The following is a 288,358-nucleotide window of genomic DNA, read 5'->3' as shown; positions in this document are numbered from 1 at the left end:
AACCTACCATAACTTTGTAAGCCACATCCTCTAATCGATTGTCTTTCACATCCCTATATTCATATCCTAGTGACTTGGTCTCTCTTGAGAACTTTGAATAGTACAGGGGGTGATGGTGATGGTATCATCAAGACAAAAGAGTTTTCATCCTTTATGGAAGAAGAAGAATGGGCATGTGTACATATGAAACAGGAAACAACAGTGTAAGGCTTGGACAGCAGGTGGAAGCAGAGGGAGTGGAAGGTAGAGGTAGAAAAGAGAAAGGAGACTTAAGGCCTCTGTGCTCTTTCCCACCTTCCCCCAGACTATGGTCTGCACAATTACCAGGAGTATGCAGTTTCCCTTATGCAAAAAAAAAAAAAAAAGGAAAAAGAGCAAACTAAGAAATAACAATTATAACAATAAAAGTGGAAAACTACTCTGTACTGAAAAATAAATATGTGAGGGAGATATTGGTAGTTTAAATCCCTGGAAGATTACCTCAAAATCTTGATGCATTTAAGTTAGGAAGAAGGGGACCTGTTTTCCCTCCAGCCAGGACATGCCCAGCAAGGACATGGCACCCACTTCTGCAGGCCTGCAGGTGAGCCTCCCTGGATCCTAATAATCAACCAAATGAGTCTTTGTTTTTAATCTTCATTTATTATTATCTTAATTTTTATTTATGCCATTTAGTTTTTGTTTATTTGAAAGGCAGAGAGAGAGAGAGAGAACAGACAGAAAGAGGTCTCCCATCTGCTGGTTCACTCCCCAAATATTTGCAACAGCAATAGATGAGTTAGGCCAAAGCTAGAGTCCAGAACTCAATCCAAGTCTCCCGTGTGTGGCAGGGGATCAATCACTTGAGGCATCATCTGTTGCTTCCCAGGGTTATGTATTAATAGGAATCCGGAATCAGAGGTGGAGGTGGGACTTGAATCCAGGCACTCCAATATAGTATATGGGCATCCCAAGTGGCCTCTTAGCCATTCTGTCAAATGCCTACCACTCTATTTTAAATGTGAGTACCAATCAGGAAAACCAACAGTCTAAAAAATTAGAGCTAATAAAGAGCGATCACCATTAGACACGAAAATTAGTACTGCCAGAATTCTATAGTGGAATTCAAAATGAAAAGCAAACAAATACATGCAAGAGATTCAAGGAATATTTTTACCTATAAAATAAGATGTGATGTTATAAAAAAGAGATCATAAGTACAGAATAAAAACCTTTTGGAAATTATAAATGTCATTGTTGAAATAAAAATCAAATAATGTACCTTAAAATGTAGAAAAAATACGTAAGTTAGAAAGATAGAGGAACATACAAAGGATCATCTACAAATTCTGACTCCCCACAATGTAAACACGAGTTTGACCAACACTTTAGGAGTGTTGACCTTGGCAGACTGCACTCTGTCATTCGCTCCTCTGAGAACACAGAGCACATATGATACTGTGATAGACTGTACAGTCAGCTGTTAACTGTTTCTCCAATCCCTGATACTCAGGCTGTGACAAGACTGCTCACTAATTTCTAAAACTTCACCTGCCAACATGGAGTCTCCTCTCACACTGAAGTACCCGCTCTGTCTGTATTGTGGTGGCCAACCTAGCTACTCCTGAGGACCACTCCTAAAAAGGCACACCTCAGATTTTAATTAAACTTTGCTTCCCACAAAAATCTGTTTCCATCCTAATTGAGCAAGTGGGGGTATAATAATAAGCTTGTAACTCACTGATTTTATAGTTAATATCTCATCTGTAACATGTGTGCCATGTGAGATTTATTCACATTTTCCTTCCTTTATTTAAGTGTTGTGAACCTAAGAAAATTTTTCTTGTTTGATAATAAACTGTACAACTAATTAAGTCATTGTTGGATCACCCCCTTATTTCCATCATACACAACAGAGGCTGTGGAAGTAAAGAGATTATCAAAGACATAAAATAATTTCTTTGCACAGCTGAAGAACAAATTTCCCAGCACTGACTGTTAGGGTGAATAAAATAAGACTCATACTTCACTGCATCATGGAAAAATATTCAATGTCTCCAAATAAAAGGGCTATTGAAGACAATTCTAGAAAGAAAACAAGGTTACCAGGAGCAAAGCCAGAAGTACACAGGGTGATATTATTCAAAAGAAGCAGTAGATACTAGAAGTTAGCACTACCAAAAATTACCCAAAAAGATCTTCCACCTCCCATCTCAGTCACCATATTGCTGTGACAGCTGGGGCTGGGCCAGGCCGAAGCCAAGAGCCCAGAGCTCCATCCGGGTCTCCCACACGAGTGGCAGGGGCCCAAGTATTTGGCCATTTTCTGCTGCTTTCCCAGGCACATTAGTGGAGAACTAGATTGGAAGTGGAATAGCTTGGGCTCAAACTGGTGCTCTAATATGTGATTTAGGCCTCACAGGTGGTGGCTTAACCAGCTGTGCCTCAATGCCAGCCCCTAGAATACTTCTGTGACCATAGAAAAGCATACTATGGAATAAATGATATTTTTAATGTTTTATCCAATTTTTTTTTACTTGAAAGGCAGTGAGTAAAAAAGAGTGAGACAGAGTCATAGAGAGGGGAGATCTTCCAACCATCTCCATTTGTTCCCAATAGCCAAGCTAGAACTGGGCCAGACTGAGGCCAGGAGCAAGAAAATTCTTTTGGCTCTCCCACAAGGGTGGCAAGAATCCAAGTACTTGGACCATCATCTGCTGCTTACCAGGTGATTTGCAGGATGAATCAGAGCAGAGATGGGACTCAAACCCAGGCAATCCGATATGGGATGTAGGCATCACAAGTGGCAGCTTAACCTACTACATCACGATATCCACTTCCCGGTACGATTTTTGCCTTATTTGGCAAAAAGTTTCCTAAAAGTTTACTGTATCATCATGATGTTCTAGATTCAGCCAATATATCCATCAAGAGAGAAAATAAAGCTAACAATAAAATAATTTACCTCTCCTTATGCCTGGAAATAAAGCTACTTGAGTGCAGAATACCCCACCCTACTCAAAAGAGGAATAGAGCTCAATGAAAAGCATGGTGTTGCAGGTTGAATAACTGTCATCCCAAAGATGGTCTCATTGCAATCCCTGGCACCTGTGAGTGTTGTATTATAAGACAAGGGAGACTTCTGATGAGACTGAGTTCAGGATTTTGAGTTAAGGGGATTATCCTGGACTACCCAGGTGAGTGTAATGTGAGGGCAAAGTACCTCATAAAAGGCAGTAAGGAGACCAATTGAACAAAAGGGAATGTGACTCTGGAGCAGGAAGATGGGAGTAGTGTGGGAGGGGCTGTGAGCCAAGGCCTGCTGACAGCCTCTGGAAGCCAGAGAGACAGAGAAATGGATTACCACTCTCAGCCCTCTCAGCAGGAACCAGCTCTGCCAACACCTTGACTTCAGCCCTGGTGAAACTGATCCAGAATAAATGGGTAATAAATTCATGTTGTTTTCTGCCACTTAATTTGTGGTAATTTCTCACAGCAGAAATAGGAAACTAAAGCAGTGGAAATAAAGCAGACGGTAGCTCTGACATGGCAGTGAAGACTTGGAAGTCATGGTGTGGCAGCTACCTGGCAAGTCTAGAAAAGTGAACATACCTGGAGTGGGAGGCAGAGGATTATGGTAGCACTGGCATCAAGAAAATTGAAGGCTCTATTAAACAGATATTAAAACTAAAATTTTGCATAATTCTGAGTGTATTGCTTCTTCTATTACCTGGAGATATATAAGGCAAATAATGAAACTATATTTAAGATAAAGCATTACAGAAAACCAATGGTTATTTATAGATTTAACTATTTTTATGTTTAAATTTTTTATTTATATAAGGTGAAATAATTTCATGTATTTCATATATACAGATCTGAGAGCATAATGATACTCCCCATCCTACCCTCTGCCCATGCTCCCACCCTCCATCCTCCTTCCTATCTTATTTTTCCTTTTAATTTTCACAATGACATGTTTTCAGTTTATTTTTATAATCAGAATCTTAACCCTCCACTAAATAAAGAATTAAACAAGTTGCAAATAGAAAAGACACTGTTCCTCAAGAGTATAGACAAGGACTATAAAAATAATGAAATCTCAATGTCAATTTCCTTCATATACATTACATTTTCTTGTACTCTGTAGATAAGTTACCAAAAATTAGGGGAAATGTGTATTTGTCTTTTGGATACTGGCTTATTTCACTAAGCGTGTGATTCTTTGTGTAAATAAAGAAAATCCATTTGGTCCAGATGTTTAGAACATACCCAGGGGTCATGGCATTGCCCATACAAATGATATATGTTGCTTAATTTGCAGTAAACTATGTTTGCAACATGTAAAATAAAGTGCAAGTGCTGTTTATTAGTTTTAAATTGTTAGAATCAACTGATAGGTGGAAAACTGGAGTTTAATTGTGATAACAGAATACTAAGTAACTATTGCTAAATTTGACCAATGGAACAGTGTGATAAAATAATTTGGAAGCCAGAAGAGGAAGTGGAGTGGTGGGTGCAAGAGAAGAAACAAATGTCTGCATTTGACGTAGTGGAATAGCATTCCAAATTGATGGCACAAAACACAGATATGCATGTGTGTGATGACAGATGATTATTACATACACATATGCATACATACATATATATGAGGAGTCCTCAAAACGTTTGTGGGAAATGAATATTATGATAAGATTACACATAGATTTTAAATATTTTGCATCAAAGTAAACATATCTTTAAATTCAATTTTTCATTAATTTTTTGAAATACCCTTATATACATGCATACATGCACACAAATACTAAGGATTCTGGAAGGAGACAAGAGAAATAATGAAATAGACACAAAAAGGAAAATAACATTGGTCACAAATTTTCTCAAAAAATGAAATATATCAAACTTTATAATCAAGGGATTCTATGAATCCCATGATGGATAACAACAACAGCAAAACTAGTGTATCAGATCATAATAAAACTTCTGAAAATTGAAGACAAGAACAAATCCATAAAAGTCACCAGAAGGAAAAAGACAAAGCACCAAAGTGCAACAATAATAAACTTAAAATACAGCATAACCATTTGAATTTTTCACCAATCAATATTATCTATTACAATTTACAGAATAAGAAAGAAAAAGACATCATAAAATAGACAAAAATCTATTCAGTAATATTCAACAATTGTTGGTAATAAAACATTCCTACACAACTAGAAATAGATAGGAAGTTTCTAACCGTGTTGGAGGTGTCTATGAAGAAACCTTCAGTCCACTATATAAACAATGATGAAATATCATGTTTTGTTTTGAGGCAAGGGACAATACAGAATGACCATTATCACTAACAATATTTAACACTGTATTGAATATTTTATGTCATATTGAAATGAAAGAGAAATAAAATATTAATTATAAAAATTAAGATGATAAGCATTCACTATTTGTAAATTATTTAAATAGAAAACAAAAAGAATCCATGAACAAACGATTTTTATCTTAGAAGATTTGTTGACTTCAAGGTCAATATAACAAGTCAATTTTCTTTCTTTCTTTCCTTTCTTTCTTTCTTTCTTTCTTTCTTTCTTTCTTTCTTTCTTTCTTTCTTTCTTTCTTTCTTTCTTTTTAAGGTTTATTTATTTATTTGAAAGTCAGAGTTACACCGAGAGAGGAGAGGCAGAGAGAGGTCTTCATTCGATGGTTCACTCCCCAACTGGCCACAACTGCTGGAGCTGTGCCAGTCTGAAGCCAGGAGCCAGGAGTTTCTTCTGGGTCTCTCATGCAGCTGCAGGGATTCAAGGACTTGGGCTATCTTCCACTGCTTTCCCAGGCAATAGCAGAGAGCTGGATTGGCAGTAGAGCAGCCAGGTCTTGAACTAGAGCCCATATGGGATGCCGGTGCTTCACGCCAGGGCGTTAACCCGCTACACCACAGCACTGACCACTTTATTTCTTTTTTTGTAAGATTTACTTGCTTGAAAAGCAGAGTGATGGAGAGAGAGGGACACACTCACACAGCAGGAGGCAGGGGGGAGAGAGAGATTTAGAGAGAAGAGAGAGAGAATCTTTAACCTGCTGTTTCACTTCCCAAATGGCTGCAACAGCCTGATCTGGGCCAGGCCAAAGCCAGGAGCCTGAACTCCCTCCTTGTCTCCTACCTGGGTGGCATCTCAGTGAGTATCATGTGACTATAAGTGACACAGTGGTCTAGTCTGCTGCAGTTCATAGGGATATAAGTGTGTATTTAAGATGAGTGAGGGTTTCCTTGGGTGTGTATCTTTGTCCTACAGAGAGTTTGGTATTAGACTCCCTGGCAAATGTGATCACCAGGGGCTAGAGGGAGATAGTTGTGGTTGCCCCCTTATCCTACTGGCAAGCCTGAGTGATGCTGGGGCTTGTGGCATCAATTGCTATGTACTGTGTGATACAAATAGGCCATTCCTTAGGTCCTGCTTAGAAACTCCAACTGCTTCTGTGGCTTATAGTACCAACAGCCCTAGTCCTAGGACTAGAAGATGTGAAGTGACCCCTGTTCCAGTCCTACTGGGTGACATCAAGGCATACCGGGTTTTACTGTGGAGGGGTTTGATTCTAGAGAGGTGAAATGCAGGTATATTCTTCCTCTTGTCCACTGGGTAGATTCCAGTGGCACTAAGAAACTTAGAAAGAATTGTTACAGTTCTTGTGTGGCAGGGTATATTCGAGTCATTATCCAGATCTCCCAGTATGAGAGTAGAATTTTTTATGGGCTACTTCTCGTGCTAGCCCCGAGCAGCTTAGGTGAATCCCACTGGCTCTCATAGAGTGTATGAACATAGCTGTGGGGCTAATACCCCAAAGTCCTACAGTTGCAGGATGAAAAGGGTCTGTCCTGTGCCCCATACGTTGCCCTGACTCTGACTATGATGCTGGTAGGAATAGAATAGAGGCGCTCTGTGTAGGTTTTCACTGTCAAGTATGGTGCTCTGTGTACGTGGTAGAAGGAAAGAAGAGAAGCAATGTGGCTTCCCTACTCCAAGCCCAGCAGTTGCTCAGACCCCAATCAGCTCTCCAGGCTGAAGTAAAATTCAGTGGGTGACTGTGGAATTCCCTCTTAGTTATAACTGCACGCAGCAGAGCACATGGTAATTTCTTCCCACCATGAGGTGGTAAGATGGCAGCTCAAGTCCGGCAGCTGGCTGTCCCATGCAACTGGCTGCAATGGTCTCTGTCTTCTGTCCTCTTGTACCATGGAGACTTCATTTTTTTCCACTTCTGTTTTGAAATTTCCATCAGCCAGACCCCTGGAAACATAGTCCTTCCTTTGTTCTTGTCATATCCCAGAGCAGCTTAAGTTAGTATGGCTATACCTTGCTCAGCCATCTTAGATCATTGAGTAAGAGAATTTAATATCTGCTTAACTTCCCACTCAGCATAAAGGATAAAATTCATATATTTCTGGTGGAGTGTAAATGGATCCATTCTTTGTAATATATGCACAATCCCTATTATGTGTATGAGTATTTCCAAAAGATGATTGAAAGATACTATTAAAAGTTGTTTATTTTGTGGCAAAGTTTTGAATTGCATACCAATTTTTCATATTCTGTATTTTCCATGACTTTTTTAGAAGATTTCCTCATATATACACAATAGTAGGGAGCACTATATTTATATATATATATATATATTCCTGTATTTAGAAATTATCTATTCATGTATCTATAACCATAGAGATGTAATGTCACCTTGTAACTTGGAGGTATGTACATGAAAGTGCTTATGATTACCAGATGGAATATACAATAATGTTTTCAAAATGTTATTCTTAATAATCCCAAACTGGAAACAACCCAAATGTCCATTAGTACATTGGATACAGATATATGAACAACACGAAATACAACACCATAATAAAAAGTATTAATCTTTGCACATACAATACTGTGTATGAATATCACAGGTATAAAATGGATCAAAGAAGGTAATATTTAAAATGTATATCTTGTGTCTTTCCATTTGTATGAAATTCAAAGACAACGTTACCTCTGCTAATGAGGATAAGGATAGTGGTTACCTTAAGTAATAGCAACGAGGAAGCACACAAAGGGTTGCTAGAAGTACTCTGCAGCTTGTTCCAGCTGATGACTAACAGGTACATGCATCTCTACAAACTGATCAGGTTATACACTTCAGATTTGTGAACTCTGCTCTGTGTTGGTAACATTGTAAAAAGACAGAACATAGAAAGATGTACAAGAAAACCACACAGAAATTGGAAAAATATTACCAAAGAAATTAAAGACCTAAATCGTTAGAGGAATTTACCATGGTCTGGAGTTGTAAGACACACTGTTGTAAAGATGTCAGTTCTCTCTAAGCTGATGTATAGATTCAATTAAATTGTCGGAATTCTAGCAGCATTTTATAGAAATTTATAAGCTGAATCTTTTAAAGACATAAGGAAAATCAGAACATCTTTGACAAAGTTGGGGGACTTTTCCCACTAGATATCTAGTCTTATTTTAATGATAGTATAATTAAGAAAGTATAATACTGGCATATGGAGAGACTAAAAGACTGAAGTAACAAAATTGTAAAAAGACACACTCAAATTTCTGTCTCTATACATAATACATATATCAACAAATATAAATATACATATAGATATATATGTGTATGATATATAATACATATATCAAAAAATATAAATAAATATACATATAAATACAAATATACACACACACATATACATCTCTTCACTACAGTGCAATGAGGGAAAAAAATAAATTGCACTGGATCCATTGGGTATCTCTGTAGAAAAAAAGAAAGTTCTCCAAAATATCACTTCATGCTCTACACAGAAACCAATTTTATGTGTATTCTATAGCTAAACATGAAAGATAAAAAATCCTGTCAGAAGATAACAGAGAATAACACCTTCATATATAAGCATTACACAAAAACATTAATTTGGAAGATGCTAATTTTGAATTGATGAAAATTAGGACTTTCTATAGCAACAAACACCATTATGATGGTGAAATGAGCACAACAATCCTGCCAAGTAACATGCTCATCACCTCCCATAGTTACAATTTTCCCCTTGGAACAAAAAAGCCAATCACAGAGAGTTTTATAAACCTTTCATGCAACTAACAAAGAAAAATTCACAAGTGAGTTGAAATCAAGGCAAATTTTAAGCATATGAAACTTTTTGCTTTGAATACACTAGTGTAGCCATAGCAAATAAAGATATGCTGTCAGTAATTTTTTCACTATTTATTAACATGTAGTTCTACAAGCATCTTTTTTTCTCTTAGAATTAAAAGAGGCATTATGAAATAGTCTTCATGATACAAAAAAATGAAAGGTCCAACCCACAAATTATTTGAAAATATATGAAGTGTAGGTATCTTGTCATATTTGTATGAAAAACAGGCTTTGTTTTTCTCTGCTTGGTCACATAGGAACAATTATAAATAAAAAATAATTATGACAATGACCATCTCAGTAAGTGAAACACTGACAGTTACTGAAAACATATTTTACACTAGGTATTTTACATAAGTTACTTATTTTATCTCTTCCCAAAGTCTGATTTATTTTTATTTCCAGTTTGTCAGTGAGGAAACCAAAGCAGAGTAGATGAAGAGACTTGTCCAAAATCACACAAAACGCTTCCATTTGAACCTGAATTCAACTCTGCTTCCAATTCCCACTGAAGGTCTTTCCGCTCTGAGACCCACAATGACTACTTAATTGTGTAATGCTTATTAAAGGAACCAACACATCACACCCAATAATGCTTTATCTTTCCTCTACAATTCAAATGTGTCCCCAAATGAAGTGCTTAAATCTTAGAAGTTTGGAATTTGAGGCACAACAATTTTCCCATGTGGAAAGTTTATCATCATGTGTCCCACATCTTTGCACATATAAGTCTTCATAGATTCATGAATATCATTAGGATTTATTTTAGTTTTACTAATATATATCTAATAAGCTTAAATGACATAAAACATGGAAAATTCTAGCCAAAACTATGTTTATCAGTTTGCTTCCAATAGTACCCACTGTGACAAGTGGTGACAAATGGTATTTGGAGACCACTGGGAAGTGGCATTGACTCAATCACACTCAAATCATTCCTGTAGGGATAGAGCATTTCTGTCTCAGTAAATCAAATTCAGTACACAAATATTTGTAGATGAAGATTGGCAGGAGGGCATTCACGGTAACAACATGCTATTGCACAGTCATTTTTCAAATACACTTGGATTTGTCTTCATCTCATAATATTGGGAACTGTGGGACTTCAACTAATCTAGAAGGTGGGTGACAGACTGTCACGGTCAGATACCTATTTACTCAACACACATATTTTATTTTTAAAAGTTAGATGATAACACAATACTTAAGCATTGAAAGATGATATTGATTTGTCACTTTCTGTTCCTCTTCACTAAGTAAAAGTATAAATGCTGCAAATAGGAAAAGGAAGAGCAAATGGAGAATTCTGGAAGATGGCAAAAGGAAAGTGAACCAGGGACAAATTATGATTATCATCTAATAAGAGAAATGATCCTGGCCAAGAAATTCCAAATTCCAAATATAGCAACAAGAGGTAGCTCAGGTGGGATCTTCCTCCACTGCATCACCTGGGAGTGCTTCCCTAAATACCTGGGGAGCTCAAGGGAACTGACAAGGGGGAATGACTAATATGAAGCTCTGTTTGCCATCAGTAGCCGGTGGAAAGGGGTCTTGTTTTCCAGAACCATTTTCTCTACCTCTGCACTTCATTACCTCAACACCTAGTCAACAGGCACTAGCAGGGTGAGTTGTCACAACCAGCAGCTTATCTTGCAGCATGTCCTCCTTTTCCATGAAGTCTGAGACGCTCTTCCGCGCAACCAGGAAGTCTGAGACTGCGCAACCAGGCACACAGGGAAGTGAGCTCACACCATTGCCAGCAGCTGACCAGGGACATGCTCTTTGTTCCAGACACCAGAGACTCACTATCTACTTAGAAATACCAGGCAACTGAGTGTGCAGAAACCCCTTACTCACCTTTAAAAAATCATGATCAATGGAGCTGGTGCTGTGGCATTGTGGGTTAAGCTACCACCTGCACATCAGCATCCCATATGGGTGCCGCTTTGAATCCCAGCTGCTCAACTTCTGATATGGCTCCCTTCTAATGTACCTGAGAAAGCAGTGGAAGATGGCCCAGGTACTTGGACCCTTATATCCCTATGGGAGAACTGGAAGAAGCTCTTAGCTCCTGGCTTCAGTCTAACCCAGCCCTGGTTGTTGCAGCATTTGAGAAGTGAACCAGCAGATGGAAAACTTCTCTCTCTTTCTCTTTGACTCTGCCTCTCCCATGCTGTAACTCTGACTTTTGAATAAATAAATCTTTTTAAAAATGGTTAAGGACCAAGAGAGGGAGAAAAAGAAATAGAGAGAGCATGCTCATTCTTTGCAAAGACCCCGTTCCTATAATAACAGCATTAATCTATTCTTAGAGTGATAGCCCTTATGACCTACTCATCTCTTTAAGGTCCCACATTTTAACACTTGTGCATTAAAGGGTAATTTGCCACACATGGATTTTGAGGGGACATTCAAACCATATCAATGCACCCAGAGAATTCTACCACTTCCCCCTGGGGCACCATACTCTTTACCTAGTGGACTCACTTGGTATTTGTTCTTACAGGAGGAATTCCTTGGGGCTCAGCTTCCTTTAGACATGGAAGCTGAGAGTTATATGGCATAGAATGACAATTACTGGATCCAATGGTTTTGCCTCAAAGCACATTATCACCATGTCTCCTCATACATAAAGTCTGCCCCTGGAGTCACAAAACCCATAAAACCATAATAAGTATTCCTTTATTTTGGTCTTTTCTCCTTACTTTTAATCCATGAGCATAGGCCACGTAGACCTTTATAGATGCTCTTTTAAATTGTGTGCAGGAAGAGACACACTCTTTATGTCTCCCATCATTTTATGTATAGTCAAAATTATCCCTCTTTCTCCTGATCCCTGCTCTCATATGGTCCCTTTATAGAGGTATCCTCTTATTACTTTTCTTCAGGATATCTTTCCAAACTCTTTTATTTTATATACCTAATTCACATTCTTGTCATTTTCCACATGGACTATTACAAATACCTCCTAGTCCAACTTCTTTCTACTTTATTATGTAGCATGGAATCTTCACAAGAAAAGATGCTTTGTTTTATTCACTTCCATTTTTCACTACATGTATTATTCACTATATATATATATATATATATATATATATAGCTATTCACTACAGCAGGCATTTAATAAATCTCTGTTGAATAAGTTACAATGTTTCCCAGGTTAATATCACTTTCTAAGAAAAAGGCTCAGATTTTCTATGTTGTCATGTTCTGCCATGAAATAGCCATCCTCACTGCAGTCACACATGGTAGCCTTCATTCTTCAATGAGACATACAGCTTTGAACCACCAACCCTCCCCTTTTAGTACTTAATGGTCCATCTCACATCGCAAAGTCTATAGAAATCATCACAGGGACATTTAAAAAAATTTTATTTAGTAAATATAAATTTCCAAAGTACAGTTTATGGATTACAATGGCTTCCCCACACCCATAACTTCCCTCCTACTCGCACCCCTCCCTCTCCCATTCCATTCACATCAAGATTCATTTTTGGAGACAAAAGCGTGGAATAACTTCCTTCAGGAGAGTTTTGGTCACTTCCTGAGCTCTTTTAGTTCTGGTTGGGAAGGCTACACATCCAATAAAAGTGTCTATAAGTACAAGCAGGTACCTATAGCCTTGACAGAGTGGCATCTGTGTAAAGTGACAATGGGCCTTCCCTCATCTCCCAGGTTACACAAGGGATTTGTAAGGCTCTAGGAATAACCTGGCCCTTCACTCTGCATGGAGACCTCAGTCTTCCAGTAAGATAGAAAGAGTTTCTATGGAAAACATCACAAGTATAGAAATGTGTGCTTGGTAAGAAAGGTTAAGAAGGAAAGAGTGTTCTTGGTAATGAAGGTTAGAAGGAAAAAGTTTTTTTTAATAAGGAAGGTGTGGTTTGTAAGAATGACTTTATCCTGATGGCTAGTTTACTCTAGACTGGAATGGAAATAATGGAATGTTTCAAGTAAGTTGAAGAGGGTGTGTGGAAGTCACAAAAGGTTATGAAGGAAAAAATATTGGACATGCTAACTGCTGCTCCGAGAGGTATCTGTGCCATGTTCCAGGAAGAATGTTGTCTCTGGGTCAATCAGACTGGACAGGTACAAACCAAAATTTGTACTTTTCATGGAAAAAGCCGAGCATCTCCAGGGCCAGGCCAAGCAGGGCTGGGATTTCTGGCCTGACATCTGGTCATGGAAATCCTGGCTATTTCCTCTCCTTGACCCAATAACTTCTGTAATCTTGCTGCTTCTCTTTGGACCTTACGTTTTTAATGCCCTTGTTTGTATGTCTCTAACAGAATAAAAGCTGTTGAACTCCAAATGGTCGTCAGACAAGGCTTCCAGCCCATTCCATTGGATGACCTGAGCAGCCCTCTGGACCTAGCAGGACAGTCTTTCCAAGGCCACTGTTGCACACCATAAGACAGATAGCAAGAGGAAAATACCCAAATCCTCCTCGACGCCCACATGCCAGCTTCGAAGAAGTTACAGAAAATGGAACTCCACCCATAATCCCAAAGAAGAATTTTGGGTATTACCTCTTGAGGGGGGAATGTTAGGTATGAAGTCAGTTATGAGCTTATGTGTGTGTGACATAAAGATCTAAAGAGAAGACATCTATGTCCAGCATATGCATCTGCTGACAATGTTTCAGGGGCAGCCCAGTATTCACATTCTGCCCTGCCCCCTTCTACCTGATAACCTGCCAGTTGGAGATCCCTGCCCCTTCTGCCTGACAAATCTTCCACAATCTCCCAGATGCAGCCCAGTATCTGCATTTCAAACACCCTGCTCCGGATCCCCATTCTCCAGGGGGTCTTGCTCACCCTTCCTCTAAACTCAGGATGGCACCAGCTAGCCTTCCTCTTGTCTGATACCTTCAGGGGAACACTCAGATAGAAATTTTTCTATTTACATTCAAAAAGCCCTTTGTTTCAAGAGGAGCAGAGGTGGGGAAGCAAGACCCATCTCCTTAAAAACCCCCGGCCTCAACTGGACTGCGCGTTCAGCCCTCTGCCTCTCTGCTGAGCTGCCCGCCTGGTCTGGCCAGGTGTAATCTCTCCACTCAACAATGTAACCTTGCTCCCCCCCCCACTTCCAAGCTACGGCACTCTCTCCCAGGTCCTGTCTGAAGAGGTACCCATCCATCCTTACGGATGTCCCTTCCCTAATAAACCTTGCTATTTTACCTCCCACTAAAAAAAAAAAAAAAAGATTCATTTTCAATTCTCTTTATATACAGAAGATTAATTTAGTATTTATTAAGATTTTATCAGTCTGCACCCACACAGAAACACAAAGTATAAAATACTGTTTCAGTACTAGTTATAGCATTAATTCACATTGGACAACACATTAAGGACAGATCCCACCTGAGAAGTAAGTACACAGTGACTCCTGTTGTTGACTTAACAATTTGACACTCTTGTTTATGGCGTCAGTAATCTACTTAGGCTCTAGTCATGAGTTGCCAAGGCTATGGAAGCCTTTTGAGTTCGCCGACTTTGATCTTATTCTGACAGGGTCATGGTCAAAGTGGATGTTCTTTCCTCCCTTCAGAGAAAGGTACCTCCTTCTGAGATGTCCCCATTCTTTCCACTGGGATCTCACTCACAGAGATCTTTCACTTAGGTCTTCTTCTTCTTCTTCTTTTTTTCCAGAGTGTCTTGGCTTTCCATGCCTAAAATACTCTCATGGGCTCTTCAGCCATATCCGAATGCCTTAAGGGCTGATTCTGAGGCCAGAGTGCTATTTAGGACATCTGCCATTCTATGAGTCTGCTGTTTATCCCGCTTCATCATAGGGACATATTTATGAGAGTAAGGTATTCTGTCCCTTCCCTTAACCTCAGGTTTGACTTGCTGTTGTAAAAAGACAATCTCCTGGCCAGCGCCACAGCTCACTAGACTAATCCTCTGGCTGCTGCACCGGCACTCCAGGTTCTAGTCCTGGTCAGGGAACCAGTTCTGTTCTGGTTGCTCCTCTTCCAGTCCAGCTCTCTGTTGTGGCCCAGGAAGGCAATGGAGGATGGCCCAGGTGCTTGGGCCCTGTGCCCACATGGAAGACCAGGAGGAAGCACCTGGCTCTTGGCTTCGGATCGACTCAGCATGCCGGCTGTGGCGGCCATTTGGGGGGTGAACCAACAGAAGGAAGACCTTTCACTCTGTCTCTCTCTCTCTCTCACTGTCTAACTCTGCCTGTCAAAAAAAAAAAAAAACCTCCTTTGCTAGAATGGAGTTTCAAAAAAATTCCTTTTAAAAATAAATTTAATTTAGGTCCTTTTTTTTAAGGACCTAAATGAAAAATCTCTGCGAGTGAGATCCCAGTAGAAAGAACGGGTCATCAAAGAAGGAGGTACCTTTCTCTGAAGGGAGGAGAGAAGAACTTCCACTTTGACTATTACCTTGTCTAAATAAGATCGAAGTCAGCGATCTCAAAAGGCTTCCATAGCCTTGGTAACTCATGACTAGAGCCTAGGGAGATTACTGACGTCATAAACAAGAGTGTCAAATTGTTAAGTCAACAACAGGAGTCACTGTGTACTTACTCCTCATATAGGATCTCTATCCTTAATGTGTTGTCCAATGTGAATTAATGCTATAACTAGTACTGAAACAGTATTTACACTTTATGTTCTGTGTGGGTGCAAACTGATGAAATCTTTACTCAATATATACTAAATTGATGATCTTCTATATATAAAGAGAGTTGAAAATGAATCTTGATGTGAATGGAATGGGAGAGGGAGCAGGAGATGGGAGGGGTGCGAGTGGGAGGGAAGTTATGGGGGCGAAAAAGCCATTGTAATCCATAAACTGTACTTTGGAAATTTATATTTACTAAATAAAAGTTTTAAAAAAATTTAATCTGTTTTATCTATCCAGGGCATTCCTTTCTTGCTGCCTGGAGTCCCTAACCAATAACTCTGAGAAATCCTACAGTTTTTACTCAAACTTGGGGATTATACTTGTCAATTTTTGCCTGTACAATGGAGAGCTGACAAACCTTCCCAGTGTGGCCTAAGTTTCTATGCAGTAGTCTCTGTTATCGCTGGAGTTTGTCTGAAGAGTCACAGCTTGATATCCTCTATTGAGGTCGCACACATTTTTTAGAACTACAGTTTCTCTCTCTCGTCCTTATACACACACACACACACACAAATCTATTTTCCCAAAACTTCAGAGAGGCCAGATCAGAGCATAGTCTAATATCAGCATCTGCTTGGCCAAGACACTGGGGAAAAATGGAGCCTGTTGCATGTGGAGCTTGCCCATTGTTACACTATATGTGGCAAAGTCATCAATACAAATGCTTCAGGGCTCAGATATCTGATTACTAGTGACAATCTATGCTCCCTCACCAGCCATTATCTAGTAGGGGACACAATACTGTGTAGTGGAATGTCAAGATAGCCACTGGCAATGGAAACTCCTGGCAACAGGCTGTGATTGGATGGCTTCAGAAACCACATGGCAACAGAGCCTGCCTAGCAACAGGCTGTGACTGGTTAGGGCATAAACTCCCCCTTGACCAGATTGGCTGCCTTGGCTATTTAAGCTGCTGTACCAACTGAAATAAATGAGTCTGTGGTCTGCTTGCCTCTGGCCTGCTTTCACCCGACTCCAGGGGTCTGTGTGGTAACTCCGTGCCTCTTGCCCCCACCACGCTCCTCTTCTCAGAACGAATCCACCTCAACAATACTGGTTTCAAAAGAGCCTTCTAGTCCACCCAGGGAAAACTGGTGAGACTCTACTAACGAATATCACATGAAACTGCTTAGCTAAGAGACATTTACTTCAGTAGAATTTTTAGGGCTTTTTCATGAAATAAGCCTGTATCCAGATGATGGAAAAGCATGATCCATTTCTGTTCTCTATTGCTGATTCTGGTTGACATCACTTTTCAACTGCATGCTCTCCTGAAACACCTAACAGTTCTTGCCATTTCTAACCTCCAATGTCTTCTATCGTTAAAAATTTAAAGCAAGACAGACCATCCTGCCTATTCTGTTCTTGGAATGGTCTTTTGTTCTCTAGTGTGCCAATCTCTGACTTCTCAGTTCCTCCTCACTGGATCATTGAGATGAATTCAGTCTCAGCGCTCCAGATGTGCTCATGGAATTGTATGGTGGATGTGTTTCAGAGGGGCATTGCTCACTCTGTATTTGTGTCTAGCTTTCTTATAATTCAATTGTCTTTTAATCTTTGCATCTGTGATTCTTGATTCAGTAAATGCTGTTGGATTTCTGAATAAATGGAAGAATAAAATATTATTCACTCATTTACATATGAGTTCCTTTAATTTTTTAGATAGGGCTGATGCTGTGGCACAGTGAGTTAAGCCATTGTCTGCAATGCCAGCATCTCCTATGGCCACTGGTTCAACTACCAGCTGTTCTGCTTCTGGTCCAGCTCCCTGCTAACGTCCTGGGAAAGCAGCAAAAGGTGGCTCCATGCACCCATATGGGAGACCTGGAAGAAGCTCCTGGCTCCTGTGTTCAGCCTGGCCCAGCCCAGGCCATTCTGGCTCTTTGAGAAGTGAACCAGTGGATGGAAAATCTCTCTCTCTCTCTCTTGCTCTTTCAATTTTTATACAAATCTTTAAAAATTTATTTATATAAGGTGATCAAATTTCATACATTTCATATATACAGATTTAAGAGCATAGTGATACTTTTCATCCTACCCTCCCTCTTGCCCATGACCCCACACTCCCTCCTCCTTCCTTTCTTATTTTTTTCTTTCAACTTTTATAATGACATACCACCTTTTAGTGGGTGTTATACCAATCTGGTCCTGCATTAGTTGCTATTGAAAAATGTGACTGTGCTAAATGAAATTTCTGAAGGGTAAGGTCTTTGTCATATACTGATCTTATAAAGTATTGCCAACTGCTATTTTGAATCCTAGTTGTCACAGATGGGAATCACAAAGACAAGTGGAAATATATCTCTTCTAGGGAAAATTGTCAATCTTTAAGGAAACTCTTGTCAGCTTTGGTTAAATAACAATGAGGCGGCCGGCGCCGCGGCTCACTAGGCTAATCCTCCGCCTTGCGGCGCCGGCACACCGGGTTCTAGTCCCGGTTGGGGCACCGGATTCTGTCCCGGTTGCCCCTCTTCCAGGCCAGCTCTCTGCTGTGGCCAGGGAGTGCAGTGGAGGATGGCCCAAGTGCTTGGGCCCTGCACCCCATGGGAGACCAGGAGAAGCACCTGGCTCCTGCCATCGGATCAGCGCGGTGCGCCGGTCGCAGCGCGCCAACCGCGGCGGCCATTGGAGGGTGAACCAACGGCAAAGGAAGACCTTTCTCTGTGTCTCTCTCTCTCTCACTGTCCACTCTGCCTGTCAAAAATTAAAAAAAAAAATTAAAAAAAAATAACAATGAGGCATAACACATTTATTATATTTCTTTAACTCAAAAGGAAAACTCATATGAGAAACAAAATCTTTGCATAGATTATAAAAGGAACCTGAAGTAATCAACAAACAAGATAAATATCTGAATTAGTGGTTGTGACATCAAGCAAGAACATGACCTTTCTTGAAATAGAATATATAAATAATGCTCATACAAAGCATTAAACCCTTCTATATTGGAATACACATCAGGAATTCATTTAGAAACATAAATTATCTCTAACATTTTCAGAAGCTTGGTAGCAAATTTTGCTCACACAGAATTCTATATATCTTGTCACTTGTTTCATCTTCTTGGATTAAATACTCAGAAGCACTGGAAATTTAGCAGCATAGCATGATACAGCATGGTATAGGACAGTATAAGAAGATATCATTATATCAAAAAGTGAAATGTAAATATATATATATATATATATATATATATGGATAAACATAGAAACACATACTTATACTTATACCTGTATCTGGATATTGATAGAACAATATGAGTTTTTTCTTTCAATTACAGAAAAACGAAATAAATTTAAGTAACAGGTTAGAATTAGTGAGTGAAGTATGCATGCTTTACTAAGGATTGTGTTGATTTTAATTATAGTAATGTTGTGGAACTTATATTAATACCTGAAATTCATTGATCAGGTAGCCATAGGAAATTATTAAAATTTTCTGTGATCTGGTTTGCTTCATCTATTCAAAGGGCTATGTGATAGATTAAAACTGATATGCAAGAGGGCTGGCACTGTGGCACAGTGGGTAAATATGCCACCTGTACTACTGGCATCCCATAGGGATGCTGTTGAGTCCCGGCTGCTCCACTTCTGATCCAGCTCTCTGCTATGGCCTGGGAAAACAACAAAAGACAGGCCAAGGGTTTGGGCCCCTGCACCCATGTAGGAGACCCAGAAGAAGCTCCTCGCTTCGGATCGGCACAGCTCTGGCCATTGTGGCCAATTGGGGAATGAACCAGTGGATGGAAGACATACACACTCTCTCTCTCTCTCTCTGCCTCTCTTTCTCTCTCTATGTAACTCTGACTTTCAAGTAAATAAATAAATTTTTTTATTCTTTTTTTTATTATTAAACTTTTATTTAATGAATATAAATTTCCAAAGTACAGCTTATGGGTTACAATGGCTTCCCCCCTCCCATAACTTCCCTCTCGCCCGCAAACCCTGATAAGCACATAACATAGTTCTTGGCACATATTACCTATGTAATCAATGGTAGCTTTAAAAAGTTCCTTTAGGGAGCTGGCATTGTGGTGCACCAGGTAAGCCACTGAATGTGAAGTTGGCGTCCAGTATCAGAGGGCTGGTTTGAGTGCCAGCTGTTCCACTTGCAAACCAGCTCCTTGCTAATGCACCAGGAAAATGCCTGGTGCCTAAATATTTGATCCCCTGGCACCCATGTGGAAGACCCAGATGGAGTTCCTGGCTCTAGTCTTTGCCCGGCCCAGACCTGGCTGTTGCACCCATTTAGAAAATGAACTGATTTATGGAAGATCCCTCTCTCTCTCTCTCTCTCTCTCTCTCTCTCACTTCCTCCTCTCCCATCACTCTATCTTTCTAACAAATAAATAACTAGTTAAAATATTTAAAATTACTTAAGTATGATGTAATTTGTTTTTCAGTTTCAAAATGCTCATCTTGCTTAAAAAATTAGGACCACGAAAGACAGCTGAAGAAGAATTATAAATTAGATATCAAAATAATTTTGGTATATATATGTTTAGTCTAGAAAATGAATTTTCCTGACTACTATTTTTCAGTAATAATTCCTTTATATAAGCATTCTGTCTCTCTGTTTCTTCTCTTTCTGAAAAATCTATAAAGCAACTGTTATCTGTCATGATGGTGTCCCATAAATCCAATAGGATTTCTTCATTCCTTTTTATTACTTTATTCTTGTTTTCTTCTCAGATTGGGATATTTTCAAATGACCTGTCTTTGAATAATGGATGTTTTCTTCTGCTTGATCAAGTCTGCTGTTTTATGCTCTCTCCATTTATTTTCATTCCACTCATTGTATTCCTTTGCTCCAAAATTTGTGTTTTGTTCTATTTTATCATGTGTATCTCTTTATGAAACTTCTTGTTTTGATCATTTGTTGTTTTTACTAGTGTAGTTAGTTATCTATCTGTTTACTCTTGCAGGACAGTGAGTTTTACTAAAAACAGTTACTTTGAATGCTCTGCCGGCCAATTTGTACATCTCCATTTCTTTGAGGCCAGTACACAAAATATTGTTGTGTTTCTTTGGTGGAGCCATGTTTCTTTGATGTATATATAACATAATTTCTTTATTCAGTCATCAGTTCGTGGAATCTGGGCTGATTCCATGTCTTAGCTATTGTGAATTGAGCTGCAATAAACTTGGGAGTGCAGATAACTCTTTCCCTTGGGTAAATTCCCAGGAGTAGGATGGCTGGGTCATTTGATAGGTCTATATTCAGATTTCTGAGGTATCTCCATGCTGTCTTCCACAATAGCTGCACCAATTTACATTCCCACCAACAGTGGATTTTTTCCACTTTTCCCCCACATCTTCACCAGCATTTGCTGTTTTTTGATTTCTGTATGAAAGCCATTCTAACTGGGGTGAGGTGAAACTTCCTGTGGTTTTGATATGCATTTCCCTGACAGCTAGTGATCCTGAGCCTTTGTTCATGTGCCTGTTGGTCATTTGAATTTCCTCTTCAATATTTTCATAAATGTGAAGTAGAGCAAGAATCTGCGTTCATTTAACAAAGCCTGAGCATTACTTAGGGCAGTGAAACATGGCCAGGGCAGGACCTCTCTTGGAAGCATCTGCTCTTGCTATCTGCTATAAAGACTTATCTGTGCGGTTTGGCCACATGATTCCTTCATCTCACAGGTGATTGCCACATTTGCCCACCTGCCCCAAGATACATCAGTCTCTCAGACAGAAATTGGGCATGGGGGAGAGAGAGAGAGAGAGAGAGAGAGAGAGAGAGAGAGAGAGAGAGAGACTAATACTGCAAACTTCTTCATCCACCAGGGAGCTTAAGTAGTTGATCCATGAACATGGGAAAATATGCTGTCATCTGGGAGAAGCTGAGCAGAAGGGCAAGGGAAAAGAACATTTCTCTTCTTCATGTGGCTTTTCCTGCTGGGGGTTGTGGTGGAAAGAGAAGGCCATGCCAAGATGACCACTGGTAATGGAGCCTGCCTGGCAACAGGCTGTGATTGGATGGCTTCAGAAACCACATGGCAACGGAGTCTGCCTGGCAACAGGCTGTGATTGGTTAGGGCATAAACCACCCCTTGACTGGATTGGCTGCCTTGGCTATTTAAGCTGGTGTACCAACTGAAATAAATGAGTCTGTGGTCTGCTTGCCTCTGTTCTGCTTTCACCTGACTCCCGGGGTCTGTGTGGTGACTCTGCACCTCTTGCCCCCACCACACTCCTCCTCTCAGAAAAAATCAACCTCAACATCTGGTGCCCAATGTGGCTGAGAGAGAGACAGCATGTCGGACTCGGCGAGGTCCCCCCTTGATTTCGGCAAGTAGGCCCCTTGGTGTTTGGTGTGCTGTTCGGTTCTGTGAGAGTGAGCACAGGACCCCCTCTTAAGCCCCTTTCCTTGTTCTTGTCCTTGTCCTTGGTCTAATTGACCCCAGGTTAGGCACACACTGTCCAGAAGTGTAACACCGCTTCTCGGCTCCTCCTTTTACTTTCAGTTCACCCGGCAAATTTACATAAGGGACTGATCATCCCAGAATTCAGAACCAAGTCACCTTCCCTCACTCGAGAGTTGACGCTCCGGAGACACCATGTGGGCATATGCCTTGACCTAATGAATCAAGGAAGTCCCCTGTTAAGCACAGGACATACGTACGAGCTGATACACCACTGTCTGTTGGTCTAACGTAGGGAACCCCCTGCATAATGCCGTCAGCCGCTGAGGTGCTAGGAATTTGTTTTGTTATGGCAGCAGTGCTGTGCATGTCTTTGCTTTGGCTAGAGTTGGCGTGGCGCACTGCTCTTAAGTTCTCAAACATGGGAAAGATAACCCCTTCTCAGAATCCCACACAGATTACCAAACATAATGAATCTGTGAGTGATAAGAGCCTGTCACTCCAGGCCTCTGCCTCACCGGCAACAGTTGATGACTTAGGGAGAGAGAGCTCTGACGGTGTCAATGACATGACAGCAGACAATGCAGCAGTGCCTAGTCAGCCACCCCCCAAATACTCGTGGGATGAACTTAGACGACCTTGAGGCAATAATCCATGCAAGGTCATCCCATCTGCACCCAGTGAGGATCCCCACATTTGTGGCAGTCCCCGGGCACCCCAGGCTCTCAAAGAAGCCACTAGACCCCATCCCACCTGCATGTTTGCCATTAATGTCAAAGTGAACACAGAATTCAGGCCCTGGATTCCAACGCCTGTTAAAAGGCTTCTGCTAACCAAAGGTTGAGGATATGCTTGTGTCTTTCCAGAGAACGAGGGACAGCCCGTTGGGTACAGCCAGAAATATCAAGCCTGCAACTGACAGCCAACCAGAACCAGCTGAACAAGACTGAGAATCTGCCTTGTTAGCAGAAGCACCTGCTACTCAAGCTGTTGCCTTATCTCCCTGCCCTGAGGAACTGCCCATAGCCACATCAGCTACTGTTTTATACCCCACTTAGCTCTGGTCAGCCTCTCAAATGGCCCACAGCCTGTGTGCAATCACGCCATTCCTGATTACCATTGTTCCTCATTCCTACCTCTATCTGAGCAAGAACTCCTGTGGTCTCCCATTTTAAGTGCTGGTTAGTCAACAATGGGTAAGATCCCTTGGGGGACAACCTAAGACAGGCACACCCGCATACAGAGACCACAGGGAAACCGTGTCAACAATGGTATGGCCAAAAATCATGCCTCCTGTTGCTCAAAAATAAATGTAAAGGGGGAAATGTGGTGGAATGAGAAGGCCATGCCAAGATGGCTGCTGGTAATGGAGCCTGTCTGGCAACAGGCTGTGATCGGATGGTTTCAGATACTGCCTGGCAACAGGCTGTGACTGGTTAGGGCATAAACCGCCCCTTGACTGGATTGGCTGCCTTGACTATTTAAGCTGGTATACCAACTGAAATAAACGAGTCTGTGGTCTGCTTGCCTCTGGCCTGCTCTCACCCAACTCTGGAGGTCTGTGTGGTAACTCCACGTTTCTTGCCCCCACCATGCTCCTCCTCTCAGAACAAATCCACTTCAACAGTGGGGGCCATCTCTCCTGCTCTTTGGAACAAGGAGTAAAAATGAAAGGTCACTATTTCTGTCAGTATTTTGCAGAGAAATGATGCCATAGAATCTCCCAATATAAAGAGAGAGATTCATTTTAAGGAAGCATCTCATGAGGTTGTAGAGGCTGCCACACTCAAATTTCATAAGGCAGACTGACAAGCTGCAGACCCAGGGAAGAGTTGCTCTGAGTCTGAAGAGAAGAAAAACAGAATTCTCTCTTTTTCATGGAATCCCAGTACGTTTTCCCTTAAGGCCTTCAGCAGATTGGATGAACCCACCCACATTATGGATAGGAATCTGCTTTACTTAATGGTTGCTGATCTCACCATGGCAATATCAGGCAGCTTGACCAAGCCAATCTGACACATAGTATTAATCATCAAAGGGACAAACCCATCAACAAAGACATCAAATGTGCCAGAATGCCAGAATGCTTCAGGATGACCTGTTTACACTTAAGTTTATCATCAAATCTTGCATTCATTTGTTATTGGACAATTAAATCCACTACTGAGGGCACAAGTTATTAATTTAATTTATAATTGTGGGGCAGGTATTGTGTTGAGTTCCAGCTACCCATGTGGGAGATCCAAATTGCTTTGACCTGGCCCAGCCCTGGTTATTGTGGGCATTTGGGGACTGAACCAGTAGAAGGAAGCTCGTTCTCTCTCTCTCTCTCTCTCTCTCTCCCCCTATCCTCATCATGCCACATTTAAAAATAAATAATTAAATCTTTAAGATCATAATGGATTACATAGGTTCCTATTTTCTCCTCTAATAAAAGTATTAGATTTTTGGAAGGCAAACTATAAATACCTCTCCTTTCAAGAAAGTATGATTTTTTTTGGTTTGGGATAAAAAAAAAACATTTATGAGAACCACAAACTATGAAACCAAACATTTCATATTATTTTCACATATATTTTAAAATCTAAAATAATGGTAATAATTTCACATTAGCCTTATTTTCATATCATGAAACTGAAGGCCCCAAGTTGAGAGTTGGCCAGTAGATCTAGGTCCAGTGTTCTTGATGTCGAAGTCCATGATATTTTCACCTTGTTATACTCTCTCTTCTTTGCCTGAGGCTCTTTTTTACTTTATTTTAAGTAAACAACTGTGGTTCTTTTTGAACCAACTCTGTGCGTATCTGAAGAAAAATAATCCTGAAATGTCTTCTGTCAAAGATGCACATGGAGATGAGTCTGAGTGTGGAAGGGAAGAGGAAGAGGCTGGAGAAGTTGGCTACTCCCAAACTAAGCTGGATGATCCCTTTGGTATCTGCAGTGTGCTTTTTTATTTACAAGGGATTTACTTCCCATCACCAGTGGTCTACAAATAAAGAACACCAGCAGGGAAAATGATGCTTTGCTTATTTTGAAATAATATATAACTTAATATCAGCATTCTCTGGCTTCTTGTGGCATTCTGAGGCCTAGAGTCAGACTTGAATTCTACAGTTTTCTTGGCATCAATATTCAGATTTCATTACATGGTTTGTGACAGGATGGAAGCAGAGGAGGCAGGAGAGGAGGTTCAAGAAATGCTTGTGAGCAAATCATTGCAAGGTGCATGTTTTGGCAACAAATAGAAAAGGAAGGTGCTATCACAGACCAGCCAGAGTGGCAAAGGGGTGACTGGGAATTGACACCTTATGGTTGCAAGTCACTGTACATGGGAAAATGTGCATTTCATCATAGAAATGCCACCACTGGCAGATATTTCTCAATGCCAATCAATAATTGTAGTTACTTAACTGGCAAGTGGTGATGATATATGAAAATTATGTCAAAGCAAATTAGAAAAATAAAAAATTAAGTAAAGCAATTTCATATATGCTGATTTTAAAAATTTGATTACTATCAAAATAAAAAGCTAATTTAGTCCAAGATATAGAAAGACTACTTTTTCCTATAAACATTGTATTATATCACCAGTTTATATCAATAATGACTTGAAATTCAGAGGAAAAAAATCCTGGGGAAAGGGGAAAATAAGTATAGAAAAAATGAGTTATAGCCAGAAAGAGGCAAACTAGTACCAAAAATAGATCACCCCTGGACACTTTGCAAGAGCTGAAAACACAAATCCAAGACAGAGAATTGTACTTTTAGAATCAGTGGGAAATAGCTTTGTTTATGTGATGCAAAGAGTTCTTAAGACCCAAAGATCCCAAAATCTCTACCTGAAATCTGACAGTTCCCTAACTATTTTAATAAGGAGGGCATAGTACAAAAAATTATGACTTATTCTTGGTTGGGGTTGGGGTTACACCCATCTTTCTCCAATCACTTCATCTAGCAAGGATAGATAAATAATCTCAGGGCACAGATAAATGATGGCAATGTAAATAAAGCTTTCTATGGCACACCCACATCTAGTGACCTTGGCAGCCCACAGAGAGTGAGATCTCACAAAGGAGGAGGATCCCTGGCCTGAGGTCTGCAGTGCTAAGAGCAGGGAGAGATCCAAGAAGGACTACCCTGCCATATGGAGCTGAAGATCTGTGTTTATAATCAGGGCTGCACCAAGGAACAATCCATATCTTTAGTACTTTATTTCTTGCTTTGCCTTCCTGTACAATTGGTTAGGTCACAAACATTCAGGAAAGCAGCCTTAAATTCTGTGGACTTTTTTCCACTTTATTCTCAGCATTGTTGATGCTCCTCATTGAGTTCCCATCTCTTCAAAGCTTTTCAAAATTGGTATCAATTGTGGGGAAGCTGGAAATACCTCAGTCTACATTTCAAATCCTTGTAGAACCTGAGTAAAGAAACTGCCTTCTTTTCTCATTGAAAGTTCAAATTTAATAATGGCTCAGAATTGTCTCCTATAGGCTTCTCCATCTAGTAAATAGGATGTTCTTTGAGATCATTGCTCTTCTCCAGATGGAGCAAGTCACAATAATAAGGCCCTATTACTTCCTCTTGAGCTATTATAATCACCTTCCAATGACAGATATTCAACCTCTTTTCATCCAGTCTATGTTGTGCATCATATCAGTTTGTAATTTGATGTTAGTTCAGCTCCACCTGTCGCTCAACTCTTCACCAAAACGTTATAATGCTTTATTTTTATTCAACATGTCTTTAAACCTCCAACCTCACCCTAATCTACTCTTTCCCAAAATAGCACCATTATTCATACTGCTTCCAAGATTTACCCCATCCTCTGTGAGTTCCCACCATATTCTTTTGTCCTAAAACCCCATGGAAATAGAGAAAATAATGGTCTTCACAGAATTTGTTAACCTGATGATATCTCAAAGTTCATTCTTGATAGTCAAATATATCCATTCCCAAGATTGACAGAAAGAAAATAGCATTCATAATGAGTGTGATGATCTTCAAATTATAATATTTTCTCCAGTCTCATAATTCTAGTGTTTCCTGTTACCATGACAACCCATATTACAAAGGAGTGAATTTATTTAGAGGCCAAAAGGAATATATCTAGTATTTTTCTCATTTTTTGTCACCTCATACTTTATAAAGTCTCATTTAGATTTTTCTTTGCCTCATGGCAGGCATCACATTTTTAGGTTACATAGATTTTAATAAAGTTCCTGAAACATTTTTCAAGTATCCCGTTTTGTCAATAAAACCAGCTATAGTGACAAATTCCTTTGGACTTTTTCCTAGAAACAATCATTATTCATGATAAATAAAAAAGCTTTCAGTTATGAGGATAATTTTTTAAACCAAGCTATTTGGCCCAGATGCTTCCTGGTTTGAACACAAAGGAGAGATGCAATGTTCATATGCATACCTATAAACTCCAAGCCATGTGCCTGGAACACTTCAGTCTGGTGTGTCAAACATCTTCCTTCATGCCACTGTCCATCCAGGCCATCATGATTCAAGACATGTCACAAATGTCACCTCTGTCTTTAGTGCCTTCTAAAGTAAGCACAGAACTTAAGGCTGAGAATTCCACTGGGGATGGATTGGTAAATGTGACCTACATGTTCCTCAATGACCAAGCACAGCACCATATGTGGGGAATGAAATTTGACTAAGCCTCAAAGTATTTAGGAACCAGGACACCATACCCAAAAGAGAATTTTGGCTACATAGATAAAAGGTGTACTTGAGCAGGGAAGGATGCCAGGTGTCCAGAGTCCAGTTCCCAAAGGTTTGGGTCCCTTTGTTGTGTGGTTGCAGAGTCTCCCATATCTGGATATGGAGCTAATAGGGGCCTGGCTGTTGTGAGTAATGTCCTTAGATGTGATACCCACTCCTCTAGAGTAGCACTGATATGAATTCTCAGTCTCTGGTATGAATTCTCATGTTACTTTATTGGTATCCTTAGGACACTGCACATCTGCCTCATTTTAGCATTTTGTCATCCCAAATTTGCCTCTACAAATCTTAGGTGTAAGACCTTTTATTTGACTGGTACTAATAAGGTATTTTTCTGCTTAAGTTTAGGTGTCTAATATAGGCATCTCTAAGACAAGAATATTCAAATAACTCTAAAGATTTTAATTCTGCCACACAAATGTAATCTATGCTGAACTCCAAAATTTGAGTTTGAGACAGAATGATGCCTACAACAGTTTTAATATTTCATTATGTAGCATCTATAAATATGGACTGCCAGCATTGACCATGGTGCTTTGGAATTAGCTATGAAGCCTGGACTCTAAGACACTATTGTAAACATATCTTGTCTGATAATGAGATTAGCATAGCTTCTGATAAGCATCAAACATATGCAATTTTTAAAAGAACTATCAAAACACTTCACTGATGGCATGCCATTTTTAAAATTTCCTTTAGTCAGAACTGACTTTCATCTGTCCATTATTCCAGAAGAGGAATTAGATTACACTATTTCTATGCAATTGACCCTCGGCTTAGTTACCTGTTATTGTATAACAAACCAATCCCAAACTTATGACTTAAAATCAGTCTTTTTTTTTTTTGACAGGCAGAGTTAGACAGTGAGAGAGAGAGACAGAGAGAAAGGTCTTCCTTCCGTTGGTTCACCACCCCCCCAAAAAATGGCCGCTGCACCAATCCGAAGCCAGAAGTCAGGTGCTTCCTCCTGGTCTCCCATGCGGGTACAGGGCCCAAGCACTTGGGCCATCCTCCACTGCTTTCCTGGGCCACAGCAGAGAGCTGGACTGGAAGAAGAGCAACTGGGACAGAACTGGCGCCCCAATTGGGACTAGAACCTGGAGTACCGGCGCCACAGGCAGAGGATTAGCTTAGTGAGCCAAGGTACAGGCCTTAAATCAGTCTTATCCCACAGTTTCTATGTTTCAGGAAGCTAGACATGCCTTAGAATCATTCTCCTGCCTGGAGTCTCTACAAGGTCACCTCAAGGTGCCAGAACAGACTACAGTCTCAGCTAAAGGCTTCAGGGAGCAAAGATCCACTTCTGAACTCAGTCAGGTGGCTTATGGCAGCATTCAGTCCACTCCAGATTGCTGGACTGAGGTTGTTTCTTGTTGGTTATTGGCTAACTCTACCCTCACTTCCTTGCTATATGGGTCGCTCCATGATAAAGCTCATGATAGAGCAAGTTGTTTTCCTGATCTCAGAAGTGATACTGCATTACTTTTGCTGCCTCCTGTATGTTGGAACTGAGTCACCAGGAGTAGCTTCTTCTCTGGACAGTGGATTACATCAAGAGGTAGGAATAAACATGGGCAATCCAGGAGGTTGCCCATCACAATCTGTTCTCAGGTCTCTGGTGTTTATGTCCCCCATTCCTGAAACTTGGTAGAGTCTGCAAGAAAAAAAAATCACGACTTAGCCTGTTTTCTGCAATGCTGTAGTGAACACCAAGGCTTGTTTGTAATTTGTAAATACTCAACATTATTCCCAGTATTACAAAAGATACCAAGACCAGCTTTTAAAAATTCTTAGGTTATTTTTGCTTAATATAAACTGATTGTGTGCTCATTAAAGATGTTCAATCTTCTTCCCAAGAAAGGAGGATTCAAATAACCAGTAGATGATAAGAAAAAGAACTTTTGTGGGATACCAGTCGTGGGTGGTCCATCTATTGACCACATTGGGGCTAACTTCAAAAGTAGATCACAAGCTTTTTAACTTTAGGAGCATTGAAAAAAAAGCATCAAACCAAAACATCTCTCTGCTCCTGTGCAATAACCTACACAATGCCCCAAAGATCTCTTCCAAATTAAAAACAAAGTCTGCATTTCCTTTGAACATTCTTCAGAAAAGTGGTATCAGCTCAAGGTATTATCAGACATTAAGGATTAGCAGGAATCCCTTTGTTACTTGGTAAAACTGGAAAAAAAAAACCCCACAGCTCAAGAAAGATAAACAAAGAGATTTATTGAAGTTAATGTTGGATTAAAGGCATAGAAAGATGAGGAATGATGACCTCAATCTTAAAGCATCCACACCTTCATTCTCCCAAGCACACACTTCCCCGTGTGTCAGTAGCCACACTAGGTAGAGGTCTTCCTTCAGTGGCCTCTAATAATTCTTTCATCTTGAAGACTTTAAGTCTCCTGTTCATCTTCTTTTCTTTTTTAAAGATTTGTTTTATTTATTGGAAAGGCAGAGTTACAGAGAGGGGTAGAGACACACACAGAGAGATATCTTCCATCCACTGATTCAATCTCCAAATGGCTGGTGCCAGAGCTGTGACGATCCAAAGCCAGGAGCCAGGAGCTTCTTCTAGTTCTCCCTGCAGGCACAGGGGCCCAACCAAGTGGGCCATTCTCTGCTACTTTCCTAGGTGTATTAGCAGGGGTCTGGATCTGAAGTGGAGAAGCTGGGGCTTGAATTAGCACCCATATGGGATGCTGACACTGCAGGCCAGGGATTTAACCCACTGTACCACAGTGTGGCCCCTCTTGTTCATCTTCTTCATTGAAGAGTAGATGGAGATGACTGCTTAGTACTACTTGAAATAAATTGAAAGTTTAATTCTTAAAATATGAGCATTTTACTGTAAAGTAAGCCCATCTTGGAATAGGATGATAAGAATTTGCAGGTATCCCAGTATAATTTCTTAGTATAACACATCTCTTAGTGCAAAACAAAAATCTTTGCTGAGAAGACATTCTTCAGTAGGCAGAGAAAGATACTCATTGTGCAGTGCAGTAATTAATGGGGATATTATTTCCAATTATTTTTATTGTCTAAATGATGTTCTATGGCCCACTTGGAAAATGTCACTCACATGAGTTGATAAGACACTCATTATTCATAGAGAAAGTCTAGGAAACTTTCATACTGGGATACAAGCAATTATTTCTGAACTGTTCCAAAGCTGAGCCAGAAACGAGTCTTAATCATTATATCTTTCTATTTGCAATGGTTCAAGTTCCCCACTGATAACCCTGGCGTCCCACAGCTGATAATACCCTGGTGCTCTCTGTCATGCTCTTACTTTTCCATAACAGGAAAAAAAACCGACCTAACATTCTATTTGATTCAAACTTGGCCTTTCTCCCTTTCACTTGTTGTAAGAAAATACAGAATTTGAGAATCACTTGTTACATACATAATTTGAACCCTCAGTTTCCAGGTCCTTAGCTACATTCTGGAGTTACAGGATTTGAAAAAAAAATATTTGAAACATATACTTGAATGGGACTTTCTTAATGAAAGGAAGCCAAACGACCTCTTTTGTTTCCTAGATAATGTGTTCATTTAATCATATCTCTTTGAGTTGGGCATATGAGCCTCTCAGGTCTTGCCAACAAGTGTCTGTGCTTGAAGTGTTTTCCATAGTAACAGGAACTAAGGTCTGAAAACCTTAAATTTATGAAAGAATGAATTTTATAAACCTTAAGAAACCAGTGCATAGGCAAATGCTTGTATTATTTCTAAATGATACGACATCCATTTCTACCAATAGCAATGGACAATTGAATATGTTCCCAATGCAGAACATTTAGCAATGTGGGATACTGTAGAAACATGTTTTTTTTTAAATGCATAGCTGAGCTTCCAGCAAAATAACACAAATTCCAAATCTGACAGTTTAAGAGGAAGCTGCAAACTAACATTGCAAGCATATGAAGAGAACCCCACAACAGGAAGTAGTGCTTTGGGCTGCATCAGGTAGATATTATACCTAGATTCATGGTAAATCTACCCTCTATGCTGATACTATTCTCTCTCCCTAGTAAGAGGGTAGGAAAACATGCAACCTCCCAGATGCTCACAGAAACAACACAAGCCTATCTCCCCGATACCAGGTTCTGGGTGGTTAAACAGTTTCTGGGAATCTATGCCTACAGCTAGTGGGGAGAAGGTAGAAAGAGGCAGTGAGGAACATCAAAACTCAGCCAACCCAGAAGGGAGTTCTGCAGACTGAGGTGGAGTATTCGGAACTCCAAGGGAATCAGGGAAGGTTGCATGGCCTGGGCGATGGGCTAAGGTTAAAAGAGGGCTGGCAGCTGAGAGCTGACTGCTGGTCACATTGTCAGTGCCAGAGGCAGTAAAAACTTTACTCCTGATGAGATGTAAGGATGGATATTACTGTATCCGCCACAGGCATCCAGGAGAAGACAACATAATAGCCTTCTGCCTAGGTTTCAGATACGTCTATACTAGCAGGATTAGATATACTTACATAACAATGATAGCAATCTTAATAATAGCAATCTTTTTTTTTTTTTTTTTTTGGACAGGCAGAGTGGAAAGTGAGAGAGAGAGACAGAGAGAGAGAGGTCTTCCTTTTCAGTTGGTTCACCCTCCAATGGCCACAGCAGCTGGTGCGCTGCGGCCAGCGCACCATGCTGATTTGAAGCCAGGAGCCAGGTGCTTCTCCTGGTCTCCCACGCGGGTGCAGGGCCCAAGCACTTGGGCCATCCTCCACTGCCTTCCCGGGCCACAGCAGAGAGCTGGACTGGAAGAGGAGAAACTGGGACAGAACCCGGCGCCCCAACCGGGACTAGAACCCGCTGTGCCGGTGCCACAGGCAGAGGATTAGCCTGTTGAGCCGCCGTGCCAGCCATAATAGCAATCTTAATAGTAGCAACAATTATTTGGGGCTATGAAAATCAGGTGGAGCTAAGACACTAGATGTGAAAAATATGGATGTTGGAAGAGTTCATGAGTTTTAATATCCTCAAATTATTTTGGCTTACTGCTTGTTCTAAGACTGTATATTTAACTATAATATTAAAATGTGAAACAAACTCAAATATTGTGAAATAGGAAGTATAACTAATAATACATTAAAACATCTGAGAAAAGTGATGCAATATATTAATTAAAATAAAATTACTGAGATAAATCTAAATATGTCATTAAAATAAGTTTAAACACAACAACTATGTTTGGTGTAAGGCCAAAAATTAATATTATGTGGCAACTTGATATCTAAACTCTGGGGGAATGGTGTTGAATAGCCAAACTAAAAGCTACCCCACCTCAAAGTCTGCTTCCATGGCAGGGTCCCTTGACAGTATTTCTTAACACAGGTAGCAGGCTCAGGGCACAGGGCACAGGGACCACATCATCTTCTTGTTACTACGAAGTCTTCCTCCCATACCCTCTGCTTGTTAACTCTGCTCCCAAGCACAACCTTCATGTGGTCCCACATGATGTAACATCTTCCTCCCTCTGCTGAGTGCATGCAACAGATTGACTGCTGTGAGTTTATCTATTCAGTACTGGGTATCTAATGCTCTGTCTTTTCCATAACCTCAGGAGGTATCTCTCCCTCACCAATGAGGTAAAAGGGAGATGAATAAAGGAAATGTGGAAATATTTTATGACAGTTGGTTCTTGCCTCACAATCGTGATAAATGCAATGGAGATGCCAGCATGCTCACTCGGTACACTTCATAGAGATGTCAGTCTGTAGTTTTTGATGGAAATGGCAAGTGTGTGGTTACAACTAAACCCCTGTATGAAGAATTGCATCTCTAGCATATGATCAGATTAGATAAAAGATCCATTCAGTTGCAGGAGTTAAAGTTTCTATTTTATTAATAAAAATTAGAATAGTAAAAAAGAAATATTTTATGAGAGAAAAATATCATCAAAAGCAAGCATGCATATAGGATAAGGAAACAGAAATATTAATACAAAATGAATGAAAATATATAGCAGATATTTTCTAAACAAAAGAAAGTCAGTCTGATCTTGTTAACATCAAGAAAAACAAACCATAAGGTGAAAAGTATCATTAGGAATAAGCACATTCAGTATATGAGAGAAAATTACATGACTCAGGAGAAATAGACAGTAATTTTAAGCTTGTTCACAACTAATTACAAAAGTGTAAACTATATATAATAATAATTACAAGAAATGGACAAGTAATTACAGTACTTGCCTATTTTAAGATGCATTAATATTTAACTTTGCAGGACATAATTAGAAAATATGTGTTATTATATGTATATGTCATTCATGGGACATTTTTAAGTCTTGACTATGTGCTATAGATATGACAATTTTCAAAAAAGATATATAGACACTGTTATTTAACTTCTAAGACTTAATGTAATGCAACTCAAAATTAGAAAAAAGATTGATTTATATGAATATTTAAAATATATTTATATCAGTCACAATTATATTCATAATAATAAAACATATTTGTATTAGTAATCTATTGTTGTCTAATAGGTCACTCTAAACTTGGTGATTTCAAAAATACTAATATTTTATTATCTCTCATTTGGAGAAAGTGAAAAATTTGGGAGCATTTGGTTGTGTAATACTGGCTTGGAGCTCTCATGAAGCTGCAGGCAGATGTTTTGGGGGAGCTTCAGTCATTGGAAGAATCGACAGGAGCTGGAGAATACACCTCCAAAGTGGTTTACTTGCATTGCTGGGAAGTAGGTTCTGAGAACTTGATTCCTTTACGTGTAGGCCTCTCCCCAAGGCTTTCTGAGTGTCCATCATATTGGTGCCCAGCTTTTCCCAGAAACAGAGATTCAACAGCCAGGGCCAACCAGGAAGAAATAGGATCAATAAAAGATTAATGTTTAGGATGGAACAAAAACCCAAATGTGACTGCAAAATTAAATATTTCCTTAGAAGGACATGTGCTATGGTTTCAGGATAAGTACAGATCTACTGAAGTAGACAATATTAATAAAAATATTTATTAATTTGATGACATTGAAATAAAACACATCTGAACACCAAAAGGCATTCTAAACCAACAGGGATACATATATAATATATTACTTACAAGAACTTCTCATACTCAGATTAATATATCCAGAATATATATCAATTTCCTAAAAATAATTTAGTTAATCTGTCAAATCCTTATTGAATGTAACAGATACTATTCTAGTGACTAAGAAAGCTATAGGAAATAAAAACCAAGCAATGCAATTTTCCCCCTAGGAGAGACAGATAATAATAAATAACTGAGTAATGTGTTAATAAATCCCAGGTTTCAGTAAGTGCCGTGGAGAAAAATGAAGCAAGTAGGGGAACAGAGTTGGAAAGACGTGGGAGGTGTTATTTTAAGCAGTCTATTTAGTGGGTCATGTTAAATCAAATGGACTCAAAATGGGTTAATCAGTATGTTCCAATCACAAAGTAAAATCAAGAGGAGGAAATATTGATGACCTTGATTTTATCAGTACACATTGTATACATACACTGAAATGTCGTGCTGTAGCCCTTAAATAATAATTTTTAATAAAAATGTAATTGAAAACACAAGAAACAAAACCAATGGCAAAACCCCTATAGTAAAAATCTTAAAAATCAGTATAAATAGAAAAGTGACTCAATAGAAGAAGGCAATTTTCAGCTGCATGAACTAAATTGCCAATAAACATTTGAAAATATATTTGAAAGTTAGTTTAAAATATTTTAGGTATGTTCACATAAATATGATTTCTGATGTAGACAAAATGCCTCGGTTTTATTTCATAATTGTTGCATTTTTTAATTAACATGTGTTGACTGTTTATTGTGGGTACAGGGTGAGATTTTAATAATATATATTGTGTGTATTTTATGTACTTTAATTATGAAATAATTATGATTTGAATATGCATTATAAATAATTATATGAGATGTATTAAAGAAATAGGAGTGGGCTCTGTGGTTCAGTGGGTTAAGCTGAGCTTGGAATACCCACATCCCATACTAGAGCTCCTGATCAAGGTGAGGCTATACTGCATTCTGCTAATGCAGACCCGGGAAGTAGTAGATGATGAATAAAGAACTTGGGTCTCTGTCGCCCATGTTCACCAGGCCCAATCCCTGGGAGGCTTCTCTGCTGTCACTCAGCCTTTCAAACAAATAAATAAACATCACAAAAAGAAAAAGCAAATAATACATAGCAAACATTAGTAATGAAAAATGACCACAGATACTACAGTTATTTTAAAACATAACTAGTAAATATTGCAACTTTCTGCCAAAATTTGAGAAACATGATTTGTTAAAGCTAATCCAGAAGAAATATCATTTTTTCACAGCCTTTAATTATTTATGAAATTGGATCTGTAGCTAAACATTCTGTCACAAAGAAACTTCAAGTCCAAATTGATTTACTGATGAATTTTACCAAACATCTAGGGGGAGAATTGATACTCATATTACACAAATTCTTCAGAAGAAAAGAGAGAAAGTACTTGTGCATTCATTTTACAAGGTAAAGATAATGTTGATGCTAAGGAAAACAGGGTATTAGAATGAAAAGAAAAACACTCTTGACTTCTTGCACAAGCTACTGTAAACTCTTGGAAGAAAAATTTCTCTCTTGAACATGATTCAGGGGCTGGTGTTATGGCATAGTGGGTTAGGCAGCTGCCTGTGATAATAGCATCCCATATGGGTGCCGTTTCAAGACCTGGCTGCTCCACTTCCAATCCAGCTCCCTGCCTGGGAAAGCAGTGGAAGGTGGCCTGAGTACTTGGGACTCTGAACCCATGTGGGAGACCTGGAAGAGGCTCTTGGCTCCTGGCTTTAGCCTGGCACAGAACAGCCATTTGAATCTGGGTCATTTGGGGAGTAGTTAACAAGTGAATGGACGATTTCTCTCTCTCTCTTTCTCTCTCTCTCTCTGCCTTTCAAATAAATAAATATAAAATGCAATAAAGATTATTAAAACATTTGACAGTTATTTTAAAATGAGCATGGTTTTAAAATAAATCAAAATGAGTCATTAGAAAACGTAGTATAGTGATATAAAGGAAAATATGATGACCAATTGGGATCTTTAAGGAAATCAAGGTTAGTTTAACATTTGAGAATCAATACAATTCTCCATGAAAAGAGAAAACATTGCAAAAATTGGTACCATCTATCCATAATTATTTTTTAAAAAACTATCAATATACTAAAAATAGGAGAAAACTTTAGTCTGACAAAATATTAGTGGCAAAATGTTATAAGTGCCTCCTCTGAAATTCAGAATAAACTATAGGAAATCCAATAAAACTACTGCCATTCAACATAAATTGGAAGTCATGGCCTCTGCACTGAGGCAAGAGATATCCATAAAGGATGTCAAGGATTACCTTGAAGTGCCAGAATTTTTTAAAAAATGATTTAAAAACAAAAGAATGGGTCATGCCAAAGAAATATAGATGTCAACCTGAAAAAAAAATGAACAGTACAATATTGGGTTACAGTCCAAAGTATAAAGCAAATACGGAAGAGTCCATATTGATATAAATGACTAAACAAATAATAAATAGAAATAAGGAGCAAATTTTAGTAGAGGAATTTCAGATAAATATAAATGGCTACTGACTCCCCCAGAAGTCCACCCTATCCTCCATCTTCAATGTGGACAGGACTTCATGTCATGTCCAAACAACAGAATCCTGAAAGGGGAAACAAGCTATCCTTAAAGAATTGAGAGGAGAAAGAATAACTTCATAGTAGATAAATAGCACAGATGCTAACTTAGCCAAATGATCAAGGTTAATATCATCAGTGATTTCTTAGTGATATCACTTAACCTTTGATAGGAAATGGAAAGGAGGAAACAACCTCTGTGGAATTCTTTAAAAAAAAAAAATCCCATAACTTTGGTCTAATCATAAGAAGCATCAGACAGACCCAACTTCAGGAGCATCCTATGAAGTAACTGAACAGGACTCCTTGAAACAATCAAGAAAACCATAAAAAAGATACATGGAGAAACAATCAAGTATCACAGACTAGCCAACCACAGTGCCTCAATGCAATATGGTATCCTGGGTTGGATACTGGGGACAGAAAAAGAGCATCACTGTAAATTCTAGTGGAATAAACTCTGGATCTTTTTTTTTAACTTTTATTTAATGAATATAAATTTCCAGTGTACAGCTTATGGATTACAATGGCTTCCCCCTCCCATAACTTCCCTCCCACCCACAACCCTCCCCTCTCCCGCTCCCTCTCCCCTTCCATTTGCATCAAGATTCATTTTCAATTCTCTTTAGATACAGAAGATCAATTTAGTATAAAGATTTCAACAGTTTGCACCCACTTAGAAACACAAAGTGAAACATACTGTTTGAGTACTACTTATAGCATCAAATCAAAATGTACAGCACATTAAGGACAGAGATCCCACATGAGGAGCAAGTGCACAGTGGCTCCTGTTGTTGACCCAACAAATTGACACTCTAGTTTATGGCGCCAGTAACCACCCTAGGCTGTTGTCATGAGTTGCCAAGGCTATGGAAGCCTTCCAAGTTTGCCGACTCTGATCATATTTAGACAAGGTCATAAAAGACAGAGTGAGGATAGTAACCAATGATCCTAAGAGTGGCCTTAACCAGGTCTGAACAATTATACAGCATTAAGTGGGGAAGAGGACCATCAGTACACACAGGTTGGGAGTAGAGCCATTGGTGGTAGAGTAGAGGTTATGATTACAAAGGAATGAGGCCCAAGTGCACTAGACAGGGCCTAGAACAAAGGACAGAGTCATTATTAGAGGAGCTAAGAAAGGTGCTGTCTAAGCTACAATTAAGTTTTCTGATTGAGAGGCAAATAGAACCTGATAGAAGGGGCTTGATAATAATCTGGTGGGCTTTAGGCCTTGTAAGTTAAGAGGCCCAGACCTATCTATCTCTTCACATGGGGTATATCTTAAGGGAGGTGTGAACCTCCTAGGGGAAGGCACTCTGTTGACTTTCATTACTTGGCTGGCCTGGGAGTAGAGCTGGCCAGGTAAAGGCAGGTGGCATCTCTAACAAGAAATTTACAGTTCTGCCTGCAATGTTGCTGACCCTACTTGACCATCCCCTCAGCTGCAGTGGTCACTTTGGAAGTTGGGCTGAGTGAAGGGCTTTTCAGCTTAGAGCCAATAAGATCTGTGGCTCTGACCTGGGCATCCTTCGACTCCAGGGCAGGTCCATTTCCAGTGATCCAACTCTTGGCAGAGCTGCCAGGGCTCTTCACAAGCTGACTTCTGCTGAAGCCCAGGCTTACCACATCTTAATTAACAGCAATGTAATATTGGTTCTCTATTTTTGACAACTGTAACATGATTATGTGAGATATTAACTTTAGGGGAAGCTAAATGGGAAATCTATGTATTGTATTTGCAACTTTTCCATAAATCTAAAATTATTCCAAAATGTTTAATGTTTATTAGGGTTGGAAAAAAGTACCAAAGTCTTATTTTAAAAGTTTTATGGAATTTCAAAGGACACTATTAAATAAGTTAAAACATTTTTCTATGTATTTTAATTAATTTTTAACTGGCAAAATTGTCTATATTTAATTTTTAAAATATTTATTTGTTTGAAAGGCAGAGCACGCGCACAAGAGAGAGAGAGAGAGTCAGAGGCAGAAACAAAGAGAGAGAGAGAGATCCTAAATCCACTGGTTCACTCCCCAAATGGCTGCAATGGCCAGAGCTGATCCAATCCAAAGCCTGGAGCTAGCACTCCTTACAGGTCTCTCACATGGGTGCAGGAGCTCAAGTACTTGCACCATTTTCTATTGCTTTCCTGGGCACATGAGCATGGAGCTGGAATGGAAATGGAGCAGCTGGAACTCAAACCGGTACTCATATGGGATGCTGGTGTCACAGGTGGTGGCTTTACCAACTATGCCACAGTACTGGCCTCAACTGTCTATATTTATAGTGAAGAACACATAGATGTCCAATATATATACATTATAGATTTAACAAATAAGCTAATTAGGTTGTGAATCATCATGTTTTTTATGAGAACATTTAAAATCTACTCTTGGGGAAAGCATTTGGTTCAGCAGTTCAGATGCTGGCTGGATCATGGGCATCTTAGGTCAGTGTGCTTGGGTTCAAGTCCTGGCTCTGCTGCCCATTCCAGCTTCCTCACAGTGCATGCCTTGGTAGGTTGCAGGTGACTGCTCCTGAAGTAGTTAGATTCCTGCCACCATTGTGGGGAGCATAGATTGAATTCCCAGCTCCCAGCTTCAGTCTGGCTGCTGAGCACCTGAGGAGTGAATCTGTGAATGGAAGTTTCCTCTCCCTCTCTCTCTCTCTCTCCCTCTCTCTCTCTCTCATAAATAAACTTTTAAAAAGATCTACCCTCAGCAACTTTCAAGTATACATCACATTGTTATTATTTATTGTCACCATGTTTACAGTAGATATCTTGCATTGATTCTTCTTATCTAACTGAAATGTTTATATCCTTTGACAAACATCTTTCCAATTACTCAACCCCAAATCCCTGTTGCCCACCAGAGAATTATTCTCTGCTTCTAGAGGATCAGCTTCTTCAGATTCCACATATAAGTGACATCATTCACTATTTGTCTTTTTTTTCCCCTGGCTTATTTAATAAACAAGTCATTGTTAAAAATGAAGAACTAATATAAAGATGTGTTAAGTAGGAATTATGGGTAGGTTCACAGGAATAAACAAAGAATCCAAAAGCTGTAACAAGGTACTAAAATAGTCACACATACACTCAGAGGAGACTAAAGTGCCAATGCAGAAAAGTGAAGAAAGAACAGCCCTTTTAACTGTAGTGTTGAGTGATCGCACAGTTCATGTAGAAAGAATGGAACTTGGTCCTTATTTTATATCTCATGCATACACTCACAAACACCCACACACAAATAATCTTCACGTGAATATTTACATCTAAATTTGAAGTATAAATTTAAAAAATATTTAATCATATTCTAATGGAGAATATCAATGACCTTGGTATAAGAAAAAATTTGTCAAACACTCTGTAAAAAGCATTTTTATTTGAAAAGTAGAGATACAGAGAGAAGAAGAGAGGATCTTCCATCCGTTGGTTGACTTCCCAAATGGCCACAATGGCCACAGCTGGGCCAGGCTGAAGCCAGGAGACAGGAGCTTCTTCCAGGTCTCCCACGTGAGTGCAAGGGCCCAAGTATGTGGGCCTTCCTCTGCTGCTATTCTCAAGTGCATTATCGTGGAGCAGCCAGAACTCAAACTGGAGCCCATATGGGATGCCAGCACCACAGGCAGAGGGAGGCTTAACCCTCTATGCCACAGTGCTGGCCCCTCTACAAACAAACAAACAAAAAAACAAACAAAAAAACTTGTGAACATAAAACGGATTGATAAGTTGGACTACATCAAAGCTTTGAACATATCTTGACTAAAATACAGCATTACCTAATGAATATGTAAGTCACAGAGTATTTTAAGCACAGGCAACAAAGGCCCCATGTCTACATCACATAAAGTATTTCTACAACTAGTCAGAAAACCATTCCATGTAAAAAATGTGAAAGCACTTGAACAGGTACTTCACAAATGGTGATATTCAAATGATCGATGTTCATATCAAAAGTTGCTCAACATCATTAGTCCTCAGGAAAGTATAAATTAAAGCTGCAAGTGATAACATTATGTACTCACCATGATGGTTAAAATTGAAGGATTTTCAGGAAATATACTACATTTCTGGTACAATTATAAATCACCATCATTAATCTGGAAGACTTTTGTTAGTATGCCAGGTTTTGCACACAAAAAAAAGCACACACGTGACCCAGAAATTCTATTCCTGGGCATGCACCCAGTGCATATCTATATCTATCTATCTATCTATCTATCTATCTATCTATCTATAGATATAGATATACAAATATAGATATAGATAGATAAATATAGATATATATACTCCCTCACGCACAGCTGAGGGTGAGGATTAAAATTCAGATCTGCCACACAAAATTTGTAGTCAGAGGGGCTGTTGTTACATCTGGAAGCAAAGCAGTGCTGTTTTTTCATCACGTTGCTGGAGGATGAGGTGCACCAGCCAGTAGTTGTGATAGGAGCAGTGAAAGAGGTCGGGTGGTCTGTTACTGCTGGAAGAAGGCCAGTTGGCGGAGATGCACATCCCACACCTGGGATAAGCCAGTCCACGGGGGAACCGACCCTGTGATGGAGTGAAGAGAAGGGTGAAGAGTGTTTGACATCAGATAGCAGGGTATTTTCAAAAGCTCAGCAGCAGAGATGTCCTCCCAGAGTGGCTGTGGAAGAGGGAAAGCAGTCACTGCTGCTGTTTGAAGCTTCAGTTTCTTTGACAGGAGGCCAGCAAGAGAACAGCAGGTTCTGTCGGAAAGGAATCTGTGTTCCAAGCCGGGATTCTGCTACATCTTTAAAAATGGGATTACTGAGTTAGGGTCCATTTAGCCAGGAGAATGGCATAAGGCTGTGGAACACAGTTTAATCACTCCCTGACAGGCAGTATTTCTTTACAAGTGGGGAACAACTCACTGCCCTACCACAGTGGCTGGCTGGCACACATGGAATGAGAAGCAGCAGTGTGCCAGGTCCCAGTGCAGTCTTCTGTCTAACATGAGCATACTTCTTCCCATAGAGGTAGATGCACCCATGGGTCAGACCCACAGCCAACCTACAGCCATCATTAACCCAATATGGGAAATAACTGTTGGTGTAAACCACTGAGATTTTGAGTGTTTGTTTCTATAGGAAAGCTGACCAGCACAACACTGAATTCCTGAATGAGTAGGTAGTTGATAAATAACTCTCTGCTCCAAACAGAATTGCCCTGAAAGTCCAGCTTGCAAGGTGTAGGAGAGGAAAGAGGCCAGAGAGAGGAGAGAAGGCACACAGAGCCCTGGATCAGTAAGAATTAGATGCTGTTCATAGAAAATTCAAGAGTCATACAACTCTGAAAAATTATCCAGCATCTATAAAGATGCATACAACAAAACCAGATTATTCTCTTCTTCTCCCCACCACATGTCTCTCACCTAGAGAGTATTAAATACTCTCATCTACAGAGAATAAAAAAATACACTAGAAGTTCTCAATACCAGTTCCTATTTTCATCTGCTCTCAAATGCAATTTGGTGTATCACAGTTGACTCTTCCATTTGTAATGTTATTTTGAGGTGGTTCTTTCTGCAGACTTCAGAATATTCCAGTGTCATATCTCATTCTTATTTGGGTGGATTGATTTACAATGGAATGGTTGATTTCATTGTTTTATTTGTTTATTTTATTTGAAAGGCAGAGTTACAGAGAGAGAGAGAGGTATATTCTATCCACTGGTTCACTCCCTAAATATCTGCAAGATCTGGGGTCGGACCAGACCAAAGCCCAAAGCCAGGAGCCAGGAGCTTCCTCCAGGCCTCCCCCATGGGTGGCAGGGGCCCAAGCACTTGAGCTATTTTCCACTATTTTCCCAGGTATGTTAGTAGGGAGCTGGATAGCAAGTGGATTAGCTAGGATCTTAATTGGTACCAATTAGTGATGCCAGCATTGCATGCGGCGGCTTAACCCACTAAGCCACAGCAGGGGCACCGATTTCATTGTTTTAAAAATATGTTATTTCATTATTTAAAATAGTTCATAAAGATTGGATATTGTCGATTTGACATGTGTATTTATTATGTAAGGAATATCACAATAAAAATTAGCCATCACCATCTATAGTATGTATTTAACTCTTAGAACTTTTTAAAAAAGATTTATTTTATTTATTTGAAAGGCAGGGCTGCAGAGGGAGATACACAGAGACATATAGAGAGAAGTCTTCTGTCTGCTTGTTCACTACCCAAATGGCTCCAATAGCCAGGGCTGGGCTGTTCCAAAGACAGGAGCCAGGAGCTTCCTCCAGGTCTCCCAGGTTGGTGTCAGGGCCCAAGCACACAAACCACCCTCTTCTGCTTTTCCAGATGCATTAGCAGGGAGCTGGATCTGAAATGGAGCAGCCGGGACATGATCCCATAAGGGACCCCAGCACTGCAGGCACTTGCTTAACCAGGTCTACCACAGTGCCACCCACTCTTAGAACCTTCATATCTTTTAGCTGACAATTTATATCCTTTGGCCAACATATCTCCCATTTCTCATACCTCTCTCTGTCTTAGATGATCACCATCTTACTTCCTGTTGTATATGTGTTTGACTATTAAGATTCCACATATAAGTGAGATCATGAAATATTTGTCTGAGTCTTTCTTTCCTTAGTTAACTCACCATCATATCCTCCAGGTTTACTCATGTTTTATAAATGGCAGGGTTTCCTTCTTTTTATAGCTGAATAGCATCCGTTTTATACTCCAAATACTTTGAGGGTCAGATCTAATGTCTTATCTTCCATAAAGCCAACTTTGATACCCCAGGTTGGAAACAAAAGGTAACCCTCCTAAGAAGACAGATGGTACTAAGGTCCTCCTTACTTGGCAGTCTTAGTAACAAGAATTTATTCCATGATCTCTTCAGAGGTAGAAAGACTCTTTATGCAACTTGTTAGCCAAGATCACAGTGTATTTTCTTTAATAATTACTCTAACTATTGGCAATGCATTAGTCCTATGAAACAGCATTTTGAGAGAAAATTATCTTAACCTTCTCTCAAATTCTATTTGGCCACGAGATCTCCAAGTCTATAATGTGAAGTTGAGATTCAATGAAGTAGGTTTCTTGAGCTACCACCAATGTCATTCTCAAATTTGGTTTAAATAAAATATAGTATCATGCTTAGTGAGATAAAGCAGCCCCCAATAGACAAATATCATATTATTTCTCTGATATGTGGTAGTGAATACAGAATACACTAAAAATGTATAGGAATGAAATTGTTATCCTATGGTCTGATTATCCTTTAGAGCCCTTGTCTATGTTCCTATGGAAAAGAAGTCTTCATACTTTTACTTGTTGGACAATATGTTTAATGGTGCATTAAGCCTGTGATTATAAAGTAAATTGAAAATATATTGTTGTAAAAAATTGAAGAAAAAAGAAAGAAAGGAAAAGGAGGCGATTGAGAAAGGGAAGTATAATTATATGGTTATCTTTTAGATTTGTATCTATGAAATGTATGAAATCTATTCTCTTCATGTTAGTAAAAAATTTAAGAGTAACATAAGAATAAATATCACATTCAGAATAGTTTTGCCTCTGGGGAAGGTAGATAGAGAATGAGGTCTGGTGGACTTAAAATGTATCTGTGATGTTTTTTTATGTTATCTTTTCTTCCCCCATGGCATTTCTCCCTGTGCATCATTTCATCAATCTTATATAACATTCAGGTTTATAATACACAGAGCATTATTTTGAATGTTTTTAAATTTCATGCAAATGTTATTGAACTATAAAAAAGTGAGTGACAGAAATTGAATAGTTCAAAACTGAAAAAAAAAAAAGAGAGGGCCTTGTGGTGATTTGGTTTCCCTCCACATTCATAGGAAGCATATTTTCTCATGGAAAGAAGATAGTACACTGATTATTGAAAACACTTTGCTATTTCCCACAAACACCTAGCTATTTCCCACAATGTTAATCCATTGCTATCCCAACAAGGAAGTATTTATCGATATTAAGAGAAGCTGAACCTAAATATCCCTGGGAGCTTTGAGTCATTTATACATTCTACTAGATATAAAAATATATTGTTGTAAAAAATTGAAGAAAAAAGAAAGAAAGGAAAAGGAGGAGATTGAGAGAGGGAAGTATAATTATATGGTTATCTTTTAGATTTGTATCTATGAAATGTATGAAATCTATTCTCTTCATGTTAGTAAAAAATTTAAGAGTAACATAAGAATAAATATCACATTCAGAATAGTTTTGCCTCTGGGGAAGGTAGATAGAGAATGAGGTCTGGTGGACTTATATCCTAGATATAAAAAAATGCACAAATATTTCAATACTTACACAAATAGGGTTTGTAAATAATGACTGTCGGAATTGGAGCAAGAATGGCTCTCATGGGAGATGTGAGCTTAAATAATAATCTGACACCAGAAGTCATGACCATGGGGCCATGAAACCTTATTGTTGGGAAGGACCTCATGAGTCAAACCACAGATTCTCCTAAAGCCCAAAGCACTCTGCAGAACATATGTAGTAGGGAAGCTCACCTTAGGAGGCTGCCTGTCTCATTCTGAAAAAGTTGTTGTTATTACACATTTGTTTCTTATCAATGGCTTTTGTTGTCCTTGGAACTTCTCCTTGATCCTACTTCTGGCATTTGCAGATTTAGAATACAGGAATTACTACTTTACAGGATACACCTTCACATAGTTGCAGACTTTAATTTTTTATGACTCTTTAGATAAATATTCCAGGTTTATACATAAAATATGATTTTCAGATTTCCCAGCATCTGTGTCACACTCTCCTTGTCAGTGTAACCCTTGAAATGAGTTACCTTGTTCTCACCAAGACTTCACCTGAGGTTGCTTGCATGAATTTCCTGAATGAGTTATCCTGGCACGATCATATCCCTAGTTCTTTTTCCTTTTTATGAAATGTGATTATAATCTTTTGCCATATAGTCAGCTAACAAAACAAATAAAACTCGATTGTGAAATATGTATATGAAGAATTGCTACAAGTTTTTCGAAACTTATGAACATGAAGAGGCCAAAAAATGATTCTAATTATTCTCTGGAGTTAAGCATTTAGTTTGAATTATTAATTCATTTCAAATGTTGCAAACCAATTCAGAATATATTACTATGCCTATTTCCTGGGGGATTACTCAGTAGATGTAAATATATTTAGAATATAATAATGCATTAAGAATATTAAAAAAAATCCTAGCTGTAATAACATTCACAGAGAAAGAAGTCAGATTCTTGCTATATGTTATGGTGCTGGATTTCAGTTGTCCTTGCTGCTTTAGTAGCCTTGTTACAGAATTTGTTCATGTGAGGTTTCACTTGTCTAAAATTTCATTCCTTCCTCACATGAGTCGTCACCAGCCAGAAATTTTCTGTATCTTTCAAATGACTTTCTGTAATACAGGCTATTACATTTTTCTGTATCTTCTCATTCTTATGTGTCAATGTCACTTACAAATAAAAAACTTTGACTCTGTCTTCTGTAACCATAGACGCTACAAGTTTGTTTTCACCTGAGGTTCTGATAGAGCTACCAAAAACACATACACAACAACCTACCATTAATGATTACCTTTCAAGTGACACAGATCTAGGAATCAATATGCATTAGAGATCTAGTTAAGGATTTAAGACCCAGGACATTAACTAATCCATCAAAATACAGATACCACTGTCAAGTAAACAGCTAGCATCAAGATTTATCACACAATCTGGTCTAAATGGCAATGGCAATGTTTTCGATTTCACTGACTCTTTGTGAATCTGGGGCTTTGAAAGTTGGTCTTTCGAAATCACTCAACAGATCCTACAGATCCTAGTTGTTAGTGTTGTGGGTTATCAGTTCATTTTCACCAACACACCATCATCTGAATGCTCTCAACAATATTGTTTAAGAATGTGATAAAGTATTGGGTTAAGATAAGGAAGTCATTGTGTTTTTTAAAGAGTCATTTATTTATTTGAAAGACAGAGTGAAAGAAAAGAAATGAGGGAGGAAGGAAGAGGGAGAGAAAGAAGGAGACAGACACACACACACACACAGAGAGAGAGAGAGAATGAATAGATCTTCCATCCACTGGCTCACTCTCCAATTGAATACCAGAGCCATGGCTGGACCAGGCCATAGGCAGGATCCATGAACTCTATCTCAGCATCCCATGGAGGTGGCAGGGGGCAAGTACCGGGCCATGTTCCACTGCTTTCTCAGGTCCATTAGCAGGACATTGGACTGGAAACAGAGCAGCCAGGACTTGAACTAGTACTCTGACCTGGGATGCTGGTGTTACAAGCAGCAATACCTCTGGAATGTGGTGTTGGAATCCTGGACCACGTGCAGAGAGGTATGCTGTCAGAAGCCACCCGACAAACCACACAGAGACACGCAGCACTCGGTCAATTCATCACCACGTTTATTGCCTCGTCGCGTTCCAAGCCAAAGTAGGGGGCCCGGCGATGAGGGACTGGAGGCAGTCTCCCTAAGGAAACCCTTCAGTCTCCAGCCACGAGCATCAAGAAACACAAGGATATATACCCCAGGCCCCATACAGATAACATTCATTGTGTACAATCATGCATAGCACAGGAACGAAACAAGTTTACAAGGTAGCAAAGATCAGGGTACAAGCTCTGCAGATAGTGCAAAGAACATCATAAACCTTCATCAGAAGTCACATCCTGCCTGCAGGAATGTGGGATGAAAAATCTTGTGCCTTCAGCCTTCAGGACAATAAGCACAGGAAACAGGATTAGATAAGGGACAGCCTCAGCCTGCTGCATCTCATGTCGGGCCAGGGCCACTGGCCCCGACAGTATGCCTAAACTTTCCTAACTCAAAAAATTTCATTCTGCACATCTGATGATTTTGGAGCTCTTCTAGGTGCAAGGGAGTGGAGAGTTGCAAGGAAAATCTTCACATAGGTGATTTACTCTCAAATAACTTTTGGTCTGGTGAATAAACACAAGGTAGTTATGCATGGAAATTTTATTCATTCTCAACTTCTGGCATTAGAGCCTGGCTTGGTAAAAGGAACTCAAATAAATCTGATAGTAGAAAAGTAGCAGTAAGAAGAGAGTTCGTTGATGTGCTACTGCATGTATGTGGTACACCCCAATATTTTTTAGTTGTCCCAAGTCAGCACTCTCAGAGCAGAATCATAGCCCTGGTGCAGGGTACACAGCCTGAAGACTGAGGTCCATGCCCAAAGAAAAACAACTGAATGCTCAGAGGTGGAAAATCACCAGGCACAAAGTGGCAGAGCTGAGATGAATGCTCCTATTTGCAGTCCATGTCATGGTTAGACTGCAAATCAGTCTTCCCCCTCCCCCATTGAGCAAAAGGAAGCCTACATATTCTTAGATTTCCATGTCTTCTTTTATGGGAAAGGCAGATAAACAATCTCTGTGAGTGCCATTTTGTCCTGACAACAAAGCTGCTAGTGTTTACCCTAGGGCAGTGAAATCCAGCCTGGAAAAAAATGGAGAAGCAGGGCCAGGAGCTCCTCGGTGAGTGGTTAGGCTAACGTTGAAGGTTGTGCATTTTGAGCCCCTCTTTGGGGGTATGAAGCATATTATTATAACCATAAACTCACATGTGTCTTACAACAATTTCCTACAGATAGTTGTAGAGGATCTTATTCTAACAGAGTAGTGTATTATCACAGTTTTCCTGGAAGCAGAAGTAAGGTGGTCAGAGGAAGAAGTGCTTTTTTTCTGTTTTGTTTCTCATGGAGGAAGGTTATGGGCTGGGTATTGCCTTGTATTGAGTCTCGCTTTGTTTTGTTCAGATAATCTACAGATCTCAAATGGCACTGCCCAACCCCAGCCAATATGAGAGATGTTTGAGTTTCATGTAGGTGGTTAATGACAACTTATTGAATTCATGGCTGTGCTATGTCTCCTATAGATTTCATAAAGTATACCTAAAAAGCATAGGATTTGAGGTCAAACAACCTAAGTTTCAAATATTCAGTATCTCTAAGGAGAATAGAATAAGCTATCCAACATCACCTTCCTCTGGTAAAGGCTATGGTCCCCACTGATATATATATAATGAAGAAAAACTGTCAGGGTAAAGGACATAAATTATGAAAATGTTGCCTCACTACCTAATACATGGTTGCTGCTCAATTAAGAGTGCCTGGAGAGGGACAGGCATTTTGCCTGGTTCTTAGGATGCCAGTTGAGAAACGTGCATCCCATATCAGAGTGCCAGCGTTCAAGTCCCAACGCTTCTCAAGTCCCAGTATTCAATTGCCATCTTCCCTCCAGTGTGCATCTTGGGAGGAAGCAGGTGATGGCTCAAATAGTTAGGTTCTTCCCACCATGATAAATAAATTGATTGGATGTCTAGCTTCCAACTCTGGCCTGGCCCAGCCCTGGTCATTGTGGGCATTTGGGCCTGAACTGATGGATGGGATAGTTCTCTTTCTAAAAAAAAGAATTAAATCAAAAATTTTAAAAGGAAGGAGTAGCTGGAGAAATTGTGAAGGTAAAGAGTATAGATTATACATCTGCATTCCCATGTCCATTGACATATCATTCATAATAGCTAATACATGATCAATGGATTAATGGATAAAGAAAATGTGGAATAGGCACAATGGAATATAATTCAGCCTTTAAAAACAAGGAAATCATGTTATTTGCAACCACATGGTTGAACCTGGAAGACCTTATCCTTATAATATCTTAAGCAAAAAGTGAGACAAATATTGCATGATCTCATTTACATGTGGAATCTGACAAAGCTGAACTCACAGCAGTGTAAAGTATTTTGTTGATTACCAAGATCCAAGGAGAAGTTTGGGGAGATGTTGGTCAATGGTATAAAATTTCAGTTATGAAGAATGACTTCAAGAGATCTATCACACAATGGGGCAGGTGCTGTTGTGCAGCAGTGCCGGCATCCCATATCGGTGCAGGTTCAAGACTCAGCTGCTCCACTTCTGATCCAGCTCTCTGCTATGGCCTGGGAAAGCAGTGGAAGATGGCCCAAGTCTCTGGGGCCTCTGCACCTGCGTAGGAGACCTGGAAGAAACTCCTGGCTCCTCATTTCAGATCGGCGCAGCTCTGGCTGTTGCGGCCATCTGGGGAGTGAAACAGCAGATTAAAGACTTCTCTCTCTCTCTCTCTTTCTCTGCATCTCCCTCTCTCTCTGTGTAACTGTGACTTTCAAGTAAAATAAATAAATCTTTTTAAAAAAAGAGATCTATCACACAAAGCATGGTGACTGTAGGTAATAATGCATTATCAACTTGAAAATCCACAAGAGAGTGGATTTTAAGTGTTCTCATAAAAAGAAATGATAGCTATGTGAGATAATGCATATATTCATTAGCTTAATTTACCAATTCCACAATATATACATAATATCAAACATTATATTGCATACCTTAAATATGCACATTGTATATTTATACACTTAAACTAAATTTGAAAAAAAGTTCAGACTATGGAGTCTGATTGCCTGGAATACATGTCATGCTCTGTCTACAAGGGTGCTTTAACAAGTTAATGGGAAAATGGAGTTAAAAGGTAAGTTAGAATGGGTGATAACTGGTAAGGTAAGGTAAGGTAAGCAGCTGCTTTGTATGCCACCATCGTATATAGGAATTCCTGGGTTCAGGTGCTGGCTATGCTTCCATTTCCAGCTTCTTGCTAATGTGCATCCTGGGAGGCAGCAGATGAATGACTCTCATGCTTGAATTCCTATCACACTTAATGGAGACCTGGATGAGGTTCCCCAGTCTTGATTTGGTCTGACCCTATCATGGCTGTTATGGGCACTTGGGGAGTGAACCAGGGGGTGGGAGATTTGAAGTGAGGTTGTAGGAACTCAAACTAGTACTCTGATATGGGATTCTTGAGTTGTAAGACCAGGGTTTAATCTACTGTTCCACTCCCCCATGAACCTTTTTTCCATTTTTATTTTAATTATTTTTTAATTTTAATTTTATTTTAATTTTAATTAATTTTTTAACTTTAATTTTTCTTTTAATTAATTTTTAACAAATTCAATTTGATTTGTAGATACAAGTCTAAGAACATAATGATATTCCCTTCCTCCCTTCCTCCTTCCTACTCTCCTTCCTTCTATGTTTCTTTTTTGTTAGTTTTTGAAGTAACATAATTGGGGCTGGCGCTGTGGCTCACTTGGCTAATCCCCCGCCTGCGGCGCCAGCATCCCATATGGCCACTGGGTTCTAGTCCCAGTTGCTCCTCTTCCAGTCCAGCTCTCTGCTGTGGCCTGGAAAGGCAGTGGAGGATGGCCCAAGTGCTTGGGCTCTTGCACCCGCATGGGAGACCAGGAAGAACACCTGGCTCCTGGCTTTGGATCGGCACAGTGCACTGGCCGTAGCAGCCATTGAGGGGTGAACCAATGGAAGGAAGACCTTTCTCTCTGTCTCTCTCTCTCTCACTGTCTAACCCTGCCTGTCTAATAAAAAAAGAAATAACATATTTTAAATTTACATTACAGTAAAAAGTTTTAATACATCACCAAATAAGAAGTTTAACAAGTAAAAAGGAAAAAGTCCCCAGGTTAGTGGGAATATACACAGTGGCTCTAAACAGTCATACTAAATTGATCTTCTGTATATAAAGATAATTGAAAATGAATCTTGATGTGAATGGAATGGGAGAGGGAGCTGGAGATGGGAGGGTGTGCAAGTGGGAGGGAAGTTATGAGGGGAAAAAGCCACTGTAATCCAAAAGGTATACTTTGGAAATTAATATTTATTAAATAAAAGTTTAAAAAAAATTGCTCCCAAATAAACTTATCTTTAAAGTCCATTTCTCATGAACTTTTTGAAGTACCTTTGTATGCTAACTGGGTAGAGTTTACAACAATTCCTTAAAGCTCCCAATAGCTCATCTCCTCTTCTGTAAAATAGTCTGGCCTTGGCAAAGAACATCGGAAATACATGGCAGTCATTGCTGCTACCACTAGGTGTTTCTGATCCTGATGCCCAGGCATAGCCCACTTCCCTGAAATGAGGTACTGCCTTTGGTTGGACTGGGGGCACAGTCTCTGGTCTTGTATCACTTCCAGGTGGGTATTTTAAGAGGCGGTGTGTGACGTGAATTCCTTCCCTATCTGCTAGATGGTTACAAACAAACAAACAAACTAGCATGCTCACTGTCCACTCCAAAATGGACACATAGTGTGAATGAGGAATAAGCCTCTGTCATTTTATGTCACTAGGAATTTTAGAATGCTAGAACTAGTGCCTGGCACATAGCCGGTGCTCAACAAATGTTCATTACTTGCTATAATTATTGCTATTACTGTCAGCATTGAAACTGATACTTGAAATAGTCCCAGATCAGCCTGCTTATCTCTTTGCTGCTTCATGATTTTATGATCTATACAGATTCTGGTAGAGGAAAGAGTCTTTAGTATTTGGCATAAGAAAAACACAGGAAACCCAACTTCAAACTTCAATTGACTGAATTTGTAAGCATCTAAAATTGACTCATTTCTGTGCCGTTATTTATTTGCCTGTAAAATGTAGATGATGATAATCATGGAAAAGTTTAAGTGAAAATCCTGGACCACAGTGCCTGCAGCACAGTCAGGAGTTAGCAATTCCTGCCATGCTTGTCCTCCTCCGGCTTGGGCTTTGCAGCATTGATCCCAGCTCCTTCTGCCTTCACATCCTGCATCCTTTACCAGTTACGGGAACTCTCTGCTTCTTGGCCACTGGTTTCTCTATGAGGAGCTGAAGGGGAGATCTCTAACTTGTTATATTGCCATTGGCAGTTTTAGGAATAATCATGCAACCAAAATATCTACAGATTTTAGGTAGCTCCATTAAAGGTAGCTCTGAAGCAAACGGAAAATGAGAATCATTTAAGATTTTCAAATAATTGAATACATTCAGTGTGTGCGTGTGTGCGTGTGTGTGTATGTGTGTGTGCATGTGCGTGTGTGTGTGTGCATGTGTGTGTGTGTGTGTGGAGAAAAGCTGCATTGTAGCTTGTATTTTCATCCTTGGCTATGCCAAGTGATCATGTTCCCACTGTTTTGTCTTTTCTGGCAGTGATACTCTGAGCATATGAGGTGAGCAGGTCACAGCCGCAGCATCATTGCTCACTGCCAAACATCAAGTGTAATCACGTTGTAACATCCTTGCGAAGCAGCCTTTCAATACTGAAAGAAAAACTAATTAAATAAGTATAGCATTAATCATTTCGGAGGGTAACCAAACCCAAGCAGTTATGCCAGTTGGGCTTAATCACAACTCCTTAATTTAATAACAATCCACATGGAGAATTACAACATGTGAGGTGGACCTGGCAAGCTTGTTCATCTGGTTCCAGATGGGAAACTTAATTGATCTGCTCAAATTTCTCTTTCAGTGAAGAGTGCAATTGGGATTGTGATAGAGATTATGTTGCATCTCTATATTGCTTTGAGTAGTACGAAAATTTCAACAATAATTCTTCAAATATGTAAGCATGTGGCATATATTCAAGTATTTGTGCCTTCTTCAATCTCCTTCAATCTCCTTCATCATAGTTTTGTACTTGCGTACAACCCACACAATCTTCCTCTATACTTTAAATCATCTCTAGAGTACTTACAATACCTAATATGATGTAAATATTCTGTAAATATTTATTATATGTAGTGTTTATGAAGTAATAAGAAAATGTACATGCTCAGTATAGACAGTCCACACTGGCTGAATTCACGTATGCAAGATCAGCTATAGAAAGGGTCAGCTTCACTTCCATCACCGTGTTGAACAGGAGTGGCAAGTTGGCAGAGCACTTTGGGCATCCTTGCCTTCTACCAGAACTTAGAGGAAAACCTTAGTTTTTCCCTTTGACTATGACGTTAGCTGTGGGCTTTTCATAAGCATCCTTTATTATGTTGAGGAATTTTTAGCTACATCTAAACTATTGAGAATTTTTTTTTTTAAGCAAGAAAGAGTGTTGAACTTTGTTGGAGAAAGCAGCTTTCTCTCCAGCTCTATTTTGGTAGCATCGAAGGAGTATTAGTTTTGCTTTGAATTTGGTAGAATTCAATCATGAACATACTTGTTCCTGGGATTTCCTTTGTTGGGTGGTTTTTAATTACAGCTGCAATTCCTTTATTTGTTGCTGATTTTTTCAGGGTTTCTGCTTTTCTTGATTCAGTCTTGGTAGGTTGTATTTTTCTGGGACTTAATCTCTTTCCTCTAGGTTATCTGATTTCTTGGTGGATAATTGCTCATATGACCCTTTGTATTTTTAAGGCATCTACCGTAATATTTCTACTTCCATTTCTGATTTTATTTGAGTTTCTTTTTTCTCTTTATCTGGCTGAGACATTGTCAATTTTACTTATTGTTTTAAAGAATCAACTCTTAGTTTTATCGATTTTTTCCTATGGCTTTTCATTCTCTACTTGATTTGATTCTATTCTAGTCTTTATTATTTACTTCCTTCTGCTAACTTAGAGGTTAGTTTTGTTATTTTTTCTTATCTTCATGAAGCAAAATACAAGAGATTTTTCCAAAAATTCTTATACGACAGTGTTATGAGAAAATGGATTTCAAAAATTTTTGCACTAAAATACATTTATCTTTTAATCTTATTTCCCACAAACTCTCTAAGTACTTTACTATTAAGATATTTATTTGAGATTTTTCTTCTTTTTTAATGTAGGTATTTATTGATCAGAAAAACTCTAAAGTGTTTTCATTTTGACGATGGATAAATGGACTTACACAGGTGGTAAATTTTTGTAAAACTAAACATTCACATATGCACATGTCACATCAAAATATGCGAATGAGATTGGCGAAATCCAAAAAAAGGCCAGTGGATTGTATCAATGTCAATATCCTGGCTGTGGTCTATAATATAGTTTTGCAAGCTGTCATTGGGGAAAAGCAGGTAGAATGCACACAGGATTACCATGTATCATTCTTCACGATTTCACATGAATCTATGTTTATCTTCAAAATAATTCCATTTAAAAAAGCAAAATTAAGGAATGGACATTTGGTGCAGTGGTGAAGGTGTTGCTTGGGATGCTTGGGTCCCATATTGGAGCACCTGAGTTGGAGTCTCAGATTCACTTTCTGATTCCAACTTCCTGATTATGCACACCTTGGGTGGTGGCTCATTATGGCCCACATAATTGGGTCTCTTTCAACCACATAGGAGACCTGTATTGAATTCTTGATTTCTGGGTTCAGCCTGGCCCAGAACTGGCTGTCGTAGGCATTCGGGCATTTGGGGTATGAACTAACAGATGGATCTCTCCTCTCTCTCTCTCTCTCTCTCTCTCTCTCTCTCCATCTCTGTTTCTGCCTTTAAAATAAGTAAAAATAAAAAAGTGTAAAAACAGACTATATATACTTAAATATATTTATTATATTAATTATTTATACACATTTATATGCCATGCTTAAGGGAAAACATATTAATTTACTTTTGTAGAGAGAGGATAGGTTGGTAAATGATTCCCACTTCTCTTGAGAAGGTCCACAATTATCTAAGGAATCTTCTTACATCAGTAGGCTGTGTGTGCATCTCACATTCTAGTAACACCAGGTGGTAACTTAGAAACATTAGTTTCTATAGTTTTTGTTTGGGACTTCTATAAGAATCATCACAATTGAGCTATACAATAACTTTATAAGTTAAATTGCTTGAATCCCATTATACAATAAACGAGAGTGTTGCGAAATGTCCTTGATGCCCTACCAATGGTGAACCACAGGCATGGCTCAAACCCAGGTCTCTGTTCCACAGTAGCATCCTCCTACTGTCTCGTACCACTCCTAACAGACTTCCTGCCATCCAGACTTCAAGTGTTTGAGTTGGTCTTCTTTCTTCTGTAGAAAAACATTTGCCTTTTACACCCTGAGTGAAAATGCAGAACATTTCTTCTCCTTGGCACTCACACATTCACAATCCCTACATTCATCCTCACCACAAAATCTGTGGTGATGATGCTGGAAACACCAGGCTCAGGCCATCAAAAGGCGAGGATGCTAAGTGAGGCTGCCTGCTGAGAGGGGCTTCACCAGCTACAGGAATGTCCCTGCCTGGGTTTGGACAATTCCAGGATTAGGACTTCATTTAGGTTGAGCTGAACTTTTCATCCTTGTGTTCTCCACCAGAGGTGCCAGAACAGACTGGATCATTTTTCTTGCAATGGCTCTTGCAGCAACTGCAGGCAGAGTCCTGTGAGGAGTGGTCGATGCTGCAGGGGCAGCTTTGGGCAGAGGACCCTGGGAATCACTGGTCTAGGTGCATGGGGGGATGGAGGTGACATTGAGGGTATCTGGGCTCTCCCAGCTGCTGTCATATAGCCATCCTCACCAAGACAAGGAGGCAACGATTATGTTTGGCAGAGTGGTGGAATCACAGAAATGACATTGCAGGAGTTCAGTTGTTTTGAGTTTGGGAAAAAGACTTACATGTGCAAAAAATATACATTGGAAACAAAATAACATCACATTGATAATGGGCTTTGCCCTAGGCTGACCTGTGACCCTGCCCACAGCCAGGTGGCACAAGGAAGCAGGGCTCCTACCCCTGGTCAGTGACAGAGATGAAAACGACAGAACTTCCCAGTGCTCTTTTCCAGCACCTGATTCAGTTCCCTAACCAAGTTTATTTCTGCCAAAATCCAGCTGCCCTTCCAGTCTCCCTAACACAGAGTTGGATTTAGGGCTGTCTATCCAATGGGCAGTGTAACCCATGGTGAATAGCATCACCTTAGCTTGCAGAGGTCACTGCTCCTGCCCTCCCCACCTGTCATTTCTACCTCATCACCTTTCCTTCCTTACCCTTTTTGTTCTCGTTATCCTCTCCCCAGAAGGGTGTGTCCTGGGTCCTGATTCCTATAATTGGCTTTCCTTTCCTGCCACTGTCCTTTCTCCTTATTCTTTTCCTTTGCTGCCCCCATCCTACCAGTGTGCTCTCCGCCGTGGACACAGACACTGATACATTCAAGTGGACCAGGAGAGAGCCCCTTTTCTGCACATCTGAATGTCTCCAGGTATCCCCACACCTGCTCTGCCTAGCACTGCTTGTCATCCCAGGAAGGATGCTCACAATCTACCCTACAGAGGCTGTGACGAAAACCTACTGCATACCAGGATCCCATTATGTGGTCCATACCAGAGACAAGTGCAATGTGTGCATACATCCTCAGGCAGCATGTCTAGAAAGTATCAGGGCAGGGCTCTCCTCGCCCCACTGTCATCAGTTCTAAGCACAGACCAAGCCAGATTTCCAAGCTCTCAATCTGGAAATACATTATTCTCTTGTTTGTTTTTACTTCTCTGTCTACATTCTTTTCTGTATGTAAAGTTCCTTTTTTTCTTCTCTCAGCTCTTCATCCTCCATACATCCCAACAGTAGCTGTGCTATGGAGGCACATCTTGAGTCTGTAAGTTGTGAGAAAAGCATTAACTCAACACCAAACAGAATTGGCACCAACTGGGTGCCCAGAGCCCTCCATTTCCACCGATCACGGGGACTGGGGCCGGGCTGGATCTTCAGGAAATCCAGGGTATCTAGAGGGTCCTGGGGAACCCCAGTTTGGCTAACAAGTGGGATAGTCTCAGTGTGGCAACTCAGCGTCAGCCTCTCCCACTTCCCTGCTTCAACAATCTCTGCAGGTGGGCGTGCCGCAGTCTCTGTGCTTCAGAACCTCTGTGGCCTGCCACCAGAGGGCGCCCTCCACTGCAGCGCCTCCTCGGCAAAGCCTATTTCGGAACACATTTCCTTCTTCCTAAGACTTGACTTTCTCCAAACCAACAAAGAGGGTAGAAGGGAGGAGAGCCCCAGAACTGACGAAAAGGCAAAACATCAGAAAGGAAGTCGATTTCACCGTGAGGTCAGGTTTGCTGTGTTTCCACCTGCTGGTTTGTCTGCTTTACCTGAACATTACCATCTGTTGGAAAAAGTGACAAAAGATGCTTATTAGGCATTACTTCTTGCTTTCTCTCTTAAAGGAGTATATATGCTTACAAGATAACTTGGACAGAGGTGCCTCCATCTCCCGTCTCTCTCCTTGGCCGATAAGGACTTGAGCTTTAGTCACCATAGCATTATGCATTTTTTTCTTTTCAAATTTTTATTTATGTATTCATTTTATTTGAAAGGCAGAGAGGGAAAAACGTAGAGAGAGAAAGCTTCCATCTGCGCACTCCCCAAAGTCCCACAGCAAGCAGGCCTGAACTAGGCTGAAGTTAGGCGCTAAGCTAGGGACTACATCCAGGTGGCAGGGACTCAGCTACTTGAGCCATCACCTGCTGCCTTCCAGGGTACGCAGTAGTAGGAAGCTGGAATCTGGAACAGAGACAAGTGGAATCCAGACGTTCTGATATGGGATGCAAGCATCGCAAGCAGCATCCTAACCCCTGAGCCAAATACCTGACCCAAACCTTGATTTTTTTTTCTATCAAATTCTGCTTTTCAATTTATTTGGTAATCAAAATATCCTTGGGGTGGGATTCCTTTAAAGTCCCATAAGATATGAGGCCCTTCTTCTGGTTGTCCCATGGCTGTTCAGCTTGTCAACCACCCACCCAATGCATAAGGTACACTATAACTGTGAACTCGGATTTGTAGCAATCAAGTGGCATTTGGTTCACTTGTGTGGAAAGACCTGTGGCTAACAGAACTGAGGATGGATATTGAAGTCCTATACAGATTTTTACAAGATGGATGTCAAACCAGCACCTATAAAAAGAGTGCAAGTCCTCCCCTTGTTCCCCCCATTTTGATTTTGGTTAGCTCGCTATGAGACTGAGCACATGTAGGCACTCCCTCAAAAGCCCTCACCCTTTCATTCCTAACCTTTCCAAATTGAGTGAAGGATCTGGAGGTTGTGAAGGTTGAAGAAAATTGCTGCTGACTTCACAACCTGTGTCAGCCAAATTGCAGGCTCAAAGGTCAGAGAAGCTCCCACCAGAGAACATCAAACATTACATTTTAAAATGGAGAGGGATGGAACAGAGTCTTCTGTCAAACAAAATATGGACCTCCAGCCTCACGTGCACTGCACCGTGATTCGTGAAAAACATTTATTTCCTCGCTTCTGGTTCCCGTCCAGCCATCTGGGAAGTTTGCTGCGTTGCCATACTACAAGGTTGCAGGTACACTTTTCAAGGTTCTACCTCTCCTTTCTCTCTGAGAACTTGTCCTATCACAGCTTAAGCTCACCTCTGCCTTTGATCCTTAAATCAATTTCTTTTTCTGCTTCATGCTGGTCTCTCCTAAGCCATTTCAGTGACCTTAGCTGGAGTCTGCTTGTGGTGTGCCCGGCATGACAACCATAACCGATTCTGCATATAATTGGAAAATCTGCCTGCATTTCCATAGTGAAGTCTATGCCTGCTGCCCCCTGGCTCCTTCTCACTGTGGCTTTATTGCAGTTATTTTCTACAAGAAAGCTATGGTACTGTTTACTATGGCAACCCAGCTTCCTCACGGCCCACCAAGGTGCTGTGTCCTGTCCCAACTATTTATCCTATTCTGACCCCAAGTATCCATCTGGCTGGTCACTGAGGTGCTGGCACACTGGTTCTTGTTGATGTTTGTCAAATGATCTCCCAGCTCAGAGCTGCAACTCAAAGGTAATTTTCACCAAATTAGAAACAGCTCTTCCAGTGTGTCCCAGACACTGCAGTTTCTGTTGCCCGCACATAGAATGTGACAAGAGATATCAGCAGACATCACTAGGACAATGGGCAGATCCAGCCTGATTTGTCCAGCCTGTACCCCTCTCCTGTTACTGTATTTATTAGCAATGCTGACAAGCTGTCACCTTGAGGTTCAAAGATCGTCATGTCCCCAATTCTAACACCTTCCTCTCTTCCTGTGGTTCTCTGCAGGTGCTGAGCTTTGTGGCAGAGGAAAATGGCCAGGCCCTTTGCCGACAGCTGCCAACCCGCTTCCCTCCCTCTCAATGAGCAATGATGCAGCATTCACTTTACGGCAGGCAGAAGAGCAGGCATTGCAGGTGCAGGGGTCTATGATTCAGGCATGGTTTCCCAGTCTTCAGCACAACTGGATGAGGGGAACATTCAACAACTGATTGCACAAATAATTGATAATTATACTTGTGATAAGCACCAGATAGGAGAAGCGTGTATTATCATAAAACATGTGACAGTATGGTTTCCTGGGATGCAGTGCAGGTGGGATGTCATGGAAGAGTGTGTCAAGGAAGAGCCACTGCAGCTGGCACATGCAGAAAGTGGGGCTTGGCCAGCCGTGCGGCCTGCACACAGGGCCCTGCAGTGGGGGTATGTGCAGGGGATCCAGGAAGTAGAGACCAGGGTGGCAGGAACAGAGATAGTAGATGTGGACAGGATGCTGTGCATGCTACAGGTAAGGCTTTGGAGCAGGCAGTAAGTATTTTGTTTTCTTTATTATTCCAGTTGGATTAGGAGTGTAGGTAATGGAAAAGGTGGGAGAGTGTCTTTAGGAAAAGGGGAGCATGTCTATGGGGCCTTGGTGGGAGCCACATCTGCAGGAGAGTCTGGAGGAGTGCAGGCTGCAGGTGGCCCCCGGGGCAGTGGCAGTGGTATTGTCAGAAGCCGAGCACTGGGTAGACAGAAGAGGAAGAGTACCCAAGGGGGCCACTGAGGAAAGTGGAGAGGTAGGAGGGATTCTGAGGACTGAGGTTTCCCTAATTCCATGGACCGACATCTTCCAAATGTGTTAATTCAACCTAAACATCCATTTATAAACAGACAAACCTGAGCACAACACAAAAGATCACAACCGAAGCCAACACCCCCTTGACTCCTGGACACCTGCTCCATGAGGCTTCTGCTCACTGTTTCCTATTCTATTTTTCCAGAGAATCTTTCGTCCCTCATCTCTATTCAGATGCATTTTGACTCCTCGCATCTTCTCCTCTCTGCCCCGTCTCAGTTTTTCATAGCTATGCAATGACCTCTGCTTCTTCTGTTTCTTTTTTGAGTTATGTGAGCCTATTTCCCGACTACATCAGTTGGGCAGTCTCTCTCGTCTTCCTTTTATCTGTCCCTGTACTTGCTTTCCATCTCTAGTGTCTGGAGCTGAACATGGCCTTCGCAGTTACAAAAAGTTAGCATTTACACTTCTATTTCTTAATCCTGGGCCCTGAGTTTGCTCTTAATGAACTGAACTAAAATGGGGATCAGGCCAGAAGAATACCTGAGCACACAAAGCCAGTTCTGCCTCTTCAGTGGCCTCAGTCTTACTTAATTTGCAAATATAAGTAAAACTTGAGCTATTTCTTACAAATTTATCTATTAAAGACATAAGTTAAGCTCAACTTATCAAAACAGTCAACACACTGTTAATGATAATTATATAACGAGGGATTTTCCAATGGGAGAGATCAAATAAGGCAATTGGATAACTCCAACCAATCAAATACTTGCTTTGTTTTGCTTTGCTTTGCTTTTGTGTCCATCCTGTAAAACTTCTACCTTGTCTTCCTTCAGTGAAGCTCCTCAGCCACTCCTGGCTTGCAGCATTCATGAATCAGTATTTGCTCAAATAAAACCTCTTTAAATTCTTATTGCGCTTTAGTTTCCTTTTCTCGCTGTAGGTGGTACCTGAAGGCTAGGAGCAGAATTCACAGTACCAGGATGAAGTTAACAGCAGTTACTGCAAACGTGAGTTCACTGCATCTGGACGCAGAGAGAAGGAGCTGGGGTTTCCTAATTGAGATTTCAGTGAAGCACATACCAAACTTTGAACTCAGAGTCTCAAAAATTTGCAGCCTATCCAGTGACCTAAAGCAGGGGTTAGCAAATGTTCTGCAAAGGATCAAATACAGATGTCCCTCAGTATTTGTGGGGCATTGCTTCCAGCACACTCCCTGGTACCCCTGTGGATATCGCACAATCTAAGGATGCTCAAGTCCTTTATATAAAATGGTCTGATATTTGCATAGAACCTTCTCACATCATTCTGTATACTTCAGATAACCTGTGGATGACTTACAATACCCATAAATGCACATTCTATGCAGATAGTAGTCTTACTGTATTATTTAGGTAATAATGACACAAGAAAGTCTGTAGGTATTCCCTACAGACACAATAGAGTTCCTTTTTAAGTATTTTCCATCCTCAGTTGAATCCATGGATGCCAAAAGCTTTCAGGCCATATGGTCCCTGTCACAGCTGCTGCCCCTTGCTGTGGCAGATTTGATGCAGCCACAGAAGCCACGTTATAAAACAGGTGTGATGTTTTCCAAAAAACTCATTTACAAATACAGGGTACTGCCAATCCTAGTATCAAAGAAGGGTTTTTAAATTTGACGAGGGTCACAACCTCCTGGGAGTTTTGCTAGAGTCAGATTGCTGGGGACTACTCCTAGGTTTCTGATACTCCGGTTCTGCAGTATATCTGAGAATTTGCAATTCTAGGTCCCTAGGGGGTGCTGATGCTGCCACATTCCTGTCACTTCGCACTAGAACATGACACTCTTGTACACAGTTGTGATTTTCTTAGAATTATTGATAGCCTTTTTCTTCTTATTGCTTGGCACCTGATTTCAGTGTGCCACTGGGCATCATTATGATGCCTTTTCTTGCAGGGATCTGCTTTATTCTTTAAGATTTATTTATTTATTTGAAAGTCAGAGTAACACACAGAGAGAAGGAAAGGCAGAAAGAGAGAGAGAGGTCTTCCATCTGCTGGTTCACTCCTCAATTAGCTACAATGGCCAGAGCTGCGCCGATCCGAAGCCAGGCACCAGGAGTTCTTCCAGGTCTCCTACACAGGTGCAGGGGCCCAAGGACTTGGGCCATCCTCTACTGCTTTCCCAGGCATAGTAGAGAGCTGGATTGGAAGTGGAGCAGCTGGGACTTGAACCGGCACCCATATGAGATCCCTGAGCTGCAGATCAGGACTTTAACCCGCTGCACCATAGCACTGGCCCCTGCTTTTTCCTAAAGTGTTTCTCCCAGCACCTGCACCTTGAGCATCAGTAGCCCAATGAGGCTCTCCATGCTGTCTGCCCAGCAGGCCCTGTGACTGCCTCCAGGATGAGGTTTCTGTTTCTCAGGTCCCATGCCATCTGCTTTCCTGTCTTTGCATTGGTTTTACTGCAGTAGATCATCAAGGATTTATTTTTCACAGAAGCTGAATCTACAGTAATCCTGAAATTTAATGACTGAAAAGATGCTGACTTTGGCATCATATTCCATAAACATTTTTAAATGGCTTATTTATTTATTTATTTGAAACTCAGAGTTACATAGAGAGAGGGAAGAGACAGAGAAAGAGAAAAAGAGATCTTCCATCCACTGGTTCATGTCCCAGACGGCTGCAACAGCCGGGTAGTAAGCACTGGTCCTATGAACCCTACATGAGAAACACAGATGTGGAGATCTCTAAAGGCTGGGGAAGGACATCCAAACCATCCTGAGTCACAGGATGAATTTTATGACCTCCAGATTCCTATACTGAAGCCCTACCCTCCTGTACCTCAAACTGCAACTCTATTTGGACAAAGTCTTTAAAGAGGTAATTAAGGTCAAATGTGGTCATATGTATGGGTCCTAATTCAATATGGTTGTTGTTCTTATAACAAGAGATTAGGATCCAGACATGCATTAATGGAAGACCATGTGAAAACAAAGGGAGAAGTCGGACATCCAAAATCCAAGGAGCACAGCCTCATAAGATTCCAGCCATGCCCACATCTGTACCCCAGACTTCTAGCCTCTAGAATTGTAAGAAAGTTAACTTAACATTGTTTAAACTCACTGGTCTGTAGTACTGTTTGTTATGTCTGCTCTAACAAATTAGTACACTGGAAAGGTAGGGAAGCAGGAAAGCAAGATAAGATTTTTAAAAACTATCCAATAACTAAAGAAGATGAATAGCAGAAGTAATACTGTTGGAACCCACACTGGGAAGCCACTGAAATCTAGTCCTAATCCTAACTGTCCAAGAGATACAGATTATCAAGGCAAGTATTAGACAGGCTTGAGGATTCTAGGAGAACTGGAAAACAAGGAAAGGCAGCAGTCGGGACCCTGCTTGTCTGTCGAACAGGGGAATATCAGAGACTTATAGCCTCAGAGAGTTCTTCAAGACTTATATTAAAGCTGAAGCCAGTTTCAAGATTCCAGACAAGACATTTCAGAAGCTGATCATAGAGTTATCCTGGTGAGGCTTGGACCATTTAACATCAGTGATGTGAAAAAATGCCAACTTTGTAGGTTATTTAAATATATGCTCATTGGACTGATCTCTGTGTTGAAGTTGAACATTGTGGGAGTGCCCCAGACTTTTTTCAAATTTATTTAAGAAAACATATTAATGAGATTCCTTCCATCCTGTGCATGGGGGGGGGGGTCATTCACATACACTACATAAATTTATACTAGTATACCTCAAATTAATCTCCTTCAGTGCAGTTCTGTTCTCACCATAAAACTTTCAGATTTTCATTTGACTTCCCTTAAGTCAACACGAATCCAGTTATCTGGTAGATAATTTTTATTATAAAGTGAATATTTCTTTATCTTTACAGATTGGCTTCCTGTCAATTTTCTTCAATGATGAGACTGATCCTCCACTGATATATGAATAAGATCAAGCTTTGCTGTGGGCAAAGGAGTTGGCAGCTCTGAAATGCTGTGGCACCATGCAGGGCTGCTAGGGACAGGGTCCGTCTTGGACAGGCAGGCAGGCCTCCCACTGGACACACTCTTGCACCTGACTTGGACTTGCAATCCACAAATTTGGTGAGAAAAATCGATGTATTGGACTGAAAGGCATCTTGAACAATGTATGTGTTTCCTTATGGTGTCTATGCCTTGAGTCTTTTTAGCAAATAAAATTGATTTGACCATAAACTTTGTTATTATAGAATGAAATCCTACCTTTTGCAACAAAATGGATGCAACTGGAAACCCTTGTACTTAGTGAACTAAGCCAGTCCTAAAAAGAAAAACACTGTATGTTTTCCCTGATCTGTGGTCACAAAAAATGTAATGTATATTAGCAAAATTGACATGTTGAGAATTGATGATTGTTTATAGCCCTTGTCTATCCAGTTGTGTAATAGTGGGTTTTTTTTTCTTAATTTTTGTTGAATTCTTTACTTAGTGGAGGGTTAACCTTGTGATTATAAAACAAACTGAAAATATTTCATTGTAAAAATTAGAAGAATAAGAAAGGAAGGAGGATGGAGATTAGAAGCATGGGCGGGAGGGAGAGTAGGGTGGAAAGTATCATTATGCTCCTAAATCTATGTATATGGAATACATTAAATTTGTTCACTTTATGTAAATAAAAAACTGATTAAAAAGTTTTTAAAAGGGAAAATTACAGAAATTAAAAATTCATAAGTTTTAATTTTAAAAAATTGCTATTGAAATGGTCCTGGGAAAAGGAGTTGTTGAGTATATTTAAAGATGAGAGAAAGTGTACAATTATTGTTTATTTTAAAAGTGATTATCTTTTCAGGATGATATCTCAGCTAAAAATATTTTCAAGTATATTTGAAGCTTCTCTTATATTGTTTCTTATGGCTAAAAGCTTTAAGGTGGGTTTAGTGAGAAAAATCCCAAAAGAAAATATATCAATACATTTTCTGTTTCTTGATGAAATTGTATTTTTTGAAAAAAAATATGTTATAACAGTTAATACTTTCTAAGACAATTAAGTTGATTTAAAGTTTTCATAAGGAAATTGTGACAGGGTGCCTTTAAGTTTAGGGTTTTCCCACAGGACATAGCCTGCCTGGGTGGTTATAGGTTATCTTGCTTGGTTGCTTCAGAGCAGGGACTGTTCCTTTGAGAGAAACAAGATAAAGATTTCAGTCTGCCTGTCTAGCTGTAACCGGCATAGTTCTGGCTTCTATACTTCTGCTTGCTTGTTTGATAATGATCAAGGCCACCAAATGTAGTTTCTGCCTTTAGAAAGCCACCGCCACGGCAACCCGGGGCTCTCTTCTCTGGCTTGCTCTGTGAGAGGGCAGTCGCCAGCTGGCTAAGAAAGACTGGCAATTTGACCTCAAAAGTCTCGCTGTGCTTTTAATCTGTGCACCCCACAACAGAATGAATGTGTGTGTGTAGTGTGTATGTGTGGTGTGTGTGTGTGGTGTATGTAGTGTGTATGTGGTGTGTGTGTGTGTAGTGTGTGTGGTGTGTGTGTATAGTGTGTATGTGTGTGGGTGGTGTGTGTGTAATGTGTATGTGTGTGTGTGTGTGTAGTCTCTCGGTATCCATGAGGGACTGTCCAGCATGTCCCTCAAATACCAAAATCTTTGGATGCCCAAGTACTTTCTTATAATTCCTTATATAAAATGGCACAGTGCCTTATATAAAATGGCACAGTACTTGCACATGGCTTACATAATTTTCCCATACACTTTAAATAATCTCGATTGCTTATAATATAAAAACAACATCAATGATAAATGGTAAGTAAATACTATATTTTTTATGGAATGCTTACAAGAAAAATTTATACATGTTCCATACAAACACAGTTTTTTTCAAGTATTTTCAACCCATGAGTGGATGAATCTACAGATGGAAAACTCATAGATACATAAGCCAACAGCCACAGAGGGCTGACTGTACACACACACACACACACAAATAATGGAAAGAAACTCTTAAGGGAATTTTCTTATGGGAATAACTCATGAAGAGGAAACTTGAGCAGAGCCAGCATTTTGAATTGAGGAGATAGAATTGGGACAGAGTAGGTGCCAGTGATCCAAAATAGCTGTAGTTCACAAGACAGAGTACTGGAGATGGGAGATCTAGGGGAGAATAAGAATTTAGGAAGAAGGAGGAGAGAGGAGAGCAGACTCAGATATCTGCAGAAGGTTCCCCCAAGTCTCCAGGTGATACTGAGAGGTGTGTTGTATAAGGAAACTATCCAAAGACAGAGAAAGAACAATCTAATGAAATAGTTTTAATAATTCCAAAGGAGCCCATGAGGCTGGGAACATTTTTGTTTGTTTCTATCAGGCAGAGAAGTAAAAATGTCATCATATGGGAGATATTGGGTAATCAGAAAGATATTGGCTGAATAACAGGTGAAAAATAGCTCTATATCAGAACCTTTCCTGCCCCACCTAGCAAGAAAAGAAATAATCTTTGGAAATCTGATAATTTTCAATAACTTGTCTGCATCCCAGCACAAAGTTCAAGGATATATTTTAAAAATACAATGATGTTCAAAACTAAAAAAATCACAAATAAATTATTGAGAATCAGTGACAACAACAGAAAAACTAAAATAAATCAAAGGGTAGGCAGTTGTGGAACACAATACATAAAGTGGAAGAAAGATAAAAATAGCAACAGACTGCTCGGTGAAAACAATATAAGCAAGAGCTGAGTGAAGCAGCATCTGTTACAGACCGAGGGAAAATCCGTCAACCTAGAACACTGCACCAGACAAAAATAACTCAGGAAAACCTAGGTGACGCTAAATTTTATTCAGATTTATGAAACCTGAAAGAATTCATTATGATAGACTTTCTTCATAAGAAACATGAGGGGACCTGTGCTGTGGCAGAGTGTGTAACGCCACCACTCCATGCAGTGCCAGCATCCTATATGGGCGCCAGTTCGAGTCCTGGCTGCTCCAATTCCAATCCAGGTCTCTGCTATGGCCTGGGAAAGCAGTGGAAGATGGCCCAAGTCCTTGGGCCCCTGCACCCATGTGGGAGGCCTGGAAAAAGCTCCTGGCTCCTGGCTTTGGATTGGCGCAGCCCCAGCCATTGCGGCCAATTGGGGAGTGAACCAGCGGATGGAAGACTTCACTCTCCCTCATTCTCTGACTCTCCTTCTCTTTCCATGTAACTCTGATTTTCAAACAAATGAATAAATCTTTTAAAAAGATGTAGTGGCAATTTATTTGAAATTAGACTTTGATAAGTTGATATGCATATTAAAAAAAATATATAAGAATAGGTATAGCCAATAGCAAAGGAGATAAATTAAAAATGCAAGAGTACTTCAGTAGATCTGTAGAAAATAGAATTAAAAGATGTTTATTTTGAAGCAAAAGAAATTTTAAAGTTCATACACAGTTGTTTCATAATACATTATCTATGAACTGTTTGAAGATTCTTCATATGCATGGATTTTAATTATTTTTGCACCAAAATAAACTTGTCTTTTAATTCCATTTTCCTAGAAACTTTCTGAAAAACCCTCACACAAAATGTTCAGTTGTCCCAAATGATGGGAGAAAACATGGAAACGCGAACAAAGAACAGATGGGAGAAGTACAAACAAGTGGGAAGACAATAGATTTAAGCCAAACCAACTAAAAGGCAGAAATATTTCTTAGGTAAAGAAAGACCAATTTCAGGGCCAGAGTGCTGGCTTAATGGATAATGCCTCCACCTACAGCACCAGAATCCTATATGGGCACCAGTTTGAGTCCCAGCTACTCCACATCTGATTTAGTTCCCTGCTAATCTGCCTGTGAAAGCAGTCCCTGCCACACATGTCGGGGACCCAGAAGGAGCTCCTGGCTCCTGGCTTTGGTCTGGTTCAGCCCTGGCAATTGCAGTCATTTGGGAAGTGACTCAGCAGATGGAAGATTTCTCTCTTTCTCTCTCTTTCTTTTTCTGTCTCTCCCTCTCTGTGTAATTCTGCCTTTCAAATGAAATAAAAATAATCTTTTTATGAAAAAAGACAAACTTATGCACTATTTAAAAAATCCAGTTTACATTGAAAGTCACAAATAGGTTAAAAGTAAAAGCATGGGAAATGCACACCATTCTAATACTAATTAAAAGACAGCAGCTATATAAATTTGAAAGATTCCAGAATAAGGACTAGCACCAGGGGAAAAGAGGGTATTTTGAAATACTAAGAGTAATTTACCAAAAGAATATAAGAATCCTACATGTATTTGATTTTTATCTAAATAAGATACATTTATAAGATATATTTACTCCTATCACTAATATGGAGAGTCACTAATAAGCAAGTATTCAGAATACAAGACCAATACATAACAGGCAACACACTAACCACAAATATATACAGAAATCAAAAAAATATAAAAATCTTTACAACTGTTCAAAACAAAGTGAAATAATTAGATATAATTAAAATATATATAGGCTCTGTGTCCTGAAAATCAAAATGCTGATGGAGAAATGTTATGCTTGTGAGTTAGGAGGCTCAGCAGAGCAGATGTGAACTCCTTCTAATAGATCTATACATTTAAAGCAATTCTTATCAAAATCCCAGCAGGGATTCTTTCAAACATAAGCAACCTTATTAAATGTATATACGAAGGCAAACAAGATGAGAGTAACTTAGCTGATATTTAAAACTGAGAATAAAGTGAGTAGAATCACTCTGTTCAATATGTAGTATCTTTTCTGGTAAAAAATCTGTCATTCTATCGATTCTTCAATTATCTTATACCAACTGAGACAACAGTTCAACTAAACTCTTAATACTAGTACCAGGAGTGAGCATAGACTATGGAGTTAAGGGCTTAGCCCTGCAAGACTCAAAAGCCACAGGCAAGTGGGCTCAGCACTTTACCAACACTTTTGCCAAGTAGACTACATTTCTTGGGGGTTCCCATGACCACCATTAAGTTTTGATAGTTTGCTAAATTACTCACAGAATGCAAGAAAGTGTTGTACCTATCATTACAAGTTTTATTATAAAGGATAGAACTCAGGGACAAAGAGAAGAAAAGCATGGGCCAGCCAAGATACTCCAGAGGAGGATTGGCAAAGAACTTCCATGACCCCTCCTGGGACACCACCTTTCCACTAACCCATAAGACCCCCAAATCTCATTGTCCAAGAGTTTTTACTTGAAATTTCATTATGTGCACATGATTGGGCCACTGGAATTGAATTTAACCTCCAATCCATCTGTCTTCACTGGACATCAAGATTGGGAGTTAATAGCAATCTAGCACCCACATGCTATGAGTTATCTTGTTTGCATAAACTCAAGCCTCTGATACAGTTGAAAGGATTTGTTTTTAATAACAAATGATAGTACTAACACTCAGAATATTGCATGGATTTTATTGGCTCTGCTAGTTACAAGGAACAAAGACCAAATTTATATGTGTGTATATATATATTTAAAATCACAACATAATAAGGAATACAGTCATTACAGTCATCTGGCATTCACAGAAGATTTGGTATTCTTGAATGCCTAAATACCTTAATATAAAATTACATAGTATTTACACATATAACATATGTAATTAGCTAGTAGCTAATTTAATTTTATTTAATTATTATTTGAATAGCAGAGAGATGAGAGGCAGACAGAGAACTCTCATCTACTGATTCTCTACTCCAAATGCCCACCACAGCCAGGGATACTCAGTCAGAAGCCAGGAGCCCATCTGCTGCCTCCCAGAGTAGGCATTGGCAAGAAGCTGGAGTTAGAAGCTGAGCCAGAACTTGAGCACAGGTATTCTAAAATGGGATGCAGGCACCACAACTCTCATTTTAACTGCTTTTCCAAGCACCTGCCCATTTGGAAATATGTTAAGTCATTTCTAGGCTAGCTATAATACTTAACACAGTACAAATTCTATGTACGTAAATAATGGTTAAACTCTGTTGTTTAGGAAATGGCAAGACAAAAATGTACATGACAAGTACAGACACAATTTTTAAAAATATTTGCTACCCAGTTGGTTGAATTCACAGATGGGAAATTCAGAGATATGGAGAGTCAACTACATATATAGTTAAGAGGCTGTGCTAAGGGCAGAAGAATATATGCATTGATCAGCGTTGTGGTGCAGTGAGTTAAGCCACCATCTGCAACATCAGCAATCCAATACGAGCGCTAGTTTGAGTCTCAGCTGCTCCACTTCCAATCCAGCTCTCTGTCCATGTGCCTGGGAAAGCAGCATAAGGTAGTCCAAGTGGCTGAGTCCCTGCCACCCATGTGGGAAACCCAGATAAAGCTCCTGGCTCCTAGCTCCTGGCTTTGGCCTGGCCCAGCACTGACTGTTGCAGCCATTTGGGAAGTGAACCAGCAGATGGTAGGTTCTCTCTCTCTCTTTCTCCTCTATCTTCTCTCATTCTCTCTCTCTCTCTCTCTCTCTCTCTCTCTCTCTCTCTCTCTCTCTCTCTCTTTGTGTATGTGTGTCTGTCTGTCTCTTCCTCATTCTCTGTAACCCTGCCTTTGAAATAGATAAATAAATCTTTTTTAAAAAATCGACACATACTAATAAGCCTAAGGGAGTTTGACCAAGGAGATAAAGCAATGCTGTCTTTTCAATAAATGTTGCTGGAATAATTGCAAAAAAATAAAAGACAGACCACTGACCTAAATCTCACAACTTACACCAAAACTAGCTGAAAAGTAGTTAATGGATATAACTGAAAAATATAAAATTATAAAACTTTTGAAGAAGAAGAGACAGGTAAAAAAAAGTCAGCTTATACTGCTAGGCAAAGACTTTTTAAGATTTGGCACCAAAAGCATGATCTGTACAAAGAAAAACTGATAAATTGAGCCTCACCAAAATTTTGCTCTGTGAATCCATGACAAGAAAATGAAGATCTGGGGAAAATATCTGTAAACCACATATTCCATAAATAACTTAGATGTAGAATATTACCAAACACTTCAAACCTCAATGGTTAAAAACAAACAATCCAGTGAGAAAATAAGCAAAACAGATTTCACTGAAGAGGCTATGCAGAAGACAAATTAGCACTTGAAAAGGTGTTGAGCATCTCTAGCCATTAGAAAAATGCAAATTAAAATCCCAATGGAATATCACTACACACCTATCAGAATGACTAAAACAAACAACAACAAGACAGTGATGTCAGCAAGTCCTGGCGAGAACACGGAGGAACTGGATCAGTCCTGCATTGTTGGTGCCAATGTAAAATGGTACAGTGGTACCGTCGCTCTGGACAAATCTGGCACTTTGTTACAAAATACTCACAATATACTTACCCAGACCAGCAATTACACTCTTAGGCATTTGTCCCAGAGAAATAAAAACTTATGTTCACAGCAATTTTATTCACAACAACTGAACACTGGAAACCACTCCAGCGCTCCTCAGTGGGTGAGTGGTAAAATTGTGGTACTTTCTTATCATGAAATAGTCTGAGCAGTAAAATGAAACAAACTTTTGGTAACAACTTGGACGGGTTTCAAGGAAATTATGCTGAGTAACAAGAGTAAAGTCAATGTTAAAAGCTGCATGTTGTATAATTCCATGAGTAAACTGCTTCTGAAATGACAACATTGTAGAGGCAGAGAGCAGATTGGTGGCTGCCAGAGGTTGCCATAGTGGGAGAGCCCGAGACACCAAAGGTGGTTGAAGAATCCCTATGATGGCTCTGTTTTGTGGCATGACTTGTGGCAGTTCTACCACTCTGCACAGTAAAGGTAACGTACAATTGCATAAGAAATAATATCCACACACAGACAAATGAGTACATGCAAGCTAGGGGAAGTTTGAATAAGATAGACAGATTACAGCAGTACCAGTCTCCTTCTTGTGCTATTGTATTATTTTTATGCAAGTTGTTAGCACTGGGGGGACTTAGGTGAAGGGGATACTGCATGGGTTCCGTATTTATTCTTGGACCTGAATCTATAATTATCTAAAAAAAATAAGCAATATGTAAATGGTTCATATCCTTGCTTCAATTCCACCACTAAAATTTAGGATGCTTCAGAAGTTGTCTATGGAACCAGGGCTCAGGAGCACAGCCAGAATCCCACAATGAATAGGAGCCCTAATCCTGGGATTGAGGTGCCCTATCCACTCATGCTTAGGGTGCTGCAAAGCAAGTGTTGGGGCAGAAAGTATGGAGTAGAACAGTTTTGTTAATAGATATTTCAATACCAGCATTGCAGCAGACATTTTGAGAGCCACACAAAAGAAGAGAATAAAGAAATATTGAAGGAGTAAAAACTTAAGAAAATCTCCAGTTTGTAAATTTGAGTAAATTGAGTGATTCAGAAAGGATCATCAAGGGATTCTGAAAGCACTGTAGCAGGGCTGGTGAGGAATGAGATATTCCTACAGTCCCATAATATCACCCTGGGCAGTGCTGACAGACGAGGAAGGGGAAAATGTACCTCGGGGATGGAGTATCCATGGTCACATTCAGCTTTGTGATGAACGTCACACTGCTGCAGAGAATTATTAACATTCTATGTCTTTTGAGGTGGCGCAAAATCACATACACAGAAGCTGTACTCTTGCCAAAAGTTTTTAGTACAAATATAAACACATTTGCAATCTAATTTCTCAGTTGTGTGAAATATGGAAACCAGGAGAATCAGGCAAAGGAAGGGTGGTCAGAAAGGTTGGAGAAATGCATATCATGATAAAACCATGAGGAGTCTGATTTTTTGCACCAAAAATTGACTTTTTTCCTAGATTTTCTGTAAACTATAATCATACACTTTTATGATCTACAATGAGACATTTCAATTCATGTACATAACATGTACTGGTCAGGTGAGAGCAGCCAGCATTCCCTGTCCTTGACATTGCTTTAGGATAGGAGGCTTGGAACTCCTTTCTGCTATTTGCTCATAAGACATCTAACAGGGTATTGTGAATTACAGTCACCACATTACAATGTGTAACCCTAGGAATTTATTCCTTCAATATAACTCTAAGTACCCATTATCCAAACTGCCTCTATCCCCCCAACCCTCCAAGCCTCTGGCAATCACTATTCTATGTTCAGATTCAATTTCCATTGCCATGAACTTTTTGAAATACCTTTGTAATATTCCAGAGTAAAAAATATTCTATAAGCTCAGTTCTTTCAGTGAATCAAGATCATGAAAGAGGAAAAAAAATGAAAGGATTTTCAAAATTGAAAAGGTATACAAACAAAGTGGAATTATGTGGATAGATTGCTTATTGGGTTAACAAAAATTACAAGTCATTTATTTCAAAGACATTGTCTCAAAGAAGAAATTTGGGTATAGATTGTGTATTAGATGATATTAGGAAACTGCCTTTGACTTTTAAGCTTTGTTTATAGGAGTGTTTTTTTAATAGCAAAGTGTTACTATAATGATGGATTTTTTAGAAGTAAAATACGATGGTATCAGTATTTACTCTTTCTTCAGAAACTATGCAACAGACAATAGTTAATCAGAGATAACTCTGTTTCTAGCATCCCTGAGATGTTTTCTTTTTGTTGTTGTTGTTGAAGATTTGTTTCTATTTGTTTAAGGGGGGGGGGGCACTGGCGATGTGGTGTAGTGGTTTAGGCTACCGCCTGTAGTGCAAGTATTCCATATGGACACCTGTCCAAGTCCTGGCTGCTCCACTTCCTATCCAGCTCTGCTATGGCCTGGGGAAGCAGTAGAAGATGGTCCAAGTCCTTGGGCTCCTGCACCCCCATGGGACTGGCTCCAGAGTGGCACAACTCTGGCCATTGCAGCCAATTGGGGGAGTGAACCAGCATATAGAAGATCTCTCTCTCTCTCTCTCTCTACCTCTACCTCTACCTCTACCTCTACCTCTCCTTTTCTCTCTGTGTAACTCTGACTTTCAAAGAGAGAGAGACAGAGAGAGAGAGAGAGAGATCTTCCATCTGCTGGTTCACTCCTTAAATGGCCACTATGGAGCCAGAAGCTTCATCTTTGTCTCCCGTATGGGTACAAGGGCCCAAAGACTTGGGCCATCCTCCTCTGCCTTCCCAGGCACATTAGCAGCAAGCTGGATTGGAAATGGAGCAGGTGGGACTCTAACCAGCACCCATAAGTGATGCTGGTTTTGCAGACAGTGGCTTAACCTGTAATACTACAACACTGGCCCCACGTTATTTTCTCATCTGAATCTGGATGCTGTATTCCTGTTTTCTCCTAATTGAGATTTCCAAGGAGACAGTGGGAAGCTTCCCTACGTGCCAGACCTGGTGCCCAGATTATCACAGTTTGTCTCATTTAATCGTCACAGTAACCCTCTAAATTGAAAATGCAGTGGGTTGTGAGTTAGAGCTATCTGAAAGAATGATCGTCTCAGAGAACTCACTGCTTCTAAGAGTGAAGAAATTGCATCAAGAAATAAAATAATAAGAAAGTGTTTTTCTTAAGAAGAGAATGAAGACTCAAAGATGCACTCGGTTTTAGACAGGGAGTTAATTGAAGGCTTGGAGTCTTTGATAAAGAATGCTTTTCAGAAATGAACTCCTCTATTGAAAATCAATTCACTTATTCCTGAATAAGACGTTAATAGTTTAAGTGGTTCAAGTGAGTTTATAAGCATTATGACTCCCATTCCTTTTCTACAAAGTATTGATTTGAATAATAAAAACATAGACAATTCTTCCTCTGTAAAATTTAATTAACTTATTTGAGACACAAAGTGACACACAGAGGGAGAGACACACAGAGCTCCCATTTGCTGGTTCACTCCCTAAATGCCTACAACCCTCAGGGGTGGGCCAAGGCCAAAGCCAAGAGCTGTGAACTCAGTCCAGGTCTTCCTTGTAAGTGGCCGGAGCCCCATCACTTGTGCCATCATCACTGCCTCCCAGAGTCTGCATTAGGAGGAAGCTAGAGTCAGGAGCTGGTGCCAGGTATTGAACCCAGGTACTCTGATGTAGGACATGTGTGTCTCAACTGCTAAGCCAAATGCCTGTCCCATGTCTCTGTAAAAGACAAACCCCTTAACTTCACATTTAGTTTTTTTTTTAACTTTTATATAATGAATATAAATTTCCAGTGTACAGCTTATGGATTACAATGGCTTCCCCCTCCCATAACTTCCCTCCCACCCACAACCCTCCCCTTTCCCACTCGCTCTCCCCTTCCATTCACATCAAGATTCATTTTCAATTCTCTTTATATACAGAATATCAGTTTAGTATATAGTAAGTAAAGATTTCAACAGTTTGCACCCACATAGAAACACAAAGTGAAACATACTGTTTGAGTACTAGTTATAGCATTAAATCACAATGGACGGCACATTAAGGACAGAGATCCCACATGAGGAGCAAGTGCACAGTGACTCCTGTTGTTGACCCAACAAATTGACACTCTAGTTTATGGTGCCAGTAACCACCCTAGGCTGTCGTCATGAGTTACCAAGGTTATGGAAGCCTTCCAAGTTTGCCGACTCTGATCATATTTAGACAAGGTCATAAAAGACAGGGTGAGGATAGTAACCAATGATCCTAAGAATGGCATTAACCAGGTCTGAACAATTATACAGCATTAAGTGGGGAAGAGGACCATCAGTACACACAGGTTTTTAATGAGTAGCACCAATGTATGTACAGTCTGTCTATGACAGAGAATGGGAAAAGTCAGAGCAGACAGAAGCAGGAGCTGTAACTCCTGCAAACTCTAAGTTACTAGCAAGCACATTTTCTGATGTTGTTGTAGGTCAAAAGAAAACTAAAGAAGCACTTCCTGATGGTTAGGCAGAACTCTCAGGATTATGCAGCATCTATCAGTCTTTCTTTCATATCTAAAAGCTACAAGCCCTAAAGAAGAGAATGAAATGAAGAAGTCTGTAGTAGCAACAGACACTGGAGACAGCATACATTCTTCTTTGAATTTGTCTGACATTTTAAACTATGTACTGAGCACTTCAAATCATGAATTAAATGAGAAAATTAGTTTTACTGACTCTTTAGAAACAAAGAAAAATCTCCAAAAGGATTATGTGAAATTTCACAGAAGCACTAAAGAATTTATGAGTGAAGATGAATAGGAAATGGAGAGAATGCTAATGGCGGGCTGTGCAGTTCCAGCTGGAGACAGTGCAAAAGGTAAAACGGAGACGCTGAGCTTCATGCCAGAGATGGCCACATCTCTTCTCAGGATCGTCTGAGTTCCTATCTGCTACAATGGCTTTTCAGCCCAACTGACTGGCTCTGTTGGTGTAGAGTCGAGGTCTCTACCAGGTGAGCACAATCTGGCTCATCTGGCTCTCAACCCGGCAAAAGTGACCCATGAGAAATTGAGAGAGAGCTGGCAGGCTTATTTTTATAAAGACCTCTTTTTGTGCCCATGTTTACATTTTAACTTTTTTTTTTTTACAGTAAAGTCAGCATGGTTAAATTAAATAACTCTATTGAATTTTGATTTTGAGAGATAATTAAATTTCATCAGTTAGTAGATTGCTGATTTTGTTCTTTCCAGGTTTTCAGGTTAATGACAGATTGGCCAAATTATAGAGTTAGTGATACAGTAAGCCTTTCTTTTATTAGGAGAAAAGTAAAACCAGTGAATATTTTACCCACATAGTTAAAGACTGCAACGCTGGTGGATTAAGTTTCAGAGCAGGCATTTCTTTAAAGTAGCAGAACTATATATCATGGTTTATGTATATATATATATATATATGTAATATATACACATACATACATATATATAATGTGTACACATATATGTATATATTAACACACACATACGTATGATAAAGTTTAGTTTATAAATTAGGCACATGAAGAGATTAACAATAATAACCCATGCTGAAATAAAACAAATATAACAATATGCTGTGGTAAGTGATTGAAAAATCACGGACTGTTGATTTATGGGATTTTTCCAGTTGGCCCCAGGTGACTGAAGCAGGGGAAAGCAAAATTGCTGATATGCGTGGATGGGCACTGTATTTTTTTTTAGAATACCCATTGCCATTTTAAACTATGTTTTTGAAAGGGTCCCTGACAAAACAACTATAGCACAGGGTTTTTTCACCAAGCCTCAAATGTACCTTCTACCACATGGGAGTCTTGAAGGGAAAAAGACAAAGACTCAAGATAACCAAGCAGAGTCGGGTGGCTGCAGGCAGAAGTCTTTCTGTGCTGGCAGAAGAGGGTGGTGTGCCATCAGGTTGGGCTCCAAGAGCCGGTGAGCTCAGCTGCTCGCCTGTCTGCTGCCACACGATATCTCAGACACCCGTGGGACACACACGGACAAAACTAGAGAACATTTGAAACCACAATCCTGCAGCAAAATCTTGAAGAGTTTAAGTAAAATGTCTCATGATTACAGAGATATAAAAGCATAAGCAGGAAGCAGTTTCTGGCTTCAAACCAGGCAACACCTCACAGCCATGGCTGCAGACTCCAGAATTACACCAGACTGCCTGAAAGCTATGCTAATTTTTATTTTTAATTCTTGACTTAAAAGGATGAAGAATATAACAGAGAAACAAGGCTATAACACATCTGCAATTTGAAGGGCTTTTCATGACTTCATGTGACATATGACAAATTTTATTAACATCCTCCTGCAAGTTGAACAATTGATTCTTAGGGTCCAAATGGTAAACTTGGTTTTAACAAATGATTGAATTAGCTGTGAGGCTACTCATTAAAATGCAGTATTGCAGCTATCAGAGAAGAATATATATTATAAAATTTTCAACCAGTATGGCAGAAACAAAATGTTTCTAGTTGTACTATAAAGAAAAAGTAATTTGGCTGTCAACTGAGTATTTTTATTGAAGTTTTGATAACTTTGCTTTTAAGTGTTCTTATGAAACTGTTTGTAAATTACACACTTAGTTTAATAAAATCCTTCAGCAAAGAAGAAAAAGAAAGAAAGAGAAAGGGGGAAGGAAGGAAGGAAGGGAGGAAGGGAGGGAGAGAAGGAAGAGAAAGAAAGAAAGAAAGAAAGAAAGAAAGAAAGAAAGAAAGAAAGAAAGAAAGAAAGAAAGAAAGAGAGAGAGAGAGAGAGAGGAAGGAAGGAAGGAAGGAAGGAAGGAAGGAAGGAAGGAAGGAAGGAAGGAAGGAAGGAAGGAAGGAAGGAAGGAAGAAAGGGACAAAATTTACTTGCATGACAGGGAGAGCTGTGTCAGTAGAGAAATGATGCTGTTGTGCTGTGCAGTTGTCCTTGAAGATGAGAAGTCTGCTTGCTCAGTCACCCGGCCTCCTTGGGTTTGCTAACCTGGAAATTCCTCTGTTCATGGCTCTCACCTGCACCCCCTGAAAGCACTACAGGGCTCTGCATTAGTTTCCAGTGGCAGTTACATCACAACTCCATAGATGGTGTGACTTAACCAACAGAAAGTATTTTTAATTTTTTAATTTATAAAAAGGGAACAAGCTTCATGTATTTCATGTACACAGTTTTAAGAACATAATACTTCCCACTCTCCCTTCCTTCCCATCCTCATTCCAACATCCTTTGCCTTATTTTTCTTTTAATTTCTACAATAACATACTTTCAATTTTCTTTATAATCACAAGCTTAACCACACACTAAATAAAGAATTCAACATGAAGAAAGGAGAAAAAACCCTGTGTCTGTGTCTTTTAAACAAAATTTTTGCCTGGCACCGCAGTTTACTTGGCTAATCCTCCACCTGTGGCACCGGCACCCCAGGTTCTAGTCCCGGTTAGGGTGCTGATTCTGTCCCGGTTGCTCCTATTTCAGTCCAGCTCTCTGCTGTGGTCCGGGAAGGCAGTAGAGGATGGTCCAAGTGCTTGGGCCCTGCACCCGCATGGGAGACCAGGAGGAAGCACCTGGCTCCTGGCTTTGGATTGGCACAGCACGCCAGCCGTAGCAGCCATTTTCGGGGTGGGGGGTGAACCAGTGGAAAGAAGACCTTTCTCTCTGTCTGTCTCTCTCTCTCTCTCTCTCTCTCTCTCTCTCACTGTCTAACTCTGCCTGTCAAATAAATAAATAAATAAATGAATAAATAAAAATTTTAAAAATTTTAAAGAAAAATAAATAAAATAATAAAAGGATAAAAGGATACTGGCTCCAACTCACATTAAATGGTTTTGACTCCACATATCCTTGCAGTGATATGAAGTCTTTTAAAAATATTTGAGAGAAAGAAAAAGAAAGAACATCTACTGGATCACTGCCCAGGTCTCCCACAAGGGTTGCAGGAGCCCAATGACTCGAGCTGGCCAGGGTCTGCATTAGCAGAGTCAAGAACTGGAAATGGAAACGCAGCCCAAGTTCCCTGATGCTGTACATGGGCCTCTTAATTGGTATCGACAATAGGGCTAAACATTTTAATTTTATCAGAAAGGTCAAAAAACACATGAATTTTTACAGGAAGGACTAGCCTTAAGCATGGTTTGAGACCTATCTGCGTGTATTTTCAGTAAACACTTGGGTAATAAGTCGCTGTCTCACTTAAAGGAAGGTCTCTGAGCTGAGATCCACGGTCAAGGAGAAGTAGACAGGAGTGTGTTAAGGTGTAGGCACCGGGACTTCTCACTAGCGGTAAGCTTGTGTGTTCATCTGTTCTACGCAAGTGAGTCTAAGCAGGGCAGGTGGTGATCGGGGAGGTCAACATGGGAATGATCGAGGGAGCATCCTCTGACAGCACTGCCTAGAACATGAAAGGGCTTTTGGGTGAAGAGCTCAGCCAGCCCTTGACAGGCTCACTGTCGCTGACCACATGGATGGTGCAGAGAGGGAGCCGAGGGATTACCTGGCTGCTCCTATTTCTCATCAACCACCTCTTCCTCTGCCCACTTCTCCAGCATAATCACTGACATTTGTAAATTCTTGAATGTTTTTTTTTCCTACAGTGATCCTGATTCTATTCTTTTTTAAGAAGATCATTTATTTACTTGAAAGGGAGAGCTAAAAAGACAGAGAGATGGGGAGAGAGGGAGGTTGGTCTACCATTTCTGGTTCATTTCCCAAACGGCTGCAGTGGCTGGAGCTGGACCAGACCAAAGCCAGGGGCTTCTTCCAGCTCTCCCACATGGGTGTAGGCAGAAAGCACTTGGGCCATCTTCCACTGATTTTCCAGCAGCATTAGCAGAGAGCTGGGTTGAAGATGGGACCCAAGTCAGCACCCATATGAGATGCTGGTGTCACCGGTGGAGGCTTTACCAGCGATGCCATACACTGGCCCCTGCCTCTAGTATTGATTCACTTAAATCTACAGATTGCAGTAAGGCTGATTATTATGCAATGCAAATCTAATTGCATTGCCCCTCCATTCCCTATGGCACAGGATGAAGCCCAAGAATGCCAACTAATATGTGCATCCTGCCCTCCTTCCAGTTGTTACCCTGGCACCACCTTGCACACAATTCATAATCTGTAGTCTGATGCCCCATTCTCGGCAAATGAAGTTCTATGAGTCTACAGTCCAGCTCCTCCATTCTAGCCCACCCTTCCATGTCTAGCTCAACCTCAAATCTCCCTTCCTGGGAGGATTCCAGGAACTCCCTTGTCTCTGTTCTCACATTTAATTAAAATTTCTCTACCTACTGTATTCCTAAAAGTTGACTTGGTCACTTTATAATTCCCAGTCTCCAGCTTTGGAAGGAGAGGATTGACCAATGCGTGTTTCTCTAAACTTCCACCTCTGGCATGGTGCCTGCCTTTTCATGACATTCACTAAACATTGTACATGAAACACATTTTGCAAAGTATTTTTGTCTCTTACTTAACCCTCACAAAAATATGTGGTTCTTTTGTGCACACTCAGCTCAAATCTATCCTGCCTGGTGCCCTCAAGCGATACCACCATGCTGTATGTGCTGATCTGCACATGGCCAAATGCATTGGTTCTAGGCTTCAGTTTCCTCTTGGGTAAGTGACTTCAAATAGAGTGAAAACAAATACGGATCTTACCACTCACTTTTGAAACTATTCTCAAAATGTGAAGGAAAGAATCTAAACTTCTGCAAACTGCTACTTTGCCTTTTGTTCCCCTAGAATAGCTGAATTCTTAAGCAATCAAACAATGCAGTAAAAAAAAAAAAGTCAAATTCATGTTCACATATATGAGACTGGCAGAAGGATATGGAAGTTAGTTGAGAATCCATCCTGGAGGTTCTCGGGCCTGTTCTTGTGGCAGAAGACCTTGAAAGCCCATGGGAAATGGCAAGCACATGCTATTAAATTTTTTATTAGGCTGTCAGCTTTGTGTCTGTCTTCCAAACACATGCAGCCCATAAAAACGCTCTTCAGTTCTCTTCAGCTGATTTGATGCAATTTCCTTCAATGCTGCTTACTTATATTTAATGCCCTTGTTATCCTTATGTCCAGCAAGCAGTGAAAATAATGCAGGGCAAGGCACATTCTAAAATAGGAAACAGTAAAGGGTGAAATAATTGAGACTCTGGGTCCTCAAAAAAAGAAAAACTGAAGAGGAGTGGACCTCCTTTATGTAGCATCTATTTGAAGCATTTTTTTCCCCTAAACTTTCCACAGCAATAGGGAACTCGTTAACTTTTATAGCCAGACAAAAAGGTAATAGCATTTGTAGCTATGGAGATGTAATGGGGCTTTCATTTAAATGTTGCAGGGAGATTGTGCTCATTATAGGAAACAAATGAACAACAACAAATCACCAATTGGATTTATCTGTCATGTGGCATTGGCACAAATGGCCCCAGGAGCACACCCAGTCCACCTCCTTATGCTGTGATTGGGCTACAAAGCCAGGGCTTGATAGAAACCAACCTTCAGAAAGTTTGAACAGTAGTAGTAGTAGTAGTAGTAGTAGTAGTAGTAGTAGTGATTGGACAGGAAATACTCCTAGTCCCCATTGTTGTTGCATTTAAATAGAAAAAGTGATATTATAGATCATAAACTTTATAAAAGGAACACATGAAATTCTATCATCCTCATATTTTTGCTATACCTAAATTCCTGTCTCAGCCTCTAATTCCTATTTCTCTCCCAATCTGGCAATGTTCTTCCATCCTGATTATCTCTGAGCCTGAGAAGGTAGCCTCCGAGGAACATGTAGAAGATCCTATCTGAAAAATCCCCTGCGGGTTCACTCTGTATTCCTAATAGATCACGAATGTCAAACCAAGGCTCCTTGGCATGTCTTATCTTCTTCTCCAAACAGAGGATATTAAAACATTAAGCTTTAAATCTTTTTTTTTAAATAAAAGGTCCATTAAGATAGCAGTTTACTATTTGTAATCCCAATCTTATTCTTCCTCCATTTCATGTAAGGGGAACACAAAGAAAAGTGTAGGAATTTACTGACAACAAAGCACAAATTATCTTCTGTTTAAAGATGACTTTTCTTGAGCCCGTGCTATCACATGGTGGATTGAGCTGCCACCTGCTATGCCAGCATCCCATATAGGCACTGGTTGGTGTCCCAGCTACTCCATTTCTTTTTCTTTTTCTTTTCTTTTTTTTTTTTTTTTTTTTTTTTGGACAGGCAGAGTTAGACAGTGAGAGAGAGAGAGACAGAGAGAAAGGTCTTCCTTCCATTGGTTACCCCCCCCCCCAAATGGCTGCCACGGCTGGCACGCTACACCAGTCTGAAGCCAGGAGCCAGGTGCTTCTCCTGGTCTCCCATGCGGGTGCAGGGCCCAAGCACTTGGGCCATCCCCCACTGCCTTCCCGGGCCACAGCAGAGAGCTGGACTGGAAGAGGAGCAACCGGGACAGAATCCGGCGCCCCAACTGGGACTGGAACCTGGGATGCCTGGATGCCGGCACCGCAGGTGGAGGATTAACCAAGTAAGCCACAGCACCGGCCAGCTACTCCACTTCTAATCCATCTCCTGGCTAATGTCCTGAGCAAAGAAGCAGAAGATGGCCCACATGTTTGGGTCCCTGCCACCCACGTGAGAGACCTGGAAGAAGCTCCTGGTTCCTGGCTTAAGCTTGGCCCAACCCTGGCTGTTGCAACCATCTGGGGAGTGAACTAATGTATGGAAGATTCTCTCACTCTCTCTCTGTCTTTTCGCTCTCTCTGTGACTCTGACTTTCAAATAAATTTTTAAAAATTTTAAAAAATAACTTACTCCTACAAGACAGCCTTACTCCATTTATGAAGGTGGAAACCCTATGACCTAATAACCTCTTCAAAGTCTCACCTGCCAACACTGTTACACTCACAATTACATTTCAATGCAAGTTTTGGAGGCAGCATTCAACTAGTTCAGCACTACTAAGGTTTGCCTTAGCAGTACTCAGGAACCAAAGCCGGAATGAAACTCAGACATTCTGCTGTGGGACTCGGGCATCCTAGCCAGAGTTTTAACTGCCAGGCCCCACAGCATTGGCATTTTGAACTTGTGGTGGATTTGTCAGAATGGGACACCAGTGAGGAATACCTGCACATAGTAATACACACCCCTTAACACACAGAGAGAATTTTTAAAAAATCAAAATATAGAAAAAAAAACCACATCCACTTTTAAAGTAAAACAGGAAAACAGCCCCAATCTCAAAGCATCTCATTTAGTGCTAGAGGGAAATTGGAATCTGCCCTCTGCTGTCTGAGGCCTCTGGCCAGCCTACATTCACTTCTTAAGGGTCTATGGTCCATTCGCATGTCTTAGCCCTAGCTGCGTTCACCAGTGAACATGCTCACACATACCATGCCCATGTGGAGAGGCTGAGAAGGACTTGGAAGTTCAAGCCTTGTGGGGAAAAAGGTTCTCAGGGCAAGGGCAGTGGATGTGCCAAGACAGATCCAAGTTGACACAGGAGACCCTCTCCTCAAACCTACTATCTGCCAAGCTCTCACCCCACCCAGCCCCAGGCCTAACTCAAGGGATGCCATGAAAAACAACCTGGGCCGCTGAGCAAAAGCTGCCACCAAACAGCCAGTTGACTGCATCTGCTGACAGTAGAAGAGGGGAGGAAGAAACGACAGAGGCAACCCAGGGAGAGGCAGAGTTCAAGAAACAGAGCAGAATTCTGCTGACCCAAAGTTCTTCATTGCTGCCCAAAGACAGCACACACACAAAGGAAGTTCTGCACTTGAAATGAGAGCTCATGTGAGAGTGGGGACCTTCACGTGGCAGTGTGAGAAAACGGGAACCGAGCTGTCAGAGCCCATTAGGAAATGGGAAGGGGAAGAACACTGCAGAAAGAAAAAATCTGGACGAGGCAACAAAAGAGAAAAAAAAAGGCAGATGATATAGTCAAGTCTTGACAGATGGACCTGTGGGATCTCTCACAATCTAAGTATTAAGAAGGGTGAGAGAATTTAAAAATAGTTATATTTTAGAAAACGATGGCAGAGGGAGAGGAAGGCACACAAGGTTTCCTCTGCATTTGTCGCCGGCTGCTTTCCTTTGCACCCCCAGCTCCCAGTGAAAGTTCTGCTCCAGCAGCCCTGGGAGACAGGCAGACACACTGGCAGGCCCTGACCGCTGCGCCTCGCCTTGGACAGAACCATTGCACATGGCCTCTATGCTGTCTCTGTCACAAATTGCCCTTCGTTTTATCCAATGATTTCCCCAAATATTTTGTCTGTGAACTGTTCCTGGCCATCGTGTTTCTAATTTGGGGGTGGGAGGGAATGATATATTTTAAATCCAAAGACAAAGAATATGCCATCATTATTTCAAGAGACAAGAAACACACACAAAACTTGACCACATATTAAGCTATCAGAAAAAAAAAAACAGATTACAAAATGCACAAGAAAAATCAAAGGAGCATATTTTAATGTCATATCTATAAAGTTAAAATCTTAAGCAAAAGTATCAAACACAAAATACTGTGGTTTGAATGTAACTTCCAATAGCCCACATGTTTGGAACTTATTGTTGGGGCCAGCGCCATGGCACAGTAGGTTAATCCTCCACCTGCGGCTCCGGCATTCCATATGGGCACCGGTTCAAGTCCTGGCTGCTCCTCTTCTGATCCAGCTCTCTGCTGTGGCCTGGGAAAACAGTGGAAAATAGCCCAAGTGCTTGGGCTCCTGCACCCGTGTGGGAGACCAGGAAGAAGCTCCTGGCTCCTGGCTTCTGATCGGTGCAGCTCCAGCTGTTTCGGCCATTTGGGGAGTGAGGTCACCAGGATTAGATGAGGTCATGGGGGAGGGGCCCCATGATAGGATCAGCGTCTTTGTAAGCCAGGAGAGACCTGAGCCAGTGCACTTGCTCTGTGATGCCCTTGATCATGGTATTATGCAGCAGGAAGGCCCTCATCAGATGTTCAGGAGACGTCAGTGCCATGCTCTGAGATGCCCCTGCCTCCAGAACCATGAGCCAAATAAATCCCTCCCTTCATTATAAATTATCTCAAGTATTTTGATATAACAATAGAAAATGAACTATGGAACCCCTGGAATAAAAACTCTTGAGTTCAAAGCAAATTAAAAAGAGAATTACATGAAATATAGAAAATAATCATAATGAAAACATGTACCAGACCCTGTGGGGTGGAACAAAAGCAATTGTCAATGTAATATTCATAAAACTCCACTACACATATTAAAGGAAAGCAGAAGGAAGGCATTGATAAAGATAAACATATAAATATATAAAAATAAGGAAGTATGAATAGGAATGTTTTAGAAGTTATAACTGGAGAATCAAACTTAAAATATAATTCATAAACCATTTGTTAGTACAATCAGTGGGGAAAGAGAAAATTTAAATATCAAGAAGAACATTTATTTATATTTTTTTGTTTTTGAAATGAATATTTTCAATTTATATTACAAAGGCTTCATTCTCCACTAATTAAAGAGTGCAGCAAATGAAAAGCAAAAAGGCCATAATTCAGAAGGAACACAGGCCTTAAACACAGCCTTAAACAACAATTAAATGAAAATATGTCAGTTATGTCACCTGCGGAGGAGCAGAGAAGGACTAGGAGCACACTCAGAAGTGGGCACAGGGGGAGCACGGGCAGGAGAGCGTGGCAACTCACGTGGGGAACCCAGCCACGTGAGCGATGCTTTGAAGTACTCTAAGCAGCACAACAGTAAAATCAGGCTTGAAGCTGCTAACAAGCATTCTTAATGAAAACAGCGACAGACTGGCAAAGAAATTTGAAATATATGTAACAAAAAGGATAATAACCACTGAGAGAAAGAGAGAGAGAGATCTCCTGGAAACAACACAAATCAAATAGGTTAGAAAATATAAACAGGCGATTCAATAACGGGAGTTAGAATTAGCTGATAAATATATAAAAAGATGGTCACTGAACTTTAAGTCCTAAATTTTCATACGCTTCCATGACATCACTGAACTTCATAAGGCCCAAAATTCTAGTCTAGAATTGCCACCCACTCACACCAGATATCCCTGCAGCCGTGGGGAAAGCCCCACACTCAGCTACCTCTCCTCCCAGCTCAACCATCTGCTCATCCTAATGGTCTCCACTTTCCTGATAGCCAATGAGCCTTTGCAAAACAGCCAATACCATCCTCAAATGGTAACCAGGGCACCTCATCCTCTTAATGCAATGCCTGCCTTCTTTTGCTACAGCCCCTGATGGTTCACTCCATTCCCAGGGGAAACCCCCTTGTGCCCCTTGAGGCATGCAGTGTCCACCTACTGCTGGCTGGAGTGTATGTGATGAAGTCAGTGTTGTTGATCTCCTTTGTCAAGTGTTGTGTGTTCAGCCATCTCACCCTGTTTTGGGTAAGGCATCTCTCCCTCCTTGGTGGAGTGGCAGAATAAACACCTCACTGGTAATCAGAGAAACATTAATTGAAACTACAATGATGTGGGACATTTTGTACAACAGATTTTCTAAATAATACACAACTGATAAGCTGTGTTATGGGTGGGAATACAAAATGGTGGGTTTTCAGGTGGTATCTATTAAAGTATATCTTGTGACTTCTCATATTTCTCTATTTACCTTCTAGGAACCTTTACTTAGATGCACTACTGATAAAAACAGCATATCTACCAATAAAACAATTATTAAACAAGTTTGATAAAATCACCTGTAAGCAATTCTTGTGGATTGCTTCAGGCATCAACACTCCAACCTTCTCATATGCCTGCCTATACTGCAGAACCAGAGAGCACAGCATATGTCTATCAATTTGATAGACTCACGAGTGATTTAACTTTGGATCTATTTTAAACAAAATTGAGGCAGCATAGGATATCATTCAAAAACACTTTGTTGGGGCCAGTGCTGTGGTGTAGTGGGTAAAGCCGCCGCCTTCAGTGCAGGCATTCCATATGGGTGCAGGTTTGAGTCCTGGATGCTCCACTTCTGATCCAGCTCTCTGCTGTGGCCTGTGAAAGCAGTAGAAGATGGCCCAAGTCCTTGGGTCCCTGCACCCACATGGGAGACCCAGAAGAAGCTCCTGACTCCTGGCTTTGGATCAGCACAGCTCGGACCATTGAGGCTAATTGGGGAGTGAACCAGAGAATGGAAGACTTTCTCTCTCTCTCTCTCTCTCTCTCTCTCTCTCTCTGCCTCTCCTCTCTCTGTATAACTCTGACTTTCAAATAAATTAATAAATAAATCTTAAAAAAATACTTTGTTGTTTGGAATTGGGTTGACAGAAAGATTGAGAAGATACTTCAGGGAGTTCTCATATATCTGCAAGCCCAGTTTTCAGTATTACTAACAACTTATATTTGTTACAATTAATGAACCTATATTGACATATTACTAAAGTCAATCATAAATGTTTGCATTTCTATGCTATTCTTTTTTTAAAGAATAATTTTTATTTATATAAAGGGAACAGATTTCATGTACTTCATATATTCTGTTTTAAGAACATAATGATACTTCCCATCCTACCCTCCCTCCCTCCCTTGCTCCCACACTCCCTCCTCCTTCCTTTCTTATTTTTCTTTTAATTTTTACAATGGCATACTTCAATTTACTTTATAATCACAAGCTTAACCCTCAATAAGTAGTAAGTAAAAAAATTATTTTTTGGGTTTAGTGCTGTGGTGTAGTGGGTAAAGCTGCCTCCTGTGACTCTGCTATCCCGGATGGGTGCCAGTTAAAGTCCCAACTGCTCCATTTTTGATCCAGCTCCATGCTGGTCTGCCTGGGAAGGCAGCAGAGGATGGCACCAGTCCTTAGGCCCCTGCACTTACATGGGAGACCCAAATGAAGCTCTTGGCTTCTGGCTTCAGTCTGGCCAAGCCCTGATTACTGAGGCCATTTGGGGAGTGAACCAGAAGGTAGAAGAACTGTTCCTTCTCTCTCTCTCTCTCTCCCTCTCTCCCCCTCTCCCCCTCTCCCTCCCCCTCCCTCCTCATTTTTTTAAAAAATTATTTGACAGGTAGAGTTATAGACAGAGAGAGAGACACAGAGAGAAAGGTCTTCCTTCCATTGGTTCACTCCCCAAATGGCCGCCACGGCCGACGCTGTGCTGATCCGAAGCCAGGAGACAGGTGTTCTTCCTGGTCTCCCATGCGGGCGCAGGGCCCAAGCACTTGGGCCATCCTCCACTGCCCTCCCGGGCCACAGCAGAGAGCTGGACTGGAAGAGGAGCAACTGAGACTAGAACCTGGTGCCCACATGGGATGCCAGCGCTGCAGGCGGAGGATTAACCAAGTGAGCCACAACACTGGCCTCTCTCTCTCTCTCTCCCTCTCTCTCTCTCTCTAACTCTGCCTTCCAAATAAATAAATCTTAAATAAAATAAAAACCACTGTTCCTCAGGAGTATACACAAGGGCTTTAAATAATAATCAAGCCTTAAAATGCCAATTACACTCATATATGTTACATTTTTTCCACTCTGTATATTAGTTACCACAAATCTGGGAAACATGATATTTGTCTTTTGGGGACTAGCTTATTTCACCAAGCATAATGGTCTCCAATTGCATCCATTTTGTTGTGAAAGATTTAATTTTTTTACAACATCTTTGTTAGTTTCTGAATCCCTCTAGAGTCACCACACTACAGCTACTTGCCATGTCCTCTTGGGTTGTCTTTCTAGATTTTCCTTGTTTATGATGACCTTGGTAAATTTGAAAAGAGATGGTCATACTATTTGCAGAATTCCCCTGAAATGGAATTTGTTTGAAGCTTCTCTCATGGTTATACTGGGATTTGTGTTACTGGGAAGAAGACCAGAGAGCTTAGGTGCCATTCTTGTCACATCCTATCGAGGTATGCATACTGCCAACATTGTCACTATTGGTTTGGGCCTTGGGCCCTTGGCTGAGCCAGTGCTTGCTGGGTTTCCCCACTGTAAAGTTGCTCTTTTTCCCCTACTTTTCATAATGTCCTCTCTGGGATGAGGTCACTGAGTTCAGGCCGTATCTGAGCAGGGTGGACTGGAGCACACCAGGATAGTCTCATCACTCTACAAATCCCAGGCTCCACCTACTCTGTACCCTGCCAAGCACTGACCTTTTTCCTGATTCTGTAGTTTTGTGTTTCAGAATGCTCTATAGTTAGAATCATAATGTTTGCAGTCTTTTCAAACTGGCTTCTGTCACTTAGTAACCTACATTCCAGGTTCATCCATACTTGCCTGGTTTGGTAGCAAATTTCTTCATATTTCTGAATATATTTCAAGGGTATTCTACAATTTGATTACCCACTTGCTTAGGGAAAGGCTTCCAGTGTACATGGATAAAGTTTCTGAAAACACTTGCATGTAGTTTTTGGTGCGAACATAAGATTTTCAAATCAATCATAACTAAGGAGCTTGACTGCTGGGTCACACTGTCAGACAATGCTTAGCTTCGCAGCAGACTGCCAAGCTATCCTCCAAAGTGACTGCACCATCTTTGATTCCCATCAGCTGTGGAAGGGAGCTCCTGTTGCTCTGTATCTTTCCAGCACTGGGTGGTATCACTTTCAGAGAGTTCAGCTACTCTAAAACATGGGATGAGGGCCCATGTTCAGCCCGCATAGTTTTATTTGCTGTTTTATATGCTGTTTTAATTGGTAATTCCCAATTAAGAAGTCATGTTGGAAATTGTTTCCTGTGCTATCTGTATATTTTATTCACTGAGGTTTATGTTCTGATCCTTAAACCACTTTTTAATTCAGTTGTTTAATTGGGTTGAACTCTAAGAGTCCTTTGTATATTTTAGTTCTGAGTTCTTTATTAGATATATTTTGTAAATATTCTTCCCAGTCTCAGACTTGTCTCTTCAATCTTAAAAATGTCTTTTGTAGAGCATGCTTTTAACTTTAATAAAGTTCAACATATCTATTTTTCTTTCATAGATCATTTTATAAATTCTAAATTAAAACACTTATCACCGAACCTTAAGTCACCTACTTCTATGAAGTTTTAAAGTTTTATGTTTTCATTCATTTTGAGTTACATTCCTTCCTTTTTTTACTCTCTAGCTTTAATGAGGTATAATTGACAAAAAGTGTATACCTTCAAGGTGTACAGTGTGCTGTTTTGATATGTGTATATATTGAGTGGTGACTTCCACAATCAAATTAGTCAATACATCTATTACTACGTTGAATTACCCTTGTGTGTGTTGCAATAGAATTTAAGATCCACTCTCAGCAAATTTTAAGTGAGTTACTATTCTTAGCAATAATCATCATGTTATGTATTATACACACACAATTTGTTTGTCTTATAACTGGAAGTTTAGCCAACATCTCCCTATTCCCCCACTCTTCAAACACTGATGTCCTGCTCTATTCTACAAGATCAACTTTACTGAATGGACACGTGAGTCAGATAATGCAGCGCTTGCCTTCCATGTCTGGCTTATATCACATAGCAAAACATCCACCAGGGCATCTAAATTGTGTAAATGACCTGATTTCCTACTCTTCTGTGGCTGTTTAACATTTTTTCAAAGTATAAGAATTGCATGTATTTCATGAATACAGATTTAGGAACATAGTGATACTTCCCACCCCAACCTCCTCCTCCCCTACGTTCCCACCCTGCCCCTCCTTCCTCTCTTATTCCCTCTCTTAATTTTTACAATGATCTACTTTCAGTTTATTTTATACCCATAAGATTAACCCTTCAGTAAATAAGGAGTTCAACAAATAGTAAGAAGAAAAATAACACTGTTCCTCATCAGTAGAGACAAGGGCTGTAAATAATCACTGAACCTCCAAATGACAATTTACACTGGTATATTATGTTTTTGCTACTTTATTAGTTACCACAGATCAGGGAAAAATATGGCATTTGTCTTTTTGTAACTGGTTTATTTTATAAGTGCAATGATTTCCAGTTGCATTCATTTTGTTGAAAAGATAGGATTCATTCTTTTTATAGCTGGATAGTATTCCATAGTGCATATATACCATAATTTCTTTATTCATTCAGCACCGTATGACCCAGCAATCCCACTACTGGGAATCTATCTTAGGGAAGAAAATCAATATATGAAAAAGAGTCATCTGTACTCCCATATTTATTGTACAGTTCACAATAGCTAAGATATGGAAACATTTTTATTATATATTTTCTTTTCTTTTTTTTTTTTTTTGACAGGCAGCGTTAGACAGTGAGAGAGAGAGAGAGTCAGAGAGAAAGGTCTTCCTTTTCTGTTGGTTCACTCCCAAAATGGCAGCTACGGCAATCCGAAGCCAGGAGCCAGGTGATTCCCCCTGGTCTCCCATGCGGGTGCAGGGCCCAAGAACTTGGGCCATCCTCCACTGCCTTCCCGGACCACAGCAGAGAGCTGGACTGGAAGAGGAGCGATCGGGACAGAATCTGGCGCCCCAACCGGGACTAGAACCCGGGGTCCCGGCGCTGCAGGCAGAGGATTAGCCTAGTGAGCCACGGTGCCAGCCTATCATATATTTTCATTATGTTTTTATTTTCTTTATTCATTTGCTGATGGACACGTAGGTGGTTTTCATGTCTTAGTTTTATAAATAATGCTGCAATCAACATGAGGATGGTTTCATTTCTTTTGAGTATATACCTTGAAGTAGGAGAGTTGATTGTATGATAGTTTTGTTTGTGATATTTTGAAGAATTCTTATATTATTGCATAGTGAATGTACTAACTTGTATCCCAGCCAACAGTGTACAAGCATTCCTTTCTCTCCCTCCCAGCATGTTAGTTCTTGTCTTCCTTATTAGAAGCATCCTAACACGAGTGAGGAGATATCTTGAGGTTCTGATTTGAATTTACCCAATTACTAGTGATTTTGATCAATTTTTTCCATAACCTGCTTAACAACTGTCTTCTTTGGAAAAAATGTTTGTTCAGGACATCTACTGATTTTTATTTAAGCCATCATTATTACTATTTCTCTTTAGTTGTAGAAGTTCCTTAAATATTTTGAATATTAACCCCATATCAGAACTATATTTAAAAAAATTTGTCCCATTTTATAAATATATTTTTCATTTTGTTCACTGTTCCTTTGCAAGCTTTTTAATTTGTTTATTTTTGCTTTTGCTGTGTGTGTTTTTGGTGTTAAATCAAAAAATAATTTCCAAGGCAAAAATTCAAGAAGGCTTTTCCTCACGTTTTCTTATAAGAGCTTTATGGTCATGGGTCTTACATATAAATCTTTAACCCACTATGTGTTAATTTTTGTATATTGTATAAAATAAGGGCCCAATTTTATTATTTTGATGTAGATACCTAGTTTCTGCAACATCATTTATTCAATAAATTATCTTTTTTTTGTCATCTATTTTTTTTTCTTTAAACTTTTATTTAATGAATATAAATTTCCAGTGTACAGCTTATGGATTACAGTGGCTTTCCCCTCCCATAACTTCCCTCCCACCCACAACCCTCCCCTCTCCCGCTCCCTCTCCCCTTCCATTTGCATCAAGATTCATTTTCAATTCTCTTTATATACAGAAGATCAATTTAGTATAAAGGTTTCAACAGTTTGCACCCACATAGACACACAAAGTGAAACATACTGTTTGAGTACTAGTTATAGCATCAAATCAAAATGTACAGCACATTAAGGACAGAGATCCCACATGAGGAGCAAGTGCACAGTGGCTCCTGTTGTTGACCCAACAAATTGACACTCTAGTTTATGGCACCAGTAACCACCCTAGGCTGTCGTCATGAGTTGCCAAGGCTATGGAAGCCTTCCAAGTTTGCCGACTCTGATCATATTTAGACAAGGTCATAAAAGACAGAGTGAGAATAGTAACCAATGATCCTAAGAGTGGCATTAACCAGGTTTGAACTATTATACAGCATTAAGTGGGGAAGAGGACCATCAGTACACACAGGTTGGGAGTAGAGCCATTGGAGGTAGAGTAGAGGTTATGATTACAAAGGAATGAGGCCCAAGTACGCTAGACAGGGTCTAGAACAAAGGACAGAGTCTTTATTAGAGGAGCTAAGAAAGGTGCTGTCTAAGCTACAAGTAATTTTTCTGATTGAGAGGCAAATAGAACCTGATAGAAGGGGCTTGATAATAATCTGGTGGGCTTTAGGCCTTGTAAATTCAGAGGCCCAGACCTATCTATCTCTTCACATGGGGTATATCCTAAGGGAGGTGTGAACCTCCTAGGGGAAGGCACTCTGTTGACTTTCATTACTTGGCTGGCCTGGGAGGAGAGCTGGCCAGGTAAAGGCAGGTGGCAACTCTAACAAGAAATTTACAGTTCTGCCTTTAATGTTGCTGACCCTACTTGACCATCCCCTCAGCTGCAGTGGTCACTTTGGAAGTTGGGCTGAGTGAAGGGCTTTTCAGCTTAGAGCCAATAAGATCTGTGGCTCTGACCTGGGCATCCTTCGACTCCAGGGCAGGTCCTTTTCCAGTGTTCCAACTCTTGGCAGAGCTGCCAGGGCTCTTCACAAGCTGACTTCTGCTGAAGCCCAGGCTTACCACATTGAAAACCACTGCAGTGGACTGGCCTGTTGGGTCTCCTTGAGGGCAGATCACTGTACAGATCAGCCATTAATAGGCCTGCCACCCATTGCTTCTGATGCCTAGCTTTCTTTTCCTCCTGGTTTGTGTTAAAGCAGACCAGAGGATGCAAGTCAAGGGAGTGCCCGTGTCCCATCTCTAATCTTCGGTGGCCTGAACTACAAGTCTATAGTCACAGGCATGTTCTGTAGTAGTTTTTCTAAGGTAGACAATGCCCATGAGGAAAATTATATTCTCACTTTAAAACTTTCTTTCCCTTTGGTCTGAAAGGGAGGTTTTTTCTACTTACTGTATACTTTGCTGATGGCGAAGTGAATCTAGCTATGAGATTATTATTTAAGTTCTTATTTTGGCTATGCTATTACAGAAAAATGTTAGCCATCTCTTTTATAAGGTCTAAAGATTAAATTGTGCGTCCTACAGATTCCTTCATAATAGATTTAGTTTCCTATCTTGAAGAGAATAGAGAAATGAAAGAACAAGTTGGGCTTAGAATAGAGAAATGAGGGAGCAAGTCCTAGATCGCTTGCTGACAATAGCAATATCACATGAATACTTAGCAAACAGTTTCAACCATTAGATAACAACTTAAGAAAACATTTACCAGAAGGTCCAATGCCTTCTATAAATTTTAAGAATCATGTATTTGAAAACACCTCTTAAATATCTAACATGGTGTAGTTTGTTTAACCAGCAAACTTAAGCACAACCATATAAAATGTTTTTAGTTTCTTTCTTCCTACAAGTTTAAAACATATGATACATAGATTCAGGTCACTCAAATTAAAATGTATCTTTGATTGATTTTAGCAGCTTAAATTTATGGACAATCTTATCTATAAGCCATTTAAAATAAGACTCTTAATAAAATTTCCCCATGTGGACATACAATATGTACACACATTTAACATAGCATAATAGACCAATATAGCGTTTTTAATAATAGCTTTTAAAATCTTTAACTCTTTTTGTAGATTGCCAATTGATTTGAATTGCTTTTTTAGTAACCTCAATTAACCATACTTTCTCTCAGGTGGTACTGTTAATACATTATTGGCTTCATCTGTTTACAGAGCCATCCCAAAGTACTGAATACAATGGAAGTGGCTGGAAAAAGTCCATAGGAACCCATAGGAGGACAGCTACACACAGAACCAACAACGCTTTAGTTTTATGAGCAGCAAATCATATATAACTGTGGATGACAAAAGACTTTAAGTCGCCATGTTTAAAATTATAAACTCATAGACCAAATTTGATCTTGTTACAAGGTGATTATTCAAATCTTTGAAAATAAGCACATATTTACATAACCCATAGATCTTAATAAAAATTCAGCTGTTTTTGAACAATTAGAATTTAACAGACATCAAGAGAACACAATAGATTACTTTAACACATTGCTTTAACAGAGCATCAGAGTTTAATTCTATGTCAAAGATAAATTGAGCTTCCTGTGATCTTTTGCTGTGAGGTTTCCTTCCTTTACCTTCTTTCATATTGGTGACCATGTTTCTGTGTTTCTGTGTGTAACACATCTTTAAGCATCTTTTGCAGGGCAGGATGAGTGGCAACAAATTCTTTCAGTTTCTGTTTGCTATGAAAAGTCTTAATTTCACCTTCATTCACAAATGAGAGCTTTGCAGGATATAGTATTCTGGGCTGGCAGTTGTTCTCTCTTAGTACCTGGGCTATGTCTCGCCATTCCCTTCTAGCTTGTAGGGTTTCTGATGAGAAGTCTGCTGTGAGTCTAATTGGAGATCCTCTAAGAGTAATCTGACGTTTCTCTCTTGCATCTTTTAGGATCTTTTCTTTGTGTTTCACTGTGGTGAGTTTGATTACAACATGTCGTGGTGAGGATCTCTTTTGGTCATGTTTATTAGGGATTCTATAAGCTTCCTGTACTAAGATGCCTCTGTCATTCTCCAAACCTGGGAAATTTTCTGCTAGTATCTCACTGAAAATGCCTTCTAATCCTTTCTCCCTCTCCATTCCTTCAGGAACTCCTAGAACTCGAATGTTGGGTTTTTTAATAGTATCCTGTAGATTCCCGACAATATTTTTTAGATTTCTGATTTCTTCTTCTTTTCTTTGGTTTGCCTGTTTCCTTTCCTGTTCTCTGTCTTCTAAGTCCGATATTCTCTCTTCTGCTTCGCCCATTCTGTTTTTAAGGCTCTCTAATGTGTTTGTCATTTGATCTATTGACTTCTTCATTTCATTATGATTTCTCGTCACTATCAGAGTTTCTTGTTCCACTAGTTGTTTCATTTCATTTTGATTCCTCCTTAATATTTCATTTTCACGAGAGAGATTTTCTATCTTGTCCATGAAGGATTTCTGTAGTTCAAGAATTTGTTTTTGAGAACTTCTTAATGTTCTTAGCAATTTTTTGAGATCCGCTTCTTGCATTTCTTCGATCTCATCATCTTCATAATCTTGAATTGGGGTGTCTTTTTCATTTCGGGGCGACATAGTGTCTTCCTTGTTCTTGTTAGCTTGGTTTTTGCGTTTGTTGTTTGGCATGTTGGAGATATTTGGTTTCTTCACTGTGGTGTTTTTTCTTGTTACACTATGGCTCTATATTAAGTGGACTGTCTGCTTTCGGTGGAGCCTTAGAGGCTTGAGATGAGTGTGGACTGAGAGCTGTGTTTGGTTCCTCAGGGCTGAGGGTGTGTCAAAGATGACACCCCCAGGTTAGGCGTGGTAAATCTTTCTTTTTTTGATTCAAAAGGGAAGTAATTCCGCACAGCTGAACGTAATTGGAGGTAGTAATTAGCAGGCAAATGATATACCCACAGGAGCCAGAGATCGGAAGCTCTTTCCCAAGGACCACACAGGAAATCTCTGCTGCCCTCAGTGTGGGCTCCAATTCTCCTGCAGTCTCCCACTGGGTTGCCAAGTTAGATGCTAATCTCCGGTTATTTCACCCCTCCCCCCAGAGTCAGGTTTTTCTGCTAGGCTCAGGGCCGGTGCAGACCTGAGGTCGCCCTGCTTATGACGTATGTCCAAAATGGCGCCTGCTCTTTGTCTTGCTCGCCTTTGAGAGGTGAGCAGAGAGAGAGAGACTCGTGTCCGTATCGGTCACTTTTTTTTCCTCTCTCTCTTCTAGTCAGCCTGGTGAACTTTTCCCCACGGAGTTTCAAGCCTCGTTCCCTCTAGCCTCCTCTTTCCGCTTGCCCGCTGGTGTCTCGGGCTATGGAGGTTCGGCTCACCTCGCGTTCCAGCGCTGGTGCGTTGAGTCTGCCGCTGTTGTCCCGAACTTGGGCTCCCACGCTCTCCACGCAGGTCCACTGTGAATCACTAGTTCCGGAAGAGTTTCTGCTGCTGTTTCTTCCCCTACTCTTCCTTGACCCTGCAGTATCTCCACTTATATTAACGTGTGTCTTGACGAACTATCAATGTGCTTCCTTCCTATTCCGCCATCTTGCCGCTCTCCCTCAATAAATTATCTTTTCTCATGTTCTGGTGCTTAAGAGTTTAGTTAATAATGTATACATATGTCTAATTCTGGACTTATTCTATTGGACTATTGTACCTGTTTTCATGCCAGTACAATGCCATTTAAAATGAGTTATTTACTTATGTGAGAGACAAACATAGAAGCAAAGACACAGAGACAGACAGAAATTCCCTATCCATTGGTTTACTCCCTAAATACCCCCAATCACTAGGATTGAGTCAGGCCAAAGCCAAGAGCCTGGAATTCAGTCAAGGTCTCCCACACAATTCAATTCTGTCACCTGCTGCATCCCTGTGTACACATTATCAGGGATCTGGAATTGTGACTGGAGTTGCAACTCGAATCCAGGTACTCCAGTATGGAATGTGGGTATCCCAAATGGCGTCTTGACCAGCAGGCCATATGTCTGCCCCATATCATTCTTATTACTATAGCCCTGTAATATAGTTTGAAATTATAAACTAGAATGCCTGTAGATTTGTTCTTTCTCAAGCTTATTTTGTCTATTCAGGCTTTTCTGGCTCCATATAAATTTTAGGTTTATCACTGATATTTCTCTGACAAATACCATTGGAATTTTGATAGGATTTACATTGAACTTGTAGATCTCTTTGGTTAGTATGGATATTTTCACAGTGCTGATTCTTTTTTTTAATACCTGTTATTTTTTTTTTAAAGCTTCAATACAAGGCCTCAGAGTAGTGCGTGCAAATCAACGACCCTCAAATTGACAGTCACTGTCAGGCGACCTGCACAACCTGCTGCTGCAGGTCACAGACTGCTAAAGATACCAGCTTTTCATTGTGAGTCTCATCATCTAACCACACCAATGGCCAACACACCACATGACTCAAGATGACTCAGGGACATTGTAGTAACTGAACAACAAAGATACATTGAGCTGGGAGTACAACGAGTAAGCGTCCTTAGTGTATTAGACCCAGGGCAGGGGGATACAAACAAGGCATAAAGCGGAAAAGGCATAAAGCAACTTCATTGGGTTCCTGAATCCCCGAAGTCTCTTCCATATATGACCATGATCAGTGCCTGGGGATCTGCCAGCGCCACATCAAGAACCTGCTTACGGACGATGAGATGGAGCTGTTTGCCATGAAGCAAGGGTGAACAGTCACATGAGGTAACATCTGAAATTGAGGTTACAACGCATAAGCCAACTTTTCCCTGCTGTCAACCATATGGCTGCATGAATTCTGGGAACTGGCACAGCCAGTAACTCCTGTCATGTTCACATTCACATATGAACACAGCCTTGGGGAAAAACAATGAGAGCACTGGGATTTTTACAAAGCATGGGGATTTTAGCTTGGTTTACTACAGTCAGTAAGTTGGGTTTTTAAAATAGCTTGTCCCAAGGTTTCTTGTGTTTCCCCTGGTGCTGTTAATTACTTACAGATGATACCTGCAGGTGATTTCAGGATACGGGCACATTTAGTGAATTAGTCTCAATTGAAATCACCAGCTAATTCTTAGCCATGTTCTCGCAGCAAAGGATGACGGGAAGCAGCACTCAGCTCCCAAACTGCCTTGTTTGCAGGACAGAGCTGCCTGCTCTCCAGTCAGGGAGCAATGAGACCAAGCAGGGGCTCGAATCCCCAGAGCAACAGCATAAGGGGCATGGCCTCAGGGAAGAAAGGAGGCCTGTACCAGTGCCTTAGCTGCCTGATGCCCCGCTTCCCAAAGCCACCACAACAACCAACAAGGGCTGGTGAGCAGCTTACATGAGTAGCTGCTCGTTTTCCTTTTGTTTATGAACAGAACCCAGAGGCAAAGGGTCCTCCACACACACCCCCAAACCTTCCTATTTCCACCTCATCTCCAAAGAGATCTCCAAAGAGAAAAGACCCAGCAAATATGACTAGGGGTCGGCACTGTGGCGTAGGGGGTAAAGCCGCCACCTGCAGTGCAATGCAGGCATCCCGTATGGATGCTGGTTCGAGTCCCAGCTGCTCCACTGCCAATCCAGCTCTCTGCTATGGCCTGGGAAAGCAGTAGAAGTTCCTGGCACCTGACTTCAGATCAGCGCAGCTCCGGCCATTACGGCCACCTAGGGAGTGAACCAGAAGATGGAAGATCTCTCTTTCCCTCTCCCTCTCTTCCTCTCTGTAACTCTGCCTTTCAAACAAATAAATGAATAAATATTTAGAAAAAAAGAAGAAGAAATATGACTAGCATCAACACAGATTTTTATACCCAGAGTTCAGCCATTCCCACTCCCACTATCAGTAGTAATAAATGAATCTGATCTCTCACATCAGTAACCAAAGTACGGCCCAGAGTTAGCTGAGAGTATAAAGTGACGAGTGGTCAGCTATTCTTCATTAATTAGCAAGTGTAACTGCAGAAACCCCAGAGCCAAGCACACCTGGGTGTCATGATGTCAGAGGTCAGTGAAGGGTTCATGAGGGTCCTGTAAACCAAAGCACCAGCGGTCAGTTAGTCCTTTCCTTTCTACCCTCGCCTGGTGCAGAGGTGAAGCACTGCAGAGCCAGCACCAGGATCCTGAGCTGGGCCTCTTCACAGATGTCCATGTCGGTAGGAACAGATCTGACCAGTGCCCCAGGTCAGGACAGGATGCTTCCGAAGGGAAGAAGGCTGATGGAATGGCCTTGGACTGTGGTTTTTCCTGTGACCCCGGGAGGCTCCCCTCCTGATGATGTGTCACAAGGCTTCCTGACCCCAATTCCTACATTACACACTGAGCCCTCCAAAGAGGCCCACAGCAGGGTAGTTTTGCCAAAACTCTGCAGGGAGGTTTCTCATCAGAGCGATGTGCATGCAGAAACTCTTTTCCCAAATACTAAAATCAACCAGAACATTAGCCACACCCATTTTCTGAAAAGATCATGCTCAAATCCACCTTGCTGCCCTCCACTGGGAGCTTAATTTTCTGAAAGAGACAAGCAGGAACTCACAGAGAGAGGCAAACAGATCCTGGCAAGGCATTAAAAAGAGGTGCTGGGCTCTTCTGGGTCTGAACTCTTGCCCACACAGCAGCCTTCTCCCCCTTGCTGCACAGGCCTGGGTGAAACAGAACCCATGGCCCACAAGAGGCTGACTTCCACAGGGCCAGAGCAGAGTGCACTTAAGGGACTCCATCCCACCACTCTCAGCTAAGGGCGGGCCTAGGAAAAGCTGCTCTCTAACACTGCAGAATGACCCAACCCGGCAGCAGCCAAGGGACCCAGGAGGTTCATGGTCACCATTTATGCCCTTGGCCCAACAGAGTTTTACCTGGGTAGTGAGAATGTGACGCCCCTTTGAAAGGGGAAAACCTCCAATTAAAAAAACAGGTAAAGCAGCAAATCAATGCTGATGGTTCCTGTTCTGGATCCCATTTTTGTTATTCATTTGTAGTGGAAATGCCTCAAAGTACACAGCACAAAACAGCCGACTCGCATCCCTACTGTGTGCCTCTGGACTCCGGCCCTGCCTCCATCCCCACCAATCCCACCTGCCTTTCAGCTGCCAGGTCCTTCCCAGGGCTGCTCAGTCGGGGCCCCCTTTCTGCTTGGCCAGGATGCGCGTCGGCTCCCGCAGGTTCCCCGTCAGGACATTCACCTCGTCCAGGCGGCCGCACTGCGTGGCATCAGAGATGGAGCCTCCATGTTGTCAATCTTCGGGAGCAGGAGCGCCTCCTCTCTGGGCTCCTCGGCCTCGGCTCCGCTGTCACTGTCCACATCGAAGGGGTTGGGACCAGCCGACTCCTCAAAGAGGCCGCCAGGGACATGCGGGCTGGAGGGCCCCAGGTGGGGAGGCTCATCCTCCTCCTCAAAGGGGTGGGCGCCGGTGTCTGCACTTGTGACCGGATTCCCTGCCACTACCTCTTCCTCCTCTTCCTCAAAAGGATTATACTCTTCTGGGACATGGGCTGCGGGGCCTATGGACGCCTCTGCAGCGGGAGGGTGCGTGGGGTCCTCCTCTCTGGGGCTGGCGAGGTCTTCCTCTTCAAAGGGGCTTAGGGAGGGCACCTCCTTTGGCTGAGACGTGGAACCCTGGGGAGGGCGTTCCTGGCCGCGGGCTGAGGGCCCAGACCACACTAGGTCGGGCTCCCGCGCTGGGCTGGGGGAAGAGGTCCTGGGAGCTGTGCTGCTCCGCCCTGAGGAAGAGCCCAGATCCAGCGCATATGCAAGGTGGGGGCGGGGCTCCCTGCTGGACTCCAGCTGAAAAGACCCAATTTCTCTGAAGTCCAGGGACCAAGTTCGCGTGTGCAGGGATGCGACCCCGAACTGCTCCCGTTCTCGTTGCTACTCCCGTTCCCAGAGCATCTGCCACTGTCCCCGCTGCAGGTCCTCCTCCTCGGCCTGCCTCCGGGACAGCTCCATGGCCTTCTCTGTCTGCTGCTGGTCACAGGCATCCTGCAGCTGTCGCAGGTTCTCCTGCAGCGCGCACCTCCTCAGCGCGGCAGGCATCCCTGGCCTGCTATGCGATGATGTGAACCTGCGGGAGGAAGGGGTCGGGATCTTCACTTTGTCCCTGACATCTCGGCAGCGGGAGCCAGCCCTCAGCCTTTCTCGGAGGGGCAGGGTCCCTGTGTAGAGATGCCAGCTCCCTGCTGGCCGTGCGAGAGGCCAGGCCAATCTGCCTTTCCTCAAGTCTTCGCTGGCTCTCAAGAGCAACCAGTCTCCCCATGATCCTCTTCCTCTCCATTTCCTGCTTTTCTTTTTCAGCTCCTCAGATTGTTCTTGGATGGCAGTGACATTAAGCCAGGAACTTTTCCTGCACAAAAAGTGTAGCTGAGTAGTTGTTCATCCTCTACAGCCACAAAGTGTTTGATGTGGTGGAGGGTCCTGGTTCAAGTCTAAGGTTAAGATCCTCCTACTCAAAGCATCTATTAGCTCATACACTTTCTGCACCTCCACTGGAAGGCCATTTGCATGTTCCAGACTATAGGTTGTCTCACCAGCATTTAACAATGCTGTCATCCTCTGTCATCCTGATGTATTCGGGGGCCTTCTGGTCAACTTTCTCCATGCAAAGTCACAATTTCCCATAGAGCTTCACAATATCAGGTGTGTGTTCCTTCTCGTCAATCTGTTGCTCTCTTGAGCAGTGTGTCCTTGCAGTGTGTAGAGCAGCAGATCCAGGCATCATCCTTCTCATCCAGGACCGAGCTCAGACTGCTCTCACTGCTGATGCTGCCCCCGGCGGGAGCCATGAACACTGTTGGGTGACTGCCTGGGGCTGGTGTGGGTGCTCAGGCAATCCTTGCTGGCACTGGTGGGCTTGTTTGCAAGGGGAAGCCTGATAAGCTCCATGCACTTCTTGCACTTGAATGACCCACAGAGGTGGCAGTGGTGGTGGTGGTTACAGATGCTGAACTTATCCCCACAGTCTGGGCAGAAAGGGACATCCTGGTCATTGACCCAAGGCACCACAGACTTTTCTATTGCTCAAATCTTTGCAGGCTCAGTATTTTCTCTGTCAAATGCAGCGAGCTTCTCTAACCTGATTATTAATTTATTGACTTCAACAACATAGTGGTCAATGCGGGCAGCTCGATGCTCTTTGAAGTCAGAAAGCTGGCTTCTCACAGCACCGAATTCTTGGAGACCCCACATGTAAGGACCAACCCCTCCATAGCTGAAAGACTCATATCCTTGGGTCCCTGATTCTGCTCGATCGTCACCTTCTAGTTTCAACATCTTGTTCTTTGCTTTCTTAGCCTCTGGACAAGACTTTTAATTTGCCCTCTGACATCATGGTCCTCCCCTGGATGCTCTTCCTTGTAATGTGACTGAAGCTGGTAGAAGGACTGCAGGTCCTTCAGGTCAGGGGGCAGAGGAATCCCCCCCCACTTCTCCTGGGTCATCCCTAAGAAGCCATGGCAGTGCCCCTCTCAGCTCTGGGAAGGCAGCAGCCTCATGCCAACAGTCAGCTTGATTCCTCCAAAGGCTCCTGCAGCGTGAACTTAACCAAGCCATACACGAGTGACAGGGAAGTGGCCTCATCCTGTCCCTGGCTGAGTGAGGTTTCCTCTCTGGAGTAGCAGGAGCCCCACTGGGCTCCCGTGGGCATGCAGGCCTGTCCTGTCCTCAGGCCCCGGGCTCTGTGCCTCCGTGGTCCTTCACAGAACATGCTCCATCATCTCTATCAGCTGCTGGGCAACAATGTTGATTCTTTCAAGCCATGATCACAATGTAGCTTCCCATTTATTTGTGACTCTTTCCATTTTATATACGTTTCATTGTAGAGATCCTTCAATTTCTTGGTTAAATTTACTCCAAAGTATTTTATTCTTTATGGTGATTTTATAAATGGAATTATTTTCTTACTTTCCTTTTGAGCTAGTTCACTGCAGTACATACAAATGCAACTTACTTTTATATGTTGACTCTGTATTTGAAACTTTACTGAATTTGATTATTCTAAGTTCTTTGGTGAAGTCTTTAGACTGGGAAGGCAGTGGAGGATGGCCCAAGTGTGTGGGCCCTGCACCTGCATGGGAGACCAGGAGGAAGCACCTGGCTCCTGGCTTTGGATTGGCACAGCACGCCAGCTGTAACAGCCATTTTGGGGGTGAAAGGAAGACCTTTCTCTCTGTCTCTCTCTCTCACTGTCTAACTCTTCCTGTCAAAACAACAACAACAACAACAAAAAACTTAGTTTTATTGATCTTTTCTTTTGTGTTTCTAGTCTCTTTATATTATTTGTCTCTGCTGTATTCTTTATTGTCTGCAATTTTCTGACCTTGTACTTTGTTTGGTTTTTTCCAGTTCCTAAGGGTTTTGAGTTACCTAGTTTATCTGAGGTCACTCTTATTTCTTAATGTAAACACTCATTGCTATAAACTTTCCTCTTAGAACTGCTCTTCCCGAGTCCCATAAGTCTGGTGTGTTCTGTTTCCATTTTCTTTCTTTCTCTCTTTCTTTCTCTCTCTCTTTCTTTCTCTCTCTCTCTCTTTCTTTCTTTCTTTCTTTCTTTCTTTCTTTCTTTCTTTCTTTCTTTCTTTCTTTCTTTCTTTCTTTCTTTCTTTCTTTTGTTTTTTGACAGGCAGAGTGGACAGTGAGAGAGAGACAGAGAGAAAGGTCTTCCTTTTCCATTGGTTCACCCCCCAGTGGCCGCTCTGGCAGCGCACTGTGGCCGGCACACTGCACCGATCTGAAGCCAGGAGCCAGGTGCTTCTCCTGGTCTCCCATGCGGGTGCAGGGCCCAAGGACTTGGGCCATCCTCCACTGCACTCCCGGGCCACAGCAGAGAGCTGGACTGGAAGAGGAGCAACCAGGACAGAATCTGGCGCCCCGACCGGGACTAGAACCCGGGGTGCTGGAGCCGCAGGTGGAGGAGCCTAGTGAGCCATGGTGCCGGCCCTGTGTTTCCATTTTCATTTGCATCAAGATACTTTTTAATTTCCCTTTTGATTTATTCTTTGACCCAGTGATGATTCAGGAATATGTTATTTAATTTCCTCACTTTTGTGAATTTTTTCATAATGTCTTATGTTGCTGATTTTTAATTTCATAACACCGTGATCAGAAAATATACTTGATATTATTTTCAATCTTCTTAAATTTGTTAAGACTACGCTTTGTGGTCCACATGTGATCTACTCTGGAAACTGTTCCCTGCAGCCTTGATAAGAGTGTGTTTTGTACATTCTAATGCTGCAGGACAGCAGGTAAAAATCTTCTCCTGTTGGTTCCTCAGGCTGATGGTAGGACACAGCCCAGTGGAGCTGGGAGTGGGTTACAATTCTGCCACTGGGTCCACAGCAAAGACCATGGCTGGTGGGTCTGTTACCAGGGGCTCCAATCGGCACGGCTTTTCTCTCCCACGACTTGATCAGAGAGCTGGTGCTAGGATAAGTGTTCACTTTGGAGTCCACAGGATCTGCAGGCTGCGGATCTGTTTCCAGGTATGTGGACAGCTGGGGGTCCCTCTAAACCTTGGGTATGATTCCCAGTGAGTCACTGGGTAGCTTATTTGGCAGGTAAAACTGCTTTCAGACCATAGGTAAGAGAGGCTGGAGTAAAGCCACACAGCCATTTAGAATCTGTAGTAGCAAGTTCAGCAAGCCTGCATCCTGACACACAGGTGAGCCCCAGGATGTCTCTGGGTGTGTAAAACTGCTCTCAGACCACAAGTGAGAAGAACTGGAGCAAAATTATGAGGCTATTACAGAATCTGTTGAGGAAGGCTGAGAATATTGGTCTTTAAATCCTCTTCCTTTCTAAAATATGTATTTAATGCTATAGAATTTCTACTAAGCATTGTTTTCACTTAATCTTACACATTTTTATCATTTCTATTCTCATCTTCACTTTCTTAGTTTTTCTTGAGACTTCTTCACAGTACATGTGTTACCTGAAGTGAATCTATAAAGTTTTTAGGATGTTTGTGGTATAATTCTGCTGCTAATTTCTGTTTTAATTCATTGTCATCTGAGTTCAAACTGTATACTTTCTATTTGCTTAGTATAGTCAGGTGTGTTTTCATCTACATTGGTGACTGTTTCCACATGAACTTGAGAAGAATGTATACTCTGCTGTTGTTCAATGAAGCATTCTATGAATGTCCATTAAATTCAGTTGATGAATGGTTTTTTTCAGTTCATCTTATGTTTTCTTAGAAAACTGACCACTTCATTTATTTTCATTTTCTCCAAATATTTGGTTTAATTTACATACTACACATTAAGCCCAGTGTTTGAATCCAGATTAAATTTTATGAAAAATGGGCTAGTTTTACATAATAATGGTTATAAAAACATTTTAACATTTCACATAATATAGTAAAACTCAGCATAATGCTTTGAATGGAATACAGGACTGAACAATTGCATTAGGAATGAAAAAATACAGTTCTCATTTGATCTGACAAAACACACAAACATACAGACCATGAAGATTATTCCATACTAGACACCAGACTATGAAAAATCTCATGCAATTATGAGGCTGTCTTTCAAAACCCTCTTTCTCCTTTGAATCTCCAGCTTCAGAATTTGAGTATATCTCTGTTTAAGAATTGGCTTGGGCAGAAGACAGAAAAAAATTGTGTCATATCTCTGAGCTATCATTTTCTTCCAATTTATGTGGCCATATTTTAATAATACTAGCTATTAGAAAACACAGATGAGAGCTAAAAATGGCTCTGAACTCAAAATTAAGAACAAGAACAAAGAACCAAATGCAATATGACCAGAAAAGCCGGAAAAGTCAAAGGCCAGAGTAAAGCAAAGTGTTGGATTTCTGAATGACAACTCTGTATAGACACTGGATTGATTTTTTTATTTGAACAAAAGGCATTTTTAAAACTTTAATTAAGAATGAAATGGGTATGGCTGCTCCATCATAAGCAGGAGGCACACTTCAGTTTGGGGTTAAAGCATTTTAATGTCTATCCCTTTTCTCCCCTACAGTTTTCCTTGCTGTGAAGTTTGATACGTGTTAATTTAGAGACCCCAGAGAGCATCCTGGCAGTAGAAATGTGCACGTGAGGAAGACCCTGATGAAGCTGGGGTCATTGATCCCCTAAATGCTGATGAACCTTCCCTGCCAGTACAAGCACCCTCCCCATTTCCAGGAGAAAGGATCTCAACCTCCAGCTGAGATAAGTCACCCTGCTTTGCCTAGAGAAAATAATGTTCCCCCTGAGATAGTTGCCAGGCAAGATAATGCTGATTCTTCTCAGAGCCCACTTCCACCACCCCTGCTTGCTTCTAGACCCATACTTAGACTCAAGTCCAGCAGGTTTCTAAAGTAGGATATAAAGTGTGACTCATGAAGAGGCATGCTGCATGCCAACACAATTAGCTGAATTTTCTTATTTATACAGACAGAAGTTCAGGAACATATGTGGGAATAGTTATTAAGAGTGTGGGCTAGTAGGAGAAGGAACATGGAGTTGGATCAGCATGAAATTATGCTTATGTTCCCACTAAGCAGAGATTCTGCACTTAATGTTGCAACATGGGAGTTAGAGAGGCCTCTACCAGTTTGTCTGGTTGGTGGACTGAAGCTTTGACCAAAAGTCAAGTGGCCTGCAGTGAGTGGCTTAGAAATTCCAGTGTTGTTGAGTGGGGTGGGTTTGTTGCCTGATGTGCATGGGGAATCACCTGTGATACCAGTCTTTTGAGAAGAGAAAATCTTTGTTTACTGGCCAGAAAAGGAGGTAGAAGGTGGGACTCAAATCTGCTTCCCCAGTCTAAGTGTTGGGTAAGTTATATGGATTAGGTAAAATAAAAAATTTTAAAGATTTATTTGTTTATTTGAGAGGCAGAGTTACAGAGAGAGGAAGAGATAGAGAGAGAGAGAATCTTCCATCCACTGGTTCACTTCCCAAATGGCTTCAATAACCAGAGCTAGGCCAATCCAAAGCCAGGAGCTTCCTCTGGGTCTCCCATTTGGGTGCAGGGTCCCAAGCACTTGGGCCATCTTCCATTGCTTTCTCAGGCCATTAACAGGGAGCTGGAATGGAATTGGAGCAGCTGGGACTCGGAGCAGTGCCCATATGGGATGCTGGTGCCACAGATAGAGGCTTAACCTAGTATGTATGCCACATCACTGGCCCCTAGGTAGAAAAATGTGTGTGGAAATTCTGGTGAGGCAAATTCTGATTGGAGGGATTAGAATCAGGCCATTTATAATAAGGTATGATAAGATGAGCTCCAGCTCCAGATTTCTTGTTTAACAAACCCCTTGTTACTGAAAGGGCCCTAGGATGTTTCAGTTCTGGCTTTCCTACAGTATTTTTGGCTCTACAGGTTAATTTCCCTTCTTTTGTGCATATCCCAGGTTGCATAACTCTGTTTCTGCTGCAGTTACACAACCCTATCCTTAGTAGCTCTCCTAAGAAAAAAAGGAACTTAAAAATACAATCAGGCCCATTTTTAAAGTGCAAGGAGGGTAAATTTCAGGACAGGGATTTGGAAAATCTAACAACAGCTCTTTTAGATTGGTGAATCAAGAGGAAATTCAGTAAAGGGGTAGCCTGATATTACTAGATTTGCTTTAGGTTAATGCAAAAGGGATTTCAAGGCTTAGGAAGCTTAGAAAGTTATAGTTGGCTTGTCATGTAAGACTTACACACCTAATCAGGTCTAAAAGACACATCCTTCAACATGAATATGAGAAATGAATGTATGAGGAGAGCCCCAGAGCCATGAGTGTTCTGTATTTCCTCTTCACTGTAGGTGGGACCTATAGTGGGGATTCTAGCCATGGAATTGGGCAAACTACATGTAATGGGAATAATTGGATCCCAGCATGGCAGAGGCCAAGTGGTAGCATGCAACTGCCATAATCCAAGTGGGTGTGGCTATCATAATGGACAGCAAAGCCAAAGGGACAATCAAAATAGTCTGACTTAAAGAAACCTGTAGCAATGGCCAGTTGATCATATGAAGTACATAGGAAGCCTACTCAGTTCTTACTTGATCTGTGTAGGCAGAAAAGCTCTAGGTGGACAAAATTCTAACCTGAATCATAAGCCAGAGAGTCATGGTCCCTCAGTCACTCTCAGATTTGAGCCAGTTTACAAAGATCTCATTAAATCAAGGGAAGACAGTCCCTTTGGTAAAGGATGCCAAGACACTGCCAAAAATTTAAAGTTTATCTCTCTCCCAGATTTCTTCAAAGGGACTTGTGGTCTTTTACCAGGATGACTGTCATTGTGTAAAAGGAGATACTCAGGCTCTGGCTCCAAAATGACACTAATTCCAGGAGCTGTGAAATATCCCTGTGGTCCACCAGTCAGAGTAGAGGCATTTAGAAGTAGGGTGATCAATAGACTTCTGTCTGAGATCTGTTTCACAGTGGGTCAGTGGGTTCTTGAATCCATACTATAGTTATTTTCTTAGCTCCAGAATGAATGACTGGAAAAGATATGTCAGCAACTGGTGGAATCCCTACATTTGTTCCCTGACCTGTGGAATGAGAGCTATCATGCTTGGAAAGCCAAGTGGAAACCAATAGAAATGTCTGTACTTAAAAAAAAAAATAGTAAATCACCGGCGCCGCGGCTCACTAGGCTAATCCTCCACCTTACGGCGCCGGCATACCGGGTTCTAGTCCCGGTCAGGGCACCGATCCTGTCCCGGTTTCCCCTCTTCCAGGCCAGCTCTCTGCTGTGGCCAGGGAGTGCAGTGGAGGAAGGCCCAAGTGCTTGGGCCCTGCACCCCCATGGGAGACCAGGAGAAGCACCTGGCTCCTGCAATCGGATCAGCGCGGTGCGCCGGCCGCAGCGCGCCTACTGCGGTGGCCATTGGAGGGCGAACCAACGGCAAAAAGGAAGACCTTTCTCTCTGTCTCTCTCACTGTCCACTCTTCCTGTCAAAAATAAATAAATAAATAAATAAAAAATAGTAAATCAAAAGCAGTGCCTCATTCCTGGATAGATTTCAGAGATGAATGACATAATCAAGGGTATGAAAGTTGCAGCAGTTCTGATTCCCACGCCCCAACCACCACCCCCCATCTCCCCATTCAAATATGCTGCTGGGTCTGGGCAGAAGAAAAAAAATCTTGGAAAATGAAATGGGGTATTAAAAGCTTAATCAAGCTGTAATTCCAATTGTCCCCGTGTTTTCAATTGTGGTTTCATTGTTTAAGCAAATTATCATATCCCCTAATACTTGATATGTAGTTAATGATCTGGCAAATGCCTTTTCCCCCATGTCTGTTTGAAATGACCACCAGAAGCATATGACTCTCAGTTGTTAAGATCATCAATCCGGGGCTGGCGCCATGGCTCACTTGGTTAATCCTCCGCCTGCAGTGCCGGCATCCCATATGGGCACTGGGTTCTAGTCCCAGTTGCTCCTCTTCCAGTCCACCTCTCTGCTGTGGCCCAGGAAGGCAGTGGAGGATGGCCCAAGAGTTTGGGCCCTGCACCTGCATGGGAGACCAGGAGGAAGCACCTGGCTCCTGGCTTCGGATTGGCACAGCTCCAGCTGTAACAGCCATTTGGGGGGTGAACCAATGGAAGAAAGACCTTTCTCACTGTCTCTCTCACTGTCTAACTCTATCTGTCAAAAAAAAAAAAAAGATCAGTAATCCAACATGAGTGTCCTAGTTCAGTAGTATATTGCCTATTTGGTCTTGTGTCATGATTTAGTGCATGGAGGTCTTACCACCTTTTCCTTCCATAAGATATCACACTGGTCTATTGATTACATTATGTTGTTTGGCTACAGACTAGAATTAACAACTACTCTAGACTTCTTGGTAGTACAATTGACTGAAATAGGGTTAGAAATAATTCTAATATAGTTTTAGGGGCCTGTAACATAGTGAAATATTTGAGGGGAGTGAGGTAGCACTGTGGCATAGTGGGTTAAGCATCTGTCTGCAGTGCCAGCATCCCATATGGGCACCAGTTCAAGTCCTGGTTAATCAATGTCTGATCCAGCTCCCATCCAGTGGAAGATGGCCCAAGTCCTTGAGCCTCTGCATCCACATGGGAGACCCAGAGGAATCTTCTGGCTCCTGGCTTTGGCCTGGTCTAGGTCCAGCCGTTGCAGCCATTTGTTGAGGGAACTAGTGACAGAAGGGATCTCTCTCCCTCTCCCTCTCCCTCTCCCTCTCCCTCTCCCTCTCCCTCTCCCTCTCCCTCTCCCTCTCCCTCTCCCTCTCCCTCTCCCTCTCCCTCTCCCTCTTCCTCTCCCTTTCTCTCTCCTTCTCCCTCTCCCTTTCTTTGTCTCTCACTCTCTGTAACTCTGCCTCTCAAATAAATAAATAAATCTTAAAAATCAATGAGGTATGGTATCTAAACAACTAATATGGCATTAGAGGAACTGGATGGTGATTAAAAAAAAAAAGAAATACCTGGGGTTCCTGTGGTATGAGGTATGCTGAGATTTCCATTTGAAGCTGGAAGGGGAAAAGTATATCTGGCCTCTCCTACAGCCAGTAAAGATGTACAATGCCTAGTGAGTCTTTAGAATTTTTGAAGGAACATATTTTCATTTGGGTGTGTTACTCCAATCTATCTACCATGTGGCTTAGAAATCTGCTAGGTTTGAGTGAGGCTCAGAACAGGAGAAGTTTCTGCAACAAGTTGAAGCTGCTTGGAAGCTGCACTACCCCTTGGTGAAATGAATTCGCAGATCTAGTGTACTTGAAGTGTCAGTGTTATATAGGGATGCTGTTGCAGCTGGAGACAGGCCTTTAGAAGTAAATAATGGAGGTGACTTTTAGGATTTAGGAGCAAAGTCCTGCCATCCTCTGTGGATAACTCTTCTCTATTTCAGAAAGAGCTCCTGACTTGCTGCTGGATCCTTGTAGAGACTGAACACTTAACCATGGGATATCACGTTACTATGCAAACTGGGCTTCCAATCTTCTAAGTTGGAACTGGGTATTCTTTTACCATGCACTTACCCATACAGCCAATGGTTGTATTTGAACAACTATACTTCCGGCATCAAATTGAAATGATATATAAAACATTAGGCCTAAGTAGGCCCTGCAGGCACAAATAATTTCATGAAGTAGCCCAAATTTATATGGTCCCTACTGCTACTTTCCTACCTTCTCTCTCTCCCAGCCTGGATTTGTAGTCTCATGGGGTGATCCTTATAATCAATTACAGTGGAAGAGAAGTCTTGGGCCAGGTTTACAGATAATTCTGCAGAATATGCAGATACTATTCCAAAAGTGGATGTTTGAAGCACAATATTCACCTTCTGGAATATCCCTAAAATAAAATGGTGAAGGAAAATCCTACTGGTAGGAAAAAGTAGCCTGCAATTTGGCTGGATGGTCAAGGAGGTAAAATGATCAGAAGATTGGTGACAAAGAACTCTGGGTAACAGGTATGTAGAACACCTCTCTGAATGGGAAAAAAAAAAAACATAAATATATTTGTGTCCCATGTCAGTACTCACCAAAGAGTAATTTCATCGGAGAGGATGTTTAAATCAAGTAGCTAGGATGACTCATTCTCTGGACACCACCAGTTTCTTTTCTCATTCACATCTGTGACTGCTGGATGGCCTCACGCTGTGACCGGGATGGAGATTACACAGTGACTCAGCAACATAGACTTCTACTCATCAAGGCCAACCTGATTATGGCCACCACTGGGTGCTGAATCTGCAGCAGCAGAGAACAACACTGATTGCTTGATACAACGTCAATCCCCAGGACAATCATTCACTTACCTGGTGAGAGTTGATTATGTTCAATTGTTTCCATATAAGGGGCAGAATTTTGTTCTTACTGGAGTAAATACTTATTCTAGCCATGTATTTGCATTCTCTAAATACACTGCTTCTGCCAAAACTACAATCTGTGGGCTTACAGAATGTCCTATATACATGTAGTATGGTATTCTACAAAGCATTATTTTTGATCAAGGAACTCACTTCCCAGTAAACAATGTGCAGAGATGGGTTCATCTTCATTGGACTCACTGCTTTTTGCCAGGTTTGGCACCTTACTGAAGTATCTGGCTTGACAGATTAATGGAATACCTCTTTGAAGATTCAATTACAGTATGAACTGGGTGGCAACAGGGGCCATGTATGCTATGAACCAGCATCCTAATCCAGTGTGAAAATTCATAGATCTAGGAATAAAAGGGTGGAAATTATAATGACACCACTCACTATTACCACTGGTGACCCACTAACAAAATTTTGCCCTCTGTCCCCATGACTTTATGTTCTCCTCATCTAGAATTCATTGTTCCATAGGGAAGGTGTTTCCACCAGGCAGCAAGCAATGATTCCATTGAACTAGAAGTAAAAACTGCACCAAGCCAATTTGGGCTCTTCATGTCCCTGAGTCACCTAGCTAAGACTAGAAGTCAATGTGCTGATTGGAGTGATTTATCCTGACTACCAAGGAGAACTTAGGTTACTATTCCATAGTGGAGATAATGGAGAGTTTATCTGGAAAACGAGGTATTCCTTAGGTCACCTCTTCATATTTCCAAGTCTTGTGATTAAAATTAATAGAAAACTGTAACCTCATCTAATGGTCCAGACTCTTCAGGATTGAAGGTGTGAGTCATCCTACCAGGTAAAGAATTAAGACCAACACTGGTCAAATGAATACAGAATGGGTAGTAGAAGAAGGTAGTTATAAATACCTGCTGTTGTCACATGACTAATGCATAAAAGAAAGTTGTAATTGCCATGATGATTTTATCATTTTGTTATGAATATTTGAGCGTATGTTTGTTTTCTTCATTCTCTTATCCTTTTATCATGTAGGATACAATGCATTGATTTTATATGTTTCTAGTTTTAAGTAATGTAAACTCTCCATCAAGGTATGCAAACTATGTTATTTAAAGGAGAAAAGCAAACATCACCCAAAGACTTTGAATCTTCTTTTGGGAAAAAGGATTAGTGTGCTTTCAATAGCACACAGAATAGTTGTATCATGTTAAGCAGAAATATGACCTTATTATGGTCTCTTTTGGAAATATGCATGAATATGAAATTGACAAAAGTGCTTGTTATAGTTAATTTTTGTGTCAGCTTAACTGGGGCATAGTGTGCTCAGACAGTTGTGCAAACATTACATAGGTGTTTCTGAGACAGTGTTTTGGATAAGATTAACATTTTAATGGGTAAAGTGTATTTCCCTTCATAATGGACCTCATCCAAACATCTGAATGCCTGAACAGATCAAAAAGGCTGACCATCCACTAATAATAGGGAATTTTCCAAAAGTCTGCTTTTGGACCTCATCTGTATCATTAGCTTGGACATGCTAGTCTCCACAATTGTAGGAGTCAATTACACACATACACACAGCACACACAAATATGTGCACAGCAGCAAGTCTGAAAAGTTTAACAAAAATGTACAATATTTGTTTCCCATGAACTTTTTGAGGTTCTTTTGTGTATGCAGTCAGCCTTCCATGTCCATGAGAACAAGGAATGGCTGGTAGACAACCTGGCATTTTGGGAGACTCAGTCCTCCAAGTGCATGTTGACAACAGGAAATTGTGCTAGGGAACTTTCCCAGTGGCTACAACTTTCTCAGATGACCTGATGCCATATTAATAAAATGTTAAACCCACAAACTGCCCAGTAGTCAATAAATAATTCAGGCTGAAATCACTAAATATTATGCCTCTGAGGGCTGTTTCATTGAAATTCACTGAATCAACACTTTTCCAAGGAAGTTCTGCCTCATTCAGCATTCTGACTGTGGACTTTGCAAGCCTGAATACCAAGGTCCTGAAAGGGCCTTCTTGCTTCTGTCACCCTTTCCCAAGCAGTCAAATGATGGGGCTACAAGGTTGGTTCCCAGAGAATTGCAATCGCATCTTGTCACTAAAGGCTGCTTCGTTTCTATTCAATTTCGAAGTCTGCAGAAAGAAATCAGATAAGCCCTCTGCTTGACTAGCAGATTTAGCCCTTCTCCAGTCCCACAGTGAAGTTCATAGGCACAAATTGAAAATCCTTTAGAAGGCTGAGGCAACACTCTTCTGGGGTGTTATGTTTGGAAGGCTTGGCTTCAGGAATGTGTCCATGCTCCTATTCTGGAAATCCCAGAGTCAGTTCCTCAGTGATGATGTCTCAAGCAAACATGTGCAACTGTGTGCCATTCATGTGTTTATGAACAACAAGAACTTTTGAAAAATTGAAAATCTTTTCTCATGTTCTCTTTCAGGCGGAGGAAGGCGGATGCCTCTGGGCGATTGTGGGCAAGCAGGAGAAACACAAACCCAGTTGCACATTCAGCAGTTGCCAGTGGAGCAAGGATGATGCTGTGGGGAGTGCCTCCTGATGTTTCACATTCAAATCTCCACATTCCGTGCTTTTCAGCTGCTGCCTGTCCAGAGGCAGTATCTGTACTCTCTGCTCTGTCCTTGGCTCAGGAACAAGGAGAGAGTTCCAGAGCAGGTTTGTATTCTGCAGGCAGGTTTGGTTCCCACAAAGCTGAATATTCATGAGTGCATCTACTTCTTCTTTCCACTCCAGTAGTCAACAATGATTTATAAGCATCCTTTGCATGCACTTGGGATGTAGGGGAAAGAGCCTGGAACATTTGATTTTGAAAACAAACTGGGTCTTAAGTGAGATCCAGAGCCTATCCATGTTGTTTTCCAGCTTTTGAATAAATCACTTCACCTTCTTACCCTTTGGTTCAACACCTGTGAAGTGGGGCTATGATTTCTTCTACACACAGGTTTTGTCAAAGGATGTATTTGAAATAATGGACAACTGCAAATAATTATATACACCATGGAATCTATAATGTGCATCAATCATGTTTTTCATTCCTGCTTTTTTTGTTATATACATGTTTTTTATAGCTTTAGTTATGCATGCTACCAGGAACAGAATGCCAAGAAGATAATTCAAAGGCTGACTTTTGGCAGAGAGTCCTGTAGAAAACAATGGTTAAAGAGTTGCAGGTATGGGTGCAAAGAGTAGTATGGTCGCTGCAGTAACAGTGGAATCTTTTTTCCAGCCTTGAGAACCCACTTAGGGTTATTAAGGGTCAGTACAGGAGGTGTCAGCTGGAGTACAGAAGAATGATTAGCCAATCGAAATACTTTACAAAAATGCTAAAGAAGGGCAGGCATTGTGGTACAGCCTGCATCCCATATCAGATTGCCTGGCTCAAGTCCCAGCTATTCCATGCTTCCAATCCAGCTTCCTGCTGGTGTACCTGGGAGGCAGTTGGTGATGACCCAAGTAATTGAGCTTCTGTCATCTCATAGGAGAGCCAGATTGAATTCCTGTTTTTGGCCTGGTCCAGACCTGGCTGTTGCTGGTATTTGGGGAGTGACTCAGAGGATAAAATATCTGTGTGTGTGTGTGTGTGTGTGGTCCTTTCTCTGTGTAACTCTAGTTTTCAAATAAATTAATAAGTTTAAAAATTATTTATAAAGATGCTAAAACCTTTATCCAGAATGACAATTTATTCCTAGAATGAGGTTCACGCAATGCATCACACAAAAAGTTCTGCTCAAATCAAGACTGGAGCAAATTTTCTCTTAAAAACATTTGCAAAGGCTCTGTGAAAAAGAAAAACCATACTCACCTTTTAAGTGGTGTTTGCTCTTTGAAGCTAGAGGAAGTCATGTTGCCTGCCTGCTGTTCTTAACATGAAGAAGGGTTTGAGCTGCTTGATGGGCACCACTGGGCAGGCTGCAATCAAGGAGAGCCTCACATTTTCCAGGAGTTCAGTGCACTAACTTATAAAATAGGGTAGAAACTCACATTGCATGAAAGAGGTGGAACTGCAGGCAGGCCTGGGTCTCCACCTTCAACATGAAGTCCCTGCCTTCTGGCTCTTTGTCCATAGATCCAGAGGAGACTGGCCATTTCTAGCTAAAGGTCCAGCTATCCTGGGAATAGTTTGACTAAGAGAATCATCTTCATTACTGATGACATTTTTTTATCTTTTCTGCTTTGTTTTGTTTTCCATTTCTTCTTGAGGGCTTTGAGAGGCACATTTCAGGGAGATCAAATGAATGTACCCATTTGCTAATATGAAATGTTGGCTTCTGGCATCCTTGTGCTGGTTGTGTTTATTCTATTCCTTAACAAAATCATGAGACAGTAAAATTGCCAATCCTGGCTATACTTACAGGGGCTATTGAACTTAGTCTGCAAGTAGCAATCATAAAAGTCATTCAGAGGACTAAAGGTGCAACACACAGCAAAGCCCTGAGATGCAGCGAGTTGCATGCTAGCTAGGGAGAAGCAAGGAAGGCAGCACAGCCTCTATCTAGCCTGCTCCAGTGAAGGCTTTCAGGAAACACCACCGCACCACAGCAGTGCTGCGGCTGAGTTAGCCAGACCCACCCCACGAAGGCACATACTGAGATACTCCTGAGCTCCAGAGCCTCAGGCACAGCTCAGCCCCAGGCCTGAAAAACTGCCAGCTGCTCACCTAAAATATCAAGGAGTTCCTTCCCCACCTTTGAGAGAGAAGAGCCCAGGGAACAAACATCAGATCACAGTGGGGAAACTGAGCTCGAGTAACCTCCATTAAACTCACATGCTGTCTCAAGGCTATAGCTCTAATCTCCGACTCCACTTTTTGTTTGGTTTTCTTTCTGTTTGTCTTTTGAGTATGTGGTCTTATAGCAGTGGATCACAAACTATATTTCCAAAGGTAAACCTGTTTGGAAATAAAAATACACCCAATATATGCATACACACATGTATACATATGCATAGACATAGACACGCATGTGTTTAGACACATACATGTGCATGTATGTATACATGTCGTGTCCATGCACATGTACACCTGCCAGAGTACTTTCAAAAGGTCAAGGAAATGTGTATAATGAAAAACTATTCCATAGTTTCAAAATTATTTGCACCAAAAGAAATTTTAATTGCATTTTCCATGAATTTTTGAAGTGTGTATGCATGCGCACACACACACACACACATCTCAAAGCACTGCTGCTCTGGTTGAAGCTCACACCTCACTGCACTCCCCGCCACCTCCAGTCTGGCATCCATAGTGATATCTGGACACCCTCACAAAACTCCTGGTCTACCCAACTGCACTTTAAAACCACTGAGTTTGGATTTAAAATCAAAGGCCTATCCCCACCCAGCAGTTTGCCAGTGGGTCTGAAAATGTGGATCTTTGCATAAATCAGTGCCACCTGAGACCAGAAACCCTTGATGGAAAGAAAATTATTCTACTACCTTGAGGGATTACATTTGACAAAAGGAAATTTTCCTTTAAGAAACAGGACAGTTCAGTGAATCTGGAGGTCAGACATCCCAAAGCCTCAGGGATCCTCAGATCTCCAAAATACCTCTCTCCACCGTGGACTTCCTCTGGCTAAAGCAATTTCTTTCAGAAGTGAACTTGAGTTCTCTGTGGGAAAATTGACCAAGTTCATAGGCCCGAGATTCCTTATACACAAAATGAGAATAATGACAACAGCTTCTCATGAGGTTTTAGTGAGGATTAGAGGAAGGAGGTGATCCATGAAAAGAACTTAGTGCAGCAGCTGGAGTGCAGTAAGCGCGTATCGCATGGCATCATCTTTGTAATTACCCATAGCAGCTCTTGCCATTGTAGAGCCAGTGCTAGCAGCCCCAGTAAGAATGTCAGCATACAGCAATAATAAAAATGTTCTTGGAGAATAGTAATGTGTCTTAGCAACTTGCCAACCTTAGTGAAGGGAGAGGTGAGAATTTCAAGCCAGATGGAAGAAATCTTAAGGGCTAAACAAAAATCTTATAAAATGGATGGGGAAGAACAAAGCATAAGCTGGGTGATACTAACAGGTAGAGCTGTGCAAAAGCCTTAAGGAAGTTATACATGAGCAGAGCATTAAAAAATTGGTGGTTTTCTCCATAAGTGGAAGGAAGTAGTTGGGGAGGAAAGAGACCTGAGTAAAATTCAAGTTCCTGAATAGCACAGATTTTACAGAACAGGAGGACGCTGTGCTTGTAGTTGAGATGAATGAGAAGAGAAGAGAGGATTGTAGGAGCCTTGTAATGGAACCCTCGGGAGGCTGATCTTGTCCCTCTCACAGGATGTAGACACTGTCAGAGAGGAGGACTGGGTGAGTAAGGGCAATTAGGGAGTAAGTAAGTGGCTGTGAGGAGATGGCAGAGGTTCCCTCCCAGTTCTCTCTTGGACGGGCACATTCTGGTAACATCAATGCCAACCAACCTTTGCCCCTGGACATTAAATACAGGCGTCCCTCAGTATCTGCAGGGACTTAATTCCAGGACCCCTAGGAATACCAAAACCCACCAATGTTCAAGTTCCTTATATAAAATGGTATAGTATTTCTGTATAACTTATGCACATCTCCTAAATAAGAAATAACTTATGATGACTTATAATTTCTAATACAATGCAAATGGTGTATAAATAGTGATTAAACTGTACTTTCTAGGAAATAATGACCAGAGAAATAAGTCTCTACATGTTCATTGCAAATAACTTTTAAAATAGTTTCTGTCTGTGATTGGTTGAATCCACAGAAACAGAACCCATAGGCAGAAAGGACCAACTGTCTGCCTGAATTCATTACAGTTTCATGCCAAACATTCACATGCCCCTATTGAAAAGTTTAATTGAACACATGCACACACATACTTATACCTCTATAAAAAAGTAAAATGCATCTAGCTGCTACAGATCTCAATTCTGTAGTTGGTCACTCAGGATCATAGTTGATATTTATCTCACATAATTTCTCTCTACTAGTTGAGATTCTTTTCCTAGCCAGGCAACCCAATATTTAATTCCAAAGGGTTTGAGCCCTTTGCAGTGCCAGCTTTATAGTATTGCTCTTGTTGTCTATTCATCTGCAAAGGCTGTCAACACAAATTACCACAGGTATGTGGTGACTTTAAAAATTGTAAATTCATTCTGTGTCAGTTCCGGAGGGAGTTAACAGGGTCAGTTCTTTCTGAATGTTCTGAGGAAGGGGTCATCTCATGCTTCTCTCCTGGTTTCTCCTGGTCACTAGCCCTGCTTATCATTGCTAGGTTTATTGTTAAATAACACCAATCTATGCCTGCCTTGTCACCTGGCATTTTCATTGTGTTCATGTCTGTGTCTCCTCTCCAGTTCTTGTAAGAACACCAAGGACTTTGGATTAGGACCTACCCTAATCCAATATGACTTCATCTTGATTGCATTTGCCAAGATCTTATTTCCAAGTAAGATCATATTCACAGGTACTGGGAGTTAGGATTTTAATGTATCTTTTTTTAATACAATCTAACCCACAAAACTGGTTGCTAATATTAACTATTAGACATGGCAAAACCAATAAGCACTACAAGGCTTCTCCTATGTTCCAGATGTGGGTCCTCATAGTCTTCCACAAGCAGAAATCCATTTCTCCTCAGAGATCAGAATCAATCACACAGCCAGGATAGTAGCTGTGTTCTTTAGAGTGGAATCAGATTTCCCAAACAACGAAATATATTCTCAACATCAATTCAGTGGATACAACATTGAGTTTTTTGACAAAAGCATTTCTCCCATTAGAAGTAGAATTCCAAATCAGGAAATGGCAAAATTCTAGAAATAGGAATGTAAAAAAGGAGGAATATTAGGCATAAGAGTAAACCATCTCCAGTTATTCCTTTTTGATATACGAACTCATGCATTATGCTTTGGTTGCTGCTTCAAAGCATATACCATTCCAAGGTGTTGCCAATCCTTTGGTGTCCTGAGTCTGCTCAAGACATAATGACAGGCCAGGTGCTTCTAAGTGGTGGGATATGTACCACGATGTATAAATGTCATGGGCATGCGCCTGTTGCTGCACTGCTTTGATTTTGAAGTCAGTTCCTTGTCCAGAAGAATTATTGCATGAGATAACAGACTTGTGGATATGGCCTTTCAGACCATGAGTGGGAGGGCTGGTAGAAACATTAGCAATATAGAAAGAAAATTGATGTCTAGAAACCTCAGTTTGTGAAGGTCAGTGTTATGCTCTGATTGCTGCTGTGTGGCTGCATGGTTCCCGTGGAAGGTAAATGTTGTGGAGGGCATGAATGAGCTCCATCATTGCAGCCTCATCCACTTTACACGTGTGTCCATTGAGCAGGTCCAGGGAGCCTTCCAGGACACCCATAGAATATGCCATCTTATCCACCTGACTACTGAAGGTCTCCTCTGTGTCAGATGATCTTTGGTGAATATTCACATATTCCATCCCATGTTCACTCTGAGTAGCTGCCCACTTAAACACCTCTTCTCCCACCTTTTTGTCACTAGTCATCAATCTGTTCTTTCCTAATCTCCAATCATCAGATCAAACCACTATTCATGAATTGCATACATCTGTACCTTTGGCCATATTTGCAGATAAAGGTAAATATCTGAATGTTCACAAAATTTGTGCACTTGGAAGATACCCCTTTGCTTTTGTTCTCCAAGCCCACTCTTGAGTGAGACTGTAGCTCTGCAGCAATCTACCTGTGGATGGTGTCGGCATATCAGGAAGAACCATCTGAAAACTGGCCTGCCATAAGGAACACTGCATGAGATCATGAACATAAAGTGTGGGAGAAAGCGACAGAGGGGGAGAAGACGCTACCGGGGTCTGAGCCACCTGTTCATGAAGCCTACTTCTGCTTAATGGACTTGCTCAAACCTGTTCTCTTACAAACCATGCCCATTTTAATGTCTGCTGTGTCTGGATGTAGCAGGTTCATGAGGAGCAAGTCAGGTTGCACACTCACAGCGTGGCTTTTCTGTCTCTAAAAGTTAGCTCCTTCTTAACAATAATACATATGCAGAGTAAAACATGACTTTCCTTCCCAACCCTAGATATTTACAACTGCAATTCTCTCTTGGGTTTGGAAAATTGTTCATTCGGAAGAGTCAGGCATTGAATGAAACATTCAATTAACATTATATTGGTCAACAAGGCCTGAGACACCTGTTCCAAATGCCACTCAAAATTCAGAGTCTTGTGCATTAGTCAATAAATGGATCAGAGCAAAACTCTCAAATATGGTTCATGTTGCCTCAAAAGAGTGCCATCCAGAACTGTCTCTATTCTAGTGGGGAGCAGTAGAGATGTGACAATTCTTCGTTGACTTAGAGGGAAATGTCCTGACATGCTTCAGACCACACGGCGATTTGAAACCTCCCCAGGTGTGGCCCTTCAGTTTACATAGGAATTATTGTTACCCCTCTGCCAGGTGTGTGCCTCCTTAAGACATTTAGGGTTCTTGCTATTGCTGCTCATCAGATTCAGTCAAGATAGCGGCATCGGTATGGCGGGTGGGGGAGTTCTGTTGGATATGGAGTTTGCTGTGCATGAGCCTATCAAAGTTTGGCCTCATTAGATGTGAGCCGCTGTTGAGTTTGATTCCACAGCCCCAGCCAAGCCTGCTGGGAGATCTGCTCCAAGATACTCAAGCTGACACATTTGTCCAGAATCTCCTTAAGTGTCCTCACGTGGATAAGTGCAGCCTCATCCAGTGTTGCACATGCTGCGTTTGCCTGGTGATCCTTTGAAATAGCAGTTTCCCTTTTAGTCTTTCTCTTCCCCTCCCCTCCTCTTCCTTTTTCTTCTCTCCCAAACCCCTCTCCCCATCTCTTGGGTGTAAATAATCTCCTCATGGATCAGATTTTCACTGGTCCACGTGGAGCATACTTGACCTTTGTGACCCTAATCATGGGTCCCTGGAAAATGACAGGTGATGGAGTGGGCCTTGAGGACCATAGCCATCATGTTTCAAGAGAGCTTCTTCATGTGAATTTATTTAAAAGCCTTCAAATGAGGGAGGGTTCTTCAGTAGACATTCTTCAGCAGAGCAAACAAACTGCTTCTTCTAGGAACGGTGGCTCAGGGAGACAAGGGCTCAGCACGCTCAGCTTCCACACAGGTGTTCTAATTCCACAACTCAGGGTGCCATTTATAGCATGATCAAGGCCTAGCTTTTACACAGGATTGTTGGCAAGTACTGAGAGTTCAAGTTATACTGTAATTATGCAATCTACTCAAATTCTGAGCCCATTTTGCAATATATATATATATATATATATATTTCTGCTATCGGAAAAATAGATTCTTTGTTTTGTATTTAGTGTGTCTTCAGAGGTTGTCTGATTCTCTGATCCTGAGGTGCCAGTTTGCTGGGAACACTTCATGTTGTCCAGTGAGGTCCCTGTGCAGGCACGTGCAGCTATCACAGCCTTCCCCAGGGACCTTGCAGTCTCCACCAACATGAATGTCAAGGGCAGCACCCAAGGCTTTTGCTGCAATAGGCATTTCTTCCCTAGCAACCTCAGGCTATAATTGAATCATAATGCCACTGCACACCTTGGGTTGCTGGAATCCCATTTTCCACTCAGCATTGCATTCAAGGTGGAGGACAAATGAAATCAACCCTAAAATGCCATGCTAGAAGTGAATTACAGGCTCACATGTGCTGCATTTCATGTGTATTTTGCCACTCCTGAAATGGGGAACAGCTCTGATAAAGGAGACTAAGTATTACTGGAGTCCAGGCTTATTATTTTAAATTAATTCTTATTGATTTTCCTTAATTTTTATTAATTTAATTTTAAAATTTCTTTTTTAATTAGTTTTTTTAGCAGATTCAATGTGAATTGTAGATACAATTCTAAGGTCATAATAATATTCCCTCCCTCAACTCCTCCTCTCTTCCTCTCACCCTCTTTCCTTTTCCCTTTTATTTATCTGAGAGAGAGAGAGAGGGCTCCCACCTGCTGGTTCACTCCCCAAATTCCCAAGCTGGCCAGGGCTGGGCTGAAGCCAAAGCCAGAAGCCAGAATACAATCCAGGTCCCCGACAAGGTCATAGGAACCAATTACTTGAGTCATCACTGCTGTTTCCCAGAATCTACATTAGTAGAAACCTGGAGTCAGGAGCCAGAGTCAGCAGCTAGAGCCAGGAATTGAGTCCAAGTACTCCAGTGTGGTACATGGTATCTTAGCTGCTAGGCAAAATGCCTGCTCCATTAATATGTTTAATTGCAGATATTTTAACTATTGCTATAGTTATTCTGATTGTTGTTTTAATTGTGATAATTTTATATGTAGATGTAGATAAATAGTGTGATGATAAAATCAGGGAAATTAGCACTTCCATTTCCTTAAAATTTTTTTAAATATTTGATTAATAAATATTGCAAGTATTTATGGGATATACTTTAGTGTTTCAATACATATTTACAATGTGAGCTAAAAAATCTATTTGAATGTAAAGGAGTTGGACACTGTGGCACAGTGGGTTGTGCCACCACTTGGGACACTCAGTATTCCCTATCAGAGTGCCTGAGATCCAGTTCCAGCTCTGCTGCTGATGCATCTTCCTGTTAATGCACCTGGGAGGCAGCAACTGATGGCTCAAGTACTTGGGTTCCTGCCATCCACAAGAAAGAATCAGATGAGGTTTCTGGCTCATGGTTTGGCCCTGGCCCAGCCCAGACTGTTTTGGGCTATGGGGGTGTCAGCCAGCAAATGGAAAATGGAAGACTCATTATTCTCTCCCTCTCCCTCTTTCTCTCCTTCTCCCCCTCTCTCTCATAAATAAATAAAACTTTAAACACACCTGAATGTAGAATAGTGATTACTAGAGGCTGGGAAAGGTGAAGGGCAGGGGATAAAGGGAGGTTGGATGCTTATCTTTAAACTTCACAAAATAGATGTCTAAACATTATTTAGTGGATAAATGTCAGGGCATGTTTTAGTCATTATAGATTTCTTGAATGCGACTATTAACCATACAACCGTGCAAAACCCCATGAAGTATTTATCCGTGCTCATTTGACTTCTCTGGGTTGCTTTCAGTATCATGAGCTTTTTCCTAGGACACTACCAATCTGTCCTAGAAGCATCCAGAAGGCCAGTAAACCACTTGACCTGCTGCTGCCTGTGGCTGCGTATCAGGAACCTGTCTACGTCCGAAGCTCCAGCATCCTTTCTGAGTTGTATTAACTGATGTGGTCTGTGGTCTTTGTGAGATCTGAAAGAGCAAAGCGGCTTAACTTGTTCATTCTTTAAGCAGCAATCTTAACATTGTTAATGTGGCTTGTAGCATCGAGGTTATTAGAATTTAAGGACTTAATAGATTTTTCCATTACTACATCAATGATAATTATAGGAATTAGCTGATATACACTACTGTTTAATTGCAATGGAAAAATAATTTATCTTTTAGGATACCTTTTTGCCAACACTCACTTCTTGAATACTTAAAAGAATGAGAAAAAAATGTGTTACTTCTGAACAATTTTGTGTGCATAACAATCACATAACCCTTAATAATGGGGACAGGTTTTGAGAAACTCACCATGAGGTGATCCATTGCTGTGTGGACACTGTGGCACATCCATACCCAGACCTAGATGGCATAGTTTACTACACATTAAGGCTATGTGCTGTGGTCTGTTACTCCTAAGCTACAAACCTGTACAGCTCATCCCTGAACTGAATAGCTTGGGCAATTGTAAGGATTTGTGTATCTATAAACATAGAAGAGTCGAGTAAAATAAAATTGTGAAACATGATACATTTGTACAGGGCACTAGCCATGAATGGAGCTTGCAGGACTGGAAATGGCTCTGGAGAGTCAGTGAGTAAGTGGTGAGGCCTAGGACACCACTACCCAGCAGACCGTATAAACATGGTGCACTTAGGGTATGGCACGTTTATTACAAAGTTTTCTTCCTTCAATAATAAAGGAACTTTAGTTCATCATAACTTTTTTACTTTATACATTTAATTTTTTTTTACCTTTATGATTCTTTTTTTTTCCTGGTCTCCCATGGGGTGCAGGGCCCAAGCACTTGGGCCATCCTCCACTGCACCCCCGGGCCACAGCAGACAGCTGGCCTGGAAGAGGGGCAACCGGGACAGAATCAGGCGCCCCTACCGGGACTAGAACCCTGTATGCCGGCGCCGCAAGGCAGAGGATTAGCCTATTGAGCCGCGGCGCTGGTCACATTTATGATTCTTATAATAACATCTTAAAAGACCACATATTTATATCTATGTGTGTGTATATATATATATATACATATATATGTGTGTGTATGTGTATGTATATATATATACATATATATATACATATATATATATATATATATAAACTTTTAAAACATTTTTGTTAAAAACACATCAGCCTAGGCCAGCACTAGGTCAGGATAATCAAGACCACTGTCTTCCACCCCCAAATCTCCTCCCACTGCAAGGCCTTAGGGCGCATGCACAGAGCTGTCACCTCCAATGATGGCAATGCCTTCTTCCGGACACCTCCTGAAAGACCTGCCTGAGGCTGTTTTACAGTTGTCTCATTTTGTATAAGTAGAAGGAGCACAGTCTTAAATAACAATAAAAACCATAGCATGGTAAATACATAATCAGTTGCTGCCATTATCAAATGTCGCGTACTGTACATAATTACACCTGCTGCATCGTTATACAACGGGCAGCACTGTCAATTTGCTTTCGCCGACATCCGCACAGACTTGTGAGTATTGTCTTCTGCTGCAGTGTTGCAGTGGTGGCAGCATCACTAGGATATAGGAATTTCTCAGCTCCGTTAGAATCTTATTATAAGTAACCTGGAGATGACCTAAATAATACAGAAAGATGTCAGTAGGTTAAATGCAAATACTGCACCATTTTACATAAGAAATTTGTACATCTATGGATTTTGGTATTTGTAGAGTACCTAGAACAAATTTCCACAGATGCTTAGGGGCCACTGGACATATATGGATATAGCACATGCACATACTCACATGTGTGTGTGTGTATATATATATATATATACACATACACAGACATATATACACATTAAATTATTAAGCATTATGTATATTTTATATATATATATATAATTTGTTTGAATCCTATAGCAGGAGATTCTTTTTCCATGGTTTTTGCTTATTTTTTATTTTTATTTTTTTTTTTTTGACAGGCAGAGTGGACAGTGAGAGAAAGAGACAGAGAGAAAGGTCTTCCTTTGCCGTTGGTTCACCCTCCAATGGCCGCCGTGGTAGGCGCGCTGCGGCCGGCGCACCGCGCTGATCCGATGGCAGGAGCCAGGTGCTTCTCCTGGTCTCCCATGGGGTGCAGGGCCCAAGCACTTGGGCCGTCCTCCACTGCACTCCCTGGCCACAGCAGAGAGCTGGCCTGGAAGAGGGGCAACCAGGACAGGATCGGTGCCCCGACCGGGACTAGAACCCGGTGTGCCGGCGCCGCAAGGTGGAGGATTAGCCTATTGAGCCGCGGCGCCGGCCTTTTTTTATTTTTTTTTAATTTTTTTTTTTTTTTTTTGCTTATTTTTAATAGTGGGGATTACAAGGGCCTGGACACAACAGTTTTTTCTTATCTGGGCTCAGTTCCTGTGGCACCCAGTAAGGGAGTTTCCAGGGTTTAGAATTTTGTAGCCACAGTTAAGGGTGCTCAGTCTTTTCAGATAGTCTCCTGATCATAGCGTTTCTGACCAACAAAACAAAACAAAACCTCATCATTTTAACCTTATATCAATGTCCTCTAATCATTGACACCCACTGACTGGGGAGTCATTGCAAATTTCACAGAATTCTTATCTGTCTTACCTTGAGACATGGTGCCTGCAGGGTGAGGTTAACTGAGGGAATGCTGTCCCAGGAGAACTCCCACCTAGTGGGCCTGAAAGTGAGCGGCTGAGCCTATCTGAAAACACACAGCTGGAAAGCAGGTGGATTCCTCCAGGCAAGCGCTGCCCTTGGGGCTGTCCACACTTGCCGGGAGGCCCCTCTTGGCAACAGGACCAGGTTCTGCTGCTTCGCTGAGGATCCCTCTACACTTTCGCTTTTTGTCTGCTCCCACCTGTAGTTCACCCTCTTCCCTGAACCTGCTGATCCTGAATCTGCCCCATGGCTTTGCATGGGCTGTTTCCCTTCCTGAAGGGCTCCACCCTGTACACACAAAGGGATCATTCCTGCATAGGTTGCAAATCTTCTCAGAAGACTTCTCAGGCCCAGGCCTTACGTGAGCCATGCCCTAAATGTTCAGACTCCCTCGCCCCAAAGCAAGTAGATCCCCTTGCCTATTTCCTCTCCTCACCAGTACTGATGGTGATCTAACTTGCTCTGTGTTTTCCTTTTTTTTAACCTTGTTTTTGGAGTCTCTGCTGGAAAGTAAGCTCTGTGAGGTAAGAGTTGTTTGTTAGCGGTGACTTTTGTTCACTGCTGGTTGTCTAATGTCTCAGAAGAGCTTGGTACACAGTAGGCACTAATCAGTACCAAATAAATGCATGAAATAGCAATGAAAAATCTTGTGCTAAGTGCATCCTGCCCCAGGAGTTACTAATATTAACTCTTCAGTGTTTGCTGTGGATTGGCTTATCGGCCTCCATACAAGATCTCCAGGAAGCCAACATCTAGATTTTGGGTTTGGCTGTGGGATTTGCCTTGGCTGATAGCGGGCGGGCAGAAGTGATTATGTGCCATTTGCAAGCCTAAGCCTTAACAGGGCTCAGAGGTCTCTGGACAAGCTCTTGAGGCTCTGCCACCACCATGAAAAGTGTATTCCTGGCAGCCAAGTGATAGAAGAAAAATGAAAACCAGATGTGACAGCCCAGAGTGCTGCTCCTTAGTCAATGCAGCGTGGCTCCATAGGCACAGATTCATGAGAACAAGTGATTTTGTTCAAGTTCAATGAATTTTTTAACAGAATCATGGCAATACCTAATCACAACCATTTTGATCTTTTCCATTTTGTGATAATGCAGTTGTACAACTAGTCATTCAACACATACTGTTTTTGTTCAACTGTCTATCTTAGGGACCTTTTAAGGTCAACACACATGAGCCAGACTTATGCTCCTTGATGGCTGCAGTTTTCTATAGTATGGACATAATGCCTTTTATTCAATTCATTCCCGTTTATGAATATTTAATTTTCTAATCTTTCCTTATATCAACAACGTTGCAGTGAATATTCATATATATATATATATATATATATATGCATGCCTGTTCACATGTGGGCATATTTTAAATTTTTTTATTTTATTCTTAATTAGTTTTTAACAGATTCAATCTGATTTATTGATATAGTTTTAAGAATATAATGATATTCCTTTCCCTTTTCCCTCCCTCCTTTCCTCCCTTTTCCCCTCTCTCCCTCCCACTCTCCTTCCTTCTCCCTTTCTTATTTTCAGATTTTGAGATAACATTTTAAATTTACATTACAGTAAAAAGACTTAATACTTCACCAAATAAGAAATATAATATTAAATTTAAAAGTAATCAGCTGGCACCACGGCTCAATAGGCTAATCCTCTGCCTGCGGTGCCAGCACACCGAGTTCTAGTCCCGGTCAGGGCGCTGGGTTCTGTCCCGGTGGCTCCTCTTCCAGTCCAGCTCTCTGCTGTGGCCCGGGAGTGCAGTGGAGGATGTCCCAAGTGCTTGGGCCCTGCACCTGCATGGGAGACCAGGAAAAGCACCTGGCTCCTGCCTTCGGATCAGCGCGGTGTGCTGGCCACAGCGCGCCGGCTGCAGCAGCCATTGGTGGGTGAACCAACGGAAAAGGAAGACCTTTCTATCTGTCTCTCTCTTTCACTGTCCACTTTGCCTGTCAAAAAAAAAAAAAAGTAATCACAGATAATTAAAACTATAGTAGTATAAAATTCTTAACCACTGATTTGACAAAGGGCATAGTTAAGGCAGATTTTTGATATAAAGGTCATGAATGAAAATATACGTAATCTTAATTTATTATTTTTTAAATTTTATTTATTTTAAAGGGCAGGAAAGAGGTATCTTTCATCTACTGGTCCACTCCCCAAATGCCTGCAATAGCCAAGGCTGGACCAGACTAATGCCAGGAGCAAGGAGCTCCATTCTGGTTCCCCACATGGGTGGCAGAGGCCCCAGTATTGAGCCATCCTTGCTGCCTCCCAAGGTGCATGTTGGTGGAAGCTGGAATTGGGCACAGGACTGGGATTCAAACCCAGGCACTCAAGATATGGGATCTGGGCATCCCAAGCAGCTTTTTAATGCCTGCACGAAATACCCACCCCTACATATGCTTAAAATTTTGACAAATATTGCCAGTTTTTCTGACTAGAAAGTCAGACTCCTATCAATGATGAATGTGAATATCCATTTCCCTGCATCTCATAGAAGGGGGGGGGGGAAGAAATCCCATTATGTTTTAATTTACTATTGAAAGCCAGTCCCAAAGGGACAAATGCTGTATGTTCTCCCTGATCTATGGTAACTAACAGAGCACCTAAAATGAAGCCTGTTGAAGTGAAATTGACACTTCAAGAAGCAATGACTTGAAAAGCCCTTGTCTTGACTATCAAGAAACAGGTATTTTTTTTTCTTCTTCTTAATACCACTGGTTAAACTCTACTTAACATAGAATTAATCATATGTGTATAAAGTCAATTGAGGGGCCAGCACTGTGGCATGGCCGGTAAAGCTGCCACCTGCAGTGCCAGCATCCCATCTGGGCACTGGTTCAAGTCCCAACTGCTTCACTTCTGATCCAGCTCTCTGCTATGGCCTTGAAAAGCAGTAGAAGATGGCCAAAGTCCTTGGGCCCCTGCATCCACATGGGAGACCCAGAAGAAGCTCCTGGCTCCTGGCTTCAAATCGGCATAGCACCGGCCATTGCAGCCATCTGGGGAGTGAATCAGTGGATGGAAGACATCTCTCTCCTTCTCCCCCCTCCCCACCTCTGCCTCTGCCTCTCTGTAACTCTGCCTTTCAAAAAATAAATCTTAAAAAAAAAGTTAATTGACAATAGATCCCAGTAAAAAATAAGAGTAGGAATAAGAGAGGGAGGAGGAAGTTTGTAACTGTAAAGCTGAATAGTTCTGCATATATTCCCATGGACTTACTTCTAAGGTTACAACTAAACTTCCACTAAGTTGGGTGGTAATAATGCCATCTTAAGTGTTAAAGTGATAATATTAAGTGTTAAGTTAATCATATAGGTAGGATTAAGTGTGAAAGGGATCATATAAGTAAGATCAAGTGTCTGGGAGTAACAATAGATAGAATTTAAAAAAGATAGAATGTTCCAACATGGAAAGCAGTCCACACAGCAGACTCATAGAATGACAATCGCTCTAAATAGCACTCTGACCTCAGAATCAGCCCTTAAGGCATTCTGGTCTGGCTGAAATGCCCATGAGAGCATTTCAGGCATGGAAAGCCAAGACACCATGGCAAAAATAAATGCTCTACATAAAGGATCTCTGTGAGTGAGAGCCAGTGGAAAGAAGTGGCCATCAAAGAAGGATACATTTTTCTCTGAAAGGAAGAGAGAACTTCCACTTTGCTTATGATCTTGTCTAAATACTGATGGAGATTGTGAATGCAAAAGGTTTCCTAGCCTAGGCAGCTCATGTCAAGAGCCTCCAGTGATCATTGACATCATAAAAAAGAGTGTTAATTGTTAAATTTACAACAGAAGTCACTGTGCACTTACTCCCCAAGTAGGACATCTGTCCTCAATGAGTTGTACTACGAGAATTAACTGTAAGATTTGTTCTCAGTTTTTTATATTGTGTGTATGCAAATTGTTGAAATCTTTACTTAGTATAAAGTTGGTCTTCTGTGTATAAAGTTAATTGAAAATTAATCTTCATGGAGAATGTGACTGGGAATGGGAGAGGGAGGAGTAGGTGGGGTGGAAGGGCGGGTATGGTGGGAAGAATCACTATATTCCTTAAGTTGTACTTATGAAATTTGTACTTATTAAATAAAAGTTTTCTTTAGAAAAAATACAGTATACCTAAAGCTAAAATAAATTAATAAATCTTTAAAAAATAATAAATATAAATAAATAACTGTGATGATAAAAATTTACTATTGATTCTAAGATTTAACCTATTTTCATATGTCTATTTGCTGTCTTTCAGTCTTTTGTGGCAGCCATGTTAATAATCAAAACATTTTTATTAAAATGTTTTTTAAAATCATTTTTTAGAATCCTCTTGTATTCTGAATATCAGCCCTTTGATGATTAAATATGTCCCAATACTTTCTACCGATGTGCCACTTTCTCTTTAACTATATAGGTAGTTTTGTTTTTAAAAGAAAATTTCAGGTCTTTCTTATGATAGCAAACATTTCACTAGATTTATTTTTGGTTTCTGAGTTTGGCTTTGCCTAGAATATCTCGTGCACTTCTCTAATATATAAAGAAACAACTCCCTGGATTTTCTTCTACTGAACTTACAACCTTCAGTTTTAAATGGCATTTTCAATACTTTTATATTATTAAAACGCTTTCTAATATTTTCTAATAACTTTAAAATTGTGCTTTTTAAAATTTTGTATTTATTTGAGAGTCAGGGAGAGAGTGTCAGATGAAGAGCTCCAATCTGCTTGTTCATTCTCTTAAGGCCTGAGACAGCTGGGGGGCCAAAATGGGGAGCCGGGAACTCCATCCAGGACCCCTATGTGGGTGGCAGGAACACAAACACTTGAGCCATCACCAGAGTCCACATTAGCAGGAGACTGGAATCAGGAGCTCAAACTGGCAAACTTAGGCACACCATTATGGGACATAGCATTTTAACTGATGCCTAAAACACTAGGCCAAACACCTATTACCAGTTTTGTTTTTTATCGATTTGAAGCCCTAGTCCCTTTTATTGTAAGCTACTCTTCCATTAAGACAAGGGCATATTTATTAATTATTTTCTAAAACGTAATTGAGAAAAATCCATGAAATTACCATCATAATAATTTCTAAGTGTGTAGTTAAGTAGTATTTTCACATCACTATTCAACAGATCTTTTTAAGATTTTTATTTATGTATTTAAGAGGTAAGAACTATATTGGCCATCGCCATGGATCACTTGGCTAATCCTCCACCTGCGGCACCGGCACCCTGGGTTCCAGTCCCAGTTGGGGCACCGGATTCTGTCCCGGTTGCTTCTCTTCCAGTCCAGCTCTCTGCTGTGGCCCGGGAGTGCAGTGGAGGATGACCCAAGTGCTTGGGCCCTGCACCCCATGGGAGACCAGGAGGAAGCACCTGGCTCCTGGCTTCAGATCGGTGCAGCGCGCTGGCCGTAGCGGCCATTTGGGGGGTGAACCAACGGAAGGAAGACCTTTCTCTCTGTCTCTCTTACTGTCTAACTCTGCCTGTCAAAAAATAAATAAAAATAAAAAAGAGGTAAGAACTATAGCAGAGAGAGGGGAAGACACACAGAGGTCTTCCATCCACTGGTTCACTCCCCAAATGGCCACAACAGCCAGAGCTGGGCCAATCCGAAGGCAGGAGCCAGGAGCCTGTGGGTGCAGGGTGCCCAAGCATTTGGGCCATCTTCTGCTTTCCTAAGCCATAGGCAGAAGGAAGGCTGGATAGAAAGAGGGGTAGCCAGGACACAAATGGGGGCCCATATGGGATGCCAGCGCCACAGGCAGAGGCTTAGCCTACTATGCCACAGTGCCCAATGCCTGCAACAAATCTTTAGGGCTTTTTCATCTTGTAAAACGGAATATCTGTGCCCATTAAATAGTAGCTGTGAATACTCACCTCCCTCAGCCCTCGGTCACCACCATTCTACTCTGTCTCTAGGAGTCTCACTACTCTAGGTGGTATATAAGTAGAATTAAACATCATTTTTCTTCGTGCATGCATCCATGCATCAGAATTTCCTTCCTTTTTAAGACTGATTAATATTAAGGATATATTTCTGAAATCTCTAGTCAGTTCGCCTATTCTATTCATCTTTTTTCTGGAATTAAAAGATAAGTTTATTTGGCACAAAAATATCTTGAAATCCATGCAAAGCTTTCTCACAATTTCCATGAATGTTTTTCTTTTTCTTCTCCTATCTTTTTAATGCAAATTGCCTTTATCTTTCTCATCTCTCCCAGCTTCTAGCAATCAACATTCTATGTTCAGATTGAGATTTTTTTAAAAAAGAATTATTGTAGTCTTAACACCAATGGAGACCATGCAGTATTTGTCTTTCTGTGTGTGGCTTATTTCACCGAACATCATGTCCTCCAGTTCCAAATATTTCGCTGCAAATAAGAGGATTTCGTTATTTTTATAGTTGAATAATATTCCATTGTGATATATGTCACATTGTCTTTATCGACCTATTTCATGATGGATAACTTGGATGATTCCACATTTTAGCTGCTGTGAACAGTGCTACTGTAAATGGTGCAGCAGCTATCTCTTTGATCCAGTGAGTTCATATCTATTGGGTATAGTGGGCTAGCTGGATCATGTGGAAGTTCTATTTTTAGTTTTTAAAGAAGTCTCCATTTTGTTTTTGTACCAATATTACAGATCAACAGTGATAATGACAGATAAAGGCAGCATTTATCATTCTCTGTTTAAAAATGAGTTACTTGCCACCATCTGAATATGTCCCCTAAGCTTCATGTGTTGGAAACTTAATCGCCGTGCAACAGCACTGGGATGAGGAAGTTTTTTGGCACATGCTTTGTTCCTGTTAGATTAAGAGTATCGTAAAAGAGTTTGTCCCCTTTCCACCTTTCTTCTCTTCTCCAGTGTGAGGACACAGTACTGGTTCTGTCCTGGGGATGCAGCATCTTGGAAGCAGAGAGCAGCCCTCACCAGACAAGAGAATTGAACTGCCCTGACTTTGAACTTCCCAGTTTCAAGAACTGTGAGACATATTTCTGCTCTTCATAAATTTCCCTGTCTCTAGTATTTTCTTATAGCAGCACAAAATGAACCAAGACATCTACTATATGAAAGTTAAAGTCATTTTATCAGGTTCATAAATCATTCAGTTAAGATGATTTTTTGAGATTTCATGGGATTTCTAGATGAATGCAGGGAGAATTTATATTCCTTACACGAGTGCATCTTTCAGTGTAGGAATGTGGTATTACTCTTCATATTTAGTTTTTTAAAATGTCTTTCAACAAAGTTTGAAACCTCAGTTACATAATGCGTTTATATTCTCTGTTAGGTTTGTGGCAGAACTTGCTTCAGTCTTCAAAACCTTAAAAAAAGAAAAAAAAAAAAAAGCTCTTCTCCTTGGGCAAGCAGCTTGATTTATTTCTTCAGCTTCCTTTGCAGTTAAGTGGAGCCATGTGACTGAGGACTTCCTAGGCAGTGGAATGTGAGCAGAAATGATGGCTGTTACTTTCAAGCCAGGCTCTTAAAAACCTGCCCCCATGTTTTGTCAAATTCTCCCCTCCAGCCTGCCTGGGACTACGACTTTCAGGGTGGTTAGAATGACGCGTGGAGGATGACAGGATGTGTGGGTCCCTGAATGACACAGTGGAGCCAGATTCTGGCCTAACCAGCCCAGCCCCACGGCTGCTAGGAATGGGTGACTGCTCTGTGTCTCCCTCTGAATAGGAGTTTCTACTGGAGTCACTCTGCCGTCTTGGCCAGGGTCAGTAGATTACAGACGGCTGGATGACGATGCGTCACATCCCACAGACGGAGAACCGAGAATATCCCCGACTCTGAGCTGATTGGGATTTGGTGTTTATCTCCTGGGGAAGGTCTTGAACGATGAGCTCCATATGTCATAAGAAGGATGCAGGATGCAGGATGCAGGCAGGTTTTCACACTGAGAAGGGAAGTTTATGTTAAAAATCCAGGCCTTTTCTTCTTTACCCTGCATTTCCATGTGTCCATGTGATTGAGTGCTTGTCGGTGAAATGCGGGTGTCACTTCCCAGCCTGGCTCATAAAGACCATTCATACTATTTGTGTGCTTTTCTCCCCTCTGCCAACTGGGATTCCGGACCTAGAGCTGCTGAGAAGCTACTTTAATGCTGTTCACCTGTGCACCAGGTTGTCTGCTTGTGGCATAGCCCCACAGAGATCTGAACCAGCCATTGTCACTGAAAGACGTTAGATATTTGGGTTTATTTAATGTTATAGCATAGAAGAGTTATTCTTGGGATTTAACAGCTGATAGTGGCCTTTGTTTTTTTCCATTGCATTTTCTAATGCATTACTATTAATACTTTTGAATGTTTATTGTATATCAAACTGCCTTATTAGTTAACATAATTCATCAAATCTCTGGAATTTGGGGTGTATTAACATATAAAACTTGGGGCCAGCTCTGTGGCACAGTAGGTTAACACCCTGGCCTGAAGCGCCAGCATCTCATATGGGCGCCAGTTTGAGACCCAGCTGCTCCACTTCCTTTCCAGCTTCTGCTGTGGCCTGGGAAAGCAGTAGAAGATGGCCCAAGTCCTTGGGCCCCTGCCTCCACATGGGAGACCCAGAGAAAGCTCCTGGCTCCTGGCTTCAGATCGGCACAGCTCCGGCCATTGCGGCCAATTGGGGAGTGAACCATCAGATGGAAGACCTTTCTCTCTCTCTCTCTCTCTCTCACTCTCACTCTCACTCTCTTTGTCTCTTCTCTCTCTGTGTAACTCTGACTTTCAAGTAAAATAAATTAATATTTTAAAAAATACAACTTTAAAGTGATAGCTTTTCGCTTTACAGTGTTTACACCTTATTTACTGCCAAGTTACTTAGTCAATGTCAAGTAAAAGTGATAACAGTAAGTGCCCTTTCTTGTATATGACTTTAATATGAATAATTCTGGTATTTCACCATTAGCTCTTAGGTTTATTTCAGTTTTGTAGAGCTCTCATGTAAACATAAGAACATTTTCTTCTAGCTTTAATGTTTTGCTTTTTAAACATTTTTAACAGAAATTCAGTTGAATTTTAGCAAATGTTTTCTTTATATGTATTTAATAAATGATACTGTTTTTCCTCATTTTATCTATAGATCCAGAGACTTGAACTAATAGACTTTGTAATTATTAGATCATGTTTATGTCTCTAAGAACAGTCTTTTTTTTATATAAGATTGATAAGTTTTGTTTGGGGGCTGGTATTGTGGCACAGTGTGCTAAACTGCTGCCTTTAATGCTAACATCCCATATGAGTACCTGTTCAAATCCCAACTACTCCACTTCCAAACTAGCTCCCTGCTATTATGCCGTAGAAAGCAGCAGAAGATGGCCCAAAGACTTGGATCCCTGCCACCCGCATGGGAGACCTGGATAGGGTTCCATGCCCCTGGCTTTGTGGTCCAACCCCAGCCATTGCAGCCATTTGGGCAGTGAACCAAAAGATGGAAGATTCTCTCTCTCTGTCCCTATTCCCTCCCCCCATCACTCTGCCTCTCAAATGAATCTTTAAAAAACAAAAACTTACATTTGAGAGGCAGACTGAAGGTGGGGGATATGTATGGGGGAAGAGAGAGAGAGAGACAGAAAGAGGAGAGAAAGAGAGAGATTTTCATCTACTGGCTCTCCCCCACCAATTCCAGACCAGGCAAACTCAGGAGCCAGCACTCTATCCAAGTCTCCCACATAGACGACAGGGACCCAAGTACAATTTCCATGTAAAATTCACTAAAGTACTTTTTTGGGTTTAACATTTCTGTGCATTTGTGATGTTGACTGACACTCTTGAGATTTGTATAAGTCTTGTCTAGTTTCTGTGTTAGTTTTACCCTAGTCTCTTAGAACAAATTAGACTGTTGCCCATACTATTCTAAGCCATGGCAGAGTTTGCACAGGGAAAATCTAATTTATAAGCTAAGGATTAGTAAAATTCACTCAAGAAACTTCCTGAACTTGGTGTAACTCTTGTGAATTTTTTTCTTACTATCATTTCAATTTTGTCTTTGATATTTTAACTATTTGGATTATGTCTCATATTAAGTTAAAACCGATTGTTTCTACTTTCCTCAAATTGTTCATTTTTTCTAGATATTCATGTATGGTGATAAAATTTTATATAATCTTCTTATAAATTAAATATAATGCATATACAAGGATACATCAAAGTAGTCATAGACAAATGGAATTAAAAACAAGCACCCTCATGGGAGACCCAGAGAAAGCTTCAGATCAGCCCAGCTCTAGGCATTGCAGCCATTTGGGGAGTGAGCCAGAAAACGGAAGACCTTTCTGTCTCTCCCTCTGTCTGTCCATAACTCTACCTCTCAAATAAATAAAATCCTAAAAAAAAAAAAAAAGAAAAAAAAAAAAGAAAAAGAAAAAGAAAACAGTAGTTGGGGCTGGCGCTGTGGCGCAGCGGGTTAACGCCCTGGCCTGAAGCACCAGCATCCCATAGAGGCACCAGTTCTAATCCTGGCTGTTCCACTTCCCATCCAGCTCTCTGCTATGGCCTGGGAAAGCAGTAGAAGATGGCCCTAGACCTTGGGCCCCTGCACCCACGTGGGAGACCCAGAAAAAGCTCCTGGCTCCTGGCTTCGGATTGGCCAGGAGCCAAAATGGGGAGTGAACCAGCAGATGGAAGACCTCTCTCTCTCCCTCTCCTCTCTCTGTGTAACTCTAAATTTCAAATAAATAAATAAATATTTAAAAGGGGGGGCAGTAAATATTCCATGAATCCTCTCCCAGCTCCCCTCAGTGTGTGTAACTGTAGTCCAGTAGTAAGGCCCCAGTGCTGACTCTGGTAAAATGGTGTTGACCAGACTGCAATCTTCATCCCGTGTCATCATCTCCCATGCACTCGTGTGTACATGTGTGTCTCATGCTGCATATGTGCTCCTGCTCCCCAGAGTGCTGTCCTTTGTGGTCATGCGGTGGATCCACTTTTATGCCTATCTGGTTGGGGCAGGTTTAAAACACTGCCTAGAGGTAAGAAGAAGGGATTTTAACTGCTTTAAAACCAGGATCATTCCTGGCTTGCCAGCGGCTCAGCTCCCTGGCTCCAGACAATGGGTTCTCCTCTGAAGCCCTGGGTTAAGATGCAGGACCTCACCTGGCTGCCTGTGTTGTCCCACCAGAGCAAGAGCCAGCAGACCGAATAGAGCCTCACAGCCTCCTTCTTCCCTGCACTTGTCTCAAGGCTGGCTTGAGGGCCAGCACAATGACAGTGCTTGGAGCAAGCACCCCAGGCACGTGGAGGGGATGCCACTAGGATCCCACTGCCTCCCTCATAAGGCAGAGGGGGTCAAGTGGCAGTTCTGTGGATGGTGCCCTTTGAGGAAAACAAGACTTGAGCAGGAATCGTTAGCACTACAGGGTGCCTTGGAATCGGGCAGCAGAAAAGCTACACACAATGAGAAAGAAAAAGGTATGGAATCTTGAGGGCAGGATTCTTACCTGAGTACTGGACTAGCCCTTCCCCATTCACTTCCCAGATATCAAAGATATAACTGAAGGCTGGGCATGCTTCCTGGACTGCATCACATAGTTTGCCTTTTTTTCCCCCTGTAGTTAGGCAGAAGTGATGACTTAAATAAAAACCTGAGGGACTCCCTGGCCAATTCCAGCCAGCAAATCTGGTGTGTGCACTCTGTCCTGGTAACAGTGAGTATGAATTTTGCCCACACTTCTAAGGAAGTGAAAAAAGAAGAGGCAGAGGAAAAGCATAGGAAGCAGTAAATTGAGAGGTTGGGAGAAAACCAGACTGCCCATCCACCCCAATCATTTCAACTCACAAATCATCCATATGGAAATACAGAGAGGCTTTCTAACTTTATTTTTCGACTTTTAGCCATGTTTTGTCTTAGATAATTTTCTAAAATTGGATGACCTAGAGATTAATTTATTTGCTTGTCACTTTCCCATTAGAAGGTTGAACTCATTTCTGTTTTCATTACTGTTGCAATGACTTGTCTAAAGTTACCTTCACCTATATCCCACTTATAGCATTTTAATGAGATGGCTTTAGGCTGGGAGGAATTTATAACAGGCAGAATAACTTGCTTGATTTTTTTAACTTATACCCCCAATAGCAGACACACACCTGGCCATAAATGTTGTGATGTTAGCTTGAATGTAAAACCATAGTATGCCCTATATACTTGGCTACAGGGGCAACCACTTTTTAAAAAGTTCAATACTGAAGTTGTTATGTAGCATTTTATTAGATGATAAAGCTTTCCCTTTCTTCATATATACTCCATAAACTGCTGAGTTGTCAAAGTGCCCCATAAATAATGCAAGCCTTTTGCCCATCATTAACAAAAGACACTGCTAAGTGGACAGAAAACTCAATGATTCCATTTTATGGAGATCACAGGACACACACTTAGCACAATTTGCTGACCCTGCCATCAAAAATTACTGTCTTCAGAAACCTTGGCTGGGATCCCTTCATTCTGGAAAGTGGAGAGGTGGGGTTTTGAATGGAAGACACAGAACGCTGGTTAAAACTCTGACTTCACTTCAGAACTGAGCTATGGAGAAAAACTTGAAACTATTGCTTCTCCTCCATTTAGAACACAGTCTTCCCGCAAAGGCATTGAGAGAGCAGTCTGAGCTCTTTCGGGAAATCTTGTAGTGAGGCCAAATGAACTGCTAAGTCATAATAGTCATGTTATCGTTTGTGATAGGTCATGAATCCTCATGAATCTTATTTGTACCAAGACAAATACACCAGTCAGACAGATTCACTGTACTTTAGTACCAGGGAGGCCACTAGGGAAATGTAGAATAGAGTAACAGGAAACTTGGTGAGTGTATAAATCTAAACAAAGCAGGTGCCTATAGGACAAATCTGCCAAAACCAATCAGATATTCAGCACTTGGTGTGGAGTGCTCTTTCCATACTCAAATTAAGTTCCAATGCTCCATTTCTCAGTTTTCCAGTAAAAAAACAAACCTAAGGTCTACAGTGGTGAATTGAGGGCCTCTGTTTCTTTCCATCCAGTCCTCGATATAGCATATTCCTCTACAGTCACTTGATCCTATGTTCTGAAAAGCGAAACTACACTGATTGTGAAACTGGTTCTCATACCACTCCCTGTTTCTTTCTAGCTGACACAGAAGTTACACTTGAGGTATCTCCAAATGTCACATTCTATATGTTCCTATCTACTTTTCAATTGCTCTCTTACTCAGACTAGTCCCCACTCTGCTAATCGTCTTCCCCTACAACTGCCAGAAAAACCAAAAAGGGTTAAACCTTAATCGCCATTATCCAGTGACATCATCCATCAGATTGGCCTGCATAACATATGAACATGTTCCCTAAACAGAAATGCCAATACCACATTACCACCCCTTTTATCCAGATGTTTTTATTTTTTGTGCAATTATACAGGAATCAGCTTTCGGGACCCATAGAAAGCTGGATGCCTGAGTCCCACCCCAGATTTACTAAATAAAGTTTCTGGGAATGATGCATTGGGACTTCTATTTTGTATAAGCTCCCAGATGGTTCTGCATACACTGGAATCTGAGCATCACTCTGGGTAGGTTTGCTCTAAGGTCCCTCCCTGTCCTGATGTTCAGTGGTTCTGGAAACATCCCAAGAAGATTGTCATTGCATACACCACTGAGGAACTGTGGACACAGAGGGATGAACCGGGAAGATCTGAGGGTTAGAAGTCATGGATCTGTGTTCAAGTTCAGTGCTTTATTACTGGTTCTGCAGTCCTAGATCATTACTTAACTTCCCTGATTTCAGGTTTTCTACCAGTAAGATGGGAGGAAAATGAGTATTTCCCCCTCACGATTGTAATAGGATTGACTTGTGAAACAAAAGTGAAAGTTATCAGAGTCAAATAGAGTTGTGTGTGACAACTGTAACAAAAAATAAAAACAAAAAATAAAGCTGAAAGTTATAAAGAAAATGTTATTACTCATAATTCGCTAATAGTAATGATCACAAAAGATTCTGTAAAAAACCACAAGCTCCCACAGAGGCACCACAACCAAATCTAAGAAGTCCTTCTACAAGAACATGTGTCCAGCAACTGTCTTTTCAACATTGTACCAACATCACCCTGCTTATTCATCATCATGGCCTAAGATAATTGTTTCAAGGTATTGTACGTAATCCTCTTCAATTTTGCTTTTAAAATCTTCCTCTTTGCTCAACCTCTCTGAACATGCCATAGTTTACTGTGATACACATACCCCCCACTGTAATGCTCTACTCTTCTCAAATAAATATCATTATTTTTTGGAGAAGCTCTGATTATTTTTTTTTTGATCAGCAGAAAGCAACAACAAAAATACAGGAGCTGTATATAGTATTGGCCTCTTGGAATTCCTTCAGGGTGTGGGCTTTTCCTGTGGACTTGACCCCTTCAGCCCTGACCAGGGCAGGAGTCTCAGAAAAAGGGGAAGGAATTTTTCTCTTCATGCCCAAATTTTTCTGTGGTCTATCTCAGCTCTATTTCTTTCTTTTTTTTTTTTTTAAAAAAAAGACTTATTAATTTATTTGAAAGGCAGAAAAGCAGAGGGAGGAAGGGAGGAAGGAAGGGAGAGAACGAGCGAGCGAGGGAGGGAGGGAGCGAAGGAGAGATCTTCCATCTGCTGCTTCACTTCCCAAATGGCAGCAATGGCTGGAACTGGTCCAATCTGAAGCCAGGAGCCAGGAGCCAGGAGCTTCTTTTGGGTCTCCCACGCAGGTGCAGGGCAGAGAGCTGGATTGGAAGTGGGGGCAGCCAGAACTGGAACCGGTGCCCAATTGGGATGCTGGCACTGCAGGCGGCAGTTTTATGTGCTATGCCACAGAGGCAGCCCCCAGACCTATCCACTCTATTTCCCTCTCTCTCTCTATTTTTTTATCCCATGTATCCTACTTTCCTTTTCATTCTATCTTCCAGAATCGTATTGCCAGACTACCATAAAAGTTGGTTTCATGGTAAAAATAAAGCTAGTGCACCATTCAATGCACAGACTCCCTGGCTTAACAGTAGGGTGGCTGTGTAATGTATCTTTCATTCCAACACACTTCTTTGACCAAAGGGTGGCACCAGCCCAGGGTAGGACTAAAGCTGGGACAAGGAAAGCCAGAGCAAGTGAATTCTCCAGAAGGTCCCTGAGTTTATTTACCCACATTTGGCAACAGAGATCCACAGCTGTCTTGGCATTCCAGGAGAGTCCACCAGATGCCCCAAGGGGTGAGCAGTACCCTTGCATGGAGGAGAAGAAGGATCCAGGCCTCTCACTCCCCTTTCTCCAAGAACATCAGGCAGACAAGTGACAACCACCACACCACACACACACAGAGCATTAGACTCAATGGATGGACAGATAGCTCATCCCTTTGAGAGTCTAACCTGTAGCTAGACCTTCCTAATAATGGGTCATAGAAGAAATTAAAAAGGAAATCAAAAACTTTCTTGAAATAAATGAAAATGAAATCATAACATATGAATCTGTGGGATACAGCAAAAGCAGTATTAAGAGGGAAGTTTAGGCCAGCGCGGTGGCTCAATAGGCTAATCCTCCGCCTGCGGCGCCGGCACACCGGGATCTAGTCCCGGTTGGGGCGCCAGATTCTGTCCCGGTTGCCCCTCTTCCAGTCCAGCTCTCTGCTGTGGGCTGAGAGTGCAGTGGAGGATGGCCCAAGTGTTTGGGCTCTGTACCCGCATGAGAGATCAGGAGAAGCAACTGGCTCCTGGCTTCGGATAAGCACAGTCACTGGGGGATGAACCAACGGAAAAGGAAGACCTTTCTTTCTGTCTCTCTCTCACTGTTCACTCTGCCTGTCCAAAAAAAAAAAAAAAAAGGAAGTTTATAGCATTAAGTGTTTATATTAAAAAATAGAGAGAGAGCAATATCCCAAATTAAATATCTATTTATACATCTTGAAGAGTTAGAAAAACAAGAGCAAAACAAACACAAAATCACCAAGAGGAGAGAAATAAGTATCAGAGCAGAAATAAATGAAATTAAAATTTTTTAAAAAGATCAACAAAGCAAAAAGTTGGTTTTTTGAGAAGATAAATAAAATACATAAGCCTCTAGCCAGAATAACAAATAAAAAAGTGGAAAAAACTCAAATAAATAAAATTAAAATGAAAAAGGAGACATTACAACTAACACCACTGAAATACAAAGGATCATAAGAAACTATTGTGAAAAAAAATGCTCAATGTCACTAGCCATCAGAGAAATGCAAATCAAATATTGAGATGTCACCTCACCCTGGTTAGAATGGCTAAAATCCCAAACACAGAGAGTAACAAATGCTGGTGAGGATGTGGACAAAGGGGAATACTTATACACTGTTGGTAGGAATGTAACTTAGTGCAGCCACTGTGGAAAACAGTGTGGAGATTTCTTTATAAACTAAAAATAGACTTGTCATATGATCCAGCAATCATTGGGTTTGTACTCAAAAGACTTGAACACAGTGTATCAAAGAAATACCAGCACCATCATGTTTACAGCAACACTGTTCACAATAACCAAAACTTGGAATCAACCAAGGTCTTCACCATCAGATGAATGGATAAAGAAAATGTGCTGTGTATACACAATGGAATATTATTCAGCTATAAAAAAAAGAATGAAATTGTACCTTTTTAGCAAAATGGATGCAACTAGAGGACAGCATGTTGAGTGAAATAAGCCGGACCTAGAAAGACAAATATTGCATGTGCTCCCTTATCTGTGGAAGCTAAAATTTTAAAAACAAAGAGATGAAGAAAGAAAAAAGAAATGCCTATATGTGTCAGTATTGCTGTAAATATAGTTTTGTAAAATTCTGTTTGATACCTTTGTGAAACCAGTGCTTAACAATGTTATAGTTTTAATAGTAATAGTTTTAATGATCTGTGATTATTTTAATATTTACTGTTTATGGGTGAAATGGTCATTTTCCCATTCAATTACTTGTTTAAAGCCATTGTCCATATTCTCACTACTCTAGAGTCTTTTTGCGTTTTACTTGTTAAACTTATTATTTGGTGAAGTACCAAGCCTTTTACTATAATATAAATTTAAAATATGTTTTCTCAAAAACTAAGAAAATGACAGAAATTGAGAAGTAGAAGAAAGGAGAGTAGGAGAGAGATAGAGAGGGAGCAAAGAAGAGAGGAAGGAAATATCATTCTATTCTTAAAATTCTATCTACAAAGCACATTGCATCTTTTAAAAACTAGTTTAAAAAAATTAAAATGTAAAAATAAGAAACATGCAATGAGTTATAACAGAAATATTAGAATGCATCACATATAATATGGCTAAGTATTGTTCTGTGACATTCTTGTTTCTGTTATAGCATGCATAGAGATAGAGATTGAATAGAAATCGCCATATATGGTTTCCTTTAGCAGCATATGTGTGTAAGAGCCATAATGTAAAATTTTATTTCTGTGAATCACAATAAAAAGTTTTGAAAAAAAATCAAAATGGAGATGCTTGTGTTTTCTCTAACATAGATAGATAGATAGATGGGTAGATAGACACACAGATATAGATAGGTAGATAGATGATAGATCTAGAAAATTCTGAAGGAAAGGTTCAGATGCATCATCATCTAATAGTCACTATCACAAAACAGTGTCAGAAACACCAGCTTACACAGAGGCCACCAAACCTTCTACAACAAATCCCTCTATACAGATATCTACTCAGCAACTCTGTTCGTGCTCAGACTAAAGGCACCCTGGTTATTACCTTGCTGCCAAAATCAGGGATCCAAAATATCTGATATAATTCTCATCTTTGCCCTTGAGGACTTTCCCCTGTCTCGATGTCTTTGAACAAGCCCCTTGTTTATACACATATCCTCATTGCAATGCTCTGTTGTTCCCAAATAAATACTGATGCTCTTCAGGAACTCTCTGATTATTTTTCTCTTTTTTTTAAAAAATTTTTTTGACAGGCAGAGTGAACAGTGAGAGAGAGAGACAGAGAGAAAGGTCTTCCTTTTGCCGTTGGTTCACCCTCCAATGGCCGCCACGGCCGGCGCACCGCACTGATCCTAAGGCAGGAGCCAGGTGCTTCTCCTGGTCTCCCATGTGGTACAGGGCCCAAGCACTTGGGCCATCCTCCACTGCACTCCCGGGCCACAGCAGAGAGCTGGCCTGGAAGAAGGGCAACCGGGACAGAATCCGGCGCCCCGACCGGGACTAGAACCCGGTGTGCTGGCACTGCTAGGTGGAGGATTAGCCTATTGAGCTGCGGCGCTGGCCTCTCTGATTATTTCTTAGGTTGACACTAAGGAATCATCAACTTCCCAAAGGTGTCAGCAGGGATTCTGTGCCATGTACACCGCTCCTAAGGTTTCTTCAGCCATCTGTGAAACTTCTATTTCTCAAAAAAGATGCCCAAAGCTCCCAGGCCATTTGCACAACTGTCATGAATCACATCTTTGATCTTAGTACAGACTGAGGGCCTTCCTTAATTTAGACTATCACTTACACCTATCTAGTTTTAACACTATGTTTTATGACCCCCCCTCTCCACCTACCCTTAGCTTAGGGTGGTAAGATAAAACAGGAGAGATCCAGTGAAATTTGAATTTCAGATGAACAACATTATTTATTTTATTTAGTATTGCTATTTCTCATCTGATATTTATCCTAGCCTGTAGCTCTACATTCCCCCAGCCCAACCCACTCAAGCTGAAGGAGATAGTTCTTAGAATTCTGTCATACAGTAGCATCAATATAGAGTACATGTAAGAATTACACATTCAAAATCTTATTTGCAGGCAATGGATTTGGTGCAATCTCTACATTGCCACTTGGATGCCTGCATCCTTCATTGGAGTGCCTGCGTTCCAGTCTCAGGTCCAGTTCTAATCCAGCACTCTGCTTATGTGTCTCCGGGGAGGCAGCAGGTGATGGCTCAAGAAGTTCAGCCTTGGCACACATGGGAAACCTGGACCGAGTTTAAATCCAGGCTATGGCCTGGCCCAGGCCCACCCAGTTGTTGTGGGCATTTGGGGAGTATATCAGCAGATGGAAGATTCTCTCTCTCTCTCTCTCTCTCTCTCTGCATTTCAAATACATAAAATCAATAAATTAAAAAATTATTTTTTTTTTCTGACATGTGAAGTGGAATGAAGTGTTGACCAGAGGGCATGCCTACCTGTGAAATGAAGGCTGGGTCATCCACTGATACAAAGTGCATGTGTTCTGCTCCTAGGTCTCCTTGCCTCCTACTCCTGAGAGGGCTGGAAGGGACGGGTCTGCTGTAACGTCCCCATCAGTTCCAAACACAGCACACATGGGCTGCTCATACCTACAGATCAAATCCTCACCTGAGGTGCAGAGGCCTCTAGTTCCGAATCTTCTCTGAGCACGGTTTAGCCAAAAACTTGGAGTATTCTATTTACTGTTTGTTTATGCTAATATGTGTGTGAAATTAACAATTTTTGTGCAATTTTATAAACTGCTAGTGAACATCTACTACATGTTTTTTGTTTGTTTTCCACAGTTCTCTGAATGCAGACAAACCATAATGGGAAATCAGGGGGGTGCATGTCTTTGGAATGAGCAACGGGAGTGCTTCAAAGGGAATTTAAAGGCCTGCGTAGTTCTCACTCATCACAAGCGGAACCATCAGAGCAATGAATGAAGAAAGCGCAATTACCATGCTCATGACATTGTTGCCAGTGTTACCAGACACCACAGGAAACACAAGCGTGCTCTTAGCTCAGAAGTTAACGTCCTCGGTGTTCCAGAATCCTGGGGTTTAAGCCTGAAGTTAAATTGTCAGGGGGTGGCTGGCCAGGGAAGTGTGTAATTTATAAGCTGTTTTACTCAATTTAATAGAAATTAGGCCACAGATGCTTTCTGAACATAGTGTAAGTGAAAATGGACAAGTGGGGCTTGTTATTTCTTGGAGCAAGAGAGCCCACACACAGAGCTATACCAGGGGTATCTCAGGAAGAGGGGCTAGAAAGATTCATTCCGGGGCCGCCACTATGGCATAGCTGGTAAAGCTGCTGCCTGCATTGCCGGCATCCCATGTGGACCGGTTCGCATCCCAGCTGTTCCACTTACTCTTTTTTTTTTTTTAAAGATTTATTTATTTATTTGAAAGTCAGAGTCAGAGTTAAAGTTAGAGGGAGGGAGGGAGGGAGGGAGAGAGAGAGAGAGAGAATCTTCCATCCACTGGGTCACTTCCCAATTGTCTGTAACATCTGGAGCTGTACTGATCTGAAGCCAGGAGCCAGGAGCTTCTTGGGGGTCTCCCACATGAATGCAAGGGCCCAAGGACTTGGTCCACCTTCCACTGCTTTCCCAGGCCACAGCAGAGAGCTGGATCAAAAGTGGAGCAGCTGGGACTTGAATCAGCACCCATATGGGATGCCAGCACTGCAGGTAGTGGCTTTACTCGCTATGCCATAGAGCTAGCCCCCAGATGCTCCATTTCTGACCCGGCTTCCCTCTAATGGGCCTGTGAAAGCAGCAGAAGATGGCCTTAGTGTTTGGGCCCCTGCACCCCGTAGGAGACCTGAAAGAAGCTCCTGGTTTCTGGCTTTAGATCAGTGCAGCTCCAGCAGTTGCAGTCATCTGGAGGGTGAACCAGCAGATGGAAGACCTCCTTCTCTCTCTCTCTCTTTCTCTCTATCTCTGCCTTCCAAATAATAAATAAATAAATCTTTAAAAAAAGAGAAAGGCTTTGCTCTGAATTTGATGCCGTCAGAAAGATGGCAATGTTGTGTCTGAGTTTCTTCATCTTATCACAAAGGAAGACAGAACAGAGCAAGGCAGCAGGATTTCAATTAGAAAGAAGCAACACTTGCTCACATCAGCTAGGAGATGGAGATGGTGCATAAATTTGGATGATATGCCTATTTTGTCTGGATTCAGGGTGATGACACAGTGGCCTTGCTCTTGTCTTGGTCACCAACTGGCTTTGCTGCATCCATGCTCCCAGAAGCTTCATGTGTTCATCAGGAGAGGCCAAGGCCAAGGAACAGGTACTACGTCAGCTCCTGCAGGCCAATGGCTGCTTTTGTTTTCCTCCTAACAAATAAGTCATAAGCAAAGCAAAATAGGACTACGTTTAGCACTGTGTGGTACTGTTTTACCATGAAATTATTGTTGAACAATGCTTCACCATCATTCTTTCAGGAGAAACTCGGAAAAGGATTGATTTGGTAGAAATGATACTTAAAGTCAGGGAATGCAGAAAGGCAAAGTGATGATGAGGTCTTGGGTTAAAGTCAGTCAAGACCTACAATAAACCATGTACAACAGCAGTGCTGCGGTGTGACCACAGCAGGCTGGCTATGACTGTCCTCCTCAGTCCAGGCACCTTGCTCCCCCAGACACGTTTCCCCCAAGGCAGTGCCTTCCACTATGGTGCCCCTGTGTCTAAAAGTCCTATGGGCATTTATTCAGCACCAGGACCCTTTCTTTATTCCACGGAATTTTTCCAAATGGCACAAACTCAATTCAAAGTGCATCCCTCCAAGTCCAGGATGGCCTATGACAAAAACAGGAGCACTGCCTTCTAACTGCTGGGCCAAATGAGATGGGAAGACCCCAGACTGCTCTACGCACAGACAAGTGGAATAACACAAGAAAGAACCAAAAGAGAATCTGAAAGGTGATCCGAGGAAGGTGTCAGGTTTGCTACCCCAGGAAGGGACAGACAGCATAGCAGCAAAGAACTTTATGTCTCCAGCCCAACAGAGGGATACCCAGCCCAGCATCCCAAGCAGACAGTTGAGCTTATTCCACTTCTGAGGGAATGGGGACTCTGACTACAACAAGACAAGCCTGATACTACTGACAGGGGCTGGATCTGGAGCCCCACCAGCACAAGTGGACAGATGAGGGGGTCTCCTTCAAGAGCTGAGAGTGCACTCAACTCTCTTCCAGAAACACCTCGGGCTGGCAGTGGAATGGGGAGGCACCTGCAAGGGAATCCCACCTCAGAAGCATTTTTGTCCAGCAACCTGAGCCCCCTGGTCCCATTAAGAGACAACTGAGGCTCAGCCTGGAGAAATTCCTGCCCTCCAATGGCAACAGCAGTGATCACAGAAGCCACAGGGACATCAGCTAAATCAAGCAGAGCAGATAACAGCAGCCACTCAGAAAATGAGACTCTCAATTAAATCACAGCCTACAGAGGCGGCCAGGACCCACAAGCTAAACCTCCAGAGGCAATGGCTACCAAATCTAAATGGGACCCAGAGTCTCCTAACACGACAGACAAAACATCTGCAACACCACTGAAGACTCACCCCAAGAATCAAGAGCATCCCAACCTGAATGGAGCAATCAAGGGCTGACAGCATTGGAATGAATAGGATGTTGGATTCCCTGCCAAGGACTTTAAAGTAGCTGACATAAAAATGCTTCAACAATAACAAATTTTGCTGAAAGAAATCAAAGAGTAAAAAATCTCACCTTTTTTCTTTCAGCTCCAGAGCTGGAAGCTGCCTTCTGTACAGATGTGCCTACTCCAGACTTACAGTGGGGACGAATCTTGAGAAACCCACTGTATGTTGAAAATATACTGGGGCTGGCACAGTGGTATAGCGGGTAAAGCCATCGCCTGCAGCACTGGCATCCCATATGGGTGCCGGTTCCAGTCCCAGCTGCTCCACTTCCAATCCAGCTCTCTGCTATGGTCTGGGAAAGCAGTGGAAGATGGCCCAAGTCCTTGGGTCCCTGCACCCACATGGGAGACCTGGAAGAAGCTCCTTGCTCCTGGCTTCGGATCAGCTCAGCTCTGGCTGTTGCAGACAACTGGGGAGTGAACCAGTGGATGGCAGACTTTCTCTGCTTCTCCTTCTCTGTGTGTGTAACTCCGACTTTCAAGTAAATAAATAAATCTTTTAAAAAAGAAAATATACTAAGTGGGGAAGTCATGGAAACCATGGAGGCTATTGTGTATCCTAGCTGAGTCAGCATTCTGCAGAGCATCAGCTGTCATCTGTCATCCCCCCCCCCACACACACACACACACACAACGATGGCAGGGCTGCCTGGGATCTGTGCTCATTCCCATGCCCCAGCATCACTAGATGGGTTCCACATAGAGCCAACATGGGGTGCTATCCCATTCGTAATTCCAAGTGCTTTTCTACTGCAAGTGTGCCATTCTTGCACTCATAAAGCAGAAACATTGGAAGCCCAACTGTCATGAGTGAGAGACTACCTGTGGTTGCTGCCTCTGCTAGTCCCCAGAGTTCTGTTTTACTCCCTTTAGAGGCCAGCTCTCTGTTGTCTGGTTCACCATTCTTTGTATGAAAGCTTCTATATGCCACAGGTGTTGTTTCTGACTGCTGTCTGCACCAACTGACAGAGGGGACCGTGCAGGGGACCATTCACCGCCTGTAACATTCCATCCCTCATGTGGCCTACAAACCCCATCCCCTAGCTGACCTCCAACACAGAGGTAGATCCTGTTCTGCTACCAAACTTGTTTGCTGAGCAGAGTCTTCAGCCAACAACATCTAGGGTGAAAGGAAGCAAAACAACAGGCTTAATCCCCCAGGTTGTTTTCAAGAGTCTGGAAAACACATCAAATTATCCTCCTGGCCTGCTTAGAGCCTTCAGTGGCCCCTATTGCTCTTAGTGAAAACAACAAGAAACATCAGGGGTCCATCCACTGTCCCTTCTCCCCTGCCGCCACCATGTTGCTTTCCTCTGGTCCCCCTAGCTGGGTTACTCTGGCTCATGTTCTGCGGGGTGCCATGCCTTCCAGTCCTCTCCCCTAGGACAGCCAACCTTCAATCTCACCCACCTCGCAGTCCGATCACTGGTCACTGGTTCTCATGTGGGTGGGAATGCCTCTCCCTCTTCTCATCTCAGAGCACACTTACCACATCGTAGGCCTTCACCAAATACCCATTCCGTGAATGGCTTCTGCTGGTTTTCATGTACAACAGCTCTTCTTGAATGATCTTGCCGGTTTCCTTCAGGACTCACTGTCAAAACCGTTGCATTTTTGACATGTGCTTTATAGTATTTGTGTCCTGGAAAATATCGCTGAGGAAGAAGAGACAGCCGATGATGTCTTTCTAAACTTTCTTTTTTCTCCTAGTGAACGTGTTCTGCACATTATTGTCATGGTGGCAGGAGGAGTTTGTTAAACTTGAAAGAGAAGGCTGTTTGTCATGAATCTTTCAAAACAAAAAGATGGCATCTCCCATGCGGGAGGGGTGAGGTTTGATCCTGCAGACAATAAGCCCAGCTGATTTCCTGGATGTGACTTGTGTCCCAGACTGTCCTCTAGACTGTACAGTGGTCTCCCTTTGTCTGCAGTTTTGCTTTCTGCTCTTTCAGTTACCTGTGGTAACTGCAGTCCGAAATTATTAAACGGAAAATTCCAGAAATAAACAATTCAATCCTTTTTAAACAAGTGTTATTACAAAATATTGCTATAACTATTATTGTTTGAATCTCTGACATACCTGATATGAATTAAACTTTCCTAAAATGCATATATGAACAGAAAAGAGGGCTTGGTATATATCCATGGTTTCAGGTGTGCAGGGGGGTCTTCAAATGCACCCGCTGTGGGTGGGAAGCTGGATGAGGGGAACAGAACACTGGAGATCAGTCGGTGGGAGATGGGTTGGGTTTGGAGGCAGTCAGTGACTAGGGGTGGCCCTGTGTAACCACTAACCTGTGAGCACCACAGAGGATGGATAGGGCACAGAATTGCCAGCCAGAGGTGCTATAAATAGATTTGCTCAATAATGGTCCACCAAGCTTATCCCTTCTGTGGTAACTTCACACAGCCCTAGACCATTCCATGAGAAATTCTAGAACATTCTGCCCCAACTAAAAGCAGTTTTAGGGACCACTGGTGTCTCAAGAATCATGTATTGGGCAGATATCTTTCAAAGCAAAATTACTACAGCCGAAATTTTCATTTGTAGCTGCCAGAAACCGCACGTATCTGTGGCCAAAATGATACTTTCAAGCTGAAACTAGAATGGAGAAGCCAGCCAGGGGATCTCTAGGTTTCCTGCCAATTCCAGGCATTCAGTGAAATGATATCACTCTAAATTCCCTGCCATTTCCAAGGAAGTAAGACAAATATGCTTTGGGTAAACAAAAGCAGGATCAGAACGTTGAGTATCTAGTCCCAGTTTAAAACCACTATTTGTATGAGACTTACCAAGTCACTGCTGTTGTTCTAGGTCCTCTTACCTGATGGTAACTGAGGCAGCACCCTCTCTGGGAAGTCCTCCATGATTGTCCAAGGCTGGGATTCTTCACTTTGTGGCCCTGATTTACTGAATGAGGCACTTTCACGTGATTGCCGCCCCCTAGTGCCTGGCTGGGGGGATGACATATATGATAGGGGCTTGTATTGGTTCCCTAGGGATGTTTGAACCTAGTAGCACCGAACTGGTGCTGTGAATAGCAGACACTCAGTGTCTCAGTGCTCTGATTTCTCCAAGCCTCTCTCTTTGCTTGCAGGTGGTCATCTTCTCCCAGGGCCCTCGCATGATCTGCTGTGTGTCTGTGTCCTGATTTCCTCTTACTATGAGGATCTCTGTTATACTGGATTAGGGCAGATGCTAGTAACCTCACTGTATACTTTATTAGCTCTTTAAAGCTCCTATCTGCAAATAATGCCACTACATTCTAGGGATTACAGATTAGGGATTAGGGATTAAACATACAAATTTGGAGGGGATGTAAATAATTCAGTCCATAACACAGTCCAACATGTGCCAGGCAAGCACTGAGTCCTAGCCTCTGGTTCCAATGGGATCACATCAACACAGAGTCTGAATTTAAGCCCTGGATCAGCTTTAGCCTCATGGTTTGGGCTCTACTGTGCCAACTAATTCCTAGGAGCCTGGATTTATCTCAGAGGAATTTAGGAAACCTCCTTAAACAAAGCGCCAGCACCACTTTTCCCTCCTTATGGTAAGAGGTTCCCTCTGTCCCCCAGATGCAGTCAAGTGCAAGAAAGATTATCCTCCTAATAGTCCACTGCTGCCTGGCCTGAGTCACTTCAGAATACAAGGCCACCTGCACAGCTTCTCTTTGGGGCCAAACCCCAAAGCCCCTAAACCTGACCTGGAACAAATATTCTTATTTCTTGTGCTTGCAGAAAATTTTTTTAAAGTATGGAAACTGATAGCAAAGATGAACTCCACGCCTCTGTATATATTGGAAGTTCTGAATCTAACTGAACAGAAGGAATGTGCGTCTTTCCACAAAGGATCTGAGGTGCTGTCTTCCCAAATGCTTAACCACCCTTTCTTCTATAGATAGCATGGTGTGTGTGTGTGTGGGGGGGGGTGCTTAGCAAAGGGGCCTGCCAGTGGGATTTGAATGCTGTCACACAAGAACCAGAAAGCCAAGGATGCCCAGAATATAGGCAGCATGCTAATGTAGGCACAGTACTAGAGCAAATCGTAAATCCAATCATGTCTGAAAAGTACAATAGCAGTTTATTTTATATAGTAATTACCAAAATGTACAGGAAAAGATATAATACCCGTTTGACTCTAATGTGTTTATTTCTGCAAGGCTATCCTTATCTTCAATGACAGCTCATTCAATTGTCTTGAAAAACAACTATGCTGTTAATGTTAATAAGATATGACAGGAAATGGCAAACTCTCAGATATTTTCATTTACCACAGAGAGAAAACTGGAAAAATACAGTTGGAGAAATATCAAGCTCCAAAATCAAACAAGGTCCTTGAATATAAACTTCAACTGCTTCAACATAAAGTTTAAAATACCTGCCATGGCACTCCAAAGTCACTGAGATGGGGCCGGTATTGTTTAATGAGTTAGGCTGCCATCTGTGACTTGGGCATCCCACATGGAATGCTAGTTCAAGTCCCAACTGCTCTGCTTCTGATCCAGCTTCCTGCTAATGTGCCTGGGAAAGCAACAGAGGATGCCCCAAGTACTTGGACCCCTGCCACCAACATGGGAGATATGCCTTATGCAGCCATTTGGGGTGTGAACCAGTAGACAGATGATTCTCTCTCTCTCTCTCTCTCTCTCTCTCTCTCTCATTCAAATAAATAAATAAATAGTTTTGAAAAAAAGTTATTAGAAGATAACTTACCACTAGCCTTGGTTTTAGGTCTAACACACTCCATTGCTAGTCATTTCTCTGAATATAAGGTCAGGGGCCTTGGGGTGAGAATCGGGGTTAGTGATGTGCTCACCCGATATAGGAACACCCGCAACGGCAGCATCAAAGTGAAGGGATAGGACCTCCCATCACAGTCTTGAAGATACTGATGGCAGGAAAAGAGAAAGTGACTGTGAACTTACAAAGCACCAGACTCTGTCTCGGTGCAACCCACCCCACCCTGCCCTATAGATGCCTCCACCAGGAATATTCCTTATCTTGAACATCCAGCATCAAAAACTGACATGCTATGAACAGCAAAAATTCCACACAATACAACCTTTTTTCATGCATAAAATTACTAAAAACATTATATAATTTATAATTATATAAGAAGCATATAAAGTACACATAAGATATATATGGAACCTAAGTGGATTTCATGTTTGTACTTCAAAGTGGGGGCCATCAATTTTCAAGGAGTCTCATTATGTATATAAAAGTATTACAAAATCTGAAAAAAAAATCTGAAATCTGAAACACTGCTGGTCCAAAGTATTTTTGATAAAGGACACTTAATTTATAACCGATTCTGCTTTTCCCACCCTATACTCCCTTATGGAGTGAGTGTGACTGAGAAAGGAGGCTGTAACCTGGAGGTAAAAACTTAAAGAAAGCCCACAGGTGCAGAAGTCCCAGATGAGCTCAGGGATGTCAGCAACATTCAGGAAAGCCACAAGTGCTCTTCAGTGCCTCCCCCAGTGGGCAGAAAGGAAGAGGATGCAGGTGTAAACACCTGCAAGGCACCGTCAGAGCAAAAGCGAGTGCTGCCACCAGCCCACCAGCTTCCAGCCACAGCAGCATCTTATCTGAGTTGAAGGATGAGGGTTGGTGAATGCTGCTGGGAGACCAGGCTAAAATGAGAAAGCTGAGTGCCAGCTCTGTGAGGCCCCAGCACCCTGCCCTGGGAGAGGAATACCTGACAATACAGGCTCCCTCCAGGGTAATACCTTGAATGTTACAGGGCATCTGGACCAACAGCAGCAGCAACAGGGCAGGAACAAAGAGCCCAGACCCTCCATCCTAGCAGCTGAACTTCCTTGCAGGCCCTCAGGCCTACAGACCAGAAAGAAGAGTGAATATTGAGCCTTCAACCTGAGCTTGAATGGGAGAATATTGAGGGAATCCAGGGAGAGGGTCAGAGATCTTGTCTTTCACAGGAAACTGAAGACCCATATAGAGCTGCCCAAATTATGACAAATGAAGATGAAAATAAATAGCAAGTTATTCGTGCATACGCAGTGACTACAGGAGATCAGAAAAGAATGGAGCGTGGCCTGTCCAAGACTAAGACCTGATTATGCAGAGGAACAGAAGAGATCAAAGAGAAGAGTCTGTAGAATTATGTCTAAGAAGTGACAAGGAGCCAATGTCAATAAGAGCTAAGACATAGAAGAATAAATTGAAAAGTGAATTTAAAAACTTGGAAACAAATTGTGGACCAAAACCCCATCATTTTTAGCAATCTAAAATAAAAATCTAGAAACAGAATATATGTTAAAAAAGTTGCCAATGTAGAAAAAAAGTTTGATATCTCCACAAGACAGACAAAGGGATGAAGATGCAGCATCCAAGGAGATAAAATGATGGAAAACGCATTTTGCATATGCATTCCACGGGTGTGATAGCATGAAATGAATTTTCAGAAGGTAAATGTTATTACTTGTAAAGTTTTAAAAGTATCAAAGATAATTACACTGCCAAAATTGGGGGAAAGAGATAACACGCAAACTGAATTAATTTTCAAATCCTTTTCAATATCTTTTAATTTGTTCTCAAAGCAAGTCAACAGACTAGCTCTGAATTGGTAAATATGAAAGCACATTGTATAACGTTATATGAAGAAACTGCCTAAGGAATAAAAAAAGATAATTAATAATATGCTAGGCTTCAGATGATAGGTAGAGAATTAACAGATACTGTCATGTTGATAAATTATGAACTGTGAGTTCAGTTATATTATACAAAATATATAGGTAACTACCTACATGTAAAATAATGACTCTTCCATTTTAGTGAAAGGAATACACCTACATTGAACAGGGGGGAAAAGACCACAGCAAGACATAAAGAAACCTTAATTATTAACTTTTACAAAATATTAAAACCAAATATATCAGTTATATTAAAAGCATGCAAATCCAAAATAAACCTAGAACTAAGTACTTTATAAAGGATAAGCATAGGGGCTGCATTGGGGATAACCACAAAGTCCCTGCCTGCGATGCCCATGTCCCATATGGGAGCTGGTTTGTGTCCCAGCTACTCCACTTCCTATACAGCTCCTTCCTAATGTGCCTGGGAAACCAGCGCAAACGTGGGCCCCTATACCCACATGGGAGATCCATATGAAGCTCCAGGCTCCTGGCTTCGGCCAGGCCCAGCCCTGGCATTATGGCCATCTGAGGACTGAACCAGTGGATAGAAAATCTCTCTTTCTCTCTCACCTTTCTCTGTAGCTTTTTCAAATACATAAATCAATCTTCAAAAAAAAATGAGTGAAATAAGTGTAAAAAACAAGAAATGCATTTCCAAATGTTAGTCTTAGTTCCTGACACAGCACCCAAAACACTTGTGATTTCCTGAGCTGTAGGAGTGCAAGTAGTATCTTTTAAAGAGGCAGAGAGGGGCTGGAGCTGTGGTATAGCAGGCTAAGACTTCACCTGTGGTGCCGGCATCCCATATGGGCACTGGTTCTAGTCCTGGCTGCTCCTATTCTGATCCAGCTCTCTGCTATGGCCTGGGAATGCAGTGGAGGATGGCCCACGTGGGCCCTTGCACCTGCATGGGAGACCCAGAAGAGGTTCCTGACTCCTAGCTTTGGATTGGCCCAGCTCCGGCTATTGCGGTCATTTGCGGAATGAACCAGATGATGCAAGATCTTTCTCTCTGTCTCTCCTTCTATCTGTAACTCTGTCTCTTGAACAAATAAATAAAATCTTAAAAAAAAAAAAAGAGTAAGAGAGACATCAGGACAGAGAGGGAGAATTTGTTCATTTGCTGGTTCACTCCTCAAATGCCCAAACTGGCTTGCCTGTGCCAGACTGAAGTGAGGAGCTAGGTCTCACACATGGGTGGCATCTTCTTGGTAGACTCCTGTGTGGGGGCTGATCACCCAAAAGACCAAGCCATGATTAGAAGCTTAGAACTTTTATTTTTTATTTATTTGAGAGGTAGAGTTACAGACAGTGAGAGGGAGAGACAGAGGAAAGGTCTTCCTCCTGTTGGTTCACTCCCCAAATGGCCACAATGCCCGGAGCTGCACCAATCCGAAGCCAGGAGCCAGGTGCTTCTTCCTGGTCTCCCATGTGGGTGCAGGGGCCACATGGCACTTGGGCCATCTTCTACTGCTTTCCCAGGCCACAACAGAGAGCTAGACTGGAAGAGGAGCAGCCAGAACTAGAACCAGCGCCCATATGGGATGCCGGTGCCGCAGGCAGAGGATTAACCTACTGTACCATGGTGCCAGCCCCAGGTTAGAACTTTTAGCACCAACTTTCTAGCCTCTATGCAAGGAAGAGAGGCTGGAGACCATTTCAATAATTGATCGTGCCTATGTGATGAAGCCTACATATAAGTTCCAGAAGTACACATGCAGGGAGATTCTGGGCTGGTGGCCACAGGAGGGGACACCCAAAGAGATGCCATCCATCCACACTATGAATCTTTTCCTGTTCTATAGAAATATCTAGAAAATAAAAATAATAAAAATAGTACATATCAAAACTCATGGATTATAGTTCAAGCAGGATAAAATTCAGAACTCGAAGTACTTATATAAAAAAAATGGAAATGTATGGATTAAGTATCTACTGAATAACTTGGAAAAACAACAACCAGATAAAAACTAGAAGAGAAGCTACAACATGGATGAAATTTGAGTACATTATGAAGAGTGGTAAAAGACCAACAAAAGGTCAAATAATGTGTGATTTCTCTCACTTGAGATACCTTGAGTAGTCAAATTCAGAGAGACAGAAAGAATGGTGGTTGTCAGAAGCTGGGATGGTGGGAAGGTGGGAGGAGAGTGGTGTGTGTTTACTGAACACAAATTTTCAGTTTGGGAAGCTAAAAAATTCTGCAGATGTAAAGTGTTGATGGTTGAAAACAATGTGATTCCAGGTAATGCCACTGGACTTAAAAATGGTTAACATGGTAGGCTGTATGTTAGGTCTACTGATCATAATTAAAATATGTAGTAATTTGGCTGGTGCCATGGCTCACTAATCGTCCGCCTGTGGCGCCGGCACCCCGGGTTCTAGTCCCAGTTGGGGCGCTGGATTCTGTCCTGGTTGCTCCTCTTCCAGTCCAGCTCTCTGCTGTGGCCTGGGAGTGCAGTGGAGGATGGCCCAAGTGCTTGGGCCCTGCTCCCGCATGGGAGACCAGGAGGAAGCACCTAGCTCCTGGCTTCGGATTGGCGTAGCGCGCCGGCTGTAGCGGCCATTTGGGAGGTGAACCAATAGAAGGAAGACCTTTCTCTCTGTCTCTCTCACTGTATAACTCTGCCTGTCAAAAAAAAAAATGTAGTAATTTTAAAAAGTAAAACAGAAGGAACAAAATATTACAAATAAGCCACTTAAGAGTGACAAAACTTAGCCGGCACCGTGGCTTAACAGGCTAATCCTCCGCCTTGCGGCGCCGGCACACCGGGTTCTAGTCCTGGTTTGGGCGCCAGATTCTATCCCGGTTGCCCCTCTTCCAGGTCAGCTCTCTGCTATGGCCCGGGAAGGCAGTGGAGGATGGCCCAAGTGCTTGGGCCCTGCACCCGCATGGGAGACCAGGAGAGGCACCTGGCTCCTGGCTTCGGATCAGCACGATGTGCTGGCTGCAGCGGCCATTGGAGGGTGAACTAATGACAAAAAGGAAGAACTTCCTCTCTGTCTCTCTCTCTCACTATCCACTCTGCCTGTCAAAAAAAAAAAAAAAGTGACAAAACTTAGCAGATTTTGTTGATGGACAGTACCTACTAGAATGTGAGATCACAGAACTCCAGCTCAGGAAGGAAAAGTTTGTTAGTGGGAAAGAGGTAAATTCAGGAAAGATGGTAAAATCTTAAATGAGTCAGTGGAGAGACAGACAAGAAAGGGTGAAGATATGGCTGTCACTACTGATTTGCTGGTTTCATTCCTGTGATTCCTGAAGTGGGACGCTCTGACAGTTTCATGAAGACTGAATCTGCAGGCAGCACCTCCCAGGCACCATACTTTGGAGCCCCAATCTCTACTGCAGAAACACTGTGATATTAGGGGTTCAAACTCCTATGAAAATAAAATCAACAGCCAAAAGGAGTCAGGAGTGCTGAGGTCAGCAACTGAGAGTGGGGGTGGGGGTGGGGGTTGTGCCAGAAAGAAGTGAATCTTTGAAAGAAAGAGTTATTTCCAGAGCTCTGGTCTTGTCCTCCACTGATCATGGCCATGGCAAGTGCAGCACTCACTGGTCTACCATGGCCATGGTATTCACCCAACTGGTCTCCCAAGCTGGGGCATGGCCATCATTGTGGTTTGGACTACACTGCTTCTTGCTAATGCTGGGAAGGGCCAGGCTAGCTCAGTGGCCAACAGCATTTCACGGCCAGGTCTTCAAATTGATGAATAAGTCTAAGGGTCCAGCGTCTAAAAATAGCAAACACATCAAACTTGTGGACATTCAAATCAAAAACACAGAAGAGAAGGGCACATAACCAGAAATGAAAAAGAGGAGAAATAACCACAAATTAAATGCCTGTATTGCAAAACTAGACAATTTTAAAAAATGGATACAATTAATTTTATTTTTAAAATATATAATGAAAATTAATTACAAAAGTGCTCACAAAGACCTGGCCTGCCTGATGGGAAAAATTCAGAAACATGGAGCTGGCTCAGATGGCCCATTTTTTGCACTGAAGTAGATGATGATTCTAAGCACAGGTGTCCCTTGGTGTCTGTGGTGGATTAGTTCTAGCACCCCTGTAGATACCAAAATCCACAGACATTCAAGTCCCTTACATAACATGGCATAGTACTGCATATAACCTTCTCACATCCTCTCACATCCAGTAAATCATCTCTAAATGACTCAAAACAGCTAATATAATGTAAATACTATGTAAATTATTATTATTCTGTACTGTTTAGGGAATAGTACTTGTACAAAGAAAAATACAATATAAAAATTCAATGTAAATACTATGTAAATTATTGTTAGACTGCACTGTTTAGGGAATAATATTCATAATGAAAAGGAAAATCTGTGCATGTTCAGTACAGATGCATTTTCCCCAAATATATTTGATCTGCAATTGGTTGAACCCATGGATGCACACAAAAGCAAGCAGAATGATTAAATTATGAATATTGATAGTACAATCACAAGACCAAGTAGGGATCATTTCAGGAATATGCTAATGATTTTGTCTCAAGGATTCTATTAAGACAATAAAACATACTACTACTCCCACAAATGGGAAAAACAGTCTGATCAGAGGATTTTGATGCAAATCCAATACCCTCATTTTCCCCAGAGAGCCTCAATAATTTGAGAATACAAGGGTTACTTCTTTATTATAAGGAAAATATATGTTTTTATACAAGTTAAATTGTGTGAGACATTAAGACATCCCATTCATGTCAAAAACAAGTATACCACCTGAATTGCTATCACTTAACACTGTTCTCAAATGTAACTGGAAGACAGAGAAAGAAGGGAGAAACAGCCATTTCTCAGTATCTGTGGGGTGGGAGGGCCGGGACTCCTGTGGATATCAACATCCTGGGATGCTCCAGTCCCTCATATAATGGCATAGCATTTGCATGTAACTAATGCACAATCTTTACATCACCTCTAGATCACTCATCATACCTAATAAGATGAAAATGCTATTCTACTGTATTGTTTAGGGAATAATGGCAAGAAAAGGAGTTTGTACATGTTCAGTATAGATGGAATGGTTTTTCAAAAATTCTGATCTATGAGAGATTGAACCTGCAGATGGGGAACTCAAGGATATAGAGAACTGATGATACTGGAAAGGAGGAGTCAAAAGAAAATCTTAGAAACAATAAATATCACAACTATAGTGGTTGATTTTTGGTGCTAACAAACAATAAGCTAATGTTTTACTACACATCCAGGCAGAAAATGAAATGGAGTAAGTCATCGCATTGAATATGGGGCCAAATGATAAAACATCTATAAGGAAGCAACAAGCAATTCAGAGCACCTGTGTGACATAAAATTAACTTGAGCACAACCCGACTGAGATGTTCTTGAATAGGAAGACTCAATCTATAAATTCATTGTGATCCCATTTTTTTCAAGATGAATGCATTTTTGAAAGAGGAAGTGTGTGTGTGTGGGGGGAGGTTTTAACTTGAAACTACTGATTTTAATGTGAATAAAGCTTTAGAAATTAAAGCCATTCTTAGAGAGATAATTCAATGGAACAGAAATTGAGCCAAACACTTAAAGAAACTTAGTTTATAAATAAGGTGGCATATTGAACAAGTGGGAAAAAGACTGTCCCTGAATTAAAGAGTTGCATTATCTTATATTTTGTTGACACAACTGACCACCATTTGAAGGAAAAAAATCATCTTTACCTCTGCTTCCTGCAATAAATGAATTCCAGGGTGTTAGAAAGTGTAAAGATTAACAAATGAAGCCATAAGTTTTTGAAGAAAATATGAGTAAGTTTATTCATAATCTCAGAATGAAGAAGGCCTTTTAAAACCAGAAACAAATCCCATATTGTACAAAGGAAATACAGTAATTTGATAACATAAAAATTCAAACCTTATATATAACTATATATAAGCAAATCAATAAATAACATCAAAAGACTAATTACTAATAGAATATTTTCAGGACATAAGACAGAAAATTCCCAACATGCACAAGGTTATTAACAAATAAAAAGCCAAATAACTCAACTGATAAAGTGTAAAAGATGTTCACAAAAATTGAAATTGCCAAAAAACACTTGAAAAGGCATTTAAGTTCACTCATAATAAAATGAACTAGAATCAAGATAACATTACAATATAATTGTTCAACAATCATAATTGGAAAAAAGTAAGTTTGAAAATGCCCAGTGCTTTACAGCTTAGAACTGCCCCTTTCCTTTGTCCTCTTGGTGGGGGGTCCCAATTGCTCTGTTTCTGGAGGGTAATCTGGCAAAATCTATCAATATGTCAAGTGTACAACGTCTCAAATCCAGCAATTCCATTTTAAGTTGGAATTTATACCAAGACACAGTCACAAAAAAGTGCTGAGATACAGGTACAAGGATGATAATTATAGCTTTGTGTATAAAAATAAAAATGGAAATATCTATATGTTCACCAATAAAAGACTAATCAAATAAATTACAGTCCACTGAGACAATGGAACGCTAAGCAGCTATTAAGAGGAATGAGGTAGATCTTTATGTGTTATTATGGAAAGACCTCTAAGATAAAATACTAAGAAAGCAAGGTGCACAGTGCTTCACACAGCAGGGGGGCTAGAAGACTTCTCCAAGTTCTTTTCTCTCTCCAGTCCCCTCCCCTACTACCTTCCTCTCCAGAAATGACCCTAAAAGCTCATCCATGGCACCCTATGGGGAGAGGCCATGGAAGGCTGTTTTTCACCATTCATACTTTTCTAACTATGTTCACGTCTATTTCTTATTACTTTTATAAATGACAGAATAGCTATTTGGGTGGTCAAAACATGAACTACTTTTGTTTGCTCTTTATGTTTTTCTGTGGAAAATACAAAACCAAAAAGGTTTTCCTTTTAAAGCAAAAATGTAGTAGAGATCAATTCTTGGATAACAGTAAGAATGCAGCATTCACTTTATATATCGAAACACTTGTCCTTATTCCTAAAGACACTTTAATAGGAGAAGGAAAAAAAAAAAAAACCAGAATAGTGCGCATCATTCATCCATACCACATAGAACAAGTGATCCAGATCTGAGGAAGCCCCTGCTCCAAGAGGCCTTGATGCTGGGGGGTGGGGGAGCCTGATTTATCAGCCTTCTTCTTTAAACAGGGTGCCCTCCCTTACGTCACATCAACAGTGGCTTGTGCACATGGGCACACGTGTACACACAGTCATACAGTCATACATGCACAGAGAGCATGACAAGCCCCCACCTTCCTTCCTCCAGTGCAAATGAATTGATGTACATTACCCAAAGATGAATGAAATGGATGGCTGGAAAGATGTACAGTTTCCTTTGCTCTGAAAATCTAATCTTCTCTCACGATGCGCCCATCTTGGGAGCTGGAAGTAAATTAAAGATCTCTAGGAGTTCAGAAGCTTTCTGCAATTTTGAGCTGTGAGCTGTTAAAAGATGACATAATAGAACAGGAGAAGTTTTTTTCTTGGTCATTAACCTCTGATCTCATTTAAAAATCAGAAAATGAGAAGAGGCAAAGTGACTATTGTCAGCTAGATAATCTAAACGGAGCACCGCTACCTCTTAGGTTTAAAAATTTAAGTTATTCTTGTTTCCAAAACACATGTGCAGTGAACCCACCAGCTGATCACAAGCCAGCTTGCTGTGTTCAAGCTGGGACAGGCGAGCTGTGGGGAAGCAGAAACCCAAGTTGCTGGCTGTGTAATCCCTGATGCTCTCCGAGCTCCATCCCGCTGACTGCACTGGTCAGGCATCCAATCAAGACACTGCCCACACCATCCCCTCCCCAGCTCCTGTCACACATGGGGCCATGGAGGTCCCTGCCCCCACCCTCTGGCCCTGACATATGGAGAAAAAAAAAAAAAAAACAAGAAACTTTCACTTTATGTTGAGTCTTTGTATAGATGCACATATTTCTAAGTGGAATCTACACCAATACATGTGAAACATCTAATGCATCACTATTTTCAAAAGAACACAGAAATGGTTTGAGTTAGTTTTAGTTGATTTGAGTTGGTAATTCCAATAGGACTCAAGCCATCCTGGGGGTTCTACAGCACAGACTCACTCAACTCCTCACAACCAGGGCACAGAATGTAAAGCTTGGGAGTCACCTGATACCCACGAGATATACAGCTCTGCTCTCCAGGGTCTGGTCCTAGTTTAGAATCAACTCAAAGCTACATCCCTCTTATTCCCTTTACAGGGAACACCTTCAGAAATTAGGTTGGTGAAAACACAGTTTGCAAACCCAACCACCTCTTTCTGTTGCTTGTTTTCAACATAGAAACAGCAGAAAACTGTTGACAAAGGGGAAAAAAGACAGACTGCAGAAAAATCAGTAGATAGGGTTTCAGGATTTTTCATTTTGTTTTGTTTTGTTTTTTGGTTTGGTTTCTTCTCACCAATTATTAGAGTGGAATTATTGCATTTGGCTTACTGTTAGCGTCAGTCTAGGTTTATGCACAGGCACGAGCATACGCTGCAGTTTCATGTAGTCCTCCCTGGCAGGTGACATGCACACATGCAAAACCAACTCTACAGGCTGCCCCTGGCGATCCAGGTTTCTGGACCTCTCTGAAGGGCTCTCCTGCAAATGGGCAAAATGTTCAGTGGCCCTGCTGCATAACAACGTGTCAAGGGTATCAGCTCATCTGAGGGCTTCAACCAACAGGTGCTGGGGTTGTTATTGAAAGAAATGAGGAAACAATAACCAACATGATTGACGGCTGTCAGGGAAGGTCAGAGTAGTCACATTGAATGCTTCTGAGGGATTAGCACCCCAAAGTCTCACTGAGCCAGCAACTGTCCACCTGTGTGTTTCAAATACCTACAGAACCACGCGAAGTCACGCGAAGTCTTTGGACACAGCCTCGACGAAGTTTGGAGCGGACATGAGGATGCCAATGGTGCAGATGATGGTGAAGACGGAGAAGGCCATGAGGCACAGGCGGTCCACCACGCAGGCCGCAAACTTCCACTCGCTGCACACCGCCTCGCTCTCGTCCTGGCAGCGGAAGCGGTTGGCAATGTAGCGCACCTCCTCCAGGATCTTGGCCAGGTCTGGGTCCCCCTCGGAGGGCTGCCCGCCGTGCAGGAGATGCTCATCATGCGTTGGGGAGCAGGCTAGGCGGCCGCACACGACCCCTGAGTCGGGGGTCGGGGCGCAGTGCATCCCGTCCAGCCCGCGGAAGCCGATGTACAGCAGGTTCCCATTGGGCGCCGGAGGCCCAACCCCGGCACTCAGCTCCACGCTGGCCAGGCTGCAGCGGCGCTGCTTATGTTGGCAGGCCGACCGGACCTTGTCCTCCCCAGGCCTCTTCATGCGCAGGAACCACGCGCACCAGTTCAGAAGGATGATTCTGGTCTGGGGAGACAACTCGACGTTAAGAGCAGCCCAGATGCCAGCGAGCTACAGGGCAAGCACTACTTAACTGACCCTTGGTACAATGGGCCCCGTTGCCTCCCAGTATGCGTACGCATTAGGACAGCTGAGTTAAACACAAAAGGAGAACAAAATGTGCATAAAACCACTCTGGAAACGAGCTAAATGCTGGTCAGAGTGGACACATACAGGTTCAGGGAAAGCAGTCTTAGGGATGGAGACAGCTGTCTGCACAAGGGAATCCTATGAGCTGTGTTATCAGGGAAAAAAAAGTCACTTTCCCTCTATGACCCTTCCTCATTGGCAGCCAGAAGACCATGAGACCTAAACTCCTGCAAACTGCACGTCACACACTCTGGAAGGCTACAGCAAACTCACAGAGGCCCTCAGGAAGATTTTAAATTTCCAAGAGCAATCCTGGGACACCTGCCAGACGCCCTGTGGACCACTGGCCTGAAGCAGGCCACACTTCTGGTGTTAAGATGGTCACCTCTCCTGGGAAGAGAACATCAGCTTTGCAAAACTGTTTTTCAAAGGTGCTCTCATAAAAAATGCAAGTGCCAAGGCTGTTTACATGAAACAGAATGAAGGAAAGTGGTCTCCAATTCTGAGACTTGAGAGTCTAGGCTGTGACCCACAGATGCTATGTCACTAAGACACACACACCTTAGAAACTGCTTTGATCTATCGGGTACACAGATTGTTACACAGCATTTCTTTTGGTCCAGGAAAAGTTCCCAAGACACTAACTTGTAAACCAAGGAAATTTAGAAACCTCTGGCATGGGGTTTAATGAAGACCCAATAGGTTGCTACCTGGGAAGCACTTTTGAAAAGTCAAAAGTCAATATTTTAGCTCAGGGAGTCATAGGTCCCTGTTCTAAGTCCTCAGCTCTACTGATGTAGAACACATAGAAAGTATATAAATGAACATGCATGGCTGGTTTCTGATGAAATTTTATTTACAAAAAGGGTGAGCAGGCTGCATTCAGCCACCTCATCCCTCATTTCCCAACCTCTGTCTATAGTGTTTTGCTGAAGAATTGTGTATATCCATGAAAGATAAAGAAAATCACCATGTGGATTTACATCATTTTGGCTTCTCACAGAAAGAAGGAAGACAACTAAAGCCTCAAGTCAGGAAAAAAAAAATTAATTTAATAAAGCATTCTTGCAAAGCCCATCCAGAGAAGTGCATGAAAAAGTAGGCCCTTTCCCCGAAAATTTCCAGATACTGATTTCATTTCCATTTTGTTTTATGATTATGAGATAATTCCACTGGCAAACCAGCCAGTATGTTCCCCTTCTGTAGGTACAGAGTAAACTGTGAAGTTCATGTCTTCAGGGCTTTCTTTCTTGGTAATCATTTTTATGACATCTTATCAAAGAACTGCAGCAAACAGCTCTGGAGACAGGTGATGGGAAGAGGATGAATGTTTAAGATCTGCTCCCTTGCAGCTGTAGAGACAGCCCTTTGTTTCAGTGTGCACTACATGGCAGGGGACACTGTGAAAAGTCAGGGCCTACCGACCCCGGAGGATTTTCACCATTAGCAAGTGGCAGGGATACAAACCTCTCATGAGACACGCCATCTCACTTGGGCCTTTCAGGGTTCTGTGAAGTGAGTATAACTCCACCTCCCCAGTTCACAAACTGAGGCTCAAAGAGACTGACACAGGGCTGGCATTGTGATGCACAGGGTTAAGGCTGTGCATGCTATGCTGGTACCCCATATCAGAGAGCAGGTTTGAGTGTTGGCCACTCTGCTTTCCACCTGGCTTCCCATTAATACACCTGGGAAAGCAGTGGAAGATGGGCCCCTGCCACCCATGTGGCAGACCAGGATGGAGTTCTAGGCTCCTGGCTTCAGGCTGGCCCAGCCCTGGCTGTTGCAGCCAGTGGATCGGACATCTCTGTCTCTCCTTCCCTTCCTCCACAAATCTGCCTTATAAATAAATATTTTTTAAAAGACTAATAAATAAGGACAAGCTCACATAATGAACAAGTGCTTAAATCGCTTAATGTGTTTAGACTTCCACCAATTCTTCAGTAAAAGGTTCTATTTCAAAATCCTGTGACTTTAGCCCAACCTCCTCTTGAAAGGCACCAGAAATCCTGGGCCAGATCCCCAGGGAGGCTATGAGGCAGTGAGTACATGGGTATCCAGAGGCAGTTTTGCATGCAAAACCTGTGCAGCACCAGGCAGTTCTGCCACTTGGGGCTACACACCCCCGGAGGCACATCTCAAGCTAATATGGTCTACACTGCCAAGTCTATTTTGAATTCCATGGGTTGACTCATTAGCTTTGAAGGCCAAAGCATCTCACAGATGAAATTATCCTCTTGGCACTTATCAAACTGTTTGTGACCTCTTCTGTTAGGTTGCAGTTTTGTTTCTGGCTGTGCAAATGTCATATAATGCCACTGCTCCTGGCAGTATCATCTTCATAGCCACAGATCATAATAAAAGTCCCTTGGAGGCTGTTTGTTTCAAATGCACATGGAACAAAAGAAAAATGCAGTGTGCTATATAAAGTGAGAGATGTATAAGCTTCATACTTCATTTGCAGATAATTGGTTTTAACAAACTCTTACTATGGGAGGTAAGAATTAGCATATGCTCTTAATTAACGTTTTTCAGGAACAGAGAAATGCTACCAGGACATTAAAAGTGGTTATGAGTCTCTGTGCTTTAATCCCCTTATCTTTGCATCAGGCAAAATACTTATAAGAACTATGAATAGTGTTTATATTACTGTATTTGCATAAATAAATACTGGGAAGGAAAACAGAATTCATTAAAATCAGTGTTGATAGTAGAGGAAGGGTGAGATACAGAAATTCCTTATACATAATTTTATTTTGACTTTTGAAACAGATAAAATACATAACCTTATCTGCTTCAGACAAGAAGATGGAAAGACAAAGAGATATGCACATAAACAAGGCCTCAGTTTGCACAACTGCTCTGCATCTTGCCTCAGTGGATTAGTTATGAGAAAGCCAATCAAGAAGGTGAGTCAATGTATATGAATGTGTCTCAGCCTTTTAAGGGGAGAGGAGCTTCTCAAAATAAGCAATGTGATCTGTGTGTAAGGTCTCACCATTTAGCCTGTGCTCCTGCCACTGTCAACACCCTGAACCAACACTGAGTCTGTGACGTGTACGAGGGCCACCTGCCATGGAAAGGGTTCTGAAAGGAGAGGGACACAATGCTTTTTTGAAAACATGAACATCCCTGAGCTAGCTTTTGGGTGACTGTAAACTACTGTGCAATGACCATTTCTAGAAGGCCTGGAAGCTCCCTGTTTATGGAGAGAAACTCATGCACCTCACACCTTTAGCTGCTTTTACCATGGGGGCAATTCCTAGAACCCCTTCTGCATTGGGATGTAAGCTAACGAGGCTCTAAAGACCAGCTTCTTTGGGGAAGAGAAGGCTTTTTTAGCTTCTAAGCATTCTGAGGCCTTGAAAAGACTGAGAGGTCTACAGGGTGCTCCTGAGGGGCAGAGAGCAGGTAGCCCTTCCCCGCTGGGGGTTTTGTCCCTGTAAGGTGGGGAAAGCCCAGGCCCTCACTTGGCCCCAAAAAGTTAATGTTAATTGGAAAGCAAGGGTGGGTGCAGAGCTTCAGACACCAGACCCCAAAGAAGCAGACCCTGCAGGTGGTGGGCATCAGCAGACAAGGCCAAAGCCTGGCCCTCAGCCCCTCAGCAGTGGCAGGATCTGGGGTGAGGTCACGGGCTTGGGATTCCTGCATTTTTTCATCCATTTCCTTTTATCTCATCCCCCTTCACACTAGTAGCTTTCACCTGGCCATATAGGCTTCTGTTTGGATTATATTCCTATACGTAATGAATATGTGCATTTTTATATAATTCATTCTGTGTCTTGCTCTTTTCACTTCTCATTCTGTTGTGAAGCTCCTACTATCTTGCCATGTTGTATCTCATCCAACACTTGCAGCTGCTGCACAGCACTCCACAGTGTACATGCTAAAAGTTTGTACCAACACTGTGCTAGTAAAACATACCAGGCAGCCAGTGCATGAGCTGCTCTGGGATGTCTGACTACCACACAATACTGCTGGATTGTCAAGGAGCACACTTGCTGTAACTTCGCTCTGTGTACAGACACGTAGAGAGGCCAAGTTTGGTGAGGAAGCTATGTGTTTAGAACAGCCAGTGTGAGTTTTTGAATGGCAACCAGGGGCAAGCCTAGTGGTTAAGATGCTGATTAAACAACAAACAAAAATCAATAGCCTTGTATACACAGACAATGCCATGGATGAGAAAGACCTTCTAAGATCAATCCCATTCACAATAGCTATAAAAATTTTAAATACCTTGGAACAAATTTATCCAAGGATCAAAGATTTCTACAATGAAAATTACAAAACATTAAAGAAAGAAATAGAAGAAAACACAAAAAAGTGGAAAAATTGTCCATGTTCATGGATTGGATGAATCAACAGCTTCAAAATGTCCATACTACTGAAAGCAATTTTTAGATTCAATGTGATCCTAATCAAAATACCAACAACATTCTTCTCAGATATAGAAAAAATGATGCTAAAATTCAAATGGTAACACAAGAGACCCCAAATAGCTAAAGCAATTTTAAACAATAAAAATAAAGCTGGAGGCATCACAATTACAGACCTCATGACATACTACAGGGCAGTTATAATAAAAACAGCTTGGTACAGGCACAAAAGCAGACATGCAGACCAATGCAACAGGACAGAAAATCCAGAAATTTTAGTCCATGCACCTACAATCAACTTATCTTTGACAAAGAAGCAAAAATAAGCAATCCCTGAAGCCAAGACTGTCTCTTCAACAAATGGTGTAGGGAAAACTGGATCAAAATGGATCAGAGACTAAACCTATAGCCTGATACCATCAAATTACTAGAGAACATTAGGGAAACCCTACAAGACACTGGCATAGGGAAAGACTTCTTGGAAAAGACCCCAGAAGCACAAGCAATCAAAGCCAAAATTAACAAGTGGGATTACATCAAACTGAGAAGTTTCTGCACTACAAAAGAAACATTCAGCAAAGTGAAGAGGCAACCAATAGAATGGGAGAAAATATTTGCAAGCTAGGAAACTGACAAAGGATTAACTTCCAGAACCTATAAAGAGCTCAAGAAACTAAACAACCACAAAACAACCTAGTCAAGAAATGGGCAAAGGACCTGAACAGACATTTTTCAAGAGAGGAAATTCAAATGGCCAACAGACACATGAAAAAATGTTCAGGATCACCTGCCATCAGGGAAATGCAAATCAAAACCACAATGAAATTTCACCTCATTCCTGTTAGAATGGCCCTTATACAGAAATCAACATATAACAAATACTGGTGAGGATATGGGGAGAAAGTACCCTAATCCACTATTGGTGGGCACGTGAAGTGGTACAGCCACTGTGGAAGACAGTATGGAGATACCTCAGAAAGCTGAATATGGACCTACCGTATGACCCAGCCATCCCATTCCTGGGAATTTATTCAAAGGAAACGAAATCAGCATATGAAAGAGCAATCTGTGTCCCCATGTTCATCTCAGCTCAATTTACAATAGCTAAGATATGGAATCAATCCAGATGTACACCAACTGAAGACTAGATAAAGAAACTATGGTATATATACACTATAGAATACTATACAGTGGTAAAAAATGAAATCCTGTCATTTGCAACAAAATGGATATAACTGGAAACCATTATACTTAGAGAAATAAGCCATTCACAAAAAGACAAATACCATATGGTCCCTCTGCTCTGTGGTAACTAATAGAGTACCTAAAATGTAATCTATAGGAGCAAAACTGACATTTTGAGATGCGATGATTTTTACTTGCCTTGATTGTTGAGGAACAATATTTTGTTTGGTTGGTTGGTTTAGTTCTTTTCTTCATACTAATTGATGAACTCTCTACTTATTGTAGGGTTAACCTTATAAGTATAAAAATTAACTGAAAATTGACCTCTGTAAAAAAAAAATTAAGAATGGGGAAGGAAGAGAGAGGGAGAGGAAGGGCTGGAGTATGAGTAGGAGGGAAGTAGGTGGGGAGAGGTCAGCATATTCTCAAATCTGTATATATTAAATGCATGAAGTTGTATTCCTCAAACAATATAAAAAAGTTCATCCCTAAAAAATTTCAGGCTGCTTTCTTTCATCCAAGCGGGTTAGGTGAAGGAGTAGGTCCCAGAATGGATCTCTCCTTTTAAGTTACCTCAGCCTCCAAATATCTTGTTTCCAGCCCTGAAGAGCAGGAGGGGCATGTTCATTGTCCCACCTGTTGTTTCTGTTTGTTTTGATGCAAAGAGGCTCAGTTAGGTAAAGAAAAAATAAAAAATAAAAAAATTCAAAAATTTCTGAGAAGATTCTGTAAGACCTTATACTGTATTACTATATTTTATACTTGATGTTATTTTAACTGTGGTTATACATAAATGTGAAAATATTTTTAAAAAGGATGCTTATTAAAAGACCTGTGTCCCATATCTGAGTACATGGGTTTAATTCCTGGCTCTGGCTCCTGACTCAAACTTTCTGCTTAATGCACACCCTGGGAAGCTCCAGTTACTGGGTCCCTGCCACCAATGTGGGAGATCTGGACTGAGTTCCTGGCACCCAGCTTCTGCCTAGCCCAGCCTTGCTACTGTGGGCATTTGGGGAGTGAACCATCACAGGAACGCACCCACTTGGGCATCTTGCCGCCGTCTGGGTCGTGGTGGTGGTACTGCAGCACGATCACCGTCACCACCACAGAGAGGCCCACGATGATCATGGTGCTGGCGAAATACTGGGCTGTGGAGAGACACACACAGGGTGAGACTGTGGCCACGTGGCACAAACACCACGAGTTATGTTCCCTGACTGTTAGAGCCTGGGGTGCAGAGATACCTGACCTGCTGGCTGGGCCATTTTTGCAGCCCACCACCCGCTGGGCATGAGGGCAGCGACAAGCCCAGGGTGCAAACACCTGACTTTGCATCTGCAGATGAGAATGGCAACCCAGCAGCCAGTGGCAGAACGCTTGTATCTGGTCCTCACAACTGGCTGGAGGTCTTGCTTCTCTGACCAGAACTAGGAGAACCCCACTGAAGCAGCAGGAGACTCAAGTCCCAAGCACAAGATAAAGAGTCGCTTCATATGCTTCCTTTTCCTCCCAGCCAGCAAGGTGTCATCTCCCGTTCCTGTCACCCCTTCCTGTGAATGGTTACAGCAAGTCAGCGCCTCAGGCAGAGAATGGAAGACACATCTGCAGGGAGTACTGCTGGGAAAGCGGAGGCACTCCAACTCTGGGTCTTCAAGGGAGAGAGGCCCAACTGTCTTACCTATCAAGGGCACCGAATCGGATGTTGCGGGCATGATCTCGGCCACAAGCAGCATGAAGACAGTCAGGGAGAGTAAGACAGTTATCCCTGAAACAGAAACGCACAGCATTCCCTCAGGAAGAGAAGCCAGCATGGCCCAAACCCCGTCCAACAAGGAAGGGCTCTAACCTGAGTTTCAAAGAACTAGGTGCTGCTGGGAGAGTGTCATGGAAAACAGTGTCTGTACATACCGGCTTGGGTGCTTTCAGGGGGCAGTGCCACCAATCAGTCCCAAGATAGTCTCGGGGAGACACACGTGGGAGCCAGACCCTTACAAGAATCAATACAAAGTGGACAACTTAACTTCCCACAATTACTTTTCACTTCCTCACATTATTATTGAGAGGTATTATTCATGTAGCAGGACAAAGAAATATGCAGTAATCAGAAGACCTGGTTTCAGATCCTGACTTTGCTACTTGGTAGCTTTGTGACCTTGGATAAGTCACTGAATGTTTCCGAGCCTCACATTTATAAAATACAAGTTTGAGAATAATTTCTCCCAAATATTAAATATCTCAGCTTTCTTGTCTTCATACAGACGTGATCAAAGGGAATTGCACCATGTATGGCAAATGCAAGCTGAAGTTAAGTTACTGGTCACTGTTCACAATGAGTCTCCACCAAGGAACAGGGGAAAAAGCACAGGCTCCCCTGGGCAGAACAGAGCCGGACCTTCCTAGGTGTCCCCATCACCCATGCAGGATTGGAGGAACTGAGGAGCCTTTGGTATGTCCAGGACAGTACAGCCATCCTGCCTGGAGTCGGAATCAGGACTCTCTGGTGTCCTGGAGACACCCTGGATCAGGAAGCCCAAGTGTGATGGGTCCTGGGTCCCCTTCACTCCCACAGTGAGCCTTACACACGTGACTCCCAGGAAAGGTTTCCACGGCCACACTCTCATCAATGACCCCTAAGCACTTACCAAGGGAGATTTTCTCCCCAGAGTCTGCAGGGAGCAAGAACACCAGCAGGGCCAGGGCCGAGATGAGCACGCAGGGAATGAGCAGGTTGAGGCCGTAGTAGAGCGTCCTGCGGCGCATGGTCACTGTGTAGGTGACGTCTGGGTATGGCTCTTTGCAGCACTCATAGAACTTCTCGCTCCTCTTGCCCGGAATACCTCCACAGGGAGGAGAAGGAAAGGAGCCGGTATTGAAATACCCAGTTAGCCTGTTTATGTCAATGTGTATACCACACTTGGGCTCAGCCCTGAGTCCACTGAACTCTGAAACACTCGGTGGTCACCATTTGCATAAACCCTTGCTGGTTTATGATAAAGTTGTTAAAAGACTGTCACAGTGATAGCTGCACAAGTAGGTGGACAATCTTAACAGAGTGGAAATAAACGGCTATAAATAACACACTGTCAATTTTAAGCCATTATACATGTCATGGCTGTTTTCTATTTAAAATAATCAAATCTAAGTTCCCATCAACTGAAGTTTGCTGTCCAAGCTGATTTTAGGAACACTCTGTGTAGTGCAGGGGCGTCCACCCCAGCATGGACTTGCTGCAAGGTGTCCTCACCATGGCACAAGTTTCTTAAGCAAAGCTCTGCATTTTCTAACAGCTTTCTATTTCTCAGCCTACCACTCTCAATGCATTATGGAGAATACTGCAGGCCTCAATGAATGCTCACTCTGCAAAGCACAGTGGAAAATCCTCATTTTTACCCACTCACACAGAAAGCCAGCCTCTTTCTTCCAGGCTGTCGGCCAGGCGTCTCTGCGGGGCTTACCCACGAGGTCCCACTCCCCGTTGGGGATATAGCCGCTGACATCTGCCTCCTGCATCTGCAGGTCCAATGACCAGCCTCCGTACGACCAAGACCCAAACTTCAGCTTGCACTGCTGCACATCAAAGGGAAACCAGCGCACGTCAATGTAGCAGGAGCTCTTGAATATGCCTACACGAGTGACGGGAACAATCAGAAGACACAAGCCCAGGCTGACTGCGACGTGCTCAAAATTCACAGCAGTGCCTTCAGCCCAACCCACCCTGCCACATACTCTCGTCCAGTACAAACTGTGTCCTCTGACTGCAAATCTCTGGAAAAGCAGCTCAGCTAAAGCTTCACTGTTCTTTGAAATTCAAATACCATAAGGATATGCTCTGTTGAAGAAGACTGTTCTGAGTGCTCTTTGCACAAAGAGTAACTCCACAAGGGCATTTCGAAAAGTTAGTGGAAACATGGAATGAAAAGACAAGTTTATATAGAGCAAAGATGCTTTTAAATTCATGTATACTTTTTTTCCATAATATATATTTTTATGAGATTTTTGGACACCCATCTTATGTGTGGATTTCAAAAACTGCTTGTGTCCAAGTAAATAAACTTATTTTTAAGTTCCATTTTCCATGAACTTTTTAAAGGACACTCATATAAATGTGCATTCACCATGAGCACCTTGAGACTCTAAATAATACAAGCAAAACATGTGGAAGAAAACTCAAGAGTTTTGAGAGAAATGTTGAAGGGGTTAGAGACAGAATATACAAGAGGGTGTGTGTGTTTGTGCTGGTGAGGGGTAGGGTAGATGTTTTCTTTATGTTAAACATTTGGAAAATACTTGCTTATCTAGAAATATATGTAAAGGAGAATATCAACTGGTTCAAGTTCTAGTTCAAGAATGGAACAAGAACTGATGGGTTTAGGTTGAAGAGAGGGTGCCTGAATAGAACAAAGTTTTTTACTGAGAAGAGCCAGCTGAGGCTAGGTCAAGCTGGAGGTACATTTTCCAGAAGGTCATGGAGAGGGGAACAGAAGAGCTCACTCGAGTTATTTATGGCCACGTGCTCTTCCTGGCCAAAGAAGGATGGGACCACGCTGAAAGGAAGCATAGTTCATAGTTTGAGTGTCCCAGTGGTAACAGGGCCCACACTCTGTAAATTTCTGCTACTAAGTTCAACAAAGAAAAGAAAGAAGAGGGGACCCAGTGCCCTTGCTAACAGAAATCCCAGCTCGTAGCTAAGTTGGGGAAAGATAATAAACATTGTGTTCCTTCAGGTCCCTTTCAATAAGCTTGGTAGCAATGCCCTAATGTTCACAGGAAGCTGGAAGTCATTCCAGAAACTTCCCCCATTAGAGAACTGGATCCCCCAGACCCACACGGTTACAAAACAAGTTACAAAACCCTGTAACTGTGGGACTCCATTTCTATGAAATGACTAAAAATAAATAAATAATAAAAATAAAAATAGAAATAAAAGAGGTGGAAAGCAGATCAGCGTGTGCCTGGGACTGGCCAGGCAGTGGGAATGAAGTGTAAACAGGCAAGAGGGATCTTGATGATGAGAATGTTCTAAAACCAGACCGTGACGATGGTTACGCAAGTCTGTAAATTTACTGAAAGCTGTTGAATCATGTACCTAAAATGCATGATATGTAAATTCTACCTACATAAAGCTGTTAAAAATAAGCGCATGGAGGGAATGGGGCTGTCATGACATGATCAAGTCTTCATGCCAGTGTTTACGCCCCAAATGTTCTTTATAACCTGTGTCTCACTAAGCAAGGAGCAAGCCCTCTCAGAACTAACACTGGACTCTACCAGTGCATGACCAGCTATCCCCTAGCCAGGCAGCTCTGGACCTCTCCTGCCAGTGTAAAGATCCTCAGGTAGAGGCAAAATGTCCCTGTCCTGACCAGCTCCCGGGGTCCAGCTGCGGAGATGGACCCCGAGGCAGCTGCTGCACGCAGATGGCTTGAGGGTTAGGGACACTGCTCCTGTAGCTGAAAAGAACCTCAGCTTTCAAAACAACCTTCAGCAAGATGACTACAGAGGCTGATTTTTAAAATAGTCCTTGCAATGGAAGCAGCAAGTCCCAGGCCTGGTGAAAAAGAACACACAGGCATTGTAAACCTCCAGTCTGCAGGGCTTAAGGTCAGCAGGAAGAGCTGGGGGAGGGTCTGGGGAACGCAGGAGAGCAGGTGTTTTAAGACAGAGAACCAGAGACTTCTTGAACCCAAGCAAACACCATTGGGAGGGATGTATGTTTGACAGGTTCAATCACTCATTCATTACTGACTCTTGGGTCAGACACACAATGGATTCCACGGTGAGCACAGAAATTCTGCCAGGAGATGTTATCTGCTGCCAGGAGAAGCAGGTGAACAGCAGCCCAGGGGCCAAATCAGATTCACATCAAATCAGATGTACTGTGAGATGGGGCTGGCTGTGTGTGCTGTGTGTGTGTGTGTGTGTGCATAGGGGGTTGTAGAGGTGAGGTAGGGGTAACCAAACAGTAGCAGTACAGGAGCTGAAACTGGAAAAATGTAAAAATCTTATAAAAGACAAAAAAGAAAAAAAAATCACCCTGTTAACCCATCGCATCCCAATTGTTCATTTCTGTGACTATTTCAGTGACATATATTTATCTTAAAGTTACTATGAGTAGTATATTTACTGTGCAGTTTGAGTCTTTATACATGTCTTTAACAAAGGATGATGGGAAACCATTATCTGCATGCTAAAACACATGCTGAATGTGCCTCAAAATCATAAAACCCTGGTTGGATTCCCCGCCAGTGACTGCTCCTTGTACAGCCCAGGGTTCAGTGAGCTTGACTACAATGACAGGCTGGTGGGAAAACAATCGAGCCCAGGAAGTAGTTAACCACTGGGGAGTTGAGACTTTCAGGAACAAGTCACTGATGAGTCACTGGACCTTGTGCCTACCCCAAGAGTGCTCTTGAATGCATGCACTCAGAACACCACCCCACCTCCAAAACCTGGAGAGCAGCATCTGTCCAGGCGCTCAGTCAGGGAGGGAAAGAGGTTGGAACTGAAATGGAGAGGAAAGGGCCTGGTTTTCTGGCTTGCGGGGTAAAAGCAGAGTTGGGAATTACCCAGCAAAGAGAAACTTGCTTTAATTGTGGAACGAGTCTAAGAACACATGACATGATAAGAACATACAACACTCACTGGTAAGACAGCTCTAGCCTTGATTCCCAGACAAAAGAGTAAGCCTCAGGAAATACATCAGAGGCAGAGTAGAAGGAAGGGGAGGAGGGTGGCAGTGAACGGAGGCACAGGGCAGAGCAGGAGCCCCCCTCAGGTGAGCACCTGAGGACGGATGCCCACACCTGCTACCATATTCTAGCTGGAACAGCACAAAGGACATGGATCTTACCTGGAGGGAGGTACTGGCAATGTCCAGAAGAATTCACCAGGACATTGGTGTGGAATGTGGCATCAAACCGCTCATCAGCACTAGCAACAAGAAAGAGGATTTTGTGAGGCAGCGTGACCACACTGTGGACTTCCCAGCATGTCAGCTCTGTCATGGCTGTGGCTGCAGGGACTTGAGAAGGGCTGTGTTTGCTTCAGTCACCCCACACCTGACCAGAGTACCGCCACAGTTCCTCTGGGAGTCTTCTCACAGCCCATCTTGAAAAGGCCAACATCTACCCTGCTTCAGATGAACTGTGGTACATTGCACAAAGTATACAAGATGAAGCTCTTAACCAAGGTGCAACGTGAAAACAGTTTAGGAGGCCATCAGCAGACGAGAACTCATAGTACACCTGCAGGATAACCAGGATGGATGGAAGTGCTGCTCCGCTCTCAGTCCCAGTGTGGCCTCCTGTGGTCAAGGCTCTAGTTCCAGCCTCGTGGATTGGGCCCAACACTGGGTTAGTGTATAATAAATCCTCTTGTACTTTTAATGACTGCAGGTGCAGGTGGGAACTGGGTGTCAGCAAAGCCCCAGAGGGACCTGGGTCCCTGTCACTGAAGACAAGAAGGAATGTGGGTGAAGAATTAAGTATAAGTTCAAGCAAAGACACCCTGGAACTCTCCTCTGCCCATGTTAAAACTTCCTGCAGCCAGAAGTTACCAACTTGGATAAAGATACACACACACACACACACACACAAAATCTCCTCTATGGGACCCTCACATCCGGGGTCCATCACCACCTGTCATCGTCACCCCAGGGCCAGGTCCCAGAAAACTGACCACAGCCCCTAGGCCCTCGAGCCTAGTGGAATCGTTCCAAATGGCCAATCCTAAGCCCGATAACCTTGCCTTGCCCATCCCCACTGGATTCATGATAAAGGCTCTTGTTCGCAATTTTTCTCACTCCTCCTCTTGCCTCTGGACAGACCCTGGTACCTTGCTGGTGGCCCTGCCCACTGTGTCATGATTCCTATTGGCCAGGGAACTGTGAGTAAAAACTTCTCCCTTCATGACAGTCATTTCTGATCATGCTCAATTACAACAAGATGCTAGTTACCTTTAAAACACAATCCTACATGTAAATAAATATAAACTACCTCAAGAAAGCATGGGCAGCCAGTCAAGGGGCCTGTACCTCCAAGTAAAGTTCTCCTCATTCTGGCAGCCAGGAGACCCCTTAGAAAGGGCAACCCACATCAGCAGAGCCTCGGGAAGTCTTCCTATGTCTGAAGCCTTCTCAACGGAAACCTCAGAATCACAAGATGAGGACAGCGTTCAGCATGAGACACACACAGGCAAGGGGAGACATCATGAAGATGCAAAATGAACAATGAGAGGAACCAAAAATTACTCCTTACAAAACTAAGATTCCCACGAAAATGCAAGCAGGCACTGCAATTAGAAAAATAAAGAGCAATATGAAAATTAAGATATGATTTATGAAATAATTATTCATAAACGGGTGGGGGGTTGGTTGATAAAAATCACACAGACGACAATTAGGACAGAAACAATGAGTGCCAGAGAGGACAGGGCCAGGAGAACTCAACTGATCAAGTAACAAAATTCTTATCAAGAGCAGACAGGCTTAGTGGGATGGAGAAAATTCCCAAAGAAAAATGACACAGAAATTTTCCAGAGTAGGAAGAAACCATCCAAGCATGAAGGCCAAGAAAGACATTCTTCAGGAGGTCTAGAAAGGGGAGGGTCCAGGAGAGAGCATGCAGTCATGGGTTCTCTGAGGACAGCATGCATAATGGAGTGGATTCAGAGCAAAAGTGGGGGATAACGAGCTGAGAGTGTCATGAATTTAGAGACATATTTTTAAAAAATGTATAGTAAGAAAAATGACAACCAGAGTCAAGGGAAAAAGCTGTACAAGGAAGTCACGATGTGCATATGAAACAAACAAAAATGTGACAAAGTTTAAAGGGAGGGAGAGAAGAGAACAGGGAGGGAAGGAGGAAGAACAATCAGTTATTAAAGGATAGTTCATGGAGACAATGACGCACCCACCTGTTGGGGGACAGCAAGCAAAAGGAGAGGCAGGGCACGGGAACTCTTCCTCAGAAGGCCGCCGGCAAGTTCCCTGTGTCTCTTTTACTGACCAGGATTACATCAGCCATTTGTACAGCACAAGCCAGTGCTCTTCTAACTCTAAGATCACTTGCAAGGTTACTTGATAATCTTCAGAACATGGTTGTCAAGACATTGGTGGGGTGTCTTGCGACTCGGTTTCCTAGATAAGCAAGTCTGGGAAAGCAGTGCATGTCCTCGTGGGAGCCCGCGTTCCCATGAGAACTCAATGCCCTTCTTGTTAACAGGCAATCTACCAGCCTAACTCAGTGCCTGCAGCCACACCCTGTGTCCAGGAGGAAGTGTCCTCCCTGAGAGTGCTCTGGCAGAAGCTATGTTCCCTACACCCACCCCTGTACTTCCAAACACACTCAGGGCAAAAGAGAGAAGGGAGTAGGGTCAGGATGTAACTACTCTTTGCTTGAGTGTCTTCTGTATCTGATTGGACTAATCACAAACAGGATGGAGCACAGGATATCTGAAAACTCACTCTCCAGAACTCACCCAGGAAAACACCAGGAACTTCAAACTACGTTCTCTGGAAACTTGCAATGCTGTACGGACACTTCAGTTTTGCAAGTGTTTGATTTAAAAATTTTGTTTCACTCGCATTTTAAAATGTTGATATAAGTGAACACATTCAAAGGACTGACAGAATTTTAACCCTTCAGAGACTCCCAATGTGTTAATGTGCGCAGCCTGCTTAACTCCCTTTTTGAGGTTGAATTAAACTCCCCTTGCCACGAATGTGCATGTATGTGAACGTCTTAGAAATGATTCTAGCTCTGCAGTGTTCTTTTTAAAAGTTCAAGCTTGTGGCCATAACTACCCGGCACTGAGACTGCACGGGTTCCCACTAATGCCCATGTCCGTGGCAGCAATAACATCAAGTGTGGTCTCGTGTATCTGAGGGACCCAAGGTTGTGCTTATTCAAGCTTTATTTTTTCCTGTCTGATTTTTATATTTATCATACATACTGTGAGCACTTGTTAGAGCAGGGATTCAACTCTGGGAAAAAAAAAATCACAGTTCCAGCTAACTCCAAGCATTTGGATCAATTTAATTGAAGAGACTCTCAAGATCACAAGGCAAACGGGTAAAAACAAGATAAAAAAAAATGTTGCTATTGGCAACGGCTTACCTATGTGACTCAGTGATTTCTGAATATTGTTCATCTAAACAGAATATTGAGATCATGAAATTGCAGCATGGTCATTGTTACCAAAATTCAAATCTTAAGATCCACGATGGCGCCTGCATGGCTTTTTCCCATAGACAAGTGGACTTTATATATAAACAATAAAAAAGGAAACTCTTGTAATAGATTGGTGCTAACACTGCTTCATCTGTTTTGAGCACTAAAGCCAGATGCAAGATGTGTTTGAAAAAGGGCCATGTTACAAAACATCAGTTGGAAAACAGCTCTCTGAGGCAGGAAATGAAGTCCCTTGGAAAAGGAGCAACCAAAGCCCCGTGAGGACCTGCGTGCTGAGCTCTGTGCACAGGGGGACATCCGAGCCATACCAGCACACACTGGACACAATGTCAAGTGAGGACGCAGCCCTGCAGCTGACAGGTACTGATAACTGTGGAGAAGGGACAGGTCCACAGGGATTCCTCTTACTCCCATCTGCTTTTGTGTGTATTTGACATTTTCTGTATTAAATCATGTGAAAATGGTTAACTATTTTTTCTTGCATCTGTGAGGTTCCTGAGGATTCCAGCTTGGTTCCCTTCACTCTCTCCAAGCACCCCATTTCTCTGGCTGCCTCTGTCCTCTTCCAGCCAGTGATGACCGAGGACCCAAGGTGCTTGCTCTCATGGTGAGAAGAGCTCTGAGCCCCACCCCCACCACTGATGGGAAAACAAGGGCATATGTAACTCAAATATTAACATGCATGATTGGGGCCGGTACTGTGGTGCAGTGGGTTAACGCCCTGGCCTGAAGCGCCAGCATCCCACATGGGCGCCAGTTCTAGTGCCAGTTGCTCCATTTCTGATCCAGCTCTCTGCTATGGCCTGGGAAAGCAGTGGAGGATGGCCAAGTCCCTGGGCCCCTGCACCCGTGTGGGAGACCTGGAGGAGGCTCCTGGCTCCTGGCTTCAGATCGGCACAGCTCCGGCTGTTGCGGCCAATTGGGGAATGAACCAGTGGATGGAAGACCTCTCTCTCTCTACCTCTTCTCTCTCTGTGTAACTCTGACTTTCAAATAAATAAATAAACCTTTTAAAAAATAAGTAAAATAAATAACGCAAATCTTCAAAAAAAAGAAAGAAAAAAAGAAAAAGAAAAAAAGATGCATGATCTATGCCCCTAAGGGATGAACAGGAGGAGAGGGCACCTGGACAGGTTCCAGCAATGGGCAGAACTCCCACAGGGAAAAATAACAGTGGGCAAGGCCCCTGGTAGGCACAGACTAATCACAAACTTGGAGGAAACCAGTGTGAGGGAGAGTCTTCAGGGAGATGTGGTTTGCTTGCACATTGAGGTGACTGAGATGTGGCCCCAAGCACGGAGGCCAAATTTGGGAGCAAGCTTAGGGTGGCTGTGCCAAGCAAGGCTCAGGGCCCCAATCTGTATGGATGTAGCTGTGCATTCAGGCATCAGAGGTAACAAAGACCTCAGGGAGAGGATGCCGGGCATAGCTGAACCCTGGGGTTCCGGCCTTCGGCCTTTACCTCCTCTGCATCCCTTGAGGTTCACGTAGTGCCTGGTCCCGTCCCTGTAAAATGCTGCTGGCCCTATAGCAAGAGCCTTCTGATCCCAAACTCAGCAGAGCCTCCTGCCTCACCCCCTCTGCAGCACTGATTCCCACCTTGGAGCATGGAAGGGAAGGGGACATAACTGTGCCATACAAACAGGAGTCCAGCTGTCAGCACCCTGAGAGAAAAGAACAGAGCAGACAGACATGCAGGAAACCAGGCAGGAACAGCTCCCAGCTCACCAGAAAGAGAGTCTGCATCCAGAAACAGATGAAGAATGCAAAGAAAGAGAAACCCAGACACAGTGTACTGTTGCAAAGACCCTGTGTGGGCTTGGGATGACCAAATTAGTAAAATCAATTCTATTCTGTGATCTCTTACCATTCTTGAAAGACAGAGAAGCAGAAGAGATGAAAATGAAATCTATCTAAAAAAGTAGGAGATGAGGAAGGAGGAAGCACATCTCTCTCAGGTGGTAATCAAAAGGGAACCTTTATTTTAAATTTCTAAGAATGAAAAAGCTACCAATTATATGTTAATACACGACTGGTGAAAGTATGCCCAGATTTCAGAGAAAAACAAGTCTACTTAAAGTAGGTGAATTCGTTGAGATGCAGAGAGACAAAACAGACTGACTGAGCCTGCCATAGGTTGATTGAGTTCTACCTTTTATTGTAAACATTAAGGAGCTGTAACTAAAAACATGGCCCATCTCAGCCCATGACCAAAAACTGTTGAGAAATGAATGTCCATGGTCATTTCCACCTGCCAAAGACGGCAGGAGGCAGACACCTGGAGCATCAGCAGGAAGCCCCCAGAAGAGTTCAGTCAAGAAAGAGAATAAAACATCTGTTACCAGGGCAGTGGAGAGTAGAGGGGAGGATGTGGGAGATGGAGGTCAGAAGATACAAGACACAGGCTGAGCAAGTCTAGAGCTCTAACACAGCTGAGGATTGCACGTGACAAAGCTGTCCTGTGTGTGAGATTCCTGCTGAGCAGACTTAACACTCTCTCTCTCTCTCTCTCTCTCTCTCACACACACACACACACACAAACACACACACATGCGGGCGGGCGTGCGCACACACAGTAATTATGCCAGAGGATGGATATGTTAATATGACTCACTATAGTAAGTTTTCTATTTCTATATGTATCCCATAAATGTATATACAGTAAGTTTCAAACAAAGATCCTTTCTCGATCCACTAATTTCAATGTTAAATTGGATACGGCATGGATGCCATCCAACAATTGGATGTAAAGCCAAATGGATTAGAGCAATGTAATAAATAACACAGGATAATGTCATCACAGCATAAATCAAGTTTCTGGGTTCCCTCTTTTGTTCCTTGAGTGCTTCAGTTTCCTGCTCTGCAAATCAAAGTATTTTCCTCAAAAGATTGGAAAGCACTTGGAACTGATCCTGGCACACAGAAGCACTACTGAGTTAGATACTGTTGCAACTGCTGTTAACCATTCTTTCCTATTTTCTATCTACTTAGCTTTCAGTGACTCAGCTGGGCAATTTTCTCTGCTCCCTCACCTGTGCCTCCTCTGACATCACAGGCCTCAACTGAGTTTTAAATTTTTATGTGTATTTCTCATCTGTATTAATTTCACTTGGTTCTTTTCAAAACTGCTTTTTAAAGGGTGCTTTGTTCTTTATTGTGTTTTCAATTCTTAATTGTGTTTAATTATCTGCCTTTCACTGCATTTGCAGATGCTCAAACTCTGCAATTTGGCATTTTGTAATTTTAACTTGTAGTTCATCGTTAGCAGGTTATTCTATTTTTCTAACTTGAGTCAGTCTTATTTTCTATACTGCCCCATTGCAGTCTCTATGTGCAACACTGCAAACTGTAAGGAAAGCTTAGGAGACATAGACGAAGTCATGATGGGAGAGAGGGGAGGGGGCAGCAGAGCAAATGGGGCAGGCCCATGTGCTCCCCGCTCAAAGATGTGTGGCCAGCACACCCAGACATTCACAAGAGCTTGGGCTGTTTCTTAGATTTCAGAATGCTCAAGGCTTAAACACCAGTCCAGTCCACCACCCATGGACGTGGGCACATGAAACTTACCAAATGGACAGCCTGGAATGGGTCTTCAATCTGTGTAAGCAGGCCCCACTCCGGCTTTCACAGCCAACCTTGCCTCCAAAACTACCTTCCAGGGAACACCTCCAGTGACCCAAGGACATCCCACTAGGCCCACTTCCTAAACACTGAACTGAATTGTGTGTCCACCTCCCTGGTACGATTAACCTATGACTTTGTGGCTTAACAATCTGTGTGAGTTCAGGAGCCAAATGATATTCAAACACACCCATTGTCATCTGTGGAAATTCACCTAGATGAGTAAAGAGTCAGTTGAATTAGAAGATCCAAGCACCCAGCCACCTTGTCCTTCAGTAATGATTCTGCATAGCACAGAGGCAACCCTGGAAGCCGCCCACAAAACTGGGAGCCCCAAATTCATGCCTGAGGTTCACTTGAGATTAGTTGAAAAATTAAAAGGATAACTTTTTAAGGGAGCTTGTGGGCCTGGTGCTGTGGCATAGCCAGAAAGCCGCCACCTGCAGTGCTGGCATCCCATGTGGGTGCCGGTTCGAGTCCCGGTTGCTCCACTTCCAATCCGGCTCTGGGCTATGGCCTGGGAAAGTAATTGAGGATGACCCAAGTACTTGGGCCCCTGCTCCAACCTGGGAGAGCCAGAAGAAGCTCCTGGCTTTAGATAGGCACAGTTCTGGCCATTGTGGTCATCTAGGGAGTGAACCAGCAGATGGAGGACCTCTCTCTCTGCCTCTCTGTAACTCTGCTTTTCAAATAAACAAATATTTTTTTTTAAAAGGGAGCTTGCATTTTCTGATTAAAAAAACTTACCATCATTAATGTGAATAAATATTAAGTCTAAAGAGACTAAGCCTATGTTTTCAGAAAAGGGGACACGTGTTTGGCGCAGCAATTAAGAGGCTTCTTAGGATGTCGGAATCTCACATCAGAGTGCCTGAACCAGAGTCCTTTCTCTGCTCCCAACTCCTGCTTCTTGCTAATGCATGCCTTGGGAAGCAGCAGACAATGGCTCGAGTACTTGGGGCATTGCCACCTGTGCGAGACCAAACTGAATTCCTAGATCCTCGTTTCAATCTGGCATAGCCCTGACCATTGTAGGCATTTGGGGAGTGAACCAGAGGATGAGTGATCTCTGTCTCTCTGTCAAATAAAAAAAGAAAGAAAAAATTTAAAACAAAACAGAATGAAAAAATAGCACTTGTCATGACAGTGACAGTAAGGGGGAAAATGACAAGGAAATGATAGTGGTAAAATGAGGAAGAGGAACTCATAAATACTAGATTCATATAGCCAATGAAAACACCCTCAGGAGCAATGGAGGAAGGTCAAGAAAGTTCCAGATGAAAGAAAATTAGGAAATCCAATCACTAGAAGAATTAACCAAAAGGAGTAGCTAAAGGAAGTTCTTGAAACAGAGAAAATAAAAAGGAAGATAAGATTGAATTAGTAGAACGTTCACAGCAGTATAATTTATTAACAACCTATTGTTATATACCTAGAACAACCTCCTTTGCATACCTGCTTCTTGGCTTCGGTGCTGACCCAAGCTTGGCTGTTGTAGGCTTTTGGGGAGTGAATCAGTCGAAGAGAAAGCTTGCTCAACCCTCTCCTCCCACCGCCTGCTCCCTCCTCTCCCACCCTCCATAGCTCTCAGATGAATTTACAAAAACACTATCAGTAATTTTTTTCAAATTTAAAAAAAATGTTCCTCTATAAGAGGACAGATACAGAAAACAGAAGAGGAAGCATTACTCAAAAAGAAAACAAGATTGACTGCTTTATCATCAGATAAAGTAGACTTTACAGCAAGAACATTAGGAAGCACAGATGTAAATTTACATAATCATAAAGGCTCAGTCCACCAAGTAGGCACAGCAAGCACAACCACTCTCCCAAACAAGAACGCTGCAAAATATGTGACCCAAAAACCAATGGAAGTGAAAAATAGAAACGCACAATTATATTCAATATTCTTCTCTCAATATTTGATGAAAAGGCAGCCAGACAGAAAGTCAACAAGGATACAGAACAACTTCACATACCATCAACCAATAGGATTTAATTGGCTTTTTAGAAAACCAACAGCAGCAAAAACATTCTTTTCAGGCACCCGAGGAGCATATACCACGGAAGTCCATATCCGGAGATAGAAGACAAACCTGAGTCAAGTTTAAAAAGGGAAAAGAAATGGAATGATATTAGCCCACAAAGGAAACAAACTAAACTTGAACAACAGGAAGAAAACAGGGAAACCTCCAAATGCTTGGCAGCTAAACACCGAATGTGTAAGTCAGTCACCAAAGAGGAAGTCTGAAGAAATGCACTGAACTGAATGAAAACATAAACCCGGTATATCAGCTTGGGTGAGATGCAGGTAAAGTGCTGAAGGGAGAACTTCTAGTAGCACAAGAGAAAAACAGTTCCAGACCTGTAACCCACGCTACCTGTGAGTCACCTCAGGAAAGCAAGAAGGAAGGAAGGAAATAATAAAGAGAAAAAATAGTAGGGAAAAATCAAGGAAACAAAAATCTTCTTCTTTGAAAAGATTAACAAAACTGACAAAGCCAATATACGCAGGTAATCTTGGTCTCTCATTGCAGACCATGCAGACATCACAAAGGATAAGGGGATGCTAGGACCAACTTCACACATAGATTTAACAACTGAATGAAATGTACCAGTTCCTAAAAAGCAAAAACTATGCAAACTCAACAAAGAGGATATCAAAAAGCTGAAAAATCCTAAAACAATAAAACAAACTGAATTATTTATTTCTGAAAAATAACTCGAGATCCTGAAGGTTTCAATGGAGAATTTTCCCAAACTTGTAAAGAATTAACATTAACTCAATAACATTCTCCCAGAGAAGAGGAGAGAATACCCATTAACTCATTTTATAGGCTAGTATTACTTTGATACCCAAATCAAAGTACAAACCAGAAAAGGGAAAAAATGTAGAAATTACAGACAATTCCCTCATAAATGCACATAAAAACTCTTAACAAAATCATTGCAAATACAGGTCGGCCATTTTGCCTAGCAATGAAGAGGCCCACTTTCCATATCAGTACCAGGGTCTGGAACCCAATTCTAGCATCTGACTCCAGTTTCCTGCTAGTACAGACCCTGGGAGGCAAAGGTGATGGTACCAGTAACTGGGTTCCTGCCACCCATATGGGAGACCTGGGATTGAATATTCACCACCAGCTTTGGGCTGATACAGACATTTAGGAACTAAACCAGCAGGTGGGATTTCTTTTTCTGCCTCTCCAATACAAAAATATATGAAATACAACTTATCAGCAATATAAGGAATTATACACTGTTTATTATATATACATATATTATGACATATAATATATATTAGAGTTTGTCTGCTCCATGGTTGTAAAGCTCGTTCAATAATTAAAATTTGTCAATGAGGCCGGCGCCACGGCTCAGTAGGCTAATCCTCCGCCTTGCGGCGCTGGCACACCGAGTTCTAGTCCCGGTTGCCCCTCTTCCAGGCCAGCTCTCTGCTATGGCCAGGGAGTGCAGTGGAGGATGGCCTAAGTGCTTGGGCCCTGCACCCCATGGGAGACCAGGAGAAACACCTGGCTCCTGCCTTCAGATCAGCCGCAGTGCGCCAGCTGTGGCGGCCATTGGAGGGTGAACCAACGGCAAAGGAAGACCTTTCTCTCTGTCTCTCTCTCTCTCACTGTCCACTCTGCCTGTCAAAAAATAAAAATAAAAAAATAAATAAAAATAAATAAAATTTGTCAATGAAATTTACTATATTAAGAGTCTAAAGAAGAAAAAGCATTATATTATGAATTGAATTGATGCAGGAAATGCCAAGTGACATTTGTCAACAATCATCCAAAATAAACATTCTCAGAAAAGTGGAATAAAGGGTCATTTTCTCAGACTGATACGTGAACTACAAAAACCTTACAATTACCATCTTACTTGACAATGAAAGAGTGACTATTTCTCTTTATGATCAGAAACAAACCAAAGAGGTCCACTTTGAATTCTCTTACTTAATATAATACTGGAAGTCCTAGCCAAAAATATATGGGGATTGGAAAGAAAGAAAACTTCCCCCCATTTGCAGGTGACATGATTAAAGATCTATGTACAAAATCCCAAGAAATCTTCAGAAACAAAAACAAATTCTAGTTCTCATGAATGAGTGCATTAAAATCAATAGGTAAAAATTAATTATTTCTGTATCAGTAGTAAACACAAGGGAACTGAAAATACAATACCACTTACAACTGCTAAAATCTGAAACAGCTGGGTTGGGCACTGTGGCACAGGGTTAATCTGCTGCTTGAGATGCCCACATCCCAAACAGAGTACCTAGGATGATATCTTGCTTCTGTGGACACAGCTGCTTGCTAATGCACAAGGCATTAGCTGAGAGGCAACAGATGGTGGCTCAAATGCTTGAGTCCCTGGACCCATGTGGGAGACCCAGATGGAATTCTAGGCTTCTGGCTTTGGCCTGCCCAGATCCTGGCTGTTGGAGCATTTGGGGAGTGAACCAGCAGAAGAAAGATCTCTGAGTTTCTCTCACTCATTCTCTCTCCTCTCTCTACCTCTGTTTCTCTTCCAAATAAAATGAAAATGAAATTTTAAAAAAATTATAGACCTTAACCCACATTTTAGAAATCATAATAATTGATAACAATTAACATAATAAATCATTGGCTAAGAAGTTGTAATTAAAACTATAAAACTTTCAAAGTAAAAGAGGAAATTTTAGGACTTAGTTCTAGACTCAGAGTTCTTAGACTAAGTAGCAAATACACAGTCCAAAGTAAAATCTGATATACTAGAATTTATTAAAGTTAAACAAACAAAGAAAACACTTTTACTCTATGAAAGACCTGGCTAAGAGCATGAAAATACAAATTATAGCAGGACAAAATAATCCTAAATTCAGATGGAAACACAAATCCCCCAAATAGCCAAATCATTCTTAACTAAAAAAGAACAAAGGTGGAGACATCACAATACCTTATTTCAACATGTACTACAGTTATTGTATTCAAAACAGTAGTACAGGCATAAAGACATACACACAGACTAAGAGAACAGAATAGAAATATCAGAAATGAATCTATGTATATCCAGTCAACTGACTTGACAACAGCACCAAAAGTATTCACTAGAGAAAGGACAGCCCTTTCAATGATTCCAGGGAAACTGGATATCCATATGCACGAGATTTAATCTCCAACCTTCCGTACTATGTAAAAATCAACTCAGTGTGGATCAAAGACCTAACTATAAGACCTGAAACTATGAAACCACTAGAGTAAAACACAGAGAAAGCACTTCAATATATTGAGTATTTTGATAGGGACTACATTGAACCTGTAAACCACGTTGGAGAGTATGGATATTTTAATAATACTAAATTCTTCCAACCCACAGCATGGAAGTTCTTTTCATTTTGTATGTGTGCCTTGTTCAATATCATTCATTAGCATTTTGTGATTTTGATTATAGACATCTTTAACATCCTTGGTTAAATTTATTTCAAGGTAATTTTATCTGCTTTTTAAGATTTTTTTTAAAAGGCAGAGTGACAAAGGGAAAGGTAGGGGTACATGGAGGGAGGGAAGGAGAGAGAGAGAGATAGATTAACTATTTTTAGTAGATGTTCTTTTAAGCAGAGATATCCTTAAAATGACACATTTAAGAAAGTGGTTCTGACAGTGTTACCCAAAAATGAGACTGGCCACAAATGCTCAGGATTTATAATTCAAACACTCAAGGTTAAGTTCTAATGGTTAAGCTCTGAAGGTTAAGTTGCGGGTGCCATCTTCTGCTGCTACTTTCCCAGATGCATTAGCAGGAAGCCAGATTGTAAGTGGAACAGCTAGGACTCCATCTAGTTCTCCAACACAAGATGGATCGCCCTTATAATATCTTCCTCAGCAAGTTTGTTACTGGTAGATAAAACACTACTGATTTTTGTGTGGTTTTGTATCTTGCAACTTTGCTGAGTTTGTTTATCAACTCTAATGGTCTCCTGGTAGAATATTTAGACTTCTCTACATAATCATATTATTTGCATACAGGGATAATATTTCTCCAAAGCTCAGGTAACAAAAGCAAAAGTGACAAATGGAGACCAAGTTGTGGCACAATAGGTTAAGCTGCTATCTGCAAACTTGGTGTCCCATATGAGTGCTAGGTTGAGTCTCAGCTGCTGCACTTCTGATCCAGCTTCCTGCTAATGTGCACTAGAAAGCAAGGAAAGATGGCCCAAGTTCTTAAGCCCCTGCCACCAAAATGGGAGACCTGGATGGACTTCCAGATTCCAGGTTTCAGCTTGGTCCAGGTGCAGCTGTTGTGGTCATCTGGGGAGTCAATCAGCAGATGGAAGATAGCACAAGTGCTCTTTCTCTCTTGCTCTCTAGGTCTGACTTTCAAATAAATAAATCATTTTTGTTTTTTTTTTTAAAGGACAGATGGGATATACCAAACCAAGAAGCTTTTGTACAGCAAAGGAAATAACATATTGAAGAAGCAACCAATAGAATGGGAAAATATTTGCTGACTAAGCATATGACAAAAGATGAATATGTAGCACATATGAAGAACTCAAAAAACACAACAATAAAAATAATCCAGTTAAGAAACAGGCAAAGAATTGGAATAGAAGAAATATAAACAGCCAACAAGTACATGAAAAAATAGCATCGCTTGTCATCAAAGAAATGCAAATCAAAACACAATTTTAGGATAACTCCATTCCAGTTAGAATAGATATCATCAAAAAGATGAAAAATAAAACACTGATGAGGATAAGGTGAAAATGGAACCCTTATACACTGTTGAGGCTGAAAATTAGTACAGCTATTAGGGAGAATAGTATGGAGGTTCCTCAAAAAACTAAAAATAAGTCTACCATACAATCCAGCTATCCAGCTTGTAGGTATAACTCCTAGGGAAATGAAATCAGCATGAGATGCCTATACTCCCATGTTCACTGCAGCACTATTCACAGTAACCAAAACATGGCAGTCAACTTGCCTGTCCATAAATAAAGGAATGTGGTATAAGCATACGACAGACTATTATGCAATCATAGTAAGAATGAAACCTTGATATTTATAGCACAATGGATGGAACTGGAAGACATTATGCTAACTGAATTAATCCAGATACAGAAAGACAAAATACTGCATGTTCTAATATGTGGAATTTTAAAGCTAAAAGTGGATCTGAGATTGGAATATTGATTACTAGGGTGAGGGGAGGGGGACAGAAGGAGGTTGCATGATGGGTATAAAAACACAGAAACACAGGTAGAAGTAAACATGTTTTAGTGTTCCTCAGCACAGTGGGGCAACATAGTTCATGACATCTTGTTACACTCTGTGTAAACAACTGGGAGAGAGGAGCTCGTAGACACGAACACAGAGGAAAGACAAAGAAATGGAAAGGCCAGTCCCTGGGTTGATGAGTTCACACCATGTATATGTGTTGAAATATTTCACTGTAGTCCATAAAAAACATAACTGTATTACATGTTACTCAAAACTTTTAAAAATTATTTTAAAAGTCTATTAAATAGATGAACTTAAGAAAGATGCAGGTTGTGGAGCCTCTGTTCCCAATGTTGAAATGCTTGGAACCTGAAGAATCAATTTCATCCTTCTTCATTTTGGAATATTTGCATATACATAAGGGGGCATCTTGGAGATGGGACTCAAATCTACTTGCAATACCTATTTATGCTTATATATTCTTTATACATATAGCCTGAATGTACTCTTATATAATACTTCAATAATACTGTTCAGAAGACAAGTTTTAATGGTATAAATTTTCTACTTATAGTGTCATTATTGGTAACCAGAACATTTCAGACTTTGGAGAATTTAACATTCAAAATTTTTGGATTAGGGATGCTCAATATGTATTTAAAATGGTATTTAGCTACTTAAGCATGGAGGGACAGAAGTCAGGCAATTTGTGCTGTGGCCATTGATCTTGGTCTTGCGAAATAGGAGTTTCTTCTTTTGCCTAGGCCTCAATTGGAAGGATAATAAATAAGGTGAGGTTCAATAAAGCCAAGATAAAAAGAAGGCGACAATGTCGACTGCAGGGCCACAAAGAAGTACAGCTTTCAAAGTCAGCAGCTACCTGTCACAGGTATCTGGGAAGCCATGAGTATCCCAGTGGGTGTGGGGCATTTAACCAGTTCACAGCAATAGCATTTAGGGGCACCACCTGGAAGACTATAACATACAGCCGTATTATGTTGTGCTTAATCACAGCACATTTTCCTATTGACTACAAAATGAATAGGGGATTCTGTACTGATTCTGTAGTGTTGTCTAGCCTGAGATATTAATGCATCCCCAAGAAAAATGAGAAACAACTAGGTAAATGCCAGAAGCAGGAGGTAGATGGTTAAAATCAAGTTCCTGATCATTCTTTTCCCATAATCCTCCAGTGGTGACAGCACCATTCATCATTCAGTTGGCTTTCACCAGACAGCAGGAGGGAGACAAGAATGTAATTGAGGTGATTGAATGGGCTGAAGGTGTGGACTTCCAGGTACCAAATTGCTCCTGGTTTCTTAGTTTCTACCTCACAAAAGACATGCCAGTAGGGCAAAATCTTTCAAGGTTTGGTCCTTTAAGACCGCCTGAAGCAGATTCCTGAATTTTATACTCCACACCTGCTATATCAGACCCCAGGAGATAGAGGGATGGCATTTCCATTGTTGACAGGTGCTAAGAAGCCTCTTAGGGCAGACATCAGAAAATCATTGCGAGCCAATACTATAACACAGTGGGTCAAAGCTCACTTACAGCACCAGCATCCCATATGGGTGCCAGTTAAAGTCCCAGCTGTTCCACTTCCAATCCAGTTCCTTGCTAATGTGCCTGGGGAAAGCAGCAAAAGATGGCCCATATACTTGGACCCCTGCATCCATGTGGGAGACCCAGAAGCCCTTGGCTATTGCAGCCATTTTGGGAGTGCACAGCAAATGGAAGTACACTCTCTCTGCATATGCTTTCAACACACCAGTGGCTGCAGGGGAGGAGGGCTGGGAAGAACACACATGCCGCTTCTAGGCTGTTTCACTCCTTTTGGTGCTTTGGCAAATGTTTATAGTTTTCCTCTCAATGGTCTGGTACATTTGTACCAGGTTTATTTCTTGGTATTTTATGGTTGTTATCATGAGTGCAAATGAGATCCTTTCTATTTCACTTCACTATTACCCACTGAATTCTAGCTCAGCTATTATCTTGTCTTCTTTGCTTAACTAAACCTCTCATTAGTTCAAACTTTGTCAGTGGAGTGATTAGAAGAAATGACAGGAGAGGGGAGGGTTGCGGGTGGGAGGGAAGTTATGGGAGGGGGAAGCCATTGTAATCCATAAGCTGTACACTGGAAATTTATATTCATTAAATAAAAGTTAAAAATAAAAAAAAAATAAAAAGAAGAAATGACAGGGTTGCCTCTTCTGCAATATTTAGATCTTCCGTTTGCTCGCAGAGTGCTCTGGTTGAGCACTGTGATTGCTGTCATCTTGGTTCAGGCTGCTCTAACAGAAAACCCCAGAGTGGGTGACTTAAACAGCATTGCTTACTCACAGTTTTGGGGGCTGAGAGAATAAGACCTAAGTGTCAGCAGATCCATTGCCTGGGGCAGCAGCCCTCTGGTCTGCGGATGCACATTTTCCAGTTTCCTCACATGGCCAAGAAAGCACAGAGAACAACCAAGTTCTCTCTCTCTTCTTCTAAGGGAATTAACTCCATTCATGAGGGTCTGACCTACTCACTTCTCAAAGACCCCACCTCCTAGTACCATCACCTTGGGGTGCATTCAGTCCTTAACATCTATTATCTTTGCCTTATCTCTATCTTGATGTGCATCTATCCCACTTTGTGATCCTCAGCTTTATGGCTGCTGTAGTTTTCTTGTGGGTAATATATATCCAATTATGAAAGTTTTCTTCTAGGCTGGTGTGTGTGTGTGTGTGAATGTCTTTTTTTTTATTATTATTGTTCAACAGGTAGAGTTATAGAGAGAGAGAGAAGAGAGAAAGGTCTTCCTTCCATTGGTTCACTCCCCAAATGGCTGCCATGGCCAGCGCTGCGCCGATCCGAAGCCAGGAGCCAAGTGCTTCCCCCTGGTCTCCCATGCGAGTGCAGGGGCCCAAGCACTTGGGCCATCCTCCACTGCCCTCCCGGGCCACAGCAGAGAGCTGGACTGGAAGAGGAGTAACCGGGACTAGAACCTGGAGTGCCGGCACCACAGGTGGAGGATTAGCCTAGTGAGCCGTGGCACCAGCCTTCTCCTTGATATTTTTATCAACGTGTGTGAGATTTACTTATTTGAAAGGTAGAGTGACAGGGACAGAGAATAAGACAGCAAGATGCCCCATCTGCTCGTTCACTCCTCAAATGGCCACAACAACCCGGGCTGAGCCAGGCCGAAAGAATTCCATCCAGGTCTCCCACGGGTGTGGCAGGGGCCCAGATATTTGGGCCATCTTCTGCTGCTTTCCCAGGCACATTAACAAGGTGTTGGACTGGAAGCAGAGCATCTGGGACTAGAACCGGCACTCGATTCTGGCATTGTAAACAGTGGCTTAACCTGCTGCACCACAATGCCAGCCCCTGATTTTACATAGTTTGAAGCCACATTGCTTGCCCATAATTATGCACAACCACTTTGTCTTCTCAACAAATCTTCCTTTAAACATTACAAAATACTCATTGCCCCTTTTCATGTATTTTTGACTTTAGTCTATATTTGTCGAGTGAGTACATTGCTATGTTTGGTTTCTTTTTATAGCATTTCTGCAGACAAATCTTTTTAATCCCTTTATTTTCAACCTTCTGGATAATTTTGATTAAAATCTACTTTCTATATATACCCTATAGTTGGATTTTAATTTGTTAAACCAAATATGGAAGTATATTTTGGTTTTGGAGCTGTTGGAATTTACAACTCACTTGAATTCTTGTGATTAGTGATTGTTCCAGCTTATTTCTGCCATTAGTTATTGTTTTAATCATACTTTCTGGTATTGGGAAAGAAATGCTTTTCCTATACCATTTTAGTTGTAATCAGAGGCCAATGAATTACACTGACAAAAGAGGGAATAAGAAGAGAAAACAGATTTTTATTCATGTATGCACATGTGAGCACCCAGAGAAACGTGACATGACTCAGAACAGCTAACAGTAGGGGTTTCTGCACTTAATAGGGGAGAGGGGACGGAGAGCAAAGGCTTTTGTGAGAAGAACAATAGTTTCTAGGGGTACTCGTGCCTGCAGCAGCAAGTGGCCTTCTCCATCTCCCTTCCTGGCAATGAAACTGCCCTGGAGAGGGTATTTCTGGCAGTCTCTCTTCCAGAAATTTCTATCTTTAGGTTCTCAAAAGGATTCATCTGCTGAATCTCAAATGTCATTAATTCAAAATAACATATCAACTCTGGGGTCTAAGTGGGGCCTCACATTTCAATTTTCTGGTATTTTTCTGTTCTTGTATTTAACGTATTTTTCCTATTTTTATGTCTAGTGGTTTGGAATGGCTTTTTAAAATGTATTTATTTATTTGAAAGGCACAGAGAGAAGGAAGAGACAGAGAGAAAAGAGACCTGCTATGCACTGGTTCATTCCTCAAATGGCTACAATGGTCAGGCTGGGCTAGGCCAAAGCCAGGATCTAGGAGCTCCATTGGGGTCTCCCATATGGGTGGCAGGGTCCAGATACTTGGGCCATCTTCTGCTGCCTTCCAAGGTGCACCAGCAGGGATCTTGATTGGAAGTGGAGCAGCTGAGACGTGAACCAGCACTCATAGGGGATGCCAGCATTGCAGCGACCAGTTTAATCCACTGTACCCTTAGAGCCAGCCTGGGTTGGAAGTTTTAACACTATTTCCATTACTCTGATAACTACTCAAATATTTCACACATATATTGTACTTTGTTCATTTTGTATGTTTTGTCTATTTAATGAGATTATCTCTATCATACATGAACCAAAGAACCCCCTCAGCAAATTCCCATTATTATTTCTGCTACTTCTCAACTTCCTTTTGCCAGCAAAACCCTGTAAGTCATTATGTATATTTTAAAATATCATCACATATTTAAAACTAACAAAAATGTTTCGCTAACTACAGGCTGCATCCCACTTTTGTCTCTTTCTTGTTTTCATCTTATTTTGCTGGTATACATCCTTGAGTAATTCCTTTTAACTTGAGTCTTCACATAATTGAAATTACTTTGGCTAGCTCAAAGATTTTATCAATTTTTTTTCTCATATTTGAAAGTAATCCTCTGTTAGGCAAATATGTTTCTTTTAACTATGATTTTCACTATGAGAGCTTTTATGAGTTTCCCCTTATATGTGTGTGTGTGTTTTTTTTTAATTGTGGTGTAGTATTCAAGATGCAAGTCTCTGTTCATTCTGTCAGCACTTAGTATAGTGTTGACCCATGAAAAGATGAATACGAGCATCTCAACTTCAGTTCAGTAGAGAAAAGAACTAGTGCTCAATAAATTATGCTTGCATTTTTCCTATCTCTTAAAGTAATAGAGGCAGGCATTTAGCACGGTGACGTAAGTCCTTATTGAGACACCTGCATCCTATACTGAAGAATTCAGATTTGAGTATGGCTCTCCTGTCCATTCCAGCTTCCTGAATGTGCACCTGGGGAGACAGCAGGTGACAGTTCAGTAGTCGTGCCCCTGCCACCCACATGGGAGACCCAGGCTGAGCCTAGCTCAGCCCTGGCTGTTGTGGAATTTGGGAGTGAACCAGCAAATGAGATATATTCTCTCTCCCCTTCAAATAAATAAAATGAATTTTTAATCATCTTTAACAAGAGAAAAGTTACACTCTTACCTCAAAGCATATTCAAAAATTTTAGAAAATAAACTGCACAAATAAAAAACAAACTAATTGGCTTACCAAAATGTATTAAAAGAAAAATAACACAATTAATTTGTAATCTTCTTTTAAGTCATCCCAAAGCCATAACTGTTTCATAGAGAAAAAAACACAAAGCTTTGATTACTTAAAAATACAAAATTTCATTTCAATAAAGACTATATATAACACAAAAAATAACTGGAATAATTAAAATGGATAATCCTTGGAAAAGGCATTTGGCACAGCTGTTAAGACCTGCTTGGAACATCTGCACCCCATATCAGAGTGCCTGGGTTTCAGTCCTGGCTCTACTCTTGATTTTTAACTTCTTGCTAATGCTCACCCTGGGAGGCACTGGGTGATGGCTTGAGCACTTGTGTCCTGACCACCCACAGGGGAAACCTGGATTGAGTTCTGGGCTCTTGGCTTTAGCCTAGCCCAGTCCTGGCTATTATGGGCATTTGGAGATTGAATCAGTGAATGGAAGTTCTGTGTGTGTGTATGCCTATCTTCCCAACAAAAAAAATCTGAAAGAATTTTGAACCAGTAGATGGAAGTTTATTTATTTGACAGGTAGAGTTGCAGAAGGAGAGACAGAGAAAGGTCTTCCTTCCATTGATTCACTCTCCAAATGGCTGCAATAGCCGGAGCTGTACCAATTCGAAGCCAGGAGCCTGGTGCTTCTTTCTGGTCTCCCACGTGGGTGCAGGGGCCCAAGTACTTGGGCCAGCCTCCACTACTATCCCAGGCCACAGCAGAGAGCTGGACTGGAAGAGGAGCAACCAGGACTAGAACCTGGTGCCCATATGGGATGCTGGCGCCACAGGTGGAAGGTTAGCCAAGTGAGCCACAGCGTCAGTTCCCCCATAAATATACTTTTAAAAATACAGTAGATAATCCTTCATGGCCAGTTTGTATATATAAATGAGGAGAAAGGAGAATAATAGTCTCTAAGCTAATTTGTATCTCATTTTACAGACATGTACATCTTATGACCCATATCCCTACCTCTGCCCCATATGACCAGAATTCACTCACTCTTTAAATTTTTTGTTCTGGAAAGACTGACCTAGAAATTCAAAAAGACTTCTGAGTGTTGCCACCACATGCCGGCCTCCAGCAACCCCCGGCTGGAGCGTGGGAACCTGTCCATCCACTCACTGGAATTTGCAGCTTTCCAGTGCCCTTCACCACACTGACTCCTGGAGGTTAAAAAAACGTGAACACAACCAGGTCCCTTCCACGGAGCTCTTGGCCAGTAAGGAGGAAGAAGAGTACGGTATCTGCGATGCTGATAGGCAGGGGGTTCTCCCAGGAACACAGCAGCAGCCCAGGGAAGGTGACCAGTGGCTGGGAGTCAGGGACAGACTCCAGGGAAGCATGGCTCTGCTGCCCAGGACTCCTCAGTCACAGCTCCTCCCTGAGCCATGACCCTTGTCCTTTACCCCCTCCCTCGAGTTAAAGCAAAGGCTCTGAAGGCTGCCATACCTGCCCCTTGCAGGAGAATCTCCTTCCATCTCCTGGAAGAGCCCAGAGCCATGACCTCACCCATCTTGTTGGCCCCATGCCATAAGCTAACTGTGCTCTCAATGTAGCCTGCCTGCTCTCAGGTCAGGAGATCACGTGGATGCTTGTCTAAACCACATCATCCTTAACCTCAGAATCAGCCCTTAAGGCATTCGGATCTGGATGAAGAGCGCATGAGAGTATTGTAGGCATGGAAAGCTAAGATACCATGGAAAAGAAAAAAAAAAGAAGAAGACCTAAATGAAAGAACTCTGTTAGTGAGATCCCAGTGGAAAGAACGGGGCCATCAAAGAAGGAGGTACCTTTCTCTGAAGGGAGGAGAGAACTTCCACTTTGACTATGACCCTATCGGAATAAGATCAAAGTCAGCGAACCCTAAAGGCTTCCATAGCCCTGGCAACTCATGACTAGAGCCTAGGGAGATTACTGACGCCATGAACAGGAGTGTCAAATTGTTAAGTCAGCAACAGAAGTCACTGTGTACTTACATCCCATGTGGGATCTGTCCTTAATGTGTTGTCTAATGTGCAGTGATGCTATAACTAGTACTGAAACAGTATTTTTACACTTTGTGTTTCTGCGTGGGTACAAACTGATGAAATCTTTACTTAGTATATACTGAATCGATCTTCTGTATATAAAGATAATTGGAAATGAAAAAAAAAAAAACAACCTGGTGTTAAATTGGAAATGGCATAGAAAATTAATTTTTTTAAAAAAATATTATGTGCCGGCACTGCGGCTCAGTAGGCTAATCCTCCGCCTTGCGGTGCCGGCACACCGGGTTCTAGTCCCAGTCGGGGCACCGATCCTGTCCCGGTTGCCCCTCTTCCAGGCCAGCTCTCTGCTATGGCCAGGGAGTGCAGTGGAGGATGGCCCAAGTGCTTGCACCCTGCACCCCATGGGAGACCAGGATAAGCACCTGGCTCCTGCCATCGGAACAGCGCGGTGCACTGGCCGCAGCGCGCCTACCGCGGCGGCCATTGGAGGGTGAACCAACGGCAAAAAGGAAGACCTTTCTCTCTGTCTCCCTCTACTGTCTACTCTGCCTGTCCAAAAAAAAAAAAATATTATGTAGGATCTCTGTCTTTAATGTGCTGTACACTCTTATTTAATGCTATAACTAGTACTCCAACAGTATTTTTTTTCACTTTGTGTTGCTATATGGGGGCAAACTGTTGAAATCTTTACCTAATATATACTAAACTGATCTTCTGTATATAAAGAGAAATGAAAATGAATCTTGATGTGATTGGAAGGGGAGAGGGAGTGGGAAAGGGGAGGGTTGTGGGTGGGAGGGAAGTTTTGGGAGGGGGGAAGCCATTGTAACCCATAAGCTGTACTTTGGAAATTTATATTCATTAAATAAAAGTTTAATTAAAAAAAAAAAAAAGAATAGCAAGGTGACTACAAAAAAAAAAAAAAAAAAAGTGAAAACGGGCACGATGAACAGTGCTGCCAGGACCCTAGGTGGAAATGAGGACCAAAAGTCCCAGAGAAACCAAGCTGAGCCGCCACTGTCCTGTGAACAACTTCCCACGTGCCCTGCTGAGCTCGCTCTTCCAGACCTGAGGCTCAATGTCCCTGACCCATCTTCTGCTCTGCAGCGTGCTCCTGAGGGCCCTGATCTCTCATCCACAAGGAGGCTGTCAAGTGTTGGGGAAGCATGAGGATTTGGGGATCAGGTCTCCGCTCTCCATGAACCACCAGCAGAATCTCAGAAACCACTCCTGCATTGTGATGGAGGGCGAGTCACTCCAGGTCAAATCCCTGATGGCTACAAAATCAAACCAGATGAGACCGCTGCAGTAAAGGGACCTGTGACTGACGGCACTCGCGCATGCCCTGAGAGCAGTGAATGACACAGCGCACAGCATCTTACACACAGTAGGTCTTCAGAACACACCCCTGGGCGACCCCTAGCCTCAGCCACACCAGCCCTGGAGCCCTGGCCCCACAGCCTCAGTTTCCCAGGTTCTGAACCACACTAGGGGGCATGTTCGGCAGCTGAGGTCCCCTCTAATGCCTGTCCCTGTGACGGACAACTTCCTGGTGGGTTGGGAGAGGGCAGGGTGGGAGCTGACTGTGGCCCTTCCTGGGCTACCTGCTTCCTCCCCAAAGAGGCTCATGATGATGACTGAACCGCCCATTGAATTCCTGTCGCACATATTTATTACACAGCTCCCTACAATCCTGGCGGCTCCGTGTTCGCTGCCGCGACGATCAATAGGCTTGTCTCCAAAAGCCGTGCCGAGGCACCATCAGTCTCCTGGCCCTCAGGGCCTAGGGGGTGGGGAGGCCGTCTTGTACCATGTGCAAGACAGCCTGGCCCTGGTCACCGCAGCCACAAAGCTGGCCCCAGAAAACTCTGCTCCCCTCAGCCCTGTTTCCCATTCTGTGCACACTCCTGCACAGCAGTTGTCACCGCACGCTTCGCCACGGGAGCACTTCGCGACCTGCCCTGGCTGGCAAGGGATTTGCTCAAAGAAAAGGTGGATGTCAGATGTTGAGGGAAACCCATCAAGAAGTGACAGCATGGAAATCCCAGAGCGGCTCGGGAAGAGACAAATTGACCTCTTCTAGAAAAGTTAAAAAGAAAAAAAAAGTAAAAAAGAAAACAGCTGAGGCAGGCAGAGCAGAGCAGCGCCGAGTCCGTGCAGAGAGAGGAAGAAGGAGTTACTGCGCTTTCAAATGTGCAGAATACCAAAGCACAGTGGCTCTCAGGGCCTGAGCATGCTCCAGACGTGACCGGAGGCAGGCCAGTAGGCACTGCAGTCCGGAGCCAGGCGGACCCAGCTGGGCGACCTCAGGCGAGGAGCTGAGCCAGCCTGAGGAATGTGAACACTCACATGGACTTCACAGGGTCTAGGAAGGAAAGAAGCCACTGTGTTCTGGCTCCCGGGGCCCAGCACTTGGCGCCTAGGTACTAAAGCAACAAGAGCTGTGGCCAGTGATGTGAGCCCGGTGCGTGGAGCTGCCAGGCCCTCTGCAGACAGCCTGGACTGAGGCAGGTGGTGCTGAGCGTGGCCAGTGACAGCGTGCTCTGGTGCAGCCGCTGAGCTCAAGGGCTGACAGCGGCAGACTTGTCCCCCTGCCTCTCTCCATTCCAGAGAGGCCAGAGGAGACGATGAACCAAAACATGAGAGCAGTGCCCAAGCGGAGAACAGAGGATAACTGCTGCTTATTCTGATGAGAACCACTTGACAGCAATTCAGAAGGAGACTATGAACGGGTATTTTACTATTATGCTCAGCAAAAAAAAAGAAACAGAAATCAGAACCTTCCTACTGCACTCATAGTCAAAGCCAAGACTTCTAACACTTGGCCCACAGCCCCCACTGTTGTCCCTCACCCTCTCTCCAACTGCTGAGCCCCTGAAATTCTCTCCAGCCACTCCAGTCCCTTCTGTTCCCAGGACAGGTCTGGATTGCTCCTGCCCTGGAACAATCAAAACATGGTGAATGTTTTCAAAGGTAAGATTATGGCACTTCCACACATATAAAAAAGAAGGCCTGTTAAAGACTATATTTAAAGAATTAATTAATTTGCTTTTCTGTAAGTTTCCTAAAGGGCAAAGAGTTGAAAAATAATGTGAACACCACTACAGAATCAGATCACCAAGAAGGTACATGTGGGAGTGCCCAGCACTACACGGGACACCAGGCTGTCCTTGTCTTCTGTTTTGTACTACAAAGTCTTCCCCAGGCAGTCCTAAAACGCTATTTGCACCTGTTGCCCTTTCTGCTAGAACACTGGCTTTCCTGATGGCACCACAGCACCCTTCCCTTCACTGCCTTCTACTCACTCATGGCTCCTACCCTGCCTCTGGCTGGGGACCTCACTCTCCACTTCCTCTGTGTTCTGTTTCCCTTAGAGCCCCTACAATTTGGAGTATGCTCTATCCTCTTCCCTTCTGTCTCTACTCCCGCACAGGGATTTAGGTCTGATTTGATCACTGCTGCACCCTCACGTGGAACAGTGTGTGATAATGGTGTGGAGCCTTCACTAAATATTGGCTTAGCGAATGGACAAATGAAAGACAAACAGTGCCGGCGGCCAGTGTGAGACAGGGAGCTGAGATGGATCATTTGGAGAATGATTCTAGAGAATCAAACACAGGTTGGCTGGCTCCATCTGCTTCTTGAAAACAGGCCATTTCTCCCAGCTCTTCCTAACACACATTATTTGGAGGCAGCCTCCCCCTAGATTAGGTCTGCATATTTGATCATGCAGATGTTACAGCAGCATCCCCCTTTTCTGAGGTCCACAGCAGCAAAACTATCTTTGCTCATCTGGAGATTTCTGCCACTTCCAAGAACTGTTCCTGATAATCTTTCAGCGACAGCCTCAAGCCACTTTCTACCACGTCCAGTGATGACTGCATTACTGGCCTTTGTGAGGTCCAGGACACCACGACTCAGGAGCCAGTAGCTGTGACAACACAGAGTCAACAGCTTTCAGCCCCTAACATCCCATTCCTCATGTAGAGCCGTGTGATGTCACAAGAAGCACATCACAGCTCTCAGTGGAGCAGGTGCCACTCACCAGCAGGCAGGCTTAGGAGCTCCTTCAGCCCAGTTCCTTTAGCTAACTACTCTGCCTCCTCCTCTGTTCTGGCTGGGAACACCCCCATGCTGAACCCAAGGACACTCTCCCTACCCTCACCTTGCTGCTGTGCCAAGAAGAACTTCAGGGGGAAAATGATTCAAGTGTGATCCTATGGCTTGACTGTACTGGAGTGTAGCAGGGCAACAATCACCATCACCATTCTGTGCCCATGCCCAGCCGCCCCCTCCAAGCACTGCAACCCTGCTCAAGGCTCCAGCTACCACAGCATGCTCAGGCCACACATGGGGCAGCAGGTCAGAAGGGCCAGGAAGCTGACTGCTCCGGAAGTAGCTCTCAGTCTAGAAGTGGAGGCAGCTGGCAGGTACACACCCCAGTTTCTTCAGCACAGTTCAAAGGTCTCCCAGAGGTGGAAACGGGTCCCAACCGCCCACAACAGTAGCTTATACTCTAGTGCACCCCCTATTGGCTTCCCTTTCTTCGCTGTTCCACTTCCCCACATTGTTCCCCCCCAAAAAACGATGTGCACTGAAATCCTTGCCTTGGGTTGGCTTCTGGCGGAGCCTAAGATACCTGGCAAGGAAATAAACTCTATGCCACTGGCAAGCACTGATTGGCACAATCATGAGCCCATCCAGCCTGGATCTCACTGTCCATTCCCAGGCTCTGGCACCAGCCACAGGGTGATGGGACTGCATGAAAGACACCAGTCTGCAGGATGTACAGATATATCTTTGCACGGTCAGTGAAACAGAATAGTTGACACCCCATACTAACCTAAAACTACAGAGACAACAAAAACATCTTTAAAGATATTCATCAGAGGAATGGGTGCTGTGGCGTAGCAGGTAAAGTAACCGCCTACAGTGCCAGCATCCCATATGGGTACCAGTTCGAGTACCAGCTGCTCCACTTCCAATCCAGCTCTCTGCTATGGCCTGGGAAAGCAGTAGAAGATGGCCCAAGCTCTTGGGCCCCTGCACCCATGTGGGAGACCCAGAAGAGGCTCCTGGCTCCTGGCTTTGGATTGGCACAGCTCCAGCCATTGCTGCCAATGGGGAGTGAACCAGCGGATGAAGACCTCTTTCTCTGTCTCTCCCTCTCTGTAACTCTGCCTTTCAAATAAATAAATAAATTTAAAATAAATAATCTTTAAAATAAAGAAAGATAGTGATCATAAAAGATTTCCATAATTGCTACAGAATTTTCTGGCCAAGCTACTCAAAACTAGGGAAGCCCAGAATGGCTGATGCCATAACCTACTGTCACCCAGGAGAGGAGTGACTGACTGCCGACACCAGCAAGGCCTCTAATTCCACCCAAAGAGGGAAATCATGTCAAGTAATTCATAATCGCTACTCACTTTGAGCAAGACTGTGTTCAGAAAAACCCTTGAACTGAAGACTCCAGGTGAGGCGAACGAAGCCAAGAAGAAACTACTGGGGTCAGCACCAGGCAGAGGTGTTTCCTAGCGGCCATCCTCTGCTCAGAGGACCCGGCCAGCTGGCCAGCAGCACCACTGCTGGCTCTCCATCCATCACAGAAATCAAGCAGCCCATTCCAGAAATGATGCAGAGATAGCTATTTTGCAGTGACCCAGCCTCCTCGGAGCACAGAAAATGCATTATAGCTCAAAAGCCATTAGTGACTCACGTGTGGATGCCAATATCATATTGGAGCAGAGCGAGAAATATGGCAGTCACGTTTGTGAGCTTCACCCGAGTAAATCAATGCCCCTTTACAAACCGTGACTTCCACAGAGCGATGGCATTTTAACCCCCTCCTTAAGAAAAAGCCTCAACACCCCCATCCATTAACGAACCAATAGATTCTTCTGCTGCACAGAACATATTGAGTGTTGGAAGCCGGCAGAAAGAATGAAGCTCAGCATCTCTCAAAATCCCCAATAACAGAGTGTCAGAAAGTCAGGATATTACTAAAGTCAAGCCTATCTTTGCTACTTCCTGTTCCAATTTTTGTTTAATGTTTCCTAGGCTGCAAATACAACTGAGCTCCTTTCCTTTCTTCTCTTGCTGTTCTTAGCAGCACTGTATCATGCTGGCCCATCCTCTTCACTCTTCCTCCTAGTAATTCCTGCAACCCCTCCCTCTCCCTCCATCTTGTCCGTACAAATGTGTTTTAAGGGCTCTGCTAAATGCCTCTGAGAGGTGGCCGGCCCCAGGTGCAGCAGGGAACAGGAACCCCTTTCTGTGACAGAGTGTCAGAGATGCATGTCCTAGACGTGGGGTGGCTGGGGGAATCAGGAAGGGTACCCTGGGGGACTGGGAGTTGAGCAGAGCTGAAGCAGAGGGATGAGAGAAGGCCTAGAAGGAAGCTCTATGTGCCATATGGGAAAAATTCAGGCTGGAGAGAGGTGGGTGTAGACAAGGCTACTGGAAAGGAACAGGCAGGTGCACACACCTGGTGGTTGTGCAGGATGCCCAGACAGCAAAGGGAAGACGAAGACGGCAAGCAGAGGTGGGGGATAACACAACTCATCTGTGTTTGGAATAGACCTTGCTGTCCTCTCTTGTTGGCACCTGTGAAATGCCCTTAGCTGGGAGCTCCTTTGAGCGGCTTCCTTCCCAGTGTTAGCTTATTCTGGTCTCTTTGAGTCCCCCCTCCCCCCCAAGCCTTTCATCTGCTCTGTGCAGCTTCACCACTGTACTTTCTTAGCAGGTGGCAGCTAAGTCTCCCCAGAGGTCACCTTCATTTCTTGCCCTCCCCGCATGTTGTAGAGGTGGCACTGATCCCCAACCCTCTTGACGCCAGGCTACGCTCCTACCCAATCTGACCAACAGAAAGAGGGGAATGGCCATTCAGGGATTTCTACTCCACACTTAGTCCACAAGAGACCTGCACGTCCCCACTTCTTTCCTCTCAGAACACATCCTGGATAAGGCCCAAGGAAGAAGACCGAGGTAGCACAGCCCACAGCCAGCATCCACACGGAACAGACAAAGAGACACAACAGCTGGCGATCCCACAGCACTGTGAGGAAAGGGCTGTATTTTTGTAAAGCCACTAAGTTTGGGGTTGTTGGTTCTGCCTCAGTAGGTAACTGACACCGCGTCTGTGACTGGCCTGAGGATTCTCAGTAACTGCTTATGCCACACCGCAGACGTGCAAGCCATATATTTAGCCGTTACTTCAGGAAGAAGTCCCACATCCCATTTCTTAGAAAAAGCTAGAGCAGAAAACAAGAAAGCTTCAATGAGTTCCAGGACAGTCTGCAGGTGTGGTCAACAGGCACAGGGGGAGAAGAGGAAAGCAGAAAATCATTCAGTAGAGCCCAAGGGGAGAGGTGAGAAGATGAGGGCCCTGGGCCATCAATTAGGTTACGCACGGGAGGGGCCAGATTATTCCCGAGGGCCTGGTCCCTGGTGACACCTGTCAGGCAGATACTGCTTCATCTTTGCTGCTTGGAATTCACTTACAACTTGGTAACTCTCCATTAGCCAAAACACTGGAATCATCAAGCACTGTATCAGAGTTAACAGTCCCACATATAAGACATAAAACCCATTATTAATTCTACCATATTATAAAATCTGTTTGTGATTTCAGTCGAAAAAAGCTACACTGGGAACTGTAAAACTGTCTTACCATCTTGCTCTAATGGTTTCACTGTTCCCTGCACCAGGAAAGTCCCAGCTCCCTTCTCCTTCCACCTGGAACCAACTGCTGCGGTCATCATTAACCTGGTTATCGTAACATAGGACTTATGGGGAAGAGAAGTTCTAGCTTGCTTTATTTGACAATCTGTTTTAATAAAGAGTTTTAGTGCTTCAAGCAATCCACCCACCCTGGATACCTGACTGTTGGGCATCTGGTCTGCCTCTTGGCTTATTGATGAATCTCTGATCTTGTCTCCTCAGGAGAATGACTATCAGAATTGCCTTTAACTACCTTTTTGTTGTTGTTCCATACACAAATTCACAAGTTTCTATGAATAGGTAGAGACAGCAGTCCTTATGCCCTCAGCCATCTTTGTGGCAGAACTCTTCCAAATCCCAGTGAGAAGTGAATCAGTAAGGACCTAGGTGCAAACCATGGGTTCCAGGTGTGTATCCCACAGGCCAGCTGTGGGATTTCTGCTGTTGATTCTAACTGCTGCCATTCAGGAAACAAAGATGATGCCTTAGCAAGAATGTGTCAGGTGTCAACACACACAAGGAAACAACGCTATACGTCTAACATACACAGATATGATCATCTTAGCATGTTGGACAACACACAGAGTACAAGCAGACGAAGCAGAGCTGCTTTTCAAGGCCTGGCTACAAAGAGAGCCTCATGAGAAGCAATGTCCCCACGTTAATGTATCCAGCTTTTCTGCACAATATTCACACCTGCTTGATTGTTGCTCATATGCAAGCATATCATCATTTTCCCTTCTGTCCCCAGGGCTTACCTGTTGTACAGAAGAATGTCTGGTTTCCAAATCTGGCCATCAGGGAAACGAACCGTCTTCACGCCCGGGTATTCTGACATATTCCATTGCAAATAGTGATCTGTCCAAGACTGACACACACAATGACATTAGCAGCATATTGCTTCCTTGCCTACGAATATTTCTTATTAGAGATTACCGGGTAAGTTCAAAGCCAGAAAGTTATTTACATAACTGAGTTGCTATCTGTATGAGATAAGGAAACTTGGAATTAGATAATCCCTTTCAAAATGACCATGAATAGCATAAAAATCGCATTTAAGGTCCTGCTGTCCACTGTGACCACTTCAGATGACAGCATTAAAGCAAATTCCAACGCCCTGCATGCCCCTAAGCCTTCTCCTCCCACAGCAAACGGGGGGACTTCTAGCCAAATGAATAACTATTCTACTTTCCAAGTCTTCATTGTAGGGATACTTTGAAAAGATAAATTAAATTATTTCAATTGGTATATGAAATAGGCTGCAGAATCACAAAATATTTATTTCCAGAAAACAATATTATGCAGCTACATGGGAGCCTCTCAGCGACCTAAGGGACATTTTTAGATTTGAATTCTTTGATGTAGGGATAGTGTTCTGAACACCACCGCCTCACAACCAAACATAGCCTCAGTGTCAGAAAACCAAGGAATCAGAGACAAGGGTGCACGCGAGGACTCAGCAAGTAATCATGAACCCCCAAGTCAGGGTCAGCCTCTGATATGGGTTCCCCTGGGCTTGGGGTCCTCATTTCCGGGACCACCAGCTCTGTGGGGCAGCTCGGCTAGCCTGGCTGGCATCTCAAGGCTAGCGGTTTAAACTCAACATCTCCTGCAAGGGCAGCATAATCAGGCTTCCATCCCGTGTCCAGTCCCCTGAGACCATCTATGCTCTGGAGCTCAGACTTTCCATGATTTGGAAAATTCCATGACATAACACTCTAGGCTAGGACGACAGTGGCTCCCCAGAACCAATCATATTGGTATTTTTTTGGCAGCAAAATATACAGTTACAAATAAATGCTTCAATTACATCTATTTCAATTTAATTTTAGATCAAATGAGTTCAAAGCAAAGTTGCAAAAACAACATCAAAGGCATCAACAACATTTCAGATTGCTGATTGTTGAGATTCAGGAATTACCGATGGTAAGGTCTAGGGCTTTTGAGCCTAGAGGCAAGGGGTCCATGGGCAGGGCCCAGGACTCTGGCATCCTCTGGGGGAAACAGCATCCAGAGTTAAGCAAGGTCTGAAACTATTAAAAGTCAAACAAGAAGGGGCACCCAGGTGAGTAGCATCATTTTTAAAACCAGGGACCTTGGAGAGTAAGGATATGTTAGTAGACAATGTGCAGAAGTACCATCTGGGACATGGAAGACTAAGACCTGCCCTGCTGGGGTTCCTAATTAGATAGGAGTAGCAGGAGGGAAAAGGAGTCTTTTGTTCAAGTTGTTTTCACCAGACAGACAGTGTTTATAATAGCCTGCTCGGCTTTGGCACCCCAGGCTCTGTGACACCCCCCCCCCTTACCCTCTCCCTCATTCTGACACAAAGCCCTTTCATAGGCAACACCTGTGCTTTCTTTACCACTGTCCTGTATCTCCCTTGGGAAGCTTCTCTGAGTTGGTCACTGCTGATTACCATGCTAATCAGGGCTCAGGGTTCCACAAACTGCCCTTGGAATTGGGCATCAAGGGGTCACACCCATCTCCCTTATCTGCTGAAACGATGACCACAAAAGGGAGTGGGAGTGTACAGTATGCCAATGCAGACCTGTCTAATGGCCACCCATTGGAGCTGCACGCTGCCTCCCAACACCCACACCTTCTCCTGTCTCCTGCACACACCCAGCTCTGTGTGCCCTACTGGCTTAAACTCTGGCCAGGTGGCAACAGGGCCATTCTGCTTGCTCAGTGTTATGCAGATGCCCAAACTCACCATATCCCAAGGGTGCTGTGATGATTCCTCCTATTCCTTAGAAGACTGAGGCTCAGAGAGCACCATGTTTTTAGTTAGTCACTCAGTTACATCATGTGACTTTAAGCAAAGTGGTCTTTGGGCTCCATCAGAACAGATTCTTCCAACAAGATCTCTGCACCAGCTAATCTCCCACCATGACTGCATGGGCTACACTATGTCCCTGAAGGTAATATCCATCTGCTCACACTATTTTCTCTTGCTCAAAAGCCAAGCTGACCCTCCGGAGAGAAAAGGGGAAGAATGCAGGGAGCTTTGGAATGAGACAGACCTGGATTTAAAGTTCTGGGAGAGACTTGCTGTGTGAGCTTGAGCAGGTGAATCACCCTCTCCAAGCTGCAGTTTCTTTGTATCACCTACCCTTACAGTAAGCAGTCTCGCAAGAAAAAAAAATGAGATCATGTAAGCAACAGGTTTGGCAAAACAATTAACATACCACCCGGTATGTTCAGAACTCATTTCAGAGTGCCTGGGTTCAAGTTCCAGCTCTGATTCTGATTCTAGATTCCTGATAATGGGCACCCCAAGAGGCAGCTGGTGACAGCTCAAGTACTTGGGTCCCTGGCGCTCACATGGGAGACAGGACTGAGTTCTGGGCTCCTTGCTCAACCCAGCCCAGTCCTGGCTATTGCAGGTGCTGGGGAGTGAACTACCAGATGGGAAGTCTCTCAGTCTCTTTTCAAATAAAATGAAAATTTTAAAAATATGTGTGTTCATACACTCTCTTGTGTATGGGCTGGGAGGGAGGAAAAGGAAAAGGGTCTTTGCTTAACACACACACACACACACACAAGGTGCAACAAAAAACGTATGTGGTCTTTGTGGCACAGAGCTCCTTAAGCCCTGTGAACTTTAAGAACAGGAGTGCCTCCTGTTAGTCATAAATAGCCCTTTGGACCACATCTGAGTTTATGCTAATAAGGCAATTTACGGTTAGGCTCCTGGATAACATCAAGATGGGTGTCTGGTAACCAGAAGGACTGGCAAGGAGATTAGGGTAGGGGGACTTTCAGCCCCACTCTACTGCTATCTCCAGAGAGGGACAGTGGGGTTGGAGGCTGGGTTATAAAAGCTCTTGAACATGAGGCTGAGAGAGCTTCCCAGCAGTTAAAGGAGGTGCTGAGAGGACCCTGCCACAGCTGAGGACACGAAAGCTCTATGCTGATCCCCTGCCCTGTAGGTCTCTTCCATGCGGCTGTTCTGAGCTGCATCCTGCAGAATAAACCGGCAAATAGAAGTAAAGTATCTTCCACAGTTCTATGAACCTTTGTAGAAAATTATTGAACTTGGGGAACAAGGAGTCATAAGAAACCCTGAATCTGTAGTCAGGTAAAAGTATGTCCACCTGGGCACCTGGTGTCTGAAGTACAGACAGGGCGGTGGAACTGAGACTGTGAACTTCTGGGGTCTGATGCTACTGCCAAGAAGAAACTGTCAGAATGAAATTGAATTGTTGAACAACCAGCTGATGTTGGAGAATTATTACTTGGCATTCATTGAAGGTAGCAGAAATATCACACATACTTATTTTTGGAAAATGCTTACAGTCAACAATTTTGATCTCAGAGGAGTAAAGTGGGGCTCCTTCGCCACCTCGCCTCCAAGACTCTTTTTTCTCTCAGTGAGCACAATGCAGGTAACATCCCCCTGTGCTTGTGGTGATATTATGGCCCTAAGCACTGGCTGGCTTATCCATGAGTGTAAGTGGCACTTCCGTGTGCCAGAGATGAAGTATCAAGGAATGCAGAAATGACAAGGTCAACATGTTAGTTAAAATCTAACCTTCTATGACGCTAATGCTATTGGTACCACAATGAAAATTAGAGGTTAAAAAATAAAACAGGCTGAAAAAATCTAAAGCCAGAAGAACGGTGGAGATATGAAAATAAAGATTTTCAAACTGCGAATGCAAGTTGCTTAATTGCTCAAATGTCCCTTCAGAACTGAAAAGGTTTCCACCATTTCTTGCCCCAGATGGAATAAGATTGTGTCTGACAAGCCTCCCAAAGCCATGAGACTCATCTGCAGAGAAAACATGCTAACCGCTTCCTCCCAGGGGCAGAAAGGTGAACAGAGAGATCAGCAGCTTTTTCCTCCTCCCGGTTATCCGAGCAATCTGACAGTCGTGCAAAACCCAAGGCAACTGGGGGAAAAGAAATGAAATCAACAAACTGTAGCTCAACCAGAAGTTTATTTGCCTATTTTTTTTTTAACTGCTTCTTCCATTCTAAGTGGTTAGAAAGTTGATCATTTGCAAAAAAAATGGATCTCAGAGGGCAAAAGCCCTGGAGAAAAGATGTGGATTCAGCTTTTCAGCACAGGCACTGAACAACATGAAACTCTAGGAAAGAAGCCACGGCTGGGGGTTATTTCTGTGGCTGTATCTTGACCTCCTGCCCACCTTTCTGGTTTCCTTCAGAACTCTGACCCCGTTAGCTTCCAAACTAAGCTTCGCTTCTTGTAAATACCTATTATTCAGACTGGGTCAGGCCGAGCTAATCACTGGCCAGAAAACACAAGGCCAGGAATCAATAGACAGTTGTTTAGCAATGGCCCCAGAGTAGCTTCCAGGCTGCCCTTGGTGAGCCCTGTGTTCCCCATGACCATGCTGGTGCCAGGGCTTCCAGACTGATCTGCCAAGCAGGAATAGCGGGCACAGTAGCACAAGATTTGTTTTAGAGGACGTTGAGGTTTGTTTTAAATCTAATAAATTTAATTCTAAAATCCTTGTAATTCATTCAACATTCAGTTGGGAGACAGTGCTGCGCCTGCAACATTATTGACAGGAGCCACTTCCCAGATAAATGACATCACCCAGCTTTTAGAAGGGCACACACTAAAAGGGAATCTGGCATGCTTTCCATTTGGTAGACACCTGAAAAGGAGTATTAACTAGTGACTTGGCCACACCAGAGCCCCCAGATTTCCCAATTCAGAAATCTCTGTGTTTGCCCCCTCTCCCATTTCTGTAACCTTTGACCTCTACTGTCCAATCACCTGCCTGTCCCCTGCAAAATTCTCTAGGGAAATACTCAGTTTCTTGATCTAGCTATGTTAACTTTTTCTTCTATGTATTAATTACACAGTCTGACTATAAATAGCTTTGAAGTAGAAACCTGGTCTCATAGGCCTCTCAGTGCCCTCACATGGCCTCATTTGAAAACCTCGAAATAGCAGGTGCACCAAAAGATGAGCTGAATGGGAAAATGAGATGAAAACACAAATTTTCAAACAACTGAGGTTGTAGATGCTTCTGTAAATGTAAATGCTAATTAGAAATAAGCTGTGTTTGAAATACATTAGAGGCCTCAGGTGACATTCTTGAAGCAAGATGTTTATTTAGGAGCACCTGGACTCAATAGAGTAAAAATCCAGTTACATTTTTCCTGGAAACCAACACACCCTTAACAATGTTCAAGTCATATTCATTGCTGAAAACCAATCACTACTGAGGGCTAAGGTAGGGTGACAACAAAAGTGAAGACCCGTGATGACACACACTTTTCTCTGCAAGAAAAACGTTTGAAAGCAGCACCTCTGTCACGGGTAAATTGGGAGAAATGACCAATTTTAAGTAAAAAGAGAATCATGAGCATCTTCCCCCAGAGCTCCCAGAGCCGAATCTTACACTAAAATGTGCCTGTGTTATGTAGGAGTTGGCCTTCTTCTATATATAATATCTTGGCCCCTCTTGGGTTAACCTTGAGTATTTTTTCCCATGCATTCATTCCAGAAACTTACTCATTGCCTCCTGCAGTTGTGGCAGAGAGAAAGAAGCTGGGCGTATGGCAAAGAACAAAACCAATAAGCTCTGCCCTCCTGGTGCACACAAGCAAGTAACAGAAAGAGGCAGAGCTAAGGCAGAAATACATACGTGCATACAAAGTATGTCAGATGGTGAGAAGAGCTTTTGGGGCAAAAAACATGAAGCACGGTAAAGAGGACAGAATGGCTGGAAGTAGCAGGGAGGACCTGGGAGAGCACACAGACACTGAGGGAAGACCTCACCAGAAAGGCTATTATCTGTGGTATGAGACCAGCAGGAAGTGAGGGAGCAAATCCAGTGGTTCCTTCCAGGAAGGGGGAGTGGCAAGCATAAAGCTCCCAAGGTGGGCATGTGCTTGCATGACTTGTGCATCACCAACATCAAGAGAGCAGAGGGCACAGTACAGCAATTGTGGGAGGGGGGCCGACAGGAAAGGAAGGAGCAGACAGGCAAGGAGGAAATCAAAGGTAACCTCAAGGATTTCAGTTCTTGTGAGACAGGAGCCCCCTCAGTGAAAAAGCCATGTGACTGAACCTCAGTTTTTATCCTACTAAGATCACATTGGCTGCTATGCTGAGAATAGACACCCAGCAGGGGCAACAGCTGAGGCAGGAAGACTGGCCAGGAGACTCCATAGCAAGGGGAGTGAGATGACAGCAGGGCAGACCAGTGGAAGTAATAGGATTGAGTCGCAGTGCTTGGATCCTGGATTTTGATTTTTTTTTAAAAAAAGACTTATTAATTTATTTAAAAGGCAGAGTTACAGAGAGGCAGAGAGAGGCAGAGAGAGAGAGAAAGTCCTCCATCCACTGGTTCACTCCCCAAATGGCCACAACAGCCAGAGCTGGGCTCAGCCAGGAGCCAGGAGCTTCCTCATGGTCTCCCACACGGGTGTAGGGGCCCAAGGACCTGGGTCATCTTCTACTGTTTCCCCAGGCCATAACAGAGAGCTAGATTGAAAGCGGAGCAGCCAGGACTTGAACTGGCACCCACATGGGATGCCATCCCGCAGGCGGGAGCTTCACCCACCACACCACAGCGAAGGCCCCAATCCTGGATTTTGAAAGACAACTGCCAGAATTTGTTGATGGATCAAATGTGAGGTGTAGGCCGGCGCCATGGCTCAATAGGCTAATCCTCCACCTTGTGGCGCCGGCACACCTGGTTCTAGTCCCGGTCGGGGCACCAGAATCTGTCCTGGTTGCCCCTCTTCCAGGCCAGCTCTCTGCTATGGCCAGGGAGTGCAGTGGAGGATGGCCCAAGTGCTTGGGCCCTGTACCCCATGGGAGACCAGGAGAAGCACCTGGCTCCTGGCTTCGGTTCAGCGCGGTGCGCCGGCCGCAGCGCGCCAGCCATGGCGGCCATTGGAGGGTGAACCAATGAGAAAAGGAAGACCTTTCTCTCTGTCTCTCTCTCTCGCTGTCCACTCTGCTTGTCAAAAAAAAAAAAAAATGTGAGGTGTAAAAGATAAGAGTTAAGGGTGATTCTGAGTATTCTTTTATTGTCTAGGAAAATGGGATTGTGATTTACCCGAATGAGAAGACTATGGAATGATTAAGAATGAGAACAAGTATGATGCTAGAGGCAGTGCAGACAACCAAAGTGAGGCTCTCAGCAGGTGGCAGGAAATGGAATGAGTCCACTGGAGGAAGAGCTGATTTTCCAGGGGCACATGGATTATGGATGGGGTGGCGAGGGAAGCTGGAGGAGGACACAGGTGAGGCAGGATGTGCTCAGAGAGAATGTTGTGTTAAATCCTGCAGGGAAAACTGCCAAAGATTTCCATCTTATTCATTATAGGAGCTTCTGCAAGGGGTCTCAAGCATAGCTAAGGGCACCCTTGGGACATTGAGCAGATGGCAGTAAGTGAATTGTTTCCTATCCCTCAACTTGACATGTGTCCCAAGAAAACTCACCTGGTGGGGAACCACCTGGTATTATCGTCTGCCCCCACCTTGATTTCTCCCACTCCACTCCTCAAAGAAGGGCACATTTCCCTTACCTAATCTCACCTCTCACCTTGGGTCACTGGCCCAAGAACTAAACAAAGGGTTCTTTTAAAACATCAGTGTCTGTATGAATTAACTTAAAAATTGGGGTATGAGGCCAGCTCTGTGGCGTAGTGGGTAAAGCTGCCACCTGCAGTGCTGGCATCCTATATAGGCGCCAGTTTGAGTCCCGGCTGCTCCACTTCTGATCCAGCTCTCTGCTGTGGCCTGGGAAAGCAGTGGAAAATGGCCCAAGTGCTTGGGCCCCTGCCCCCCCACCATGGGAGAACAGGAAAAGGCTCCTGGCTCCTGGCTTCAGACTGGCTCAGTTCCAGCTGTTGCAGCCATTTGGGGAGTGAACCAATGGATGGAATACCTCTCTCTCTCTTTCTCTCTCTCTCTCTCTCTGCCTCTACCTCTGCCTCTCTGTAACTCTGCCTTTCAACTAAATTTTAAAAAATCTTAAAAAAAAAAAAGTTGGGGGACAAATACTTTCAAAAATTAGATGGGTTATAATTAGATTAATTTTTTGCTTTCAACTAAACTGAAGGGGAACTTAAAGTGTCAGCTGATACATTTGATGAAAATAATTTTATTTTTGGCATACAATCTGGGGGGTATTCAAAGAATCAAATAACATTGCTTGAACAGAATGTCTTTTATTACCACATACCCATGTGACCATATCTCTTTAAAAGCAGCTATAGATCTGAGGATAAAAATTGTATCATTCTCTCATTTCTAGAAAAAAAAAAGTAGTCATCTGTGGATATACAAACTCATTGTGCCATCTTGGCACAGACACGAATTTCTAGTAAGACATTTTATGTTCAATAAATATTTATTAAAATTTTCAACTGCGGTCACCTTGATGAACTATCTATGGATGATTTTAATCAATCCAGAAGAAAATAATTAACATTTAAGACCTGAAGGAATAACTTTTACATAAGTATTTAAATTTGAGAAAAACCAAGACACAATTATTAATAAAAGACTTTCAGATATAAAGTTATACTACATTAAGATAAAATTCTGGGTGGAAAGTTGAAAAATTCAGGCACAAGGAGAAAAAGTTTAAGTAAAATATCTGGCAGTTAAAGAGGGGCTTGTTTATAGTTTTGTGCCATGGTATTTAGAGTCCACTTTTTAAAACAGAGCTTTATTTTTTAAGTGTCAAGTTTTACCATTTGATGAAAGTGGCAAGACTTGGAAGGAATCAAATTTAGGTTAGAATTGTTGATATCAAGTTAAATGTTCAAGAATGAAATACAGCAATTCTTGCGGGGGTCACCGAGCAGAGAGAGATTTCTGGCTTAGGGATCCTCCATCTGATTCAAACATGCAGCTCTGGAGGGTGCAGAGGCCAAGGCAGGTGTTCCTGAGCCCTGGGGACTGGCCACAGTGCATGCTGTGAATATTTAAAAGCAACTCTGCCTTTTATCACTTGCATGGCCTGAAGGGCCTTTGAAATGTCCTCAAATCACCTTGTAATACAGTACAAGGTGCCTGAAACCCTGCTGTTACTCAGTATTTAATACTCAATCTCAGCCTAAAGGACTCTGTCAATTAGCAATTAAGGCTGCAGTGCAATATACTCAACATTCACTGCTAGCAGGCAGAGTCCTGGTGACAGCCCTGGCTTCTCAAGCGGCCTCTGCTTTCCCTGCAAATCCAGTGCAAGCACCTAGGAAGTGAGAGAAGGTAGACGCAGGACGCACCTGCCGCTGCCTTCACTTACCATTTGCAGCCAAATATTGGTGGTTAAAACTTGGTTCTTCTCATCCTTAAAAAAAAAAAAAAAGAACAAAGACAGCATCATCAATATGGTTTACAAAAGAAGAAATGATTCGTTATTCACATAGGAATCTGACTGTTGGGATCATTGTTGTGTGTGGAAATTAGAATGCGCCAAGTGCTCCCAAATACATGCAAGCAGCATTTCCCCAGAGTTGAGCTTTCCTATTTATTCTGAAGTAATACATTTATTATAAAGCACTTACAAAAGACAGAAGAGAAGAAAGAAGAAAATTAAAATCCTGCAATGCCACCATTCAGAAATGATGCCTGCTAATGATCTGGCTATTTGTCTTTGTATAATTTTATAATTCATAAACTTAATAAAACCCAAAAAATGAGTGAAAATTCTAATTTTTAAAGCCATATCTATTATCAGAATTTAAGCACTTTTAAACAAATATGAATATGCAGGAAAGGACACAGGGACCTGTGTCAAGCTGACACGCCTATGCTGAGGATGCTGCCACTGCGCTATTTGACCTTGTCCCTGGGGGTCCTGGCAGGGTTTTTCTCTTATCCTCCATTTACCAGACAGCAAGGCAGGCCCTTGGCACACATCTGCAAAGTAAATTCTATCCAGGTGAGTAAACAAGGGTCAGTGAGAGGGAGCCAGCAGCACAGCAGGTTAAGCTGCCACCTTCAATGCCAGTATCCCATGTGAGCCAGTATCCCATGTCAGCACCAGTTAGAGTTCTATCTGCTCCACTTCTTTTTTTTTTTTTTTAATTTTTTTTTGACAGGCAGAGTGGACAGTAAGAGAGAGAGAGACAGAGAGAAAGGTCTTCCTTTGCCGTTGGTTCACCCTCCAATGGCCGCCATGGCCGGCGCACCGCGCTGAACCGAAGGCAGGAGCCAGGTGCTTCTCCTGGTCTCCCATGGGATGCAGGGCCCAAGCACTTGGGCCATCCTCCACTGCACTCCCGGGCCATAGCAGAGAGCTGGCCTGAAAAGGGGGCAACCGGGACAGAATCCGGTGCCCCGACCGGGACTAGAACCCGGTGTGCCAGCGTCGCAAGGCGGAAGATTAGCCTGTTGGGCCACAGCGCTGGACCTGCTCCACTTCTGGTCCTGCTCCCTGAAAATGCACCTGGGAAAGCAGCACAAGATGGCCTAAGTGCTTGGACCCCTGCCACCCAGGTGGGAGACCTGGATGAAGCTCCTGGCTTCAGCCTGGCCCAGCACTGGCCTTTGCAGCCATCTGGGGAGCGAACTAGCGGATGGAAGACAGATCTCTCTAACTCTGCCTTTCAAAAACATAAATGTTAAAAAAAAAAAAAAGAAAGAAATGTGAAATGACTTCATGAAGGAGCCTTCTTTCTGACTCAAGTCTATTTTTCCTCATTTCGAAAACCCCATACGCATTTGGGATCCAGAAGAGCACAGAGTTTGTGTGTTAATGAGGGAGCTTGTGATAGCCTCTGCACTGTGGCTTGGCTCAGACACAAGGCAGCACAAGAAGAGTACAGTCGGCCGGCGCTGCAGCCCAATAGGCTAATCCTCTGCCTGCGGCACTGGCACACTGGGTTCTAGTCCCGGCCGGGGCACCGGATTCTGACTCAGTTGCTCCTCTTCCTGTCCAGCTCTCTGTTGTGGCCTGGGAGTGCAGTGGAGGATGGCCCAAGTGCTTGGGCCCTCAGCCCGCATGGGAGACCAGGAGAGGCACCTGGCTCCTGGCTTCGGATCAGCACCATGCGCTGGCCGGCGTGCTGCAGCCATCAGCGACCATTGTGGGGTGAACCAACAGAAAAGGAAGACCTTTCTCTCTGTCTCTCTCTCACTGTCCACTCTGCCTGTCAAAAAAAATTTTTTAAAAAAAAAGTATAGTCAAAACTGTCCTTTCCAAATGGGATTTGACAGTGTTTCATCATGGCTGAACATAGCCCAACATGGCCTAGCAAAACAGGAAAAAAAAAAAAAAGCAATGCACAAAGGGACAAATGAGCAAGTTTTGTACAATAGTTTTACTTAGAACACTGGCATCAGTATTTAATACTCAATTCCAACTTGCAGGACTTTGTAAATTGGCCACTGATATCCCTCCAGGGAAAGGATGCATTAGTGACTCTCAGAAGCTGCTGTAATGGGAAGAACTTGGCCAGCCTTTCCAAAGGGCAGTCAACAAAAAAGGACTCAAGGGCAGAAAGCACAAGGCATCTGCTGAGGCGTGGTCAGCAGGCAGGGATGCAAAGGGGAAATGACTGCTGCCTCTCGTTAGCAGAGAAATATGTTCAACACACGAGCAGTTGGCAGGGACACTGTGCTGCAGCAACACCCCTGCTTCTACGCTAGGCGCTGGAGGGGTGAGACAAACCCACAGACAGGACAGGGCTGCCTAGGGCGGGATATAGGATGATGTCCCAGTGGGTATCGGGCTGGGGACTGTTGTCAGGAGAAGCTGCCTTTTTGGTTAAAGGAAGAAATGCATCCTGTATTCCAATAAAACAAGCCAGGATTGTTTAGTGGCAAAACACTGCAGAGCTCACATTCCTCTGTGCTCTGCATGGAGCAAATGTCCCCCCATAGAGCCGTCCATCTAGACTGCATGAGCCCGGGTCCAGACCCACCTCCAATATCACTGGAAAGTGCTGTTAAACTCTTCAGGATGCACATCTGTTGCCTCAACTTACTAGGGAGTTATTTTAAATGGACATAAAATTAGCCAGGGTTCCACTTTTAATTGCATTTGTGTCTTCCTGTTCAGAGAGAATGGCTTCTGTGGTTTGGGAACTCAATTACTACCAATCTAATTAAAAGACTTTCTTCTTTCCAATGTTCTACTGGAAACCTCATTAGAGTGACAGTGAATTTCTGTGTGTGCGACAGCATGGGACTAGAGTACAATGTTTCAAACTGTAACCAACAGCCAGCAGCAGTCAGCCACTACCTGAGTGTAGACGATGCCAGGGAAGGGGATTCCCAAAGGCACCAAAAGGAGAACCCCCCCCCCCACCAGCCCAGAGGCTGCCATTCCCAGAAAGGGTCTCATTCCTCCCCTCCCCAGTGAGGACACAGTCTCTCACACCCCACCTACACTGTTCAACATGCTGCCCCTACACACACACACATACACACACACAGATCCTCTTTTCACTTCCTCAGGGGGCTTTCTGACCACCAATAGAGTCAGAGCACCCTTCTCCTGCACAGCACAAAGGATCAGGAAAAAGTCCTTGGTGCAGTGCATAAGCCCTAGTCCAGGCAACTTTTCATTCCTTCATTCACTCAACATTTATGGAACACTTCTGGTTGCAAGCATTATTTCAGCCTAACACATACAGCGAGAGCTGAACGCTGCTCCTGAGTTTGTAGAGCATAAAATGTATGCATGGGGATGGGCGTAAAGGGTGGGACTCCATGACACAATGAGATTCCTATAACTACAAATGACAAAGGTCACAGGAGAAGAAACAGGGCCCTTCAGGAAAGATGGGGAGAGAGATTTCACCCAGAGGGTGAGGCTTCACTTCAACGCCGATGATTCTGGAACACGATGCATGCACCCCCTCCGGCTCAGCCCGTGCACACGGCCCTAAGCCTTTGCTGAGAGCCCTGCTTTCCAGGGCTGCAGGCAGGTGTTGCTGGCTCCAGCCTCCCTTGCCTTTCAGTTGGCAGCAAGTGCTGCAGGCCTCAGATCCCTCAATTTCCTGACCTGTAAAATGGCTCCTGGAGAAATCACCACCTCCCTCACCTCAAAGGAGTATGTTGGGAACCAGGCAGGGATGGTCCACAGGGGCCCCCTCTCCTGCAAGACATCGATCTGCCGACCAATAAACCCACCTCTTGCCCTGCACTGTTTCCAAAGCTGGCCCTGAGTGGTCTCTCCTCCCCTGCTTCCCATGCCCAGCTCCAGCCCCACCCACTGAACAGGGACCCTATTCTCTGCTTCCCGACATTCTTTTGCGCACGGGACCCCAAGCATCCAGACACAAGTTCAGCTCTGCTTTCAATTTCTTGGTATCCAGGTTTATAAATCACTTTCTAAGCTCAAAAGCAACGTAGAGAACTGCAGATGTGAACGAGTCTCAGAGTATGGAAAATGTGGTAAAGGGACATCTGTCCATGCCTGTCCCTCTGGCCTCAGGCAGAAAGACACGCAGGGCAGCGCACGCAGGGGCTTTCCCACTGAGCAGAGTCCACCTGGGCACAAATCCCAGCTCCTCACCCTAAAATGGAAGCTTTCTTCTCTTTCACCAAAACATCTTCCACTGAGACTCGAGCAGTCAGTCTCCTGTGAGCACCTGAACTCCTTTAAAAATCATGATTCAACACCCACAGGCTGAAAGTCGCCCTGGTCATCACTGAGGTGCGTGCAGGGGAGAGGGGGCCGTTCCAAAGCCTTGGTCAAGGAGTCATTGAATGAGTAATGGGGGCAGCCCCGTGGAAAACAGCATTGAACAGGGACCCTGCACGGTCAGAGATGGCATAGCAGGGCAGGCTCCGTCTCCTAGTATCAACAAAATGGCATCAACTGGGAGGCTTATAAACAGAGATTTACTTTACACAGTTCTGAGCAGAAAGTCTGAAGATCAAGGTGCTGGCGTGGTTGAACTGTGGTTTCTCGTGAGAGTTGTCTGGTTTGTAGGTGGCCATCTTTGTTGTGTCCTCACACAGGAAAGGTCAAGGGAGCCCTCTGGGGTCTCTCTGATAAACACACTAATCCTGCTCATGAGGGCTCCACCTCCCAAAGACTCCCGCCACTTAGCATTAGCCTCTTGGGTTTTAGGAGTTCAGTGTCTGAATTTCAGAGCATGAATTACATGAAGCAGGCTTTCAGTAATTCTGATGCTCAGGTTGCCACCTGTCTGTTACTGCCTGCCAACACCATGCAGGACAGCACAGAGGAGCAAAGGACACTCAAGCACAAGGCCCTTGGGCTGCACCCCAGCTCCTCTATTAGCAGTGACCTGCTTTCTGTGGGCTTCAGTGTCCTTTCCTGTGAGCACAGATGAGAACAGCGGTCCCCGCTGCCTCCTAGAGTAGGTGAAGTGCGGGGAGGCCCCATGCAACATATCGCCCAGTGCTCACAGCTGCCCATGCAGCTGTCTGCACGCACGACACTTCTGCAAGACCCACATATCCGCAGCCCCTCACGGAACCATGATGGCCAATGAGCACTTCAGTTGAGAGTGCAGTCTGATTTAAGTGAATGTTCTTTTAAAATCAGCCTCTCTGAATAACCATGCATCTGATTTAGGGCACAACTGTTCTGACAACGCGTAATGTGTGATCCTGCATTTCTGCAGCAATGGTTCTTTTAATTTATCAGCAAACATTACTCAACATTATTTCACAGCACTCTCTTCACTTTTAGTTTCTGTATAGATACTGAGAACAAAATGATATCTGCAACTGCATCTAAAATTCTTGTTTACACAGAAAATGGCTGGACAATATAAATTCATTCTATGTTTATAACAAAGATGACTTCTTTTATCTAATTTAATCTTTCCATCAACCATATTTTTCATCCTGGTTATATGGGATAATAAATGGAAGAATTGGGATTTTCCCTGAATCAGCAAGATATCAGGTCTGACAAAAAGACTCATTTCTGGAATAAAAAATACACTCCTACAAATCAACTGAAGAAAGGCAGACAACCCAAAAGAAAAATAGGCAAAATATGAACAAGCGCTTTACCACAGAAGAGATCAGTAAGTGGTATCTAAAATTAACACAGCTAACAATTAAAAAGGTTTTCATTCCTCTAAATGTTGTGTACAGGGCCGGCACCGTGGCTCACTTGGTTAATCCTCCGCTTGCGGGGCTGACATTCCATATGGAAGCCGGGTTCTAGTCCCGGTTGCTCCTCTTCCAGTCCAGCTCTCTGCTGTGGCCCAGGAGGGCAGTGGAGGATGGCCCAAGTGCTTGGGCCCCTGCACCTGCATGGGAGACCAGGAGGAAGCACCTGGCTCCTGGCTTCAGATCGGCACAGCGCCGGCCATAGTGGCCAACTGGAGGGTGAAGCAATGGAAGGAAAACCTTTCTCTCTGTCTCTCTCTCACTGTCTAACTCTACCTGTAAAAAAAAAAAAAATGTTGTGTACACAAACACACATGCACAAACACAATTTTCAACCCATTTTGGCCTTGAGACAATGCAACAAAGGTAACACTATTATTTTGGTTACTTAATAATCAGTATTATGAGCTAGCTCCTAAATTCAATCATACGGTTCTCTCTTTTGTTTGAATGCTTTGCTATGAGTATATATTACCTTTACAATCTAGGGCACAGGAAATGTACTAAGTGTGGAATGTCTCAATCACAACTAAAATGTTCACAGATATCACTTCCAACAGTGCTGTTAAACACTCACAATTCAAGGAAACACTGTGTTGCAGCCCTTTAACACAGCGTCCTGGAGGCCTGACTGTAGATACCATTGATATATATTGATATAAATATATATATATAGAGAGAGAGAGAGATAAATATTACCTATATATAGATAAATCAATTGCAGAACAAAACAGAACAAGCTCCCAGATCTAGGTCTCATAGCTGAATGCAGAAGCTGAGATCCAACCCTGAATCTCTTAAGTTTGACATTTGTGTTTTGAACCACAATGACCTCCTGTCCCCAGGCTGTCACAGTTTGATTTTTAACAATGGACATGAATTCCTCTTGGTAGTGTACAGAAGTTCCCAGGCATCGTCTGGGAACTCCTGGGTTTCTGAGAGGGTTTCAGAGGTTCAGTGAGTGAGATTAAATTTTTTCTTCATCATCACTGGAAGTTATTTTCCTCTTTCACCATCATCACCTCATGAGCATCCTGTAGAGCTTTGCAGAGGTCACACGACACATGAGAACAGAGGAGGACCAAATGCAGAAGCAGGCAGAGAGCTCAGATGTCTGCTACTGAGTGGGGCATTAAGGGGGATTGCAAAAATTTAAAACAGGGCTCATTACATTTGTTTGGTTTTGGAAGACAGTTATTTCTCACAACATGACATGAAGGTATGTAATGGGGTTGATTATTTTAAATGATTTACTGGACTTCAAAACGTTCACTTCCAATCTGGTAAATATTGATATACATTACCCACATTAAAAATCTGGGGAACCCTCAACAGCCTTTGAGAGTGCAAATGAATCCTGAGGCCTAGACGCCGGAGAGGGGCCAGTGTAAGGCTTTGCATCTCTAGGACAACTTTGGACTGCAGGACCTGGCCCTTCTCACGCGCCAAGCCGGGCTCCGTCTCAGTCTCACTTGGAGGCTGCATGAGGTCTGTGTTTGGCTGTGGGTTGGAGGGAAGTGTTCCAAGGTAACAAGAGACGATGTCACAGGCAGATCTGGGCTCTGCCACTGGCTGTGAGGACTTAGAACGGTCATGGAACTTTCTGGCGGCCCAGGTTCCCTTTTTGTAGAAATGAGGGTGTGCACTCTCTTCCTCCCAGAATGTGCTGCACGGACTGTTCAGTAGCACAAAGAATAAAAGGGTCTAAAACACAATAAAGTTCTCGAGCATCCAATTACCAGAAGAAAGTTTCCCTGATACAAACGTACTAAACAGGCTTAGAGAACTGGCCCCGAGTGGCAACATCTCCTCTCTACCTGCAATTATCCATTTGCAGCGGTGGCACCCAGCTACTGTTGCTTCTATTGTAGCTGAAGTCTAGGCTAAGGAATTAAGTGTCTAGAGGTCAACATTTAATGCTCTCAGTGGGTTGGCAGTTGTTCTGTGATGTATGAGTGTGCGAGCTGAGTCTTTTCAAGACATCATTCGAAACTCACCTCCTTCAAGCCTGGGACGCTTGCCTCTCACACCAGCTAGAGGATGAGCTACCTCAGCAGAGGTAGCCAAGGAATGCCCTTATTTTGGCACTAAGTGTGGACTACCTCCATCACAGCTGAAATGTTCAGATAACACTTCCGGCAGTTCTGTTAAACACTCACAAATCAGGAAACGCACTGTGCTGCAGCCCCTTAAGACAGTGTCCCAGGGGGTGAGACTGTAGATACTGCTCAGAACTCCACTGGGGCAGAGCCTTTAGTCCTTGGGAACCATCTGCCTCTAGAACTCCCCAGAGTGATTCTTAATTCTCAGATTCTGTTTTACACTACCAAAGTTAAATTAACGTTCTTAGGAGCAATGCAAAGAGAAAGGCTTGCAATTTCTTAAAAATTACAGCACAGTGGAGCACACTTTTAAAATTCTTTGCAGACAAAATTCCAGGAAAAATACATGACAATTGGAAAACTGGGCAGGGTGACACCTTGAAGATTAACTGCCAGGGGGACAGGGGCAGTTGTATCCTGTGAACATACACCCTTGATCCAGGCGATGCCAACTGGTTTTTCTTTTTTCTGAGAAACCTGCTACCCAGCGGCATATCAAAGGCGACAAAGTGCATTGCCAGGTCGCTCCAGAGAAGCAGAGCTCTGCTGGAGATGCGCAGCCCCATGACCTGGGGCCAGTCTGGTTAATGCTGGGTGGACCCCTCCTCTGCAGAGCTTCCCTACACTTCCCATGGAGGGAGGTGGAGTTCAAGGGTGCACTTTGAACTGCGACTGGAAGGCCTTCTTCCCTTTCCTGAGAGGACCTCCTTCTCTCCCCCAAGTCACCTTCAATCTGGAAGAACCAAGTCCGGGAGGTAGATCATGAGAGCACAGTCTATCAGAGAAGAGAACTAACCTTGAGCTGGTAGAGTGGAGTTGGGGGCAGAGGGAGAGTTAGATACTAGACATTAGACACACGGAGGGGTGGACAGGGAGACCACGATCAAGCTGTATCTGAACTATCCCTGGACAAAAATTCTATTTATGCTTAAGTCACCATCCTAAACTGAATCCCTTTCTTCACATTTCCTTCCCTATTTATAATAAATACTGCAAAAATAATGAGCTCTATGCAACAGCACTATAAGCAAAGAACCTTGCCCACAGCCAGATCTCCCCAAAATGTCTTAGTCACACTGTTGAGTTTTTCCATAGAATTCTGTCAGAAAATGAGCTGTGAAAGGTCTCATCAAAACCAGGGTCCTCTACAGACCTGCCTGAGAGATAGAGAGGTCCCAACAAAGCCCTTAGGGAAGGACTGTTGTCAAGTGCATTTAAAAGACCAATGCCTGTTGCCCCTCTTCCAGGCCAGCTCTCTGCTGTGGCCAGGGAGTGCAGTGGAGGATGGCCCAAGTCCTCAGGCCCTGCACCCCATGGGAGACCAGGAGAAGCACCTGGCTCCTGCCATAGGATCAGCGCGGTGCGCCGGCCGCAGCGCGCCTACTGCGGCGGCCATTGGAGGGTGAACCAACGGCAAAAGGAAGACCTTTCTCTCTGTCTCTCACTGTCCACTCTGCCTGTAAAAAAAAAAAAAAAAGACCAATGGGAAGTAGATGGAATACATGAATGAAAGGAATCAGATTTAGAAGCAGCAGCTTTTTCTCTATCATTTTATGTTTCCACTGATTTACAAATAATATAGATTAATTGGATTAATAAACTAAAAAGATAAATTGAGCCATGACTCCAAGAAGAATAACATGAAAATAATACATCCTCATGATATTACAGAAAACAGAAACTATGAAATAACACATAAAACATGAACAAGGAGACAATAATTTGGGATGAGCTAGAGAACTTTGTATAATTATGAATGAGTGAAGAAAAAAACACACACAGATAACTGACATTTAAAACACAGCAAATGCAACAAGAAAAGAGAGAAAAGCAGGCAAGCAGACACAACTCATATGCAAAGAATGCTCCGGAAAGACATCCACAAGAGAACTGCATGATTCTCATGAGTTCTTCATACTGTGTAACTCAATAAAACCTTAGACCAAATTAAACACGATTCCAAAATTAGATAATAAACCAGCAGAACGACATGAGAGGGAAGACTGCAGAGCTAAATAAACAGAGAACAAAAATAACACTACCACATAGTTAATAAGTTAGAAACAGGAACAAAACAGACACAGCTAAAAACTGAGTCACTGGTGTGAATGGAAGGCACGAGATAACCATGGTTTGTGCAGAGAGAAAACACAAAGAGATTAGGCCAATTAGAGGAGAGGTGGAACACGGAGGTGAAACAAAAACACCCAGAAAGCAGAACTGGGAGACACAATGCATGGAAACCAGTTACGCATATTTGGGAAAAACACAGGAGGCCTGCTTCTGGGCCTAGCAAAAGAGCATATTCCATAACCCGAATTCCATCCTCCATAGAACACCCAGAAATGCTGGGGGAATTCAAACAATGTCTCTTTTATTTTAAGATTATTTTTATTTGAAAGGCACAGTTACAGAGAGAGAAATATAAGGCACAGTTACAGAGAGATATATCTTCCATCTGCTATTTCACTCCCCAAAAGGCTGCAATAGCTAGGGCTGGATCAGGCCAAAGCCAGGGGCCACGGAGATTCTTCCGGGTCTCCCACATGGGTTTAAGAGCACAAGCGCTTCAGCCATCTTCCACTGCATTGCTAGGCACATCAGCAGGGAGCTGGAGTGGAGCAGCTGCGACACAAAAGGTGCCCACATGGGATACAGGCCTGGCAGGTAGAGGCTTTACGCCCGCCAACATACATTTTTAATAGATTTCTTGGGGCAGTGTTGTGATATAGTAAGTTAAGCCTCTGCCTGCAGTGCTGGCATCCCACAAGGATGCCAGTTTGAGTCCCGGATGCTCCACTTCCAATCTAACTCTCTACTTATGGCCTAAGAAAGCAGTGGAAGATGGTCCAAGTGCTTGGGACCCTGCACCCACAAGGGAGACCCAGAGCAAGCTCCTGGCTCCTGGCTTCAGATGGCCCAGCCAAGTCGTTGTTGCCATTTAGGGAGTGAACCAGCAGATGGAAGACCTCTCTGTCTATCCTTCTCTGTCTGTAACTCTGCCTCTCAAATATATCTTAAAAAATATATAAAACCACACACACACACACACACAAATATCTTTTTAAATTCAAATGGAGGTACATAAGCAAGAGAAATCCTCAAAAGCAAAAATAAACCTAAGAGGAAATTAAAAAGATGTTAAGGGACCAATACTGTGTCTTGGTAGGCTAAGCCTCCACCTGCAGCTCCAACATCCCATATGGGCGCTGGTTCATGTCCCATGTTCCTCTTTCAATCCAGCACTCTGCTTATGGCCTAGGAGAGCAGTGGAAGATGGCCCAAGTTCTTGGGCCCCTAAACCCATATGGGAGACCCAGAAGAAGCTCCTGACACCTGTCCCCTAGCTTCAGATCGGCTCAGCTCCAGCTGTTGTGGCCACCTAAATAGTGAACCAGCAGATGGAAGACCTTTCACTCTGTCTTTCCTTCTCTCTGTCTGTAACTCTACCTCTCAAATAAATAAAATCTTTTAAAAAAAGATGTTAAGTACATGAGCAGACACAGGAGTTGGGGTGCTGGGCCCAGGGGGAGTCAGAAGGGGATGGAACATTGCCTATGTGGGACCATAGACCAGGGTCTCCTATAGGCCACATGTGGAGAAGATCTGAACCAAAGCCACCACCACATCCACCTACATGGCAGGGGATCTTGAAGAGCCTACCAGAGGATGCAAACAAAAATAAGGTTTGTCTGTTTTCGTCTGAGCTAAAAGTAGAGAAAAAAAGGTGTACCATATATTTAAAAACAAAAATCAATTAAAAAAAGTGGATCTTTCTTCTGCTGGAGAACTCAAATGCCAATCATTCATAATGCCTGGGACCTCTGCAAGCCATGGAAGTAGCACAAAGGCCATTCTAGGCCAGTACAAACCTGAGGCACCAGACAGGAGCAATAAAGATGAAGAAATAAACAAACCTGAAAATACACATACACACAAATTTATCTTTGCTAAGTGACCACAATAGTGATTATGTCCTCCTGATATAAAATATAAAATATATATCATATTTTACATATATAACCAACAAGAATAAACCCTCCAAAATTCAGATACAATAAATATCACAGGAATAACATTGGGGGAAATAATTATTAAACACATTACCAATATCAAAAATGATAATTAGTAAGATTAAGACAGATTTCACAAAATGACCTATGACGCAGCTCATGGTGATAAGAGATGGAAAATGTGAATGCTTAAAATATAAAAAGGGCACAATGAAATGACTCACATACTCAAAAGAAAGTATTAGCAGAAAAAATATAAAGAAATAATGACTGAGAAATTTCTAGAATTGGTCAACCAATCCTCAGATTAAGCAACTAGAAGTTCTTCAAAAAGATGAGCCAAAAACTCATCAAAGCTCAATGTTTTCAGCTCCAACTGTAGCATTTAGAATCAATCAGCTCCATACAAGAAAGAATAGAGAAACTCAACAGACTGAAAAATCAATGATGCTTCTTGGACACAGGAGGGGGTGACGGCACAGGTGACTGTCTCAGCAGAATCTGGAGTCACAGCCAAAATCTGCCAGAAACGAAGGGTGAGGCTTTCATGCTAGTTTTGATGAAACGTCTGATTGCTGAGTGTGAACCTGAGCGAGAGGGAAAACACCCCGAGGGCCAGGGGCTGAAGGCCACAGTCTGTGGATGCCTCCTCTAGAATTTCAGGAGTTCTGATCTGCAGGCATCCCTCCAAGTCCTCCTGTAGGCAGGCAAGAAAGGTTCCCTTCCAGCTCTGGCAAGAAGGGAAGGAGCAACCCCAGGGAGGTGGCCACCAGAGCCTTCTCCACAAGAGCCTCCTGCCCAGGCTTTGCCAGGCTTCCTCCCTGGGGAAATGGCATTCCTCCCACTCCAGCACCCTGTCGCCACTGTGCCTCACTTGTGTGGGGAGAAAAGCCATATGACCAGGGAAACGCATGTGAAAGTCACAGCCCACAGACCAAGGCCCAGGAAAAGGGAGGCCCCTGACACAGGACTGTAGGACACCTCCCCCTCCCTCCACTGCCACCTTTCCAACAGGGCTCTGGGGAACAGTGAATTACAGCCAAAGGCTGCTCCAGACAAGAAGAGGAGCTATAGGAACTTGACACCTCTGACACTTAAAGCTATAGAGAGCATGACATAAAGCCCACCAACTAGTCAGACTCACACAAATCCCCACACTAAAAGTGCATGTTCCCTCAATTCCTATTATTTTACAAGTTATTTCTGGTTTATTACAGAAAAAAAATGACAAAGCAACTAAAAGAGAAAACAGTCTGAAATGAAAGGAAACCTCAGAATGGGACTCCTGTATGACACAAATACTAAGATGATCAGAGGAGGGGTTTTAAGCACAATGATAAGTATGTTAAGGATGACAAAGGAAAATGAACAATACGCAAAGACAGTTGGGTAATTCAGCAGAAAGATGGAAGCTCTAATGAAGAAACAAAAGGAAACACGGTTATCCCTTAGTGTTTGAGCAGGATTAGTGTGGGACATTCCAGTCTTTTATGTAAAAAGGGATGACATTTGCAAAGAATCCATGCTAATCTTCCTGTACACTTCAAGTCATCTCTAGATGGCTGAAAACACCCAGCAAAATGTAAATGCCATGTAAATGATTTTATACGATATTGTTTAGGGAACCATGACAAGAAAACAGTCTGCACACATTCAGTGCAGTTTTTCCTCCAAATATTTTGGTCTGTGGTTGCATGAATCTGTGGATATAGAACCATGGATATAGAGGGTTTACTCTACTAGAAACAAAAATAACAGATACAAGATTCTAAAATGTTATATGAAATTTGAATATATTTTGTGAAAAGTGTAAATGATATTTAAATATTTTAAATTTCAAAAGAAAAAGCAAGAAACAAGGCTTCTGATAGCTCATGACTAGACTGGGAACAGCTAAGAAATGAATCAGTGAGTTGATGATATGTTAATAGCAACTTCTGAAAATGAAATGTAGATCGAAAAAGACAAAAGAAATGCAGATTATTCAACACTGTGGGACGATTTCCAAAGGTATAACGTAGCATGTAACTGAATTAGCAGGATGGAGGGCTGTGCCAAAAGAATATTTGAAATACTAATGGCTGAGAACCTTCCAAAATTATCAACGGGGGGCAAGCAGTTTGCCTGTAAAGACACCACTTGGGATACCCACATCCCATATCAGAGTCCCTGGGTTTGAGTCCTGGCTTCATTCCCAGTGCCGACTTCCTGCTAATGTGCACAGCCTAGGAGGCAGCAGGTGCTGGCTCAGATAAGTTGGGTTGCTGCCACCCACATAGGAGACCTGGACTGAGTTCCCAACTTCTGGCTTCTCCTGGCCCAGATCCAACTGTTGCACACAATTAGGGGTGAACCAGTGGATGGCAGATCTGTCTCCACCTTTGTCTTTCTCTTAAATAATAATAATAAGTGCAAGAATAATAATTACTGACAGATACAAACCACACATCCAGGAAGCTGAGCAAACACCAATCTGGATAAATATCTAAAAAACTAAATACAGGCCCTTATCACTATCACAGAAATTAAATCAAAATGAAACATCAGCCTACATGTGAAATATAAAGTGATCAAAGTAGAATAAAACATAGAATTAAATAAATATGACATCAGGTTTAGGGATGAGTTGTTTGTTGCATGTAATACCAAAGGCATGCAAGGAAAAAAAGGGCTAAGTTGGACTTTACTAAAATTAAAAGCTGCTCTATAAAAGATACTGTTACCAGACAGAAAACACAAATGACTGGGAGAAGTTTTTGCAAAACTTATTTTTTATAAATAACTTGCACCCAAAAATGTAGGAAAACCAGCAATAACAAATAACCTAACCAAAAACATGTGCCAAATATATGGTTTACCTCACCAAAGAAGGTATACTATATCAAACAGCATTTGAAAAGATTATCCACAACACATGTTATCAGGGCAACACAAAACAATGAGATAGGCCACACCACTATTAGAACAACTAAAGTCTAAAAACCTGGCCACACCAACTGCTGGGAGGATGTAGAACAGCAAGAACCCTCTTTCATTGCTGGTAGGAATGCAAAATGGTACAGCCATGCTGGACTTCTTACTTAACTAAACCTAGTGTCTCCATAGGATATGATAATTCCATTCCTAGGTATTTTCCCCGTGACTCAAAAGGATATCCACTCAGAAACTTGCATGTGAATGGTTATAGCAGCTTTACTCACAATGTCAAAAACTGGAGGCAACCACAATATCCTGTTAACAGCAGAATGGACAAACTGGTAATTCATAGAGTAGCATGTTATTCCGGGAGAAAATGAACTATCAAGCCACAATGATATGGATAAATCTTAAATACATATTGATAAGTGAAAGAAACCAGGCCGACAAGGCCACATACTGAATAATTCCCTTTATAAGACATTCTACAAGAGGCGATACTGCAGATATGGGAAACACATCCTGGTGCAAGAGTGGGGAGAAGGAAGGCTTATTATATGGAGCACAGAGGCTTTTTAGAGCAGAGAATTCTGTGTGATATTGTAATAGTTTGTATAACATTAAGCATTCATCAAAACTCATAGAACTTTGTAGGACAAAGGGTGAACTGAAATGTATGCAAAATTCTAAAATACAATTGAGGAAATCAGGGAATTCAGAATCAAATGCAAAATATGACCAATGTATTTCAAAAATATGACAAACATTATGACAATGTATGACAAAAGACAAAGTTGGGGGGAAATGGTGTTAACCTAAGAAACCTTCAAAGTGAGCAGAGTCTCTAAAGAACTACATATAGGCCAGCACCGTGGCTTAACAGGCTAATCCTCCACCTTGTGGCGCCGGCACACCGGTTTCTAGTCCTGGTTGGGGCACCAGATTCTATCCCGGTTGCCGCTCTTCCAGGCCAGCTCTCTGCTATGGCCCGGGAAGGCAGTGGAGGATGGCCCAAGTCCTTGGGCCCTGCACCCGCAAGGGAGACCAGGAGAAGCACCTGGCTCCTGGCTTCAGATCAGCGAGCTGCGCCGGCCGCAGTGGCCATTGGAGGGTGAACCAACGGCAAAAAGGAAGACCTTTCTCTCTGTCTCTCTCTCTCTCACTATCCACTCTGCCTGTCAAAAAAAAAAAAAAAAAAAAAAAAGAACTACATATAAGTATTGCACCCTAGTTGATGAACTTGTTCCCACAAAGAAATGGATTACCAATTCTTAAACCTGTTAAGTAGAAGGATGGTACATGATGGAAGTTAGGTTTCTCATTGATTGGGAAGAAGTTACAGAAATTGATGTCTGTAAGAATTAGAGTTGGAGACATAAGGATGGCTTTGTGTTTTTTAAGATTTATTTTATATATTTGAAAGACAGAGTTACAAAAAGAAGTAGACAGAGAGACAGAGAGAGGTCTTCCATCCACTGGCACACTCCCCAAATGGCCACAATGGTCAGAGCTGAGTCAATATGAAGCCAGGAGCCAGGAGCTTCTTCCAGGTCTCCCACATGGGTACAGGGGCCCAAGGACTTGGGCCATCCTCCACTGCTTTTTCACATGTACTAGCAGGGAGCTGGATCTGAAGTAGAGCAGCCAAGACTTGAACTAGTGCCCATTTGGGGTTCTGGAGTTGCAGACCAGGGCTTTAACCCACTGTGTCACAGCGTTGGCCCCAATGGCCTTGTGTTTAGTTTAATAAGGATACAGATGGTAACATATAGAATAGTCACAGATACGCATATATATGTGTGTTGTTATATGTGGCCATGGTATGGCCAATTCTAAGTATTGGACAGGAAACATACAAGATGAACCTTCAGCATCCTGCAGTGCTACAAAGTTTTAATAAATAATCAAAAAGTAAAAATAAAACTACAGGAATGGTGGCATATTAAAGGGAGATAGGAGTGAATTGAACCAGTACCCAGGGGCCAAAGCTAGAATATTTTAAGCAACAAAATAATAAGAGAATGAATTACAATATAAAATATAAAATATCAATGAGATCAAAATAACATAAATGACTGAAATAGGGTAGAACAAACATATCTGTGCCATCAAATTCCAGATTTATGTAGATGTTTTGCCTTCAAAGGGTTGGAGCATAACTCCTCACTCTTTAAACATAGGCTGTGCATAATGACTTCCTGCTGATTCCTGCTAACGACCACTTTGGGAGGCAGCAGGCGATGACTCAAGTGGTTGAGTTCCTGTCACCTCGTGGGAGACCCGGATTGAGTTCCAGATTCCTGGCTTTGGCCTAGGTCAGTCCTGGTTATTGTGGGCATTTGAGGGGTGAATCAGAAGGTTGGGGACCTGTGTCTCTGTCTTTGATCTTTCAGATAAATAAATTAATTAGTTTTAAAATTAGAGTACAGTATAGAAAGGGGAAAATAAGTAATTTTATTGTAGAGACCTGACAAATGTTATTTAAAGCAATATGACTAGGCTTATCATCAATAAGTTATAATAGAAGTATGTACTCTTGATATGATAATTATACTTTTGCTCTGTGGTCTTCTCTGCCAAAACGCATTGCCTCCATCTAACCATGAGGGGGAAAAAAAAAACAAAACCCCACAAATCTCAATTAAGAGACACTGAAAAAAATACCTAACAAGTAAACTCAAAATTGTTAAGATCATTAAAAATAAAGTAAGTCTGAGAAACTTTTTCAACCAAAAGTAGCTTAAGAAGACATAACAAGTACATGCAATGTGGTATCCTGAATGAGACTCTAAATAAGGAAAAGAACATTAGGGGGAAAAAAGGTAATAAATATGAAATATGGAACTCAGTTACACTATCCTTACTATATTTATTAATTGTAGCAAAAATGGGACATGGATGTGTTAGTCCAGAGATAAAGACACCAGCATTCTTCATCAGAGCACCTGGGTGCTAGTCACAGCTCCAATTCTTGCCTCCAGCTTTCTGCTAATGCACACCCTGGGAGGCAGTGGCAATGGCTCCAGTAACTGTGCTCCTGCCGTGCACCTGGGAGACTTGCACCACTTCCCAGCTTTGGTCCTACTCCTGGCACAACCCTGGATTTTACTGGCATTTGGGGAGTGAATCAGCAGATGGGAGATAAATGTGTGTGTGCATGTGTGTGTATGTGTGTGTATGTGTGTATGTCTGTCTCCGTCTCTGTCTCTGTCTCTGTGTCTCCATTCCTCCCTCTCAAATAAAAAAAAAAGTTTGTAATAAAATGGACCATGCTAAGATAAGACAAAAACAACACAACAGGGTGGCGCCATGGCTCACTTGGCTAATCCTCCACCTACGGCATCGGCACCCCAGGTTCTAGTCCCGGTTGGGATGCCGGGTACTAGTCCCGGTTGCTCCTCTTCTGGTCCAGCTCTCTGCTGTGGCCCAGGAAGGCAGTGGAGGATGGCTCAAGTGCTTGGGTCCCTGAACCCACATGGGAGACCGGGAGACCGGGAGGAAGTACCCGGCTCCTGGCTTTGGATCGGCACAGCGCAGGCCATAGCAGCCATTAGGAGAGTGAACCAACGGAAGGAAGATCTTTCTCTCTCTCTCTCTCTCTCTCTCTCTCGCTGTCTATAACTCTCTCTCTGTCTCTCTCTCTCACTGTCTAACTCTGCCTGGCAAAAAAAAAAAAAAATAGAGAAACTGTGTAGGGTGTACATGAATTCTCTATAGTATGCTTTCTCTAAATACAAAAATGCTCTAAAATAAAATACTTATTTTTTCAATAAAAAATGCAAGTCATAATGTATTAAAACTACAGCATATGAAAATGAGTATCCAAAAGGCACAGAGTCAAAGGCAATTCATTACAAGGCAGTAACAACTGGCCTGGGAACAGATTGCAAAATACAAAAGCAGCAGCTGAAATCAAAGAAGTAACACTTTCAAACTATGGAAAGTAGTCGTGGAATTCAACTTTGAATTCATCCCATCTAAACTGTCCTCTAAGGGCAAAGCTAAAATACAACACTTTTCAGATGAGATTCCATTAGAGATCCCACTTCCTTCATATAAAATACTACTAGGTGTACTCCTGTAAGAAGAAGCTGAATTCAGAATAAAATAATGGGATATAAAAATTTCATGATTCATAAGCTAAAACCCTGAAAATGCTATTAAGGGCAAACTCTTTTCAAGTTGTTTTTGGCTTACACATTTATGGGTAATTCCAATTATATTATTCATATCTTCTAATTAAATATTATTCTATTATTTCAAATGCAAGATCCAATTCAATTATAAGATATCTCATTTTTAACAGCTAAAATGTGAAAAAAAAAAAAACATGTACACCTTAGAATTGATGGAATAGTGTTAAGTTTCTTTTTATGGAAAAGGATATTGAAAATTAAAGAGAACATGTGAAGTTGCAGAGACAGCTAATGATCTATCACAAAGCCACACAAGTGAAATGTCTGAGAAAGATTATGTGGGAAGACAGCCTAAATGGAGAATCTTTAGCAGAATCTACATTGATAGGTTTATAAATTATCTCAAAGATAGGAATCTGTAATTTTATAGATGTAATGAGACTCATTCAAATGAGAAGGCTAACAGGCATACCCTATAGAAACATGCTGCTGACCTGTAAGAAAGACTGGGGAGAAACAGATCTCACTGTGGTGACTGCTGTCAGAGTATGAGCAGCTACAAACTCAGGAAAGAAGAGACACAGTCAACCATCTGTCCATGCCCTGCTCTGCATTCCTTAGTCAAGAAGGATTTGAGGAACATCATGGAAACGCTTCCCTCTTCCAAATATTTCAATACACACCAAAGAGAATGGGAAGAGATCGATGGACTTCAATAAGTTTGTGGAAAATGCAATTAACAGATTATTCGGAGGCACACATTTGGTGCAGTGGGTTATACAGCCACTTGGAATTCCTACATCCCCTATCTGAGTGTCGGTGTGAGTACCAGCTGCCCTGCTTCCAAACAGCTCCCTGCTAATGCACCTGGAAAGCAGCATCAGATTGGCTCAAGTAGTTGAGTCCCTGCCACCCATGTGAGACTCAGATGGTGTGCCTGGCTCCTGGAGTCAGCCTAGCACAGCCTGAGCTGTTGCAATCATTTTGGGAGTGAACCAGAAGATAGAAGATCTCTTTCTGTCTCTCTCTCATTCTCTCACTCTGCCTTTCACATAAATAAATTCAGTAACTAAATAAATCTTAAAAGAAAAGATAATGCAAAGTTTCTGTGACCTATTTAAGCTTCCTTTATTGTCTTTAAAGCAATTAAAGACACAGTCAGCGAAGGGCCAGACATTGGAGACTCCTGGAGGAGGACCAGTTCACATTACGAGACTCCCATAGAGGAATCAGAGACCAGCTAAAGGCTGAGACTGGGTGTAGACACAGGCCTCACAGTCCCACCAGTCTGTCCTCAGGGCTGCACTCTGATATACAACATGAGCTCTCAATCAGTTGAACTCAAGCCAAGTAGCCAAGGAGTTTCCTGCAGCCTCTAGTCCTAAGTGTCTTCCCCCGCAGGCCAACACTGAGACCAAATGCACTTGTTCCGAGACCTTATACACTTACATTTTGCTACCTAAGTAGCTTCCAGTACTGATATCCATTCTAGGAACAGTGTGGCAGGAAGCAGCTCACCTTGACTCCGTGGGCCAAGAGTGCCACCCAAATGATGTACATTACTGAGCAGGAAACACTATCTTCCCTTCCTACCCATCCCTGGTTCACATGAGAATGCTAAGAAGTCCTGAGGAATATAATGAAACTTGCAGTTCTCAAATGTATTTATAGAATTTTGTTTTTCTGTAAAATCTATAAATAATGAGTTCCTGCAGATTCAAATCCTTCTCTTACAGATTGGTAGAAAGCTAATAAGTTACTGGGGCCCAGAAATATTTTGGTGATTCATTCAAACTAATCATTTCAGAGTTTTAATAGCAAGAAAAACTCTACACTTCTTCCTTCCCCAGATCCATATCCCATTTCCTTTCTAATCCAGAGCACATCCTGATTGCCATCTTTGGAACAATGAGGAGCTAAGTAAACCAGCTCCGATTACTTATAGATCTCTCTCTTTCTGAGAAGTACAATGAAGAGATGTGTCACAAAGCACGCCACACCAGTGACCAAGGAAAATGTTCCTGACACAAAAATCAGGCATGCTATCACTTTTGAATTCTTCCACAATTCAGGTGATTAAAGTTTGCATAAATTTCCAAAGTAATTCCTTCCTTCATCAATGATCTCTTAGATGTAAGCTACTTGGTGTCACGAAAAAGTTTTTTATTAAAAACCCTAAACTGGGGCCGTCGCCATGGCACACTAGGTTAATCCTCCGCCTGCGGTGCCGGCAACCCATATGGGCACTGGTTCTAATCCCGGTTGCTCCTCTTCCAGTCCAGCTCTCTGCTGTGGCCCGGGAGAGCAGTAGAAGATAGCCCAAGTGCTTGGGCCCCTGCACCCACATGGGAGACTGGGAGGAAGCACCTGGCTCCTGGCTTCGGATTGGCGTAGCTTTGGCTGTTGCGGCCATTTGGGGAGTAAACCAATGAAAGGAAAATCTTAAAAAAAAAAAAAAACCCTAAACTTACTACAAAAAAACTACTCAGGAGGCCTGTGCCATGGCTTAACAGGCTAATCCTCCGCCTTGTGGCACCGGCACACCGGGTTCTAGTCCCGGTTGGGGCGCCGGATTCTAACCCGGTTGCCCCTCTTCCGGGTCAGCTCTCTGCTATGGCCCGGGAAGGCAGTGGAGGATGGCCCAAGTCCTTGGGCCCTGCACCCGCATGGGAGACCAGGAGAAGCACCTGGCTCCTGGCTTCAGATCAGCGTGATGCGCCGGCTGCAGCGGCCATTGGAGGGTGAACCAACGGCAAAAAGGAAGACCTTTCTCTCTGTCTCTCTCTCACTATCCACTCTGCCTGTCAAAAAAAAAAAAACAAAAAAAAACAAAAAAAAAACCTATTCGGTGAAGGAATGCCTGACTTTAAGCCTACCCAGTAGTTACAGCTGAATTTCTGCCCCACAACCTCCTACTTCCTTACCTCACCACATGTGGACTACAATTAATTCGCAGCTATTTTCAAATCCATTATAGCCTAGAACAGCAATCTGTTTCTTTTCAATTTGATCAAGGAATGACCATGCTCTAACTTAGATTTCATGGGCAGCTGGGCTATGCAGAGGATCAGGTTATGTAAGCAGAGATTTCAATGGAAGGAAGCAATCTTGGCATTTTATAATCTAGTCCAAGAACTTTCACTAAATGTTCAGAATGAGATCGTTGCCCACCCTATTCCTAGGCCCTCTGGGACCCTTTGGAACCTTCCCCACTACCCCTTCATGCAATTCCCCCTCAATCCTCAGGGGGACTTTCCATGATCCACCTAAGTTTGTCCATCTGGAGTTTAATCACTGAGTTCCCAAGAGTTGTAACAGTGGACTGCTCCATCACAAAGACAGACGATGGGGCAAGGAAGTTAGGACAAAGGAGAACACAGCCTTCTTCTTGGCTCTTGAACATTGAACACAAAACCCTAATAGAAAACTCTTGTCGCATAAAGTCATAAATAAAGAAGGAAATGATATCACAAAGGTATGAATATGTATAACATTATGGGGGCAAGGTAAATAAAGTAAGAGTTCCCAAATCACACAAATGAGTAACAAGTGATAAATTGTCATTCAGTATATCTGTCTTCTCTCATTTTCCTGGCTTACAATTCCAATTTTACAAATAATGACACAACTGCCAAATATTGTTTCATTTCTACATTCTCCGTTCAGTATGGGGATCATAGATTTTTCACCACAGATAGTGGGAAATGAACCTAAGAAGGTGAAGAACAACTGGCTTCCATAACTGCGGATCACTTCTTTAAATCTACTTACAGAAGTATGTACGAAAATAAACCAAGTCATAATTCAATAAGACTCAGAGGGGATGAGGGTATAGTGAAGTTGACATAGCTGTATGTTACATTTAAAGACAGTTTTAAAAAGCAACAACATTAACTTTAGGACTAGTGAGTCCACATCTAAGAAACGACTCTAAAGAAATTGTTTGACATCAGAACAAATGTGGGAGCTCAAAGATACTGGTTATGATGTTATTTATAATGTTAGCAGTATTGTCAACCATCCATAATTACTGGATATCTGTAAGATGCTAATATTATGCAATTAGTAAACACTTTAAAAATAATACAATCATTTAAAAATAAAATATAAAGTTTGGGGAAATCATAAGTTATAAAATGGGGGGCTGGCACTGTGGGGCAGCAGGTAAAGCTGCTGCCTGCAATGCCAACACCCCAATGGAGGCTATTTCATGTCCTGGTTGCTCCACTTCCAATCCAGCTCTCTGCTAATGGCCTGGGAAAAGCAGCAGAAAACAGTCGAAGGGTTTGGGCTCCTGCCATCCATGTGGGAGAACTGGAAGAAGCTCCTGACTTCAGTCTGGCCCAGCTCTGGCCATTGTGGAGGCTGAATCAGCGGATGGAAGATTCTTTCTCTTTCTGTTTCTTCCTCTCTCTCTCTGTAACTCTTTCAAATAAATAAATAAATCTTTAAAAATTATACAATGGCATTAACCAATTATTTAAATTCCATTAAGTGATTACCATATTTCTCATTCCATTAAGTCAGGATTATGATCTGATTATTTTCATGCTAAATTATTCTCTAAAACCTTCTCACAATCTAACTTGCTTTAATAGGAATTACTTGACTTTTCTAAACAATAAATATGAATAAAAACTAAATTGACAGAAGATTGGAGGGGACAGAACAGAAAATGACTAAACTGGAAGATAGAACAACAGAAATCACACAATTTGAAAAAACAGAGATTGAGCCACCACCTGAGATATGGACATCCCATATGGGCACTGGTTCAAGTCCCAGCTGCTCCACTTATAATCCAGCCCCCTGCTGATGTACCTGGGAAAGCAGTGCAAGTTGGCCCAAGTGCTTGGGTGTTGCCACCCATGTGGTAGACCAAGATCGAGTTTCTGGCTCCTGGCTTCAGGCTGGCTAAGCCCTGGCTGTTACAGCCATTTGGCGAATTAACCAGTGGATGAAAGGCATCTTTCTTTCTTTCTCTCTCCCTCTCCTTCCCCCACCCCCGCTTCTTCCCCTCTCTCTACAATTCTTCCTTTCAAACAAACAAATCTTTTTACAAAAAAAAAACAATTAAAATAAACTGAAAGAAATAAAGTCACAGGAATATACAGGACTACAATAAAAAAAAATCTAAGATTTGGAGTCTAGAAAAAAGTGAAAAAGGGTGGAACTGAAAAAGTACATGAAGAAATAATAGCTGATGCATCTCAAGTTTTACAAAATATACAAACGCACACATTCAGGAAGTGAGCAAAATCCAAATAGGATAAACCCAACATTTTTTTCACTAAGACACATTATTGTCATAATACCAATGCTGGCAAGGATATGGAGCAACTAGACCTTTCAATGATTGTTGATGACAGTGCAAAATAGTCAGCCACTTTGGAAGACAGTTTGGCGCCTTCTTAGAAAACCAAACAAACCCTTACCACATGATATAGCAATGTTCCCTCCTTGCTATTCATCTGAAGGAGTTGAAAATCCTGCATAAATGTGCTTCTAGAAGATTTATTCATAATTGCTAAAATTTGGAAGAAACCAAGATATCCTTCGTGTAAATGGATAACCTGTGGTATATACAGGCAGTGAAATATTAATCAGCACCAAAGAGAAATGAGTTAGAAAGACATGAAATAATGTTAAATGCATATCACTAACTGAAATAATCTAAATGAAAAGACTTTATACTGTAGAATTCTATGCATTTGATACTTTGGAAAAGGTACAGCTAAGCAGACAGTAAAAAGTTCAGTGGTTGCCAGGGGCTGGGTGGAGGGAGAGATGAAGAAGAAAGGCACAGAGGACTTTTAGGGCAGTGCTACTGTGTATCAGAGTGCAATGGCAGACACATGTCATCACACAGAATCTATAATACTAAGCCTGATATAAAATAATCATAAACTCAGAGTGATAATGATAGGTCCATGTAGGTTCATCGGTTCTAAAAAATTCATCATTCTGGTGGGTGATATTACTTTCAGAGGCTGTGATTATGTGAGAACAGATGGTGTATAGGAAATTTCTGTTCTGTTCACTCAGTGTTGCTGTGACCCTAAAACTACTGTAGAAAATAAAACCCACTGAAAATAAACATATGACCCACCTATAAACTTGTCATAAAAAGAAAGTTACATCAAGTATAACTTAGAAATAAAAGGGTAGAAAAAGATACAGCATGCAAACTTCAACACAAAGTAAGCAAATGTGGCTACATTAATACCAGACTAAGAGTTTTGACGGGGGGGAGGGGGGGGCATTTCATAACAATAAAAGTACAAATCCACCAAGGAGACACAGCAATTCTAAATGTGTTTACCAAATAACAGAACTTCAAAACATAAAAGGAAAAACTGGAAGACTAAAATTAAAAACAGAAACATCCACAATTACATTTGGAGATCTCCACAATTTATCTCTAACTAGAAAAAAAAGCAGCAAACAAAAAATTCGCAAGGATACAAAATTGACAGTATCAACTGAGAGGATGTAATCCCCATCCATTCACACTTCAACAGCAGTAGAATAAATACATTCTTTTCAAGTGCCCTTGGAACATACATCAAGATGCACCATAAAACGAAACTCAGCAAATTAGAAAATAACTAGAGGGGCCAGAGATATGGAATAGAAGGTAAAGCCATTGCCTGTAATGCCAGCATCCCATATGGACACCAGTTAAAATCCCAGCTGCTCCACTTATGATCCAGCTCCCTGCTAATGTGCCTAAGAAATCAGCAGAAGATGGCCCAAGTGCTTGGGTCATGGGAGACCCAGAAGAAGCTCCTGGCTTCAGAACAGGCCAGTTCAAGCAGTTGAGGCCTTCCTTATAGGGGAGTAAACCAGCAAGTGGAAGACCTGTCTCTCTCTCCTCTCTAATTTTGCCAATCAAATAAATAAATAAATCTTTTTTTTTAAAAAAAGAACTGAAATCATATCAAATATGATTAACTACAATGCACCAAATACATCCTCCAATTATAGAATAAAAGTTGAAATTGTTAACAGAAGGATAATAGGAAAATACCCAAAGGTCAAAAAAGAAGAAAGTATGCTTCTAACTAATCTGAGAGACAAAGAGGAAGAATCAAGAGAATTTTTTTAAAACATCTTAAAAATGAAGATATATAAAACATGTGAATAGGAATAAAGCAGTGTAGACAGGAAAAACTATCTCAGAAAAGACGTGTGTGAGGAAAGAGGAAAACTGTAATCTAGCCATCTGCCGAAGAACAACAAAAATCCAAAACAATAAGAAGGAAGGAAAAATAAAAAAAGAAATCAATGAAACTGGAAATAGAGAAAAATCAATGAAACAAAAGGCTGTTTTTTTAAAAAATAAAATTAAGAAACTTCAAGCAAGACTAAGAAAAAGCAAGAGAGAAGATTCAAATAACCATTATCAGGAACGAAAGAGCAGATATAAATATACTCTCTGCAGACATCAGAGGATAGTAAGAGAGCATTGAGAAGAACTCTGCACTCAGTTGAGCAATTCAGATGAAATGGAGCGATTCCTCAAAAACACAAACCGCCAACTCGCCCCACATGAAATAATGTAAAAGCCCTACAGCTATTAAGAAAACCAATGTCATAATATTAAAAAAAAAAAAAAGAAAGAAAGAAATCTTCAAGCCCAGATGATTTCACTGAATTGTATCAAATGTTTGAAGAATTTTAACACCAATTCAATACCACTGCTTCCAGAATATAGAAGAGGAAATACTTTCCAACTCATTGACCCTGATGGGGAAAAAAAATCAGATGAAGAAAGTACAAAACTAGAAAATACAGATTACTATCTCATGAATGTACATGTAAAATTCCTTCACAAAATGTCAGCAAATGGAATTCAGTGATATATAAAAAGAATTATCTGCCATAACCAAATAGGGTTTATTTCAGCAATTCAAAGCTAGTTTAATATTTGAAAATCAATCAATGTAGAGATAATAATGTGAACAGGCAAAAGGAGAAAAATCTCAATCATATCAATTGCTGCAAAGACATTGAAGAGAAAATTCGACACTTATCTGTTATAAAAAACTCTCAAAAATTGCAATAGAAGCAAACCTTCTCAACTGGAAAAAGAACACCCGTAAAGATGTTACAGCTAATGTTATATTTACGGTAAGAGAATCAATAATTACTCCCTAAAACAGGAAACAAGGCAAAGATGTCTGCTCTCACAACTCCTGCTCAACATCGTGCTGAAAGTTCTAGCCAGTGCAGTAAGTTCAAGAAAAAGCAGCAAAAGGCAAACAGATAGAAAAGGAATAGAACTTTGTTTGCAGAAGACATTACTATCTACAGAGAAAAATCTCAATGGATCAACAAAAACAAGACTCCTAGAGTGAGTGAGTTCACCAAGGTTGAAATACACATACTTCACATTTCCAAATCAATTCTATTTCTATATTACTAGCAATGACTGTTTGAACACAAAAATCATATATGCTTTACCATTTATAATTGCTTATCAAAAAAGGAAAAGAAGGAAGGGAGAAAATGGGAACAGGAAAGAAAGGAATGAAAGACTGACCTCAGTGTAAATTTAACAAACTAAGTGCTGCACTTATATGAAAGTGGATGACAGAAACCAAAGACCTAAACAAATAGATACCCAAATATTCCTGAATTGGAAGACATAATGAAATAAATACATCAATATTCCCAAGCAGATGCACAGCTTTAAGGCAATTCTTATCAAAATCTGTATAAGACAAATTGTAGTTATCACAGATTATTCTAAAATTTACATGGAAAGACAAAATAACAGAAACTTCCAAAACCATGTTGGAAAAGGAGAAATGTGAGGAATAATTTTAACAGACTTGAAGATTTACAATAATCAAAAATGTGGTTAACAGTGCAACAATGAGCACATCGATCATGAAACAGAATAAAGAGCCTAGAAATACAGATAACAAATGGGGTTGCAATGATTATATCAGTAATAATAAAACAGAAAAAGGAACTTGGATCTAAACATCACATCTTACACAAAAATTAACTAAAAATGGATCACAGTCCTATATGTGAAACTATAAGCCTGTTGAAAAAAACGCAGGAAAAACCCTTCAGGACACTGGGTGTGGTGAAAAGCTCCTGGACATGACACCAAGAACATGATTCAATGTTTACCCTGACACTATGCAATGTATATAAAGAAACACGACATGGTACCCCTTAAAAATGTACAGATTTTATGTATTAGTTATAAATAAAAGGGAAAAATTTATGCCATGTTTACGGTGAATTTGAATTCCCATGGTTCCTAATGATTTGATCATTAGTATTTATTTGAAGTTATATAGCTTATTCATATGTCCTAAGGATAAATGTTTCTTTAAAAGTAAATTTGTGGAGGTTCATTATCTACTAAAATGACATCATCAATAAAAATATTCAACAGCTGGATCTTATAAAAACTTAAAAAATTGTTTTTGGGCAAAATCTTATTAGGAGTACTAAAAGCCACTATACAGACAGGGAGAAATATTTATAATCTTCATATCTCTTCTCTAGAAAATATAAAAAGCTCTCGAAATTCAACATTAAAAATCCAACAAGAAAATGAGAAAACAAATCTATAGGGACAGATTAGACTAGTGGTTGCCTGGGGTTTGTGAGGGGGTATGAAGGAAAAATCACAGGGGAACAAAAAATCTATTGTGCGTATGGAAGCGTTTGTTATCTGGATCACGGTGATGGTTTCATGAGCGCACATGCTTGTCCAAGGTTACAGCTCGAATACTTAATACAATCTTTGTATAGATTACAGTTCCAATAAGTTTTTAATTCTAAATAGATGACTACTAAGGACCCTCAATAAACACCTGACCAATTGAGATAACTAAAGTAAATGAGACCCACCAAATACCCTCAGGATCAGGTAGGCAGGATGGAAAAACAAACGATAAATAATTATAACAGCTGTTTATTTAGTACTTCCATGCAGTAAACATAAGCACTCTCAGAGTGTTTCCACCTCTGACTTCCCTCCAATGGTTGGAATCTGTGTTTACTAACCCTGTAAGCACATCAGACTGACTTGCTGGCTTTCTTGAAAAGGTACTTCCCGAACCATTATGAAAATGAACAATTCAGGATACCAAAGGGGCAAGACTGAAGCTTTCATGTTTTGAAGATGGAGAAATAGTTAATGTATGATAAAATGCACCCCTTTAAAGTATAGAATCCACTGTGTGTTAGCATTCCACGGGAGAAACGGCTACTTAACAGAGATGCTTTTATGACATACCAGGTAAAGCTGCTGCCCGAAACGCCAGCAGCCTGGAGGGTACCAGGTGGAGTCCTCATTCCAGTTCCAACCCAGCTCCCTGCTCATGTCCTGGAAAAAGCAGCGGAAGATAGCCAGGTGCTTAGGCCTCTGCCACCCATGTGGGAGACTGCAATGAAGCTCCTGGCTCCTGGCTTCTGGCTTCAGCCTGGCCCACTCCTGGTTAATGCAGCCATCTGAGCAGTCAATCAGTGGATGGGAGACCCAACTGTCTCTCCCTCTCCATAACTCTTTCAAAATAATAAATTTTAAATAAAGTCTACTTAAGTTCTTTGCCCTTTCTTAGACTGAGCTATAATTTTTGTTATGCTTTCTAGCACTCCTAAACACTAGACCCATACCAGATGTTTGATTTCACATATTATATCACATTCTGTGGATTATGCTTCTACTTTCTTGATAGTATCCATTAACACTCAGAGGTATTCATTTTGGTGAGGTTCAATACATCAACCATTTTCAGTGCTTGTGTTCAGGTACCCAATCCCAGATCACAAGGATATATACATATTTTTTCTAAGAGTTTTACAGTTTCAGCAATCATATTTAGGTTTTTGGCCCATTACAAGTTAATTTTGGATTATGGTCTGGGGTACAGGTTCAACTTTGTTGCTTTAATATGTATAACCAGTTGCCTCGGCACTGTTGAGTAGAAAGGAATCGTCTTATCTGCTGAATTATCTTGGCATCTTTTTCAAAAACCTATTGATAATGATGAATAGGTTTATTTCAGAGATCTATACAGCTCACCTCATGCCAATATCAAAGTCTTGAATGCTACAGTTTTCAAGTAAGTCTTGAAATTAGGAAGCATGAGCCTCTTTTTTTCTTTTTCAGGATTCTTTTGTGGGAAAAAGCCAACTGGAAATTTGTAGACAATTTGGAGGACACTGCCATCTTAAAACTACTGTCTTTCAATCCAGGGACATATTTTCCATTTATGTATACTTTATACTTTCTGACAACGTGTCACAGGTTTTCATAGTAAAGTCCTTCAAATCTTTTGTAATATTTATAGCATTTTATTTTATTATTGATATTTTTTAAAATTATTTTATTATTTTTGGAATATCTGTTCCTAGTGTATAGAAATACAGTTAATTTTAAAAATGTATCCTGGGGGCCAGTGCTGTAGCATAGCAAGTTAAAGCCGCCACCTGCAGTGCCGGCATCCTATATGGGCACCAGTTCAAGTTCTGGCTGCTCTACTTTTGATCCAGCTCTCTGCTATGGCCTGAGAAAGCAGTGGAAGATGACCCAGGTCATTGGGCTCCTGAACCCATGTGCAAGACCTGGAAAAAGCTCCTGGCTCCTGGATTCGGATTGGCGCAGCTCCAGCTGTTGAAGCTATCAGGGGAATGAACCAGTGAATGGAAGACTTCTTTCTCATTCTGCCTCTGCTTCTCTGTAAACCTGCCTTTCAAATAAATAAATTTTTAAAAAATATATTGTTTACCCAGCAAGTTTGCTGAACTCAATCATTAGCTCTAGATTTTCTTTTGTGATTCCATGGAATTTTCAACATGCGAAATCATATCACATGCAAATACTCAGTTTATTTCTGCTTTTCCAATCTGGATAGTCTTTTCCTTCCATGTCTTGACTAAATGCCTAGCCAGAACCCTCAGTACAATGCTGAGTATATGTAGTAAAAGTAGATATCCTTATTTTGTTCCTGAGGTTGGAAGAGTTTTAAATCTTTAGCATTAATGTAGCTATCTGTATTTGGAGATGGTTCTCAGGGTGAAGAAGTCCCCTATTAAATCAAGTTTATCAAGTACTTTATGACAGAATATTAGGATTTCCAAACTGTTTTTCCTGTCTATTGAGATGATCATGTGGGTTTTGTCATTTATTCAATTAACATTGTATATTACCTCAATTTTCAAAAGCTAAGTCAACCTTGTGGTTCAGTGATAAATCCCACATGGTCATGGAATGTAACACTTTTGTTTGTTGCTGAGTTTAGCTTGCCAGCATTTTGCAGAATTGTGTGTCCATATTCGTACAGAGAATTGGTCCTTCGTTTTACAGATGTATCTCTGGTTTTGGTTTTACTGTAATAATGACCTTATAGAATGAGTTTAATGGGTACAAGTACAGCTCTATGGTTCCCTCTGAACACTGCTCTTGCTGTATCCTGTCAGTTTATCAAACGTGGACTTTTCTTTCATTCATAATAAATTGTGTAATTTCTTTGGCTATTGATCTGTATATTGTCAAATCTCCACATTGATGGATACCCCCAAACTTCCTTAAGTTATTGATATTCAGTTTCATCAGTCTCATTCCACTATAGTCAGCAAATCTACTTTATATTTTATCGTAGAACAGTCACAATGAAATTGCTATCAGTGAACACATGTCTATCCTGAATAATGTCCAATGTGCACTTGAGACTAAGGACTCTGCTTTCTTGCATTGAGACTCATGGTGGTTAACTATGAGTCTAATGTAGGTCAGAATTTTATTTGTTTATATAGTTGTCTTTTAAATTTAATAAGAAAGATGTGTTACAAAATAATGTTTTGGGGCCCATGCTGTGGCGTATTGAGTAAGCTGCCACCTACAGAGCCAGCATCCCACATGTGGGCCAGTTAGAGTCCTGGTGGCTCCACTTCTGATCCAGCTCTCTCCTATGGCTTGGGAAAGCAGTAGAAAATGATCCAAATCTTTGGGCCCCTGTACTTGTGTGTGAGATCTGGAAGAAGCTCCTAGCTCCTGGCTTCAGATCGGCCCATCTCCAGCCATAGCAGCCATTTGGAGAGTGAACCAATGGATAGAAGATTTCTCTTTCTCTCTGCCTCTGCCTCTCTGTAGCTCTGCCTTTCAAATAAATCAATCTTTTAAAAAAGTGTTTTACTTACTTACTATGCACTATCTAGTTTTTGTATTATTGAAAGAGGGGTACTGAAGTTCAATTATTTTTGCTGGCTTATTTATTATTTCTCTTTATATCACTTTCTGTTTCATGTATTTGCATCCCCTGCTGATAGGTACATATGTGTCTATTTAAAAAAATTCTTGATGGATTGACTTATTCTGCTTTTTTGTCTGTAGTAACAATTTGTTTTACTTAAAGTCCATTTTGCCTAATAGTTAATACCACCACTCCAGTTCTATGTTGGTTACTCTTCATATCCTGTATCTTTCTGTATACATTTACTTTTTACCTGCATGTCTCTGAATACAAAGTATGTCTCTTTCAGACACAAAAAGTCAAATTATTTTTGCCCAGCTTATTAATCTTTGCATTCTCACTGAAATAGTGAATTCATGTAATATGTAATATAACATATGATTTGTATCCGCCAACATATCTATGTTTTCTGTAAATCTTAATATGTTCCTCTAATCCTTCTTACTGCATTCTAAATTTGTTAAATATTCTCCAGTATACCTTTCCTTTTTAAAATTGTTTTATAAATTGGGAGGTAACATTAAATACCTGTACATTTTTAGGTATCAAAGGACAATATTTCAACAGATATACACAGCATAAACCAATCATACCAGGTAATTCATTTATGAGAGACTATACTTGCTCTTCTGTTTTGTCAAAACCAAAATCAATGACCTTCACATGACTGTGTTCTGGGTACTCATTATCGAATTCCCCCACCCCCAACCTGTCCTAGTCTCTTAATCATTACTTTAATTCATATGAATTATACATATATATATGTATATATATATGCCTCTTAACTTACAAGGCCTAAAGCCCAACAGATTATTATCAAGCCCCTTCTATCAGGTTCTATTTGCCTCTCAATCAGAAAACTTAATTGTAGCTTAGACAGCACCTTTCTTAGCTCCTCTAATAATGACTCCGTCCTTTGTTCTAGACCCTGTCTAGCGCACTTGGGCCTCATTCCTTCATAATCATAACCTCTACTCTACCACCAATGGCTCTACTCCCAACCTGTGTGTACTGATGGTCCTCTTCCCCACTTAATGCTGTATAATTGTTCAAACCTGGTAAATGCCACTCTTAGGATCACTGGTTACTATCCTCATTCTGTCTTTTATGACCTTGTCTAAATATGATCAGAGTCGGCCAACTTGGAAGGCTTCCATAGCCTTGGCAACTCATGACGACAGCCTAGGGTGATTACTGGCACCATAAACTAGAGTGTCAATTTGTTGGGTCAACAACAGGAGCCACTGTGCACTTGCTCCTCATGTGGGATCTCTGTCCTTAATGTGCTGTACATTTTGATTTAATGCTATAACTAGTACTCAAACAGTATGTTTCACTTTGTGTTTCTATGTGGGTGCAAACTGTTGAAATCTTTATACTAAATTGATCTTCTGTATATAAAGAGAATTGAAAATGAATCTTGATGTGAATGGAAGGGGAAAGGGAGCGGGAGAGGGGAGGATTGCGGGTGGGAGGGAAGTTATGGGAAGGGGAAGCCATTGCAATCCATAAACTATACACTGAAAATTTATATTCATTAAATAAAAGTTAAAAAAAATAAAAACCAAAAAAAATATATATACACACACATATATATATATACGCACATATAATATATACATGTTTTTCAGATTTCTATATATGAGAGAAAATATATGTATGTTTGGTTTATTTCACGTAACATAATGATCTCCAATTCCATCAGTCCTGCTGCAAATGTCAGAAATTTCATTCTATTTTATGGTTGAGTCTAGTATCATTTTAACTTTCTTATTTTATTTTTAGAGCTATATAGGAGATTACAATCAACATATTGATTTATGGAAATCTTGAATTGATATTAATTTAAATCAAAAGTATACAAAAACTTTGCTTATATATAGACCTGTGCTTCCACTCTCTTTGAGCAATTATTGCAATATAAACTCTAACTGTGTATACATCAACACATATTTATGATCATTTATTCAGGTGTCTTTCAAATCAAAAAGAGAAAAATGAGTTATAAACACAAGATATATTTATACCATCACTACCTAGCTGGTTATCTATTGGTTCTATTTATTTCTTTACAGATTCAGGTTGCTGTCTATTATCCTCTCATTTCACATATAGGACTCTCTTTAGTATTTATTATAGGACATGTTTTCTAGCAGTGATAAATACATTTTCCTTTCACTTTTGTAAGATAATTTTGCTGGATATGGAATTCTTGTGTGAAAGTCTTTTTCTTTCAGTTTTTGAAATGCTTCCTCAGTGCCTTCTATTCTTCAGTTTTCTGCCAAGAAATCAGCTGTTAAGCTGAGGCAGGATATTCTCCGTGTGACAAGTTGGTTTTTTCCTTTGCATTCAAGGTTCTCTCACTGGATTCTGATCTCAATAGTTCGATTATAATGAGTGTAGGTACAGATTTCCTTGAATTCATCCTACTTGCAGTTTATTGAAGTTTGTGAGTGTGCAAATCAATATTTTTATACAATTTGGAAGTCTCTACCCATTATGTTGACAAAAGTTCTATTATTCTTTCTCCTAAGACTTCCATTTTGCACATGTTGATATATTTGTTACCTGGAGAGTCCCTGATCATCAGCAAGTTTTTCTTCATTGTTTTCCTTTTCAGTCTTTTTTTTTAATTTTTTTTTTTTACAGGCAGAGTGGACAGTGCGAGAGACAGAAAGGTCTTCCTTTGCCATTGGTTCACCCTCCAATGGCTGCTGTGGCCGGCACACCGCGCTGATCCGAAGCCAGGAGCCAGGTGCTTCTCCTGGTCTCCCATGGGGTGCAGGGCCCAAGGACTTGGGCCATCCTCCACCGCACTCCCGGGCCACAGCAGAGAGCTGGCCTGAAAGAGGAGCAACTGGGACAGAATCCGGTGCCCTGAATGGGACTAGAACCCGGTGTGCCAGCACCACAGGTGGAGGATTAGCCTATTGAGCCACAGTGCCAGCCTTCAGTCTTTCAGACTGGATAAGCTTAGTCAACTTATTTCAAGTCCATTGCTTCTTTATCCCATCTGCTTGAATCAGATGTTAAAATGCTTTAGCGAGTTTTTCATCTTCAGTTATTAGAATTTCTAACTGAAAATCTTATATTCATTTTAAGATATCTCTCTTCCTATTTTTTTTTCCTGAAGAAGCATTCTTATACTCTGCTTTAATGCTCCAGAGATGATTCCTTCTACTTTATTGAACAAAAGTAAAATGGTTTAAAATCTTTGGTAACTCAACCTCTGGACATCCTCAAGAAATTTACTGATTTTTTTTCCCTATGTTTGGTCCATATTGCTTCTCTTTCATTGCCTGTCATTTTATTGGATATATCAAGTGATTATAATGTGACAACTCTTGGAAAGCAGAGTTCCCTCAGGTTTGCCATTGTTATTGTTTATTCAGTAACTTTTTTGAACTAGTTCCATAAAATCTGTGGCTACTAAAGCCTGATGTATTAGTTCTGGTGTCAGCTAATGGCCCAGAATTAATGCATCTGCCAGTCTTTGCTGATGAGCTCCGTCAGCGTGCTGGGGCACACTTTCTAAACATAATCCGTAGTAGACAGCTCTGCGTTAGTGTTCACTCCTTGCTTATGTACAGCCTCCAAGTCAATCAGAGGTGAGAACTTGCAGCAAGCTTAGATTTTTTCCTGAGCGTCTACACAGCTTACTGGAACTTTTCAAAGACCCTATGGACATCTAATTCCCTATTCTCTCCTTTTATCTCTTTCATTAGTTCATATTTTCCCCAACTGATATCTATTGCCCCAGGCAGCCCCAAGGCTAACCAATTACTTCTAAAATTTTCAACAAATGCTCCAAGGGAAAAGTCTTCCTGGACTGAGAAATTTCTGTACTAGGTCAAATGAAGATATTCTTGAAAGTGGAATATTTTTCTGAACCATCAGATAAAGTAACGATAATTATCTGGCAATAAGACTCTGAAGGAGCCCCACCCCGTTCTCTCTGCTTAGTGATTGACAAGCTGGTGGTTTTCCAGGCTCCCAGGGTCCCAGGGAGTTGGTTCAAGGGGCAGGGAAACAGATGGCACAGAGCAGCTAGCTCAATGGCTTCTGAACCAAGATCCAGACTACTTTAAAAATAAATTTCCCTTGGATTGCTATTTAAAATCTTTAATCTGCAAGACTGTAAAAAAGTCACTTTTGGCAAATTTTGGCAGTTTTATCCTTATTTTCATGTAGAAGAAGGTTTATAGTATTATTATATTTATTATAGTATTTTCACCATGAAACTAAGGGTTCACATGTGACAATGTTCTTCAGGCTTCTATTGCATATTCCTGGTACAGAACCACTGTTTGGGGGATCCTATTCAAAAATATGGCTTGGAAATAGACATACCTCTTCTCCTTCCCAAAATGCACAATATGGTAAATAAATTTATTTAGGCATAAATCCATGCTTACAAAAATGCAAGGAGAAGACAACCATTTGAATATGAAAAATAAATGAGCAAGAACTAATGACTTGGCAGAATCTGCAAAATGCAAATCTGAGTCAACATAGAAGAAACCAAGACAAAGTCCAGAAAGCTTACAAATTGGAGGAAAAGATGAGCTGCAACCAAAGCGTTAAGTGGGGTTAAAACAGAAGGATGTGAATAAAGTCTTTGAAAGAATCATTCGTGAGAGGCCAGCACTGTGGCATGGAGGGCTGAGCCTCCACCTGCAGCACTGGCATCCCATATGGGTGCCGGTTCAATCCCAGCTACTCCACTTCCAATTCAGCTCTCTGCCTGAGCCTGGGAAAGCAGTAGAAGATGATTCATGTGCTTGGGCACCTGCACCCCCACGGGAGACCTGAAAAAGCTCCAGACTCCTGGCTTTGGATTGGACCAGCTCCAGCCATTGTGGCCATTTGGGAGTGAACCAGCAGATGGAAGACCCCTCTCCCTCTCCCTCCCTCTCTCCCTGACTTCCAAATAAAATAAATAAGTCTTAAAAAGAAATCATATTCTCCAGGAAGGACAAACCAGAAAGACTCTGACAAACACAGGTACAACTAGAACAGAGGTATTATACCGAAAACAGACATGGGGCTAAGAGTACATGACCTGCTAGCCCCTCTCCCATCCTGGCTGCTAGAACTCTGATAGCTGGGATCATGGTGACCAGGGAGCAGACTAGAAAACTTTTAACTGGGAACCTGACTGACCCAAGATGAAGACCTAAGCAGACGAAGGTCCCTAAAATACCTTCTCAGCCAGTTCACATGGTAACAAAACCATGACCACCACCACAGACATGGAGGATAGGCAGACAGACAGACACACACACACACACACACACACCATTATTAGAAATCCTTTAATATGAAAAAGAGACCAAAATAAAAAAAAAAATGAGACTTTGATAAAGCAGACAATACAGGGAAGAGAAAAATTTTATAACTTTTTTTTTAATTTTTATTTATTTTTTTTAATAAACTTTTATTTAATGAATATAAATTTCCAGTGTACAGCTTATGGATTACAATGGCTTCCCCCCCCCCATAACTTCCCTCCCACCCACAACCCTCCCCTCTCCCGCTCCCTCTCCCCTTCCATTTGCATCAAGATTCATTTTCAATTCTCTTTATATACAGAAGATCAATTTAGTATAAAGATTTCAACAGTTTGCACCCACATAGAAACACAAAGTGAAACATACTGTTTGAGTACTAGTTATAGCATTAAATCAAAATGTACAGCACATTAAGGACAGAGAACCCACATGAGGAGCAAGTGCACAGTGGCTCCTGTTGTTGACCCAACAAATTGACACTCTAGTTTATGGCGCCAGTAACCATCCTAGGCTGTCGTCATGAGTTGCCAAGGCTATGGAAGCCTTCCAAGTTTGCTGACTCTGATCATATTTAGACAAGGTCATAAAAGACAGAGTGAGGATAGTAACCAATGATCCTAAGAGTGGCATTTACCAGGTTTGAACAATTATACAGCATTAAGTGGGGAAGAGGACCATCAGTACACACATGTTTATAACTTTTAACAAACATTTAAGAAATGTAAAGAAAGCTGGGTCCCCCAGTAGCTCAAAGGTCTTTGTCTTGACTTATTTCTATTTCAAAGCCCTAAAGATTCCAAAGCACTTGGCCGGTGCTGTAGCTCAATAGGCTAATCCTCCACCTTGTGGCACTGGCACACGGGGTTCTAGTCCCTGTCAGGGCACCGGATTCTGTCCCAGTTGCCCCTCTTCCAGGCCAGCTCTCTGCTATGGCCCGGGAGTGCAGTGGAGGATGGCCCAAGTCCTTGGGCCCTGCACCCGCAAGGGAGTCCAGGAGAAGCACCTGGCTCCTGGATTCAGATCAGCGCAATGCACCGGCCGCAGCGCACCAACTAAGGAGGCCATTGGTGAGTGAACCAACGGCAAAAGGAAGACCTTTCTCTCTGTCTCTCTCACTGTCCACTCTGCCTGTCAAAAAAAAAAAAAATTAAAGAAAAAGATTCCGAAGCACCTGATGCCTGTCAAAGTTATTCTTCACTTATATTCCAGGGAGAGATACAATCACCACCTTCCCTGAACTTGTCTGAACCCTACAAGAGTAACACCTGTACAGATGGGTCAAGAAGCATTAAATTTAATGCTAACATTAATACTGGCAGAGGCCCCAGGAGGAACTGACACCTCAATACCACACGATGCAACATACGTGAGAGCATGTCCCAACCTGCCCCTGTGTGAGCTTATACCCATCTCTCCATGCCTCCCAAAGCTTCTCCCTTTGAATATTCATGCACCATTTAAAATGGGAGGTACCCACTTCCCCTTGCTCCAGGTGCCACAGCTTTGAAAATAGCACCCCATGGTCAAGCAGGGCTTCTTAGGGCTAATCTTACCACCTGGGTCTCAGCGCTAGCTAACCTTAACTTTTTTTGACAACTACTCCTCATAAAGGTTTTGATTTCAACTTACCAAAAAAGCAAACTCACTTTGGTAGGAAATAACTGTATTGATAGAAAAAGAACAAGGTTCAACAGAAATGAGACACTACTGGTACAAGTAATTTTGAGAAAGAAAAAGGGAGTGATTGGAAATTGGAACACTGCAATGTAGAAGACAAGGGTACAAAAAAGTTGAGGTAAAATTGTTCAATGTATTCCTAGCCAAACTACCCACTAGGTGTCGAGGGTAAAATAAAGATACCTAAAACCTCAAAAGCATTTCATTCCATATTCCTTTCTCAGATGGCTGTGGAACATAGGCATGGATTTGTTTTCACCAAATAGAGCACAAACCAAAACAGAAGGCAAGTGGATCCCTGAGAAGAACATAACTGGAGAATGCTAAGGGGAATTCTCTAGTTGACTGCTGTGGGAGGATGAACTGCACACAGTGTGTTTGCTCAACTGACAGCTTTTTGGTGAAATGAAAGCAATACTCACTCAGCAGAAATCACACTGAGTTGTGGTCTTTCCCCCGACTGGAGACTGAGGGTGTAATGCTCGCATTCTCCTTTATGGTGCTGAGCAGTAGCAGGGAGCCACCATGCCAAGTAAAGAAAGGAACCAGCAGTTGGTAACAGTGTGCTGCATTGCCAAGCTAGAAGGTTTGTTAGATTAGGTGTACTCAATGCATTTTTTTTTACTTATAATATTGTCAAAATTATGTTGGGTTTTTCATCCTAAGGTAAGTAAAAAGGGTTCCTAGTTCCTGACATAGCTTCTTCAAAAACCCTGGGAATCTCCTGAGGGATAGGAGGTATCTTTGTTATGCTAATGCAGCAAGTTCTGGAAGAGGTCCCTTGATTAACTTCAGAATGGAGGCTGGCTGCAAGAAAAACCAGCCAAGTGATCAGAGATGCAGGAGATGGAACTTTCAACCTTGACTTCTGGAGAGGGGAAAGGGCTGGAAACAGTGCAATCACACAGCCAACAATTTAATCAATCATACCTATAACATGGAGACGCCAATAACAACTCTAGACCACAAGGTTTAGAGTGGCTTCCTGATTGGTGAGCATATCAATGTAGCAGGAAAGTGGAGCAACCTGGCTCCATGGAGACAGAAGCCCTTGTGTTCAGAACTTCCTAGACTTTGTCCTATATCTTTTTCATCCAGCTATTCATTGGCATTCTTTGTAATAAGATGCTAATCATAAGAACAGGTGTATTCCTGAATTACTGGAGTTGTCCTAGTGAATTATCAAATTTGAGGGGGCTGTGGGAAGACCAGAATTTGCAGTCATCTGTGTGGAAGAGTTGCCTGTGTCTGGCGTCTGCAGTAACAGCAATCTTTTGGGGAACCTTGTCTTTAACTTATGGAATATGAAGCCAACTCAAGTAGTTAAACTCAAAACTGAATTCAATTTCGGACACCCACATGGTGCCATAGTTGTTGAGAGAAAGCAACCATGAAGGAAAATACCATTTTTACAGCTGCAGGACAAGGCTAAGAAACAATCCATTTAGCTTCAAGGAGGAGAACAAACTGCTTGAAAGGAAATAGCTCTAAAATCATTAAAGATACAAATCCATGTCTGTCTGAATATAAGACAAATTTACATGCCTGCTGACAAGTTCAGAAATGAAAGAGTGATTATTACAAGAAAAACGCAATACCAGGAAAAAGACTGTAGAAAAATTAAGTATATGGAAAATAAATATTATCACAGTCTACTACATGGCTCAGATCTGAATTGTGACTTTGTAGCTTAATATTAAACACTGAATGTTAATTCGACCAAGACTGATTATGCCATTTCATTGACAGAATAAGGAAAGAAAAGGGGAAGTGTGGATGGCTATGGGGGTGGGGAGTGAATGGAAAACTGAATCTTCACTTTCAGAATTGGAAGTCCTCAGATGTTGAACATAACTCTATACCAAAAATAACTGCAATACAAATATTTTAGAAATGTTCATGTAAATCTCAGAGAAAGAGCTAAAATTCTTGGAGTTAACTGTCCCTAAGAAATATAGGAGCAGGTGTTTGGCATAGCACTAAGACATCATTTGAGGTGCCTGTGTCCATAGGAGTGCCTGGGTTTGAGTCCTAGACCCATTTTTTTTTTAAAGATTTATTTATGGCCGGTACCGCGGTTCAATAGGCTAATCCTCCGCCTTGTGGTGCCAGCACACCGGGTTCTAGTCCTGGTCGGGGCACAGCAGCCATTGGAGGGTGAACCAACGGCAAAGGAAGACCTTTCTCTGTCTCTCTCTCTCTCTCTCACTGTCCACTCTGCTTATCCAAAAAAAAAAAAAAAAAAGATTTATTTATTTATTTGAAAGGCAGAGTTACAGAGAAGCAGAGACAAAGAGAGTAAGGTCTTTCATCTGCTGGTTCACTATCCAGATGGCCGTAACAGCGAGAGCTACACCCAACCAAAGCCAGGAGCAAGGAGCTTCTTCCAGTTCTCCCACGTGGGTACAGGGGCCCAAACACCTGGATCACCTTCCACTGCTTTCTCAGGCCATATATGAGAGCTAGATCAGAAGCCAGGACTCAAATTGGCACCCATATGAGATGCTGGCATTGCAGGTGGCAGCTTTCCCAGCTATGCCATAGCGCCAGTCAGCCTAGCTCCACTTCTGACCTTGATTATTGCTAACATGCACCCCAGGAGAGTTGTTTTGTTGAGTGATGACTCAAGTAGTTGAGTCTCTGTCACCTACAAGGGAGACTCAGGTTGAGTTCAAGCTCCTGGCTTTGTCAAAGCTCAATCTTGGCTATCGTGGGTACTTAGGAAGTGAATCAGCAGATAGGATCTCTCCCCTGTATGCATACATGCTCTCTCACTCTGCCCTTTCTTGTCTGTCTCTACCTATCAAATAAAACAAATGTAAATGGAGGCAGAGGTACAACAGGCTTCAGGTTTTAAAAAAAAAAATAAGCAAGAATTGTATTAATAAAAATAAGAATTTTGAAAGGTATCATCTTCCAGAAGAGTACTGTGATGTAACCATAGAAATTATTTAAGGAACAGGATTAAGAAGTGTGGTGACATTTACAAGTTCACACAATTGCTGAGGGTCTCAATTCATTTTTAAATGCTGTTCCTATGATTTCAAACTTTTTGTTCTTCTCTGAATCATCCTACTAGCAACTTGTAAATAAGTATTCCAATATCATGAGAGTGAAAAACATTAATTCTGGTAGGAAGGGATGCAGAAGTCCTTATGGAAAGCATCATCTGAAGTAGACCTTGAGCCACCACTCTAGTGCCTGGGCTACTTTTCTCCTCCTTTTCTATTGCTACTACCTGGCCTCTTCCCAGGTCTGGGCTAGGGAAAGAGATAGACTTGACTGCCATCCACTACTTAACTCCTGATGCAGGGTTTCCTGGACCCACACTTTTTGGAAGGTATCAATACTTCATCTATGCATGATGGCTTCTCTATTACAAAGACCATGACTTCGGGACAGCTTTGGCATCTAACCAACAAAATAAAGAGAATAATGTTAGTACCTTGGACAGGGTTGTTGCAAGGACTGAAGGTGTAACAATCCTACCACAGAACAAGGCATTGACGTTGGCTCCTGCTGCCATGCATCTCAACTTGCTCTTAAGATATCAAAGTTTTGGGCCAGCGCCATGGTATAGCATGTAAAGCTGCCATCTGTGGCATCCCATATGGGCACCAGTTTGAGTCCCAGCTGCTCCACTTCTGATCTAGCTCTCTGCTAATGCAACTGGAAAAGCAGCAGAAGATCATCCAAGTACTCGGGCCCCTGTACCCACATGGGAGGCTCAGGATAATCTTCCAGCTCCTAGCTTTGGATCAGCCTAACTCTAGCCATTGAGGCCATTTGAGGAGTGATCCAGTAGATGGAAGATTTCTCTAACTTTGTCTTTCAAATAAATAATCTTTAAAAAAAAAAAAGATAAATTTCTTATGGTCTATGCTGCCCCTCCAGATTCACAGCTCTGCCTCGCACACCTTGCTGTGAGTTCATCTTGTGGCTATATGCTCTGTTTCCTCCATACCCATATGCCTGCTTCAAGAGCCAGTCAGTGCCTTCACACCTTAGTGAAACCTCCTCTCCCTCCCAGGCCAGCTGCAGATGGCTTTCCTTGATGAGCCTGCACTAGCACAAGCTCCACTGCTGTGGCTATCATCCCTATCAGTATGCTGTAGCTTCCCCCTGTCTTCCTATGAACCTATCTATTTATTTTTGCCTGTGTATGTGTGATTTAAGTCTTATCTCTTGAAAGTAGCATACAACTTGAACTTTTTCAACTCAATCTGGGGTCCCACTCCCAACAGAATGATTATGGATAAGATTGGGCTTGTCTGTTAGAATGTGTTGCCTGTTTACCAGAGTCTTTTGTTGTATTTTCTAAAACCACTTCTTAGATGTATTGGATTGTTCCATTTTTTATGTCATTATTCTGCTTCAAGGTTTGAAAATCTGATATCCCATTTCTTTTAACATAGTAGTTATTTTCAGTGTTTGAAAATGTATTTTTTCTATTTATGTCTGCATAAATTTGTGTGTATGTGTGTGTGTGCTTACACGTGCACATATTGTTTAACTATGGGGCTATGTTCTGAGAAATTTCATCGCCGTGTAGACACAAACCTAGGTGATAACAGCCTACTATACAGCCAGGCTATACGTTATAGCCTATTTTACCTTTTGATTTTTTAAACTTTCTTTGTTAAAATCTAAGACACACTATAGGCATGCACAGCATCAGGATCATCAATATCACTGTCTCCCACCTTCACACCTTGTCCCACTGTAAGGTCTTCAGGGGCTACAATACGCCTGGAGCTGCCACCTCCTATAAGAGCAATGCTTTCTTGTGGACATTCCTTAAGGACTTGCCAGGGGCTGTTTTACAGTTGAGTTTTTTATAAGTAGAAGTAGTACATTCCATTAATGACAACAACACAGTAATCAGTAATATACAAACCAGTTATAGTCACATATTATCAAGTATTGTGTACTGTACATAATTGCATGGCTTATACTTTTACACAACTAGCAGTAGAGTAGGTCTGATTACACCAGCATCCCCACATGTGAGTAAGACAATGCACTACAAGACTCCAAACAGTGACATCACTACATGATAGGAACATGATAGGAATTTTCAGCCCCATTATAATTTTTGTGGAAACATCAGTTATGGGGTTCATCATGGACTAAAACATCATGATGTGATACATGGCCAAACACTCACTGGTGTTTATCTATATGCATATATATATATATATATATATATACACACAAACACACATACATATCTTAGAGTTTCTTCTGATTTTTCTAGCTCCTGAAATACCCACATACACCCCACCAGGATTCCACCTACTGTGAGAAGATCTAAAGCACAGGCAATAGAACACTGTTCATGGTTTGGGGAGTGTTTGGTAATTGACAACTAGGCTTCATGACAAATCTGCTAGACTCTGGCCACTCGTATTTCTTACACTCCACTTATTCTGCTTAGGCTTTGTTTGTGCATAACTGAATATAACATCCCAGCAATTCTTTCAGATAATTTGTAGGTTTTAAACTTTGAACTCTAGCATATTTGAAAACATTGATGTGGCAGAGATTTTTAGCATAATAATTAATTTCTCATGTGAGCTTCAACATTATAGTCCTTCAAAAATATCCTCTCAAGTACTGGATTTTCTAATAGATGCCATTTTATACTCATTCTTTTGGAGAACAATTTTCCTTTAATTATCCTGGATGAATTTAAGATTTTTCCTTATATTCGGTATACTGGAATTGAAGTGTGCATTGGGTACTTTATATTCGTATCTTGTATCAACTCTGGAAGCTGCTTTAAAAAAAAAATCACTTCTCTATTTATACTTCCCATTCACTGAGTTGTCTCCTTCTGAGATACCATCAGACTCAAGTCAGAATTTATTCCAATACCTACTGTCAGTCAGTGGTTTCCAAATATATTTTCTCACTGAAGGACTCTTTGATAAAGGCAAATCCCAGGTCTGGGCTGGGAGGTACACACAATGAGTGTGGGACACCTCATTGTTATTTACTTTGTGCAAGAAAATAGAGAAGCTATGAGGGCTCAGAGACCATAACAAAAGGATGCAGGAGCCAACCACTTGACGATTTAAGCATCAGAAAGAATAAAAACCACAACAGAGCAAAAAATCAACAATCTGGGGCAAAAATAAAATCCCACCACTTATTTGTCTTAAATATTGCATTATATAATAAAATAAAATACATTATATCATATATATACATAGATATAGATAAATGGACAATAACAAATACAAAGAAGGCCTAGTTCAAGTCTCAAAATGTCTTCTGCCTAGTGGGATGGTCATAATAATGTAATATTATGTCACAATCACTAAAGAGACAAAAGTAAGCAAAAGAGCTATAAAAATTAATGTATGCATGTATACACACTCACACACACACACACAAACACACATACAAACTCGCACACACACATTCACACACTCCACTCCCACAGCCCCCTCCAGACTTCCTGGCAGACTGAAGGATAAAGTCAGAGGGATATTCATTTTCCTTCCACAGAGTGGCATTTCTGAAATAGGTGACATTTTTCCAATTCAAACCAAACCACTCCATTTCCCTCTTCATTTCTTCCATTTGAAATTAAGTCTGAAGCATTTTAAAAGTGGTTTGTCTAATTCATTGTGCTTTTCAAGTGATATTTGGAAAAAGGCAGGACAGCAGGGGACAGCAATCTTGTGCTGACACATGGCTGGCCAGCTGTTGCTCCCAGCTGACGCAACACACCACTGTAAGGATGTGGAGGAAACATTCTTGTCAAACATTCCTTTTCAGCTTCTTCTTTAACCCACTACTCACAGTATTCCCTGTCATAAACAATGAAGGTGCTATCTGCACACTGCTGTTTTAATGCACACCTACTGGCTTCTGTCAGAGAACTGCCGTGGACCATGGACACTGCATTAATTGCTCCAGGCATGAACAGGACAAAAGGATCCAAACTGTCCCTACTTCCTCATAGAGGAAAGAGGAAGGAGGAACTTTCCGCAGCACATCTCATCTCCAGCCTTCTGATACTCAGCCCCAGCGGACACAATGCTGAATTCAGTTCCAACTGATACTGGAACCATGAGTCGGTACACCACTCCCTGGCCCATCAGCTGAAACAAAAGCAGCTGATGCAATTTCTGTCTAGTCTGGCATAAAACACACACTACTAAGATAAAGAAGAGGGAAGCCACAAAGTCAGAGTCTAGCCTGTCTGAAATTTTCCTAATACAGCTATACCTATAGCTATAGATAGCTGCTGATCTCCAACTGTCCATAGGAACGTCCCTAGGGAATAACTACAAACACCTCAGTGTTTGCAAATCTCAAAATTCTACTGACATTGCCCATTTTATCAAAATACCCACTATTCTTTCATTTCCAATCAATGGTTTATTGATCTTTAATCTAGAAATGGTTCTGGTAAATGTAAAAATATTGTCCTAAATGAAGTAGCTAGTCACAAATTCACCAAATAACTATATTTTATGAAAAATTCCAAAGTGATCATTTAAAAATAAAATCCTGCAAAGGAGTTTTCAAATGTTGTTTTAAAAGCCTTTGACTAATCTTTACTTAATATATACTAAACTGATCTTCTGTATATAAAGAGAATTGAAAATGAATCCATGTGAATGGAAAGGGAGAGGGAGCAGGAAAGGGAGGGTTTTGGGTAGGAGGAAAGTTATGGGGTGGGGGGGGGGCAGAAAGCCATTGTAATCCATAAGCTGTACTTTGGAAATTTATATTCATTAAATAAAAGTTAAAAAAAAAGCCTTTGACTAATTGATTTTTTTTTTTTTGACAGGCAGAGTGGACAGTGAGAGAGAGACAGAGAGAAAGGTCTTCCTTTTGCCGTTGGTTCACCCTCCAATGGCCACCGCGGTAGCGCGCTGCGGCTGGTGCACCGCGCTGTTCCGATGGCAGGAGCCAGGTGCTTCTCCTGGTCTCCCATGGGGTGCAGAGCCCAAACACTTGGGCCATCCTCCACTGCACTCCCTGGCCACAGCAGAGAGCTGGCCTGGAAGAGGGGCAACCGGGACAGGATCGGTGCCCCGACCGGGACTAGAACCCGGTGTGCCGGCGCCGCAAGGCGGAGGATTAGCCTGTTGAGCCACGGTGCCGGCCCTAATTGATTTTTAAAACCACTAAAATGTTTCATTTAATATATAAGCTATGAATATAAAGTCAAGGTTTTTTAAGCTAACATATCAAAAAGTTCATTACCCAATTTGGACTGTCTTTAAAATTAGTATAAAAAAGTTTTTAATTTGCTAGGAAATTGTATTTTGGGAAACTGTATTTTGATTTCCCCTCAGAATCAGATTATAAATGTCAAACACCAAAACAAAAGCATTTCTCATTCCTGAGCTACCAACTTCCGTTATCAGACCTGCTTTAACCAACACATTTCCATTCCTAATACACAAACTGCTACATAAGCAGGAGGCCGTTGACCGGAGGCTGTCTCCTTACTTTGAGATCTTATGTGACAAACGGTAATCTCACTTAACAACCTAAAACCTAATTTAGGACTATAATAAAAAGCTGAGTTTCAGCCAATCACAAGCAGCCAGGTTTCAGTCAAGACCAGACTGATCAGACCGACTGATCAGAACACGCCCAAATTAGGCAAACACCTAGCTGTAGCCAATCAGGTGATCTCTCTCTCTTCTGTATCCTACCAGTAAACACCTGCTGCTCGCATTGCTGACTGATGCTCTCTGACCCTCTTCTGGTTTTGAGCACAGCCCGATTCATAAACTCTTCTTTGCTCAAATGAATGCTGCTAAATTTGTCAAAGCTTCTGTATTAACAAAAATCCTAAAAAATAAGGATAACTCTACTGAAAATATTTAAATGAAGCATTTTATATTTGGTTGGAATCTGATGTTTGATCTTTTAATCAGCAAAGAACTAGAAACATAAACCCAGTGTTGAAATAGGAGTCATAATGAGAAACAGAGACTGTGTAAAGTAGCTGCCTTAGGGAAATGTATGGCAATGGGAAACCTTGTGCTAGGGACCAAGGCTTCTCATAAGCCCTTCATCACAATGAGCTCTGTAAATAATGTGTGCCTTGTCACACTGAAATACTAAGGCTGCCATAGCCTGTTCATTCTCTCCATCTTACACACACATTAAATAATTGAAATGTCTATTCAGGCACAGACACAGTGGACAACATGATGTGCAAGTGTGATAGAGTTCAACGCTCATGCACTCATTACATGCATAGCCATTTAATTATTCTCAAAAAACAAATTAATCATCAGTGAAAATTTCCATAAAGCTGATATACTTTAAGAGTGATATACCTTCTGCACAAAAATCAATTCTAGGTGGATTGCAGACATAAATATGAAAAGCAAAGCAACAAAAAAAAAGTCTCCAAAAGAAAAGAGGAAAATAGCTTCATGATGTTGAGGAAGGCACTAATTATAGAAGAAAGGATTTAGAAAATGGGCCTTATTAAAATTAAGAATTCCTGTTCACCAAAAGACACCATTAATCTGTAAGCATATTACATTTCAAGTTAAAGTTTACCAAAGAGAAAAGGCAGAATATTTTTAAAAGTAAGATAACGAGACTAGTGTCTGCTAATATTAACTGACAGAATAAAAAAGGGAGAGAACGAGCCAACATGGGAAGTAGGATACACAGCAGACTCATAGAATGGCAGATGTCCTAAACAGCACTCTGGCCTCAGAATCAGCCCTTAAGTCATTCAGATCTGGCTGAAGAGCCCATGAGAGTATTTTAGGCATGGAAAGCCAAGACACTCTGGCAAAAAACAACAACAACAAAAAAAATCAAAGGAGGAGGTACCTTTCTCTGAAGGGAGGAGAGAACTTCCACTTTGACTATGACCTTGTCTAAATAAGATCAAAGTTGGCGAACTCAAAAGGCTTCCATAGCCTTGGCAACTCATGACAAGAGCCTAAGGAGACTACTGACGCCATAAACAAGAGTGTCAACTTGTTAAGTCAACAACAGGAGTCACTGTGCACTTATTCCTCATGTAGGATTTCTGTCCTTAATGTGTTGTTCAATGTGAATTAATGCTATAACTAGTACTCAAACAGTATTTTACACTTTATGTTCTGTGTGCGTGCAAACTGTTGAAATCTTTACTTAGTATATACTAAATTGATCTTCTGTATATAAAGATAATTGAAAATGAATCTTGATGTGAATGGAATGGGAGAGGGAGCGGGAGTTGGGGGGAGTTGCGGGCAGGAGGGAAGTTATGGGGGGGAAAAGCCATAAAATCCATAAGCGACACTGCTAGAAGGTGTTTAGGTCACAAGGGTTCCACAGTCATGAATGGACTCATGCTCCCATCACTCAAGCAGGTTTCTTATCACAGGAGTGGACGCATCCCCTCTCCCTCCTTGCCCTTCCATCACGTGATGCTGCCCACTGTGCTAGACGCTGGCACCTTCCCAGCCTCCAGAACCACAAGAGATAAATTCCTTCTCTAAAAATAAGAAAAAAAAGCCCAGTCTCAGGTATTCTGTTACAGTAGCACAAAGAGACAAACACAGGGCTCATGTCTGCAATACAGAAAAAGACACAGACATCAATAATAACACAAAACAAAAATCAAAGAGAAACGGACAAGAGATATAACTAGACATTTCTTAAAAGAAAACATCCAAATGGAAAATTAAAAAATAAGAGCAGGCTGGTGTTGTGGTGCAGATTAACCCAATGCTTGCAACACTGGCTCCCCATACTGAAGCACCTGTTTTGAGTCCCTGCTCCTCCTCTTCTGATCCAACTCTTTCTAATGCACCTGGGAAAACTGCAAATGATGGTCCATGTACTTGCCACCCTGCCACCCCTGTGAGAGACCCAGGTAGAGTTCTGGGCTCCTGGCTTCAGCCTGGCCAGCCCCAGCCATTGCCACTTGAGGAGTGAACCAGCAAATGGAAGGCATCCCTCTCCTCCTCTTGCTCTTTCAAATAAGTAAATCTTTGAAGAATAATAAAAATGTTCTCAGCCTTACTAGGAATCAGGAAACTGTTAATTAAAATCACAAAGAAGTATCATTATATCTACTATAATAATAAATTTAAAATAGAAAATTCCAAGTTTTGGGTTTTTAGGATGCAGAACAACAAGAACTGTCATATCTTGAGGGATTGTTAACTGATGTAACTATTTCGAAAATTTTTTGGCATCATTTGAAAAACATAAAAACAATGCCACCCTATGAACTGGCAAGTCCACTTATATGTATGAACCATACCTAAATGCAAATGCCTGTGCATACAATAAGAATATCCATGCACAATAATATTCAGGGCAGTGTTAACAACAGACAAGATATAGAACCAACCTAAATATCAATCAAAATAATAGTTATATTCATATAATAAAAAATGTAGAGCTATGGGCAACACCGTGGGTGAATTTCAAAAACAAAGTTAAACAAAAGAAGCTAGCCCCCAAAGATACATAATGTGTGCTTGTGCGATTCCTCATCTATAAAGTTGTGGAGAGGGGAAAAACAGATCTCTGGTGTTGGAAGGCAGGCTATTCCAACTATTTTGCTTTGAAGGCAGGAAAAGCTGTGTCAAGTGGTAATACCTTAAGTAGATTTGCTTATGATAGTCAGAGTTGATTTTGATAGTGTGCCACATTCGTGTCTATCTATTATATGGCAACTCAAAGTTGTAAAATAGGAATAAAGAGCAACTTCTGGGGCAGGAGTTGAAGCCTGGTCATGATGCCTGTGTCCTGTATCGGAGTGCCTGGGCTGGATACCTGGCTCTGCTCCTGAATCCAGATTCCTGTTAATGTGGCCACTGGGAGGCAGTGCTGAGGGCTCAAGTGGACCAGGTTCCTGCCACCACAAGGGAGACCTGGAGTGAATTCCCACCTCTTGGTTTCAGCCTGACCCGGTCCTGCCCCGGCTGTTGCACACATTTAGGGAGTGAACCAGTAAGATGGGGGCGTGCTCCTGTTCTCTCTCCCCTCAGGAAAAAAAAGAAAAACTTCCCACAATGAAACTTGTCTCTTTCTATGTGCTAGTTAGTATGTTAAAGGTTCTTTCAAATGTTAATAAAACATCTTAATATAGAATATTAACAAACTAATGTTTCCTGACTAGTTATTTAAAATGTAAATTTTAACAATTTGAGCTTAATTAAGCACACTCTGGCAATCACTGATCAGCCTTGGCCTAATTTGCTTGATTTAAATCCCCAAACATAATTTATTCTATGTGTGAAATTCTTAAAACAGATGTTAAATTAAAAACTCATTTTACCATTCTCAAATTAGAAACCAACTTCAGAGCCACCCTACTACCGGTGTACTCCATGAAGTAAAGCAAACATAGTTTCCTCCCTAGGTACCTCCTCTCCTGGGACTAAAACATCACCTGGTTCCCCCAGGACAGAAGTTCTTACAGGTGACATTGACTAACCATGACAGCTACAATGCCCTTCCCCTCTGTTCACCGCCACCTGAAAATGAGACCAATAATCCCTGCATGCACAATCCGACTTACGGCCTACAGTCAGACGCACATTCAGGACTTTCCCATGGCTGTTCTTCTACACTGTTTTAACCCACAATGCAGGACTTTACGTAATTCCTTTGGTTATGGTAGTCTTGATCAGTTATTTTAGCTTTCTGTGAACTTTAACTTCAAGGTTTGCATTGTATCTTCCAGCTTCATGTTTTAGAAATACAAACATGTATATCATGCAATGACTTACTATGAGATATCAAAAAATATGCAACAAGGAGGGTACATGTGTTTAAATATGTACATAGGCATGGTTTTTAAATACTTTGGGGATTTTTTTCAAAATAGTTTATAGCTGGCATTGACTGTAAGAAAATCAATGAAATAAAGAGCATGAGGATTACTATCAGAAGATACCAGATGACTTTCTTCTCTGAGAAGTAAAACACTACCTAATCCTGGTTTTTTAAAATAAAATCAATAAGAGAGCAGAGGTTTTCACTGGTATCCTCCCATGACAAGACTATTTCTCTTCCTTTAACAGCATGTCAGGGATGAAACAGGAGCTGTGAGAGCTGAACTCTTTGGGGAATATCTTCAGTGGTGGATTTGAGAGGTATCATTTACAAGAAAGATTCCTTTAGTAAAAGCGCCCATAATTCTCAGTACATAACAGTAAAAAGATTTTGTAAAATTATGTTCCTGAGCAATAAGAAAGTTTAAGGGGGATAAAATTTTTATATTATAAACCTGATCAATTATGGAGGTGCACTGTACACAACTTTCAGCATAGAATTCCAGTTCTACTGTCAGTAATGATGGACTGAATGGTTCAAGAATCCTAATTGAGTGAGAACAATTAGAAAATCTGGAACAAACAGAAAAGTCACATGCTAGAAGGCACCAGAAAACTCAGGGCAATGAGGAATTACAGAGGCAAGACCAAGGAGAGGAGGAAGTCCTGAGGGAGTAACGGGATTCGGGGCTACTTTTCTAGAGCAAATGGGGATTTGTTAGAATACAAATATATATACTTACATATATAGATAGATAGATAGATTTAATAAATATTTATAGATAGATATTAAAGAGGCTACAAAATTGAGCAGACCTTGACAGACTCAGAGGCAAGAGTTCAACGCTCAAGTGAATAGAGAGAACACTCCAGGAAATCCTCTATATTTCATTCCACCCTAGAATGGATCCAGAACTAGCAACAGACAAGCCCTTAAGACACGGCAGCCCAGCTTCTCGGCTTTGCAGTCCCACAATGTGTAGGTATCGATGTCCATAGGATGGCTGTAGATTAGAAGCAAATACGAAATGAAAAAAAGAGTCTGCTGAGGACCCTCAGATTATCTCCATAACTTTTCACATAGATTGTTTGAGACAAACTACAAAAAAAAAAAAAGCAGATTTAGAAGCAGCACAGCACATGTGTCTGAAAACCCCAAGAAAAATCAACACCAAAGACAGAGACACAAAGCATCTAAAAATGAAGGGACTGTAAAAATAATTTTATTAATGTATTCAAAGAATTTCCGGACAAACTTTAAACTTATGAAATGGGGTGAAGGAGCCAGCCCTGTGGAGTAGCAAGTAAAGCTGCCGCCTACAGCACTGGCACCCCATATGGGTACCAGTTCAAGTCCCAGCTGCTCCACTTCCAAACCAGCTAACTGCTAATGTGTCTGGGAAAGCAGCGGAGGATAACCCAAGTGCTTGGGTCTCTGCACCCACATAGGAGACCAGGAAGAAGCTCCTGGCTTCGTACTGGTTCAACTCCGATCACTGCAGCCATTTGGGGAGTGAACCAGTAAATGGAAGACCCTTCTCTCTCGCTCGCTCTGTCTCTCCCTCCCTCTAACTATGCCTTTCAAATAAAAAAATAAATAAATCTTTTAAAAAAGGAAATGGGGGGGGGACAAAATAAAATTATGAAAATAAAAAATATACCCTATCTAAAACTTTAAAAACAAGTCAGTATGTGAGACTAACAACAATTAGACACAGTGAAAGAACACACCTGAATATAGATCAAGAGAAAGTAGCCTGAATGAAGCATAGAGAGACAAAACTAGCAGAAATGACAAAATAATATGAAACATGGGATAAAGTGGCATTTCTCAAGTTCGATATTATTGATATTTCAAGCCAAATACTTCTTTGTTGGAGAGGAGTGGCTGCTGTCCCACGCACTGTGATCTGCAGAATCCTGGGCTCTCCTCAGTCAATGTCAGTACCACCCTCTTCCCTAGGTCTGACCACCAAAAATGTCTCAAGACAGGGCCAAGTATTCCCTTGGGAACAATAGTGTCAATAAGAACTACTAGGATAAGGTGACAAAATGTGACAAACACATACAGCCCCAAAGGAAAGAGAAAATGAAGCAAAGCCATATTTGAAGAAATAATTAGTGAATTTTCCAGACCTTAGGCAAGGAACCATGTAACAGATTCAGCAAGCAATTATGAATTCCAAACAAGTAAAACAAATGAGCAAGAATACCTATATACATAATAGAAAGACTGCAGAGAACAAATGATAAAGGAAACAACACACAAATTTTAAAGACAGCCCAAGAAATTAAAACCAGAGTACCCTCAAAGTAGAAAAATAGCATGCAGCTGAAGTCATCAGAGATAAAATAGAAGCCAGAAGACAAAGATGTGCTCAGCCAGGCCAGATTCCGAGTTTCAAGAAATAAGACAATACAAATATATTTTTAGAGAAATAAACATGGATTTTACAACTTTCACATCCACAAAGAGAAAGGAAAATTATTTCATATAAAAGTAGGAGCTATATGAAGTTAATCAAAATAAGAGAAAAGGTAAATGTATGGGTAAATCAAAGGATAATGACTATAGAAAGTGGGGATCATCTCATCAAGTTTTAAAATATACATATATACAAAGGTATTTCAAAAACTTCTCGGAAAAGTAGAATTGAAAGATAAATTTCTAGGACTAGATGGCTTCACTGCTGCACTCTACCAAACTTTTAAAGAACGAATTTCAATTCTCAACTACTCAAAGCAATTGAAAGGGAAGAAATCCTCCAAAACTCTTTCCAGGAGACCAGCATCATCTTAATTCCAAAACCAAAAAAAGATATAATAAGAATGAGAACTACAGACCAACATCCTTGATGAACACAGATGCAAAAATTCTCAGCCAAATACTAATTGAATCCAACAACACATCAGAAGATCACTCACCCGGACTAAGTGGGATTTATCATTCGTATGCAGGGATGGTTCAACATATGCAAATCAATAAATGTGATACACCATATTAACAAATTGAATAAAAATATTATCTCAATAGGTACAGAGAAGCATTTGATAAAATACAACATCCTTTCATGACAAAAACCTTTAGCAAATTAGATATAAAAGTAACAATCCTCAACACAATCAAGACAATATATGACAAACCCATAGCTGCTATTCAATATAGCTCTGGAAGTTTTAGCTAGAGCCATTAGGCAAGAAATAGAAAGCAAAGAGATACAAATTGGACAGGAGGAAGTCAAATTATCCCTGGATGCAATGACAATCTCATAAATAGGGAAACCAAAAGACTCCACTAAGAGTTTATTGGAACTCATAAGAGACTTTGGTAAAGCTGCAGGATATAAAACTCATTAGCCTTTGTATACACAGACAATGCCATGACTGAGAACGAACTTGTAAGATCAGTACCATTCATAATAGCTATAAAAAATTTAAATGTATAGCATAAATTTAACCACAGATGTGTAAGATCTCTACAATGAAAATTATAAAATATTAAACAAAGAAATAGAATATGACAACACAAAAGTGGAAAAATCTTCCATATTTTTGGATTGGAAGAATTAATATCACCAAAATGTCCATATTACCCAAAGCAATTTACAGATTCAAGGCAATCCCAATCAAAACACCGTTGAAATTCTTTTCAGACTTAGAAAAATGATGCTAAGTTTCATATGGAACATGTTAAATCTGTATATATGACAAATACATGAAACTTATATACCTTAAATAAAATTTTAAAAAATTCATATGGAAATACAAGAAACCCTGAATACCTAAAGCAATCTTAAACAACAAATACATTGCTGAAGGCAACAAAATACCAGATTTCAAAGTATACTACAGGGCAATTATAATCAAAACAGCCTAGTACTGGCAGAAAAATAGAAAGGTAGACCAATGGAATGGAACAAAACCCCAAAACTCAATCCACGCACCTACAACCAATTAATCTTTAGCAAATGACCTAAAATCGATCCCTCCAGAATGGACAGTCTCTTCAACAAATGATAATGGGAAAAACTGGATCTCCATGTGCAGAAGTATGAAACACGATCCCTATCTTACACCTTATACAAAAATCAACTCACAGTGGATCAGCGATCTAAATCTTCAACCTGATAGTATCAAATTACTAGAGGAAAGCACAGGGGAAACTCTGAAAGATTTTTAGCATAGGCAAAGTCATCTTGGAAAACACCCCAGAAGCACACACAATAAAATCAACAATAGACAAATGGGACTACATCAAGTTAAGAAACCTCTGCACCACAAAGGAAAAACTCAACAAAGTGAAGAGGCAATCAACAGAAATGGGAGAAAATAATTGCAAACTATGCAACTGACAAAGGATTAATATCCAGGAACTATAAAGATTAAGAAACTCAACAACAAAGCAAAGAATCCAATTAAGAAATAGGCAAAGGACATGAACATATTTTTTGAAGGATGAAATTCAAATGGCCAACAGACATGAAAAAATGCTCAGGATCATGAACTTTCAGGGAAAAATAAAAGCCGCAATGAGGTTTCACCTCCCCCCAGCTAGAATAGCTATCATACAGAAATAAAGAAAAATTTAAAAAAAGGGGGGCCGACACTGGCATAATGGGTAAAGCTGCTGCTGCCACCTGTAGTGCTGGCATCCCATATGAGAACCGGTTTGAGTCCCAGCTGCTCCACTTCCGATCCAGCTCTTTGCTGTGGCCTGGGAAAGCAGGAGAATATGGCCCAAGTCCTTGGGCCCCTGCACCCACATGGGAGACCCAAAAGAAGCTCCTGGCTCCTGGCTTTTGGTTGGCCTAGCTCCAGCCATTGCAGCCATTTGGGGAGTGAACCAGTGGATAGAAGACCTTTCTCTCTCTGCCTCTGCCCCTCTGTAACTCTGCTTTTCTAATAAATAAATCTTTTTTTAAAAAAAAAAAGAAATGCTGGCAAGGATATGGGGAAAAAATGTACCCTAATCCATTGTTGGTGAGAATGTATACCACTACAACCATTATGGAAGACAGTATGAAGACTCCTCAGAAATCTGAAAGTAGATCTATTACATGACTCAGCCATTCCACTCCTTGGAATTTACCCAAAGGAACTGAAATCACCATATGAAAGAATTATCCATACCTCCATGTTTATTGCAGCTCAATTCACAATAACCAAGATATGGAATCAATCCAGATGTCCACCAACTGGTGACTGGATTAAGAAGATGTGATTATACGCACACACACACACACACACACACCCCATGGAGTATTACTCAGGTATAAAAACAAATGAAATCCTGTATTTTGCAACAAAATGGATACAACTGGAATCAATTATGCTTAGTGAAATAAGCCAGTCCCAAAAAGGACAATTATCATGCTTTTGTGATCTGTACTAACAGTGTATAAAAAATTATATATACTAGCAAAACTGACATTTTGAGATTCGAATATTGTTTATAGCCTTTATCTAGACTTGAGGAACATTGGTTTTTGCACTTCTATCTTGTTCAAATCTTTATTTAGTGGATGATTAAGCTTGTGATTATAAAATAGACTGAAAGTATATCATTGCAAAGATTAAAAGAAAAAATTAGAAAGTAAGGAAGAGGGAGAGTGGAAGCAAGGGTGGCAAGAGAAGGGTAAGGTGGGAAGTATCATTATGCTCTTAAATCTGTATATATGAATTACATGAAATTTGTTCCCTTTATATAAATAAAAGCTTAAAAAATAAAACAAAAACCCTAAAATCCCTGCACTGTTTTCTCGTGATACATGTTTTTCTATTAACTTTCTGAAGACCCCTCATTTATAAACTAAAATGAAATAGTCCATACACTGGGATTACAGAATTGAAGAATGAACAGAAAAAAGATTATAAAATCACATTGTACAGGTATGATTACAACTTGCATTATACTTTAGTTTTGTATTCTTGATGTAACTGATAGATCAACCATTGTTAGAAGAAAAGGGAGATATGTGACTAAGAAAAAAGTAGAAGAGTATCAAGTGAGTAATGAGTCTAGAAGAATGTAAGACAGAGAACAAAGGAGTATAGAAGACATAGTGGAAATGGAAGCAAATAGTGAAAGATAGCAATAATCACAGTAATGACACACAAAAGATAAAGATCATCAGTTTAAAAAAATGAACTCTGTGCTGCTTACAGGAGATAACATGAAAATTTATACAAAAATGATTCCTAAAACAAAACAAGAATAAGGATTGAATATGAAGTGGTGGCAAGTTATATAATAAGAGAAAAGATATCATTTTATTTTAAAATATGTTGTTTATGTTGTTTATAGGGCCAGCATTGTGGTGTAGCAGATAAAGTACTAACTGCAATGCCTGCATCCCATATGGGCACCAAGTTCATGTCCCCACTGCTCCATTTCCTATCCAACTCCCTGTTAATGGCCTGGGAAAAGCAGAAGATGGCACAAGTGTTTGGAGTCCTGCACCCACGTGGGAGACCCAGAGGAAGCTCGTGGCTCCTGGCTTTGGTCTTGCCCAGCCATAGTCATTGTGGCCATTTAGGGAGTCAGCCAGAAGATGGAAGAATCTCTGTCTATCCCTCTTAACTCTGACTTTAAAATAAACAAACAAATCTTTTAAAAAAAAAAAAACATGTTGTATACCATTTTGCCTGTTTATATTAATCAGTTTTAACAAGCATTAATTTTAAAATAAAGTACCACATGTGAAGATATATCATGTTTAAGTATTTCTCCACGTATCTAAAAATACAAAGTAAAGACAGCATGAACTGCAAGAGGATGCTTTGGGCAATGGTAATTTGGTTGATTTCCTCCTCCTCCTCAATCCTTTTAAAATTTAATTTAGCTTCCTGTATGAAACATAAGAAATGCCACCTCCAAAGCTATCATGAGTTCTGATGTCCAGGTCTGCATGTAAAGAGCTTAGAAGTCACCATTCTGCCCTAACAAGTAAAAAAAGAAAAAAAAAACTGATCAGACAAAAAAACCAGTAACCTTTCTTGGATCCATCAGAGATAGGAAGGCCTACACCACTGAAGGAATTTGATTCATCATTAATACCCTTCCAAAACAGAAAACAAAATACCCAGATGGGGTCATTGGTTAATGCAACCAAACATTTAAGGAAGAAAATACACCAGTTCCCTAGAATCACTATCAGAGGACAGAATCAGCAGGAATACTTCCTACATCACTCATGAAGCCATTACTACCCATTACTAAAACCAGACAAAGACATTATAGGAAAAGTATAGATCAATACCACTCACAAACAGATACAAATGTCCTCAACAAAATATAAACAAACTGAATCCAACAATATATATGAAGAATTATATATCAAGACCAAGTCCCTGAAACTTATTCCTGATACACAAGGCTGACTCAAAATTTGAAAATCAATTAATGTAATCAATCACAGCAACACATATCAACAGAGGTTGAATCAGTATTTCATAAAACCAATAACCACTCTTAATAAAAGCTCTCAGTAAACTTGAATACAGGGAAATTTCTCAATCTTGAAAAAGAATATTTACAAGAAAACCTTAGAGCTAATATCACACCTAGTGGTGAGAAACGGGAATCCTTCCTACTGAGATTAAGAACAAGTTAAGGGTGTCTGCCAGGCACTATTCCTTTTCAATATCATACTGAAATTACTAGGTAATTAATTAGAAAAGAGAAAAGAGGCACCCAAACTGAAAAGGAAGTTATACAAATATGGAAAGAAGAAATAAAACTGTCTCTATCTGCAGATGATATACTTGTCTATGTAGAAAATCCAAAGAAATTTACAATAAGTATCCCAGAAGTAAGGCATTATTATAAGATTAAAGGATTTGGCCAGCGCCGTGGCTCAATAGGCTAATCCTCAGCCTAGCGGCGCCGGCACACCGGGTTCTAGTCCCGGTCGGAGCGCTGGATTCTGTCCCGGTTGCCCCTCTTCCAGGCCAGCTCTCTGCTGTGGCCCGGGAGTGCAGTGGAGGATGGCCCAAGTCCTTGGGCCCTGCACCTGCATGGGAGACCAGGAGAAGCACCTGGCTCCCGGTTTCAGATCAGCATGGTGCGCCAGCTGCAGCGTGCTGGCCACAGCGGCCATTGGAGGGTGAACCAACGGTAAAGGAAGACCTTTCTCTGTCTCTCTCTCTCACTGTCCACTCTGCCTGTAAAAAACAAAAATAAATAAATAAAGAAATTTAAAAAAATAAAAAAAGAAGATTACAGGATTCAAAGTTAATATTGAAAACTCATTCACTTTTCTACAACTAATGAAAAAAACTGAATCTGAAGTTAAAAAATCTAATATTACGGTCAGCATGGGGGTACAGCAGGTAAAGCTGCCACCTGAGATACTGGCATCCCCTATCAGAGTGGCAGTTCAAGACCCAGGTGCTCCAATTCTAATCCAGCTTCCCAGTAATATGCCTGGGAAGGCAGGGAATTGCCAGTGCTTGGGGTCCTGCCACCAATGCAGGATACCAGGATGGAGTTTCTGGCCTCAGCTGCTTAGACATAGCTATTACAGTCATTTGGGAGAGTGAACCAGCAGATGGAAGACTAACCCCTCTGTCTCCATCCCTCCCTCTCTTCCTCCCTCTGTGTTTCTCCAACCTTCAAATAAATAAATGATAAATCTTTCAAATAAATTATAAATATTTTAAAAATATCATTTAACATCTCCAATTTAATATTTAGTTATGTCTAATAAAGTAGGTATAAAATCTATGAGCAAAACTATAAAAGTCTGATGATCCCTTTGACTCTTGGACCTATCAGTATGATCAATTGTGAACTGAAATTGGTCACTTGGACTAGTGAGATGGCATTGGTACATGCCACCTTGATGGGATTGTATTGGAATCCCCTGGCACATTTCTAATACTATGTCTGCTAATACTAACTGATAGGATAAAAAAGAGAGAGAACGAGCCAACATGGGAAGCAGGATACGCAGCAGACTCATAGAATGGCAGATGTCCTAAACAGCACTCTGGCCTCAGAATCAGCCCTTAAGTCATTCAGATCTGGCTGAAGAGCCCATGAGAGTATTTTAGGCATGGAAAGCCAAGACACTCTGGCAAAAACAAAACAAAACAAAACAAAAAAACCACCTAAATGAAAGATCTCTGCGAATGAGATCCCAGTAGAAAGAACGGACCATCAAAGAAGGAGGTACCTTTCTCTAAAGGGATGAGAACTTCCACTTTGACTATGACCTTGTCTAAATAAAATTGAAGTCGGCGAACTCAAAAGGCTTCCATAGCCTTGGCAACTCATGACAAGAGCCTAGGGAGATTACTGACGCCATAAACAAGAGTGTCAATTTGTTAAGTCAACAACAGGGAGTCACTGTGCACTTACTCCTCATGTAGGATTTCTGTCCTTAATGTGTTGTTCAATGTGAATTAATGCTATAACTAGTACTCAAACAGTATTTTACACTTTATGTTCTGTGTGGGTGCAAACTGATGAAATCTTTACTTAATATATACTAAATTGATCTTCTGTATATAAAGATAATTGAAAATGAATCTTGATGTGAATGGAATGGGAGAGGGAAAGGGAGAGGGAGCGGGAGATGGGAGGGTTGCGGGTGGGAGGGAAGTTATAAAAAAAAAAAAGTCTGATGAAATATACCAAAGAAGAATACTTACAAATGGAGAGCTACTTCATTTTGATGAAAAGACTCAATATTGTCAAGGTGTCGGTTCTTCCAAAGTTGATCTATAGATTCAGGCAATCAGTCAAAACCCCTACAAGTTATTTTATGGATATGAATAAATTGGTTCTCAAATCTATATGGAAAGGCAAAGACCCAGAATAGTAACTCAACATTACAAGGTTAGAAAAAATTTGAAAGAGTGATAACACCAAAATTCAAGACTTACTATAAAGATACAATGATCAAGACAATGTGGTATTGGCAAAGAACAAACAGATCAAAGGAACAGAATAGAATGCCCAGAAATATACGTATATAAATATACTCAACTGTTCTTTGTAAAAGGAACAGAGGCCCTTTCTCTCTGTCTCTCTCTCACTGTCCACTCTGCCTGTCAAAAAAAAAAAAAAAAGGGAACAGAGGCAATACAATGGAGAAAATATTATCGAGCAAATGGTGCTCGAAGAATTGTAAATCCATGTGTGAAAAAGAAAAAATAATCCAGATACAGACCTTACACTCTTCACAAAAATTAAGTCAAAATGGATCTCAGACTTAAAATGTAAAATGCAAAACCATAAAACTCCCAGAAGATAACATAAGAAAAAATCTAGTTGATGCTGGGGATGGTGCTGACATTTTTAAATACAACACCAAAGGCATGATCCATTAAAGAAATAATTTATAAGATATACTTCATTAAAATTAAAAACAGCCTCTATGCAAAAGACACTGTCAAGAGAATGAGTTTAGATAAAGTTCAGAGTAGGAGAAAGTAATTTGCAAGACACATCTGATACAGGACTGTTATTCAAATACATAAAAAATGTCCCTCAAAGCTCAACAATAAGGAGAAAAAAACAAACAAAAAGTGGATCAAGGGTCTTAACAGATATCTCACCAAAGAAGATAAACAGATGACAAATAAGCACATGAAAACATATCCCACCACATGGCACCAGGTAAATGCAAATTTTAATAACAAGTAGATATCATGACACACCTACTAAACTGGCGACAACGTGTAATGCTGGCAACACCAAATGCTGGTGAGAATGGGGAGCAACAGAAATTCTCTGCTGTTGGAATGCATTTTGCTGTAATGCAAACAGGGACACTTACCAGAAAACAATCCTTACCATGTTATTCAGCATTTATGCTTTTTGATACCTACCCAAAGGAGCTGAAAACTTATTTCCACTCAAAAATCTATACACAGATGTTTATGGCAGCTTTAGTCCTAATTGCCAAAATTTGGAAGAACCAAAATGTTCTTCAATAGCTTAATAGATAAATAAACTGTGGTACATCCAGATAAACAATATAAGCACTAAAAAAGAAATGAGATATCAATCCACAAAAAGACAGGGAGAAATCTTGCTTGTATATTACTGGATAAAAGAAGCCAATTTGAAAAGCTTATATACCATATCATTCCAACTATACAAAAATCTGGGAATGGTAAAGTAATAGACAGTGAAAGATTAGCAGCTGGAAGGGGTTGGGGTGGAGGCAAGGAATGAAAAGGCAGAGCCAGAGGATTTTTAGGGCAGTAAAACTACTCTGCAAGATACTATAATGGTGGATATGTACTATTATACATTTTCCTAAACCCACAGAATATAGAACACCAAGAGTGAAACCCTAATCTAAACTAAGACTGTGGGTTATAGGACATAGAAGTTCATCAGCTGTTAACAAAGGAACCACTCTAGAGGAGGAGGATACTGGGGGAGGTTATCCACTTAAAGAGGCAGGAGTTATATGGGAAATCTCTGTACCTTCATTTTGCTGTAAACCTAAAACTGCTCTGAAAAAAAAATGTCAACAAAAAGTCATTAGTGTAATATCTGGTTGTACCCAGGGCACTTCTTAAAATGTGTACTAAGTAACGCATATAATGTTTGATATTTAGTTTCACCATTTTAAATAGTGGCCAGTATATTCAAGATCATTAACCTAGTGAACCTGAGCAGAGGGCCCCCAAGGAGACTAAGAAGCTAATCCTTGGTATACTGGGCTTCACAAGTATGCCCACCACTTATAGTAGCAAACCCTAAAGGCACTTCACTCTACTGTCTTGGGACTAAAGCATTCAAAAAATGGAATCTGCAATGCAAAACCTATAAAATACCAAAAATTATTTATGCATAATTATGTGCTTTGTGTTTTTGTGTAATTACTGGTTGGTTCACATTATTCTGTTTAAACACCTTGCCTTCTGGACATGCTTTCATAACTGTGCTCATTTATTTTATGCAAATCAACACTCAGAATGGCCTTTAGATATATGTGTACAGGTAACTAGCTAAACGGCAAGAATAAAGGAAAAATATTATGGAACTGTTTGCAGTTTAAAACCTCACATTTGCATCACTTCAAAATGATTTCTTATGTATTATCTCATTCCCAGCCCAGTGACAAGCCCATGAAGTAAATTAATAATCACCATAAGTCAGAGTATGCATTTAGGAATAATTTAGGCACTTTCCCTTTACAAATTTATGTATGAATGCACATGATGTTTATATAAGTCATATATCATAGGTGATTATCCAAAACATCACTTGAATCTGTCCCATTCTCTGCATTCCCACAGTGGCCACCCTCATTTCGACCTTGCTTTATCTGAGTGTGTTCTCCAAAACTTCATGCATGGAAAACTTAATTCCTCAATGTGTCACTGCAGGGAGTTAGGCCGTCATGAAAGGTGTTTGCTCATGAAGGTGGGACTCTCGTACACAAGCTGATGCCTTTCTAAGGGCGCCGAGTTAATTTTCGCAGAACTGAACTCATTACCTAAGAATGGGTTGTCAGGAACGGAGGCTGCTCCTTGTGCTTTGCTTCATTTGCCTGTGTCTGCTGGCCCTTCCATTCTCTGCCTCACACTGAGGCAGCACGAGGCCCTCACCAGAAGCTAAGCAGATGCTGGCACCACGTTCCTGGACTTCCCAGCCTCCAGAAGCATAAGCCTTACCAATTACCCATTGCAAAGCATTCTGTTACTGCAAAACGGACCAAGAAAGACCTCATTGCTTAACTAAACTCTCTCTCCACACTGACAGTTCTCAACATCCTCTGACTAATCACAGATCCAATAACTATTCTCCCCAGCTTAAAAAATTCCACCATTCCATCCCACTCTCTAGTCAGTCACCAAGAGGCCTGATGAATAACTGGAACACACCACAGTGGGCAAAACTATTCCTTTGAAGTTTTGCATCTTTAAAATGTATGTGCATTTATTTCTCATTCTAATCTATAATTTATGCTTGTTAGATTTAATACCAATATCATGGTTTGGATTGTTTCCATTTCTAGGAAAATTGCAATGGCAAGCTGGTCTTGCAGCTCCACAAAACCCCTGGCACGCTGCCTCCTCATATCCTCAGAGACACCCAGACAAGGGCCCAGGGCAAAATGGGAACTCTGCATTTACCCTCCAGACACCTCACACACAACACCACCCCAACCCCATTCTCAGGCTCAGCTAGCACCTCCTGCCAAAGAAAAATCATAACCTCCGTCTTATAAGGTATATTTATGGAAATACATAATTCTTACACAGAAGGTTGAAAAAATATTTGCAGTTTTTCAATACTATATCTTTAGAGATTCTAACACAAGCACATTAGGTTTTCTCCGAAGTCTAACAAGAAAGCCTGCAGCAAAGATGAACCAACCAGAAGTCAGTGTCCTGCAGAATCTACCTTGTTGAAGGCACCATGTCTTCCACCACACTTTCAGTCTCTCCTCACCCTGTTCCTACTTCCTGCAACTGACAAACTCCTACTCACTCTTAGAAATCCATCCACCCTGCCTTTAAACCATTCCCAGCCACTCAAGCTGGAAATTATAGCCCTTTGTATAGACTTGTGTGATTTACCCGTTAGTCTCCCTAGCCAGACCATGAGATCTCTGGAAGTAGAAATCACCCTTTACTTGCCAGAGAATTGTGAGGACCTAGCAAAGTCCACAACAGGAAATCAATAAGTACATGCAGAACAAGTTTATAAAAAGCAAATGTCCCTTCACAAAAACCAAACAGGCACCACCAACAACCATCTCTCTGTCACTCCAGCCAGAAAACCTCTGCTAACAAAAAGGGGAACAATAATATCTAGCTAGGGGAAAATAGAAAATTATGGTCTCTGGAAAACCCATTTGGAATGGACAAAGGACTCCTAGAATTGAATTTATAAACAGAGTCTGTACCAGCCAAGATTTTGTCATGAGACCAACAGTGTCTCTGTCCAGGGTGCTGGGATTTCAGCTGGAAACACCGGGCTGTTTCACAAACAGGCAGAGCCAAGCCAGCCTGGAATAGAAATGTATGCATATTTTTTTCTGATATAGAGACTTCCTTTTCACCCAGGATCTCAGGACAGCTGCATTCAATCAGTTATAGTTCAGTTTAAATAAACTAAACGACTTTCTTTGCCGAAAAGTTATGGAGGCTGAAGGAGGCAGAAGATGTAGGGCCAAGGAGTGGAGAGTCATGTGTGGGTTTTCCTTGCAGCTCTGCCCATAATCCCTCGGTGACTGTGGACAGTGACCCCACCTTTCTAGGCATGGACTTCCTGACCTCTGAGTCAAGTGACTCCTAAATTAAGATAGAGCAAACCTGTAGTGAACCACCAGAGTGTGTCAAGCACTTCCTCATATTTAATCCTCTCCAAGCCCTTTGAAGTGGGTATTAGTCTCATTTTACACATGAGAAGACAGGGCTTTGTAAGTCAAGTAATTTGCTCAAGGCCTCTCCAGAAATAAATGGTGTTGCCAGGCTGGGAAGTTCAATGGGTTCACAATTGGATCCACAGTTAAAGCGAGACCAAGAATTCCCCCCCAATCCCATCCTCCCTCAAACTCTGGTGGTTTTATTATTAGCATTGTTATTATTGTTATTTTACTTTTCACATCACGTAACCTAAGATGACACCAGACCTTCTCCTAGAGACCCACGTTTTCTCATGTTTAGCTGATTTTTAAAGAGCCTTTTCACAAAGCAGTGGTGCCTAGCTTTTCCAAGAATGCTGTCTTCCAGACAGCCCCCCAATGCCACACAAGGCCTGTTGCACTTGCTCTCTCTGACTTCTCAGCTGAGTGGCCATTGCACCACCATGCCCCACCCAACCAGCACAAGGACCATTCTAATAGAGCCAGCACAAACAGCAAAGAAACCTGGTTGGAGCCTTCCCTGGGAGAGAGGGGTTACCTTTCTCAGCCCATCATGTGCCAACTGTGGAATATGTTAGCTCAAGCTGCCTGGTCCTTTCTTGGGTGGTTTTTGTGGAAAGAGGACAATAGTCCTTTGTCTGGTTTTAGGGTCTCAAAGTTTAACCCCCAATCTTTAACTCATCACAAGGGCTGATGATGTGCTACAGGATATCACATCTGATGATGTTTTACTAACCAAAAGATGAAGGCTCAGGATGCTTAATCAACCTGCCTAAGAGGAACCATCCAGAAGCCGCAAAGCCAGAACCCACCAAGGATCCCAAGTACAAGCCCAGAGCTCCTGGAATAAGGACTCTATGAGTCCCCACCCAAATGCCCTACAGCCTCAGGCATCCCCCACACAATGCATTCCCTGCCTTGACTCACTCTGCTGCAGCTGCTGTTTCTTCCCCCCAACTCAAAAATTCCCATCTTTTCTCCTTTCCCATGCTGGTAGACAGAGACCTTTGCTCTGCTGATAACCCATGCACCAAGCAGCTATCTTTCCATAATAGCTCTTCCCTCCTAACTTTTCCACATCATCAGACACATTCGCTATTTTCCAGCATGATTGTGTCTGTAGAAGTGGCATGTTGAACACAAGCGTCCTGGGAGAAAGGAAGCCGCTCACCCCAGCAATGGTAACTGGCTTAAGTGACAGAACACGCGTCGGTAAACCTTTGCAGGATGAGGAAATATTAGTTTACCTGAACCTCTCTGGTGACACTTGCTCTTCAGACATGAAGTCGTGGCTGTCTCACACCTCCTTCCTACCATGTTCTTCCCTCCCCATGAACACCATCTCTGGCCCCACCCTGCTCCAGAACGGAAGCCAGTGCCTCGTGCAGACCGGAATCCAAGCCCATTTGTAGTGATCAAACACTTCTGCACTATGTGAAGGCTATACCGGTGACAACGGAGCATCGAAGGCGGTCTGGAGGAACAGCACCCAAGTTTGCGCCGGTGTGCCAACTAAAGGGCACGCCGCTAAAGCGGTCGGACGAGAAGCCCCTGGGGCTGGAGGCTGGGGGCAGCTGCCAGACGGACAGAGGCGTCCACCCCCAGTGTGGGACGTGCAGTTCTTAGCGCAAGGACTGCCCACACCTGTCCTCATCAAGGAAAGCGGAAAATGCCCACTATGGGTGGAGGGGGCGGCTCTTAAACGCCCCCAGCTGGCCCTGCGCCCGGAGAGATTCGCGGGCCACAAAGCCCCGGGCCAGGCCCTACCCAAAGCTGCTACACAGCCTGTGCAGCAGCGCGGTCTAGAGTGGCTAAACTGACGCTCAATGCCGGACTGCACGCCGGCGCTTACACCACGGGAGACACTAGGATGTTTGCTCCCCGTGCTCGCCACCGACTCCCGGCTCGGGATACTTCAGCCCCGAGTTTCCTAGAAGAGGAAAGGCGAGTCCCAGGACCCACGCGGCGATGGGAAGCGCTTCCCCGGGTCCCTCCTGGGCAGGGGGAAGCCGCGCCGGCGGCACAGGCCGGCCGGGGCCAGCCAGGGAGCCCGATCCACTGCCCGGGCGCCCGACGCTTTCGCACACCCAGGAGTCCGCGGCGGCGAGGGCAGCCTCGGGGCTGGGGCCGGGACTCACCACGTCCATGATCTGCAGGAGACTCAGGGAGAAGTAGACGGTGAGCGGCTGCGAGTCGTTGGCCACGGGCCTCTCCAGGGGGTTGTAGTTCTTGACCAGCTCCTTGTACAGCTTCCTCTGGAACTCGCCTTGCAGGGACACTTCAGGAGAGGGGAGCCGGGCAGGGTGCTCAGCAAAGGCCAGCGAGGGTGCGCCCCCACGCCCCGCAGCCCCGGTACCCGGCCGCCCAGCCCGTGCAGCCCAGATCAGCAGCCCGGGCGGCGCCCCCGCTGCCCCGCGCCGGCCGGGAAACCCCCGCCCCCAGCCCAGGCGCGGGGCGCACAGAGCCGCCCTGGATGCTCCCGGGACCCCGCGGGGGAGCAGAGGGCGGCAGGGGGACGCCGGTGGCTTTACCGTGCAAGAGCGACGCGGCCAGCGCCAACCAGACGCCCGCTCTCGAGCCGCGCATGTTGGGAGCCGGAGCCGCCGCCGGCCGGCGCGCCGCGCGTCTCGGCTGTCGGCCCGGGCCTGCGCCTGCGGCCGCGAAGCCGCCTCCCGCCCGGCTCGCGCGCCTTTAAAGCGCCGCGCGCGCCCCCGCCTGGCCCGCCCCCGCGCGCCGCGCCGCGTGACGGGCCCCGCCCCCGGCCCCTGGCGGCCGCCGCGGGAACTGCAACCCGCGGCAGTGCCTGCGAGACGCGGCCGCGCGGCTGTGGCTCCCGGCGCTCGCACGCCGCGCGGCTGGCTGGCCGGGTGGAGCCGAGCCGGGTGCGGTCCGCTGGCCGGCGCTGGGGCCGTCTGTCC

The 288,358-nt window shown here is 41.9% G+C and overlaps 1 protein-coding gene and 1 pseudogene across 2 annotated transcripts; both read right to left on the bottom strand.

The window, feature by feature from the left end:
* Positions 1–101,918: 101,918 nt before the first annotated feature.
* On the bottom strand, positions 101,919–117,425 carry LOC133770428 (rabenosyn-5-like; annotated as a pseudogene).
* Positions 117,426–165,817: 48,392 nt separating this feature from the next.
* CHRNA7 (cholinergic receptor nicotinic alpha 7 subunit) lies at positions 165,818–288,026 on the bottom strand. Of its 2 annotated transcripts, none has more exons than XM_062204558.1 (10): positions 287,884–288,026; positions 287,579–287,723; positions 219,164–219,208; positions 209,672–209,781; positions 179,362–179,441; positions 175,967–176,134; positions 175,154–175,348; positions 174,190–174,276; positions 173,550–173,659; positions 165,818–166,824 (listed from the first exon to the last, which is right to left on the bottom strand). In XM_062204558.1, exons 1-10 carry the CDS (start codon positions 288,024–288,026, stop codon positions 166,306–166,308), a joined length of 1,602 nt encoding a protein of 533 aa, XP_062060542.1. In that variant the 3' UTR covers positions 165,818–166,305. The 2 variants fall into 2 exon arrangements, with proteins under 2 accessions (XP_062060542.1, XP_062060543.1); XM_062204559.1 differs by having other exon boundaries at positions 287,579–287,718; positions 287,972–288,026.
* Positions 288,027–288,358: the final 332 nt, after the last annotated feature.

This window comes from Lepus europaeus, chromosome 11 (assembly GCF_033115175.1).
Source record: "Lepus europaeus isolate LE1 chromosome 11, mLepTim1.pri, whole genome shotgun sequence".
NCBI lineage: Eukaryota > Metazoa > Chordata > Mammalia > Lagomorpha > Leporidae > Lepus > Lepus europaeus.
Note: the sequence above shows the minus strand (reverse complement) of the source record. Positions and strands in the feature narration are given on the sequence as shown.

What these genes read in the sequence shown, in the direction of transcription:
- CHRNA7 (XM_062204558.1), bottom strand. Translation starts at nt 288,026, where the DNA reads ATGCGCGGCTCGAGAGCGGGCGTCTGGTTGGCGCTGGCCGCGTCGCTC. An exon ending in TCTGTGCGCCCCGCGCCTGG is followed by an intron (nt 287,724 to 287,883) that starts GCTGGGGGCGGG and finishes GCTCCCCTCTCC; the next exon opens with TGAAGTGTCCCTGCAAGGCG. An exon ending in TTGCCAGTACCTCCCTCCAG is followed by an intron (nt 176,135 to 179,361) that starts GTAAGATCCATG and finishes TCACTCGTGTAG; the next exon opens with GCATATTCAAGAGCTCCTGC.